The sequence below is a fragment of the Macrosteles quadrilineatus genome, unplaced genomic scaffold, assembly GCF_028750875.1.
Source record: "Macrosteles quadrilineatus isolate MER2022 unplaced genomic scaffold, UCM_ALF_1.0 Scaffold_59__1_contigs__length_746527, whole genome shotgun sequence".
In the NCBI taxonomy this organism is placed as follows: domain Eukaryota; kingdom Metazoa; phylum Arthropoda; class Insecta; order Hemiptera; family Cicadellidae; genus Macrosteles; species Macrosteles quadrilineatus.
The window spans coordinates 374,323-662,680 of record NW_026542652.1 but is presented as its reverse complement, the minus strand read 5'-3'; the positions used below and the strand labels follow the sequence as shown (position 1 = coordinate 662,680).

At 34.1% G+C, this 288,358-nt stretch overlaps 1 protein-coding gene and 1 long non-coding RNA gene across 4 annotated transcripts; both read right to left on the bottom strand.

The window, feature by feature from the left end:
• Window positions 1-67,136: 67,136 nt before the first annotated feature.
• LOC128981942 (probable serine/threonine-protein kinase kinX) lies at window positions 67,137-240,633 on the bottom strand. 3 transcript variants are annotated; one of them, XM_054400939.1, is made up of 11 exons: window positions 240,550-240,633; window positions 148,353-148,384; window positions 128,589-128,629; window positions 83,219-83,336; window positions 77,018-77,215; window positions 73,850-74,388; window positions 73,113-73,340; window positions 71,540-71,940; window positions 70,529-70,780; window positions 69,650-69,923; window positions 67,137-69,281 (listed from the first exon to the last, which is right to left on the bottom strand). In XM_054400939.1, exons 4-11 carry the CDS (start codon window positions 83,259-83,261, stop codon window positions 68,064-68,066), a joined length of 3,153 nt encoding a protein of 1,050 aa, XP_054256914.1. In that variant the 5' UTR covers window positions 83,262-83,336; window positions 128,589-128,629; window positions 148,353-148,384; window positions 240,550-240,633; the 3' UTR covers window positions 67,137-68,063. The 3 variants fall into 3 exon arrangements, with proteins under 3 accessions (XP_054256914.1, XP_054256916.1, XP_054256915.1); XM_054400941.1 differs by having other exon boundaries at window positions 71,564-71,940; XM_054400940.1 differs by lacking the exon at window positions 128,589-128,629 and having other exon boundaries at window positions 240,550-240,610.
• A 30,957-nt stretch (window positions 240,634-271,590) lies between these two features.
• LOC128981943 (uncharacterized) lies at window positions 271,591-273,320 on the bottom strand. The gene is made up of 2 exons (XR_008489523.1): window positions 273,163-273,320; window positions 271,591-272,530 (listed from the first exon to the last, which is right to left on the bottom strand). It is a non-coding gene; the product is annotated as an uncharacterized LOC128981943 (long non-coding RNA).
• Between the last annotated feature and the right edge of the window lie 15,038 nt (window positions 273,321-288,358).

The window sequence follows — 288,358 nt, the reverse complement described above, 5'->3', positions numbered from 1 at the left end:
TTTTTTGTATGTAGGCCTACAATTTGTCGGTACAGCATATCTAACATACAGACTTAAATATAGCATCCGGAGGAACCTGATATGGAAGGAACTGAAGACGATTTTGGTGGTGGGCATGCCGAAACGGAGCAGACGGACGAACGGACGTGATAACGGAGCCGAAGCGCAGCGGTCGGCTAAAAAGAAGCCTGTTCATATGGCCCTTATAAAGTGATAACTTAAGATTATTTTAGTCAAAATTCAAGTTCAAAACACGAAGCAGCACTTTTTTAGGTTATGTGTAATCCAAGCGTTGAACGGAATTAGAAACACTGCATGAGCTGATCGTATTCGTAGTATCTTTTGAGTGATGCCTACTTATTTTCAAGCGTACACGTATTATTAATAAAAGTAAACAGTTTTGTGTTGTTTGATTGGAATACTGGAGTGAGGCAAAAATAAAATGAGTTCGGCAAATGTAAATAAATACATCAATTAGCTAGGCTACTTGGCGTATTATAATCAGTGCAAGGAAGCCCACTTTGTCAGGTAAAATTGTAGGACAAAATATAGTATTATTTCTTTACCTAGCTGTTAGATCTAATCAAGTTCGTAAACAACCTTAATTATTCTACTTGTGTTAATTTGTCTTGAAATAAAATTTCAATAAGATTTAACCATTCGAGAATCCAAATCTAATTCAAAAATCGTAGTACATAGTAGCTTCTCATTGTAGTTAAGAAAGTGTTTTTTACTGGGAAGAACAATCAAATGAGACTAGTAAGTAGCAATAATTAAAATTAATCGCATTGAAATACATTACAGTAAAACTATTATTTGGTCTTTTATGCTAACCGTAGCAGAGTGATTATAATTCTCCCGTACTTTGAAGGCTGTTGGCTTGAGCGTGAAAAAGTCAGAAGCTTTTTGATGTTCAAAACTGGAAACAGCTGTCCTTTGATCATAGTCCAGGCAAATTAGATCAAATATAGGGAGTGCTCCCCAAAAAATCATCTAAAGCTGGAACGTGTTTTAGTACCTTTTGGGGGTCCCAAATAAGAGTCCTGCGAGTTTGCGACGGATTCTGACGTCTGCTTAAGTTTTGGGAGTCGAAAAACTATGAAAGTTTTGCACTTTTTTCAGTTTTTCGCGTATAAATCATAAATAACGAATCCTACGATCCTACTATTGCAGTTTCACTAACTCGAAAGTAGAACTTGTTTCCATCGCTCCATCACTGGTATAACATAATTGCCCCATTTTTCATTTAGTTCTAAACATTGACTAAATCTTATATTTACTTTAATGTCATGTACAACAATACAACAAATTCATATGTATGGGTGAAAAAAACATTATTTTCGAATTTCATACAATGAACGGTTTGAGTCAAACAATTCTCACATGAAAGATCTGTAATGACCGGATAAACCAAAATCTTTTGGTAAAAATTTACCAGACTACCAGACATGGGCCACAACTTAGGGACTGTTGACTTCGACTGCTGACTAAGGGATATTGACTTCAGAAGGACTGTTGCCTATAGAATGCTGACTATGTACGGTTGACTCCAGAATGCTGACTATGCACTGTTGACTACAGAATGCTGACTATGCACTGTTGACTATAGAATGCTGACTATGTACTGTTGACTACGGAATGCTGACTATGCACTGTTGACTATAGAATGCTGACTATGCACTGTTGACTATAGAATGCTGACTATGCACTGTTGACTACAGAATGCTGACTATGCACTGTTGACTATAGAATGCTGACTATGTACTGTTGACTACAGAATGCTGACTACGGAATATTGACTACAGAATGCTGATTGCTGACTGCTGACTTCTGACTACTATCTAATGACTACTGACTACTTGACCAGAAGGCGGGCTGATGACCCAGGATCCCCTCACACCATCGTAACATCTTATGGGAAGCCCGCCTACATCACATGACTCCGATCTACAATACTGACCAGGCTACTATCTACTACACCCTAGAGATTGAGGAAGAACTGCACTACAAGCACAAGGACTACACACACTTTGAGGGGGTCCAAACCCTGGTCTTGGTACCATCTAATTATTTCATCAATGTGAAACTGATGGTTGAGGGCAAATATGCATTTCAGAGTTTTTTTCACTTATAAACAGTTTTGAATAATAAATCTAAAGGTGTCTTTCGAATCTTTTCTCTTAACAGGTTTAAGCCATTCTAAATCCAACTTAATCAATACTGTACAAACTTTAGTAGATGCAACAACAACAATTAAAAATAATAACTGTTTAACCAACATGAAATTCAAACAACAAGAAGGAATCGACATTAGAGTCAAGCGACGAGGATGGGATGGTTTATTTACATTGTGAGTGTTAAAGGAAGAAGTGAATTTTGCGCTCTATTTAAATACACTAAGCAACAGTAGGCCAAGCAGAACAATTTCCAACTGGTGATCATCCAGAGTTTTATCTAATAAGGTGTGAAGAAAGCAAGACCCCTATGTAATTTTTAGTCTAATATTGTTGTGTGAGGTTCCGAAAATTCTAGGATTCACCCCAACCTCCCATTATATACGATCTATCCCTGGATCCATCTTTCAGTTTTTTTTTGTTTTTTTTTACATAGGGGGTCTTATTGCTACCCTTCACCTCACACCTTCTCACACCTGGATAAACCTCTGGATGATTACCATGGAATAAACCACTATCTAATAACCAACCAACCAATTTTGTGACTGTAGTTTTCCACTACGACTTTGTTGAAGTGTCGATCCCTCCTGGGGTCATGGCTTCAGGACAACTGTGGGCCTTTAGCCCTGGTAACTGGTTAGTTGCCTGTCATGGTGTTGTTGGAGTTTCGTCGAGTTCAGTCTGCCATTCTGCGTCGCAGTTGTAGGACTGGTTGCTGGAGGAGGTCTCTGACGTGTTCCCACTGCGTCTTCTCTGACGTTAGCTCGAAGGTCTCCGTCAGCCCGTCTACGTACTCCCTGATGGTGGGGACTTTTGCAGCGGCCCTGATAACGATGTTCCTCACATACCACGGTGAGTTGGTGGCAGTTCGGAGACTTCTGCTCTGGACCGCTAGCAGCTTCTTGCGACTTGTTCTGCAGACGAGGTGATACCACGCTGGCGCTGCGTAGGTAAGCACAGGTCGCAGGGCTGCAGTGTAGAGTCGTACTTTGAACGAGACGGGTAGACGCTTCGAGTTGAAGAGAGGGCGCAGGCTCGTCAACCCAGCAGAAGTCCTAGTGCAGACTCTGTCCACGTGTGGCGTCATGGTGAGGCCACTGTCTAGCAGCACCCCCAGGTATTTCACCGTCTTCTTCCAGGGAACTGGCTGGCCGTCTATGTTCAGTGAGTGTCCGTCAGCTTGCCTTCTGGAGCGTGTGAAGCAGATGGCGTCGCATTTGTCCGCGTTGACTTTCAGTCTCCACTTCTCTAGCCAAGGTTGTAGGATGTCCAGCTGCCTTTGGATGTAGACTCTCGACATCCTGAGGTTGGCAGAAGTCGCTGTGAAAAGTGCATCATCAGCATAGAGGGACAGCTGAACTCTTGGGGCTACTGGCATGTCATTCGTGTACCACAGGTACAGAATCGGGCCCAGCACCGAACCCTGTGGTACACCAGATGAGATGGGACGACTAGTGGATATCTTCTGGTCAACACGGACGCTGAAGCTGCGGTGATGAAGGTAGCTTCCACAGGCTACCAGGGAGAGGAGACGAGGCTAGCTTGTAAAGTAGTCCTTCGTGCCATACCCTGTCGAACGCCTTGCTGACATCGATCAGGATGGAGGTAGCGTGGAACTTCTTCTGAAGGGCGTCAGAGATGTGGTTAATGACTCTGCGGAGTTGGAGGGTGGTCGAGTGTCCCCTTCTGAAGCCGTACTGCTCCACCCTGATCGAACTGAAGAAGTCCTCGGGGAACCTCGCTAAGACGATCCTCTCAAAGATCTTCGAGAAGACTGGCAGCAGGGAGATGGGCCGATGATTTTCCGGGAACAGAGGATCCTTGCCAGGTTTGGGAATCATGATGACCGTCGCCTTCTTCCAGATGGCCGGGAAGTGTGAGAGTCGGAGACAGGATGTCATGACAGCGGCAATGTAGACTACTACCCAAGCTGGCAGGTTCTTCATGGCAGGGGTCCCAAGGGAGTCCGGGCCGGGAGCCTTCCGTGGTCGAAGGGCCCTTATTCGTTCAGCAACTTCCTCGGTCGTGACAGGGGTAACTTCATCCTCTTCCACTTCCGGGTCATGGCTGTCCAGAAAGTTCTCGACGGTCTCGCAGTGGTCCTCATCATAGGTGTCAGCGTGCGGGGTGAACTGATCTTCCATCGTGTCGGCAAAGGCCTCCGCTCGGGCCTGTGGGGAGTACACAAGACCTCTTTGGCCGTGCAGTGGACGTATGGACCTCTTCTCTCCTCGGAGGGACTTGGCAATTTTCCATACTCCATTGGGCTCGCCGGCACTTTCTTCCACGAAGCCTTCCCAACTCGCAGTTCTGTGCTCCGCCAGAAGTCGAGAGCAGCGTCTGGCTTGTCGTTGGAAGACGGCCTTCGCACGCGGGCATCGAGATCTTTGGTATTCTCTTCTCAATCTGCGTCGCAGAAGAACTTCCTGGCGCAGCTCTGCAGGTAGAGGTTGAACTCGGTCCGCCTTGGAGGGTGGGGATGACGAGGCTGTGATGGCATCCTGGAGGAATGTCGTCAGCTCCTCAACTTGTTGGTCAAGCTGATCAGTTGTCTCAGCCTGCGGAGGGGGCGGGCGGCAGTGGTCTGCTAGATAGTTTGAGTACCGAATCCAGTTGATTCTCTGGGCCCTTCTCGGGGGGTATGTTGGGGCTCTGTCGTCCGGGAAATCGAAGACGACGGGGATGTGGTCTGAGGACAGGTATGTCACAGCGAAGATCTCTACACGGCATCCCAGAGCACTAGTGAGACCAATGTCAAGGATGTCTGGAAGGTCGCCTCTTGTGGGCCAGTGGGTGGGCTCCACAGGAGCCAGGAGCTGGACGTGAGGGCGGGTCCCGATGAAGTTGCGAAGACGCCGACATGAGGCGTTGGTGACTCGGCAACCCCAGTCTTGGTGTTTTGCATTTAGATCCCCAGCGACCAGGGCAGGTGAGTGGGGCGTCAGCAGCACATCTAGTGATTGAGGCTGGAGTACTAGACCTCTTGCAGGCTTCCTGTAGGCAGAGGTTACGTGAAGTTCTGCACCTCCGTAGTGTACAGCCACCGTTGTAGTTTCGAGTCCAGGTTGTTGGTTTACAGGCACCGGTCTGTGTGGAACTCTGCGGTGAACAAAGATCGCCGTTCCGCCACTGGGCCGAGCTGCACCTTGTCTGTCCGTGCGGTAGCCTTGGTAGTTGGTGAGGTTGAATGGTGCTCCAGGACGAAGGTGTGTCTCTTGGATGAGAGCCAGGTCTGCGTTAAGGTCTTGTAGAAGTTGTGTGATTTCATACTTCTTGTCAGCTACCCCGTTGGCGTTGAGTGAAACGACTCGAAGCTTACCCATGGTGTTGTGTAAGTGACTCGACAAGGCGTTCCACGACGGACACCATGCTCCTCAGGGTGGAGAGTAGTTCGGAGAGCTCTGTGGCACATGCTGGTCGCTTGGTGGACTGGACTGAGGTGGACTCCTTGGTGGACTCACACTGTGGCTGAGCAGGGCTGCTTGAGTGCCGGGCAGGGCCGCTTGTCTGCTGGGTAGGGCCGCTTGGCTGCTGGGCAGGGCTGGTTTGCTTTTGAGATGGGACCTCAATGCGTGGGTGAGGAGTCCTCCTCACCCTCGGGTTAGGAGTCTCGATAGCTGGTTGTTCAGTCTCGATAGTTGGTTGTTCAGTAGGAGCTGGGACTTGAGACCTGGGGCTGGGTAGTCTGCCCCGGTTTGCCGGGTTCCTTGGTGCTCGTTGCCTCCTCCTTCTCTGGGTTTGAAACCCCTCTTCATCATTTGCATGAGTGGTAGCATCTTCGTGATCTGGCTGGGTCTCTACTGTAGTTGAGGATGGTCCAGGGTTGACGGCTGCCTGTTTGGTCGTTGGGGTAGTTCTTGTAGCAGCTGCGTAGGACATCTTCTGCGCCTTGAAGGATGCGCAGCCTCTGTAGTTTGCCGTGTGGCCTTCACCACAGTTGCAACACTTGGCTTTGGCAGTTGGCTCTTTGAAGCAGAGTGCAGTTGGATGTGATTCTCCGCAGTGGACGCATCTGTGTTGTCGGTGGCACTGGCCGGAACCGTGGCCAAAGCCCTGACACCGGTGACATTGAATTGGTCCATCTGGGCGCTTGTATCTGCGAATTTCCACCTTGCAGTAGAATAATCTTCGGATGCCGTAGACTTCTTCTACTTTGGCAGAACCCTCGGAGTTCTTGACGGTTAGCAGCCACAGATTCGTCTGATTTCCTCGGCGGGTCTTCAACTGTTTAACTTCCACAACTGAGAAATCGCTGAACTCCGCTGCAATGTCCGCTGGTGTGAGAGTAGAAGGTAGGCCTTTAATCACTACTTTCAGTAGCCGCTCATTCTTCAGTGCGAATGTGTGAAAGGCGATATGCTCGTCCTGGAGGTACTTTTGCACTGCTCTGAAGTGTCGGATTGTGTCGACTCTAATCTTGAGCGTCCTTCCGGTACAGGCGGCGTTCAGTTTGCCTCCAACAAGCTGTCCTAGGGCCACGCAGTGCATTGGCCAGCTTTTTGGTATGTCGAGCAGGATGGGTGGGGGTCTCGGCTCTCTGCGAGGCGTGTCGGTGTCTTCTTCCATAGAATTGTCTGCTTGGTCTACATCAGAGGGTGTTGTCTTTCGATTTTTCCGTCCGACAGGCGGAGATGGAGGCGCCTGTCTTTTTGAAGTTTGGTGGTCTTGAGAAAGGCCGTTTTTCAGGTCAGTCGAGCATAGGTTCCCCTGGCAGGTGGTCCCCTCGCTGCCAGTGAATGTGAACGGGCCTCCACCAGGGTTGGCAGTGGCACACCGCATAACATCACCCGCTCGGGTTACCGCAGCAGCGGTCTTCCCCCAGGCCCAGATTTCCTTCCCTCGAGAGGGATGTCCAGGGGGGATGGAGTTGCTGGGGTGGGCTGCAACAGTGTCAGTGGTGTGGTCCATGATATCGTCCATCGGCTGGTCAGGGGGGCTGCGAGACGGTTGCGGAACACCAGGGGGAGAAAGGCTGCCGTTCCCGTTGGTTCCCGGGCGTAGAACACAGAAGTCCTTGAGTGCGGAGGCCGTATACTGATGGCCGAGGATTTCGCCGCTGCTGGGCGAACCGTTGACTGCTGCGGTCGGAGTCTCATGGGACAGAAGAGGCGGCCCACGCTCAGTCCCTCTTCTTCCCTCGGTTTTCGTCGTTGGAGGCGGCCCACGCACAGTCCCTCCAGGAAAGATCACCGATGGTGCTGTCGACGTCGAAGGCGGCCCACGCTCAGTCCCTCCGGCGTCGAAAGTGCTTGTAGATGACGTCATCAGATGCTCCTCGATGCTTACTCGTCGGAGTCTGGCAGTCGAATGGGTGACTATCTAATAATTCATAATCATAACTCTACGCTGAATTTTATGTTTTCCAAACCAACTACAGGTGGATTTTAGTTTATCATGCGTCGTTTAGGAGTTGTAAGCTGAAAACTGGTCAAATAATCAACTTTTTTGCCATGTTGATGAAAATTGTCCAACTTTGAAAAGCTACAGTGGCTAAACGGCTCTGCCGATTTTGATGTATTTAACACCAATCGACGCAGAATTTATTGCACTTAAAGAGACCTTTGAACAACATTTTTCGTAGGATTCGTTATTTATGATTTATAAGCGAAAAACTGAAAAAAGTGCACAATTTTCATAGTTTTTCGACTCCCAAAACTTAAGAAGACGTAAGAATCCGTCGCAAACTCACAGGACTCTTATTTGGGACCCCCAAAAGGTATTAAAACACTTTCCAGCTTTAGACGATTTTTTGGGGAGCATATGTCTAATTTGCCTGGGCTATCCACACTCTTCGTTCATTCCATTTAGGTTATAATTTAGCACCTAAATGGCGTTCCCATCTCAATTAAAAAATGACGATAAACAATCATTACAAAAAACAAGTTTTAAATCAAATTTTTCTATTCAAATGTCCTTCTTTCAACATCTTCAACTCCTATACCTATTGCAATGCTTGGATTTCAAAGCAGTTCCAGGAGCATGTTACAAGGCACGTTCCAAAGCGATTTAGTATTGTTACAAAATGAAGTTATTACCTTCAAGAGTAACGACCAAGCTTTGTAACAGGTGAAAAACGAGAGTTTGATGAGCGGAGAAAATCCACGATATCACACCTTGAGACTTGGTTTAACTTGGTGTTTGGTTTGATCATGATGCGTTAAAACCGACGAGAACTAAATTACGTATTTTAGACATTGGGCATTTCTTTATTCTTCGAACTTCCTGATTCTGATCAACTGGTTGAATGGTTTTCATGTGTTGAATTGAACATTGCTGTTTTCGTAAAACATTAAAATACCCCTTCCGCAGCAAAGCTGCAGACTTAAGTTTTCTGCTACAGGGAAGGTAATGAAGTACGTTTTTATTGACATGTAGCCTAAATAGCTTAGTCTGAAGTAAATTCATTTTCAAATTTAAATCCATAGGTAAACAAGCGAACTACAAAAGTTTACTTATTTTCCATAAAAATAATCTATGAGTTTTTAATTTTGTTTATTACCCATGGTGTTGTGTAAGTGACTCGACAAGGCGTTCCACGACGGACACCATGCTCCTCAGGGTTCTTAATCATGTTAGACATGTCGCTTATTTAATAAACATTGGATTCCACGTGTATTTAGGTTTGCTGCGTTAGGAAAGTTATGTGATTTTCATAGATTTCAATAGCATAGGCCTAGTATTAAATTAATTAATTTGCCAAATTAAAATCCATCGTTGACATAAGCATTTATAATTTACAGTGTTTTTCTCTCCTCCACCAGTCGGCTACGCTTAAAAATTGTAAATAATTTGTTGTTTCTATAAAACATTGTTAGACAAATATATCTGTAATAAATTAAAATATTAAACTGATTATGTTAAATGAGAAACCAATTTGTAGGTTAGAGAATGTTAAATTTTTGAAGTTGGAGATATAAATACATCACAATAAATTGTTTATATTGAATTAAATATCATACTTTTAATATTTTGTTATATTTGAGATTAAAATATTGTGCAATAATTACAATGAGTGAGTAATCATTTGTATGTAGAGTATTTAGCACTAAAATATAGTTAATAACTAAAACATAGTTATTAATTTATTGCGATATGAGGGGAAAAACACAAGAAAAATTAATGTAACTAAATAACGCAAATTGTTTGTAATATAAATTAAAAAAATTTTATCACGGCATTTAACCTATGGGGTGAATTTAAAATCATTCCTTTACGAAGATAATTACATAAAATATTATTCTTTCGTTCCAAGTTAAATGTTATCTGTCCTTTAGAAATATTTGTATTTAATTACTAAACAAATGTAAACAAAACACATAGTTATGAATATTAATATGAAATAACAGTCGTAACGGCGATGACAAATGACATTGGATCCTAGGGACGCATTTTCACCCTCTCAACTCAACATTTTCCTCTTCTATGGCCTAAAATATCCTCGGGGTATAATAGGAACAGTTCAAACCTGTTTTAATTTATATTAAAACTACATGTTACATTTAGCTAGTAACGTGTTTTGGAACTATTTTTGACAAATAACCGTCACACAAATCTTTAAAGCAGTTTTTTTTTGAGGAAATTTATTTGAAAACATATACAAATTAAAAATTAACTGTGCATTCGGTACATCGACTTTAAAAAATTTTTAATTTTTGCACAGTAGGAATTGACTTGGCCTAACATATCATACTAGATTGAGCAAAACTACCACACGCCCCAGTTTGTTACTAAAAATAGTTAAAACTAAGATATTTGTATATTTAAACTTGTACCAATGTAGAAATTGTTTTTATTGAGACAAAATAACACATAAAAAAGAAAATGTTGAATTTGAAGGTTTTCTAAAAGTTTAATCAACTCAATTAGGCCTATTCATTGCTCGTTCATGTCACATATCTTTGAAAAAGAAGACTTTACTTACATAAATGAAAAGTTTGAATCAGAAATTGGAAGTTTCAACTTTGAAATAATATCGGCTGATACCTAGTACATATAGAAAAGCATAAATATATGAACTGAGACAACCATTTTGATATATCAATGGAAAGTAGAGTTTCCTCTCGGGGAAGTAAGGCTAAACACACGTGGTAACTTATACATATTGAGTAGGGAACGCTCTACTTGAGGAAAGAGGATCTAAAATCAATCTTTCGTCGTAATTTGCTAAAAAGCTCCCTGAACATTCTCCTCCCCATGTGGATCCTTTAAGACCTTCGACTTTGGTAAAAGGTTCAGTTCATTACCTCTAGTTGCATCGAGATAAGAATATTACCAGAGATAAACTTCTATAATTAGCTAGTTTTGTTGCTATTTACTGATATATAATATTATAACAATAATAAATGACAACTGTTTTGGTAAATGCACTGTTTAATTGGACATAACTAATTACTGGGTTATTAATATCTCAGATGTTGGGATTCGTGCAGACTGAATCTTAAGGTCAGTTTTTAATAATTAAAATATAAGTTAAATGATAATTAAGACACAAATAATTATGTTATTGCGTTTATTACGTTGGATAAACTTAGGCCTTATTGTAAATCGGAACGTTCTCACTAATATTCTTTTTATAAAATTAACTAATGTTCTGTTATGTTGTTTTCTTTAAACGTATCTTTAAAAGTCTTTAATAGTCTCCTTTCTTCTATTTTAATGTCAAAATATATGTATGGCAGAGACATAAATAGTTTCGAAGACCAAATTTTCAATTTTTTATCAAACCAAATTTTTATCAAATTTTACATAAGTAACTAAGTATTAAATTGATGAATCATAACTTAGAGACCAATTAGATTAATGTTACATGGTTGTATTGTATCATAAACGTAACAAGGGTACATGTATAAAGCACGTCAAGGTTTGATCGGGCATAACACTGCATCCTTGAAGAACTCTGCCATGTAGAGCTCTACAAATTCTTCAAGAGCTTTAAAAAATATAAATCAGTTTTTTAATGTTCTTATTTTTCTTTGTTTAGGTAGACTTCCCCACAAACAAAAGAGAAGTGAGTCCAACGATGCTGCACTGTACGCTCTTTTAGATTACAGTTGTGAAGAAGAGTTCCGCAAATTCTTTAAAAAATGTCGCAAACAATACCGGATACTTAGACAACCTCCTGCAGAACATCTACCCAGTCATATACAGTTTGATAAAATCTTTCACGCTTATTTTTCTGTGTTTAGGTGGTCTTCCCCCCAGACAAAATAGAAATGAGTCCAACGACGCTGCACTGTACGCTCTTATAGATTACAGTTGTGAAGAAGAGTTCCACAAATTCTTTAAAAAAATGTCCCACCACAATACTGGATATCTCGACAAATTCTTGTCGTCCTTCTAGTGCCGAAATCTGAATCCTTATAATAAAATGTTAGATAATAATGAGGCACTGATAGCTAATCCAATGATTACCTAAAGTTTAATGTTTACGATGTAGCTTTTTAAAGGAATTAAGGCGAGATTAATCGCTGAATATGACTTCTAACAATTATGCAACTTTTACAAACATGTAAGAATGATTATGATATTATGTGTTTATTAACTGCTAAGCTTAAAGAGACTCGACGTTCTGTACCCACGAGCACCTCAGCTTCCACAAGCACAGACAGAAGGCCTTCGAACAGTTCCTGGGATAACAGGTATTTGTGTAATAGCTTCACCGTATATCTTTATTGGACCTGTTTCTGTTTAGATAGTTGTTTTTTCAACAGTTACAGTTGCGAACTGTGCATTGTGATTTTGGAATGGTGTTTATTCTTTCTTTACTGTTTGTTTAAAAAACGCAAAATATTTATTTGTTAATACCTAATAACAAATGATCAGCTTCAGCTCACTCACAACACTTTAATTTTCATAATCATAAAACACATTTTCAAGCAGCTCAAGTCAATAATAAACAAACAGTAAAGAATAAACACCTTAAAATCATAATGCACAGTTCGCAACTGCAAACTGCAACTGTTGAAACGAAACAACTATCTAAACAGGTCCAATTAAAGATATACAGTGAAGCTATTACACAAATAGCTGTTATCCTGTGCGTGTGGAAGCTGAGGTGCAGTGGGTACAGAACGTCGAGTCTTAAAGAGTAGCGATAAAGAAACGTTTTTATGGTAATTTGTGCGTTTTGATTGAATAAAATGTATCCCGGTGCACGTAATAGCTAATTAATAAAATATTTAATTGAATCGTCGGTCTTCTGGTGAGAGCAGCGTCAAGTAGGTGTTTAAACTATGTACAAAAACAGATGATTGGCCCATTCATTAGGACATTCGAATACAAATCGCGATGTACAGCGAGAATCAAAAACAGAATTGAGAACGATCAATATCGTCCAAATGGCAAACGAACTCTGTCAAAATATTTTATTGAAAGGACTATAACATTAAATTATTTTCATAAAATCTTTTGATTTAAAAAATTTTCAAGTAACAGAGTATTTTAAAATTTATGAAACAAACCTAATTGTTGATAAGGTAACTTGGTTGTATTTTATGACAAGAACAAACATGATAAGGATTCGTATCTAAGGATTCATTATATCTGCACGGCCGCGGATTTGTCGTGCAAGTTGAATATCCTCAGGTATTAGGGTGGCGCGTCGAGGTTGGATCGAGCTCTACACATTCTTGAAGAGCTTCTACAAAAAGCAAAAAACTGGTAATCTGTTTTTTTTTTGTTTTTTTTTGTGTTTAGGTAATCTTCACCGCAAACAAAACAGAAGTCAATAACAACAATGCTGCACTATACGCTGTTTTAGATTAGCGTTCTGAGGAGGTGTTCTACATATTCTTAAAAAAATGTCGAACCCGCGAGGAAAAATACTACTGGATACCTCCACAACAACTCCTGCAGAGCTTCTACCCAGTCATGTACAGCTCGACAAACTTCTGCAGAGCTTCTTCTACTCAGTCATGTACAGCTCGACAAACTCCTGCAGAGCTTCTTCTAAAAAGTCATGTACAGCTCGACAAACTCAGAGCTTCCACTCAGTTAAGTACAGCTCGATAAACTCCTGCAGAGCTTCTACTCAGTCATATACAGCTCGACAAACTCATGCAGAGCTTCCACTCAGTTAAGTACAGCTCGACAAACTCCTGCAGAGCTTCTAACCAGTCATGTACAGCTCGACAAACTCATGCAGAGCTTCCACTCAGATAAGTACGGCTCGACAAACTCCTGCAGAGCTTCCACTCAGTCATGTACAGCTCAACAAACTCCTGCAGAGCTTCCACTCAGTCATGTACAGCTCAACAAACTCATGCAGAGCTTCTACTCAGTCAAGTACAGCTCGACAAACTCCTGCAGAGCTTCCACTCAGATAAGTACAGCTCGACAAACTCCTGCAGAGCTTCTACCCAGTCATGTACAGCTCAAAAAAACAACTGCAGAGCTTATACTGAGTCAAGTTCTAGTGACCCGTTAAGGATTCGTATTTCGGTACTAGAAGCTGTACACGTATTTTTCCAGGTATCCAGTATAATAATGTTACATGTTTTAAAGAATTTCTGGAACTCCTCCGCAGAACGCTCATCAAAAACAGTGTACAGTGCAGCATTGTTACTGACTTCTGTTTTGTCTGAGGGAAAGATTACCTAAACACAAAAAAAAACAAAAAAAAAACAGATTCCCAGTTTTTGCTTTTTGTAGAAGCTCTTCAAGCATTTGTAGAGCTCTATCTAACCCCGACGCGCCACCCTAATACCTGAGGATATTCAACTTGCACGAAAAATCCGCGGCCGTGCAGATATAATGAATCCTTAGATAAGAATCCTTGTCAAGTTTGTTTTTGTAATAAAATAAAACCAAATAACCCTTTTAAAAAATAAGTTGGTTTCATAAATTTTAAAATATTTTGTTACTTGTAAAATTTTGAAATTTTAGTTTTTATGAAAATAATTTTATAATACAGTCCTTTCAATAAAATATTTTGACAGTTAGATTATCATTTGGACGATATCGGTCGTTCTCAATTCTGTTTTTGATTCTCGCTGTACATAGCGATTTGTATTAGAATGTCCTAATGAGTGGGTGAATAGTCTGGGTTTGTACATAGCGTAAACACCTACTTGACGTGGCTCTCACCAGATAAAAGATAATTTAATTAAATATTTTATTAGTTAACTATTACTTGCACCGTGATATCTTTTATTCGGTTAAAACGCAAAGCTTGCCTCAGGTATCCTCAGGTGTAAAAATGTTTTCTTATCGCCATTCTCTACGCTTAGCAGTAAATAATTACACAATATCATAATCATTCTTACACCATATTTGTAAAACGGTGCATAATAGGCAGTATCATCATTGAACGTCAGCAATATCATCACGCCTTAATTCATTTTAAACAAATTTTAGGTAATAATTGTATCAGATATCAGTGTCTTATTATTGTCTAACATGGAGTTGAAGACGCATTATGATAAATTATACCAATAATTCCAGTCCCACAGCGGTAGTGCCGTGTGCTCCAGAATATATAAATTTCCTTGCAAAAGGAGTGAAAATTGGTCCCCAGGATCCTATAATGTAATTTGTCATTTCAAATTTCCGCTTACATCACTAAAATATGTAAAAATTTATATGTATGATGAAATAATACAAATAGACTGTCGAAATGTCTTCAACAGTGCAAATATTCGTTAGGCTAGGGTTTAGTCCCTTGTTTAGTCATGTAGCAAAATTTCAGTAAAATTCATTAGACAATTAACAGTTATTAATTGTATAAATTGTTAAGGATTAAGGACACAACGATTTATAAAATGCACAAAATCATTCAGTTAAACATATTCGAGTTGTTAAGATTAATCTGAAGTTCTAAGGTTTTATCTATTATACATACTAGAATACTAGAATACATGATGAAAATGCTAGAAGAGAATAAAAATCGGTATTGCAAGTTTTTAATAATAAATTTTGAACGTGTATAGTAATGATTAGTTGCTATTATGATGTAGTTTTCTGTAAGTTAAATATAAAACATACAAATAAAAATGTATCATTTATAATTAATATGTAGCATGAAATTTTATATTTTACTTGCAGTACGGTTTTTAAAAAAATTCACAAGTTATCAGATATTTTTGCTGTAGCATCCAATAAATAACTGGATGTCCTCAGCAGCATTAAGAACAAAATTATTTAATTAGCAATCAGAAATGCAATTTCATTTCAATGAAGTTAATCATAATGATAAGTAAAGTGCCTTTTTGAAAGACTAAATGTTATAAGTACTTAATAGCTCATTTGGTTAAGGAACCAATGGAACGTACGCTAATACCCAACTGTGCAATTAGGCAAGCCCTGATTCTTATGATTCGCTTAAGCTATTAAACGTTCCACCCATTTCAACAAATAACGAAAAGAGTCGTCAACTACATGATTATTATAATTTAAAGTTATGTAATAAAAATTAAATAAAAAAAATTCTTTATAGAAAACAAACGCCATACCGCAAATTATTAAAAAGGTCCATAAGTATTTGTGATTTTGTTTGTAAAGGATACAGTTTTATAGTTGTAAAATAATTTAAAAACAAATATTTTTGATTTTACTTAATTTTAAACATTAAAAGAAACACCGATCACATTCACCTTATTACATTGTATGCATCAATTTATCTCGAAAGTTAAGTAATTTAAACAATTTCACCTTGCATTAAACTACGAATAAGACATTTATGAAACTTTGCGACGTATTCAAAGGATAAAAAGTCAACAGTTGTTAACTTTTTAAGATAATAATAATTATAAAGACTTCAGTAAAAACTAATATGTATTGACTTTTAGAATGATTCACAACATTGCTCGCTTCCTCTGTAAGTTTGACGTGCCAAAATCCATCTTTTAGATCAAGAATACTAAAGTATTTTGCTCCTGCTAATTGTGGCATGATCTCTTCAACAGTAGGCGTTTGATAGTGAGATCTCTTGATGGCTTTGTTTAGGTAGAAAGGGTCTGTGCATAGTCTTATTTTATTAGGTTTCTTGACGATCACCATACTACTAACCCAATCAGTAGGTTCTGTGACCTTTTTAATTACTCCAAGAGACTTAATAGTCCAGTCAATAAAGGGATTGTAGAGGACATGGAGAGGGGGAAATTTTTTTCTGCGGGAATGTGTTCGGGGTAGTTAGAAGTTAAAAATACCAAAAGTCCCTGCCCCTGGCCCTGCTGCTTCAACGGTGGGATGGGGGGAAAGACCCAAATTTTTAGTTTTTTACTTCTACACTGAAAACCGTGCATCGTACGGAAAAAATGTAAATTATAAAAAGAAAGATGATGAAATTCTCTACAAGAATGGTCATATTCATTTCTTCCGTATATGCATTGGTTTAAAAGATATTCTCAAAATAATATAAAAATTCTTTAAAAAAATGATTTTTCACGCGTTTTTTGTCAAATAAGTTTATATAATCCATTAGCCTGTTGTTGTTTCACATTAATTAGGATAGAAAACAGGTTTTTGAACACTAACCTATATACTATAATATATCAGTCGTATATATTGTGTTAAAAATGGTTTATATAAATTTAATTAAATTATGTATATTTGTCATTAAAACAAGTAATTTTGGCATACTTATTACATTAAAAATTAAAAAGATTATGTTTGTAGCTATATTTGTCCAGGTTTATCTATAACAATTACCGAAACCAAGACTTAATACTATTGTTCATGGTCTCTTCATAATCCAATTCTTGTTTATTAGATTCAATATCTATAGTGTTAATACTGTTCTATGAAATGGCAACCATACAAAGCAGGTATTTTAAGCCAAGTGTGAATGGAGATGAGTGTAGGATGAGTGGCGCGATCTTGTAGTCTTGTTAGTGACTAAGACCGACTTATTCCTTAGACACAGGTGAATTAATAGCCCATACAGCTAATAGCAAGAAGGGACCTACAGTTTATAGTGGAATCCGAACCACATTTTTGCCTTGGTAATAACGAATTGGTCTAATTATCAGGATAGTACTGCGGATAGTCGTAGTACTCACCCGTGCGGACGTTAATCCACACCAGGGAGTATCGCATTCACCTTGCATGCATATAAATATCCACAATTCGTATAAAAGGGGTGACATAACCGTATCTATATCATTATTATAGATATTTTTGAGGTTAATATAAATAATATTTATGCTTAGAACATAATAAACTCTTTAATTATATATTACCCTCATACATGAGCCCAAAACGTTTAATTTGAGACATAAATAAGGTCTTTCGGACAATTACTTCAAAAGATACAGCAAGAAATCTAAATTTCCAAGATGGCGGCAGTTTTTTTCAAAATGGCGGCCGTTCCCCAACAGGGATTTCTTGGGACTTTGTGTGGGCCACTCAGGACATTGTTTTGAACATTTCCAACAATTTTCAGCCTGTTATCAATTTTGTCCGGGTCATAACCTAATTGCACTGGACTAATAAATTTAAACTAAGGTAAACGCACCAGTAGCTGACAGTGCTCCAGAAGCTGACAGTTTGAGTTTCTTTACATTATAATGTGGTCTCTTAAAAATATTTACACATGATTGCATTGTTAGAAGAACATATGTTTATTCTTGATTTGTTTACAAAAAAAATCTGTGAAATTTAGCCCATACTCGCTGAATGGTGGTGGTTTGAAAGCGACCCTGTCTGTACACATCACATTTAGTCGATTCCCTTAATGAAATTGTTAAGAAGGTAAGTTTGGTTTTTAGTCATTTCGCTAAATTTCTTAAATAGTATTAATGATTAGGCTCATTATTTTTATCAATTATACCTGTGTTGACAATTTCATGATAAAATTGGGGTGTTAGGGGTTTTGGATTAAAAATTATATCAATGTCAGGCTTTGGTACACAAAAGCCATACAAGTTCCAATAGCTGACAGGGGATATTTGCTACTTGCACAATATTAAATTGGTTTTACCCATCGAAATTTGCATGCTATTTATAATTTATGTGATCTCGCAATTTTATAAAATGATTTTAATTTTTTAATTAATAAGCCAAATTATCTAAAAAAATGTATATATGTTTTTAATATAAATAAAAAAATATAAAATTTTTTTTTAATGTAAATATTTTTTATTTTAAAATATGTAAAATAAATTTTCTTAACAACGTTTTACATGATTTTATAATTTAATTATTAAGTTAGATTTTATTCGTCTTATAAATTATAAAACCCTTAGGTTTAGCAGCTAGTACATGTATAGTTCCAGTGTCAGCTACTGGGACAACTGACTGTCAGCTACTGGTACAAGCACTTTTTTCACTGTCAGCCACTGGAACACGTACAAAGGTTGAATTAAGTTTAAAAATGTTATAAAATATATTTAAAAAACCCTTTTTGTATGACAAATTTGAAAACTACACTAAATTTAGAATCACATAAAATCCGTAATATCTCTTTAGTTCCTATTTATTCAAAACCACGGATTATTAAGTGCGTATAGTTTCTTATACTGTCAGCTACTGGTGCGTTTACCTTATACAATATCATATACAAAGATAGTTTCTAATCAGAACTCCCCCCCCCCCCAAGGGACCGCCACTAGTCAGTGGATATTCATTTGAACAGAGACACCAAAATTATAGTAACCAGGAACAGTTAATCCCTTAACCAAGTTTTTGCAAATGTACTCAAGATTATAATAGTGCCAGATGTGCAATTTGTGCATGCAAGAAAATGTCCAATAAGAGTTCTCCGTTATGCCAGAACTGCTAAGGGATCTTTTTACATGAAATGCCCATTCTGATGAATGAGGAAGATGAAGAATATACAGGCCTACACCGAATTCTCACTTTGATAGCCAATATTGAGTCTAATCAACAAGAATTGAATGATGGAGATGTCCTAGATGGTGGTTTTCAGTTCCAGATGGCACCAGTTTTTGGGACAGAAGTCGGACCCTCTCGTCTCAAGTGAGCCAGACCATAAACAATAATATTAAGTCTTGGTTTCGGTAATTGTTATAAATAAACCTGTACAAATATAGCTACAAACATAATCTTTTTAATTTTTAATGTAATAATTATGCCAAAATTACTTGTTTCCATGACAAATATATATAACCTATTTCAATTTATATAAACTATTTTTAACACAATATATACGATTGATATATTATATTATATAGGTTAGTGTTCAAAAACCTGTTTTCTATCCTGATTGATGTGAAACAACAACAGGCTAATGGATTATATAAACTTATTTGACAAAAAACGCGTGAAAAATAATTTTTTTTTAAGAATGTTTATATTATTTTGAGAATATCTTTTAAACTAATGCATATACGGAAGAAATGAATATGACCATTCTTGTAGAGAATTTCATCATCTTTCTTTTTATAATTTACATTTCTTCCGTACGATGCACGGTTTTCAGTGTAGAAGTAAAAAACTAAAAAAATGGGTCTTTCCCCCCCCTCCCCCCGCTGAAGCAGCAGGGCCAGGGGCGGGAACTTTTGGTATTTTTATCTTCTAACTACCCCGAACACATTCCCGCAGAACCCCCCTCTCCATGTCCTCTACACCCCCCTTTTGAGCATTCATTGACTGGACTATAAGTCTGCATAGCTCTGTATTTATTTCATCTTTCAGAGCAAGGGGGTGACGTCTAGGAGCAGCAACTGAAGGCTCAACATTTGGATCAACTTTTATGTTGTATGAACCTTCAAGACATCCAAGCCCTTCAAAAACATCAGGATATTGACTAAATAAATCATTTATTTGGACATGAGTGGTAGCTAAGGCTTGAAACACCTCATCATCGGTGGTAATCAAACCCAGTCTCAAACAATCACTTGCCCCTAGTAACGGATTTTTTTCGCTTTCCATTACTTCAAATCTCAAATCGTAGAACCGTTTCTTAAATTTAGCTCTCAAGACAATATTTCCCAATGATTTTTGTGACATTCCTCCATAGAATGATAGAGTGACCATACTTTTGTTCAAAACTGGCTTATCAGTATCCAACAGTCTTCTTAAATCAGTGTTACTTATAACATTGCATGTAGCTCCTGAGTCTAGTTGATATTTTAAAAACTTTCTATTGACTTGCATTTTGACAAAAAGCTGTTTTTTGTAAGTAGGTCTAACAGTTTCTTTCATATGCATGACATCCTCTTGAGAAGTAGAATGCTGATCTTGGTTTTCTGTCATTTTGCTTTTACACACACTACTAAAATGGTTTCTTTTTTGGCAACAGGAACAAATCTTACCATAAGCCGGACAAGCCCTTCTTTTGTGAAATTTTCCACAGTATCGACAAGATTGACCTTTTTCATTCTATTGATGTTTTGTTATCTTAAAAGAAGTTTCTTCGTTTCCTGGAGATGTCGTTTGCTTTACATATGTTTCCGTATTTTCATGCTGCAAACAAATTTCCATAGCATCATTTAGCTTCAAGCCTTTCTTCAGCAATAGACGTTTCCGTAGTTCATTGTTTTCTAGGCCAATGACAAGACGGTCACATATTAATGTCTCTTCTAACTCATTTTTATATAAAACTTGACAAACCATCAATACCGCAACTTTTAGCTCCTTCTTTCAACCTTCCTATAAAATCCTTTATATTTTCATTCTTGTGTTGGATTATTTTGTTAAACAAAAATCTTTCTTATAAGGGATTTGTCGTTCCTACAAAATATGAATCCAATGCATCGTAAACCTGCACCTCTTGATTTGAGCAACACAGCCTCAGCCAAGGAAGAATGAAAAAACAATCTCCAGAAGCAAAAATGTACAGACTATTATTGCCTCGTAGGTACGATGAAAGGATCAAACATTTAGAGGCCCTGGAAGAAGAGGCAAAGCAGGATCTTATCAATTCCGCCAAAAGGCTATACGAAACGGTCAGCGGAGAGGTGACGCCTCAATGCCACTACATGAGGCGAGAGAAGTATTTCTCAATAGTAAGTGGTATTGAGTGGACCGAGGTGGAGCAGAAGGAGCTGGACGACGTCTGATGTATCCCACTTCTGACACCATGTTAACTTTTTAAGATAATAATAATTATAAAGACTTCAGTAAAAACTAATATGTATTGACTTTTAGAATGATTCCCAACATAGCAACCACAAACATAAACAATAGTAATAATCAGCTGATACAAATTCAACTAATATTAAATTCAACATATACAACAGTAATATAAAGTTGAAGAATCCCTAAACTAGTAACTGCATAGGCTATTTGTCAGTTAAAATTGCTGTGACCCAAATAAGGCATTTGATTCATTTCCACCACAGTGTATACGAAGGACCAAATAAATTAATTCAGGTCTAGCGGAGGGCGCCATGTCCCATTGTGATTTATACTTTTATACTCTATTTCTATTCTTCTTCTTAGTAGTCATAATAATACTAGTACTAGTGGTATCTCAAAGATCTTAAAAACTCAATTTGTATTTCAAATATATTCAAATTATCTTATTATTGTCTTAATTTAGAGGCTTTTAACAATAGGTTGATCATGTTTGTGTTTCCTATTTTGAAACACTGAGAACTAAACAGCTGATTATTGTTGATTGTTTTTACAAACATCACTTTATTACAATGTATTTATGAAACGGAAGGTTACCTCACAACAACTTGAGTTTCTCAAATGTTGTACAAAAAGTACGAAGTTTAAAACAGTCCTACTAAGGGGATAATTCACAACATAGTGAGAAAATGCAAGGAAAATGGAATTATTGAAGATAGATTACAGATCTGGTTATCATTTTGGAATACCTGCAAGAATATCGCAACTATGATAGTGCAAACTAAGATTCACATAATCAAGGTTTCGTCATTAACCCGCTCTCAAGAAGATTTTGCGGATTTAGCCTGAGAGTTAGCACCTCCAGCCAAATGCCTTAGAGTTAAAACATCCAACCAAAAGCCTAAGATATAGCACCTTAAAACAAAAGCCTAAGAGTTAGCACCTCCAAACAAAATCCTAAGAGTTAGCACCTCCAAACAAAAGCCTAAGAGTTACACCTAAAACCAAAAATTCGGTTTACCTTTAAAATAATTACTCGATTGAGATTCCTCCTCGTAGTCCTGTACCATTACCAAAATTCGAGGCAAAAGAATACAGAGATGAGGACAAGAATGATGGTTTCTTTAACAATGATTCAGAAGCTGCGATAATGTCATCAGTGCGTAATATAAATAGAAATAACATATAGTTGTTAGTTAATGCAAATAGACAAATATATAACAATGATTCAAAACATAACGAGAAAATGGAAGGAAATGGAATAGTTTAAGATAGATTACAGATCTGTTTATCATTTTGGAATACTGGCAAGAATATCGCTGCTATAAAAGATAGTGTAGACGAAGAACAATGTTTCATCATTCGCAATCGCTTGCAAGAGGATTTTGCGGATTTCGCCTAAGGAACCACTGGAGAGAACCACAGACAAAAAGTCAGTTAACCTATGAAACTAATTACTCGATTGAGATTCTTCCTCGAAAACCTTCAATATTATTACCTAAATCCATGGCAAGAGATACGGACAAGAATTATGGTTTCTTAAACAATGATTCAGAAGCTGCGATAATGTCATCAGTGCGTAATAGAAATAGAAATAACATATAGTTGTGAGTTAATGCAAATAGACAAATATATAACAATGATTCAAAACATAACGAGAAAATGTAAGGAAATGGAATAGTTTAAGATAGATTACAGATCTGTTTATCATTTTGGAATACCAGCAAGAATATCGCTGCTATAAAAGATAGTGTAGACTATGATCAATGGTTTCGTCATTCGCAATCACTTGCAAGAGGATTTTGCGGATTTCGCCTAAGGATTAGCAACTACAGAAAAAGTCATTTACCTTTAAAATAATTAAACGATTGAGATTCCTCCTCGGAGTCCTATAACATTACCGAAATTCGAGGCAAAAGAATATAGAGATGAGGACAAGAATGATGGTTCTTAAACAATGATTCAGAAGCTACGAGAATGCCATCAGTGTAAGTGTAATAGAACTCTAAACCACTGCGGGACAAGTATGTATCAATGTACAAAGTATCGTGAAATAGTTTGCTATATCTGCATTATATTACTGTAGACACAAGTAAGACCTGTGACTGAGTGGACGAATTTCATCATCTCGTTTATTTATTTATTTATTTATTCCTACGGCAAATGCCATTTACCTAACCTCATATTGTAATTATAGTGGTTTTATCTTAATATTTGTATCATTGAAATTGCTTATAAATAATATGTTATATCGTAATTTTATAAATTGTAGTCTAAAGGCCATGTAGCCCACCCTGGTAGGATCCCTTCTCCTCCTGCACCACCTGAAAAGCATTAATTGGCCTGAACTGATACTCTTCTTGGCCCTGATATTTGACCATTCTCTAAGGTGGAACTCACCCTGGTAGGATCCCTTCTCCTCCTAAACCACCTACAAACCTTGCATGGAATGATTACTCTTCTTGGCCCAGAGACATATGTGAATTCTCAAGGACACAATGTTGTGCGCGAACCAAGTTCAACGTATAACCATCGAAGTATATAACACTGTGTCCTGAAGACGTGCAGCTAGCACACCAAGTTCGCGGTCGTAAAGATCCTGTGAATCGTCAGTAAAGTTATCTGGAAGGGTTAACAATACTAATTTTAGTATGTGGCATAAATTGTTATATTTCTTTAGAAAGCTTGAATTAAATTTTATAGAAGGGTGATGGTTTGATATTTTACTGTACTAATTATTGTAAATTGAATATATAAAATATCACTTAAATCAGTTTTTGAGAATATATTGTTAACGTTTTTGAGATTTAACCCAAGTTCCAACACTAAGTTTATTCCGGTAAATAATAACAGTAAATATTTTCTTTAAACTACCAAAAATTGCACAAAGTCATACAAATTGGGGATCGTTTTCCATTTAAAAATATGATGGCCGCTATTTGGAATTAAAAATGTTATATTAATAACAGATGTTAATGAATGGTCCAAAAACAGTATAAATTAGTTGATTAGTGTTTGTTCAGACCTTTGGTAGTAAACAAGTAAATAATCAGGGACAAAAACTGATCATTTTAAGTAAACTCAATTAAGCTGATCTTAATTATACTTATAATACTTTTGACATGATAAAATAAATCTTAATCCTAACCGAACTAAACCAATCGAAATTAAATAGCTCTTATTGTCACTGACTCAACGTGCAACTTGGAATAACATATCGCAAAATCAAATAGGTTAGCTGTTACAATTTAACTAATTATTTTCTAATATCCTCAATACACGAATATTGACATTATCGGATTAGTATTAATTAATGAAACTCAATAAGTCATAAATTCTTTAGTTTTTTCTTGAACTGCAAAGACGGCCCCCGCGATAATAAATCCCTTGTGCCTGCCAAAAGTTCAAGACTTGGAGTTTAACGTGTCAGAGACAAAGTGATGAAAGTTATCAAACAACTGTAATAAATGAATCAGCAAGTCAAGGTTTGCAGTAGCTAAGGGCTCAGACATCCAACCAAAAGCCTAAGAGATAGCACCTCCAAACAAAAGCCTTAAGAGTTAGCTCATCCAACCAAAAGCCTAAGATATAGCACCTTAAAACAAAAGCCTAAGAGTTAGCACCTCCAAACAAAAGCCTAAGAGTTACACCTAAAACAAAAAATTCAGTTTACCTTTAAAATAATTACTCGATTGAGATTCCTCCTCGTAGTCCTGTACCATTACCAAAATTCGAGGCAAAAGAATACAGAGATGAGGACAAGAATGATGGTTTCTTTAACAATGATTCAGAAGCTGCGATAATGTCATCAGTGCGTAATATAAATAGAAATAACATATAGTTGTTAGTTAATGCAAATAGACAAATATATAACAATGATTCAAAACATAACGAGAAAATGGAAGGAAATGGAATAGTTTAAGATAGATTACAGATCTGTTTATCATTTTGGAATACCAGCAAGAATATCGCTGCTATAAAAGATAGTGTAGACTATGATCAATGGTTTCGTCATTCGCAATCACTTGCAAGAGGATTTTGCGGATTTCGCCTAAGGATTAGCAACTACAGAAAAAGTCATTTACCTTTAAAATAATTAAACGATTGAGATTCCTCCTCGGAGTCCTATAACATTACCGAAATTCGAGGCAAAAGAATATAGAGATGAGGACAAGAATGATGGTTCTTAAACAATGATTCAGAAGCTACGAGAATGCCATCAGTGTAAGTGTAATAGAACTCTAAACCACTGCGGGACAAGTATGTATCAATGTACAAAGTATCGTGAAATAGTTTGCTATATCTGCATTATATTACTGTAGACACAAGTAAGACCTGTGACTGAGTGGACGAATTTCATCATCTCGTTTATTTATTTATTCCTACGGCAAATGCCATTTACCTAACCTCATATTGTAATTATAGTGGTTTTATCTTAATATTTGTATCATTGAAATTGCTTATAAATAATATGTTATATCGTAATTTTATAAATTGTAGTCTAAAGGCCATGTAGCCCACCCTGGTAGGATCCCTTCTCCTCCTGCACCACCTGAAAAGCATTAATTGGCCTGAACTGATACTCTTCTTGGCCCTGATATTTGACCATTCTCTAAGGTGGAACTCACCCTGGAAGGATCCCTTCTCCTCCTAAACCACCTACAAACCTTGCATGGAATGATTACTCTTCTTAGCCCAGAGACATATGTGAATTCTCAAGGACACAATGTTGTGCGCGAACCAAGTTCAACGTATAACCATCGAAGTATATAACACTGTGTCCTGAAGACGTGCAGCTAGCACACCAAGTTCGCGGCCGTAAAGATCCTGTGAATCGTAAGTAAGTTATTTGGAATGGTTAACGTTTTCGTTTTGTTTTTAACAGATGTTTTATTTATTTTTTTACTATGAAAATAACCAGTTAAACTTAATTCAGTTAAAATTAAACAACTAACATATACATTTTGTTAAAGAGGACTATAAATGTTTAAATGTATTTATTAATGTTATATCTGAATTAAATCAGTTTTTGAGAATATATTATAAACGTCCTTGAGATTTTAACCCAAGTTCCAATACTAAGTCTATTCTGGTAAATAATAACATTAAATATTGTCTTAAAACTACCAAAAATCCACAAACTTATACAAATTGGGGATTGTTTTCCATTTAAAAATATGATTCTAAATTGTAGAATAATACTAACTTGTATCCAGTGGCCTAGGAATGGACAACATGTTGCTGGAAACGTTAAAAAATGGAGTTAAACCCAACGTAACCCTAAAACTAAATAAATACAATACTGTAGTTGAACGGTATCCAGAGCTATCATCCAGAAAAATTCTGGCTGTAATGATTACAAATAATTTCAACCATCTTGAGACCACCCGGTGGTTTGAAACAATTAAACAACAGCTAAGGAGGGTGGGAGAAGAACAAAATGTCCAACGGTTCAACCGTATTGCAAGGACGAGAGATAGCATAAGATCCAGAAGAAAACTCGTTATGCTAGACACTCTAAAGCACACAAATAACGATGTATCATTGTTAACACTATCTTTTTCTATATTCTAATATTTCCACTCGAAAGTCATCTCAGTTGGCTGTAACCTGTTGTAATTACCATATGTTATATGTTAGTTATATGTTATTATCATATGTTATTTATTTATTTACATATCTTATTTTGATTTTTGTTTACTTTGAAAATGGTCCAAAAACAGTATAAATTAGTTGATTAGTGTTTGTTCAGACCTTTGGTAGTAAACAAGTACAAAAAGTACAAGGGACAAAAACTGATCATTTTAAGTAAACTTTAATCAAGTTGATCTAAATTGTACTTATAAAACGTACCAGGTATTTGTTGTACACAATCATACTTTTGACATGATAAAATAAATCTTAATCCTATCAGAATTAAACCAATCGAAACTAAATAGCTCTTATATTGTCACTGACTGTCAAACGTTCAGGTCTGAATAAACATATCGCAAATTCAAGTGATGAAAGTTATCAATCAACTGTAATAAATGAATCAGCAAATCAAGGTTTGCAGTAGCTAAGGGCTCAGGGCAGAACTGACGACATACAACAGACCCATATCATTAGTGTGTGGTAATTATTAGCGCAATCAGTCAATCACACACACCCACGTCGCCCCAGGGAAGGCTATGTATACGAGGCGGTCCACAACATTATGAGCGAGAACTAATCGCAGCCATTACAAATGGGTTAATCGGTTAATGGGCTGGAGAACAGAGGTTAGCAGGACTTGGCTGTAATTAGAGGGTGAATAGTTCAATGCTTAAGAAGTATTTAGAAAGTGTTACTTTAATACTTTTCAATAAAATAGCGACCAAACAACGTAAGTATTTTAAGCCAAGTATGTATGTTGATGTAATCAGAATTATAATATTTGTATTCGTTTAAAAACTAAGTAACTTTATATGAACAATTTTGTACTATTTGAATACCCTGAACTCATTTTAAAAATATATTTTTCTCTTATCTGTTTCAAATTTCCCATTTCTTATGAGCTAACTTATACTTTGATATGCAATAAAATAAATATATCACAAAACAACTTTTTTTTGGTAGGGCGAAAACTTTCAAACCACATCATATACTAAATTGTATACCACTTAAAAGTATTACAATTCCAAGAAACATGCTAACCCAAACTTTACCCGTATTTCTCTTTTCGAGTAAAAAAAAAAAAGTTTTCCACATATTAACCTCAAATTATTTTATAATGCCGTTCATATATACTTGCACTCAATGTTCAATACCGTTAACATGCATATAATGCTGTTTATTTACTTTATGTTTTGGATATATAAATATTTCCAAAAAGATAATTTTGTTTTTTATTTAAGCTCAAACTCTTATTGTTCAAAACTCCTATGCAAGAAAAACCCCAAATACGGCTGAGTACCTCCTAAATACACACTTTACATTCTCTAAACATTTGAGTTGATGTTACGTCGTTGCTGCAGTTGCTAAAGTTTGGGATCTTTACTCTACATTATTCAAGCCGTATAAACACTTATCATACTACATATTCAGTCTACCGCGACGAACTTGATGACAAGGATGAAGGATATCTCAAAATTAACTTTACTCTTTAGAAACTCTTCAATTTAAAAGTTTAATGTGTCGTAGATGAAGTCATGAATGACGTGAAGATTCAGGTCATCTTTAAACTCACAATTACAAGCGAGATGTAATTGGTGAATTCACCTTGAACTCAAAACACTAGTGAATTACATATGTGTCATTACACCTACGTTAAATTCACAGCCTTCTAGTTACTCTAGTTCTAATCAAGGTTTATAAAACAGAGTTTAATTGATGCAACCTGGGTGATAATATCTGTTTAGCTGTTAAAACTTAATCCATCTAGCGCAATGCTGTAATTATTCTCAAATTAGTTATACCAAATACGAAAATTAATCAAAACAACTGATACAAAATAACACATCAATAGTCTATTTAATCTCCCGAAAAGTCTAAGTGTTCAGTAAACTGCCTTTATGTTTTTATGTTATGTATATTTCATAATCTTTGGCTCAATTTATTTCCTAAATGTTTTGCTTTCAAACATATGTTCATGAAATTATATTATTTCCCTATTATCTGGTATATTATTTCCCTATTAGTGTGTGGTATTATATTGGTGACATATGTTGTACATGAATGTAAATAAAACTGTTCTTGTTCTTTTGTAACCATTAAAAGTGTGTTCATTTTTCTCTCTCTCATATTCATTAATCTCAATATCTCCATATCTCTACATATTATCCCTCTGGTCCTTCGAACTAATTATCATAAAACCCCTATAGTTTTAATAACCATTCCCTACAAATCATTCACTAAGAACTATTACCATTTGAGCTATTGAGGTTTAGTATTTCAGTCGTGGCAGCCAGGCAGACATACACCACATCAATTTTATAATAGTAAAGATAGATAAATAGATTTAACCATAGATGACAAATCTTTATGGATCAGCGAAAACAATTTTAGTAGTTCTGGCCAATGTTTATTTTGTTTACAATGTTTTTCTTGTAATTTCAATCATTTAAAACATCATTTAACCAAATAAAGCGATATAATAATAAACAATAACTCGTCCCCTAGTTATATAACCAAACAGTAAAACACAAATCAATAAGTTAACTCTAAACTAATATAAACAAAATTCATCCACACTAGCGATCAGTGCCACCGGACATGAACTAGGCATGAAAAACGAGCTTCAAAATTTACAACATGATGAGAGGTCTACTTGTGTTGGTTAGTCTATGCTATTACTTAACGATTATATTGGTGTTTCGCCACAGTCACCGCAGCCTACTCAGAAGCGAAAACTGTCAAGTCACGACGAACAATGTTTGTATCTACTGCTGACGTTTAAATAGGGCCTGAACACTCAGTAGCCCATGGTAGCCCATGGTAGCCCATAGTAGTCCACGGGCTTTGTTTGTTAATTGTGAAGTGGAGAAAGTTAGTACAAATAAATAACATATGGAGCAGTTAAGTAACGAAAATATCTGTCTGTAATATTTATGATTATATCTACTGGTTCAAGTTGATAAGTACGATGTTTTATTAAAACGGTCCTTGAGTTATTTCGATATCTGAGTACATTTTCAGTAAGTTCTATTTCACACATTTTAGTTTTTTTTGTATGAAATTGTCACGTGCACTGCAGCATATTGAATTTAAGGTTTGAGAAGATAAAATTATTACCTTATACAATCACAGTTGTTGGTATGACGACTACTTTCGTTCCTTATAACTTCATAAGATGAATTTATATGCAACACATACATCCTCAATATATTAATATCCGACAATAGATTCTTTTACAAACTGTCACAATCACAATAATTAAAACTTTTTATGTTGATAAAATAGTTAAAATGGAATAAAAATGTTATAAACTGATTAAAACTGTACATGCTGGCCAGAAAAGTCTTATCACTGCCACTAACTAAATAAAACTGACTGACTCATGATGGTTCTTCTTCTCTCCAGTGCCACCTGTATTTTAGTTTGTTTTGTTCTTCTTGAATTATTCTTCTTTAATTTGCAACTTGTCTATGACTATCAAATATAATGTTTCCAAACATGATATCCAAATATAATATTGGAACGAAACTAGTCGTCATACCAAAAACTGTGATTGGGTAAGGTATTTATTTTGTTTGTCAATGTATTTCACCCAGGGTCACAATGAATAATGTTTAAGGTTTGTCTAAAGTTTGTGTACAAAGATTTGCTAATTTTGTTGTTTTGTTTTCTATATGATAGTAATCGATACATTTGGATCCTAACCTAGAACCTTTGACTATTAATAGTGAATCGTTTCAAAACATAAAACATAATGTTAAATAAGACTTAAAACACTTAATGGCAATTGAAACACTAAACCTTGTGTTATAAAAGGTAATCTTATAACTATGTTGACCTCTTAATGGGGCAATGTGTGTTGTTTTTTCCCAAAAGTATGAAAAAGATCATGCCAGAATTGTGTGATTGTTTTAAATAGGTATTTATAGACCTTATTAGTCTGTCCCATGCTATCCGTACGGTCGGCCACTTTCTTATAAGAGGCCGGTTTTCAAATGTTTCAATGTATTTTTGTATTTTTTTTCGTAATTTTGTTCGTTTACAACTGATACCTGAAGCGGACGATTGTGTGTTAACACCGAAACAAGTCCTAATTTGACCAAATGTGTTGAGCTGTGACAGGAATACATTAGTAATTTAGTAGTACATTATGAACAGACCAGGGGCTACAAACATGATTTTTAATTATTAAAATGCTTACAAAAAATTTACTTCAATCAGCTAATTTCAAAGGAACGATATTTCAAAACAGCCAAGACAAAGAGTCATTGGTTAATTAATTACTTGATAGTTGATCAACCTGATGACTTGTGAAATAGTTACAACTGCGAATCAATTAATAACATAAAGGAGAACGGTCGACACGTAAGACAATGAGTGAATACCTTGGACCTGTCAGCGCAGAGGCCTACCGCAGTGGCGAACACACGCGCACACACACAAACACACACACACACACACACACACACACACACACATACACGCACAATCATCATCATTAATCACCACGACCTCTGGATAAGAACAGAGGATCAATCACAGCTTCAACCTAGAGTAACTGATACATGTGAAATAACTTCTCCAAGGGCCTAGAGGAAGGCCTTTGTTATGTTGTGAAAGTAGAATTAGTTGCAAAACGTTATTCTAAAAGGTGTGCACTAACTATTGCAGGTATTTATAAAATTGGCACAAGGATTGTAAAAGGTTTTGCATCATTGGTGTAGGGGGGGCATACAGGTTGTACTTCGTACACTATGGTTGTGTTGCTCAAAAGAGTAATGCTACTTTACAAAAATGAACAAACCATAAACATAAGTACTTATTTATTTATTTCCCAACGGTTTACACCAGTTTACAAGAATGTATACAATATTAAAAGATGGCAACAGTACCGTATTACTTTATTATTTACAGTACTGCGTATTATTTTCCTATTTTTATTCGAAAATGGAGGACAGCTTGTACAATGTACAATGTCAGTTGTTTTTTGATGTTTTGAAACTGAAATCAGCTGTCCTGGATCATTGGAACATAATTATGTTTTTGTATACAAGATTAGGTCAGACCGCACAATTTTTGTTTCAGCTGCAGTTATTTTAATAAGAACAAAATGAGAGCATCCTATTGGCTGAGGGAACACCATTAGCGCAATGAAACGGGTTGAAGCCAGCGGCCTCGGTGGTCTAGTGGATAGCGTGCCGGACCTCTAATCTTATGGTTCCGGGTTCGAAACCCATCGGGTGCACAAAACTTTTTGTCTAAGATTTTTGCATTATCAGCAAGTTTGGTTAGTTTTGTTAGGTTATAACAGTTAAATTTTATAATTAAAACCTTATAAAATTGAATTTGAGCTATTTATAGTTTTATTTTATGAACAGAACTATTTTTTCGATTAGTAAACCTTCATTCAATTTTTTCATTATCAGCAAGTTTGGTTAGTTTGGTTAGGTTATGACAGTTTCATTTTAAAAAATTAAAAAATATAAAATTTAATTTAAGGCGTTTATAGTTTTATTTTATGAACAGAACTATTTTTTCTATTAGTAAACCATTATTCAATTTTTTCATTATCAGCAAGTTTGGTTAGTTAGGTTAGGTTATGACAGTTTAATTAAAAAAATTAATTATCTATTTTTTTTTAGTTTTAAGCCTATAATAATTTTTTTTTAATTTCTAATTTTTAAACTCTTATTTTGTGCGTATTAAAAAACTGCAGCTGAAATAAAAATCGTGCGGTCAGACCACATGGATCATAAACATAAACAAATGACGTTGTTGGCCCGAATCCTATACTAATAGCATTGAACATATATTTTGGCAGTTCCATTTAAGCAATGTTAAATAATGTTTATTTTCGGGTCAATTAAGTCATTTGTTTATGTTTATGATCCATACCGGCATTTTTCTAATATTCGTGGGTCAGACGGTAAATCCCCCCTTCAAATTACTACTAATGAGAGATTTTATATTATTTTGATGGAGGTTCTAGTTGAGGAACATTTGAGAAGCACTGTACTCGAAAAGGTCTTCAATTGATTTTAACTCAATTTTTCATTTGGCCCTGACCATAATGTATTTAATTCTTGTCTGGAGCGTTTCAAATAAATCTCTGGTATTTCAAATCATGAAGACAACCGTTGAAAAAAAATACTATAAATAAATACAAACATCTATCACACGATACATCAGATAGAGCTTAAGTATAGTAAAATATAAAGTAAAAAAACTATGGGTGACGCCTTTCGCTAAATTAATACATATGATGCTTTATTTATAGACTTTAATATCCATTATTTGTTTTGATCAAATTAACATATTATGTGTTACCTGAGTAAAACAAAATCATAATTTTAAAGTTGATGGAATTTTTATAATTCTTCTAAAAGGGATGCAACGTTTAACTGCTTAAGCGAATCAGGACTTGACTAATCACACAGTTGAGTATGAGAGTACTTTCCATTAGTTCCTTCATAAAAGGAGCTATTAAGCTGTTGCTTTATTAATTCGAAGGACCAGAGGGAATATGTAGAGCTATGGAGATATTAAATTGAGATTATGAGAGAGTAAAAAAAAATGAACACACTTTTGAGGTAGGAACAAGCACTGTTTTATTTACATTCATATACAATTCAATTCAATTCAATTTTCAATTTCAATATTTGTCATGAGAGCCGAAGCCCCCTGACTACATACTCGTGAGACTTACCCGGGCCCCATGATGTAGGCCGAAGCTTCGCATCAACCTTTTGCACATCATGGGCGGATGACTTAAGGTCATCAGGCTCACCGGCTGCCGAAGCAGACCCTTCGGAAAGAGGGTTGCCCCTCAATCCTAACCAGGGTTTCCGGCTACTTGTTTTAGCGTCACTCCACCTGGGTTCCACTAGGTCGGGACCTAGAGGACCATGGTAGAGCGCCCCGACGCATTTAGTGCAAGTAACACTCGGGACCTATCTAATCCCTGACGGGCAAACCCGCCATCAATAGCGGGTACACACACTTTTGAGGTAGGAGAACAAGCACTGTTTTATTTACATTCATATACAACATATGTCACCAATATAATAATAGGGAAATAATTTAATTTCATGAACATATGTTTGAAAGCAAAATATTTAAGAAATTAATTGAGCCAAAGATTATGAAATATAGATAACATGAAAACATAAAGGAAGTTTACTGAACATTTCGTTTTAATCAAACCTCTTTCTAATAGAAATGGCCACAGCTCCAAAGCTTGCAAAGTAGGAGCTTGAAATCCGCAACCATGTTGCACTTGAGAAACTAGCTTCAAAGCTAACTCCTGTTCTTGTTGCTCCTGAAACACCTCAGGCTCCTAAACAAGATTCTGATTTCTTTTCTCGTCTCAACATTGCAGCCAAGATTGAGACAAACTATGGCGAATACTTTACTGTCGATACACAACCTTATTTGAGATTTCCATTCTACTTTTCAATATACAATATCACAAGAACTTTCCCAACCATAGACTACAAGGAACATCCTTATGTTAGCCCATTCACTCTAGTAGCGTACGATCAAATGTTGATCACCGCACATCTTCTATTAAATTATATACACCACAGGCCCCAGACATCATTTCAAGCAAATAGATATCGACGAGACAACTCAGCCTCCGACTTCTTACGACTTATTATGGATGCCCACGTTCCATCCTACCTCGAACCTCTGATCTCCCAGCTCACGGCCGTTTACGACCCTAATCGACCAGGACTCATCTTTGTTCCTGACCTCGCAGCTGCATCATGGCTTCATGACTTTGGACGTCTTCTTCCTGCTTTTATTATGATTAGTGCTCACAATATCCTTGCGACCATCAGATCCGCCACCACTCCCGAAGAAGTTCTTCGAGAATTCTATGACACTCTAGTTATCACAATTCAAGGTCAACCCTACTATGTGAGTAACTTCCTCGGCACTCAATACGCCGTTGGCGGAGACCCTTTCGCTCATCCAAATTGGTTAAACCAAGTTGTTGAGGAAATCTTCAATCCAGTTGTCGGTCGCGCTCTGACCAACCGTCCCACGTTGGCCCGCATCCGCATGGCCCCATTAGTTCTCCCGCAGCACAACTCTGTTAATGCATACGACGCATTATTTGGTTACTCCGACGCCAATCTTCAAGCACTCCTGGCAACGGTTGAAAACGTCTCAGACTTTATTAAGTCTTCTAAAACTGGTAATCGAACTCTCATCGCAATCAGCGGAGAAGCAGCAGGTATCACGATTCTTTCCCATTCTGTTGAACCCCCCACTCTTCCAACGTGGCATCGTTTGACACACACCAATCAACCTACTACTCTTCGAACAGATGAGCAATTTGCTCAAGATGCTCACTTCATGGAAAATAAGATCCTTGGAGAAGCTACTCTTGATGTTCCAACAGCAGCACAATGTCTACCGATATTGGCTCTCGTCAATGCAGAAAATTGCACTGAAGACAACGAACCCTTTCCTGCCGATCTCTTTGATCCTAAAAGAGACGTATATCCCCCTGTTCTCTACTTCCAACCATATGACAGATCACCTAGTACCCTGAATTATACAATCACTCTAGGTCTCAAGATTGAATCCGCCGAGTTAGATGGAGTCGTCATTCCCACTCCTAACGAAAGAGACTCTCTCATCGATAACAACTCTAGATTCAGACAAGGCTTTATTCCAATTGGTCAGCTTTATCCGTGTTTCTTCACTGAAGCCGCTCCCTTGATCATTACGACCAGATTTCTACACTCTGCGACGCAAGATCCTCTAGGGTTAGCAATTGTCGACATGACTAGAAACATTCTTCCGTACTTTGGCAACGATCACGTCGTCGCTCCAGTAGGCGCCGTCCCAGGCTTCGATGTCGCACATCCAGTTCATCGACCATATGACGCCTTCACCTACACAGCAACCAGTGGCAACAACAATTATCCGGCTCGAAGGACCGAATGATTTGTAGAGAATTAAATTAAATATTAGGGAATTGTTAGAGAGAATAATTGAGAAAGCGGTTTAATGATTATTATTAATTCGAAGGACCAGAGGGAATATGTAGAGCTATGGAGATATTAAATTGAGATCATGAGAGAGTAAAAAAAAAAATGAACACACTTTTGAGGTAGGAACAAGCACTGTTTTATTTACATTCATATACAATTCAATTCAATTCAATTTTCAATTTCAATATTTGTCATGAGAGCCGAAGCCCCCTGACTACATACCCGGTACCTATCGTGAGACTTACCCGGGCCCCATGATGTAGGCCGAAGCTTCGCATCAACCTTTTGCACATCATGGGCGGATGACTTAAGGTCATCAGGCTCGCCGGCTGCCGAAGCAGACCCTTCGGAAAGAGGGTTGCCCCTCAATCCTAACCAGGGTTTCCGGCTACTTGTTTTAGCGTCACTCCACCTGGGTTCCACTAGGTCGGGACCTAGAGGACCATGGTAGAGCGCCCCGACGCATTTAGTGCAAGTAACACTCGGGACCTATCTAATCCCTGACGGGCAAACCCGCCATCAATAGCGGGTACACACACTTTTGAGGTACATAGGACCAGAGGGAATATGTAGAGCTATGGAGATATTAAATTGAGATTATGAGAGAGTAAAAAAAAATGAACACACTTTTGAGGTAGGAGAACAAGCACTGTTTTATTTACATTCATATACTACATATGTCACCGATATAATAATAGGGAAATAATTTAATATCATGAACATATGTTTGAAAGCAAAATATTTAAGAAATTAATTGAGCCAAAGATAATGAAATATAGATAACATGAAAACATAAAGGAAGTTTACAGAACATAGATGGCATTGAAATTCTACCTTGAGGTATTATTTGAGATCCAGCAACTAGGTTTTATCATACTGAGTTAAAACCGACGAGAACCAAATTATGTATTTTTAACATTTCTACAAAGGCATCTCATCGTAAGTAATGTAATAGTAAAGTAATTGATAATTCATTATGAGCCATATGATACTTCATCGGAACAGAAAAGGGCCAAACATTTATAAAGATCGATTTTCACTAAACCTTTCTAGGTTGTTTCCAATTTAATTTTCTGCTCCAAATGCCTTTCAATATCTGCAATCCCCTTGTCCCTGCTAATAAGAATTTCTATTTGTGTGTGTACCCGTCTAGGGAGGGTCTAAATTAGTTTTACCATGAAGTAGGTCAAGCAAACAGCTTTAATCAGATTATATTTGCACACAAGTTACATGTTACACCAGCGAGGATCGTTGATTCTTAAAAGCTTTGTAAATTAAATTTTTACAACAAGCCATTTACCCATGAATTGAATATAAAGGACTTTGACACAGGTTGTCAATGTTTTTAACATTCGTTTGTGGTAAACGACATTTTATTCTCATTATTTAAATTGTTAAAACATCTAGGTAAAATATTCTGTATTGTTTTCACCTTTTGAACTCCCAACTACTAGCCCTACCGTTACAAGAATTGATACTAGCTTTTTATAATTATTGTTTGAAATCTTTTTTGTATGTAGGCCTACAATTTGTCGGTACAGCATTATCTAACATACAGACTTAAATATAGAATCCGGAGGAACCTGATATGGAAGGAACTGAAGACGATTTTGGTGGTGGGCATGCCGAAACGGAGCAGACGGACGAACGGACGTGATAACGGAGCCAAAGCTCACCGGTCGGCTAAAAAGAAACCTGTTCCTCTGGCCCTTATAAAGTGATAACTTACGATTATTTTAGTCAAAATTTAAGTTCAAAACACGAAGCAGCACTTTTTTTAGGTTATGCTAAATCCAAGCGTTGGACGAAATTAGAATCACTGCATCAGCTGATCGTATTCGTAGTATCTTTGAGTGCTGCCTACTTATTTTCAAGCGTACACGTATTATTAATAAAAATAACGGTTTTGTGTTGTTTGATTGAAATACTGGAGAGAGGCAACAGTAAAATGAGTTCGTCAAATGTAAGTAAATGAATAAGTTAGTTACTTGGCGTACTATAATCAGTGCAAGGAAGCCCACTTTGTCAGGTAAAACTGTAGGACAAAATATAGCATTATTTCTTTACCTAGCTGTTAGATCTAATCAAGTTCGTAAACAACCTTAATTATTCTACTTGTGTTAATTTGTCTTGAAATAAAATTTCAATAAGATTTAACTATTCGAGAATCCAAATCTAATTCAAAAATCGTAGTACATAGTAGCTTCTCATTGTAAATAAGAAAGTGTTTTTTACTGGGAAAAACAATCAAATGACACTAGTAAGTAGCAATAATTAAAATTAATCGTATTGAAATACATTACATTAAAACTATTTGGTATTTTATGCTAACTGTAGTGGAGTGATTATAATGCTCCCGTACTTTGAAGGCTGTTGGCTTGAGCGTGAAAAAGTCAGAAGCTTTTTGATGGTTCCAAACTGGACCCAGCTGTCTTTTGATCATAGTCCAGGCAAATTAGATCAAATATAGGGAGGGCTCCCCAAAAAATCATCTAAAGCTGGAACGTGTTTTAATACCTTTTGGGGGTCCCAAATAAGTCCTGTGAGTTTGCGACGGATTCAGACGTCTGCTTAAGTTTTGGGAGTCGAAAAACGATGAAAATTGCATTTTTTCAGTTTTTCGCTTATAAATCATAAATAACGAATCCTACGATCCTACTATTGCAGTTCCACTAACTCGAAAGTAGAACTTGTTTCCATCGCTTCATCACTGGTATAACATAATTGCCCTATTTTTCATTTAGTTCTAAACGTTGACTAAATCTTATATTTACTTTAATGTCATGTACAACAATACAACAAATTCATATATATGGGCGAAAAAAACATTATTTTCGAATTTCATACAATGAACGGTTTGAGTCAAACAATTCCCACATGAAAGATCTGTAATGACCGGATAAACCAAAATCTTTTGAACAAGTTCACTAATACTGAACACAATTGGTATTTGGGCTATAATCTGATAAAACTGAGACATTGAAGCAAAAAGATCATATTGAAAGTATTTTTTTCTTTTAATTGGAATGCTGTCAGTGGGTTTGTAATTTATTCAATGTGTTTCTTAGGGCAAATTAAAAATATATATTTGTGTCAAATATGCATTTTGAATTTTAAAATTTAGGAACAAAGTAAATTAAATAATGTACTATCAACTAATACCATGAATTTCTAGTTGTGCTCTGTTCTTTAGCCATACGTAGGCCTATTATAACATTAAGATAGCTATGGAATAGGTATAAGGATAGTACACAGTATTTTGATTTTTTAAATTTGACTCTTCGAGGATATCCATAGCGACAGGGTAAATTTTCACTCTGAATTCGATTTGATTTTGAATAACAAGTCGAATTATGTGTTCTGTGTTTGATGTTGAATCTCTCGTCGAGAGGAAGCCCTCCAAGATGCGTGTCATCCTACCTGACCTGTGCCGTGCTCTGCTGTACCTAACACGTATTATATTGTGTATTTTCTTTCCTACAGTCCCGTTTGCCAAGTGGATCTCTGTCAAGTTGTGGGACCTGTTGAAGCAGCTTATGAAAAAATACTGCAACACTCCTGAGATGCCAGACGACAACGTAGCTTAGCTGAGGTAACAATTTACCAGACTCTACCAGACATGGGCCACAAGCTAGGGACTGTTGCCTATAGAATGCTGACTATGTACTGTTGACTACAAAATGCTGACTACTATCTAATGACTACTGACTACTTGACCAGAAGGGCGGGCTGATGACCCAGGATCCCCTCACACCATCGTAACATCTTATGGTAAGCCCGCCTACATCACATGACTCCGATCTACAATACTGACCAGGCTACTATCTACTACACACTAGAGATTGAGCAAGACCTGCATTACAAGCACACGGACTACACACACTTTAAGGGGGTCCAAACCCTGGTCTTGTTACCATCTAATTATTTCATCAATGTGAAACTGATGGTTGAGGGCAAATATGAATTTCAGAGTTTTTTTCACTTATAAACAGTTTTGAATAATAAATCTAAAGGTGTCTTTCGAATCTTTTCTCTTAAGAGGTTTAAGTCATTCGATAATCCAACTTAATAAATACTGTACAAACTTTAGTAGATGCAACAACAACAATTAAATAATAACTGTTTAACCAACATGAAATTCAAACAACAAGAAGGAATCGACATTAGAGTCAAGCGACGAGGATGGGATGGTTTATTAAAATTGTGAGTGTTAAAGGAAGTAGTGAATTTTGCGCTCTATTTAAATACACTAAGCAACAGAAGGCCAAGCAGAACAATTTCCAACTGGTGATCATCCAGAGTTTTATCTAATAATGTGTGAAGAGAGTAAGACCCCTATGTAATTTTTAGTCTAATATTGTTGTATGAGGATCCGAAAATTCTAGGATTCTGCCCAACCTCCCATTATATACGATCTATCCCTGGATTTTTTTATTTATTATTATTATTATTATTATTATTATTACATAGGGGGTCTTATTGCTACCTTTCACCTCACACCTTCTCACACCTGGATACACCTCTGGATGATTACCATGGAATAAACCACTATCTAATAATTCATAATCATAACTCTACGCTGAATTTTGTTTTCCTAACTAACTACAGGTGCATTTTAGTATATCATGCGTCGTTTAGGAGTTGTAAGCCGAAAACTGGTCAAATAATCAACTTTTTTGCCATGTTGATGAATATTACCCAACTTTGAAAAGCTACAGTGGCTAAACGGCTCGGCCGATTTTGATGTATTTAACACCAATCGACGTAGAATTTATTGCACTTAAAGAGACCTTTGAACAACATTTTTCGTAGGATTCGTTATTTATGATTTGTAAGCGAAAAACTGAAAAAAGTGCACAATTTTCATAGTTTTTCGACTCCCAAAACTTAAGCAGACGTCAGAATCCGTCGCAAACTCACAGGACTCTTATTTGGGACCCCCAAAAGGTATTAAAACCCTTTCCAGCTTTAGACGATTTTTTGGGGAGCATATGTCTAATTTGCCTGAGCTATCCACACTCTTCGTTCATTCCATTTAGGTTAAAATCAGCACCTAAATGGCGTTCCCATCTCAATTAAAAAATGACAATAAACAATCATTACGAAAAACAAGTTTTAAATAAACTTTTTCTATTCAAATGTCCTTCTTTCCAACTCCTATACCTATTGCAATGCTTGGATTTGAAGCAGTTCCAGGAGCATGTTACAAGACACGTTCCAAAGCGATTTAGTATTGTTACAAAATGAAGTTATTACCTTCAAGAGTAACGACCAAGCTTTGTAACAGGTGAAAAACGAGAGTTTGATGAGCGGAGAAAATCCACGATATCACTACCCTGTCTGGTTTAACTTGGTGTTTGGTTTGATCATGGTGCGTTAAAACCGACGAGAACTAAATTATGTATTTCAGACATTGGGCGTTTCTTGATTGTTCGAACTTCCTGATTCTGATCACCTGGTTGAATGGTTTTCATGTGTTAAATTGAACATAGCTGTTTTCGTAAAACATTAAAATACCCCTGCCTAAGCAACGATGCAGACTAAGCGAATTTCCATTTGCTGGATTTAATTTTACTAGAATATTTTCTTGATCACGTTCTCTATTTAATCAACACATTAAGTACTTAAAATTTTCTTCTACAGGAAATGTTTTGAAGTATGATTTTATTATGTAGCCTAAACAGATTAGTCTTAAGTAAATTGATTTTTCAAATTAAAATCTATCGGTAAACAGGCAAACTACAAAAGTTTACTTATTTTCCATAAAAATAATTTAGGAGTTATTAATTTTGTTTATTTAGTTCTTTATCATGCCAGACATGTATCTTATTTAATAAACATTGGGGTTTACAAGTATTTAGGTTTTCTGCTTTAGTAAAGGTAATGGAATGTGATTTTCATTTATTTAACTAACATAGGCCTTATATGAAATAAATAAATTTGCCAAATAAAAATGCATCTATAAAATAGGCATTTTTAATTTACAGTGTTTTTTCTCTCCTTAACCATTAAAGAATCGACTACGCTTCAAAATTGTAAATAATTTGTTGTTTCTATAAAACATTGTTAGACGAATATATCTGTAATAAATAAAAATATTAAACTGATTATGTTAAATGAGAAACCAATTTGTAGCTTAGAGAATAATAAAAGTCAAATATTGTAATTGGAGATACAAATACATCACAATAAATTGTTTATATTGAATTAAATATCATACTTTTAATATTTTGTTATATTTTAGATTAAAATATTGTGCAAGTATTACAATGAGTTAGTAATATTCGTATGTAGTGTATTTAGAACTAAAATATAGTTAATAACTAAAACATAGTTATTAAGTGATTGCGATATGAGGGAAAAAACACAAGAAAAATTAATGTAAGTAAATAATGTAAATTGTTTGTAATATAAATTGAATAAATTTTATCACGGCATTTAACCTATAGGGTAAATTTAAAATCATTCCTTTACAAAGATAATTGGCAAAAATATTATTCTTTCGTTCCAAGTTATTTGTTATCTGTCCTTTAGAAATATTTGTATTTAATTAATAAACAAATTTAAACAAAACAAATAGTTATGAATGCTAATGTGAAATAACAGTCGTAACAGCGATGACAAATGACATTGGATCCTAGGGACGCATTTTCACTCTCTTTACTCAACATTTTCCTCTTCTATGGCCTCCAATATCCTCAGGGTATAATAGAAACCGTTTAAACCTGTTTTAATTTATATTAAAACTACATGTTACATTTAGCTAGTAACGTGTATTGAAACTATGTTTGACAAATAACCGTCACACAAATCTTTAAAGCAGCTTTTTTGGGAAAATTCATTTGAAAACATATACAAATTAAAAGTTAACTGTGCTGTGCATTCGAGACATCGACTTTAACAAAAATTGTAATTTTTGCGCAGAAGGAATTGACTTGGCTTAACATATCATACTAGATTAAGTAAAACTACCACACGCCCCAGTTTGTTACTAAAAATAGTTAAAACTCAGATATTTGTATATTTAAACTTTTAACAATTTAGAAAACAACAACAACAACAAACAGAAAACAATAACAATTTTGTATTGAGATAAAATAAAACATAAAAAAGAAAATGTTGTATTTGAAGGTTTTCTAGTTAAAAGTTCAATCAACTCAATTATTCATTGCTCGTTCATGTCACATATCTTTGAAAAAGAAGACTTTACTTACATAAATGAAAAGTTTAAATCAGAAATTCGAAGTTTAAACTTTGAAAAAATATCGACCTATACCTAGTATTATAGATAAAAGCATAAATATATGAACTGAGGAAAACCCATTTTGATAAATATATCAATGGAAAGTAGAGTTTCCTCTAGTGGAAGTAAGGCTAAACACACGTGGTAACTTATACATATTGAGTAGGGAACGCTCTACTTGAGAGGCAAGAGGATCTAAAATCAATCTTTCGTCGTAATTTGCTAAAAAGCTCCCTGAACATTCTCCTTCCCATGTGGATCCTTTAAGACCTTCGACTTTAGTAAAAGGTTCAGTTCATTACCTCTAGTTGCATCGAGATTAGGAAAGTTACAAGAGATAAACTTCTATAATTAGCTAGTTTTTTTTTACTGATGTCTAATATTATAACAATAATAACTGACAACTGTTTTCGTAAATACAATTATTAATTGAACATTACTAATTACTGGGTAATTAATATCTCAGATGTTGGGATTCGTGCAGACTGAATCTTAAGGTTTGGTTTTTATAATTAAAATATAAGTTAAATGATAATTAAGAAACAAATAATTATGTTAAATATTGTAATGCATTTGGCCTAAGGCCTGATTGTAAATCGGAACGTTCTCACTAATTTTCTTTAAATGTATCTTTAAAAGTCTTTAATAGTCTCCTTTCTTCTATTTTAATGTCAAAATATATGTATGGCAGAGAAATACTCGAAAATAGTTAAGAAGGCCATGCTTCTCCATAGTTTTGCCAAGTGAAAAAACGACATCAACAATTGGGACGATTTCATGAAGACATTCGAAGAAAAATATTGGAGTTGAGATGTACAGCGAGAATAAAATTTGATAACGATATTGTCCAAGTGGCTTTCTAACAACGTCAAAATAATTTATTGAAAGGGTATTGTGACATTAACATTTTTTTCATAAAAATATTTCCAAATTTTACATAAGTATCTAAGTACTGAATTGATGAATCATAACTTAGAGACCAATTACATTAATGTTACATGGTTGTATTGTATCACAAACGTAACAAGGATTCATGTCTAAAGCACGTCGAGGTTTGATCGGGCATAACACTGCATCCTTGAAGAACTCTGCCATGTATAGCTATACAAATTCTTCAAGAGCTTCTAAAAAAAGAAATCTGTTTTTTTAATGATCTTATTTTCTCTGTTTAGGTGGTCTTCCGCCCAGACAAAAGAGAAGTGAGTCCAACGATGCTGCACTGTACGCTCTTATAGATTACAGTTGTGAAGAAGAGTTCCATATATTCTTTGAAAAATGTCGCACCGCTATACTGGATACCTCGACAAATTCTTGTCGTCCTTCTAGTGCCGAAATCTGAATCCTTATAATAAAATGTTAGATAATGATGAGACACTGATAGCTAATACAATGATTACCTTAAGTTAAATGTTAACGATGTACCTTTTTAAAGGAATTAAGGCAAGATTAATCGCTGACGATGGATGTTATGCACCATTTTACAAACATGTAAGAATGATTATGATATTATGTGTTTATTAACTGCTAAGCTTAAAGAGTAGCGATAAAGAAACGTTTTTATGGTAATTTGTGCGTTATGATTGAATAAAATGTATCCCGGTGCACGTAATAGCTTACTAATAAAATATTTAATTGAATCATCGGTCTCCTGGTGAGAGCAGCGTCAAGTAGGTGTTTACACTATGGAAAAAACCAGACTATTCACCCATTCATTAGGACATTCTAATACAAATCGCGATGTACAGCGAGAATCAAAAACAGAATTGAGAACGACCGATATCGTCCAAATGGCAAACTAACTCTGTCAAAATATTGTATTGAAAGGACTATAACATTAAATTATTTTCATAAAATCCTTCGATTTAAAAAATTTTCAAGTAACAGAGTATTTTTAAATTTATGAAACAAACCTAATTGTTGATAAGGTAACTTGGTTGTATTTTATGACAAGAACAAACATGATAAGGATTCGTATCTAAGGATTCATTATATCTGCACGGCCGCGAATTCTTTGTGGAAGTTGAATATCCTCAGGTATTAGGGTGGCGCGTCGAGGTTGTTTCGAGCTCTACACATTCTTGAAGAGCTTCTACAAAAAGCAAAAAACTGGTAATCTGTTTTTTAATTGTTTTTTTTTTGTGTTTAGGTAATCTTTCCCTCAGACAAAACAGAAGTCAGTAACAACAATGCTGCACTGTACGCTGTTTTAGATTAGCGTTCTGAGGAGGAGTTCTACAAATTCTTAAAAAAATGTCGCACCGCGACAAAAATTACTGGATACCTCCACAACAACTCCTGCAGAGCTTCTACTCAGTCATGTACAGCTCGACAAACTCCTGCAGAGCATCTACTCTGTCAAGTACAGTTCGACAAACGCATGCAGAGCTTCTACTCCTGCAGAGCTTCTTCTACTCAGTAATGTACAGCTCGATAAACTCATGCAGATCTTCCACTCAGTTAATTACAGCTCGACAAACTCCTGCAGAGCTTCTACGACAAACTCCTGCAGAACATCTACTCAGTCAAGTACAGCTCGACAAACTCCTGCAGAGCTTCTACCCAGTCAAGTCCTAGTGACCCGTTAAGGATTCATATTTCGGCACTAGAAGCTGTACACGTATTTGTCCAGGTATCCAGTATACCGACGCGACATTTTTTAAAGAATTTGTAGAACTCCTCCGCAGAACAATAATCTAAAACGGTGTACAGTGCAGCATTGTTGTTACTGACTTCTGTTTTGTCTGCGGGGAAGATTACCTAAACACAAAAAAAAACAATTACAGATTACCAGTTTTTTGCTTTTTGTAGAACCTCTTCAAGAATGTGTAAAGCTCTATCTAACCTCGACGTGCCACCCTAATACCTGAGGATATTCAACTTGCACGACAAATTCGCGGCCGTGCAGATATAATGAATCCTTAGATAAGAATCCTTGTCAAGTTTGTTTTTGTAATAAAATACAACCAAATAACCCTTTCAAAAAAGTAAGTTGGATTAATAAATTTTCAAATACTTTGTTACTTGTACAATTTTGAAATTTTGGTTTTTATGAAAATAATTTTATAATACAGTCCTTTCAATAAAATATTTTGACAGAGTTAGTTTGCCATTTGGATGATATTGGTCGACAATAAAAGGTTTAAATTACCTGTATCCGTCAAGTGATCCTGGTTAAACCAGGATCACTTGACGGATACAGGTAATTTAAACCTTTTATTGTTAAAATCAGTGATCCAGAGGCTATACCATAAAAATGATATTGGTCGTTCTCAATTTTGTTTTTGATTCTCGCTGTACATCGCGATTTGTATTCGAATGTCCTAATGAATGGTTAATAGTCTGGTTTTGTCCATAGTGTAAACACCTACTTGACGTGGCTCTCACCAGACGATAGATAATTTAATTAAATATTTTATTAGTTAGCTATTACGTGCACCGTGATATCTTTTATTCAGTTAAAACGCACAGCTTACCATAAAAACGTTTCCTTATCGCCACTCTCTACGCTTAGCAGTAAATAAATACACAATATCATAATCATTCTTACACCATATTTGTAAAACGGTGCATAATAGGCAGTATCATCATTGAACGTCAGAAATATCATCACGCATTAATTAATTTTAACCAAATTTTAGGTAATCATTGTATCAGCTATCAGTGTCTCATTGTCTTACATGGAGTTGAAGACGCATTATGATAAATTATACCAATAATTCCAAACAGTCCCATAGCAGTAGTGCCGTGTACTCCAGAATATATAAATTTCCTTGCACAAGGAGTGAAAATTGGTCCCCAGGATCCTATAATGTAATTTGTCATTCCAAATTTCCGCTTTCATCACTAAAATATGTAAAAATATATATACCATATATAATATATATATGTATGATGAAATAATACAAATAGACTGTCGAAATGTCTTTAACAGTAGAAATATTCGTTAGGCTAGGGTTTAGTCCCTTGATTAGTCATGTAGCAAAATTTCAGTATAATTCATTAGACAATTAACAGTTATTAATTGAATAAATTGTTAAGGATTAAGGAACACGATTTATAAAATGCACAAAATCATTCAGTTAAACATATTCGAGTTGTTAAGATTAATCTGAAGTTCTAAGGATTTGTCTTTTATACATGATGAAAATGCTAGAAGAAAATAAAAATCAGTATTGCAAGTTTTTAATAATAAATTTTGAAGGTGTATAGTAATGATTAGTTGCTATTTTAATGTAGTTTTCTGTAACTTAAAACATACAAATAAAAATTTATCATTTATGAATAATATTTAGCATGAAATTTAATATTTTACTTACAGTACGGTTTTTAAAAAAAATTCACAATTTATCAGATATTTTTGCTGTAGCATCCAATAAATAACTGGATGTCCTCAGCAGCATATAGAACAATATTATTTAATTAGCAATCAGAAATGCAATTTCATTTCAATGAAGTTAATCATAATGATAAGTAAAGTGCCTTTTTGAAAGACTTAATGTTATAAGTACTTAATAGCTCGTTTGATTAATGAACTAATGGAACGTACGCTCATACCCAACTGTGCAATTAGACAAGCCCTGATTCTTATGATTCGCTTAAGCAGTTAAACGTTCCACCCATTTCAACAAATAACGAAAAGAGTCATCAACAACATGATTATTTTAATTTAAAGTTATATAATAAAAATTAAATCCCAAAAAATTTCTCTATAGAAAACAAACGTCTAACCGCCAAATAATTAAAAAAGTCCATCAGTATTTGTTATTTTGTTTTTAAAGGATACCGTATATACTTGTAAAATAATTTCAAAACAAATGTTTTTAAAGATTTTACTTACTTTTAAACATTAAAAGAACCACCGATCACATTCACCTTGTATACATCAATTTATCTCAAAAGTTAAGTAATTTAAACAATTTCACCTTGCATTAAACTACGAATAAGACATTTATGAAACTTTGCGACGTATTCAAAGGATAAAAAGTCAACAGTTGTTAACTTTTTAAGATAATAATAATTATAAACACTTCAGTAAAAACTAATATGTATTGATTTTTAGAATGATTCACAACATAGCAACCACAAACATAAACAATATTAATATCAGCTGCTACAAATTCAACTAATATTAAATTCAACATATACAACATCTCCTTTATATTTTCATTCTTGTGTTGGATTATTTTGTTAAACAAAAATCTTTCTTATAAGGGATTTGTCGTTCCTACAAAATATGAATCCAATGCATCGTAAACCTGCACCTCTTGATTTGAGCAATACAGCCTCAGCCAAGGAAGAATGAAAAAACAATCTCCAGAAGCAAAAATGTACAGACTATTATTGCCTCGTAGGTACGATGAAAGGATCAAACATTTAGAGGCCCTGGAAGAAGAGGCAAAGCAGGATCTTATCAATTCCGCCAAAAGGCTATACGAAACGGTCAGCGGAGAGGTGACGCCTCAATGCCACTACATGAGGCGAGAGAAGTATTTCTCAATAGTAAGTGGTATTGAGTGGACCGAGGTGGAGCAGAAGGAGCTGGACGACGTCTGATGTATCCCACTTCTGACACCATGTTAACTTTTTAAGATAATAATAATTATAAAGACTTCAGTAAAAACTAATATGTATTGACTTTTAAAATGATTCCCAACATAGCAACCACAAACATAAACAATAGTAATAATCAGCTGATACAAATTCAACTAATATTAAATTCAACATATACAACAGTAATATAAAGTTGAAGAATCCCTAAACTAGTAACTGCATAGGCTATTTGTCAGTTAAAATTGCTGTGACCCAAATAAGGCATTTGATTCATTTCCACCACAGTGTATACGAAGGACCAAATAAATTAATTCAGGTCTAGCGGAGGGCGCCATGTCCCATTGTGATTTATACTTTTATACTCTATTTCTATTCTTCTTCTTAGTAGTCATAATAATACTAGTACTAGTGGTATCTCAAAGATCTTAAAAACTCAATTTGTATTTCAAATATATTCAAGTTATCTTATTTTTGTCTTAATTTAGAGGCTTTTAACAATAGGTTGATCATGTTTGTGTTTCTTATTTTGAAGTACTGACAATTAAACAGCTGATCATTGTTTGTTTTTCCATACATTACTTTATTACGATGTATTTATGAAACGGATGGTTACCTTACAACAACTTAAAGAGTTTCTCAAATGTTGTACAAAAAATACGAAAGTTTAAAACAGTCCTACTGAGGGGATAATTCACAACATAGTGAGAAAATGCAAGGAAAATGGAATTATTTAAGATAGACTACAGATCTGGTTATCATTTTGGAATACCTGCAAGAATATCGCAACTATATATTAATGATAGTGCAAACTAAGATTTTTTAAACCCGCTCTCAAGAAGATTTTGTGGATTTAGCCTAAGAGTTTGCACATCCAGCCAAAAGCCTTAGAGTTAGCTCATCCAACCAAAAGCCTTAGGTTAGCTCATCCAACCAAAAGCCTTAGGTTAGCTCATCCAAACAAAAGCCTAAGAGTTAGCCCCTCCAAACAAAAGCCTAAGAAAATTAGTACCTCCCAACAAAGGACTAAGAAAATTAGTACCTTCCAACAAAGGACTAAGAAAATTAGTACCTCCCAACAAAGGACTAAGAAAATTAGCACCTCCCAACAAAGGCCTAAGAAAATTAGTACCTCCCAACAAAGGACTAAGAAAATTAGCACCTCCCAACAAAGGCATAAGAAAATTAGTACCTCCCAACAAGTCAGTTTACCTCTAAAATAATTACTCGATTGAGTTTCCTCCTCCTAGTCCTGTACCATTACCACCTTTAAAATAATTACTCGATTGAGTTTCCTACTCCTAGTCCTGTACCATTACCACCTTTAAAATAATTACTCGATTGAGTTTCCTACTCCTAGTCCTGTATCATTACCACCTTTAAAATAATTACTCGATTGAGTTTCCTCCTCCTAGTCCTCCTGTACCATTACCACCTTTAAAATAATAACTCTATTGAGATCTATCCTCGGACTCCTATACCATTACCGAAATTTGTGGCAAAAGAATACAGATATGAGGACAAGAATGATGGTTCTTAAACAATGATTCAAAAGATGCGATAATGTCATCAGTGCGTAATAGAAATTGAAATAACATATAGTTGTTAGTTAATGAAAATAGACAAATATATAACAATGATTCAAAACATAACGAGAAAATGTAAGGAAATGGAATAGTTTAAGATAGATTACAGATCTGTTTATCATTTTGGAATACCGACAAGAATATCACTCCTATAAAAGATAGTGTAGACGAAGAACAATGTTTCGTCATTCGCAATCGCTTGCAAGAGGATTTTGCGGATTTCGCCTTAGGATTAGCAACCACAGAAAAAAATCAGTTACCTTTAAAATAATTACTCGATTAAGATTCCTCCTCGGAGTCCTATAACATTACCGAAATTCGAGGCAAAAGAATGATGGAAGAATGAGCAAAACAATTATGGCACTTAAAGAATGGTTCAGAAGCTACCAGAATGTCATCAGTGTAAGTGTAACAGAACTCTAGGCCACTGCGGGACAAGTATGTATTAATGAACAAAGTACCGTGAAATAGTTTGCTATTTCTGTATTATATTACTGTCAACACAAGTAAGACCTGTGGCTGAGAGGACGAATATTTCATTATCTTGTTTATTTATTTATTTATTCCTATGGCAAATGCCATTTACCTAACCTCATATTGTAATTATAGTGGTTTTATCTTAATATTTGTACTGTATCATTGAAATTGCTTTTATATATATGGTATATCGTAATTTTATTAATTGTAGTCTAAAGGTCATGTAGCCCACCCTGGTAGGATCCCTTCTCCTCCTGCACCACCTGAAAAGCATTAATTGGCCTGAACTGATACTCTTCTTGGCCCTGATATTTGACCATTCTCTAAGGTGGAACTCGCCCTGGTAGGATCCCTTCTCCTCCTAAACCACATACAAAACCTTGCATGGTCTGATTACTCTTCTTGGCCCAGAGCTCCACTTATGTGAACTCTTCAAGGACGCAGTGATGTGCGCGAACCAAGTTCGACGTATAACCATCGAAGTACAGGGTGGGGCAGAGTGGACTCCCTGATTTGATCGGTTAACTGTATAAAAACCATACAAGATTATTACAAAAGCTTTTTATTTCTGAAATCTAAATACAATGCCATTTATTTTTCATTAAGTTTTAAAAATGATATCGTCCAGGTGAAGACCTTGACGAGCTATGCACATATTCAGCCGTTCAATGAAGTTTTCAAAAACTCTACGCAGCATATCTGGCATTATTCCAGTGATAACATCAACAATTGCTTCCTTAAGGGCTTCCAAGGTCCTTGGTCAAACTTTGTAAACCTAAGTTGCAGATTCGGTCGCCCGTACACTTGTAATCCATTTCCTTAAGGTTTTAGCATCGGGAACACTATCATGACAATTCAACCCAAACCGTCTATGAAATGCACGCTGGGACGCCACCACACTATCCTTATTTTTAAAGAACGTTTCGACTTCAAAACCACGATGCTCGCCAGTTTACGGCATGGTGACTACTAAAGGCCTTTTCACACCGGCGTACTGGACGTACTGTACGTTTGGTACGTTTTTTTTTACAAATCGCTGTCCATGTTATCATATGGGCTCGTTCACACCGCGCGTACAGAACGTACTGTACGTACAGTACGTACGCGATGGTTTTGTGAGAATCGCTCGGAGAGCGATTTTTCTAAATCGTACGAGGCGTACGCGAGCTCGCGCATGCGCAGTGGTCACACCAAAACCACGTGCTCAGCCAGTGTTACTCGTCTGACTGCAAACGAAGAAGTGTACGTTTTGGAAGTTTCTGTGCGGTGTGAAAGGACCGCGTACTGTACGAACTGGCCGTACCAAACGTACAGTACGTCCAGTACGCCGGTGTGAAAAGGCCTTATCAATGGCGTCTTTCCCCCCACCACATGAAACCTCTCCCACTCCGCTAACTCGCTTGCACGCTCTTCAGCGACTGATTGAAACTAGGGAGTCCACTCTGCCCCACCCTGTATATAACACTGTGTCCAGAAGGCACAGCTACAGAAGATACAGTACAGCTAGCACACCAAGTTCGCGGTCGTGAAGATCCTGTGAATCGCCAGTAAGTTATCCAGAAGGGTCAACAATACTAATTTTAGTATGTATCATAAATTGTTAAATTACGTTAGAAAGCTCGAATTAAATTTTATAGAAGAGTGATGGATTGATATTTTACTGTACTAATTAAGGTAAATGCACCAGTAGCTGACAGTGCTCCAGAAGCTGACAGTTTGAGTTTCATAACATTATAATGTGGTCTCTTAAAAATATTTACACATGATTGCATTGTTAGAAGAACATATGTTTATTCTTGATTTGTTTACAACAAAATCAGTTAAATTTAGCCCATACTTGCGGAATGGTGGTGGTTTGAAAGCGACCCTGTCCGTACACATCACATTTAGTCGATTCCCTTAATGAAATTGTTAAGAAAGTTAGTTTGGTTTTTTGTCATTTCGCTAAATTTCTTAAATAGTATTAATGATTAGGCTCATTATTTTTATCAATTATACCTTTGTTGACAATTTCATGAAAAAATTGGGGCGTTAGGGGTTTTGGATTTAAAATTATATCAATGTCAGGCTTTGGTACACAAAAGCCATACAAGTTCCACTAGCTGACAGGGGATATTTGCTACTTGCACAATATTAAATTGGTTTCACCCATCGAAATTTGCATGCTATTTATAATTTATGTGATCTCACATTTTTATAAAATGGTTTTAATTTTTTAATTTATAAGCCAAATTATCTTAAAAAATGTATATTTTTTTAAAATATACATAAAATATATACAAGGTGACAAACAAGTCTGGAAACGGTTTAATATCTTTTTAAATAAATCCGTTAGAAAATTCAAACCTTTCACATCAACTTACATGTATGAAAACTACTTTTTCCAAGCATTATCATTTTTTTACCTCTACCAGGGGACGGCCCACGAGGAGTAGGTACATAATCTTTAATATAAGCATATGTTGATATGCACATCATTTTAAAGGTCTGGTCAAGTGGAGTTCATTGCCGGAAACTGCGTCAAAAAAGGTTCATCCGTTACAAAATGGCGGCTGTCCAAAGTTCTTGTGGAATATACCCGCACAGGCCTTAGTATTGGTAAATACTCGTATTAAACATTAGTTTGAGAGCTGAAACTGTATTTTAAAGTCAACTAGCTCATAGATTAATATTATAAAATCTTCAAAACAAATTTAACCGAGTTTCAGATTTCCCGGCTAATGTTGAATATGAGTATTTACCAATACTAAGGCCTCTGCAGGTATATTCCGCAAGAACTTTGGACAGCCGCCATTTTGTAACGGATGAACCTTTTTTGACGCGGTTTCCGGCAATGAACTCCACTGGACCAGACCTTTAAAATGATGTGCATATCAACCTATGCTTACATTAAAGATTATGTACCTACTCCTCATGGGTCGTCCCCTGGTAGAGGTCAAAAAATGGTAATGCTTGCAAAAAGTAGTTATCATACATATAAGTTGATGTGAAAAGTTTGAATTTTCAAACGAATTTAGTTAAAAAGATATCAAGCCGTTTCCAGACTTTGTTCTCACCCTGTATATATATTTTAATGTAAATATTATTTATTTTAAAATATGTAAAATAAATTTTCTTAATAACGTTTTATGCGATTTTATAATTTAATTATTAAGTTAGATTTTATTCGTCTTATAAATTATAAAACCTTTAGGTTTAGCAGCTAGTACATTTAAGTTCCAGTGTCAGCTACTGGGACAACTGACAGTCAGCTACTGGTACAAGCACTTTTTTTACTGTCAGCCACTGGAACACGTACAAAGGTTGAATTAAGTTTAAAAATGTTATAAAATATATTTAAAAAACCCTTTTTGTATGACAAATTTGAAAACTACACTAAATTTAGAATCACATAAAATCCGTAATATCTCTTTAGTTCCTATTTATTCAAAACCACGGATTATTAAGTGCGTATAGTTTCTTATACTGTCAGCTAACTGGTGCGTTTACCTTATTGTCAATTGAAAATATAAGAGAAAAATGAAAAAGACTGGGCATCAAAGTGACATGGACTTCAGCTATGGGGGAGGACCAACCTGCACAAGGAGTACAATTGTATCAAACAATTGTAATAAATGAATCAGCAAGTCAAGGTTTGCAGTAGCTTAGGGCTCAGGGCAGAACTGACGACATACAACAGACCCATATCATTAGTGTGTGGTAATAATTAGCGCAATCAATCAGTCAATCACACACACCCACGTCGCCCCAGGGAAGGCTATGTATACGAGGCGGGCCACAACATTATGAGCGAGAACTAATCGCAGACATTACAAATGGGTTAATCGGTTAATGGGCTGGAGAACAGGGGTTTAGCGGACTTGGTTGTAATTAGAGGGTGAATAGTTCAATGCTTATGAAGTATTTAGAAAGTGTTACTTTAGTAATTTTCAATGAAATGGCGACCGAACAACGTAAGTATTTTAAGCCAAGTATGAATAGAGATGAGTGTAGGATGAGTGGCGCGATCTTGTAATAATGCAAGTAATTTTTCCCCTGTAATTTTAGCATGGTAATATTAGAATTTATCTTTGTGACAGCATTATACAGAATCAATCTTGTAAGGTGTACATTATTGATTATAGACAAACCATTTTATCCTACATGTTAGGACATGATGAAATGGACATTTTCCTTACTAAACATATTTAAAAAATAACTAAATATATTTTTAAAGTTTTTTATACAGATTGTTTACAACTATAGTTCGAATCTCACAATGTCAAACATAAACCTATGTTATGTTATAAAAAGTTTTAAAAGATATTGAAATTAAGAACGAATATGTTGGTAAAATCAGAATTATAATATTTGTATTTGTTTAAAAACTAAGTAACTTTATGTGAACAATTTTGTACTATTTGAATATCCTGAATTTTTCTCTGATCTGTTTCAAATTTCCCATTTCTTATGAGCTTACTTATACTTTGATATGCAATAAAATAAAAATATCACAACAAGATTTCTAAAAAACAAGTATTTTTTAGGCCAAAAATTTTCAAAACCCATCATATACTAAATTGTATAACGTTTCAAAGTACCTATTGCAATTCCAAGAAACTTTCTAATCCAAACTTTACCCGTATTTCTGTTTTCGAGTTTTCAAAAAAAAGTTTTCCACATATTAACCTCAAATTATTTTACAATGCCGTTCATATGTACTTGCACTCAATGTTCAATACCGTTAACATGCATTTAATGGCTGTTTATTTATTTTTTGTTTTGGATATATAAATATTTCCAAAAAGGTAATTTTGTTTTTTATTTAAGTTACAACTCTTATTGTTCAAAACTCCTATGCAAGAAAAACCCCAATACGGCTGAATACCTCCTAAATACACACTTTACATTCTCTAAACATTTGAGTTGATGCTCGTATCGTGCAGTTGCTAAAGTTTGGGATCTTTACTCTACATTATTCAAGCCGTATAAAAACTTTTCATACTACATATTCAGTCTACCTCGACGAACTTGATGACAAAGATGAATGATATCTCAAGATTAGCTCTACTCTTTAGAAACTCTTCTATTTAAAAGTTTAATGTGTCGTAGATGAAGTCGTGAATAACGTGGAGATTCAGGTCATCTTTAAACTCACAATTATAAGCGAGATGTAATAGGTGAATTCACCTTGAACTCAAAACACTAGTGAATTACAAGGTGTCATTACACCTACGTTAAATTCACAGCCTTCTAGTGTTACTCTAGTTCTAATCAAGGTTTATAAAAACAGAGTTTAATTGATGCAACCTGGGTGATAATATCTGTTTAGCTTTTAAAACTTAATCCATATAGCGCAATGCTGTAATTATTCTCAAATTAGTTATACCAAATACGAAATTTCATCAAAACAACTGATACAAAATAACACATCATTAGTCTATTTAATCTCCCGAAAAGTCTAAGAACTATTTGAGCTATGGAGGTTTAGTATTTCAGTCGTGGCAGCCAGACAGACATACACCACATCAATTTTATTATAGTATAGATGGACAGATTTAACCATAGATAAAACATTATGGATCAGTAATATTATAGTAAAGATAGATAAATAGATTTAACCATAGATGACAAATCTTTATGGATCAGCGAAAACAATTTTATTAGTTCTGTCTAATGTTTATTTAGTTTACAATTTGTTTCTTGTAATTTCAATCATTTAAAACATCATTTAACCAAATAAAGCGATATAATAATAAACAATAACTCGTCCCCTAGTTATATAACCAAACAGTAAAACACAAATCAATAAGTTAACTCTAATAGAAACAAAATTTCATACACACTAGAGATCAGTATCACCGGACATGAACTAGGCATGAAAAACGAGCTTCAAAATTTACAATATGACGAGAGGTCTACTTGAGTTGGTTAGTCTATGCTATTACTTAACGATTATATTGGTGTTTCGCCACAGTCACCGCAGCCTACTCAGAAGCGAAAACTGTCAAGTCACGACGAACAATGTTTGTATCTACAGCTGACGTTTAAATAGGGTCTGAACACTCAGTAGCCCACGGTAGCCCATAGTAGTCCACGGGCTTTGTGTGTTAATTGTGAAGTGGAGAAAGTGAGCACAAATAAATAACAGATGGAGCAGTTAAGTAACGAAAATGTCTGTCTGAATATTTATGATTATATCTACTGGTTCAAGTTGAGAAGTACGTTGTTTTATTAAAACTGTCCTTGAGTTATTTCGATATGTGAGGACTGTTTCAGTATGTTCTATTCCACACATTTTAGTTGTTTTTTTGTGAAATTGTCAAGTGCACTGCAGCATATTACATTTAAGTATGAGAAAATTAAATGATTACCTTATCCAACAACAGTTGTTGGTATGACGACTACTTTCGTTCCTTATAACTTCATAAGATGATTTTGTATGCAACACATACATCCTCAATGTATTAATATCCGACAATAGATTCTTTTACAAACTGTCACAATCACAATAATTAAAACTTTTTTTGTTGATAAAATAGTTAAAATGGAATAAAAATGTTATAAACTGATTAAAACTGTACATGCTGGCCAGAAAAGTCTTATCACTGCCACTAACTAAATAAAACTGACTGACTCATGATGGTTCTTCTTCTCTCCAGTGCTACCTGTATATCAGGTGATTTGTTCTTCTTGAATTAATTTTCATTAAGTTGTAACTTGTCTATGACTATGAATCATAATATTTCCAAACATTATATCCAAATATAATATTGGAACGAAACTAGTCGTCATGCCAAAAACTGTGCTTGGATAAGGTATTTATTTTGTTTGTCAATGTATTTCACCCAAGGGTCACAATGAATAAAGGTTTGTCTAAAGCTTGTGTACAAAACTTTGCTAAATTTTGGTTGTTTTGTTTTACATATGATGGAAATCGATACATTTGGATCCTAACCTAGAACCTTTGACTATTAATAGTGAATCGTTTCAAAGCATAAAACATAATGTTGAGTAAGACTTAATAGCACATGAAACACTAAACCTTGTGCTATTAATGATTAAGTAACTTAAGATTTATAACTATGTTGACCTGTTAATGGGGCAATGTGTGTTGTTTTTTCCCAAAACTATGAAAAAAATCATGCCAGAATCGTGTGATTGTTTTAAATAGGTATTTGCAGACCTTATTACTCTGCCCCATGCTATCCGTACAGTCGGCCACTTTCTTATAAGAGGCCTGTTTTCAAATGTTTCATTGTATTTTTGTAATTTTTTTTTCGTAATTTTGTTCGTTCTGTGTGTTTAACCTTTTGACTATGTTTACAACTGATACCTGAAGCTGACTATTGTGTGTTAACACCGAAACAAGTCCTAATGTGACCAAATTTGTTGAGCTGTGACAGGAATACATTAGTAATTTAGTGGTACATTGTGTCCAACAGCTCAGGGGCTACACACATGATTTTTTAATTATTAAAATGCTTACAAAAAAAATTGACTTGAATCAGCTAATTTCAAAGGAACTATATTCCAAAACAGCAAAGTCAAAGTCATTGGTTAATTAATTACTTGATAGTTCATTATCATCCGGATGACTTGTGAAATAGTTAAAACTGCGAATCAATTAATAAACATAAAAGAGAACGGTCGACACGTAAGACAATGAGTGAATGCCTTGGACCTGTCAGCGCAGAGGCCTACCGCAGTGGCGAACACACGCACACACACACACACACACACACACACACACACACACACACACACACACACACATACACGCACAATCATCATCATTAATCACCACGACCTCTGGATAAGAACAGGGGATCAATCACAGCTTCAACCTAGAGTAACTGATACATGTGAAATAACTTCTCCAAGGGCCTAGAGGAAGGCCTTTGTTATGTTGGGGAAGTAGAATTAGTTGCAAAATGTTATTCTAAAAGGTGTGCACTAACGATTGCAGGTATTTTTATGATTGGCGGAAGAATAATTGTATTAAAGTCTGGACAAAATGAATTATTTGTCGTTAAAACTATAAATGCGATGACAACCGTCAAGAAAAAAAATAAAGATTTCGCACCTTGGTAAGTCACTAACAGAACACTGCATTAGAACCTTATGGTACCTACAGACAGGTATGTAATCATGAAGTTGAGTGAGAAATATGTTTCCATATTGGAACCTCATCCAAATAATTTGGCATTGAACTTGCTCGACAACACCGACACAATTTGTAGACCCTCAATTTAGGATCAGCCGTTTCGATTTATGTTAAGTGATTCGTTTAAAAATAATTGTTGTTGAGATTGCTATGCTGCTATTTTTTTATGACTTAACGTTTCTTGTTGTATTTCATAATATTTCCTTATTTTCAACCTTATTCATAGAACAATTGTAAAAAAACTAGTTTAAAAAATGGGTCTGGCATATAAAAAACTAAAACTCTAAACGAATTTACTCTTCTTGTATTGAGTTAGAGTAGTTCTTAAGACATGTTTTAATTTTAAACACACAAGTTCTGATGGAGGCAGGCAATAAATTGTACATTTTAACACCTTAAGTGGTATTCCAATCAGTTTAGAGGGGCTGAACACGTATTTCTTAGTGTATTCAGATTATCTTTAGATCTAGTACAATAGTTGTACACATCAGATATCTTTTTAAAGTGAGAAATGTTTTATTTTTCATACAACAGACTTTCCAAAACATATAAATATGGTACTGTAAGAATGAGCCAAAAAAGGGGATTACAGTGTGTTCTTCTATTTCACTACAAACTATCCTCACCTTCTTCTGTCGTAAAGGGAAAGGTATTTGTATTATAAGCTTAGGTGGGAATACAGTGTATTTCATTTCCCGTGCGGTACCGGGTTAGAATAGCACCGCAGCCTTCTCGGGCTTGTCGTAAGAGGCGACTAAAAGGGTGACCGACGAACTCACTGGGAGTCCCTGGGAGTGCCCCTGTTGTGTTGCAGGGGTTGATGTGTGCTCTGCACTGCCGATGGGTATTCTTAGTGGGTCGTGAGAAGCCAGCCACTTCGGTCCTTGGTCAGGGAGTGCGGCATGGATGTAGAGGTCGGGCTCTGCATTGCGACGGGCGACCCCCGGCACGTCAGGTATCCAGTGCTGGGCAAACGGAGGTCAGGCCCCGGGGAACTGGGGTAGGGGTTTTTGTCCCCGAGGGTATACCCGTTCCTGACTGATTCCGGGCCGCTCCTTGCCGCACGATGCGCTGGAATAAACACGATGGCTTTAAATAAAACCCCTCATAACACATTTTTGATTAAGAGCTCAAATGAGCCAGAAAAGACGTTGGAAGTGGAGCGGAACGCTTTTGTCCGTAGCTCCAAGGTGCAGCGGTCGCCACCACCGAAAAACGTGAGGACATCTCCCCCACCTGCCACCTTCAAATGCACTAAGGGGTTCCCCCATTTAGGAGCTCCTTCGGCAAGTGGAGCTGGGAACGGTGCGGAAAACGTTGGAGATGTAGGTGTCGAGCTTCTGTTGCCAGCAACTCTCCCCCACTCTGCCAGTTCTGCTGTAAGGATGCCGAAGGAGCCATTCAAAGCACCGCTGAGGTCGGAAGAATCTGAGATGGTGCTTCTGCGTCAGGAATATCTTGACGCAGAGAGTGACATTGAAACCCGGCTCCAAGACATGGAAGCAACGATCAAGGCTATGCTGGACACCTTCCGGACCCAGAAAGCCGTAAATCAAGTGGTCAAAAACGGCATGGCCAAACTGGAGGATGACCTTGGCTTCGTTTTTGCCTGCCGGGTGGTGAGTAAGGCAGCCATGGAGAAGATTGCCGAGAAGGTTGTGTCTCTGTCTGACGAAAGAACACTGCCTTCTAAGAAACGTAAAAGGCCTCCCACATCGGACAGTCCTCAAAAAAGAGAAGAAGGCGTCCAAACCAAAAGGACCACGGTAAAGGCCAAGGCGACTCAGACTGACCTATTGTCTGCTGTGCCCAGATCCTTTTCGGACATAGCTGCAGCTCCTGCAAAGAGCCAACAACCACAGCTACCTACGACCCCCCTTCAGGGAAGCTCCCGAAAGGGGTCAGTCGTAGAGACACCTGGGGCTGCGTGGGAAAAACGTCGTTCCCGAAAGGAGAAGAGGCAGTTGAGGCGGGCGGAGGTCGCCTCTATAAAGAATGTGGCAGTGAAGGCACAGCCGACCGGCGTGGCCCAAACTGGGTCCGGCTCGGTCTCTGCTCCGAAAAAGTCCCGGCCAAAAAAGCCCAGGACGGAGGCAATCTTGGTCAAGCCCTCAGGGGGGAGATCTTTCGCCGAGGTCTTGGGTGCAATTAAGGCCAAGGCTAAGCCAGAGCAGACCGATACGGTTGTACGGTCAATTAGACGAACCCGGGACGGGGACGTTCTCCTTGAACTGGGTAAGTCGAAAGACAAAGCAGCCTTTACTGCCGAACTGAAGGCAGCTGTTGAAGGCCAGGGCACCGTCCGTGCTCTTGAACCAAAGACATCAGTCGAGGTTCGAGACATTGATTGTGTGTCGACGGAGGTTGATGTTGTTGAGGCCCTGAAGAAAGCTGTCCCCGAGCTTGGCGGGCAAACGGCTTTCCTTAAGGTGTGGCTCACAAAACTGAACAGGAGTCAGCAGCGGATGGCGGTCGCCGAAATGGAAGACGCACATGCCACGAAGTTGCTGGGACTCCAGCATCTGAGAGTCGGCTGGGTCAACTGCAGGCTCAGACGGAGAGTGGAAGTGAAGAGGTGTTTTAAATGCCTCTGTTTCGGCCATTCCTCCCGAAACTGCAAGGGACCCGACCGAAGCCAGAACTCCAGCCAGGTTCTGCTGCCTGGTGGTTGCTGGAGTCATCCCCGTCAAACTTTTGGCGGCGGAGAGAAAAGCAATTTATCAGCGCCGTGGGGAGGACCAGGCACGAACAGAGGAACGCACCCGCACCTACCAGCTGTGGCAGGAGAGCTGGGAACAGGAGACTCGGGGACGCTGGACCAGGCGACTGATAAAGCAAGTCCGACCTTGGGTTGATCGGCGGTGCGGAGAGGTGGACTTCTACCTCACCCAATTTCTGACGGGACACGGCTTTTTCCGGTCGTACCTGTTCAGGATGGGCAAAGCCGTGTCACCCGATTGCATATACTGCCCAGGCATTCCCGATGACGTGGAACATACCTTTTTCCACTGCCAGCGTTGGGAAAGGCCCCGCCTGGAGGCTCAACAGTTAGTAGGACTGCTGTCGGTGGACACGGTCATACCGATGATGACGGAGGGTGAGGACAATTGGACCTGTGTGTCACATTACATCCAGGGTATTCTCCGCGCCAAGAAGCTCGACCTTGACCGGGATGCGGTGTAGGTCATAAAGTATCCAAATGCCATAAACGGTGAGAGCCCTGAGGGCTTAGGTAACATGTTGGCCTGACTTGAAGTAATGTGACAAACAATTCCAGGTCTGTGTCCAACAGAGTAGAGGGGGTTTTTAGTGAGTAGTCTGCGATAGATTCAGGAGTCTCACACTACAGGCTGGCTACCTGTGTGCGTAAAAGCATTTTCCCTCCTCTCCCTAAAAAAAAAAAAAAAAAAAAAAAAACAGTGTATTTCATACACAATTTTTGTTTTGCTGAAATATTTATGTTACTTTACAAATAAGAACTGTTAACAGAAGTACTGTGTTTTATCTTAGTATTTTTATTTGAAAGTGGTGGACAGCTTGTACAACGTCAGATGCTTTTTGATGTTTTGAAACTGGACTCAGCTGTCCTGGATCATTGGAATATGAATTACGTTTATGTATACAAAATTTGTTCAGACGGTAAATCCCTCCTTCAATTTACTACTAATAAGAGATTTAATATTCTTTTGATGGAGGTTCTAGTTAAGGAAGATTTTAAAAGCACTGTATTTGGAGTGGTCTTCAATCAATTTTAGATCCATTTTTTACCCGGAGAATAATGTCTTTATTCATTGTCTGGATGGTTTCAAAGGAATCTTTGGTATTTTAAATCATGAAGACAACCGTCGCAAACATATCATAAATACAAACATCAGACAAACTATACAAGAGATAGAGCTTAAGTAGAGTATACAAAGTATAAAATACAATAGGCATAGCACTCTTTGCTACACCTGAATTAATTAATTTGGTCGTTTGTGGAAACTGTGGTAGAAATAAGGAATCTAATGTCATATTTGGGCCATAGCAAATGCAACTGAAAGATTGTCAATGCAGTTACCATTGAAGTAGTTCTCCAAACATGCTATCCTACGATTGCCTCTTTATTCATTGTAGGATCGCAGAAACGAAAATGGTTTTAGTTATAATTTTAGTGCACGTTAATTTTGTATGGATTATACAGCAATAGTGATGTAGTTAGTTTGCTGTTTTGTTAATTATATCATAAATAAATTGCAGGTAATACATTTAAATTTAACTCATACAGACACAACTCTGTGATATAAATATAGTCTGGAACCTCTTGTCAAAATTTTGGATTCATAATAATCAATCAACGACAGTCATTTTGTTTTACATTAAACTTAATTAAAACTGTTTACTGAATGATTTGCAAACAACATTACGTATAGTATACACATGAAAAAGTTTAATATTTATGTTGCTCCATTTATAGACTTTATTTTCAATTATTTTTGTATCAAATAGTTGAGATATTGTTTGTTCCATGTGTAGGCCTAGATAAAAATTAAAATTTTTAAGTTGACGGCATTTTTATAATTTTTAAAAGGGATGCAACGTTTAACTGCTTAAGCGAATCAGGACTTGACTAATCACACAGTTGAGTATGAGAGTACTTTCCATTAGTTCCTTTATAAAAGGAGCTATTAAGCTCTTGAACATTTAGTTTCATAGAAAGGCACTTAGAATTAAACATTGCATTTCTTATGGCCAATTAAAATCAGATAAATTAGACTAATGTTTCTGAATGATAAGTAATTTTGTTACCAGCAGATAGTAATATTTTGTCACAAAATCAACGTTAGTATATCCACTAAGAGGTCCTTTAGCCTGACCAGTAGCTTACACTGATCACTAACTGTTTAAAGGGTCATTAACTGTGAATTAGGGTGGCCTCGCCTTCTCACGTAGAGAGCTAGTGTTGTATGGCCAACTGAACACTTGATCACTGCTTTGTATGTGATTGTGGACGGTTTAAAACGTAATTTAGCGCGGAAGAATGTATTACACAATTTTAATGATTTACCAAATGCATAAGGTGTTTTGTAAATAAGTGCCAAAATTTAGGATCGGTTTGATACAGTCAAATTAATAATACATATTTTCCAAAATGTATTGTTTTTTTTCACCCACTACACATATTCCTAAGATATTCGTACTTACTTTTGAGACACCCTGTACATTAAGTGCAGTTAATGTTGATTTGTAAGTATAAACTGAATGTTTATGAATCCTAGCTCAGTTTGACAACTACGAGTTTTAAAACGAAACTTTAGCGAATATATACATTCATTTGGGGTTTTCACGGAGCAAATAGTTGTGAATTTTTAGGATTTTAAATTCATGACCAGTAATCAAACCTAATGCAACATATTTTAAGAAATCTTTGTACATTTAAATTTAATCATTATTAGTAGGAAAACGCTTTGGGTCAAACATTAAATCATACATTTATGTGTAGCGTAACATTTTTGTGTTTGATATACGCCAGTGATGTTTTAGACACTTTTGTGAGTAAACAGCCAATTCTCTGGTCTTGCTATTATCTAACTCTGATAGGCCAATGCAAAATGGAATCTAGGTGGATTTAAAATACCCTCAGCTATTTCAAAACTGAAAGTGTCTCGAATAACATTATAGCACAGGACCAAGGGGAGTTAAAATCACTAGAATTATTGTCTCAGGCTATGGCAAACTCCTCCACCAATAGTGAAAGTTCCAGGAGAAATTCTCAATTACATCTCTCGCACTGTAATCTGACTGCTTCCTCGATGTGCGACGAATATCAAGAGTGTGATCGGTGATGACGTCAAATAAAAACGTCATTCGCCTTATTAGGCTAAGGCTATGATTTTAATGTGATTTGGGGAGCAAGCTAGGTTAGTAGTAGAGCTCAGGTTCGGTGCCAAAGGTCTTAAGTGCATCCCAACAATTACCAAAGGTCTTATGCTTGTGAAAATTCCAAACCCTTTTCATATAATCTGTTTGTAAAACAGTTCCCAGCTGAAAAATGGCACCCAAAGTGTAAATTAAGTCTATGAGTAGTTGATTTGTCTACATTCATATTCCATATTTAAATTTTAAAGTAAAAACATACATTTTCCCATCCTCAGACCAAACCTATCCAACGTTTATTAATAAGTATAATAAATAAATGTACATTAATTTGATATTATTTATTACATTGAAAAAAGTTTTAGGCCAAGGCCTTATATAGACGATTTTTTGTTAGAATTGTGAGACTTTGTAAATACAGGTTCAAAAAAGGAACACTTCGGTACTTATAATTTAATATTTTTTTATATTACGAAAAAATCATCAAATCAGTTTATGGACTTAAAGGAAGTAATATTCATACAATGATAGTGACCGTGAACACGGGTATTTATAAGTTCGACCCAACACTATTAGATATTAAATGTCAAGATATAATCAATCTCAAAGACGGTTGTTAAATGTCAGGAGTCCATGGTGTGGGGTAATTCATTGCTGGTGATGACCTATCTAAAGTTACTACGTCACAGGGTAGGTGCAAAGTTTGGGAGTTCAATGAGAAATTAATTGTATAGGTACATAATTTTTACTCCCCCCCCCCCATACAAGTATGAGAAAGTATTCTTTTCGTAAAATGTACGAGATTGAGTTATTGGTGGAAATATTCGTTTTAGGTCCACCTTAGCCCCCAAAATTGGTTTTTAAGTGATTGTCTGTTTGTGTAAATTCAAAGGGTTTATTTTAATTTTTCAAAATTTGGATATTTAATTGGGGTAATGCCTAACAACCCATAAAATAGTGGACAAATTTGACTTTTACATAACGTGTCGAAAGATTTTGGTTACAATTTAAGCCATAGTCCTTTTAACAGTTGATCTTTCTTAAACTTCTTGATGCCAGTACCATGCCAACAACGGACAACAAAACCATAGAAAGGTGAGTCGGTCTTTCGGAGAAAGACGAAAGAGTACTGATTTGTAGAAATCACAGTTTATTCTTTTAATTCACTGCTTCACTAAATGATACAGCTCAGAGTTCAGTGGTCAATGGTCTAAATTTACCTAAAACCAAACTATTTAACAATACCAGAGTTGTCAGTGGGTTTAAGTCTCTCAAGAGCTCTATACAATACCCAATTTTTGGTTCAAAGGTTATTAGAATTTTTATGATTTTTCCTATAAATATAATTGTTACTCCCAACCCTTACCATAAGGGTTTTGGAAGACAAGCTAATGGAAGAAAGTATGTCAAATTGCTGATAAAGTTTAACCTCTTTTACTATCTACTAGCTAATTTACATCAAAGTTGATGTCATGAGTGGACTTAGTAGTTATGTTAGGGATGGGTACGCAAAAAAAATCATTAGCTTTTTGAGAATGTTATTACAAATTGTAAGAACCCCTGAGAACCCCTCACAATTCGAGGCGAATTTCCAGGCTCGGTTTTCTAAGCGCCCTCAAGGGGGTAGTTAGGTTGATAACTGCTTTTATTGGAACTCTTCCTAAGATATCTTCCCATTCTACATTTTATAAATCGTCTATATTGTTATTGCTTCAAATAAATACTCAAAATATAACTCCTTGGGGTTTTCACAGCGTTTGTTTGTGTTTTGGTTTGTTTACCATTGTTGTCTGATTGTGTGATTAATTTTGAATACGTTTTTCTAACAAACTCAAACCAACGTAAGATTAACGATGCACACACAAGGAAAGCAATAAGTGTTGTACTGTCAATCTTAACGTTTATAAGACCTTAGTCTATTTAATACTGGAATCTCACCTAAAACATCATTGCATACATTTCTTAGCAAAACACAGTCTTCTGTTGAAAATATAAGTGTTTTTTACATTAAGAAGATATTACTCGTCAATTCGTACTTTTACAAAACATACTCTTTCAGCTTGTGGAACCCTATGTTAAGTCTTATTAACAATAAATTCGTTTAAGTTGCTTTAATAAAACACCTTGATAACATGTTACAAAAACTTTAACTTCATACTTGTAGCAGATCTAACGATTATTTTAAATAAACGCATATGATTATGCTGTGAGAATAGTTCACAGAATTCAACCAAACCAAAATAAATCTCGTCTTGATTTGTAGAAATTGTTATCTAAAGTAACACTGCATCTTCCATCGACATGAACGTGTCTAAGTGATTTAACTCTGCTCGGAGATTTATGCGATTGCAATCTCTCTTGTTAGGTTTAAGAGTTTACTCAAACAGAATTCAAACGAGTATCAAACGAAAAATGACAAGTGGAATACTCAACAGAATATACATTAGTAAAATGTTTATTGGTCATAGAAAGTGTTGCGAGGGAAAAAACAAGTTTCAAGTTTTAAACTTTTTATTGTATTTAGTTTCTTTTATAAAAAATGACATATAATACACTTACATACAATTAAACCTACGCTAATGAATGTTATATACAAGATGAAATAAGGAAACGTTTAAACTATTTATTATGGATTGAGCGGAGTTACTATTGTAACTATGATTCCTTAGGTGAAATGGTTTAACTATTTATACAACATTTAATTATCTAAATTGTAATCCAAAGTGAGATTTTTAAACGGTTTTTTGATTCTCATGACAATAATTTATCGATACTTAAACCTAGGTGATGCTTCTTACACTAAGCACCGGTTGGCGATGATACTGGGTTTGGCGAGCACTGCACTTTCTCACTTTCTTCTTCTTTCTCTCAACTCATTAAGTCCCAAAATGTTTATCATAATATCACAAATATCATTGACGGCTTCACATGGTAACATATTAGTTTCAGTACCTTACAACCGAAGTGTTAAAAGAATCTAAGATATATACATAATTTACAGTACTTGGATGAACACTTTCCAAATAATTAGGTAATTCACTTTTAGGGACGATCAAATTTAGGTATATTAACTCAAATTTAAAGGAATTGGATTCAGTCTCTTAACTTAAGTTCTTTACCCACTTTTTCCACTTGTGAGCAATTGCGATTATTTGTATAGAACTATGTGAAGCTCGACCCCTAAACGCATATTAAAACTCGAGGGTTAACTCTTTGTCATTCACAGAAAGATTATTAAAGTTATTATGATGAAGTTAGCTATCAATGCTGGAAGATATTCTTTCTGAGACTGAAAGATTAGACTTAAAACTTACAATCATAAATTACGCTCGAGTCTAATTCGTTTCGGGGCGTTCTGTGCTAATAATCGCATGAGCAACCTCAAGGTAACATTAAAAGTCTTTACTACTTCTTTGGAACTCAACCGACGTACTGGAAGGGATTGTATGGCGCAGGGAAGTACCCAGGGAAAGCTGTCGGCTGAAGAGGAACAGACGCTGTCAGATAGGTAGTCAGCTGTGTTGGAACTACCCGCGTGGAGAAGAGTGTCGTGTAGGCAGTTTTGGCACCAAAAGTCAACTTGAGGATCTTGCTGTCTGTCTCAGTCACGACAGTTTGAGTGACCACTGGGGTGGAGCTGATAGCAAACTGAGGCTGCAGAGGAAGCTGTTGCTGAGGAAGCAGAGGATTTAGTTGAGGCTGAGGTGGCAGCAGAGGATTTAGCTGAGGTTGTTGAGGCATTGCTAAAGTACTCGTTACAACCTCGTATTCCGTCTTGCTAACTGTTGCGATCGGCCTTGAAAGCGTGCTGAAGATGGTGGTTTGTCCGTTGAACAAAGGAATTACATGACTTTCATAAACAGTTTCCAACTTTATGACCGGTTTAGATTGTGTGATTACGTTAGGAATGTTGGCGTTAGGGTTGAGGAATCTGAGAAGAGCCAATTGTTGGATCTGTTCCGGAGAGAGCGCCGGAGTCGTAGGTTCTGCAGGAGGTTGTGGCGTAGTGTGGTGTGCTTTCTTCAGCCTCAAGTGATCGGGGAATTTTGACTTGTCAACGTCAGAAAGGTCGAAATCAGACCCCACATTAGCGAGATCCAAATCAGGTGGGAAAGCTCTAGCAGCGTTGGGATGATCGTCGTCGTCTTGTTCGTTGTTGTCTCCGAACTCCAACTCTAGATGAAGTTCAGACCCAGCTTCGTCTAGTCTGGTGTTGAACTCGTTCAAGGTTTTGCTGGGAACAAACTGGTACACTTCCATCGGCGGGAGTGTTTTCGTAGCTGTCACTATCCTCGTGATGTGGTAGGATTGAACCAGAGTGTAGCTGCTGGTGTTCATTCCGCCGTATACCACGGGAAGGATGTGAGTCTTCAGAAGCAACTGGGTTGTACTGAATGTTTCCGTCATCGTTTCCAAAGGAGGAGTCTCAGCGTCACCGGCCAGCCCGATGGGAGGGAGAGTAGCAATAGACGAGTCCAGAGGCGGCTCTTTGTTGTCGTAGATGTGTTGAGTGCTGGCAAGAATGTTCTCTGTCAGTGGCTCTGAAGGGTTTATCGCGGGAGCTTCTGTTGGTTCGACCAGGCTCTTCTCGATGGTTGAGGTAACTGTGATGTACCTGGTGTTCTTAACGGAGCCAACCTACGGACAAAAAAAAATGTTAAACGTTAACTCATAGATTTCCAGAAGATATCTGTAAGCAAAGATGCCAATGTAACAGAATAACTAGAAAGTTAAATTGACATCTTTCCTCGACAAACAACCTACATTCTCGTAACCATGCAAGCAAAATGAATCTTTTGGAACATAGTAAAAAAACTGATATTCGTTCATGGATGCAATAATCGTCACTTCATTCTCAGGATACTTAAATACAGATTGACATGTCTCTGTCTTGTCTGAATAAACTAACAAATGTTTTAACTAACTGGTTACAACCGAAACCCAACAACATATCAACAAATTATTGCAAAGTGTGGTTTATGATGTTACAAATATCACCAGCTCACCTGGAAGGTGTAGGGAGACTTGATAGTGGCAATCTCGTAGTAAGTGTTTCTAAACTCTGCTGGAGTAGATATTTCCACCTTGATTGTCTCCAGAGGCAGCGTTGACTCTGTAGGTTGTACAAGGTTGTTGTCTAGATCCCTGCTGTCTGTCACGTCACTGCCTTGCTGTTCCTGGTCATCAGGTTTGGTCTCCTGTCCCACGGTGGTGTTGTCCGCTCCCTCGTCTTGGCGTCTGATGGCCACCCTGGGCTTGGGGGTTGTCTTGTATTGCCAGCTGGAGAAAAACATTGAAATTACTAACGGAAATCCACACATTTTGTAAATGGACGTATAAAAATGTAACGGTCGACGTAGAAATATAAATGTTTTGTGACAGGATAGTTTAGAAAAAACGTCTATAGTATGCTTATGAAAAATAATATGCTGTAAACTGGTCGAAATAATTCTGAATGAAGAATTTCAAGATAATGTCCTGAATAGCTATGTAGGTTAGCAGGTCAGGGACTATAGGGTATGGATACTAAAAGTAGAATTCTCCTCCCATTGTAGGCTTCCTACTCTCAATGGCTGATAAAAACTTAACTCTTCAGTGACTTAGATGTGTGGTGAGATCTTTCAAACAATCATCATATTTTAAACTAGTTTGAGAATACCTCACTTAATATACATCGAGAACACACGCATCTATCTTGGTTATCGTTACCTTTGGTTAAGTATCAGTTTATAACTTTAAAGGTTTCAGGCAAGATACCTGATTATGGCAATTCCCTAACTCCATATTCATACCAATGACTATTCTATTCATGTTTACACTACTTTAAATGGTTTTGAAGATTAACATTACATCAAAAAGGGTCAATTTGTAACATAGTTTATTACCGTCCAGTGGGTCGGGCGAGTTTGAACTTGTAGAGGCTGGTAGACTGGTCCTGAGATGGAGAAGATTTGGTAGGTTTGAAGCTGCGGCGAGAATCTCTGTCTTTCTCTTTGTCTACGGAATTGTCTCCTTTGGCAGGTCTGAAACCACTTCTTCTATTGGACGACTGGAACTTGCGGCTGGGCGTGGAAGGTTCGTTGTATACTGAGACGGTGGCCAACTCTGGCTGTGAGGGGCGAGCGAACCTGTTGTTCCTGGGACATAACAGATGATTATGTTGGAGGAGATACAATACTGAGAGGGGAGAAAGGAGAGTGAGCTAAAATCAAAATGAAACTATTTTATGGAGAATTCTGCGTCAGTCTATAGCATGGGTTACATGTAGAGGTGCATTGCGGTGTTAAACCATAAGGGTTGTGGATATGCCGGGAATCAAGCCAATCCCTCGCTCACCAAAATCCGAGACACTAACCACTAGGCTAGCAACTCCCTCAACAATGGAATCTTTACCTTCCTAAATCCTTAGAAATCATTTTACAACTTCCCCGCAGTTTAATGCCACTCTCGGAAATGGTACACTGTTCGCTAGTGCACTCTTCATCCTTCTTCTTCCATAACTGTATTTATAAAGTAATAACAAAAGAATCAAGCAACAAAAGATCGCAAGTTTTTTCAATGTTTACCAAACTTGTGACTGTAGATATTGAAGTAGACGACCCAAAATAATCACTAGTTTTGTTGTATTTTCGTAACTTTAAACATTTTAAGAACGTTTCACTAACTTCGAAAATTCTAATTGTATTGTGAGACATATGAAAAACACACATAAATAGAAAAATTAACATATTTTGAAAGCGAAATTTTCCTTCCTTCATCGGATATGTTTCGTCACTCAATATTACTGTCCTTTTTGTAACTTCACGTAATTTGTTTACGTGAAATCGCCCAAGTAAAAATTGGATGTCTACTCAAAATTCCGCAATCACGTTTTGAGATACAACTAAGTCTCTTACTCTTGTACGTCAGCCAAGCCATACTTGTAAGCTCTCTGTTGTTGTTGCTGCTGCTGCTGCTGTTGTTGTTGTTGTTGTCTGTCTCGGTTGCGGTTCTTCTTGTAGCTCGGTTGTTGTTGCGTCACTTCCTCCACAGGCTCTTCCAGCTCCTGCTCCTCCCTCCCCTTGGACCGACCTTGGTATCTGTTCTTGAAGGGCAGAGCCCCGACGGCAGGCCTCCTGGAGGTGCGGATCAGATTGCCTCCGCTCGGAGAGTTGAAGAGCGCCTCCAGAGGGAGGGCGGAGTCCTCCTGCAGAGTGCTGACAGGGGTTGGCTCTAGGCTGGGGCGACCTGCCTTCAAGGAGGGAGCGGCTGTCTTGAGGATTTTGTTGGACTGTACAGGGGTCGGCTTAGGTTTCTTCTGTAATTTGAAATTCATTCATCAAAATTCATTTTATCTACCAATCGGCTAAAACCAATAAAAAAGAGTGAGAATTTGTTAAACCATCATTAGAAAATTTGGAATTATTGGTAATGAAGGATATATTTTATTTGAACAAAGTGTTATTTTTTCATAGCACATTTGAAAAATTGCTGATAAATATCTTAAATAGCTTGCTTATTAACCCAGGATAATTTGCAAAAAGATTTGGAAAAACGGAGTCATTATGCTGTTAAAAAATAGAATTTTGAATTTTACCTAGTTACCTAAAATAGTAATTTTACTAATAAAAGACTTTTATAATATTCTATTTTCAACATAACCAGAAAAGGGTTTAAGTATTTTTCAATACGAGTATTATGTCACTTCGGTTAATGTTTAGTAAGAAAAAAAACTTATATTCCAAGAATAATTTAGGACCTGTTAATCTTAAAATTTTATAAAAATCTAACAAAAATCAATGAACAGAATTAAAGGGTCACACTCAGTCAAGTTTATCTGTTAGGTTGGTAATAAAAGAACTAACCAAAGGATACAATTAAGGATACTGGAAACAAACACAGTAGTTAATCATAGATGTTTTATTTTATTGAGTCATAAAAACCTACCCTAGATCTATTGTCCTCACAAGAGCAGTTTAATCTTTCTTTCACCCATTAACTTTGCAGACCGTATTTATGGCCTTACAATAACACTTATAGCCTGTAAAGCATTTCACAAGAATGTGCAATAAATAACTTTTATACTTCAGTAGTTGCTGTGCTCATTAAACACATTTATCAGGGATTGTCAATTACAATATTAGCTCGAAACACTAGCAAATAGTCCTATTACGTTCCTTTAAGACAACCAACACTTTATACAAGTTTTAAAATGTATTCTCCTATCAAAAAAATCAAAATTGTATAATAATTGTAGGATAAAACCTTGTTCTAAAAAAAAGTAAAAAATAAATCGTTGACTGAAGTAATATACTGTATTTTCACAGCTAAGAGGAGGAGGAAATAAATCAAGAGAAGGGAGTCACCAATATCAACGGCATTGGAAGCCACTAAGAGAGACGACCTTGTCTAAAAATGTCCTGGAAGTAAGCAGTACCTGAAAGTAACAGTTACTAATAACCGTTACGCAAGAGTAACTGTTACACTAACCTGTGACTGGTACACATGGGAGGTGCTCTGCAGCACTTGAGCGTATTTCCCAGAGATGTAAGTTCCAAGTACGCTGGTCTCGTGCACGGTAGTTAGACCGTCCCTGACAACCGTTCCTCCCATGCTGGTTACCAGACCTGTAGGATGGACGTCGGCTGGTGTGGATTTGCTGGGTCGTGGCTTGGCGTTCTTGTTACCGTGCTTCACCGTTGGTCGCAAATCTATCACCTGAAAAATCGAAAGAAATATGGTACAGGGTTTAAATAGTCCATCAATGTGCTTCTTGTACAACTAGAATGGCGTTCTTGTAAAATTTTGTCGTCGATTTAGAATTCGACCAAATTACGCTGGGAAGAAAAGGTTCTAAGTTGACACATGGTGGTAAATTCTATCCAACGCTTTGGAAACATTTGAGATATCTTTGGATAGCAAATATTTTTTCTGAATGTTTTGTCATCTAATCACAAACATAAAATATTTAATTTATTTTACTTCACATCTATCCCCTGTCATTGTTTGGTAAGTAAATATATTGAGTTCAATACGGAGAAGATTTAGATTACAATGATAACCAAACCCAGATATAACCAAGATTTTTTTATAATAAAAAAGTACTTTTGTAAAAGCGTCCAGCAAATATGTGGTTTCAAATGAATACATAAACAGTTCATCTTATGTTCAACAAAACTCTCATTTATCTCTACGTAATTATACCTTGGCATAGTTGCATTTCTCACCCTGTATGTTTCATCCACAACTTCTGACGGTTGCCTAGATAGGAAGTCATACTCTGCAGGACCATCCACATTGTTTCCACTGATAGCTGGCTCGTCAGAACTCGACACAACTTCCACCTTGGAGCTCAGGATGGATACAGGTTTAGGCACCCCGGGACCTTTGACCTCAACTATGCTGGACGGCTCAACTTTGACCTCTACAACACTAGAGGGTGCGACCTTGACCTCGACCTTGCTGGAAATGACGTCACCTTCTCTGACCTCCACCTTGCTAGAGATTTCCGGAGTTTTCTCTTGAGGACCCCCTCTAACTTCCACGATGCTGGAAAATACCACAGTCGATGGAGGGCTAACTTTGACCTCTACTAAGGATTTTTTCACGGGTTCCTTTTCTTTTTCCATGATCGCTTTCTTCTCGAAAGTCTTCGGAGGAGCTTCGGTTTTGCTCGGTTTGATCTCCGCTGGTGGATTCGTCGTGGGAGGTTTCGTTTCGATTACTGTCGTTGTGGTTTCTGGCTTCGGGGTGGTTTTACCCCCATCTGGAAAAATTTTGTTATCAATTGTGGGACTAAGTGTTCAAAAACATGCTTTCTCAAATCCAATGGGTTTATCAAAATTCACCCGAATACTTGTAATTTTATTACATGCATCTTTAATTATGTAACACTAAATAATTGGTGTAAATACCTGCATTGATGTGATCAATGTGTTGCTAAATTGCAACACATTGATACACTTCGTTTTTAACCCTCAATATTCATGTACGTGTTAAATGTATTTATTGATTATGAATTGACGACCTTCGAATGAAGCAAGAAGACATCTGTACTGGCCCGACGATGACTCCTTTGTTATTCGAAACCGGTTGCAATTTAGCAACACATTGATTACATAAATGCAGGTACACGATTATTTAGTATTTAAATGTGATCAGGAGGCTAAAATTCAATATAATTTAATTTTTTTAACAGCTTTGAAGTCACAATTGATACACTCATAGTTTTTTAATTCGTTGGTCAAATTAAAAAGTGTCTATAGATTCTTTAAATACTTGAAAATACAATTAAAACTCCAATAAATTTTCTTTAAGGCTTAACCTGACCCACTGAAGGATTGGGCATCTGTACAAATATTCCTCTTAAGTAAGAATATCTCTAACAGTTGAAGGTTTTTATGAAAACACATTTTATTAAGTGCGCAAAGATATATTCTAGTACTTAAGAACTATTAAAATAATCCAGCATTATAATACTTGCAATACTGTTCGCATTTAAAGTTTAAATAGAATACCTAGACAGTTCTAATTTCTTAAGTTATACATCAAGTGACTATTACACCGTGGTATAATCCTCAAGTACCTTGTTGTAGCAGTTGTTCCTAATCCTCAAACTCGCTCCATAACTGCTCTTGTAACAGCTACAGCTGCTTACTTACAAAGTAGTTTGGCTAAAACTTTGGAGTCAACTTGAGACTGTACTGAATTTGAGCTTTTAGTTTTGTACGGATTCGGTGTGAAATAAAATCAATCAAGTTATGAACCTTGTGGTTGAAAATATTTTTCGTGAAAAGGAAATAAAATTATATTTTACAACTAGGCTAATCCCGAAATGGGACTTTTGTGAGTAGGAAACGATCATTTTCATCCCGATGCAAACAATAACACAAGTTTCTTAATTATAATTATTATTGAAAGAACAATTTAACACTATTCCAAGGTCTAGTGAACTTTCTTTCAAGTTTTCATATAGTTTTACAATTTATTTAAAAGTTAGCTATCAGCCACTTTCTGTGATAAAATAATACATCTATAATATCTACAAAAATAATACATACAATAGCACTCCTATTAAGCTGAACAGAACCTTCATTTGTATGAAAATGGAAAAGTTTGTTTGGGTCAGGAAAAGTAATGTTTAACAGCCAAAATCATATGTTTCAATATGGAAAACAACAGTATTGCACAGCTATACGGATATGAGGTATTTTCGTTTGAGAATTAAGATGCTGTATACAATTAGCACAACCAAGTTGTTGATGGAAAATTCGAGACGAAAAATACATAACATTAGTTAAACAGTGTGTTAATTATGTAGAATACAGGAATTTTTCCTTTAATTTCCTCTTAACAATTTTATCTACTCCTACTCTCCCATTAATGCCACCCTCGTTCCTGACCAAACATGCCAACTATTATTTTGGCTGAATATAAACGAAGTGATTGTGTAACAATTAGCTGGATGAATATGTATCAGTGGGCGTGCCCCGACCGCGATCAGTTTCTTCAGTGCCTACCTCCGTTAGCAACAAGCAACCTACGGGGGCGACAGGGTCACGGCCGGCGCAGGCGACTCTCGACCTTCATTTGCATTTCTAAACATGGACATACCGCCCATATTCGCGTGTGGCAGTTGTTGTGTTTCTTGATGCTCTCGACAGTATAAAGATATACCGACAATGTGTTCTTTGATATGTCCAGCAATATGTTACAAGGAATCGGTCAAGTTTTTAGCACAGGTAAAAGTGAAGGTTGTGTGATAGAAGGGCATCGTTTAATAGTAGTGAAATGTTCGTCTTATTCGTTATAAAGTGAAGTTCACTGTCAAAAGCGTAACTTTTATGGGAGAAAGGAGGTAGTCGAGTAATAGTTACACATCTAGAGCCGTTAAAAAGTTACACATTTTCTAACACTGCTATCATAAACCCACCCTTACCAATATGGTCCTTCGAGCCGGATGGTTTTAACTTAAAATTGTAAAAAAAAAAAAATTTCAAAGTACAATATAGTACGAATTATTTTAGCAGTACACTAATCTTAACATAGGTTCAACAAGGACATTATACTTTTTTCGCTATGTTAGGACTAAAATGATATCAATACTTTAAGCCAATATTTAGAATACGAGGTTTTAGTTGACAAGCTTTCCTATTTAAAATCTTCGGGTTGCGTAAAGGGAGTGAAATTCAAAAGCGCTATGAGTATTATGTTTATTTTGTGTATTGCATACTGGACTACATTGCAGTTCATTTCAATTTCAATTTTTATGTTCAGAAGTATTTAGTTTTACCTTCATTGTTACCTATAGACTTGTTCAGGTCAAGGTAGCTAACGTAAGCACAACAATCAAGATTTTGTGTAGTGCGATATCTTTTTATTATTTCAGATACTACCTGCAGGAGCGCTCTGCGGCGAGAAGACCATGACGGTGTTGCCGATAGTGGTGGTGAAGTCAAGGAATCCATAGACAGTCTGGGTCAGTAGAGCCTCAGGGGCAGCGCTGGGAGCCACAGGGGCGGAGTCCTGCTGGGGACTGATGTACACAGGGCCTCCGCTGGGGTTGTAGACGGCGGAGAGGGTCGGTGACCAGCCTGGAGACAGGAGGTGATGAATTACAGAATCACAAGGTTTAGATAATGGAAAACCTTAACCTACAGAATTGGGGAAATTATTGTGCATTTGTCAGTACATAGTATGGTAGAGACTTACTGTGACAATAGTTATAAGATTGTGAATGTGATTAGATGTGATAATTACAAGGGTTATGAGATAGTGAATCACGCGGTTTTTGATGAAGGTAGCTTCATGATCATTGGCTTTTGTACACTTTAGTGTCTATATTAGTAAACATTACATCTATATGGACCATTTGGCTAATTTCTTTTGTAATAAATCATTGTTGGAAGGACCACTCAAAGAGTGTAGTACAGTCCAAGATTATAATATTTCTCTTACGTTTATATTATGATAGTTTCAAGGGAAATCAACACATGCTATAGCTTACAATAATTCGTTATGTCAGTTTAAAATTGATTAAATGATAGGCTCTTTTTCTAAATTCAAAAATTAAAATCTATGTACTCTGAAAATAGCTCAATTCAACCCCGTAAATTTGTTTAACTAAAACACCGACATTTTAAAATCGGGATGTAATGTATAGTTTCATCAATAGTAAACGGTAAGATTGCATTTAGCCTATTCATTGAACTTACCTAAGTTGATGCTAGATTATTTCTTTATGCAACCTGATTATGCAGCAGTAAACACAACAATTATACACTAAGAGATTTAAAACTTGAATAGGCCTACTTAAAATTGGCTTTAGAATTTATTTGCTTACTTAATAACTAAGCAGTTGTTATATAGTTTCAGCTTGAAGTTCGTGACAATTAAAAATATAGTCCGTATTTTTTTCCATCTTACAATTTATTCCAACTTCACATTAGTGATCAGTTTTAGAACAAAATTTAAATCAGCACTGGAAGAGTTCACTTGTGTAACTTTCTGAGTTCTGTTTAATACGTATTCCTTTTAAACAGGCAAAACTAAATTGTTAACTCATTGTACACCCCAACATTTTATAGATTGAATTTTAATTACAGCAAAATCTGTAAGTTCATCATTCAACTTTTAGAAGAAATATGCTAAATCTGGTCCATATTGATTAAATGTCTTCAATGGTATCTGGATGACAATGCTATAACTTTGTAGGATATAGGAAAATTAATGGTACTAATATATTTTATTTTACTAAAACTGAAAATTCATACACATGATATACATTTAAGGCTACCGCAGAGCTAATACATGATCAAATTCGTTTCAAAAATCATAACTCAAACATAACATATCAATATTTTATAGATATTTTATATTTTATAGATTGAATTTTATAGAAGTTCATCATTCAACTTTAAGAAGAAATATGCTAAATCTGATCCATATTGATGAAATGTCTTCAATTGTATCTGGATGACAATGCTATAACTTTGTGGATATAGGAACATTATAGTACTAATATATTTTATTTTACTAGGACTGAAAATTCATACACATGTTATATGTCTAAGACTACCACAGAGCTAATAAATGATCAAATTCGTTTCAAAAACTCATAACTCAAACATAGCATATCAATATTTACACCAATTGGCAGTGAAATAAATACCATCATTAAGTATAACAAGCGTGAAGTTGTTATCAGACGAAACCTGTTATTGTGTGCAACGTTCCGTGCAAATATACCAGCTGCACACGACTAATCAACAAGTGTAATTATTCCATGTGTAACTTGGTTGGTTAATAATTTAATAGTGACATTTTTATAGTATTTTACAATTTTAGTGTCGTTTTTTCCTAGTAATTGTTCAATTTGTGTGATCATATTGATTCATTTGGTGCTTAAAAATATCATTAAATTAATTTTCTAGTACAAAGTTTTTCTTATAACGACATATAAATAGTTCAAATGTATCTACATCTTACAACGTAGCTTATTACTATGAGATCTTCTTTAAGCAAATTTGAGGAAAATAATTATCACCGTAGGTCTCATGGTATAACGTATGAAAATCCAATCAGACAAATGGAAATTCACTTAGTCTGCAATTTTTTTTTCTGTCAGGGGTATTGGTATTTTTCCCCCATAAGACGTTAGTGATCCATTGGTGATTTGGCGGGACGTTTTTGAACCGAAGTCCCGCGCTCTAACCACTAGACCAGCTCGCATTTACTGACCTTGTTAATCAAATATGGAAATATATCAATGTTCCTTGGTATTTCTAGAATTATTTTAAAGGTTTATAGAGTGAAACTTTGAAGTAATTGTACAAAAACGCATCATAAAAATCACCACGGACTATAATAGCCTAACGTGTACACTGAATTTGAAGTGAAAACTCCCTTTCAAAGACATATCATGACATTTTATTCAAAAACATTTTCGACATCACATGAACAAATAAAAGCAAAACTCGTCTCTGTTTTAGTAAACACTCCGTCAAATACGGTTTTAATAAATTTTATGTTTACTCTAAAATCTCCAAGATCTGTATAAGAAACTTGGCAGTCGACGTTTGCCCCGGAGTTTACGTCTACATTTCATCATCTCAGCTCTCTTCTTTACGACGAATAAAGCAAAGCTTCAGTCATTTTACAACCGTTTTACGTTGTATTTAGAGTCAAATTGTGTTTACTTGTTTATTGACTTTTGTAGTTACATTCGCCAAATCGTTGGGTTAAGATTATTTGAGTGATCGTGTCTATTTCTTCCGTATGTAATTAAATTTAAAACTTCTAAATGTTAGAAACTCTTTAAATAGGAAGCTGAACTTTTTGCTGTAAATTGTCATTATTCAATTATACATATGATTAGTGCATTTTTCTTCACTGAATTATAGTTTTAATTAATTACAGCTTCGGTAATTGCTGTTGCCTGTTATTCATTGCGTGTTAATTTGTTTGTCTTAAGAATGGTTATTCCTGTTATGGCAAGCTTACATTACTTTATTCTAATACCATTTTTTGTTGGCTTAAATTATGGAATATGTTAACTCAGTGTTATTGAAGATAAAGGTCATATCGGATTTGAATAGTATTTGTAAAAATGAACCTCTTCATTTGATACCCTGTATATGACTGTCTAAAAGGTACTGAAAGTTTATGAAAAAATATACTAATACGGGTTACAAATATGTATCTCAATTAAAATGTAGTAAAACCTTGGTTAAACTTAACTAAATGTAACCGTTCCAAAATTCAAATCCCCATTCAAAATTTCTACTGTGAAAGTCTTCACTTTCTCACTACAACACTCCATTGTCTTGAACTGTTTTAACACTGTTGATTGCACTTCATTGTCGACTTATCAGCTGATCTAGTGAGAGTTTTCCCGCGTTTGTGTTGTTTGTGGAGGGAATGCACATGACATGAATGGACCGCGCAGTAACCAGTTCCAGCAGACCGCTAGTCCAGGGTGAACGCCCTAACCGGTTTTCTGGTTTAAGGTCACCCGATCCAGATCCACTCTTACTTTCGCGTTAGCATTGACACTGGCATTTCACTTTCCCTGTAATTATAAACAGTTACCGTCTAATAACACCGTGTTTATGAGTTTAGCTTCCTTCCTAAACCTATTAAAATTTTCAAAGTTGTGCAACTCGTTGGGTAAGTGTTGCGTTAAGTTATTGTTGTGAGTCAGGTGTTCGTGTTTCGCATAGTTTTTTGATTGACTTAATATTCTTAATTAATAATAGACACGGTTTTTTCTATTTTGCGGCAAAAACCTAACAAAACACAAATAATAATTACAGCAAGTAAAACTATTTCAATATTCTTATTTACAAACTCTCTTAAATATGGATTGTTTGGACAACTTCGAAACCCGATCAAGTAAACAATTTTTAATTTCCTTTGATTTACTGTTATAAATATATCGTAAACAGTCCTCTGTTACACAATTATATACCCAAGGGAAAGTGCTCGTATTAAAAATTGTTTATAGTTACAACTATAAATAATTTACATTTTTATTTTTTGTCTAATCCTCGAACTGCGTGATTTTGATCGTATGTTTAATAAAGGTGTCAAATAAAATTGTCTCATTCGTTTCGCTTGGCTTTAAGTATTTTTCCCCGAAAGTTCCCCATTCATTTGCTAATAATATTTTGTTTTGATCTAGGTATCTTTCCTGAATAAAACTCAAGAACACACAGGTGACCGAACTCTAGTGTCCCCGGTAAGAGCAGTTTTTTAACTGAAGGTATTTCGTTTGCACAAGCTACAAGAAACAGTTATGAGGGCTCTGATTCAAGAAAGCAAGTCCGTAATAATGAAGTCCCAGAACAAGAAGCAGGTTTTTCATTCATAATTCAAGATGCGTTTGCTCGCTTCGAAAGTGTACTATCCAAGCAAGCAGAGCAGATTAATACACTTCTTAACTTGATAAAGTACACAATTTTAAATTTCCTCTGATTAGATGTTATAAATATATGGTGAACTGTACTCTGTCACACAATTATATACTTTAGGGGAAAGTGCTGCTATTACTAATTGTTTATAATAACAAATATAAATAATTTACATATTATTTTATCACAAGTGAAAAGCATGTTGACATTTCTTTATGAATAAAGATTCAATTACTCCATTCATTTAAGTTATGAACAAACATTGTTTTAAAATTTTTACTTCATAGTGTTATAAGTTGTTTAACGTCTATAGAATAAAATAAATATAGCGATATTTCTTAAATTCCATAAAAAAGAAATTATTGACATTATTAATACGAATTTAGTACGGTAGGTAGTCTGTTAGTACCGTATAAGCATATTGCCGTGACAAAAAGCCCAAAGAAACTGCATTAAAGGAAATAATCAATTATTTTCTTTGCAAGATAATACTTTAGTGTGCTTCTCTCTAACAACACAAAAAAATTATTACAACAAATAAAAAAAAACATTGTATTAATTTATATTTTTATAACTGCGAAGTAACATGATAAACTGTAAACAACGTAACGAAATGAGGATTTGAATTTTACAGCGATTATTTATTACGTAATCTTAAACGAGAAATTATCGATATAAATATAGATCAACGTAGAAAACTATATGAAAATTATTATCTATTACTTTATTAATACTTAATAACGGTTCCTTACAACCAGTTACCAACCCTGTTACATTTCATCAAGTAACAGTTGGGTGTTTGCAACTATTAAATATGGGTCAGTAGAATAAAGTTAGGAGGGGCTCCTAACAGGTGTCTTGCGGTTATTAATTTTGCAATGCAGCACTTTGCACTTGGCGAGAAAACTGCGTTTACAAATTTACTACTCAATTAATAACGGGGTTAATGATAATGCATTGTCATTTATAATTGAAATGTCAAGATAAACTTGGTAAAGATATTGTAGCTGTTGCAGAATTTAGTCACTTATTCATTATACAGTATAAGTAACAGTTTGAAGCAGTTCAGTAGTTTTTTATTTTATTTTAATGAATTAATGTAATTTGCAAAGTAATATAACAGTACCATTTAAAGTACATAAACATCGTTTATATCTGTACTAGTATATTTCGTACCTAGGGCCGAAAATTAGGTTTTGCCGGCTCGAGATCGTTTTTAAGTTCTAGACGAAGTCGAGATGTATTTATATTACCCCTAAGTAAAATTGTTACATTTCTGTTAACCTTAACGTAAAATTGAAGAACTCATTATGTTCTAGGCATGTAATTCACCAAGTTTTGTTATCCTGTAACCTTTTTTATACTTTCAAATTTAATTTCTCGATAAAAACTGCACATATTACTATTTAATTGTATTGGTAATATTCGTAGTTACACTTCTAAATATTGAACGATTTGTCTCTACAAACACAAAGGTTTTTCTAGCATAAAAGCATACAAGGCGAAAAATATCAATGATATAATTATAATGGTTACATAAATATATTTAATTTGCATAGTATTTTCACCAAAATAAAAACAAAATATTACTTAGTATCTTTTTTTACATATTTCGGTAGCAAAACAAGTGCATAATAGTGCATAGTAGTTGGAATTGTGTTTTCTAGTTTAAACAAAGGGACTCACATTGCACCAAGATGCAGACGACAAATACAAGATGGCGGACCATTGTTTACAGCTGTTTCGACCAGGGACGTCTGCTCATTCCCGCGCCACGTGTTTTGGCGGGAGTTTCTTGCCACTTCTGCAACAAAACAAGATTTATGTTCTAAGATGTTCGTGTTACCAATTTAAATTAGAATGCATGTATCTTACTCGGCTCCGCTGTCAGGACAATTGTCGCACAGCGCTGCTGTTAATTTGTAGCTTCTCTAATTGGAACTTAATTCCTTCCTGAAATTGAATAAAATTACAGTAGAAGTTTTAGTTTAATATATAAAGTAAAATTGTTTATCAACTATACTTGTGGTTATTTATAGGTTAATCTATTAAATGCAATAAATAATTAATTGACATTCATGTAAATACATTTTTTGTGTTCCTCTAAGCTCATTCCTGTTCTCTTATGTTATTTTAGTCTCATTGATTAGAATCTATTGTATTGCAATTTTTCTCCTATTTATTTATAGCGAATCATTATTTGATGTTATCTTTACTTTGTTTTGCTATTTAAATATTGTTGTCTCCAGCTTTTTTCACTACTTATTTATGTACTGTATCATTGTTATTATATTGTTATTATTATTATAAGAAAATTAGCCATATACACTAATTAATACTTAAACCTAAACATTATCTGGTCTAAATTTGAGGTAGTATATCAAATGTTAAATTATTACTTTTTAATTTTCTTTTTTACTTATTTATAAATTATATGTATTTTTGGATTTTGCTAAACCATCTGATACTGAGTGTTAAACATTTTATTTTTACTTTCTCCCCCTATACCATAGTATATGGAGAAAGTATTGTTTTCGTCAAAATTTTCAAGTTTGAGTTTTGAGTGGATATATTCGTTTTGGGTCCCCCTGGACCCAAAAAAGTGGTTTTCGAAGTGATGTCTGTGTGTGTGTGTGTGTGTGTGTGTGTGTGTGTGTGTGTGTGTGTGTGTGTGTGTGTGTGTGTGTGTGTGTGTGTGTCTGTGTGTCTGGATGTGTACAGAGCTAGAGACCACACCTGTGGTCCGATTTCGATGAAATTTGGTATGTAAGTTCTAATCCATGGTATCTCCAGGCGTTTTTTTAATTTTTTTGAAATTTTGATTTTTAATGGGGATTTTCCCATAAAAACCCATAAAAACCGGAAAAATCGGATTTTCTCAAAAATGGCCCGAACGATTTTGATAAAAATTTAGTATGTTGTAGCCCTTTAAATTCTGAATAAAATGGTACAAATCCCATATCTGTAAAAATTATGGTTCAAAAGTTATGGTCAAATATGTTATTTTCCCATAAAAATCCCATAAAATAACGAAAATAGGATTTTAGAAAAAACCCGGTCTTGATTTAACATAATATGTTATAGTCCTTACAGTTTTGATAGTTTTTTTTTAATTTTTTAGAAATTTTTAATTTTTATGGGGATGTTCCCATAAAACCCCATAAAATAACGGAAAATATGATTTTCCCAAAAATGGCCTGAACGATTTTGATCACAATTTATTATGTTATAGTCCTTTATATCCTGAACAAAATGGTACAAATCCCATTTCTGTAAAAATTACGGTTCGAAAGTTATTGTAAATTATGTCATTTTCCCTTAAAACCCCCATAAAATAACAGAAAAATCGGATTTTTCCAAAAATGGCTCGAATGATTCGTTGATTTTGATAAAAATGTTTCATGTTATAGTCCTTTAAATTCTGAACTTAATTGTACAAATCTCATTTGCGTATATTTACTCTCACCACTTACACATGATAAAGGTTGTTGACAAACTTATGGGAGAAAGTATGTGTCAGAATGCTGATACCGTTTATTTTGTTTTGTTCCCAAAGAGGGCTTATTGCAAGAATATACTTTTTTTGTAATATAGTGTGTACATTGTGAATTTTTTATAATTATGTACTGTATTAGTTATTTGTTACGAAGAAATTCTGTATTTTCTTTTAAAAATTGTGTATCTGTAAGTAAGTAAATAAATAAAGCACCTACGGGATAAGTAGGTACAGTAACCGTTTATCGTAATTGCTCACAATATTATTCATAACATATTTGTTTTCATAAAATGTATAATTAATATCTTGTTGTAAATTACCCTGTGATTCCTATTTAGTCTTGGTCATGGATACCTTTAATTATAAATTACTTGGAATTCACTCTTTTATTATTGCACAAATCCTTGAACTGAATTTTGTGATCGTATAGAAAAAGTGTAAAATAACATTTTCTTTATAGTTTCTAAGCTTTTGTTTGCTTGGCTTACGGTTTTTTCCTGAAAGTTCCCCATTTGTATATTAATATTATTTTGTTTTGATCTAAGTTTCTTTCCACCTGCAGGCTGTCAGATTTAAAACTCCAGAACTTCATGAAACATCTGAATAAACAATCAATGTTGAAACTTGGATGGTAATGGATTGTTTGCATTGTTCATAGCATGTAAACTAGCGATGTTCAACATTTGATGTCTGGGAATCAACGTCTTATAAACCTCAGTCTTATATCTTTCACCAACAACAATCACCACTTCGTTCACTGTCGCTGTCGCTGTAATGGTCTCTGAAGGACACGGTGAGTCATTTTGAGTGCGAGTATGTAGGTTTAGTGACGTCATCAAGTATTGTTCACGACTGGCCAGGGTCGTAGCGAAGACCGCCCATCCTGTCCTTGTCTTCCCACACACTTCACACCGTCACAGCCGCTAATCTTCATGTGAAGCGCAGGCTTAGAGTGCTGGAGTGATGGAGACTTATAACGATTATTTTGAAGGTTAAATACGACGATTTGAGGACTTAGCTTCGAATGTAACAACAGAAACCTTATGGATCATGAACATAAACAAATGACGATTTGAGGACTTAGCTTCGAATGTAACAACAGAAACCTTATGGATCATGAACATAAACAAATGACGATTTGAGGACTTAGCTTCGAATGTAACAACAGAAACCTTATGTATCATGAACATAAACAAATGACGATTTGAGGACTTAGCTTCGAATGTAACAACAGAAACCTTATGGATCATGAACATAAACAAATGACGATTTGAGGACTTAGCTTCGAGTGTAACAACAGAAAAGCTATGGATCAAGAACATAAACAAATGACGATTTGAGGACGACGATTTGAGGACTTAGCTTCGAGTGTAACAACAGAAAAGCTATGGATCAAGAACATAAACAAATGACGATTTGAGGACTTAGCTTCGAATGTAACAACAGAAACCTTATGGATCATGAACATAAACAAATGACGATTTGAGGACTTAGCTTCGAGTGTAACGACAGAAACCTTATGGATCATGAACATAAACAAATGACGATTTGAGGACTTAGCTTCGAGTGTAACGACAGAAACCTTATGGATCATGAACATAAACAAATGACGATTTGAGGACTTAGCTTCGAGTGTAACGACAGAAACCTTATGGATCATGAACATAAACAAATGACGATTTGAGGACTTAGCTTCGAATGTAACAACAGAAACCTTATGGATCATGAACATAAACAAATGACGATTTGAGGACTTAGCTTCGAATGTAACAACAGAAACCTTATGGATCATGAACATAAACAAATGACGTTACAGACCCGATTCACTAATTGATAACCTAAACATCTGGTTATGAAGTTTTTTGACAGTTCTATTTAAAAAGACAAATAATTTTACTAAGTAATTTGTTTTTCTAAAATTGGTTCTAAACTGTTTTTGAAATTAACAAAAACTGTTGTTGAATATATTTATGATCTTTAGCTGACTTTAAAAAAATTAATACACAAAAGATTTCATTTACCGTGATTGTTAAATATATCATATTAGGTACCAAACACTACCTCTATTTTGTACAACAAGTCTCTAACCAATGATTAATCTCTTTGATCGTTTTATTGATACAGTTTAGTGTATCTAAGTGAAAACTACAAAATCCCCAAAAAATGTATAAGGAAAGATATCCACTGCGCAGCTAAGTGTGGTTCCTCCTGGTATCGAGCGAAAGTACCCAATATACCTGTAATAATCTATGCCTGCCTTCTTTCTTATTTAATTGAACTAACATATGTTTTATTAAGTATTATGATTTTGTAAATAATGTCCAATTTAAATACACATCTTTTTAGTCAAGTCTATTAATTTTTGTCTTTTAAAAAGTCTTGTCTGCGTTTAAAATTTTTAACAATACCCAATTAAAATTGGACGGATTGACCTGGAACTTTACAGGACGGTCAATAACTAAGAAAACAAGGTTCGATTCGAAACAGAAATCAGAAACTTTTGATGGTTCGAAATTGTACCCAATATTATTAATTACACTTTCAGTAAATGGTCCTGCCCAAAAAACAGCTGATTTCATTCAGTAACAAAGACAACAAAGACATATCACTTTCATCAATATCAACTAATGTTCACTTATATTCAACTAATATTCAATTTCGCTCACTTTTATTCAGGTTAAATACGGCCAAGGCTGCATCATCCCCATCAATAGCAAACGTAGGAATATTTTTTAATAGAATGACTAATGATTATACAATTTTAAATAAAGCTACACTATCTACGGAGGTATTAGGGGGAGTTTTCAGCCACAGCTGTCAGGTGCATACAACAATCTCTAGCGGTGAGTCGACCCCTACCAACCCTTTAAACTCAGGTCCATTTAACCATTTAACCCATGAGAATATTGAAAACAGAGTTTTGCCGTTTTAAAAATGCCAATCAATGTACCGTTATAAAAATGTTCCCTAGAATTTTGTATACATGCTAAGGAAAAAAGTGTACAGGGTGTTTATAAAAAAACTTTACAACTTTAAACAATCATAAAACCTTTATTTTTTCACTTACAGCTATGAAACAAAAATTAAAATTTAGGAAATTTTCTCAAGTTTTATTTACATGATAAGAAGTTTACCTAACTTCAATGTGTTTCCCGTTGTTTGCTCGCAAAAAATCAAGTCGACATTCCAGTTCTGACCAAACACGACGCAAAATTGAATGATCTATTTCATCAAACGCTCTCCTGATCTTGTGGGTCTTGAAGGAGGATTCCTATTATATCTTGTCCGAAATCTCCGTTGAACAACAACATCAGATTTCGTTTCAATGAACCACTCCACACACTGCGCTTTGATTCGTGCTTCCATTGCGATGCTAATGAGACTTTTCAATTATTTGTTTTTGTTTACCAAACAACAATGTAAGGCCATCAGCTGATTGAACTGCCAGCTGATTAAAACTTTTTGAGCAGCCCTTTCATGTGGTGTCAATAGGAAACGTTTATGTCCCATGGATCATGAATGGGAGAATGTTAAAGTTGTAAAGTTTTTTTATAAACACCCTGTACTATAAAAGTAAATATCACGAGTTAATAAGCAAATTCGTATAGGCGTACTGTGTTTAACATAGATTAGAATGGATTCTTGAATATCATTATAACAAACGTAGAGGTCCAGGCAAACACGTTTATACATTGAACAGAAGAGACATATTTCAAGAGAGACAATGTAAAAAAATTGTTCTTAAACAAAAAGTTTTAGATCTGTAAATCGTCCGCAAAATCCTCGTTTTCGGGTACCATCAAATACTATTTGGGTTGTTTACTATTTGAAACACTTAAATTACAAAGATAAAACAACATGGAAGAAGTGTTCCTGATTTTGTGTCGGAAAAGTCGAGGAAGGTGATGCAAGGTTTAAATTCAATCCAATATCTAAGTCAGACTGCCTAGCGTAGGAAAAAGAGTGCATTATGGTTGCTTACGTTAACTAAAATTCTTACACTATATTCAAAGAGACTCTTATTATTTCCAACGAGAACCAAATCCTCAGCGGCAAATTAAGGTTACCTAACAGCTTCATCGGGGTCAGACGGAAGTTTAGATCTCCGTGAAACCTCGAGATGAGGAAGCGACGAGGTTTAGCGACCGTGGAAAAGTCAGTAGCGTAGCCTTCTCCAGTAATGGAGATTACAACTAGAGTAACGAAATGTTAAACAACTCAGCTTTAGCAAAGATTAAAGTGACCTGGATAGCTCGGATGAGATTAAAAGATGTGACACTGTTTACACTAGCTTTACATCCTTTTGTCAACTCGTTGTAAACAGGATTTCAAAGACTCTACTACTTTTTATTATGATTTATGTAATGAAACTGGATTGTATTACTAAAGAGTGTTTATAAGACAGGATTTGTTTAATACAGCATTCATTTTTCATAATAATTTAAATTTACGTCTTTGAACCCATATAATCTCGTTTTTATGTAAATTTCTTGTTTTACAAACATTCTTTTACAAAAACAAATTGTTAGATACAAAAAAAGGCTTTAGGGTAATTTCAGTTCCAAATATTACAACTGGCAAAGTACATTATTTGAAACAAAAAACTGTTAATTCATTGTTTGGTTAGATAAACTTAATTTAAAGTGGAGGGAGATTATCACTCAATAACTATTATCAAAAACAAGTTTTTTTATTCACGAAAAAAATACCCAAATTTGACCGGAATTCTCAAAAAATAAAACACTTCAAATTGCAAATTTAATAATGTACATGAATTGGAAGCGTTGCTGTATTTTATGACACAAATATTCTACGTGTACGAATTTAGTTCGCCATAATCTGCTGTAATATTTTATAACAATGAACATTATGTTTAGTTTGATTAATTCATAAATACGACATAAAACAACATTTTCTTATCGATCATGATTACAATCTGTCCAAGCCTAAAAGTAATCAATTAAGGAGTTTTGAGCACAAATGAATGGTGTTTTTATATTCTATTGACAGTGGCGTCGTCCTGTAATCCAGCCACTAGGAGTTCACGAATTGTGGATATTTATAGGCATGCAGTGTGGAGGTTTTTTGGTTCATTTCATTGTTTGGTTAGATAAACTTAATTTAAAGTGGAGGGAGATTATCACTCAATAACTATTATCAAAAACAAGTTTTTTTATTCACGAAAAAAATACCCAAATTTGACCGGAATTCTCAAAAAATAAAACACTTCAAATTGCAAATTTAATAATGTACATGAATTGGAAGCGTTGCTGTATTTTATGACACAAATATTCTACGTGTACGAATTTAGTTCGCCATAATCTGCTGTAATATTTTATAACAATGAACATTATGTTTAGTTTGATTAATTCATAAATACGACATAAAACAACATTTTCTTATCGATCATGATTACAATCTGTCCAAGCCTAAAAGTAATCAATTAAGGAGTTTTGAGCACAAATGAATGGTGTTTTTATATTCTATTGACAGTGGCGTCGTCCTGTAATCCAGCCACTAGGAGTTCACGAATTGTGGATATTTATAGGCATGCAGTGTGGATGCGGTACTCCCTGGTGTCGATTAACGTCCGCACGAGTGAGTACTACTAACCGCAGTACTATCCTGATAGTTGGACCAATTCGTTAATACCAAGGCAAAAATGTGGTTCGGATTCCACTATCTGTAGGTCCCTTGGTTGCCATTGTCTATTTGGGCTAATACAGCTGTGTCTAAGGAATATGTGGGTCTTAGTCACTAACAAGACTACAACATCGCACCACTCCTTCACTCATATTTGGGTTAAAATACGCACATAAATCATCCCCATCTTAAATAATTTATCGTTGATAATTGATCTTATATTACACAATTAACATTGGTTTATATTAGTTAAATTAACTTAATCCACCTCTGTTGATTTTCCTACCATTAACCACAGGTAAATCAGCGAACAACAATTGAATGTGCGATAAAATCAAGATATTTTAGCGCCACTAGACTGTAAACATAGCATCGACAACGGTTCATATACTATGGAGTGATCAAATTGAAATAACTTCACGCATTCAGAGATGGCTATTTCAATGGCTATAAAGAGGTAGTTCCAATCGAAATTACTCTAAAACAGACTATGCACTTTAGAAAATTAACAAAAGAAACTTAAAATGATTCTAAATGAAATATAAACACTCAGAACCTTTATAAAACTAATTAACTACGATTGTATAGCTATGTCATATTTTTCTCCACTACTTAGTATCAAAGATTTCACAATTCCAGACGTAAGATAGTCACCATTTATTTAGTCAGGACTTCTCATTTCCTCCAGAATCTGTCAAGTCTAACATCTACTAAATTTTATAGGGGAAGATTTATAAATATTTATACAAGGTTTCCAAACTCTTTTGTCATAATTACTCGCGGCGATTAGAAGTCTAGGTCACTTCATCATTTATATCTTCATTTCCCTGAGGAAGTTGGAAAGGATTACTACAACGTTTTCAGTAATCGTACGAGATTTTACTTATTTATTTACTAGCGGAGTACCCGTCCTTTGTACGGGGTTGAAATATAAGTATAAAATGCTTATTGCAGTTATACTCAAGCTTTGCGTTTGCAATAAGGGAGGACACAGTTTGATAAAATTAGCTTTTTTAAATATACAGTATTCTATAGTATTACACATCTACCATAGCCATAATGTTCTACCATAATGTTCTAATGTGGTTGGCAGGACTGCTTGCCGAAGTGAATTTCTCTTCTGTGATACCTGCTTTGAAATAATCACTTTTATAAAGTTTTAACAGTTTTTTAAACCTATTTTTTAGTTCAAACAGTTTTATTAAGTATTTTAAAGGGTCTGAAGATATATTTTCAGTGCGGAAGTCTTTTATTTCTTTTCAAAAGTGTAATTTTGTTTTCTGGCTCCACCACGCCGTTCACACAGTCTGCAAATTTTAAAAACCAGTTTGTACACAAAATTTTAGTAGTGACATCCTTTTCTTGTCTTTTATATGTTTTAATTAAGTGAGCTGAATTATTTTTATCGTTTTGACAACTTCAATCTTTCTTTTTAATACTTTGAAGCAATTTTTAACACCAAATAGCAATTGCCAAATTTGGCATAAATAAAGGATTCCACTCCAAACCTGTGATTGGCCCTGGGAAGCTCAGGGAAGAAGAATACACCGTCAACTAGCAAATCAGGAGCCGGCTTTGAAAACCACTAGAGAGGACCTTATTTCTGACAGTGAGACCTATCTTTGGTTAGAATATCAATATATTTATGATGATATCTAGCTTTTTATCTGCATGGACTAGACAAGAATTTTTTTCTCAAACTATTTTCCAGTAAAAATAAAGCAACCGCACCACTATAAACATAAAGCAGCTAACATAGAGGAGAATAGGCTAAGCATAAATAGGAAACAGGCTACCTTCAAACTAGGCCTCACAAGACATTTTGTGAAAAGGAAATTTTGCCTGCCAACTAATATTAGTTGTTGTATGTGTTGGATAGGTTTCTCTCTCGGCTCACCAGGTGGCAGCAGCAGTGCTGGTAACAACCACCCTCCCCCCTCTCACCCCCACCCCTCCACCACTAGACAGTTTGGAGATACCCTTGCTTATAGGCAGACCCAGAATCGACCCACGACCGACTCCTCTTTTAGCGCAGGACCTCCTGGCGTCCCAGCCCCCGTGGCGCATCATCCCCGGAGCAGGGCCCCGCCACCACTGCCGCCCCTTCCACCCCATCCTACAACACTGCCTGTGCCCCGGCAGCCGAGCTGTGCCAAGCGTAACGTGCCCCCCGCCAACGCCAGCCTGCACAGTTCAAGTGACATGGACTTCAGCTATGGGGGAGGACCAACCTGCACAAGGAGAAAAATAAAAAAGACTGGGCATCAAAGTGACATGGACTTCAGCTATGGGGGAGGACCAACCTGCACAAGGAGAAAAATGAAAAAGACTGAGCATCAAAGTGACATGGACTTCAGATCTAAAAAATCAAGCTCAGGGAATGGGAAAAAAGCAAATAAGAAAGGGGACAACATGTGTAAGATGTAAAAGAGTAATATGAGACAAACGAGGACGATCAATATATACACAAAGGGCCTGCAATGCCTGTTATGTGTATAAAAAAATGTACAAGATACTGAGACCAAAACATCTGCACTGAAAAGCAGGTCCTCAAGTAAATTAAAAATTCAAAGCAGTACAGATTTCAAAATTAAAAGTAGTACATAATTTAAAATTTTCAGTAGTAGGAAGTACAAGAAAAAACCTATACACACTGTTAATTAAATAAATGTTAATAAAATTAATGATTAATGACGAGACTACTAATTAACATATTTACAAAACCATACTGAACATACCGGCCGCCTTGAAGCATTGTAGGCTTCAACAAATGATTGTCTACAAGCCGGCATGTCTAAGACACTTAGTCTATGGGAAGAGGGAAGACCTTTGAGACAGGCCTTCGGTATGTACCCTGGTTGGTGCGCACGTCCACTACACGCACTAGACGAAACCCAAAGGGAAAGACAGGGAAATCAAATGCCCTAAATGCAATTTAAAAATTGTGGATAACAAAGGTAATTATCTTGGTTGTGATGGCAAATGTAAGAATTGGTATCATAGTAGTTGTTTAGATTTAAGTGACGAGACTTTTCAAAAAATAGTCGATGTGGCAGACCATGTTAAATGGTTTCGGACTGCGATAAGGAGATTGACAAGTTCGTTGAGAACAATATTGACGAAGTGGGTTCTGACTGTAACCCAGCGCTTCAAACCATTCTAACGGAGTTAGAAAAAGTTAGTAAAAACCAGTTGGATATGTCCAGACAATTATCATTTTTACAAGAAGACAATGTAGCGAATTAAGTGTCGATACGTGAAATAAATGAGAAAATTATGAACTTTTAGAATGGCCAGTATACAACCTGAACGATGCAGAAGGAATCCCACTATTCAAGGGAAAGAAATAGCCGAAAGGCATTTGACGCAGTCAATCCCACAAGCTGGGTCAAAGACGAAGACATCAAGTATCAACTCCCCACGATGTATGCCGACTTATTCAGCATCATTGCAGTAGGCCTGGTCTCAATTGGTGTCTTCCTCTACCGAAATAGACAGCAGTATGCGGCCCATACAACCGCAGGGCCCGTGCCACATATGCGGCACTATTTTTTAATCAAGATTTACAGATGGCAGATGCAATGCCTGCAGACACTACCTCAGAAGAACCGGTATGGAGAGAACTCCTGAAAATTTTTTTAGAAGATATCGGCAATAGAAGAAAAATTGACAATATATAAATAAAGTAAGTATCAAGTAAGTACCACTTCACCTAAACAATAGAGAAAAATATACAGTATTATCAACAATTCGCAAAATATCACAAATTATTCATGAAATGAAAAACATAAACATAAACACAAAAACAAACACACAAACTTTCACATTTATAATATTAGTAAGATTTATTCATTCCAACAGATACACCATTTACAAAATAGTTACTTAATAAGTACTTAATCGTCGTTGGATGAGAAAGGCTTTTGTACTTACCAATTGCAATGAAACGTGGATACAGTTATATTTCAATAAAAGTTTATTGTGATTCTCTTATTAATTGAGGAGATAGTAATGCTATTTTAACATGACCAATAAACTTATTGGGGGGGGAGACTGTAAAGCAATTTATTGTTGTAAATCAATTTTAATATAATTTTGGCATAATTTTGATATGCCAAGTTCAAGTTAAAGTTCTAAGATGTCTTTAAAATCGCTTCTCAACTAATTTAGTGTTTTATTCAAGAAATAAGTACCTTTTTGGTGTAACAGTGTGAATATGAAACTATTATAAATACATGCATCTGCAGATAGTGTAAAAAACAGGATTCTGTAAGTTTAACAGTTAATTAAAATCGATTTTAAAGAGACTTACATTTGGAAGAGGTTAGAGCACATGTTTTCCAATAGCACAGACATAGTTAAATTCTGGCCTAGAATTTCATGATTCATAAGTTGTTGGCCACTTCTAATGGATTTGTGATTCTTAACACTGATTTTAAACTTTAAATCACCAAGTTAAAAATATCTGACATATTTGTGTGAAGCTGAAACTATAGACACTGACTTTCGTAGTCAACTCAATCAGGTTATAACAAAAAATTATTGTCGGAAACAGCACTGCAGGATTAGAAGTGGAGTTTGTTTGGCTATCGGCAGATCTGCTTATCAGTGCTGACCTCTGTACTGAGCTGCTTAAACTGGATACGTATACCAGCTCTGTTTGAAGTTTATCAGCTGTTGACTAAACCACTCTTTTGTTATTGTTTACTTTCTGAACTGACCTTGCCTATGAATGTGACAATCTTTGCTATTACTAAAATTGCCAAATACTGCATTGTTAGCTAATATACATATTAAGCAGTTATTCCTATATCATTACAAACAATAAAAAATATTTTATTTTATAATTCACTTTCCAAGAAATGGATTAATAAAAGTATTCTTAAAAAATATGGAGAATATAATAATATTCACAAATGAAAAGTGTTCCCCAACAGAAAATACCTTGGATGAAAATACAGTTGATTGCATTAATCAGAAAATCACTGATTTGTCAGTTCCTTTAAGATATGAGCTAAATAAACTAATTGATCAGTATGGTGTGGAACCTTTTGAGAAACTAGTTAACTACGTTGGACAAACCTTGGAGGGGTGGAATATTGATATTAGCAAGAATATAGAATTGCAAAAATCCTATGACACATTAAAACAAGATTTTTCACATTTAGAAAACGTATATGAACACTCCAAAAATAAAAATAAGTCGTTAATGGAAGAACTGATTGAGGCTGACAACAATGATTTATCAATAACCAAGGATAATCTGACAGACTCTGTTTGTTATTTTGCTGATTATGAGACAAAAGCAAATGAACAAAAATTGAGAATATCTGAACTTCAACACGCTATGGAAGAGTTAAAGAAGACTATAACTCAATTAAAAAAAGAAAAAGAAACTGCTTGGACTAAAATGAAGGAAACCGAAAAACTCTGCAATAAATATAAGATGGACATTTTAAACAGCAAACAATGGTTAGGAGATGAGGCGATCTCTTTTTATTTGACAAATCATGTCCAAAAATGTACAAAAGAGAAGAACGTCTACATCTTTGAGCCTTCAGTCACCCAACTCATTAAGCTAGCAGATTTGGACACAGTCAAGAGTCAAATAGTAGGACTAAGCTTAAATAAATACAAGCTTATACTATTCCCCTTGAACAACAGTACATCTACCAGTGGTAGTAGTGGCAGCCACTGGTCTCTTCTTGTACTAGACCTCACTCACGACACATGGAGGCACTATGACTCTCTCAACAAAACAAATCATGATAGTGCAGTTGCTGTGTCCACCAAAGTTAATAAAGTCTTTAAGAAGGACATAAAATTTGAAGAAGAAAAATCAAGTACTCAAAACAACGGACATGATTGTGGTGTACACATGCTTACAAACGTTGATTGTGTAATATCTAAGTTACAGGCACAAACTTCAGACCCGCGCACTGCTAACAACTCTGAAAATATGGATCTTGTTCTACAAAAAAAGATTGAACTTTTTAATTTTTTCTCTAGTTATTGGAGCAAACTATGCAATAACCCACAAACTAATATTCCTATACCTCCAGTGAATATTGTTAGTAATAAAAACTACAATAGGAAATGTCCTAAGAAGAAAATGACTCAACAGAAAGAAAACAAAAACCAACAAAAGTATAAATCTGGAAATTTGAACAAATGGTGTATTGAGGATAATGCAACCAAGCCTCAAACAAATCATCTTCCTACAAATGATATCCCGATTCAAAAACTGAAGCAGAGCAGAAAAGTTTTAGTGGTAAGCGACAGTCACGGAAAAGACATTAGTTTAAAAATTCAACAACATCTACCCTCATGTCATGGCCATAACTCGTCCTGGAGCACCATTTAAGTATGTAACCAGTGATATCCTGAAACTTACCACAGGCTACACCCATGATGATCATGTCATAATCTTTGCTGGTACGAATGACATTTTGCCTGACATGCAATGGCAGTCTGTACCCGACCTTGCAGACATTAAACATATCGCCAAATCAACCAAGGTATCAGTAGTTTTGGTTCCTGCAAGGTTTGACACAACTTTGTCACATAAAAATATAAAATTCTTTAATGGAGTGTTACAAAGGCGGCTTAGAGAAGAGAAATACAAAGATATTGTGCATCTAAACTGGCAAAGAAGAGAACACTTCACACGTCATGGCTTACACATGAACAACCATGGTAAATCTATTCTGTCAGAGAATCTTGCTAAGCTTATTTGCAAGCACCACTACCTAAATTCTGAATCAGAATCTCCAGATGCAAGTTCTTCATGTGAAAATCAGTCTCGAGACTCTTCAAGTTGCCCTGCTGCTATTACTGATTCCACTTCAACCCAAATGCTGGATGGCTTGCCAGGAGACAGTCAACCGTAAGGAGGGGTTCTACATCTCCAAGCTCTTCTGACGAGTTCTACGGCTGGGACACACCAAACACAGAGAAGCAGCGACTTTACCGAGATGTCCTGTGTAAGGAAGATGGAAAAAGTGCAGTGACAAGTGATACTTCCATGCCTAACATATTGTCTTTGGAGCAATACCCGACACTTCTGCGAAGGTCAAAAAGGGTAAAAATGAAGCTTGCCAACTGTCAGGTTAAACATTCTGTCAAAACTGTTAAAGATCAGGTTCACTGCAAGAGTCCGGCAACCGATACACATCCTGGAGCTTTTTTAGAGATAAATTGCTAGAACAAAGTAACTTCATTAAAAAATCATTTTTGCATCTTAACATTGTGGGAGTTTTCACTAATGCGTCAAACAAACTAAATGAGTTAGAAATATTTCTAAGCTGTAGCACAAACAATGTAATTGGTATTTCTCTAAATGAACACTGGCTATCACCAGATTGTGTATCGCTGCTGAATTCTTTAAATGGTTTTATCTTAGCAGATTTCTATGCTAGGGAGAACATGTCTCGAGGTGGATCTTGTATTTTGTTGAGAAACGGTATAGATTTTAGAGTAAGGAAGGATTTAGCTAGTATTAATGAAAAGTTTGTTTTTGAAGGATCTTTTGTAGAGATTTTAGAGTATAATTTAGTTTTTATTTCAATTTATCGCATTCCAAGATACAATAATGCTAATTTATTTCTGTCAAAACTAGAATTTCTACTACAATTGCTCAAAAAGGAAAAGTTAACTAAAAAAATTATTATTGCCACTGATTTCAATATTGACATTCTAAAAAATGACACCATATCCAATAAATTCATAGAAATTGTAGAAAGTTATGGATTTCAATTTAATTTTAAAAGCCCAACTAGAATAACAAACCAGAGCAAAACGTGTATAGATAATATAGCAACTAATATAGTGTGTGATGTATCAAATGTTCTGAATTTAGACTTAAGTTTTTCTGACCACAATTGTTTGATGTTGGAACTGTGTTTCTGTAAAAAGAAAGGAAAGTCTAATACTGTAAACAAAAGGATTTTTAATGAGCAATCAATGGCACAGTTCTCAAAAAATATCCTTGATGTACAATTTAATTTGACCAGTGGCAATGCTGATGATATTTATAACAATTTTCTTAGAGAGCTCCTGTTAAAATTTGATCAATCTTTCCCATTAAAATCTGTTAAAATAAATTCTAGTAATTCAAGTAAGTGTAATAAAATGTGGATAACACCTGGCTTAAAAATATCTGCAAAAAAGAAAAGACTATTACATATGTTGGCTAAAAAAAGTGGTAACATTGATTTTAAGAATTATGTTAAGAGGTACAAAACCACTTTTAACAAGGTTGTCAAAGCAGCTAAGCGGCAGGCCACCAGCAATTTCATTAAAGTGTCTGACAATAAGGTAAAGGCTACTTGGTCTGTAGCAAGGAGACAGCTAGGTTTAGAGAGTAACAATCAAACTTGTATAGAGCTAGAAATTGGTAATACCAGGATTGATGACCCTAGGGAAGTGTCACAATATTTCAATAACCATTTTAAAAACATTGTAAATGAATTGAATATTCCGAAGATAAATGTAATAGAAACCATGAAAGAATATCCATCTTATAACTATTCAGATTTTTATATTGAGAATTTTTCTGATGATTACATTAGCAAAATAATAAAAGGTCTGAAAAATAAACCTTCTACAGGCTGGGATGGAATACCTGTCCAGTTATTGAAGCAAAATTCATTAATACTGGCACCGGCATTGAGTAACATCATAAAAGCATCCATTAGCAGTGGTGTTTTCCCAGAAAAACTTAAATATGGTAATGTCATTCCAGTTTTTAAGAAGGGATCAAAAGTAAACATAAATAATTATCGACCAATCACATTACTCTCAAACATATCAAAAATTTTTGAAAAGGTTATGTGTGATAACCTAAGTAGATTTCTTGAAAATAATTCTTTCTTTCACAATTACCAATTTGGCTTCAGAAAAAACATGAACACTCAAACAGCTCTATCAAATTTTGTTAACAAAACCATGTTGGCCTTGGATGAATCGCAGTATGCAGCTGGTGTTTTCTGTGATTTGTCTAAGGCATTTGACTGTGTCAATCATGAACTTCTAATTCACAAACTTAGTAAAATTGGAATAACAGGTAACATTCTTAAATGGTTTAGATCATATTTGGCAAACCGTAAACAAAGAACTCTCATCATAAAAAAGGGAATAAAGTACTATTCAGACTGGATAAATATAGAATGTGGAATTCCTCAAGGCTCAATTCTGGGGCCTTTATTATTCATCATCTATATCAATGACTTGCCCCAAAAAATTCTTTCAGAATTAATACTTTTTGCAGATGATACCACTGCTTTTGTGAAAGGCAACTCAATGTCGGAAGTGCAAATTTCAGTTAACAAAACTTTGGAAGATCTCCGTGAATGGTTTACAGCTAATGGCCTGGCACTAAACAGTGATAAAACAAACGTCTTATTTTTTCAAAAGTCAAACATGACAGATATTTCACAACAAAAATTTCTCGGAGTGATCATTGACCAAAAACTAAATTGGAAGGAACATATTGATTATTTGTTAAAAAAATTAAGATCATTCTTTTTTGCTTTTTCAGTTCTTTCTCAGTGTGCATCAAAAAATGTTATCAGAATAGTTTATTTTTCCCATGTAGAATCGATTTTGAGGTATGGCATTACCTTATGGGGAAATTCAAAAAATAGTAAAAAGATATTTTCAATGCAAAAAAGATTCATTAGAAATATGGCAAACGCTAAATTTAGGGCTTCCTGTAAAAAACATTTCAAAAATCAGTCCATATTAACTTTCCCCATCCTGTTCATTTATGAAAGCCTTAATTATGTCCATGAAAATAAAAAAGATTTTGAAAAGTTCTTAATAAAAAATAAATACAACACTAGGAACAAGAACCTTTACAGTTACCCAATCCATCGGACAACAAAATTTGAAAAATGTCCTTTTTATACAGGCCTGAAGCTGTACAACCATTTGCCGAATAAATTTAAACAATTGGCAGTAAATGTTTTTAAAGTTAAAATTAAAGAAATTCTACTGGATAAGGTTTATTATTCCATCTCAGACTTTTTAGCAGACACCTCCTTGGGTTAGTCATTGTACATTTTTATTGTTATTGTAATCTTCTATGTTTTATGTAAAATGTTTTTTCCATTGTATTTTATTATTAAGATTTATGTAATTGACAAGACACCAGTTACTGCTATAAGCACCCAATGTAACGTTATTTGTGTCAATAAATTGATTTGATTTGATTTTTGATTTGATTTAATAGATCATAGATCAACGAAGAAAATAACGAAGTAAATTTGAACTTTTCGATTTCAATTTCGAATTAAAAAATTTAAGCAGTGGAATTTTTTGTATTGCTAAACTCATAAATGAACTCTTTCTATCAAGTTCCTCACTAGCTCATATGATAATTAATTTTCACACCAAAAAAGAAAAATATTTCACATTTCACTTATCCGAAAATATACTTTGCTCAATAATAAAGATTCTCCAATAAACATCACTTTGAACTCCAGTAGAATTTTGAAAATGATTAAATATTTTTTGTAGAAAGTGGCTATTTAATTCAGTTAATTTGTGTTTTTACCAGGAAAGTTTTGGGGTAGTTTTGATTTTTTCCATTTCTTATGTATTTCGGGGTGCTGAATCCTAATCTGAGGTTTGCCAACAAAAATTCTTGACGCAACATTGACAAAAATGAGAAAAATATGAAAAAATGATATTTTTTGTAATATTTGGCTTATAACTCTGAAACTATCAACTTTCCGTTATTAGACTATATTATAAAAATTAAAGTACACAAAATTTTCTACAAAATTTACCCCTAATGTGGTAATCTCCGATGAACCGTTTAGGCTCCAGAGCTATTTGAAAATTGGAACATTTTGTGTTAGTTTTTAAATTTCTCCAATTATTCTGTCAATGACATATATTAATTGTATATGCCCAGGCAAAGGTCTTATATAAATCCAAAGTCTTAAAATTGATTAATTTTGTGTTACTGAACCGTTGATTTTTTATTTAGTGTAGAGATAAGTTACACGAACTGTTGCCGTATAAATTATCCTCGCTCAGAGGGTTGTAATGAGGCAGGTTCTAGCAAACGTTTCGATGCATTATTTGTGAGCATTCTAGCTTGTTCATCTGGCCATTTAAAAAAAGTTTAAAAGTAAAAAAAAATATCAAAATTAAAATAACAGCAATCTGTTTATCATGTAATATCGTATGCACCTGATGACGTGATATTAAGATTTCCGTAAATAATAATAATGTTATGTAGGCATATACTGTTACTAAGCATTTATATTGTGTGTAGATTTAACAAGTTAATAAATAAAGGAATGTGCGTTTGGTACCATACTTACTTTCTTACTTACTTAGACTCTAACATCACAGCCCATTGTACATCCTCAATCGTATTGGCACCCATTATACAATTTTCTGTGTAAAATTTCAAGACCAATGCATGGCTTAGAGTGATTGGCACTGTTACCATAGGCCAATACAAATTTGTTCACCCCCTATCATTCACCCGAATGTAATTGTTACTCTAAGCGAGTTATGTCCACACAGCTGCTTGAGTTGGGGGCAGTGAGGCAATGTTGGATTTAGTTTTCTAGCCAAAATTCATATTGACTATCTTAAGTCAATTAACCCTTACCACGCTCATGTAGGCCTATGCCCTACGCCCTAGGACCTACAACCTACAAAATCTACACACAATGTAAATGCTTAGCAACAGTATATGCCTAGATAACATTTTATTATTTACGTATATCTTAATATCACGTCATCAGGTGCATACGATATTACATGATTAACAGATTGCTATTATTTTAATTTTGATAGTTTTGATTTTGGTATTACTTATTATTATGTGTATTTTTTTTTTACTTTTAACCTTTTTTTTATATGTGCAGATGAACAAGCTAGAATGCTCACAAATAATGCATCGAAATGTTTGCCAGAACCTGCCTCATTCCTCTAAACGAGGATAATTTAAACGGCAACAGTTCGTGTAACTTTTCTGTATACTAAATAAAAAACCAACGGTTCAGTTACACAAAATTAATCAATTTTAACACTTTGGATTTATACAAGCAGGGTTGCCACCAAAGTGAGATAAAAAAATTCATGCATAATTCAAGGTTTTCATTGGTAGTTTTGAAAAATTCATGGGGTATATGCTCGCACAATTTCACCATAAAAGAGTATTGCCTAGTTCAGAATTGTACATTAATTTATCGACAATATATAGTTTTGTGTGCTACTATAAAATAAAACACATTTCATGCGTTTATTTTAGAGTGAAAAATAAGAATTTAATAAAATTTATCCAGTCTAAAAAAAGTAAAATCACAGATGAAAAAGGATATTTAATAAAAATCTTGTGTGTGATAATACAATGTAATTCTTAAAAAAAATTGAAACATCTGATTTAACAACATCATAACTTAGGCCTAATGATAAATTCAAACGTTAGAAGAAATAATAAATAAATAATAAGTCGGATTGGTAGCTAGGTATAGGCCTAACCTAAAAAACATTGCATCCAAACATAAAAGGTTTAACTTAGTTAATCCAGCAATGGCCTAGAACTTTACTGTCTAAACATCAAATTAAGATAATAGGCATAACGCATAATTAAGATAATAGGCATAATAAAAACAAATGTTAAGAACATGATCAAGAAACGGTTAACTTAGTAATGGGCCATATCTAGGCCTACTAAAACGCACATGCAATCTATTACTTTATACTGTAACACAGTAGGCTAGCCTACATTGTAATCCAAAGCTGAATCTAGGCTAAGTTAGGCCTGAACCAACTTTTATTTATTGAGAAGATTAAAGGTTACCGACTGACTGATAAAAACACTAAAAAGGTAATATTATGTAAATAAATATTTAATTAAATGGTTAAATATTAGTGGATTAGTTAAATGTAAGTTTAAACATAGGCTAACTTTTAAGTAATAAAAAAATAATTAATTACATTACAGAAAAGGTTAAAATAAACTTAGTTTAGAAGGATGTTTCTTCCGATTGGATCAGTTTATATATTATCATTTGCCTACACAGGTTTAAATCACAGTTAAAACAATTATTTAATTAAATTTACATCTCATTAGTTAGATTCGTATTGACTGAAAACACCTATGCTTCTAACAAAACATTTACATTTACCTTCCTCAGAACGAAATCACCATTTTTCAGCACAACATTGACTTCTTGCAACTTAGGCCTAAATAAATAAACTTAAACTCATGTTGTAAACACATTTACTCAACACTGACAGTAGTTTTAAATACGACATATTTCACCAAACAAACACAGAAGACGATTAAGTTCCAGCCGGAGCAAGCCATTTTGACCTTTATGGCAAGGCAAGGTACTTCTTATTTTAACGTTGTAAAGTATCGGAAGTATGATATATCAGTAATAAAAAATATTTAATCTGAACACTTGTTCCACTGAGTGTTGGGTAATCAATTATAAGAAGCACAAAACGGAATCACGAGTGCAAAAAGTGATCTTACTGTCCAGTGTCCACCACTACTTCAAACGTTTGACAAGTTTCAGATCAGTTTAAAACTTTTAGGTTATGGTTATTCTGTATTTCCTTCCACTCCACACGAACACTAGGACTAGAGTTAAGAGTAGAGAGTAGAGAATGAGTGAGAGCGAGCATCAATTCCGATTGTCGATGTTTTCGAAACATCGATGTCTTTTCTATCGATGTTCGAAGTTGTTTGTTTACATCGATGGTAGATTACCGAACCGATGATTTGGTTTGTTACATCGGTCTTTTAGGCCAAAAAAAGTAATGAAATACAGTATTGATGACGTTTTCCGTAACTGAATTGTATTGGTTTTAGGTTAATTGGCTGTTACAGTGCAGAGAACAGACGAGAAACTCAGAACAAACATCGATGTGATCGATGTTTTGGCTCCGAAAGCATCGATTTTATCGGTAGATCGGTACTCGGTAGAGATGGGCGTTATAACATAACAGGATGAATAACAGTGTTGCGGCCACGGCAACGTTATCGCGGCAACACGTTGCGGAGAACTCCCTGTTATTATAATAACGTATCTATCTACACAATGTTGCAGGAAAGCCGTGCGGACAACGAAAACGAAAACATGCATTGCCATTAGTGCCGTTGCCGTAACGCTACCAGAGCAACGATAACTTCTGAAACGAACTAGAATGAGAATAACGCATCTTGTCTGGGCCACGCCCGACTCCCGACTACAACTGAAAACTGAACTGATCAACCGACAACGATAACTGAACGCCGCAACACCGACCGGCAGACAACGGTTTATTGGTTTATAGCGGCAACGAGTTGGCAATCGTTATTGAAATAACAGGTTGCCGCAACACGTTATTGGGCAGCTGCGTTATCGTTATAACCGTTGCCGGAAAACAACGATAATTCTCATCTCTAGACTACTCGGCTGACGTCGGTTACGATCGGATTTGACCTTGAATAAACTACGCAATCGGTTCTGTTCGTGGCATGGCAACAAAACTTTTTATCTTGACACTCCCACTTTGACGTTTTATCTCGGTGTTCATTTCGAGAATGGTTTTAATACGGAGTATTTGATTCAGCACATTTAGGGGTTTTGGCTGAATTATTAATAATGATTTTGAGAATTCATGGTCCAATGGCGAAATTCACGCATAATTCACGCACTTTTTCATGGTCACCTAAATTCACGCATAATTCACGCTTTTCAAGGTTTTCATGGCTGGTGGCAACCCTGACAAGACCTTTGCCTGGGCATATAGGCCTACAATTAATATATGTCATTGACAGAATAATTGGAGAAATTTAAAAAACTAACACAAAATGTTCCAATTTTCAAATAGCTCTGGAGCCTAAACGGTTCATCGGAGATTACCACATTAGGGGTAAATTTTGTAGAAAATTTTGTGTACTTTAATTTTTATAATATAGTCTAATAACGGAAAGTTGATAGTTTCAGAGTTATAAGCCAAATATTACAAAAAAATATAATTTTTTCCATATTTTTCTCATTTTTGTCAATGTTGCGTCAAGAATTTTTGTTGGCAAACCTCAGATTCGGATTCAGCACCCCGAAATACATAAGAAATGGAAAAAATCAAAACTACCCCAAAACTTTCTCGCTATGAGTAAATTTAAATACAAATTTACTGGATTAATTTGTTTAATAGTTCACGTTTTGTATATTGAGAGCATGTGGAATAGTTTTTGTCTTTGCTCTGTTGGTTTTCAATACATTAAATCTAGTGAAGAAATCATACAGTCTAGTTTATTATGAATAAACCATTTAATAAAATCATTAAAATATTACACAAGATAACGTACTATAGGTGTTTATTTGACTTTTAACACAAGAAAACATTACAGTATTTTAAAACAAATTAGCAAATGTAATGATAAGGTACAAATAATAAAGCGAAAATAAAAAAAAAGCTAATACATATTTCACGTGAACAAAAACACATTTTAATTGCGAGTACCAACAAAATAAATGTTCTTGACTCTCGTTTGTTTCACTAGCCAGTTTCGTCACTGCAGACCAAAGAGGGTCCTACAGCTGATCACTATAATTTTACATTCACTCCCGAAACATCAAGAGAACTTGGATGTTTCCTGGTCTCGTCCAACAGCTGTTCTGGTTAGCAACAATAATTGTGGGAGATCACAGCTGTGATACAATAGCTAACATTAGGTTGAAACTCGAACAGTGTGAGGGCGGAATCAGCTGTAAACTGTACTTATTAACTTTTACAAGAGGTTTAGTTACCTTTATTCTGTCCAAGTAATCCTAAGTCGTCATTAGTGCGACCGGTTTCGATGTCTATGGCATCATTGTCAAACTGAACGTAAAAATCGCTCCTAGGAGGTCGTCATGAGTCTTGAAAAACACGTAACACATAACACGTACACAAACAAAAACGATAAAATGCATGGCCACACAACTAATTTACAACACGGCGGCGGGTACCTACACCCTGTAACTCAACAATTCTAATTGTAAAAATATAATCCTGAAATTCTAAAGTAATTTTTCGTATGAAAAGTTTTGTTAACTGCACGTTAAAAATTAATGTCATACCCTGTTAGTCAAAAAGCTTAATCATAATCGTATAATTATAACGTTATTCCAAAAGCAATACTAAATTTTAAATAAAATATCGTATGAACGGAAAAAGAAAAAGAGTACAGGAAAGAATTAAATTTAAATAACTAATAAAAACCTTGCCGTTCGTTGTATTTGAATGGAAATAAATACCGCACTTTATTATTAATTAGAATTACAAATTGTTAATTTATTTTAGTTTTTGTTGTGTTTTGGAACCAAAAATGTTGTTTTTTAAATTGTGCAAACTTTTGTTTAAGTTTTTCATATATCGTTTTATTTTTATACTGTATATTGCCAATTGATACATAGCAAACATATGAAACTTGTCTAAAGTTCATATTGAACGGCTAAATAAAATTAGAAAATCAGAATGAACTAAGCTAAAAATGTCCAAGTTATTTTTACATTCAAAGGGTAATAATTGTTGTTGTATTATCATATCAGTCATTCTATAATCTTGTAGTTTCTTGGCATGTCCCTAATCTTGTCCTTCGCATATTCGAAAAAAGAATACTGTGATTTATGTAAAAATAATGAAGGGATTTAAAAATTAAAAAAAAAACAACATTTTTGATTCCAAAACATAACAAAAACTAAAAGAAATTAACAATTTGTAATTCTAATTAATAATAAAGTGCGGTATTTATTTCCATTCAAATACAACGAACGGCAAGGTTTTTATTAGTTATTTAAATTTAATTCTTTCCTGTACTCTTTTTCTTTTTCCGTTCCTACGATATTTTATTTAAAATTTAGTATTGCTTTTGGAATAACGTTATAATTATACGATTATGATTAAGCTTTTTGACTAACAGGGTATGACATTAATTTTTAACGTGCAGTTAACAAAACTTTTCATACGAAAAATTACTTTAGAATTTCAGGATTATATTTTTACAATTAGAATTGTTTAATATACTAAAATAGCAGATGTTTAACTTTAGAAGAGTGTATTAAGTACATTGCAATTGCCCCAGTGTATCAATATTAGTTAATAATGATTGTATTAAGCATAAAGCAACATAAATTATTTGATTTTCCAAATCAAAGTTTTAAGCTAAATGTAAATAAAACACAAACAAAGGCAATGCGAACTGCATAAACATTTCCCAGGGTCAACACAAACCTAGTTTATATAAATCCAGATTTGAGACAGTTTTGACATTTATTGTTGAAGAATCATAACGTCTTGAGTTTGATATTCTCCCCAAGGCTTACAACCCTAGGGATACAAGATATACAACTGCACGAGTCTTCTCGGAAATGTCTTGTTCAGTTATGGGAGAAAATAAAGGTCATGTATTGTAAAGGGTAGTTTTATGTGAGTATCATTTTGAAGAGAAATATATTTATCTGAATATCGATTATAACAAGGAAATAATTCCATTTCGGCATGAAAATAAAACTTAACATATTTTTGCAGTTCTCATATCCCTAAGTCTTGGCTACATATTAATTTGTGTATTAATTTGGTTTAGTTAATGTGTATAATTTCAAATAAGGTCAATACAGATGTTTATTGTTTTCAATGTTTACATTTTACTATTCTTTTAGTTGATCATTAAATTTATATAAAAGAGTTTACTTCCAATTCCAATAAAAATAGACACATTTTATCCAGTGTGAGTATTTATCAGTACTAATAATACCAGGCCACCTGTTTGAGTCTTAACAGGAATATTAAAAAGGCGAAAGAGTGCCAAAAAGGTTTCATGCAATGTTATTTTACTACACTAATAACGAACAGCACTAATAACGAACAGCACTAATAACGAACTAATTGCACGAATAAATTAAACATCATCTTCGTAGGCTCTTGGGAGATCACAATATAAATACATAATACATAAGGTTTTTTATGTAGTCCGAATCAATATAGTACATAATTTGTTTACGTATGCGTAAAGGACTAGTCTGCGAAGATGATGCTTCGTGTCTTTGTAGACCTGATGAATTCCGAAATGTATACATACATTGTCATCGTACTAAAACTCGCGAATTTCTTGGACTGAAGCTACTTAATCTTTATTACTTAGGAGTGAACTCATAAATTAAAGATACACTTGCAATTTTATGTAAACTTTACACTAAGAAAGTTTGAAACCATAACGTGTCTATAAAATTAGCTCTCACTGAAACTTTACGTAACCAATAGTTAAAATCAAAGCAATAATTTACTCGTTCCAATAGACACCGAATCGTAGAAATAATGAGAAACTTTCCAGAGATGAGTTAGTTTCTCTGCGGCAGCTTTTTAACATGTTGGGTACGTGTTAGACCGGTTCTCGCATTGTAATACGAGCGTCGTCACATTGTAAAGTGTCGACAGGTATTACACGATTACAATGTTTATTACACGGGAAGAAACTCGACACGCAAGTATAGAGAGGAATAGCTCCTGTTGCAAGTATCCGTGGTTTGTATGTAACGAATTGTCTTCAGATACTGTAGAGATATTGAGTACGAAAATTTGTTTTAGAGATATACTCCAACCATTTTATTATGTGACATTATTTTATAATATCTTGGGCTACCATATAATGTTATAATTAAAGGAATAACATTTTAGATTTTTAAATTTTTTAGGTTTCAGCCTGGAATTGTTTTCTTATTGTTTGAGGTTAGGCATACAGAGGGCCGCGGGTCGCTTAGATAAATTCCATTAGTGATCGGTGGGATTTGAACCAGGGACCTTGAACCCGGAATCTCGCACTCTACCACAAGACTAGATCTCTCCCCAAATGTTCAGAATGAAGGACAGTAATTTGTTAATTGTAATTAGTATTCAATTTGTACCTCTTTGTGGTAACGTATAAGAAAAATGAATAAGGAAAGTAATGTTATTCAGCATTTTAATCAGTCTTTACATTTAAATTCCCAAAACATCGAATGTGAAATGTATTTGACAGTTAGTTAATGAAAATTTACACATTATGTATTTCCTAATGATTACGGAAACATAAATTTTAACTTTTAAAAACCTAACCTTAAGTTTTTTGGGACCCCTAGGTAAATATTGAAAGTCTTGCTTTATTGTGAATTCCTAGAGCCTTCTACGACTACAATCAAAAGTAGCTGGAATTCGGTGGTCGTAGAAAAGAGTCTTAATGAATTTACATACGCTATCCTTTTATTTACATAAAAAATATTCATCACATTTTACAATTCTGTAATTATTTTTTTCTAAAGCTCATTCAACAATAACCCTACGTTTCAAGAGAGAAGAGCTACTGTACTTGTGTCTCGCACATATTTATGCATCTCCCCCTATCATTCTCCTCTCTCTGACCCCCGAGGTCACAGGTTCATAGGTCCGCCAGCTTCCTGTCTACAATCACCAACATACTATCTGCGAATCCGCCAAGTTGAGTTACGACTTGGATTCACACTTATGTTAATCACCTAGTGGCTATAACCTGTACTACGTTTAACTATTAGGTAATAGGGACTATAACTTTTAAGTTTTGACATCAATTTTGAGATATTAATCACAAGTTTACGCTATTTGGCTTTGTAAATTTATGGTGTGGTAAATATTCGTTTCCTGTTGTATCTTTGATATTAAGCATTTCAAAATCTAGACAGTTGCATGAAATAACATAATAATTGTTTTACTACAGCAAAGTAGCAGAATAATCGAAATGTGATCTGTACGATTCCAAGAAAAGTCAGTAGCTTTTTGATGGTACGTAACTGGGATGACCAGCTGTCCTTGATCATTGGGCTGTTAATAAATGATCCAGCATGAAACAGCTGATCTTAGTCAATAACAAATCAACAAACATCTTCTAACTCAAACCTTTAGTCATCCTTCTATTATATGTGTGTTTAAATACACACCTAGGGGGCGTCCCCATGTCAATGGATAATTATATACCTCACCTACATTACAAAGTAATATTCCGTGTTAAGTATTTATTAGTTTTCTTTATTTCATTCATATTTACATTATTCCAAATAACTTAATCAAAATTCATTAACCAATGTTTATGTTTACAATTTATTATTATTAAAGTTTAAATTACAATTCATTTCAATATTAAAATTATCACATGTTATTACATCAAATTATATTATATCACATTGTATCTAAAAAGAATATTTCATTATTAAAATTGGCAACACTGTAAATGCAAGCAGTTTAACTACTCTATGAATGTGCAACAATTAAATCTAAAAAAAAAACAAAAAAAAAACAAAAAACATGCGACTGTGATGAAGGTAAATAAATGAAGACAGAATGAACTGAGAGAAGATGTTTGAAGAAAGTGTCAAACTAAATTCAAGAAAATCATTATAACATTATTGTATTCCATTTCAAGAATAATAAAAAAAAAAACAGTAAGTGAATCATTTCATGTAAATATAACAAAATACAGTCCACTTGTTCCAATTCTATAACTATGTTTCTTAAATCTATTTTAGTCACTAAATTAATTCATGTTTCAATCAATTATCAAAATTTCATGACATTCCGTACAACATCAATAACATCTGCTTAATAAGTATTTATTACAGTTCGATTAATTGAGAACTGTAAATACCGGGAGTAAATGACCTTTATCTAGTTAAATAATTTAAAATAATCTTTTAGGAAATGTAACATAGTAATTAAAGTCAGAGCGGCGGGAGACTGAAAGAGCAAGAGATTGGATTGACTTCATGGACAGGATTGGATTTGGAAGCTGTTGCCGTCAGTCGACTCGCAGACAAAACATTTTAATTTTGTTTTTATTGACTCTGAATTCGACCTCCACCTCGCTCGGACCAATTTACGAGACAAAGATTGTGAAATATTCTCTTCAATGGGTGAGCATTGCTTCGAGAGTAACCGTAGATTTTCCGTACTATTTAGCTCGTTTCTTAAATGTATTACAAAACAGTAACTGTTTCCAATTTTGGCTGAATGTGAATTTAATGAACGGAGTGAGATGATATGTGTAGCTTTGGTACTGAGTAAGATCAGCTGTAACAATTAAAGCTAACTAAAATTAGCGACATTAATTGTTAAACAGCTGATTCTTACTTAGTTACAAAGCTACACATATCACTTAACTCCATTCATCACTTTGAATTCACATTCAGCCAAAAGTGGAAACATTTATTGTTCTGTAATTAACTCAGTGGAGGTGGCATTCAGAATCAATAACAACTAAATAATAATGTTTTGTCTACGAGTCGACTGATGGCAGCATTAATTATTTACAACATTAATTGTTGAACAGCCGATCTTTCTCAGTGACAATGCTATACAGATCATTCACTTTAAATCCATATTCTGCGAAAAATACACACCTAAGTTTTCGCCACTGTCTCAAAGAATTGAAAATAGATAAATAATATATAATATTGCTACTTATCGTTGTACAGTATGTCTTCTCTCCCGTCATTCAGAGGTGTTAGAAAGTCCAGAAATAGACAAGACTATGATTTCCTTGACGACAACGACAGTCTTCAGGCAATCGATGCATGTCATTACACCCGATTGCACTTCCCAATATAAAAGTAAAAGTTAAACATAGGTTTTGTGGACTTCCTGAAATGTTTCCGTGCGGACGGGACATATGCAAATGCGAGAAAGTAGCTGCAGACAGGGCTTTCACTATAAACCTCGGGTAACTTGTTGTGCATTGATGTGAGATGAACCTCGATCAACTGGAATTTTGATGCAGTTGTACTTGAAGCAGATGGTGAACCACGATATGGAATATACCTCGATCAACTGGAAGCTCAAGGAACTGAATACTCGTAAAGGATGAACAACAATCAAGTGAAATTTTGAGGTACTTGTACGTGTCGTAGATGTTGAACTACGATCAACTTTTACCTAGATATGGAATAGGCCTCGATCAACTAGAAACTCGTCAAACTTAATATAGACATAGATTATGAACCTTGTTGACCTTATGAACCTCGATCTACTAGAACCTAGAAGAACTTTGATATTGACGTAGAGGATGAACCTTAAACTACCTGTACATTGAAGTAGGAAGAACTTGTAAACCTAAACGTGGATAGGGAATGAACATAGTTAAACTTTTACGTAGAACTTAAGATGAACCTAGATCAAATAGTATGTAAAGTTAGATAATCCTAACATTTTTAGGTGTTAGATGAAATTCGAGGAAGTTGTAAAGTGGTGTTGCAGGGTAATTACTATTCTTTATACGGAAAGTAAATAAAAGAAACGCCTTATAACACTTAAAACATATATTTCTGTCTTGTGAGTAACTGTATAAGCGTAAATATATGTTTTAAGTGTTATAGGACGTTTCTTTTATTTACTTTGCGTAAATTTAATAACTCGTACAATGCTGATCAAGAAGTTATTTATTCTTAATAGAGAAGTTTTCTTGTATTTCATTTAAGGTTAATAACTAAATCTCAAACAAAGCTTGCCTTCCTAAGTTTAATATAATCATCTAAAGACTTGCAATACGCAGATGATAATGGGCAAAAAAGGTATGTGGTACTTTACATAGAAAAAAACTAAAGGCCGAAAATCTGTCTTTCCTAAGTATAATGTAATTACAGAAAGACTTTATATACGTAGATGGAAAAAGTGGACTAAAAAGGTATGAGGTACTGTAAATAAAATCTAACTAACGGCCGAAAACCTTTCTTTCCCAGAAACCTGAATATTATGCCGAGTAATTATTTTCAAATCAACCTCATTAAATACGCAATCAATTGATAAACATACAACATTCATTAAATCAGTCCAAATCCATAAAACCTTGGAAGGTTTTAAATTTAACTCCAATAAACTTAATTATTCATCCTAGAAGATCAAATGAGGTTTCCTCACCCTGCTCCCTGTGGCGTTATCAAATCATCTCCCTAGCTACGTCTTCTTCCCACCTCTTCCCACATCCATTCTCTAGTTTTATGTCGTTTTTGGTATTTTAACACCAAAGTGCATTACAAAATAGGCAATAAATTCGAGTAAACTAACGATACCGGATTCTCAGAGGGATTGCCCAAGAGTGGTCACATATCTTGGAGGTTCTCGCTTGTTTTTTGATGAAGGAAGGGATATAAACGATCCTGCTATAGACTCACACCTGTCATCGGACAAAGCAGCGAAAGTCCACTCTGGACCTTGGGGAAAGAAAGCGGGTTTTAGTGTCACTTTGGGTGATTTATCGGGCGTAATAATGTTCAAACTTGTGCAGAAGACACCAAGAATTACGGCAGTGTTTGTAATGTTTGTGAGAAATGGGGAATCTTGTGACGGAAAAAGTTCAAGATCGACATTTTGTGTAAAATACGACTTTGACGATTTCTATATGATTGTAGCATTATGTTGTCGCTACTGAATTATAGAATTACAAACTTTTCAATGCTGTTGTTTTCGTCATGATTTATCAGAAAGGTTTTTACAAAGAGGAACATTTGTTAGTGTTTAACCTAACTATACTCACAGATTTCAATACTATTAAGTAAAAATGTATTTTTTTAACAAATGTCTTTATTTTATAATTTGCCGGACAACCCCTATGAGCATTCTATAAAAAGCCAAGGTATTTTATACACAATGCCTGGTCAAAGTTTATAATATCCTATTGTTATCAATCCTTTACACAGTGCATGGAAACGTTATTATGGCCTAGTCATTTTACAGAATACCTGCATTATGATTTGCCGGCAACATAAATATAATGTAAAGTGAGTGCAAGTAATAGTAAACTAAAAACACTTATGTACAAGAGTTGTACAATAGTTAAGATAGTACTGTATAGTAAGCAAAAATCTGTAAAGGCAGATAAAATATAAAACTCCCACGTTGTTACCTTAAATTGGTTATAAAATGCATTAAAATGTACGGGAAGATATGTTATTGATAAAATCAAGACTGTGGGCCAGAGCCCTTAGGAAATTCGTCAATATCAATACTTTTCGGCAAATCTACACACTCTAAGCTTCATTTTGATGTGCCATAAGCCTATATTTTTATTTGGTAAATGACCTTAACCGTTTACATAAAATTTGATTGCATCACTTTAATAATATAATAGAACGTTCATCAATTTTTACTTAGGCCTACCACTTTGCTGTAACAAATTCATCTAAGCTGACATTGAATTAATTTCTTAGCAAGATGGGTGAAGAGATCGAAACGGCGAAAGTCCCCGTGGAGGCCAACTCTCCCGACGATCCAGGAGGAAGAGAATGGGTATTTTGCAATACAACAATGTTATAAAATGCACAGACTTATATTGACGATACATGGGTATTTTGTAATACAACTAACAATGATATAAAATGCACAGACGTATATTTACCAGTTACCATTGCACCTGTACAATGTTTGATTACCAATTTCCACCCCACAACAACACTGACGAATGAATAACATTACCCATAGCTTTAAATGACTTTCGTCCACTTTTGTGACCTCGGCAAATGCAATTTTTATTGAGAGTACACAGTATATTTCTAAGATACCTTGAGCTTCGCAGGTTTCGTCCTCCGACTCAATCTCTTCCTCCTATATCGTCGGGAGAGTTGGCCTCCACGGGGACTTTCGCCGTTTCGATCTCTACACCCTTCTTGCTAAGAAATTAATTCAATGTCAGCTTAGATCTCGACAAATGCAATTTTTATTGGGAGTACACAGTATATTTCTAAGATACCCTGAGCTTCACAGGTTTCGTCCTCCGACTCAATCTCTTCCTCCTGGATCGTCGGGAGAGTTGGCCTCCACGGGGACTTTCGTCGTTTCGATCTCTTCACCCTTCTTGCTAAGAAATTAATTCAATGTCAGCTTAGATGAATTTGTTACAGCGAAGTGGTAGGCCTAAGTAAAAATTTATGAACACTTCTAAATTATTATTTCATTCGTTTGTCTCAGTTATTTGTAAAAAATTGAAGATTTCAACAAAATGTGTATATCTGCGTTCTTACTTGGTTCTCGTCAGATAATTGCCACTCTGCAGGAGGTAGTCACGGAAACTGCATAGCTTTCTACAGCCATCTCGTGATATATGAGTTTCTTTGTGGCTCAGTCAATGCAGAACGCCGCCTCGTATGTGTCTTATACTCGAATAGAAGCGTGATTTATAGATTTACTTCCTGGTACATAACACTTTAATTTCACTCGTGAGTTTAATGACTCGTCGAGGACTGTGTTGTAACTAGGAAAGGTGACTGTAGTTGCTAAATCGACATAAACAGTCGTACGAGAGTCCAAAGATGGTCCTGAAAATAAATTTGATAATATTTAAAAGTATAATTTAATATGCAAAATGCACGAAATTGTAAGAGATACAAAGATTATTTATATGCCTTGGGTGGATCATTTGAAAAATAATAAGACATTTTAAATGTGGTTTCATAAATAAAACGCAAATAAAAAGGAAATTACATGCAGTAAAATAAGAAATATTAGAATAACTTTCAGTTTCTTGTTTCATGATCTTGACTAATAACTTGTATTTGTCATTTAGTTACTAATAATAATAGCGCAAATTTTACCATTTCCAGTTTACCTAATTTTTTAATTATTAGTTAGGTCAGACCGTAGACCTAGTAAATTAGTGATGTGTTGTCCGTAATCTTAGTCGAATTTGTAATGGCAGATATGGTTAACGATTTATTTTGTATTCAAGTGAGGAAGAGGATGAGCAAGAAAGGAGTGTAGAAAGAAGAAGGAAGATTTTTAGAATTAACTTTGATTTTGTAAGTGAAATTAAGTATAGAGAAAGGTTCCGAATGTCAGTGGAGAAAGTGGAAAATGTTTGTTTAGTAATTGGACATGAACTTTATCACCATAACTGAATTTGGAAATTATATTATATTATTATATTACTTATATTATTTGAAAATATATATTACTTAATTACGCTAAATAGTTTGTAAGTAGATTATTTATCCTACCATTGATGACTTCCTAACCTTAGGCCACCAAATGTCACGAACATAGTTCCATTCTTTCGATATGCCTACATCTCCAATTGACTGACCATACTGGTTAATTTACTTCTACTTTTACAGCTTTTATCTTTTTTGGACAGTTTATTATTTAATTGGCCAAACAACGGACTTATTTTCTTTAATTTGTTGTAACAAACAAAGTTTGTTCTCTGGTCATCCCGCTTGCCCAATTTGATTTTGTAACCATAAATAACCTTACAAATCAAATTATAACCTAGATGTTTTCCACAGCACAGATGAACCAATATTTACATTAAAAAATATTAGTTGGTTACAATAAACTCGTAAAATCCAGCTAATAATAATAGCTAAAAATATTATTTTTTAATCTTAAAATATTAAAAATTGTGTATTTTTACTTGTGATTTGTAAGTTGTAGATTCGATTTGTAACTTTTCTCAGCTGACTTGTAAATTCCTACTTTGCTTTGTAAAATGCTACTAACATATTAGTGACAGCAATTATAAATTATTATGAAACTCTAATTTACTATTTTAACTTATATTATTAATAGTATTAAAGGACGGGCCCCATGTTTTCCACTGACGTACGATTCGTCTCCAAATCAAAATATTACCCTCCAAATATTGTACACGAAAACTCATCCAATACGTTTCGTCACAACTTTTGTTCGATTCAATCTCAGGTTGTCGGGGAAGATTCCGTAGGTTTGACAAGTAATCCCAGTCTATCAGACACACAATGGTGCTCATGTGACGCGCGTATTGTGTAGAATATCAACCACAGATGAGTTAATCACATGGCTGGGTTACGTGACGTCACGTCGCGCGACAGCTGTGTTGAATGTAACTAAACAATTCTTGGCCTTACCCACCAGAGGTGTTGTAGAAATGTCATTTATGATACAGGGTGTCAAGTAAGTAAACAGCAAGTCTACTAAAAATAGTTTTTTTTTTATCATGAACTTTTTGTTCCAGAATTGTTTTGTCAACTAAGGTAAACGCACCAGTAGCTGACAGTATAAGAAACTATACGCACTTAATAATCCGTGGTTTTGAATAAATAGGAACTACAGAGATATTATATTATATACGGATTTTATATGATTCTAAATTTAGTGTAGTTTTCAAATTTGTCATACAAAAAGGGTTTTTTGAATATATTTTATAGCATTTTTAAACTTAATTCAACCTTTGTACGTGTTCCAGTGGCTGACAGTGAAAAAAGTGCTTGTACCAGTAGCTGACTGTCAATTGTCCCAGTAGTTGACACTGGAACTATAAATGTACTAGCTGCTAAACCTAAGGGTTTTATAATTTATAAGACGAATAAAATCTAACTTAATAATTAAATTATAAAATCGTGTAAAACGTTATTAAGAAAATTTATTTTACATATTTTAAAATAAAAAATATTTACATTAAAAAAATATATAGCCTACATATTTTTTATATATTTAAAAAATATACATTTTTTTAAATAATTTGGCTTATTTTTTAAAAAATTAAAATCATTTTATAAAAATGTGAGATTACATAATTTATAAATAGCATGCAAATTTCGATGGGTAAAACCAATTTAATATTGTGCAAGTAGCAAATATCCCCTGTCAGCTAGTGGAACTTGTATAGCTTTTGTGTACCAAAGCCTGCCATTGATATAATTTTAAATCCAAAACCCCTAACACTCCAATTTTATCATGAAATTGTCAACAAAGGTATAATTGATAAAAATAATTAGCCTAATCATTAATACTATTTAAGAAATTTAGCGAAATGACAAAAAACCAAACTTACCTTCTTAACAAGTTCATTAAGGGAATCGACTAAATGTGATGTGTACAGACAGGGTCGCTTTCAAACCACCACCATTCAGCGAGTATGAGCTAAATTTCACTGATTTGTTTGTTAACAAATCAAGAATAAACATATGTTCTTCTAACAATGCAATCATGTGTAAATATTTTAAAGAGACCACATTATAATGTAAAGAAACTCAAACTGTCAGCTTCTGGAGCACTGTCAGCTACTGGTGCATTTACCTTATATCTGTCATTTTGTATTTTTATGTAAAATGTTTATATTGGAGTTTTTTTAATTATTGATGTTTATAAAACTTGGCAGAAAGAGTTTTGCTATTCTTAAATTGGGTCAGGTAAACCAACAGATAAATCTAAACCTTTTTATATCACATTAACTATTTTTTTAGGAACAAAGATATCACAGTGAAAAAAATAAGTCTCTTCTCTATTCGTATCTACATAATTAGAATTTCTTCAATACGAGTTTAACACAAACAACTTAAAAATATGTTACACTCTCTTGGGATCAAAGAAATACGTAATACAATAAAGGGTCCATCATATTAAGATCGCACTACAATTTAAATAAACAACCAACACACAAAGCTGTAGTTAAGACCCATCAAGTAAGCTGTGAAAGCTTTTTATACATGTTTGTTTACATAGTTAAGGTGACAAAAGAAAACGTGGGTTTTGTTCTTGTCCCACGGGGAACGCATTATCTTTGTACATTTACTTTTTGTGCAACGCTAGATAAGTTAACAATAACCATTAAGGTGTGTAACCATTAAGGCGTTTAAGTGTCAAAGTTTACTGAAGGAAAGAAAATGTGGGTAATTTTGTTTCAGTACAAAAGTAAACTTAAGTTTGTCTTGTATATTTTATGGTGCATTGCTGATAACAAAAAGTACTGCTGTCGGTCTATGTTTATTTTATTTGTCTATGGTCATATCCTCCTTTTTTATCTAACCTCTCATTTCTCCTTGTTTTATCCTTTTGTTGTTTTGCCTGTTGATTTCAGATAATGGACTATCCAGATAGTACAGGGAGCGGCAAAATGATCTGACGGTTTTCTTTGCCGCCCTGTTGAGCGAGTGAGTGGTGGAGGGTGGTGGGAACAGGGGCGTGTAGAATCTGAGTCTCAAAAGTAGCCAATAGGCGTCGAAGTCTTGATACGAGAAGCGATACTTCTGGACCGTCATTATTTGAACCCAGGAAATCAAAATCAGCAAGATGGGTTAATCCAAACCGTTTACACCCCCCTTCACCCTGAAGGCGTTTGCCTTCATAAAGCTATAACTTTCTATACCATATTGAAAGTAAAATCTAAATTAATTAAAAGTGGGACCAAAGCTATCGGAAAATAGTATATACACATCATACAATTTTCACCCCTCCTCGCTCTTCTATCCTAAATCTAGTAAGTATCAAATTTATTTTTAAACAAGATCCAGGCTGGATAAATGGCGACTGCACTCTCTCGCATTATGGTTACGATGTTTAATTAAATGCTGTTACGTAGAAATATTTTTTTCTTCTACAATCTTTTCAGATTCGTCGATTTTACAGTCAATTTTAGGGCAAACATCCGGAAGGAAGAACTACCACCCTACTATTAGGTAGTATTTAATAAAAATTAATGTTTTTTTCAAAAAAAAAAATAATAATTTTGAGTTTGTTATTATTATTATTTTTAAAGTGTCTTCTGAAAATTTTAATTATAAATAAAAGTAACAACTTCATGAGTGGTATGTTATTTTCCTAAAATGTAATTAATTACAAATTAACATAATTAATAATAGTTATTATGAATAGAATAGGTGTAAGAACGTTGTAGAACAAATTTTTCAACATGACTATCTCTCTGGATACTCTACATATCTGAATTTGGTCTTGCTCGGTCATGTGACAAATCTTTTAACTATCTAGTTTTGCATCATAAAGGACTTTCTACCTCGAAGAGTTTGAAGTAGAAGATCATTTTGTTCAATTTAGACTGCACTTTCAGGTGGTTCATTTGAATAATCAATCTCCATTTGTAGAGTAGCAGTTTCTATCAGTTTTTTCCCCAGTATTCTTGTCACTGTCGCCTACTACTGGGCCTAGTCGTGATGTAATATTTCTTACCATCTACCCAATCGGATTCGTTAAGCATAAATTCTTCAGAGGAGAGAGAGAGAATACTTGATTATCGAGATCGCTGTAGTATTTATTTGGAGACATACCTTACTTCTTTAGGTGAAATGGAAGATACCATAATGGCATATTATACTGATGATTCAGAAAATTCAATAATCCATGGTTCCGACCTAGAAACTCAAAGAAAGCTAGTTCAGACTAGACCAGATATCTGAATTTGGTCTTGCTCGGTTATGTGAAAAATCTTGTCACTATCTAGTTTTGTATCATAAAGGACTTTTAACTTCTTGTGATTCTTCACTCTGAGAGGATTGTCGACTTGTTTGGGGACGTGGTAAATTATCATCAACATCGTCCTGTGAAGAATCAGTCAGTGTAATGATTGTCTGGTCTAGCTTTCTTTGAATTTTTAGGTCGGTCAATATAGGTTCAGTCTGAGAGGATTGTTGACTTGCTTGGAGACGTGGTAAATTATCATCCACATCATCCTGGGAAGAATCAGTCAGTGTCATGATAGTCTGTTTGGGGACGTGGTAAATTATAATCCACATCATCCTGGGAAGAATCAGTCAGTGTCATGATAGTCTGGTTGGGGACGTGGTAAATTATCATCCACATCATCCTGGGAAGAATCAGTCAGTGTTTCCCCAAGCAAGTCGACAATCCTCTCAGACTGAACCTATATTAACCGACCTAATAATTCAATGAAAGCTGGACCAGACATCATTACACTGACTGATTCTTCACAGGATGATTTTGATGAAATTTACCACGTCCCCAAGCAAGTCGACAATCCTCTCAGACTGAACCTATATTGACCGACCTAAAAATTCAAAGAAAGCTAGACCAGACAATCATTACACTGACTGATTCTTCACAGGATGATTTTGATGATAATTTACCACGTCCCCAAGCAAGTCGACAATCCTCTCAGACTGAAGAATCAGAAGAAGTTAAAGTCCTTTATGATACAAAACTAGATAGTGAAAAGATGTTTCACATGACCGAGCAAGACCAAATTCAGATATATGGTCCGGTCTGAACTAGCTTTCTTTGAGTTTCTAGGTCGGAATCATGGATTGTTGAATTTTCTGAATCATCAGTATAATATGCCTTTATGGTATCTTCCATTTCACCTAAAGAAGTAAGGTATGTCTCCAAATAAATACGACAGCGATCTCGATAATCAAGTATTCTCTCTCTCCTCTGAAGAATTTAAATGCTTAACGAATCCGATTGGGTAGAAGGTAAGAAACATTACATCACGACTAGGCCCAGTAGTAGGCGACAATTACGAGAATACTGGGGAAGAAAACCTGATGGAAACTGCTACTCTACAAATGGAGATTGATTATTCAAATGAACCACCTGAAAATGCAGTCTAAATTGAACAAAATAATCTTCTACTTCAAACTCCTCTCGAGGTAGAAAGTCCTTTTTATGATGCAAAACTAGATAGTGAAAAGATTTGTCAAATGACCGAGCAAGACCAAATTCAGATATGTAGAGTATCCAGAGAGACAGTTCTGTTGAAAATTTTGTTCTAAAACGTTCTTACACCTATTCTATTCATAATAACTATTATTAATTATGTTAATTTGTAATTAATTTACATTTTATTTACATTTTAGGAAAATAACATACCACTCATGAAGTTGTTACGTTTATTTATAACTACAATTTTCAGAAGAAACTTTAAAAATGATAATAATAACAAACTCAAAAACATTTTTTTTTTTTAGAAAAAAACATATTAATTTTTGTTAAATACTACCTAATAGTAGGGTGGTAGTTCTTCCTTCCGGATGTTTGCCCTAAAATTGTAAAATGGACAAATCTTAAAATATTGTAGAAGAAAAAATTATTACTAAGTAACAGCATTTAATTAAACATCGTACCCATAATGCGAGAGAGTGCAGTCGGCATTTTATCCAGCCTTGATCTTGGATCTTGAAAATAAATTTGATACTAACTAGATTTAGGATAGAAGAGCGAGGGAGGCGTGAAAATTGTATAATGTGTATATACTTTAAGATTTTCCTATAGCTTTGTCCCACTTAAAATTAATTTAGATTTTACTTTCAATATGGTATAGAAAGTTATAGCTATATGAAGGCCAACGTCTTCAGGGTGAAGGGGGACGTAAACCGGTTGGATTAACCCATCCTGCTGGTTTTGATTTCCTGGGCTCAATGACAATGACGACAATACTAGGGAAGAAAAACTGGTGGAAACTGCTACTCTACAAATGGAGTATTCAAATGAAAAAACCTGAAAATGCAGCCTCAATTGAACAAAATAATCTACTTCAAACTCCTCTCGAGGTAGAAATTTCTCCTCCTACAGTTACATTCAACCCACAGGAGGACAATTATTTAATCCTTTGTTAAGGTGATTTTACATAAGTCTACATGTTGAGAAATGTTATACAAGAGTCCCTTTTAATCCAAATGTGTATATCGATGTTATTATTAATCATATTAACCGTACCAAGTGTCTATATATTGCGGATGTCATTGAATTACGTGAGAATTAGTGTTTGTACTTTTATCTAGCCTAGGACATGGTTCTGACCAAAGTCTTCACATGTACTAAATTATTTATCCATCTATTACTACTCAATCCTTTTGCTATCAGCTACCGTTAATTCTCAAATATCCACATCCATTTTGTATTTGTATGTTACAAATCTTACTTGACTTCAGAGTTTATTAAAACCTAATCCTTAGGTCAATTAATAATGAGTTTTATTTAAATAAATAAATTTTATTAATAAAACTCATACTAGTTTACACGTAGGTGTAAACTAGCTGTTCTGAATTGTACACAGTTTTAACTGACTACTCAATTCCCGTACGTAGGACGGGCTAGCATCTCGTTTAGCTTAAATGTAAAATACTTGTAGTAATTTGAACTTGAATTCTTTATTTTGTTGTGTTAGTGTTATTTCACATAATAACAACAGTACATTTAATTCCATCCAACAGAATTTTTGTTGGAAATGTGCAATGTTGAATTATGTTTAAAAGTACCAATTATTAGATTGCAAATTACATTAATTGTTGAATGAAATGCACAGGAGCATTTAATTTCATCCAATTGAATTTTGGAAATGCGTAAGATTTTAACAGATTCAAACACCATTTCCTAGTATTGTGGTAATTTTGTTATAGTTTTATTATAGTTTTTATAGTTTTATTATAGTTTTATAGTTATTATAATTATTATAGTTATATTATTATAGTTATATTATTATAGTTATAATAGTTATTATAGTTTTATTATAGTTTTGTTAGTATTAGGTTATAGTTTCACATTTTGCATTTCCCATTACTGTATTTAGCTTTTATCTTTGTATATATTGAATGATTTATAAAAAAAGACCATACTGACATATGCGTTTTGTTCCAGGTCGAGAGGACGCCAGGAAATATGTTAAGGAGACCGAAGGGAAAATCTTTCGTTTAATTTTTTTAATTCCAAATTCTTAATTTCCAAATTTTTTGTGTTTTTTTTTTATGATTAAATTACTTTGTTGCGCACTTCCATGACTTTCAATTTAGTGGGGTCGTATAGCTGCATATAGTGGCAGAATATTTCAGTTCTGGCAGAGAGGCTGCAATTGTAGGTGGTTATAGTATACAAGTTTCTGAACCTAAAACCGCCCAAACCCCAATTTTTAAGGACCTCGGTCGTCCGTAATGACGTAATCAAAATGGCGGCCGTAAGAGGATGCTGGGTCCCCATGAATTGGCTATAACGACCGAATGCCTGAACCGATTTTTATGAAATTTGGTACACAAGTGCTTGAATACATTATCTCGGCCTGGGTTGAAAATGGTCACGTTTCATCAAGTCATTTCAAAATGGCGGCCGTTAAAAGCAAAAATAAAAAATAATCTTTCAGTGTTTTGTGTTCTCAACTCCCTCCAGAGATCTGCAGCAACCTATTCACTTTCCTTGCAATCAAAGGTTGCACTGCCGTCTCTGCATTTCATGGAATAGGCAAAATACCCCCACCACAGCCAACCTGCAGATTAAGTGAGTTTCAATTTCCCTAATTTTATTTTCAATTAAATCAATTTCAATAACATTAGGTTTCATGAGTACCTAGGTTTGCTGCTACAAGGAGGTTAATAAAGTGAGTTTTTATTAATACATTAATAGCTTAGTTTAAAATAAATAAATTTGCCATGTTTCAAAAAATGTAATCAAGCAAACTACAACACTCAATAAAACAACAAATAGATGAATCCACCACCAGAAAATGCTGCCTCGATAAGGTCAAATAAGGTTTTTGTGTAATCATATTCTATAAACATTTTCATAATTCTGTATCTACCATTAGTCAGTATAATGCTAATATTGGAAATCTTTTTGCGTGGGAAAAAACTTAAGTAACTCTAATGTTTAATAAATAATTTGAAAGAATCTGAAAGCTTATGTGTGGTTCTATTTTTATTACAAATTGAATGAAACACCTATACATTGACATTACAAACGGTGATACTCAAATATTCTACACAGCATTTGTATAAATAGAAATGTTCAGTAGTTCTTCAAAGCCAACTTTCCACTCGGAATTGCCAAGTTGTAGGTAACGTTATGCAAGGAGAGGTGTTTGACGATGCGAGAGACGAAGCTTCTTAACAACTCCAAGTCGCGCAATTCTGGACGAGAACCAACTTGGCTGTCTTGCATTATGTATACTGCGGCCAACAATGACGTACACTTTAAATTCTGATGAGATTTTTAAATTTAATTAGACACTAAAATGCCTCTTTTAGGTCTATGAAATAAATTTTAAATTGTCATACAGTATGTAACCAACAGAACAAATAACAATGTGTATCTTAAGGAAACTTGTATGTATACAAGCACCGAAAATTAAGTTAGATTCACAATTAAAATTCTGGTGCTATTTAACATTTCAATGGTCGTTTAAGATTAGTTTAATGGTGTTAGAACTTTTTATTGTAAAATTGGGAGTAGTTGAGAAAATTAATACTCATTTATATATTTAAAAAAAATTGTTTTTCTTTTCCGAGTTCGTTTGGCTCTACTGCCAGACCGCTTTTCATGTTTAAGGTCTCACATTGAAGACATGCACGCAAAGATTTGACATCAATCATCGGTATATGTTTACCTACTGTTTTACTTGACCAAAAACATAATTTGAATCATTTGCGAATTCTTAGTTCAAATTAAGTTGTATTTCTCCAGTTTTTTCATTAGGTTTTTCTATGATTAAAAATCAATAGGTCCAGTATTATTCATGTTTTTTATAATGTTTTAGACTCAAAATAATTAGTAAATTATAGGCTTTAATTTGAGGTAGATTGTTTGAATCAGTTAAGCTCAAGATATTGTATTACTCAATCAAAAATTATAAATTTTATTAGTTCTTCTATATTATATAAATTTTAAATCTGCGGAACAGCATGGGTCCTCTAGTTAATAGTTGAAAATCAATTAAAAACAGCTGCACAATTTAATTTAAGTGTGTCTAAAAAACTCTTATGTGCATTGCGGCCAACAATTAAGTAGATTTTATATTGTAATGTAATTTAAAGTTTTAATGATATTGATAACATTTTTACTGATCCAGTGACTAAACTAAGGCCTACAAAAAACTACTCAAAGAGCCGCAAAAAATCTATCTGCCAACCAAATTTTCAACACTATCAATTCCAAATGACAATGCAGCAACATATTTCCTCACAATGTCCCATTTGTCCCTAGTTTAGCCTTTCACGGGGTTCAAGGTAGAGCACAGCTCATTGAATGCGAGTTTTAATTGTGACTTGAGCAACAAACAATGCAATGTGAGGCAAGTCGTCGATCAGCTGTTGCAACTAAACAATAAACACTTTGCCGGGTTCGCTGGACACAGCGGTATCTAGGGTATTCTAATGTGAACAGCTGTGTTCAACTTCCTGTGTTAAATGTGTGCATACAGAATGTAATGTATATTTTAAAGTATTCGTTCAAGAAATGGGTCTAACTGTGTTGGGTCTGAACAATATTTTGATAAATTATTTATTAAAATACTTTTAAAGAAATTCAAACAAAAATAACAAAAGAGGTTTGTGAAGTCCCTAAAAATATATGTTTTTTAGTTGGGATTTTTTTTCTAATATTTTTATTTAGTGGGCATATTTGTATTGTAAAATAGTGCATCGTCACTTAATGTTTCATTTAAATTAACTAAGATTCTTCACTGAATTTTAAGAAGTATGTATAACCTTATTAGCAATATTTATTATTATTAGCATTGCCGATGGAGTGAGATGACTCGTGTAGCTTCGTTACCAAGTTCAGTTATTTCGTTAATCAGAACCATTCATTAAAATCCCAAAAATCAAAGACAACTGGACCCAGTTCTTAACCATATACAACCTAACTTTTCAGTATTAATAGAGAAGCAATATAACCACACATATACCCAGCAGTATTTAAGGAATTTCAACCTACTAAACAAAGAACTAAACTAAACAACGTAGAACCAAGAAATGAAGTCAATACATTATGCAGTTTGTTAGGCTAGGAACACGTTTACCGGCGAAACCGCCGGACACCGGATCCGGCGTAACCGCCTGGAGGGTCAGAACACACCTTGCCTGCGAAAACTATGTTGCCGGATCCGGCGACAATAAAGTGCAATGAACACTGAATCAGTTGTGCCTTAGAAATGGTGCTGTCAAGACCTCAAAAGTTGGCTTTGCTGTGTTTGATCCACCACAGAAGGAAGAAAAAACACCGCCAAAGTATTTGGGTTCTTCCGATTCTGGAGAATAGATAGCTCCATGGAGCATTTTATACTCTATTTCTACATTTGAGGAATGACAAAAAAAGTTTTTTAATTATTTTCGAATGTCTGTTTCCACATTCGTTAGTTCATTTTACAGAAGATGCAAATACAAGGACAAGACACTTACATAAGACACTGAATTTATCCACAATGGATGCTAGCAGTTACGTTATTGTTTTCTCTGAAATAAAAATATTTACTCAAAGAGCTTAAAATCATCCTTTATGTAAACATACTCCATTCATATAACTGCCGCTATAAAGAGCATCATTAGTAATCCACCACAGTCGGGAGCACTTAACCTCTGTGGGTTTTATAGCTCTATAAATATCGAGAACATGTTGGTCCATCAGAGTGTAATGTGGACCATTTAGATAATGTGCATTAGACTCTTGTCACCAAATATACTCTGATGTTTGTGTACACAAAAGTCTGCCCATAATGTCAGAGATGAAAAGATTGCAAAGTATATTGTCAGAGGTTTTAGAATTTATATTGTAAATAAAAATATGTGAGATACGAAGCATGTGTTAGTTTAGTTAAAATTGGTTTCATACCGTTTAAAAAATTAAAGGGCGACAAAATTCGGTTTGATAATTTTAGATTTAAATAGATTAAATAGACCACATTTTAGAATTAAATAATCAGTAACAAAATTCTTTTTCCAAATCCTGTCTAATTCTTTAAATCATCTGTATATCTAAATTGTATTTATTTATACACAAACATACAATATAAACAACAGTTAAGTATTTAATGTATTTGAAGTTTCAAAATGGACTTATATCCGAAACATGTAACTTCTACTAAAAATATAATATTCAGGGTACTCAGTTGCACTTGTTTACTACTATAATTTAATATATCAGCAGCCCTATTATGTGAATACCTAAATTAAAAAATATTGTAAATAAATATCGTGTCCATAAAATTTTATTTTTAAAATGTCAACAGATTCTAATTTTAAAAATATATATATATCAATGAGTGACAATCTTAGCAGAATAAATTAAAGATAAGTGATTACAACGTTTTTTTACACATTTAAACAAGTAAAGCTCAATAGCACCTACGTTTAGAAAAATTACTGTACTAAAAAATAGGTACTGAACTATTACAATAATAGTTTTCCTAGTTTTTTTAAGTAATCAACTTACCAGTATTGACACTTCTCTTTATTCAGAAACAGCTCTTCAATCTAGAAAAGAAATTTCAATTAGTTGTAAATTATCTTTAGGCACTAGTTGTACCAAACATAAACAAATTTAAATTAGTACCAAGAATTTTATTATGTAATTAATGTTGTATAATTATCAACCATAAACTGTACGGTATCACAGTAAAATCCAACACGATTAACCTCTAACACGGTATTTATCGAAATATTCAACCTCTCTATATGAAGATCGCGGAAGTCGAGGAGATGACGTAATGTAAAATTCATTGTTGCTAAATACCATAATTAGAGGTTCAATATCAACCGAGTTATACAACTTCGAGCGAGAACTAACGATCAAAGGGGATTATGTAAAGTGGAATCACATTTGTGAACAGTCGAACTTGTCAGAGAGGATTGCAATAATACTGAGTGACGTGAATATCGAGCATAATCCATCGGGATATCGATGATAGTGTTAATCACTATTCGATTAAACTTTTCGATACAGGTTTTGATGAGTTCGACATAATCCACCCTTACATATCTGCGTTCGATTACTTTCAATAAATTATTTGAGGGATGAAAATAGTTCATGTTCCATGACTTAACCTATAAAAGGGTATTAAATAGTTGCAATGTAGAACTCAACGATGGTTGAAATTCAACGAAAAGGTGTTTTATATATATTGAAGTGGATTGAAAAGAAAACATATTCTAAGTAAGTTATTTGCTACTCTTACAAGGATGGTGAACTCTTGATATCTAATGTAAAGAAATATTTAAACGGTAAAGTTCTATTTTTCGCAGAACATTGTAGCCTTCTCATAATTTATGTAGCTAAGCTGATATAGTGCTTGTCTTACAATCAAAAGGTCGCTAGTTCAATCCTGAGAAAAGACAGTAGCTTATTGATGGTTCAAAAATTGGTTTAGCTGTTCCTGATTATTAGGTTTTAAATAAATGATCCTGGCTAGTAAAAAAGGTGATCTTAGTAACAAAGCTACACAGATCATCTCACACCATTCTACACTATACACTCATCCTTCACTCATATTTGGGTTAAAATACACACCTAGGTGGCGCCCCATCTAAATAAATGATAAATTATGATGATGAATGCATCTATGATCAATCCAACAATTTATCATATTGACTGTAAAACCTACAAAAAATAAGGAAATAATTTGACTCGATTGAAGAATATATCAAGAGTAATCTTAACATATGATAGGTTATGCTAACTAACATAAGCTACCTCATTACTTACAGAATACTTTGAAGAATATTTCATACATGCGAGTAATAACAATTCTTATGATAGCTGATGCCAACTATGTTTTGCCCCATGTCAAACTCATTATGTACAACCATGACTTATCCTCTATCCCACGACCCAACGTCAGCCTTGGATTGTCACTTCTTTGTCTATGTTGTGCAATCACATTGATCGCTGATATCTTATCAATAGAAGATCATATTGATCCTGACAGCTCTGTGATCTTCTGTGATACTCCGTTCTGCGTACGGGTACACTTTCACTGTTAACTTTGAAATTCATCGTGTTATTTTGATCAATCACATTTTTACGCACTAAATTTATCATAAAAAATTATTTTAACGATTTATTTGGAAGAAGTGAAAATAAAAAATAAACCATTTATGGCTGTAGAAGGTTTTAACTAAGATTTTCTTTTTTTTCTTTTAATATAATATTTGTATAAACATTTTTAAACCCAAACTTGTATTTTGATATACTATAAAATTAATAATAAGTACAAATAAATTGAGAGTTGTAAAATAAAATATGATAATATTAATTTTCACTGTTAATAAATAGTTGCAATTCTGTAATTTTTGGCAATGTACAAATTTAATCTTTCAAGCTGAAAAAATAACTGTAATTTACAAAAACCATAATAAAAAAATAATGTTTCAATTTAAACGTTAAAATGGTTGGTTTTAACGTGTAAGCTTTTGATAAAAGAGTGGAAAATAACGAATTCCCAATCTGTTCATCTAATATTTCTCTGAGATAAAAATATGTCAGCAATTTACAATTGCGTGTTCAAAAGTAGGTCAAATAGGAAACAATATGTATAAATGTATCGTTGAACAACAAAATTACAACATCTAGTTGGATCTCGCAGTAAACAAGTTTATGTGAAGGTTTATTAGACTGTTAACTGTTGGTGGTAACGTGATATTTCCTAGCAGGACGTGTAAAGATACGTCTTGGTTTATTACACAGGACAACACGTAGCTTCTGATCACAGACGTGATTGTGGCGGGAAAACGAGCTGCAGAAACCGCGGGAGGTCTTCACAGCTGACTACTCTGGGCAGTTCATTGAATTGTTGATTTATTACATTAAAATTATACTAAACAAAGCAAAACTATTACATTGAAGCATTTAAGATTGTAGGTGGATTGTAAATATGTACAGTAGGTTGGTAGTAATGCACAGTATACCAAATTTCAGTTATGATCCTTTTAGTTATAAACGCGAGGACACATTCTCAAATTTAGCATTTTATTTAGGTTTTTCGATGCGAATCGATTTATTTAACGCCAAATTACCCTTCATAAATTACGTTTGTTAAAAAAACATTTATTAGGCAAATCAAACTGCCATTGAACATTACTAAATAATATCAACACAAACTATTATGGTATATACAACGGTTATTTTGGTATTAACAATAACAAATATATATATATATCTAGGCTACGAAAAAAAAATTCTTTATCCACCTCACTGGTGTGGATGAGACAAAATAATGGTGTAGGTCTTAGACATGTCCACAAAAGGTTTGTGGAAGTTAACATAAAATTAGTGAATCGTTACATAAGTGAACTTTTCTTGGTAGTGTTAAATCGGTACAGTTTTTAATCACTGCCAAATGTTTTTATCAATTTGATTGTAATGTATGAGTAATCATTATACTCAGGATTCCTAAAAAATAACTTTTGAAAACACACATGCACATACAATGTCCATTTTACTCTCTTAGCTCTCAAAAAATTGAATGTGACAGTTTACCTTACCAATACTTATCATGAACGATATACATCTTACAATACTACGTATTAAAAAAAATTCCTCAGTGGGTTTTCATTGCACTCATTACTTTAAATTTCCACCATAATTTGTAAACGAATATCAGCCGAAATATTATGTCGAACAGGTAGTCATATCTCAATTTTAAAATATTTTAACAGATTTTAAGACAATATTTGCAAATTTTACAATATTAAAAAATTTTACAATATTCAAAAATTTTACAATACTGTATTTTAAAATTTTACAATATTTAAAAATTTTACAATATTTTTAAAATTTTACAATATTTTAAAATCCTTCCACGAACACAAACCATAAAATTGTTGCATTTTTAACCTCACTATCTGTGTTTCCGGTAACTCATCATGTTGAGAAATAAATATATTCCACGGCATATTTCACAGGATAACCCGTGGGTTCCTGTGTGAGGCAGACGTATGGTGGAGATAGAGAGGAGTGTTGTGACAATTTGTGATAACTGGTGTACAGGGAGAAACTCTACTTGTATTGTGTTTGTTACTGCTCGGGCTTGTTTCAGTGTTGGAAATACTTGTTTACAAACTCATCCAAAATTTTGTATTTAATTTTATTTTCAAAATTGGTAATTTAAAAAAACACAATACAAACGGAAATGTAAAATAAATGAACAGTAGGTAAGACATATGTTTCATTGTTGCTTTTTGAAATAAAATGAGTTCGTCATATTTGAATTATAAAAAAATATATATAAATGAATGGAAATTGCTTTATTGTACAATTTAGAACATACAATAATTTTGTATTTATAAAAATATGCCTGTTTAAGTTGAGACCAGAGTTGTTCATAATGGTGAAAGATTACATTATTATTTAACACTTAACACGTTATTTTATGTTTGTAGAAAAAAAACATAAGCAAAAGTGCCTTACTGAAAGATAAAACCATGAAAGACACAATATAAAAACAAACTGCTCTAAAATTATCTGTCTTCAAATTTCAAATGGCTGTGCAAAGTATTTGCAAATGTATTAAGAAACTAAATAGTGTATTCAAAAGCTAAATTGTCTAAACAATGTATATACAAATATCAAACTAATCATGTTGCAAAAGGATTGGTTTCAAACACTAGTAATTTGTAACAAAACCTTTGATTATTATTATTTCTAACGATAAAGCTACGTTAAATGGTAAACAAATCTGGGTTTTAAAATTAAAACAACGTAAAACCTCAACTGGCGTTAAATACACCAATACCAGCAATAATTATAAAATAAAATAAAATTAGTACATATAACTTTCAAGCCACGTTCCGCCCTTTGAAATAGTCATATCCAGTTTTAAATCTACCGTTTCTTTTGGAATAATTGCTTTTTTAAACAATAACACAACATGCATATAATTTCCTTAAGCTGGAATATTTCCTGATTTATTTGAAAATGCTAAGCTTATAACGGTATCATGGTAGGTGGATTTCACTAAGCTATTATTAACATCAAAGGATGACTTATAGCTCACATGGAGGGATCCAGTGCAAAGCTACCGATAAGTTACCTTATTGTGTCTAGAATTAGCACGAGATAAGGTACTTACTCTAAGATAAGGTACTTACTCGTAATATTTTTCATAAATTAGGAAACTGTCTAGAACTTTCAATAAATTATGTTGTAAAATTTTACTATCGTAACCCTTTTCTAAAACCATTTTTTTCGATTCATTTGAGATTGTTTAGAATTTAATCAACATTTGAAGACAGTATTGATACTTAATAAGTAATTAAGGCATATTTTACACTAAATTACACACATACGTGTACTAATTATGGTATCTCCAGAGGTATATTTAGGTTTTTTGAAAATTTGAATTTTTAATGTCTCCCATCTCCAAGAAATAATGGAAAAGACAGATTTAAACAAAAACAGCTCAAACGAGTGTGATAAAAAGTTAGTGTACTGTTTTATTTTAAACTCTTCGTACAACCCAAAATTCAAGAAAAAGTACACTTCAAAAGTTATCGTAATTTTTGTGATTCACCTATAAAATATACTCCCCCACTTTACCCATAACAAGAGGTTTTAACAAACTAATGGGAAAAGTATGGAGTTTGCTGATGCCATTTATTTTTTCAAATACATAAACATGACTCGTGAAAAAATAGTACAACTTAAAATAAAAAAGTAAACTTTAAAACTTTAAACATTTATTGTATTCTTTGCGATTTGCCATCCTTAACCGATTATAAGAGGTTTTAACAAACATATAGGAGAGAGTATGAAGTTTGCTGATACCATTTATTTATCAAATACATAAACGTGACTCAAAAGCTAACCTTAACTGTAATAGTTCACAACAAATGTTTCACACCTCGCAGTGTGCCAAGGCTGTGCTTTATGGCCCGCTAATAGATGATATTGATTACTAAACCCCGCGGGGCCCGACCGCAACGTGATGGGGCCCCAGTTGTGGGGCCCGGGGCCCTGCAACGACCATACCGAGGTCGCGGAGGTGATTGAGTTTTGAAACATATTGGATATCACACCTCGCTAATGCATGTTTATCACAGGTTTTACGGCGAAACTAGAGCAATTTTGAAACATTATGTCTCCATTCCGATTTAGATTTCTCACCCAGGTAAGTAGTAGGTATTATAATATGGTAAACGTGGGTTGGAAATGTTATGGTTAACCACAAAATATTTGGGTCATGTGAAGTAAATTCGATTAGTTTCCTTTTAGAATTCTCGAAGTTAATTTCATTAGATCGTATGTTTGTGAAATATTGATTTAAATTCATTTGTTTTTGTTTGGTTATGTGTATATCTACGCATATGAAATTGTGTATTTTATGTAAGGTATTTTTTTCTAACAAAAAGGTTCAAACCCTGGTTTTGTTACAATTTACATTAATATTTTTGTTAGGTCCAATTTCTAAGTCTGGAAACAATCTTGCTTGAAATCAAACCAGCGACTTTCATATTTGAAGGCGAGTTAAACTACTCATCTAGCCTGTACTCGTGTTAAGGAACCACCTCAGGCATCCACAATCATTACTTGTTGCAGATTCGGAATTTACAAAATCAATACGAAAAATGCAAAAACATTTATAAATAGCATATGTACCTAGGAACGAAAATGAGATTTTGCTGGGTCGAGATGGCTTTTAAGTTCGAGACGAAGTCAAGAACTTAAAACGATGGAGAGATGCAAAACCATTTCGGTCCGTGGTACGAACGCTATTTTTCACCACTATACCCTATTACCACCATTCACCACAATAATAATTTACCCTAACAGTCAACACAACTACAATTTTAAGGTTATGTGAAGAAATAATTTGAGGAATCAGCAAAAATAATAATAAACAGTCGCTAGGCAGCGGGGACAAAAAAAGTCTATTGCAATGCTATAGATACAGCTTGTGTATTTAATACACAATTGTTTTAAGCTTATAAGCGAACAGTTGATGATGCAGCCCAAAATCACGGTGACAGCTGGCATGACCAGCAAAACGTAGCTTTCAGCCACCAATTAACGTATGTAAAACAGCTAAAAACATCATAGTGTGGTGAAAAATACTTACAGTACTTGATAAGATTGTACATGATGTCGAAAATCGTATGTATTTAAAATGAAATAAATCACGCAACTTACGTTGGCAAATATATACTCAACCACAAACAATTGAAACGTATGAACTTTACACTAGAAGCAGTCTGCTTCCAGTCTTGCTCACGGTTATGTACGCGCGTGTAATTAATAAGCCTGTCTTGAATCGTTTTTGTATTTTTTGTGTCACGAGTAAAAAATGAATGCAACTTATTTTGACACCAGTGGATCCTTCTGTTAACCTGACCATGAGGCGAAGTTATAAAAACCGCCGAAACATATGTGGCATAAAACATAACACAGTTCATGTTAAACATTGTCCGACAAAGTAAGTTCAACCATTATTTGCCCTAAACAAATTCAGCTACAAATTTATTTGTGCAAAAGCAGCATCGCACTACAGTATCAACTTTCACCGGATATTTATAAAAGAAAGCCGGAAGGTCTGCGGTTCTCCGCAGGTCAAAGTTTGTCACCGACTTCGCTTTCATTAGAAGATACTCGGTATTATGTAACAAAACAAAAGCGCGGGAGAAGCGATATCAGTGACAATTTAACGTAGAAAACAAGGTAAACATAGGGTCATGTGGGTATTAAAAGTTTTAACTTGAATAAAAAGAGTTAGAACAATTTTAAATATGGAGTTAAGTACGTATTGTTAGCTTATATCACGAAAATTAGAACAGACACGAAATAATAAGCTGCATAGGATGACATCACGGGCCCGAAAGTAAAAACTTATTATCTAGGTTACGTACCTCATAATCAATAAAATAAAAAATAAACTTATTATGTAGATGGAAGCTTCAAAAGCGTACGAACTGCTGTTACGGTTATTAGTAAATGATTTGTGCTACTGAAATAATTTTTGTATGTTCATGAAGTTTCTGTTATGATATTCATGGCTGATACCATCTGGCACAAGAGTATGCTATCAATTATCAATTGAGATGGCTACGCTAGGTGCGAATTTTACGCCAATTGTGGAGGATGATTATAGAATGGATTGAAATCTGTGAACATAAGTTCAGCTGTTTCATCAGACAGGTGAATTGGTTTGAAGCCCAATGATCAGGAACAGCTGTGTCCAATTTCTAACCATCAAAAAGCTACTGACTTTTCTCAGGATCGATCCGGCAACCTTTTGATTCTTATGCAATGTTTTAATGACATTTTCTGTTCAATTACCTTATTGATAGTATTTGATGGATGAATCATCGTACAAAAGGCCAAAGTAAAAATACACAAGGCTTTTTTGTTTTAAAATAATTTGGAACCACATAATTAATTAAAATAATTTTTAAAAATTCCTACTATTTCAGGGGTCAATGATATTGATAAGCATTTGCTCTCCTAAAACCAAACATTAAAGTTTATCGTAATGTAACAGATATGAATAGAGCTAAAAAATATATATGAATAAAATTCGAATTTGCCATTTAAAACCCTTTAAAAGAAGACACTATTCAATGATAAATAATAAATACGATAAAAATTTGAGAATATCCCCTGGAAATACAATTTTAAGCTAAAACTATAGTTATTTAAAATCGCATCTCTTTGTAAAACGATAAATTTGTAGGTAGCCTATACAGTAAAATGTGTCTCTCTCACATAATAATACATGGGAACCCATTACAATGTTAATGGCTAGACGTATTTTAACATTGCAATTTGTTACTTCACAACTAAATTTAAACTAGAATTTAGGAATGCTCGAGAGAATTCAAATTACGTTACCAGCAGAGTCATTACTCCCCATTACTATTACTCTGAGCAATTTACGGAAGTAATGCCTAAAGCTAAACTATTTTGTAGTTTCTCAGATAATATAGCTTGCCTTGACATCTTTATTACTTTGAGGACATTGCAATGGACAATTTAAATATAATGTCTATAATTTGCATACGATGGTTGTTTCAAACGCCCTCTGGCAGTTGAAAGAGATATTTCGTTTTGTGTGACTTGGTTGAAACAATGAGCTACACAAAATTAACCAAAAAACTTTAAAATTACGTCAACTCTCAGACGTAACGGAAACACGTAACGGAAATCTTTTCCCACAAAATATTTGAGTAATTAACTGAAAATTATGCATAGTTTTTAGTACGGGTATCAACCTGTAATATTGACAATCCAACAAGTGTAATTCAGAAAACAGAAACACTACCAATCCAGAAAAAATTGAATAATGGAAATTTGTAAAATTATTGTTAGATAAAAAAATCACTGTTTCCATTTAAAACTATTTTATGAGGAAATAAATGCATTTCAAATGCAAAGATTAAAAAAGGAAAAGTAAATAATCCCTATTTATAAAACAGCGAAATATTTCTAATTAATACAAAGATTAAAGTATTTTGATCTACGTTTATATCCTCGATAAATGAAAATATGCAATTGATTCGCATTTCTTACACAAAATAGCAGCCATTTACCCATTACCCAACATTTAATAGTACTCAATACACACTGTATCATATAACACAATTAATTTTACTTACATCAGTTAGGGAGAAAATACGTTTTATCATTGACTGTACACATAATTGACTTCCGTAATGTAAAAAAATTGAAGCCAGAAAAACGTGGTGCAATCTATTGAGATGGTCTACCAACTAATGACAATATTCTGTGTCAAGTGATAAATCAATCATGTTTTATCAAATTACTAAAACAGTCCTCGAATATTTGATTACACTAACTCAGAAACTGCATAACCAATCACAGTGTAATAATAAAATTGTATTTCTCTTAGGAATATTTAAACGAACATTGCAAAAAACTTTTAACGCAACACAGTTAAAAAATATTTAAACCGCATAACAAAAAGATCTCAAACAATGTTTCCTTTTAACCTTTGCAACAGCAAATGAAATATCCCGCGTATTGTGGAACACCGCATACAAACATTGTAATCAGATTATGCTTACATTGTTGTCTCCAACGTTGTCGTCTTCAACATTCGTATCCTAAATGTTCATTGTTGTATGTGTGTGACAACACAGAATACTGGGTTGATTGTTGTTGATATGCTTAAACATTTTGATACGTGGACAGAAACATTATTAACCTCAAATCAGCTTAGTTATATCGAAATGGAAATTCAATGGCATAAGACAAGAGCCCAGACAATATAATACTTTAATGGTTTCTGTGGCAAGAGGGTTAAATGTTGGTATAGAAGATGGGTTCTGTTCACAATCTGGACTTAACTTTCTATTTATCCTTTTTTTAATTTGTTGTCCGAAAATGATCACATTTTTAAGATAATGTTTTTATTAAAGAATTAATTGTAAAAAAAGTAATTAAGTGATTTTGTGGCCATCGGTTAAGAAAAATGCTTTTAGCGAAGTTCCCTAAAGGGAATAAGTAATTACCGTAGGACTATGGTAGACCTACATTCGGGACCGATACACTATTCCTTTTTTATGTAACCAGACACGAAAAACAATTTTCGTTGCAATAACAAACAAATTTGTTTATTGAAGCGATTGTGCAGGGTTAAAGGTTACGGAGAAAATTGAAAAGATAAACTGCAAATTTAAAATCGTCATGTTATTCTTACGGGAAAAAAGAACCTGTTTTAGTTTGCTTGTTTTTTATGTTAACCGAATTTGGCATTTATTTTTTTGATCTTAAGCTAGTAAATTTACAAAAAAAAAAATAATTTATTAGCTTTTTCGTAGCAGCAAACCCAATATTCATTTAACTTAATTTATTTTAAGTGAATAATTGTGACAAGGTTAAGGAAGAATTTTAGTGAAATATAATCGGGCAAATAGAAATTCGCATAGTTTGCATGTTTGCTTTGGCGGGGGTATCAAAAATATTTCTTGCGTGATATATGAAACACAATTAGTAATTATTATTGGAACTTTGATTAACTTTTACAAAAAAATCCATAGTTTTACTGCACATCTACAATCCTAAAATCCGAAAACAAAAGATCCATTAAAGCTTAGGTACATAAGAGCAGACACATAAACAAGAATTATGACAACAAAAAGGGACAATCTTCCTGAGAACAATGTGGCCCTACACACGTTGTCTTTGTCATGTTGATATATTGTATTGTACTTGGAGTATACACTAGGCATCTTGGTGACCCTACACACGTTGTCTTTGTCATGTTGATATATTGTATTGTACTTGGAGTATACAATAGGCATCTTGGTGACCCGGACTGCAGCAGTCGCTTGGAATGTGGGTTCCCGTTGTTGTAGAATTTGTCTAGCAATATATTTTTTTAATAGCTACAATATCGCAAAAAGCAAGGTGTGATATTAATATTTAATTGGAATCAATAAACGTGCAAATAAAACCTTTGTTTATCTTGGTGGCAATTTAGGAAACAATTCCAATATTTGGGGAGTGAGATCAAATAAATTAATTTTAATCGACTTGCGATATTCGATTAATGGAAACCATGATTAAATATTCGTCAAAAGTTAATACCAAAATAACCCCGATTTTAAACCATTCAACTAACAAAAACATTTTTTTCCAACTAAAAAACTTGACGAATACGTACACGTTTTTCAGGCCCCCACATAAATGTTCACAGGGCATCTTAACATCCAATGTTAAATATGCAGTACAAGGTTCTTATATTATGAAACATAACCAATATTTTTTCAACCAACTATTCTTTCGTCTAAATGATAGGGATAGTCTAGTGGTACAGCACGATGTTTCGGGTTTAAGTCCTACCAATCACTAATGGTTTTTATTCAAGTGATAATGCCACGACTAGGTGTAAAACGATTCCGGACTTGATCCTAGCAAACTAGGATGTAAACGTGTGATATAAGAAAAAAAACACATATTCTTTCACCATCTCATTACTATATTCATGCCTTTAATTGGAATTGCAACCATACGAATATAGGTATTTTAAGCCAAGTATGAATAGAGTAGTATGAATGATTGTAGGATAAATGTGACCATCCATTTAGTCTTTTTAGTGACTATGAACCGACATGTTCCTTACAGGACTGTTAATTTTGAATCCAAACCCTATTTTTCCTTGTAATTTACGAATTTGTCTAATTATCAGGATAGTACTGCGGATAGTCGTAGTACTCACTAGTCTTTAATCCACACCAGGGAGTATCAGATCCACACAAACTAGCAATAAATATTAAATATCCACAATTTGTGACCTCCAAGTAGGTAGATTACAGGACATCACGGTCCCAGTCTACTGTCATCTACCAAACGACACTAGCTCTACCTTGCGAGAGAAACAACAACCACAGGAAGCAATGAAAACATCTACAGTAGAAAGGAAATCTCACCGAACTGTTTCTGTCGTACACTTGTTTCCTCTTCCTACAAAAGATGTAATTCTCCTTAGACCTTAAAACTATCGTCATAACCCAGAACATATTTTTTGTTCTTAAATACTATATACATAAAATTTGGTGTCAAGTAACAATTTAATTCAGTATACGTAGGAGATAGTATAGGTTTAAATATTTGGTTTAAGTGTTAATTATACGTATTTAAATCTATTTTCTGTAAATAGTTACACAAAATGTTTCAATAATGAGACTTTACCTGGTAGAAACACCAAGAGTTTGTATTTTTAGTAGTAGGGTACTTTTATCTATTGAAAACAATAGTTTACGGTAAAATCTGTTGATAAAAAATAAAACAATAAACTGAAGACTTAAAAGCATTTATCTTAATACCATGATCAGCAAATAAACAAAAGTACGTAGTAGGCTAGAATCTACATATTTTTCACACCAAACAATAAAACAGTTTGTGAATATATAACTGATAACCTTCACGGATTAGTATTTTTATCGAAGGTTTGGAATTAAATAATACTTTATCCATACAATATGCACATGAGAATAAAATTAAAGAATAAAAAAATAAATACCAAGAAACGTTTGAAAATTGCTTTCATAAGCAACCCTTAGACAGTATTGGGAAATTATAATGTCTTTTGCTGAATTAACATTCCTTTATAATAAAACGCGGTCCTGTAGTTGTAAGGCCTAGTCAGCTGTACTGAGTATTTTAATATCACAGTCTGGCCAAGGCAGATATTGTATTTACGGTGGTCCACAGAAGTCAATACGGTGCTCTATATTGGTGCTGGCTGAGGCTGTATCAGCAATCAGGTTATATGGGACTTTAAAACTAAACCCAGAACTTTTTTATTTCACAGTATTTTTAACACGTATGCTTTTTTGCACCACAAGTTTTTTTGACGAACCAAATAGTTATAATTTACAATCTGTCCAATACTTTGTGCGGACTTGACAATAAAAAGAAGTACATTCTCTAAAACTTAAATAATTCGATTCAATTAATGTTCCATAGATTAACCATAATCGTTAGGTTGTGTTTAACTTTATCTATTTAAAGTGATCTTAACATTTTATTATAAAGTTAAATCATCGATGTATACAAAATCAAAGGAGAGCGATATAAGAATAGTTACGGATATAATTCAAGCCTTATGTCTTATAAAAACAAATTCACTCAAAATATTTCTTTAAATCATGCGTTTGGAGACTAACTTAAGAAATATTTGAATTATCATTCTCAACATCGTTACTTTTTTCCCTAGATAAAAAGGACATGTAAAAGTTAAACATTTGTGATAAAAGTTAAAAGTTTTTAAATTTTTTCTTACATTTTTTTCTAACGTTATGAAGATGCTTGATAAAAAAAATCATAGACCTGAAAAACTTCATGCACGCCTCGATCGTAAAAGTCATGGAAAATATTCTAATTTGTTTCACAGCCATGTTTCAATCTAATATTGCATTACAATCTGTCATGTCATGATACTGGGTTGTACGCACATTCCAGTTACAACACGTCTATACAATACTGTGTCAAGAGTAGAACCAGGAAGTCAGCTGTTCACGAATGTTGCATCAACAATCAATCAATAGTTTGATGCAACATGAGGCGTCCTGCTCGTCTTGACTCATTCAAGTGCATACAGGAAGAGTGGAGAGAAGTTTTAACGTGTCAAATTGATTTTGAGAACTTTCTAATGTTTATAAGTTGATATTAGTTCATTTAAATGTATTTTGTTAATATCTAGAATACGTTTTAAGATATAAGATATCGTTTTGGACTGAATAATCAAACTAAGCTTCAAATTTGATTAAAACATACGTGAAAATAGCTTACTTTATCAGTGTTCACCTATAACTTTATTATAAACAAGAATGTACTTAAAGGTAGAATTGCATATAAGATTCCAATTTACAAAAAATATATCAATAGGAAAGATAAATATTAAAACAATATAATGATTAGTTAAAACGAAATATTTTCAACAGATATTTTTTTAATATGTAGCTAGCATATAGATCAATAAAAGAATCAATCTTGGAAATGATTCAACCATTATAAAACCTACGTAAAAACTGGATTGCGTCAATGTTTACTTATAAATTTGCTATAGTTTGAAAAATAATAAATACAAAGGCAGTTATACATTGTAGGTTTGCATACTAAAGGTAAATATTAAAACAATATAAAGATTCATTACAACAAAATATTTTCAACAGATATTTGGTAAATATCTAGATGAAATCAAATATCTAGGGTAAAATAAATAAATAAATAAATAATCAAACATTATAAAACATACTATAACATTAGTTTAGATAATCACCTATTACTCAGCTGATTTAATAAATAGTAATAATTGTTTTCACATTATATTTTTCCATAAAAATTCCATTTTCCGAAGGATATCAATAGTTTAGCCAAATATTGAAACAATAATTATTCATTAAAACCATCAAAAATACTCAGTATATGTATCAATATTTTTACGAAACAAGAATGTTTCTTTCTACTAGATCCTATTGGCATTAATTATATTTCCCAAAAATATTCATATAAAAATTGTTCATTGTATAGCTTTTCTTCACTAGGGTGAAAAGTATATACAAGTGTCTGACGATGTAAAATTTGGTATTTATTAAAGGCATTGGAAATAAATGTTAATTATAGTATTTATTTATATCCTTTTTAATTCAAAATTTAAAGCTAAATCTGAGAAATTAATTAATCAAGATAATTTCTAATATAAATTTAGTTTTAGACTTTCCACGCAAACATTAAACATGAAACATGCACAGTCAACTTCACAAACATTCCTAATGTTTCCCTCACCGACAACAAAGTAGACAGAGTTATGTCACCAACTACTGTACTTCCCGGCAAAGTTTCTTATGGAGCAATAAAACTTGAAATGAAGTTCCCGCCATCGTCAGCTGTGAATGTATCATTTGTAAACTGCAACATTGTATCAAGGACAGCTGTTTATGTCCTTTGCAATTAGACTAAGTGCATCTGTACTGGACTGTCCTTAGTAGTTTCCTTTCGAATCAGACCAGTCTCAAGGTCTAGCAGGTTCACTTGATTTTTAATTGCTTAAATCATAGGTGTGAAATATATCTGAGTCCTTTTTTGTTCAGAGTTGCAACCGGATGAACATTTGGCAAGTCCTGAACTACTATGTCATACTTACCTGGCTTCTTGGACAAGGTTGCCATGCGTAATAGTGCTAAGGTTGATATGCGTCATTTTTAAAGTGACGCAATCGAAAATTTGATTCATGTTTGCTTAGAAAATGATTCAGAGGGAACTTTCAAACCATTGTATCTAGTTTGGTCTTTTGTGAATTCTCAACCGGGGACAGAAATTGAGTTTGCTGGGAAGTGTTCAACATGTATTTAATCACATGTTTATTCATTCATTTATGTGTGTCTATTTCATTAGCATCTTTTTACGTTTTTTACAAGGGAACGGTCCAAACCCTGGTCTTGTTACTTTCTAACGTTGACTATTTGTTACATAGCATCTTTAATTTATAGCCCAATGACAAATTGTATCTGAAACTAGTAACAATCTTGCAGGGAATTGAACCAGCGACCTTCAAATTTGAAGGCGAGCATTGAAACACTTGGATCCCAAACAATTTGCTTGTACTTGATTCGCCTATAAGTCTGATGATGATTGGAGTGTCCAATCGAAATCGATTACCACTACCGTGTACTTACCGTTTTCTTAAAACAATATTGGTGTTAGTTTCAAGTGCTTTGTGGTATTTTGTACTTTTCGTGAAATCTACAACACGGAAACTGCTGATTAAGAAGCTATTTATTAAATAAGTAACAATGAAATAAAATTCTGTGCTGAAATAATTATCGCTGCAAAACTCGTTTCAAATACGGCTTGACGAACTCCGTATGGAATTAACTCCAATTAATAGTTGGCGGGCGTGTATTAAGGTAGGGTAGAAACTAATTAATTGAACGATTGCGAAAATACCGCTCCTCTGATAGAATAGTAGACAGTACTCGACCAAATTAATCATTTGTTAGTTCCGAATGCAACCAATTTTCCTGCAGTGAAAGAAACGATTCGTAATCCAATTAAAAGCAGCTCGACCGTTTCCAGTTTAAATGTTATTGCTTCAGACACCAATTAATAGAGTTCGTGCCGAACGGTGGCGAGGGACCAGATAACCACAACATGACCGCTCCGATCACAGAACGTGTGTTGTGGTTACCTGTGACGCAATGTAACCTGTTACCGATAAGTCACAGGTACACTTTGGTATGTTGCACATGCAGTTCTTGATTTTAAGAGATAACCACTACTCAACCGCTCCGGTCAAGTGTGACGAAATGGTACCTGTTACCGGTAAGTCACAGGTACAGTTTGATAGATTCTACTTGCAGATCTTGCTTGTGAGAAATAACCTCAACCCCGTGCAGAGAACGTGTGTTGTAGTTACCCGTGACGAATAGGTACCTGTTACCGGTAAGTCACAGGTACAGTTTGATAGATTCAACTTGCAGATCTTGCTTGTAAGAAATAACCTCCGCCCCGTGCAGAGAACGTGTAATGTAGTTACCCGTGACGAAATAGATACCTGTTACCGGTAAGTAACAGATACAGTTATTGCACTTGCAGCTTTTGCTTCTCACATATTATTACAACATCGTTTCGATCACAGAATGGGTTAACTCTTGACACAGCGTACATTTTTATGAGTTAGTAACTGATATCATTTGATTAGAAGAGGCAGTTTTAACAAATTGCGTTCTGAAGAAACAAATGTCATAACCTGATCCAAATGCTTGTTTGAACTTGAAAACTAAGAGAATATACTACTAGACTGCGTTCAGCTATTTTTGAGTTATAAGTAGTAAATAGCTATACATATTATAGCATGAAAATATTATTATAGCAAATCAAACCATTTTCAGAATAGTTTTTAAATGTATACACTGTTCACTCCCTTAAAGAAATTAAATTGTATTCACTAACACAACACACACCGTATAAAAAAAACCAACTACTTAAACAATTTTTCCCAGTATTTCATAATCTTCAACAAGAATCATATAATTTATTCAAAAAAGGTTATATAATTTTCGAATTATACTATATAAGCTTCATCTGCAATTCAGAGGTTGGCAGCACTGTTTGCATAAGGTGATCTTAGGCTGTTGTGTTGGTATTACTGCGCCGTAATGCCTACATAATGAACCTAGTGGTAGCCTTTGTTTACAGATTTGCTAGGGATGCGAATAAGATTGTTTGCTATGATTCTGTCGTAAGCGAACTTTGTTGAGGTGATTCGGTAGGAAAGATAAATCACTAAAAACCCAGAAAATGTGTAGTTTTTTTCGTAAAAACAAAAATATATATTGTTAATTTATGGACTTTAATAATTTTTATTGTTTTAAGGGTGAAAATTTTATTTTTATGCATTGATTCATAGAAATAATTCTACCGTTATTTCAACATACATTTAAAAAAATCCCTTTGAGACAAACAAACTAAGCCAAGGCCTTTGAAGACAGTAAAAAGGTAATAAATCTTAGGGTTGCTGCCATATATGGGGTTTTTTAAGCAAATCTTACACACAGGAAATATATGACAATATTTAGGTATGGAATGGTTATAATTCTAGCTTGCTTCACCGGCTCAATCCTTAGAAAAGTGGCTTTTTGATGGTTCGAAACTGGACCCAGCTTCCCTTAATCAACAAATGTTCCGGATTCAGAAGGTAGTTTTGGTCATTTAAAAAGGTACATAGTTCATGTCACTCCTTTCTCCACTCACCCTACATTAATATTTAGGTTTAATATTAACACATGGTTTACGTCCCTATCTCAATAGGCAATATAATGTCAATTTTTGTCCTAAGACGCTAGGCTCTGTCCTAGGATTGTTTTTCACAAAAATTCAGCCTAGGTCTAGAAGGGTTGTGGCATTATCACTAAGATAAAACACATTAGTGATTGGCAGGATTTGAACCCGAAAACTCAGTACCCGAAGTCCTGGATTCTACTACACCTATAATGCCACAATTTTCCTGTAGTATTTTGGTATACTTCACCCTAGTAATCTTTTGTTGCAGGTTAAATTTTCAATACAAGTGAAGTATTTATAAATTACCATCCCATTATTGTTAAACAGGTTTGTAGAAGCACAATCTCAGCAAAGCTTGGGCAGAGCCTCAATTTTAAACTTAAGCCTTGTTTATAATACAACTAGCAGTAGGGCTTATATATGGAAAGTGAGGCTTACTGTAAAGGTTGAACAGAGGAAATTTACGAAACTAAGATTAAGATGTTCTTGATAATGAGAGTAAATAAAGTAACATACTACTTAATATTCTCTTTTAAAACTCAAGTAGGGTCAACCGGGGCTAATATGAACAAAAAAAGTAAACTTTTGACATTAACTCAAAAATGGTAAATGACAGAAGAAAAGAAAAAATAGTAGTGTATACAGCTCTTTTAGCTGAATCTATTTATTTACTAACAAAAACCATAAATGTAACCATTATTAAAAAAAAAAATTAAAAACCACTGTTCACATTAGCCCCACTAAAAGGGGCTAATGTGAACAGCCCATGGGGCTAATGTGAACACTCTTAATAACTCTGTTATTTACAACACTAGGCATATGTGGGGGCTGTTGTGAACAAGCCTAGGGTCTAGTCTACCAGTTGCAATAAGTCTCAATATTTTATCTTAAATAGTTTTTGAGATATGAAGGTATCTTTGGAGAGCCGCGGGTCGCCCTACGGTAACCCTTTTTTTTAAACCATTTATAAATATTATACAGGGCTAATAATAAGATATAAACAAGAAAAAAATTATCTGTCAACATACCTGAGTATTTATTAAAAATTTCTTCCACATACAAATTGTTTAAAGCACTTAAAAAAACAATAGCCTAATTTAAGACAATGCAAATTGTTCGTTTAGGCAAATGACACTTTATTGCACTTTTAGGCCTATTAGGTAAATATAAAAATGTGGGCTAGGCCTATTCAACACCTTAACTGTTGTCTTTGTAAAATTAAAACTGTTTTATCACTGTAAGGCCTTCAAAGAAGTTTATTGAGGAACTTACGCCTCAAAAACTTCGACAATTTTGTCGAAGACATAGTTATGTCTATCACTGGTTCCACATACATTAGGGACTGGAAGTTTCCCCAAAATGTCAGTGGTAGAAACAATAAATATATCATCTTCTTTTTTCAGGAATGATTTTTTTTCCTCATCACAGGATTTAAATCCCATCACTTCGATCTCCCCGTCAGCCAGTGTTTTTAACACTGTAGCGTCATAGCGGAAGGTGGTACTGTTCACAATAGCCCCCATTCACTGTTCACATTAGCCCCCCAACTTTGAAAGCTTATAACTTTGGCTATTATTAATATATTTTAACTTTGGGAAAAGAAAAATAATCCCCAATTCTTATTTAACAAAATTCAGGCTTAAGATTATTCCTACAACCAATGTAAAAATTGTTATAACAAAAGTTTTCACTTTGCGCGGAAAAGTTTTTTGGGCGGAAAAAAGTGTTTTAACAAAGAATTTTTTTAAAGTACCTAAAAGTCAAATTTGAAGTTTTCTCATTATGGACACAAAAAATACAATAAATTTCCTTTCTAATTATATTTTTTTCATGATTAAAAATCCCAGATAAATGACTTTTTAAGTCATTGTTCATATTAGCCCCAATATTTTGGTGTGTTCATAATTAGCCCCGGTTGACCCTATATACAATATCGTATTCATTTGGTTTAACCAAACTTACCTATAGTTGAAGCACACCGTTCCAATTTCTATCTGAAAAATAAAAATCTAAAGTTAGTTTATTAATATTATAATATAATTCAATACCCCGCAGCAAAAATGCTGACTAAGCGAATTTCCATTTGCCTGATTGGATTTACACTAAAATGTTTCCTTAAAAATACAGTATCACATTTATTGCCTATTTAAATATACAGTAATCAGTTTGACGAGTACTAGGGTTTGCTGCAAAGGGGGGTTAAATGTTTTGTTTTAATGTTAATAGTTTAGTAAGAAATAAATGCATAAATAACTAGCAACTATTTTAATAACTAGACACAGAGCCCGTTGTGGTTACAACCACAGTATTATATTGTCTGTGGTTACAAAGGTCTCGGGAAAATAATGGATTGTCGTTTTTAGACGTCCATTTTGGATTTTTGGGGGGGTTAAAATTTGAAAATGGGGTTTTTACGAATTTCGCCGTTAATGTAAGATCCCATACTACAATACTATTAAATTTAAAGTCTCTAGCACGTTTCTAAATGGTTCAGATGAGCGTACAAATGTCGGCATTTTTCAATGTTATTTCCCATAGGAATAACATGGGGGGAATTCTAAAATTAGGGGTGGTTAAAGTAAAAAAAACTTTTTAGGATTTTCCCGGGGGTTTGGGACTAAGACCTACAATCGTGCCATACTTCAAATCTCTAGCTATTCTAGAAGTGGGTCTCAAAATATGTTCATAAACAAACTAAAAAATTTTACTTATTCTCCATAAGAATAACATGGGAATTTTACATGGAATTTTCTCCGTAAACATTAGGCGCATAATAACGCTTTATACTAAATTTCCAGGAAGTGTATGTACTTAAGAATGATTTTATAAACGAATACTTCATCATCAAGGTTATTTGTTGCTAGCTTAGTTGATGAATTTATTAAAAGGTTTTTATACATTAGAGCTAAATTTTTTTTAATTTTGTAGGCTATTATTCATTAAGTTTTCTGATTAAGGGTTTATTTAAGGAAAGTATTTAAAGAATGCGATGTGACAAGGTATAAACTTTGTATTTTTGAAATATCTTACAAACGAGGAAAAAATAACAGAGCTGCCCTAAGGTCTACAATAAGGGTGGCAATATTATTTTAACACTACACTGAAACATCTGACATTATCAGCATTTTACGTTTATATCTCTAGAGTACTTTGTTTTATATAACCTCAGCCTGTTATGGTCTGAGACAAGAGGAAAGGCTACTTTACATCCTTCATAAAGGGGCAGGTTTTACATGATTCGTAAGAGACACATTTTGTGGGTCGATTTTTAAAGATTAAAGCACATTTTGCGGTATTTAGTTGATGGAAGAGTTTTTATTGTTTAAACATTTTCCCAAAAGTACCACAATAAAATTGTTGAATACTAGAGTCAGTCTTTTGGTATTCTTAGAGCTAATGACAATGTCTTTCCTTAAAATAATTTAATTGTATTTGACCAAAGTTCAATTAATCGTAATCCTAGTTTCCTATGTTGAGAATACTACTTACTAATTATTTATAAATATTAATATATCCACAATAGGAATACGTTATTAAGACCAATCAACAATCTTTGGTTGATTTTGAGACAAAGAAGCTTCATTGAATATTTACTTTAATATTAAACTTTAAACAATTTCTCATATTGTTTGGAAAGTAGTTATAATAACTATAATTCTCCTCAACAAAAGTATATTTAGTTTAGTTAAATAAATTATTAAACCTTGTTTCCCATGAAAATCCTATTTTAAGTACTTATATTATTTCGGAACTATAGCGGGAAATTTATTTCATCAGAAATGTAAGCAATACATACAAAAACGAAAGGTACAACTTTCACTAAAATAGGTACGCTTTGTTTAAGAAAATACGAAGGGTTTTCTACGTAGAACTTATAACTCAACGTGGATGTTACTTTTGACATTTTAGATACCCCAATACATAGTTTTAATGAAGAAGGAACACATTTCAAAATTTCGAACGAAACTTACAAAACTAATTTTAAATTAAATCCACCTGAGTCTTATGCTAAACACTTACTTAACAGTTTATTTCTAAGATGAAATATGTGACGATACTCCACTACCTTGAGAAACATCAAGACTTGAGGTTTATAACAGAGCGGTGATAACCAAGACATTAGTGGATGCAAACTTTTCATCGTCCATAACCTTTTATTTGAGGCCTTCGTTTATTTGCTCACCTCAGATGCAAGTTTTATGTTTACTAAAAAGTTTACAACCACGTGTAGATATTACAACATACTTATTGGCCTTTAGTGTGTTTGAACTAGTTAAATTAGTTAACATTATTGAATACTATTAATATATAGATATATATTGCGAGATTGGATTTTTGTAGCTAGGAGTATACAAATGCTGAGATCGTGTTACTTATGTAAATAATAAACAATATGGTGATAACAAAATGATTTATGGATCAATTTAGTATTTTGTCACACATATTTTTGTTGGATCAAAATACTATCAACCAAGGCAAAACTCATTTGAAAGCGTATATGTGATAGCATAGAGGTTAACTGCAAGAAAGGGCCATGAGGTCCTAAGTTCGCCTCAACAAAAAACATATCGGATGGTTTTCAATCGAACGATATGAAAGAATGAAATATTATAAATAGTTAAACAAAATGTAGTCATCCCTTATGTAAGTTATATTACACAAACATAATACAATATAAGAAAAGAAATCATCAAAATTTACTTCAAATGTAAATATAAAAAAAAAAAAAAAAAAAAACAAGTAAAATGAACGTAGTGTTTTTAATGCTTAGTTGGTAAACTGTAATTTTATTTCTGTCTACACGAAATTTATTCCAAAAATTCCCTCCTATCACATTTAACATTTTTTTCATTGCAAATCGTTTTGACTAGAAAAATACTGTTGGTTATAAGGCTTGCTGGTCCTTATGACAATCAAAAAGACACTCCTAAGCCGATATCGAGTCTAAAACGCAGTCTGGACTTATTGGTGATGTCCCATACCGTCGTCCTCCGCAGTTCGTCCACCTCTTGACCCTAGGACACTGACCCATGGTGTGGGCTGCGCCCCGATGGCTCATAATATACCTTGGTGACACCTTAGCTACCCAGTATAAACCACCACGGTAAACATGAACTCTATATAACTTGAGGTTATTATCCATAAACAACTGAAGGTTGAGGTTATCGTTCTTTGAACCGGTTACTTTGGATGTTCCGCGTGGTACGGTTGGAAGTAATAGGATTACAGATTTGAGTTACAAAGCTTGAAGTAATCTTGTAGTAAATCACTGGTATTACGTAATGAGGCAACAGTAGAGGAAATATTGGGTGTCGATTGTCTTGGTTGTCCTCTTGAAGGTAATTTGTCTTGATTTGGTCGTGTGCAATAACGATCTAATTTTGGACTGTAAAATCTATCTGTTGACAAGAAAACGAGCAAAGACTGAAGGAATATAAAAGGACCGTGACGATGACTTAGAATTTTAATAGTCCAAATCTTGTTTACGAGGTAAAAAGAATAATGCAAATACCCCTTGGCCTATCAAAGATCATGTTTAAAAAGTTATAAGGTGAATATAACTACTACTTTACAAAAGATTAAATCGGTTAGTTGTAAATATATGGCATGATTGATTCACTTAATCAATTAGGTTACATTTAAAGGAAAAATTAAATTTTGACAAACTATTCTGACTCTTTATTACAATTTTTCTGTGATTAAACATACAACTGAAAGATCGAAACTTATTTCAATGATGGCGAAGCCTAAAATTGTATTAACTTTTTAATTACATTCGTCAACGCTTTAGATGACACCTAAATAGAAAAATAAAGTAGAGCAAAAGAAAAAGAGGTGTTACAGAGAAATCCTTTAATGTATTATTGACAAAAAAAATTGGAATAAACTTAAACAAAAGTACTACAAAATTTGAATTTTAAGATTCAAACTCTTTATACAACCGTTCAAAATAATTTGTTCGCAATAAAATATTAACTGTTCTATTTCATATATTTTTAATTACCTTTCATATCTACTCACATATCTTTTAACGACTTTGAAACATACAAAACTGTCTTTAACTCCTTGTCTAACAAATTTTTGCAACTTTGCTTAAGATTCATCTTTGAGTTGATTCTATTGTGTTTCTTCCTGTCTACTTGTTTACGTTTAATATATTTTAAGATAGTATTCAAAGGCTAAATTTATAATCTTACATCACATCTTAAATTGTGCGAAAATTTTTAAATTCAAACGCCATTATTACACACATTATTCCAAGCTGGTCCACCATATCGGGATGGCTCGACAACAGCCTTCCAAGCGTTGTCTTGTCTTTATACGGAACCGCTGACCCTCACCTTATATACTGCAGTGTTGTGTTGTAGATAAAAGGTCGAAACATAGCAAATCACGTTCACTTTGCTCGTTTTGTTTTTGTTAGAATAACGATGGAGCACATTTGCAAATCCTTGTTAGAAAAATAAAGGTTAGCTAAGTTATTTTGTCTCGATAGATGAATTAGAACACTTTGCAGAAGTTTCATTGTCATAAATAGTTTTTGAGAACTAACTCAAGGCATTCAATATACCTACTGTATATCACATTACAATGTTTTAATATAGCTTTCCATTAATTGTGAAAACATACAAGATTGCAATATTATTGGGTATTTGATATTTTCTATGTTTATATACTTTTCTACATGTGCTATACTTCTTAGCATTCAATTTTGCTATGTAAAATTATTTCTTTGAAATCATTATTATTATTGGTTGGTAATCTGAGTGGTTATAATTCTCGCCTGACAATCAAAGGTTTGCGGATCAATCCTGGGAAATGTTGGTAGGTTTTTGAGGATTTCTAAACTGAATCCAAATCTGTTCCTGATCATTGAACTTAAAATAAACTATCATGGCTAAAGTAACGGCTGATCCCAGTAACAGATGATCTAAATAACAGCTGATCCAAATAACAGCTGATCCCATTAATAAAGCATCGTCTCACTTCATTAAATACTCATCTTTCACTCATGTTTGGGTTTAAATACGTACCAAGGCATCCACATCTCAACTGATAATTCATTCAATAGTTTTTTTACAAATTCTTCTTTTAAAAGGATGTGTAAAAACTCAAAATATACCAATGTATACAATTACCCATAAAGTCTACATGACTGTGATGGTCTTCAAAGATATGTCATAGCTTTCTGGGTAGTCAAGTAGGTTATAGTGTTCGCTTACAAATCTGAAGGTCGCTAGTTCGATTCCAGTCCGATTGTTCGATTGTTTCCGACCCAGATGCTATTTCCCATTGGGCTATCAATTAATTATGCTTTCTTAACACAGGTTGACGTTGCAAGACTAGGGTTTGGACCGTTCCCGTACAAAAAACGTTTAAATTCCACTTAGACAAAAAATGTCTAAAGGCATCGTAGCCACAACAATGACAAGGGTCGACTGCGGTTGCCTTTTTGCATCATGTGTTATAAAAACCGTTAAAGTAGCGGGAGTGGAGAGAGTAGAAAAGAAAGTGATGTCTGGCAATTGAGGGAGCCACGGTCAAAGTCAGCAAAACCGGTCTGTACGTTACCTCACAAACTAGTCTGCGGAAAACAGTGCTATGCGTCATCAGAATGCGATTTGAGAAATCTAATATCTCTTGTTTTATGTATGGCTTGAAACAAATTGGAAACATGCTGTTTGTGTTTCGGCAATAAGTGAAGAATTTGGTTACGCTGTAGGTTAACATGAGCGTAAACGAATAAAACTTCTAGAGTTAGTTAATACTTGGCTATTTTTAAAAAACTAAAACACTATTTTTATTAAACAGCCTGCATGCAGATTGTGCTGTGTATACGTTTCATACACAATATGTGATCATACATTTGCGTCCTGAGTTAGGGCTGGATACAAAATTACAAAAGGCTATTACTACATGCTTTGCAGCATAGAAAATAAAAAAATAGTTCACTTTATCCACCTTCACATTGTAAGGAGAAATTATTGTGTTCCAATTTTAACGAAATTAGGTACTTCATAGTATCTCCAGGCATTTCATTTTTTCGTAATTTTCCCACAAAACCCATAAAATGACCGGAAATTCGGATTTTCACAATATCGTCCCGAACAATTCCAATTAAAATTGAGTATTGTGATCCTTTGAGCCCTAAACAAAACTAAACAACTCCCAATACTTTAAATATTACAGTTTAAAAGCTATTGCAAATATTTTGGTTTTCCCATAAAATACCATGGTTACCCTAAACTCTTAGGCCTACTCATTAGGGTTTTTGACAATGAGAGAAAGTATGTGTCAGATTGCTGATTCCGTTTATTTTCCAAGAGGGTGATGAAAACAAAACAATGTCATATATTCTGAAACTACCATCCTAACAACAAGGATCACACCACAAGGATGCTTCATATCATCAAGTAACCTTTTGTGTCCTTCACTCAGATTCTGACGAGTGACATGAGAGTGACGGAGTGACAGCTTGTTAATTCTCAAGAGTGTAAGTTGAAGAAGATTGATACACTTAATCAGGCAACAAGAGGGTTCTAATTCGTTGATGGAGTGGTGAGAATGTTTTCATTACGATCAATAGGTAATCTATGGATACGTGGTCATTCTGGTTGTATAACCAAGCAGACGTAGATTTCCATTGAGGTGTTTGTAAGGTCATAGGAATAGGTTGAGTGCATCTTAGATTTAGGTTAACGTATTTAGGTTAATTAATTGTACATGATTTCCATGATAGTTGGAAAGTTCATCGGATAGTTAATTTTTCTCTATCTCATGATATTAGAGATTTTATTTTAAGACTCATTTTATTAACTATTTTTTTTAAGTAATAAGTTATTATGCTTTGTATTATGCAACCTGTCTCTTTTATCTCCTTGTCTACTTGGGGACTGGCCAAAAGTTTTAGGTCCGGGCCAGACCCAATTAGACCTATGGTCAGGAGACAGGTTTCATCAGACAGACTATAGTGATTTCCACTCATTCACCTGACAAAGCAGTTACTAAGAAATGATACTTCGCTCTATGTAACGGCATTATGTTAATTTCATCCAGGTTTTTTTTTATCTTTGTGACATCTTTTAGCCTTTATATTACCTTCACATAAAAGTCTGTGACGCACCAAAAGAGCAATGGAAAAATAAATTACTAAACTGAAACTGATACATTTTAAATGTCAACACCTAGACTCGAACCTAAAACTTCGATTTATCGGGGTTAGGTTACATTGTTTGTTACATTGTTATACGTTAGGTTAGGTTAGTGTGTTTTACTACTAACTGAACCACCGACTCACCAAAAAATTTGATAACCTTTCTATAAGACTACACTACCACCACAAATATGACTTAGGGAACGAGTTAATCAATGTAACTGCGCTGGACTTTAGGCCCTGAGGTTCCAGGTTAAAATCCTGCCGACCATATAAAAGGGTTTATCATGCCGAAAGGCCTAGATAAAATTAACATGATAAAATTTCGAGCTGAAGAATTTCGTCCTAGAACAAAAACACGACAGCGAGTAATTTTCAAAACGTTATCTCCATACTTTACCAGTTTAAAATGTATCGTAACAGTACTAAAGACAAAATTTTTTATGTAAAATGATTTTACGACCAAAGATGCTTGTGGGCAAGTGAAAGTACACGTGTCAGTAAAATCTCCCTACACATACCTTCCTAACACCTCGGGACGGTCATTATATCAGAAACGTTTGATCTTGATGTAAATCAATCCTGGGTCCATCCCTCTAATACACACCTTAACCGACAAATACGACCGCCCAGTGCGGCAAGATGATCTATTCACGGTTTCGTAAGTGTTTTGTGAGATTAATTTAGAGCGGTTGTTTAATTTAATTGCATGTTGAAGATGCTTCTGAAACCAGCTATTATGGTTACGCAACGTAATAGAGGCTATTGTTAACATGTTATTGATGTCTACTTAAGGCTTTCTAACACTTATCAGTTGTATTCGATTTGTTATGAAATTACACCTGTAAATCATAATAGTTTTGTACCAGTAAAACGTCCGAAAAAAATGTGAAGTTTTCAAATTTTTCCAAAATATTTTTGTAAGATCATTATCGTTTTTAGGCAAGAAGTTGAAACACTTTATAAAAACATTAGTCCAGTCAACCAGAACACATTTTTACATCAAGACCAGACAGACGAGCTAATTTTTCATAGTGCTCTTTTAAAATAATTTATATGATAAACCTAGTAGATAAATTTTGTTCAGTACGATTATTTTATGTGCTACCCAATTCTATATATAATATAAGTGCTTATAGATAATTTTTCATACAGCAAGAACAATTTTTACTTTTTTAAAAGTAGATTTCGTTAAACAAGTGTTTTTAGCGGGATTCAGATAAACAATTATGGCATTTTAAGTGCTTTCAACATTCTAAAATGGTATTAAATATTCAATAATAGATTTGAAGGACGAGTATTAATGATATTACGAAAACTCGTAACTATCATTTTAAAACATCGGTTGTTACAGATATTTTATCTAAACAATTTTCTAAATTACACTAGCAAAGCTCAACCATTCAAGAGAATATTTCACAATCTTTGTCTCGTAAATTGGTCCGAGCGAGGTGGAGGTGGAATTCAGAGTCAATAAAAAACTAAATTAAAATGTTTTGTCTGCGAGTCGACTGACGGCAACAGCTTCCAAATCCAATCCTGTCCATGAAGTCAATCCAATCTCTTGCTCTTTGAGTCACCCACCGCTCTGACTTTAATTACTATTTTACATTTCCTAAAAGATTATTTTAAATGATTTAAAACCAAAATGACCAACGAATCATTTACTTCCGTTATTTAAAGTTCAAAATTAATCGACTTACTGTAATAAATACTTCACCAGATGTTATAACTGCTGTACAAAATGTTACGTTGAAAAATAAGTGAGATATATCATTTGAGATAGGGGCCTAAATACGTCACCTAGGTGCGTATTTGAACCCAAATATGAGTGAAGGATGAGTGTAGAATGGAGTGAGATGATATTTGTAGCTTTTTTACTAACTAACATCAGCAATTTCAATGCAGCTGGGTTCAAAAAGTCATCAAAAGCTAATGACTTTTCTCAGGACTTTATACCCTATAACCACTCAGCTACCCAGCCAGTTTCATTTTATTGTGATTCATTGTTTGTTAAGTGATTCATTATGTTTGGTAGATTTTTTCATAATTTCTTAACAAGATGGCTTAGGTTCCCTTACTTTGGTTCAACTTTAATACACATAAAATTATGAAACTATTTTAAATACAATTATTCCGTTTCAAAAGCTAGTATACATTATCCTTCTTTATATGTAATTTGGTACAAAATACATACTCAACAGTAAACACTCCTTACAGTTAAAACCAAACACACAAACTTGAACCCAAATTAGGTTAAGCCAGCAGTTTCCCTCCCAAGCGGTATTAAAAGCTGGAAACTTCTACAGCATTTAACATAACCTCAAATGATCTAAATAAAGTGACATTACGAAAGGCAATTTGCGTGGCCGCGTAGTCACGATGTTTTTGGATAATAAGCCGCGTTGCATCATGGGAACACGGTTGAGTCACAGGTCACAGTCACATGGTAATCTATATGTGACGTCACGGGTGTGACACGGTGTCTCACCGTGTATTGCCGCAGTCCGTGGCAACGCTTTGTCACAATAGGGGCAAGGTCTTCCGTGACTTATGGAAAATACGTGGAGTGTATTGTAACAATGTTTGGAAATATTGGAAGAAATCAATATTGAACAAACTCCGAGGAATAAAGCGTGATGTGGAAAAGGTGGGTGAAGTGAAATTTGAAGAGAGTAGATGTGGATTTTTTATATGTAGGATAAGGTAAATGATATTTGACTTATTGGTCTGTTTCTTAAATAAATCGGATAGATTCTAAAGGATTAAAGATTAATTCAGTGGCTATAGGGGCTTTAACCAATAGGGTGGACCCTGGAAAATAAAATTATATAAACATACATTTCGATATAAAACCAACAAAGGTTTTTGGACACATTTCTTGATGTAAAAAATTACATTAGATATTCACCAATCAGCTTTAAAAATACAAATTTCCTACTAACTGCCTCTGGACTTAGTAGTACCTCTTCTTGGGGATGTGCATCACTTAACATGGTAATTTTAGCATGACTCAAAATCCCATCAATTTCACCATATATTCATTCACTACTTTAGTGCATAGCGTTCAATCATTCAACGGAACATTAGCTATAACAATATGCATGGGAAATTCAAACTTAAAATATCGCCACTTTTTACATTTTTTTGGGGAGAACGTTAAAGGTTGTGGTACGATTCAATTGTCATTTAGTCGTTTGACACAAATAACCATTTGTGGTTTTGTGGTGAGACAATTTCGAACGTCTGCTGGTTTCTGTTTATCAGTTGCTAGCTAGTTCAGCCTTACTTTTATAAACTAAACCCTTATGTTGTGAATACTGTTTAGCAGCCCCTAATTTTTCGGGCGGATTTTATATTTTGAAGACACATATTTCATTACTATTTTCGCTTTTCCATACAATTTAAGTCCAGTAAAACTACCTCCGTACTCGTTTGCTTTGTTTGCAAATTGGCTAAGATAATTTACTGCTAAATCAACAAGAGATTGTTCTAAAGCTCTAAACGTCCAACAATACAATGACCTGATTGTTGTGTTGATTTACAATGTTACAGAATACTACTCGCCGTACTTTCAGGTAAGCTTAATCTTCATCATACCAAATTACAAGTACCAAAACACTGTTTAAGTTGAATACTAATTAAAAAAAAATGGCATCCCCATTTTCTTTTCTAGATTGCCGATCGGCTGATATGCATTGTTGCATAATTATCAATAAATTGTTATTGAGAATTATTTAAGAAAAAAAACTCAACATGGTGTTTTACATGTAAACTGTATGTTTGTTAAAGAATAAATTAGTAAATCATTGGTTTTTGCTGAGAAAGGTTTGTAAATATAGTGTTAAGTGTGATTGAAGTTGGGATTACAATAAATAAACCATTTATAGACTTAGACAACATTTAAGGAAACTGAATCTGTAAGAAGAAAGCTAGGCCTACGATACATTCTCTATTTAAATTTTCAAATACATCATGTTGAGTCTTTTTTACAATTAATTCCATTTAACGCTAAACCATGTGGGAAACTCAACAATGCATATCAGCTGATCGGCAATGAAGTAAAGAATACACGGGTACCAAAGGATTGGAATGTTTTGATCTTAAACAGTGTCTCTTGGTACTTGTAATTTGGGTTGCGTTAAAAACACCCTGTAAATTAAAGTTTTAACTAGAAAAATTATTATTTTGTAGGAGTTATAGGAAAAATGAAACTATTTTACCAGTGTAACAGACCATTACTAGTCCAGTGCAGTTAGACAAAAAATGACCTTGACCCGGACAAAATTGATAACAGGCTGAAAATTGGTGGAAACGTTCAGAACAATGTCCTGAGTGGCCCACACAAAGTCCCAAGAAATCCCAGTTGGGGAACGGTCGCCATCTTGAAAAAACTGCCACCATCTTGGAAATTTAGATTTTTTGCTGTATCTTTTGAAGTAATAGTCCGAAAGGCATTATTTATGTCTCAAATTAAGCGTTTTGAACTCATGTATGAGGGTAGTATATAATTAAAGAGTTTAATACGTTATGAGCATAAATATTATTTATATTAACCTAAAAATATATCTATAAAAATGATACTCATTTATAAAATAAAATGAAGCTTTTTCTCTTTTGTTCTTAATTGACTTGTTAAAGCCATTAACCCTTTTGACATTTCTTGCAATTCACTATGTTTAGTCTTTGGATTAGGTTAAATAAGAGGTGATTAAAAAGTCAAGGCCCCCCCCCCTCCTCTAATATTTTTCTAAGTAAATATACAGACATATCCTTTTGGTGGTGTTGCAATCTTAGTAGGAAGTTTCATTTGATGATTTTGAGTGTCCCCAAAAAAGAGGGGATTTTAAGGGCAACTCAAAAATTTTAAAGTAAATCCTATTCAAGTGACAACTCATCTTTAAGTGTTTACAAAAACTTAAAGAATGGTGAAAACCAGAGTTCGCTATATCTTCTCTATCCAAAATGGTAGCCCGTCAAAAGTTTAATCACGATATTGTTACATTAATTTTCTTTGTTACATTAATATTCATTTAGAAAATATTAGAGAGGGGGGTATTGACTTTTTATTCACCTAAATGCTGTAATTTGTTATTTATTTATTTATTCCAACGGCAACATCACCAATATACCATGTGGATTCAAGAAGCCTAAATGGTAACAACATGCATTTTAACAGAATATTTAACTAACTTAAATCTATGGCAGGAGCAGAGCAACATTGGTAACAGGACATCTTGACTAGGAAAGCAACAATTTAACAATGAAGTACAAAATAAATTTTGAAAAAGCAATTAATAATTTTGTTCGTTCCGATATGAAAAATAGAATCATCTAGATATAGTTGCTATAATTGATTACCATTATATTTTAATATTGCATATAAACTTATAATGTAACTACTCGCGGTTAAATGTTATTGTCGGTGATGTAATCTTCGTTGTAACTAACGCGGTTGGCACATCCGTGTCCAGTGCAGTAGCCATGCATCGTGGTGCATTTAAGACCATAAGGGTCGTTGTACTGTATCCATGAATCCATTTCAACCTGCACTTGGTTTGTCACTCAGTTGGTGGTTAATGAGCCATAGGGTGCCAGAAAGACAAGCATCTACAACTATTTTTGGTTCGGAAAGGGCTGTACTGACATCTCCCAACACTACTAAAGATGTCCCAGGCTTAAGCGGACGTTGGTAAGGTGTCACTGGCTGAAAGCCATGAGATAGAAGGACACTTTTTGCTTTAGGGATTGTAGATCGTGGTACAGGAGCACTTGCACTGACACATTTCGGCTGGTGTTATGCACTCAATGCCACCCATGGCATGAAGAGTACCATGTCCATCAAGGGTTTTAACGTTGTAATCCGCGTTGTCGAAAACATTATGAACGTAAGCTTCGTCATCTATTGAAGCATTGAAGGTGATACATTATCAGCTATTGAAGTCTCATAATTAACCTTCTTGTATGTCGAGCAAACTCCGAGCTACGATAGAATGTCTAACGGCAACTTTGAGCCATACCGTCTGTGAAGGTCGAGCAGCAGGGGCAATATGAAAGATCGTGGTCGAGCTGCAGCAATAATAATTGCATGAGCTGTATTAGTTGTCTCCTCTTTAAAGCTTTATCATAGTTAAATGGATATTATATTTATATCTAACCAATTCCAAAGACTCGCATTGTGGATTCGCATTGTGGGGTGCGAGAAAGAGAAAAAACTTATCTTGTATATATTTTGTATATTTATATCAATTATTTTAGATGGGGACGCCGCTATGTGCGTATTTTAACCAAATATGAGTGAAGGATGAGTGTAGGATGAGTGGCGCCCCTTATGAAAAAGTTTATATATGGCCATATAAAATTTTTTTTATCCGGTTATATTTGGTTTTGGACCAAATACAACCAGATATGATCATATATGGAATCCCCCAGATATGATCATATATGGAATCCTCCATATATGATCATATATGGAATCCTCCATATATGGAATTTTTTAATAAAAGATATATAAATAAATTAAAAAATAACAATTAAACATATTTTTACCTTAAATGGTATAAACTATAAATTAAAACTTTATTAAAAAGTTTAAATTCAAAAATTTCAAAACAAAATTTTTAAGCATCTGACTGGGAATTGAACCCGGGACTCCGGCGTGAGAGTCTGCCCCCTTAGCCACTACACCACGATTGCTTCATATCATGTGGATGATCAAAACCCATTACGAATAAGAGAAGCTGTATTTGGTCTCGTAAAACAAGATTTTTCTTAGACATTTTATGTCATTTGAAGAATGTTATTATTAATATAGCCTAACTACGTGACATTGACATTTGAGGCTGTTTGATAGCTAAGGTACAATTAATTAATTATTAATATAATATTCTCCTTATTTAGGCCTACTACACTTAGTTTTAAGATTTTGTTGCGTTATAATAAAATTGTACAATAGATGTATGTACAGGATTTTGTCATCAGGGTTCAAATCTGGATATTTTATTTCTTTACTAATAATTACTTTAAAGGAGAATTGCCTATATTATCTGCCCCCTTACTGTACCACATATCAACTCAATCAGTTAAGTAGTTTGTGCTTGGAGAGCAACAAGAAAATACACAAACTGATAAACTTTAGATTTTTAATATTATAAGAAGTGTTTGGGAGTTTGAGAGTTACATAATCCTAAAGTGGCAACAATCCCTTGTAATAATTCCAGTTATTGTCAAAAACTCATTTATATATGAGCATAAATGGAAAATTATTATTCCATATATGAGTAATTTAATTTCATACCTGGGAGTCATATATGACCATATATAGACCATAATTCCATATATGGAGGATATTTATGGCCATATATGGGCAATATTTTCATATATAAAAAACATGTATGGCCATATATGAACAATAATTTCATATGTAGAAAACATGTATGGCCATATATGGGCAATAATTTCATATATAGAAAACATGTATGGCCATATATGAACAATTATTTCATATATAGAAAACATGTATGGCCATATATGAACAATTATTTCATATATAGAAAACATGTATGGCCATATAAGAACAATTATTTCATATATCGAAAACATGTATGGCCATATATGAACAATAATTCCATATATATACTACATATATGGCCATATATGGACACCACCATATATGGATACAACCACATCTGGCCATATATGCTTCCATATATGCTCATCAAAACCCATATATGGCTTTATAAAACCATATATGGAATTTTGATATGGCCATATATGGCCAGAAATTACTTTTTTATAGGGGGCGATCTTGTATAGTCTTGTTAGTGACTAAGGCCGACATGTTCCTTAGACACAGATGTGAATTAATAGCCCATACAGCTAATGGCAACTAAGGGACCTACAGTTTATAGTGGAATCTGAACCACAATTTTTCCTTGTAATTAACGAATTGGTCTAATTATCAGGATAGTACTGCGGATAGTCATAGTACTCACTAGTGCGGACGTTAATCCACACCAGGGAGCATCGCATCCACCTTGCATGCCTGTAAATATCCACAATTTGTATAAAAGGGAGGACATAACCGTATCTATATCATTATTATAGATATTTTTAGGTTAATATAAATCAAATTTATGCTTAGAACATAATAAACTCTTTAATTATATATTACCCTCATACATGAGCCCAAAACGTTTAATTTGAGACATAAATAAGGTCTTTCGGACAATTACTTCAAAAGATACAGCAAGAAATCTAAATTTCCAAGATGGCGGCAGTTTTTTCAAAATGGCGGCCGTTCCCCAACTGGGATTTCTTGGGACTTTGTGTGGGCCACTCAGGACATTGTTTTGAACATTTCCACCAATTTTCAGCCTGTTATCAATTTTGTCCGGGTCATAACCTAATTGCACTGGACTATACGTGGAAACTCCTTAACTATCATCCACAATAAACTATCATCACTGTCACAGCCACCTTGGCATTCTGGTGTCACAGTTGTGTCATTGACTATAGATTACACCACTGACTCCGTGTGTTCCTGGACCTTGGAGTCTCATTACCCACTAGGGAGACCTGGGGAGGGAACGACCTCTCACGATCAGCCATGGCCGTTGTCCTAGGGACCGGGATCATGGGATGGACACCAGACTCTCTAGGTCATGGGGATTTACTATGCCTTGAACATAACCATCCTTATTACTAAACTAAATGTATACGTTGCTTGTTAATTATGTAAATTTGCATTCCTTACGGAAAAGGATCTAATAGGTTAAATATAACCCTTATTTGATTATAGTCTGTGTGATGGGACCTGTCTCTTGAGAACTATTGGCCAGTCCCTAATCAGACCTAGAGGGTAGGGGACAGGTTGCATCATACAGACTTTGAACTCTGGACCATGTTAAGTGCTAACTACAAAGTGACTAAATGCGGTAAAAATCTAGTACTTTAAGTTAAACAACAAATCGTCTCAAAAATTTACTTTTAGATAATCTGTTGTAACTTATAGGCTAAATGGAATATTACAAACCTAAAAATTTAATATGAGGATTTTATTTTACATAACTTTTACAAATTATTCATAATTTTGTTTGAATTGTTCTTTTTTTCATTTACTTGTTCCTCAACTTACTCTGGTTTTACTAAACGCAATCGGGTGTTAAGGTTCATTTCAAACATTGATTGCAAATGTGCTATTAGAATATTCTTGAATTATATTAACATAATTGTTTGGTAGCTGTAATTATAATTGCTTAAGACGGATTTTCAGGTATAAATGGAAGTGGCTAAACATATTTTTGCAGGAAATTCAACAATTATTTATTATCAAAGGTTGTATACGTCGTATACGGAAACGTTACATAAATAAACATCTAAACAATCTCTTATCATTTACATTTTATTTAACAAAACTTTGCAGGGAAAATTTATATTTAAATAGCCTAAAACATATCAAAGTGATAGTTCTTCCATTAGAAGTGATTGTCCCTCCATTAAATCAGTCTAGGTCTACTGTGGTCCGATTGCCCAGGACTATCACTCCAATACGACCCTGAGTCACAATCAAGACATGTTCACTAATGACGCTAAGAACAATTCTATGTTAAGTTTGTCAAAGAAGCCTTGAAACGATGAAAAAGTGAAAGAAGCTTGTTTACTGTTACTTGCCAACGCGAACTGTTAATTTGTATTCGTTTACTGGCAAGTATATTTTGTAGCTAAATAAATCCAACCAAAATAGGCCTATCATGCATGCGTTCTTTCCAGTTAATAGTTGGATAATTAGACCAATTCGTTAATTACAAGGCAAACATGTGGTTCGGATTCCATTATAAACTGCAGGTCCCTTAGTTGCCTTTGGTTGTATGGGCTATTAATTGACAGCTGTGTCTAAGCACAAATATAATAAATAGACAAATAGATAAATAAGGAACATGTCGGCCTCAGTCACTAACAAAACTACAAGATCACACCACTCATCATACACTCATCTCCATTCATGGCTTAAAATACCTACTTTGTATGGTCGCCATTTCAGTATAACCTATTTAAGTTATTCAAATTGTATAACTAGTGGTATATATTTACTTTTACATTTTACAATAAATAGTTCGGAACAACAATTTGAATAACAATGTCACGTTATTTGTCATAAATACCAACCGTAGAAGAACCATTTGTAAATTTAAATTTACGTATTGTATGACTGAAAATGTGCTATACGAACATAATTATATACGTTAATAATGGTCTTCAATATAATGTTCACTAGAACACGTTTAATAATTGTGCCATCATTATCGAACACTTTATTTGAACTGGATGAAAGCCAATCGGACAGTAAATTATTGGAGTTGAAACGTTGAAATGAACGACATAATATTCCAACGAGAACGGACAAAGGGTGGAATGAAGCATCATTTGCTATTCAACGAATGCAAGTGATGTTACATTTATGTATATGGAATGTTGCATAAGTTCGAAAATAATGTGTTAACAATGTATAGAAATTATTTTTTTTATTTTTTAGTTTCGTTAGTGTAAGTGTATTTCCTAAGTAAATGATTGTTATGATTTACGGTTTCCCCGTGGACTGATTTTTTGCAACTATTGATATGCCACTCTGCACACCACAAAAATAAAAATAAAACCATAAAACATTTGCTTGCAAATTTTTATACGATCCCTGTGTCTGTTTTATTAGTTTGCTTGTACTATTACATTAATTTATTGGAAAACCTTTATTTGAAATATTTTATTATTTCTGCAGGGTTTATTTTTGGTTGTACGTACATGTATTTGGTATCATTTTAAAGGTAATTTCAGGAGGAAAATAAAATGTATTTACGACTTTTCACCAATATTGACTGGAAAGTCAGAATTTCAATAAAAAGCAAAAAACTACTGGATTTGGCCACCATTTTGGAAAACTGGTGGTGTTCCACCAAAGATATATTTGGAGACTTTTGATATATTATTCACAATACTTTTCACTATCAAACTACAATGGTTTCATTTGTGTTCTAATTATTTCTAGGTCAAACCATATATTCAGGGGCCTACTATGCTTCCATTTAAGATTTTCTTCCGACTCCTTGTGGGCCGTCCCCCTGAAGAGTTATTGGATCACTGAATATGTGTTAAAATAGAGTTTTATGCCCTGTAACTTTGTTTAAAGTATTGTAGCTCTATCTTCATTATTTTTTTTAAATATTTAACTGTCCAGGGACTTTTTTACCACCCTGTATGAGATCCCCCTGTAACCTTAAACAAAGTCCAAATTCCTCAATCACACGAAGTTAAATATCTCTGCATGACAATTGATAAAAGATTGACATGGAAAAATCACATCTGGAACAAAAGAATGTATCTAAATTTCAATCTTACTCATATTTCCTGGCTCCTGAACAGTAAATCAGTATTGACAATGGAAAATAAATTATTACAATACAAAGTAATTCTGAAGCCTATTATGTCTTGAGGAATCCAACTGTGGGGAACATCAAGTATTTCAAACATAAAAATCATCCACTGATTTCAATCAAATGTTTTAAGATTCATCCTGGAAGCCCCGTGGTATGTAAATAATAAGATACTTTACAAGGACAGTGGAATAAAATATATCTGGAAGAAAATTTCTTCTTCTTCACTTAGTAATAAAATTAAGTGTAAATTACCTAAAAAGCTTGAAAATCATATCCTAATCACCTGGCTGCTCTAAGCTCTTGGACAATAGTACCGCTACATACAGACTGATAAGAACTCATGTTTCAAACCTCAGCTCACGCTGTATTTATATAGTTTTATTTGATATTGAAATTTTTCCTTGAAATATTTTAAAGTAAGATCTGTAGATGGCTAGAGGAGTGATAAAAAAGCTGAAGAAATAGTAAATAAAATTGTGATAAAAAATGTATATGCACGATTTGTTGTCATAAATTATAAACTTTGATACAAAAATATATAAAATTGTAAACGCTGACTACAAAAACAAAAATGTAATAGACTAACGTTTCTAATTTCTTAAAATAAAGTTCATTATGTGTTGTATTCTATGCGAATACACAACCTGTGTTGAAATCCCGACGTTCCACTTTCATACGAGAATTTACGAGGTATAAAAAATACAAGAGCGTGCAAAGTGAATTCCTGCCCCAAGCCGAACTCATATATCTCCCTTAAGTTACAGGCTGTAAATCTTGGTAAGTATTGAACGGAGGCTATATTTCATGTTCCCAGCTGCGGACGTAGCTCCTTTGGTGGCCAGGGGTTGTCGGTGAGAGTAGTGACAGTAAGAGCGAGATACGAAAGTTATCGGGACGAAAATGTTGCACGAGTTTTATATCACGCAAGCGTCTAGAATAAAGCTGTGCTTGGATTTAATTTTGGGTACGATAAATTGTAGATTTTAAAAGAAACTTATAGTATGGTGCAGAAAGTTTTAAATGACAATAGGATCTTTGTGGAGGGGTATGAGCAAATATTGTTAATGACTTTAGGTCTTGTGGAGGAATATGGGTAATTATTTTTAATGAATGTAGGGACTTTAGGGCATTTTATATGACAAATAAGGTCTTGTGGAGGTAAATGGGGAGTTATATATGACTCTAGGGCCGTGTGAAGAGATATAAAAAGTTTTATACGAAAAATAGGGTCTTGTGGAGTGATATTAGGAGTTTTATATGACAATAGGGTCTTGTGGAGGGATATGAGGAGTTGTATATGACAATAGGGTCTTGTGGAGGGATATGAGGAGTTGTATATGACAATAGGGTCTTCTGGAGGGATATGAGGAGTTTTATATGACAATAGGGTCTTGTGGAAGGATATGAGGAGTTTTATATGACAAAAGGGTCTTGTGGAAGGATATGATTAGTTTTATATGACAATAGGGTCTTGTGGAATGATATTAGGAGTTTTATATGACAATGGGGTCCTGTGGAGTGATATTAGGAGTTTTATGTGACAATAGGGTCATGTGCACAAATATGAGGAATTGTATATGACAACAGGTTATTTGGAGAGATGTGAAGAGTTGCTACTAACAATAAGGTCATGTATAGAGGTATGATCAATAATTGTTGATAGGGTTTTGTGGAATGGTGTGTGGAGTTTAAGATTCTAATAGCGTTTTATGGACGAGCACGAGGAGATCCAGACTACAATAGGGTCTTGTGAAGGGGGATTATATTAGGTTTAATTTGTTAGGTCTCGTACATTAGTAAGAGAATTAGCAGATCACAAATCTGCAGGGGTGGGCTTCTAAGAGTTTTCCAATTAAGTGGTGGATTTTGATGAATGTACATCGCTTTCATGTCTAAATCTGAGGTAGATGTCATAATAAACTTCAAATTTTGCAAAATCACACTTCTTATACTTCCTCGAAGCATTATATAATTTTATATCTCACACGGAAGACCGATGATCCACATCGTGTGTCGTCGGAATCGAAAACGTGGCCTCAGTCATACAACCAGATAAGTGAGTTCACGTTGTGGTCGTGGACAAGATTGTTCTGCTCTCGTCGCCCTTCTGTGATCTGTTATCCAACCCTTGTTCGATTGTTGCGCAATACTTAAGAAATGTTCTGCTTGGAGGAGTTTTAGAAACTGCTTCTGGTAAACATTGAGTTGAGTGAACATTTGAAACTGTTGAAATAACTTTAAGAAGGCCTAGTATATTGAAAAATCTAAATATTTTACAAAACCATAAAGTGCAAACATTATTTAATGTTGAAATATTTGTATGCACAGTAGTTGCATTTGCTATTAGACTAAGTATGATGTTAGCTGTAAAACAGTTTAGCGTATTTACAGTTAAATTGGAAAGATGTCCAACGATATATTTGGAAAATAATTTATCTACTTCTATCCAGATTAATACAATTTGTACATAAAAGCACCATCAAGAGAAATAATAAATTTCAATAATGAAATATAATTCGTTTACTGTATATTACACGGAAACAATTGTAAAACATGAAAATTGTAATAAAATTCAAATAAATACCGGTCACCGTTTAAGAGAGGTAAAATAGAAGTTTCACAAGCGGCGAGGTAGAAACGAATTTCAAAACACTTTTAAACGCCTCATTGAGCAGAAATAATCCCCTAATGAAAACCTTAATTGAGAAATCCAATTTCTGATTGAAACTCTGTCTACTTATCTTGAGCCGACCGAGTAATTGATTTGGTGATTATTTCCTTGGATGTGGTCGAGTGTCGTGTCTCGTTGGGATTCTGCCAATCACAGATCGTTACTCAACAGTTCTCAAGCCCTGTAATGAGCCAAATCTGGACCACAAAACCTCAGGCTCCTCGGAGTAACTTCAGCTCCCGTGAGAAAACTAGAGGTTGATGTCTTGTAGTGTATATAACGAGAGATAACATTTGAAGTCTGAAAACGGAACTTGTAAAAGAAATTATTCAAGTTGTACTTGTGGTTTTTCTTACACCATAAAGTAGCTAGCTTAATGACAAGTGGTCCTATATTCCTTTTTAAGTGTATATGTGTCATTGACATTTTTAACGATTTTTCTTTAAGAAACGGTCCAAGCCCTAGTCTTATAAATAAATACCGTTTAAAATCAATCTTTTTCTAAGGAATTGTCAGGAATTGTCCCAATTTAAAATGGAGTCGGTCATAATATTGAAAGAATATAATATATTTTGGGGGAATTTTAAGAGTTTAAGGTTTTTATGAAGCATGATCTTATTTAAGTTTTTAGGTAACTACAGCTATCCCATGATTGAAACAAATGCGTCGACTCGTCTTTATTCGGTACAGTAAAAACAAAGACCATTTGATTAAACATTGTGAAAAAAATCCATTTATAGTTGTGTATATTGTTCTTAAATTAAATAATATACACAAACAAAAATTATCCACACTATGATATTACTATGCACTGATCAAGTTACAATACAGAAATACCCAAGGGTAACTAAAACACCGTACAACTTCGCAACATTTAATAACTAAGTTCAACCACTCTAACTCGAATATGGATATTAATTGCAATGGTGAAGTTAGCGTGTATATTGAAGGGAATAATTAATAGTGCAAGAGGGCAGGTGTGGCAGGTGGTGAGAAGTTTGCGAGTGAATGACGTCAGAGAATCATCAGTCAGTTGCGGGCAGCAGTTGTGGCGTGATGGATGTACAGTGTTTGTTTAATAGTCCTACCTGCATACCTCATGCTACATTACAGACCATATCATATTACCTCGCTATGCTAATTAACCATCTTACCGACTGCAGTACATTGACAATGGTGTGATAGATGGAACTAGTATTTGTTTAGTCCTACCTGCCTACCTCATGCTGCATTACCGACCATATCATATTACCTGGCTATGCTAATTAACCCTCTTACCGACTGCAGTACATTGACAATGGTGTGATAGATGGAACTACAGTGTTTGTTTAGTCCTACCTGTCTACCTCGTGCAATTACCGACCATATTATACTGCCTCAAATTAAGAATATATCGTATAAAAATATAATGTTTTTCTTAAGCGTAGGTGTATCACAATTACATTTATAGCATTTAATTTTATATAACGTAACATAATCTGTGCTAATCCTTGTTATTTCGGAAATAAATTTGCGAGATTATAATTAAGTCTGTAATAATGTTTTATTTTACTAAAAAAATCTCCCAAAAAATTTTAATATATCTATTCCATACAAAATTGTGAATACTATTTTTTATTGATTATAATTTATTGAAAAATATAGGTCCACGATCTTTTATGGAATAGATATATTTACAAAAGTTAGGGATTAAAATATGTACACAATATACGTAATTAAATTTATTAATTCATCTCAATTAACAAGATTTTTAAGTATTGGGTTAGATTGGATTCAAGTAACACAAGTTAACTAAGCGAAATAAAATGGTGTCTTAATCACAAACTGTAGTTACCCTTCGTTACACAACACATCACTATTACGAACGCAAACATCCCAATCAACTTTCTAAGGATTCCGTCGCAATTTGTCGATAGTTTTCGCGGTATTAGCTAAACGACTGTTATCAGCTTTCCCATCAAAGAAGCAGTTTCAATCAATTCCTTGTCTGCGGCATTCTCTCATCATTGATGACAAGTAGAATCTTTGTTAAGTAATGTTGGATTCCTTTTTTCCGCAATGAGCTCATCAGTATTACTTCCCGCACAAGGAATTTTTGACCTCTCTCTTGGTTCAAGCTTCGTAAGAGAATGCAAATGCATAGCTGTGCTTATGGAGGATTACGTTGTGCAAAGTATTGTGTTTAAACGTTCTAACATTGTTTATTCATATGTTGGTTAAATGTAAACAAATGTTTATTATAATGTTCGAACTTGAAGTTCGCTGGTTTAGTTCCTAATTCTTTTCTAAACAATGATGTCAATTTAGCATTAGTCTATCAATTTGTGATGCTATTTAACAAACTGTTGTTGTTAGATATAACAAAACCAGGGTTTGGACTGTTCCAATACAAATAACTTAAACAATACTAAAGACGTAGTTGAACACACAATTATAAGATTACTTTTGAAACATCATATAATAATTTTAAAATTTAATCTAGTTTATACTTAGATAATAAGAAGTTGTATTAATTCTAAATAGATGTAATTTTGAAAGTTATTCCCTTCCAATACATTTTTATCGTGGAATAAATTCTATGTAATGAAGGGATCAGAGAGGTATCGAATGGTCCAATATGAGACTAGAAATAAAATATCAACAATAAAATAATCAATTTAACATTTCAGTGAGACCTCTTTGGTGTTATTGAGAGCAGGTGTTCAAGATTGTTCTCCTGAGCTGTAACGATTTCCTTCCATCCACTTTCTAAAGTCATATGTGCACCATTTTCGATATTATATTGATATAATGTCCGAAAACGGAAAGAATATCATTGATAGGACCTATATAAAAAACATTATACAATTAATTATTTCATGCAACAAATGTAGAACGGTTTGGGACAACAATGTTTGAATTTAGCTTAAGTTCAAGAGGTATTTTTGGTATAGTTGGTTAACACATGTTAGAGAGTAAACGAATTGCTAAATAAATAATAGTAACACCAAAGTATTAAATGTAGTTTCAGTTTGTATTCGATAATTACCGAGTTTGCTACTCAGCAAAGCTCAGTCCCCTGGTGTATAGGTCCGGGTTTAATGTTGGTTCACACCCTACACACAAGTATATCACTCAGCAAAGCTCAGTCCCCTAGTGTATATGTCCATGTTTCAATCCTATGGTGCATAAGTCCACGTTCACATACTGCACCCACTATGAATCAAAGTATATCACTCAGCAAAGCTCATTCTCCTGGTGTATAAGTCTACGTTTACATACTGTTTCCGCTATGAATCAAAGTGTATCACTCAGCAAAGCTCAATCCCCTGGTTTTTATGTCCATATTTCATTCACCAGGTGTATAAGTCTACGTTCACATACTGTTTCCACTATGAATCAAAGTGTATCCCTCAGCAAAGCTCAATCCCCTGTTTTTTTATGTCCATATTTAATTCACCAGGTGTATAAGTCTACGTTCACATACTGTTCCCACTATGAATCAAAGTGTATCACTCAGCAAATCTCATTCTCCTTGTGTATAGATCTACGTTTACAGTCGATTCCCGTTGTGCAACCCAGTATGCCACTCAGCAAAGCTCAGTCCCCTGGTCAGTTCTCACTGTGCGCCCAAGTATATCACTCAGCAAAGCTCTGTCCCCTGGTTTAAAGGTCAATGTTTACAGTCAGTTTCCACTGTGCACCCTAGTATATCACTCAGAAAAGCTCAGTCTCCTGGTGTATAGGTCCACGTTTACTGTAGGTTCCCGCTATGCACCCAAGTATATCACTTAGCAAAGCTCAGCCCCCTGGTGTATAGGTATTTATAGTCAGTTCTCACTATGCACCCAAGTATGTCACTAAGCAAAGCTCAGTCCCCTGGTCAGTTCTCACTGTGCGCCCAAGTATATCACACAGCTCCACTTCTACAGTCTAGTTCATCTTACATAAGCTTGCGGTTAATTAGCAATGCTCCAGTTGGAAGGTCTTCGAACATCTGACGGACGTTGCGGTAATCTATCGAGATTGCCCAAGTAATAAGAAATTGTTAGGCTTTCCCCACAACAATTCCTGTAATGTACTGTTGTTCCGCAGCAAACGTCTACAAGCGCCGAACAAATTGTTAAATAGTTAAACCATAAGTAGTACAGAGTTAATTGTTGTCATTAATTAACATAAATAACCAATGAATGAAACATTTTTTATGTAGCCAAACGGTTCTCAATTTGGTTTTAATTTTAAATCAAATCATTACATATAAGTCAGTAATTTTCATTCCAGTGTTCTAAAACTAGCAGTATAATAAGTGCCATTATTTAGAGCTGTTGATATATTTTACCGCCAAAATGACAGAGGAGGGGGTTGGTTTGGCGCCAAATAATTATCAGGGAGTCGCGGCTGCAATATTTATTTGACCCGTTATTACTGAAAGGTCTTTTACGATTTATTTTTGGGGAAGCAGCGTTTTAATTTACTGACTCGCAATTCAAGCCCATTTCATTAGTTTTATTCGAACGAAATTGGTTTGTTTTCGTAAAAATGTTTTGCATCGGTGGTAACAGTTTTGAAAGTTTAAAAGATAAATGGTTTGTAAATAAAACGCAGTTTGTAAGGTGTGTAAACAATACATTTCAATGGACTAGAATGGTAATAGGTTACTTTGTTTTCTATAAGGATAACATCGTTGTCACAGTGATCGTGTTCACTTGATTCTATAAATGTAAATGTATCAATACGATTTTGAAATTCGTGGTTAAAAAGAAATAGTTCGTTTCAACTTCAATCATCCGTAAGAAATCAAATTTGTATGACTCCAGGACTAATTATATTCCAATGGGGTTTTCTTTCATTAGGCACTGAAAGCGATACTAGTAAAAAGGCCACTGTACACGCTAAAATAATTAAAGGGTGATTCTCTCATGAAATAAGTGTCTGGCTGCCAACAAATACCAATCCGTATAACGGCCAAGTATTTTAAGTGTTGTTACTAATTATTTAAATATTGTATATAGGTTTATGTTATTTAAGTTTACGACACAATCTATCAGAATATATCTGGCATAGATGGAGAATTCAAGTATTAAGAAAGTATCATATAGTTGATAAATGTTAGGATTTGATTAGTTATGCTTTCTTATATTTCATTGGCAACTCTAAGTAATCCACCAAGCAGTTCAAAATGCATTGTTAAATAAAAATTACAAAGATTTTGTACGTCTTATTAAATTTACGTAAAGTACAAAAGAAACGTCTTACAACACTTGAAACATATATTTACGGTTATACTGTACTCACAAGACGGTAAATACACATTAAAGATGGTAAGTGGTGATCGATTTCGACTGGACACTCAAATCATCGTCAGACCCAATAGGCGAATGACGTTTATGTTATTTCCTTTCCGTAAAGATGAAAAACCATTCATTAACAGCCGAAAAATGTTGTTTGATTATTTCTAAGTTGCCAATCAAACTATTGCCAAATAACACTTAAAGAACGTTTAAGATATTTTACAAACATCTCGTGACATGAAAATAAAGTCGTTACTACCAGACTGTCATTATACCACTTGACCGTGAACGGACAAAAAGTGACAGGGCGATTATTTGCAACAATTTGCAGCGACAAAATACTGTAATTATCCCGCTGCGGAGTGTTAGACAGTTGGTATTTAGGTTTACTGCATTTGTTTCGTAGAACGATGTTTATAGTTCAATATGTTAGCAATGAAACTTGCTGATAGATCGTGTGTGAGTTTGTTTCAGTCCCTGGTGACAAAATTAAACCAAAAACTTACCCACGAAAAGGGATTACTGTATATATTTTTTTGCTGGAAAGCGGTGCAGTTAAAGATTAATGTCAGATGATTGTAATTAATATCTTTACACAAATTGGACACATAGATAGTTTAGCGTAGCATTTGAGCCTTTAGACGGAATTATTTCTTATAATTAAAATCGTGATAACATGTATGTTTCTGTTAAGCACAGGAAGATGCCTATTTGTACACTTAACGTGAAAAACGTAGTTATTTTATTTGATAGCTATTACGATTTCATGGGTTATTTGACTGTAAGTGGTAGTTAATTTGACCTTACTGAAATGGTAGTCTGTTTTACATGGCATTAACAATATATTTCAACGCCTAGGGCGTAAAGTGACTTTTTTATACATGCTCAACGTTCAAGAAAATAAGCGAGGGTTGTAAAGACAATTTTTGACCGTGTGATGAACTATATTTTTGTCATATTGCAATATTAAACACACTATGTTACAAATTGAAAACACTTTTAATATAATTATCAACCTCTAAAAACGACATTAAATTTGATTAACATTTTGTTAATGCAAACAAGCAGATGTCTCAATTATTTCGTCTATTACGGTTGTGTTAGTGTACATTATATTTTGTTGATATGTCGAACTATTGACGATAGTGCTACAGCCGACTAAAATTATCGTTAAATTTCTTTAATACATTGCGTACAATCGAAGTCTAGGACTGAGTTTGGAACAACTGACTTTAAGTCCCTCCCTGGTGACTAAAAAAGACTTCTTACTCTCTAGGGAGTATACGATATACTTTAGACCCGCAACACATGTATTAAAAACGGGTGTTTTGCTACAGTAAGAAGCTTGAGATCAGGCCAAAAAGAGCCAATTGATTAAATATGCTATTATTTTTACGGCGATTAAAAATGTTACTCTTTCTTCCTCATTGTAAAATTCTTAAACTTAAATTACCAAGTCCCTTTGTAGTTAAGTGGACACTCTACAAACATCACGGAAAACTTGTGTCTCGCTATAAAAGAACACGATGCCAACGGTTATGTTGGCAAGGTGCACCTCTGCACTGTAGTTTCAACACGTTTCTGAGATTTCGCCAAATCCTGCCTCACGTCCTGAAGACGTTCACCTCAGCACGTGACGGAACGACGACAAGGAAGCTCCGAGAGGATCTGCGGGATTGTTCCTAGGGACTCCGCCCCCCTGGCTACCAGGCCTACTACTTTCTCCCATCATGACCCTTGGCCTCCAGTCGATACAGTAACTGATTAATGATCGTTGCGACATGTGATTGTGATTGTTATAGGAGTCATGCAGAGAAGACGCGTGTGTAGGATGGACCACGTGCTATGGTAACAATTCGGTAAAATATACAATAACAATAGTATATGGTGCTTTTACTAAACGACACCCATGTACTGTGAGACACAGAATATAGGGATACTGTACTATTATGAAAAGAATGATAAAAATGTCAGTAAAAAGAAAGAAAAAGACTTAACCTTTTAATTGTGAACACTGAATAATAATCTCAAACAATAACAAACAACACATGTTTAAAACATCATATGACATCCTCCCCTTCGGACGATTATTTCACTGGGATGATTTGGGCTCCACTTCGTCGCAGTGTTGATCCGTTGTCCTGCTCAATTAGGTAGGATCTTGGCTCTTGAAGTTTAGCCTTCACCACACATTTTCTCCTCAGATCCGGTACCCAAACTGTACAGCCGGGATGAAGATCGGGAAGGTCCCTTGCCCCGTGGCGCTTGTCATATCTGGCCTTCGTTTCTTAAAAAAAATAAAATAAAATAAAATAAACATGGGATCCTTACATCCAACACAACAGCGAAGTTGTGGTCAGTTTTGATTTCTAAACCAGAAGTTTAGCAGCCTTCTAAACCACAAAAATACGCCAGCCTCCTCAGTTTGAGTCTGAATAGATCTGAACGTTGGATCAACTTCCCCCGGCATTTGAGGCAATTCTGGAATAGGTTCTGACGCTGGCCCCTCATCCTCAGTTTGGGTTAGTTGGGAGTAACGGGTTGTCCCCCCAAGACCAAGGTCAGAATCCAGGTTTGGCTGTTCAGAATCCAGTGGAGAGTTTTGCTCCTCACTCCCTCTGTTCTACTAGATTACTGTCGTTAACCTGATTAACTTCGGAGGAAAAAATGAGTAAATTTAAAGCATGTATTGCTGGTCTACCAAGTAAAGGGTTCTTCAACTCTTTTAACACATAAATCTTTTGATTGGACGACTTACCAGATGCAACTACCCTCAATCCCCCTTCAAATGTTCCTAAGCAAGAGAGAGTTCCTTTACGAGCGTGTTCAACTACACCTTCGTAGTTTTGTAAATCACTTTCAGATTTACCTAACATTGACAGCAGATTAACAGGTATACATGTGATATCAGCCCCAGTATCTATTTTGAAAACCAACGAAACACTATTGACTGACATTGTTACTTCCAAAGGAGGAACAAAATCTGGTTTTGTAAGTAAACTCTGATTGGATAAGGAATCCAAAATAACATTACTAGCAACACTAGTGACAACATTATCATCGTTTTCTTTGCCCCCGTATGAGTCTTTTCCCTCAAACATCACATGTACTTTTTTAGATTTACAAACACTAGAAAAATGTCCAATTTTCTTACATGTAAAACAGGTTGCCTCTTTAGCTGGACATAAGTTTGTGCCATGTGGCCGTGGTTTAGATGCACCACAACGATAGCAAACAAACGAGGTTGAATACTTGGATTTCCTTGATACCATGAAAGTAGAGAGTGTACTTTTACTATCTGTCCTGTCCTGGTCCTCCCTTAAGAAATTTTGCTGAGACTTGACATTTTCAGATTGTTTAACTCTATCAATGGCTCTCTCTAGAGATAACTCTGGGTCCATTTGAAGAGAGAGAGAGACAGTTTTTCATCAGAAATCCCAACCACGGTTCTGTCACGAATCAACTCTTCGCGGAGATTACCATATTTACAAGTTTTTGACAGGTCAAAGAGACACCGTATGAATTCATTTACAGGTTCGCCTTCTTTTTTATTACGTTTATTAAACATGGCCCCTATTAAATGATAGAAATGTTAGTAAAAAGAAAGAACAAGACTTAACCTTTTAATTGTGTACACTGAATAATAATCTCAAACAATAACAAACAACAAATTTTTAAAACATCATATGACAGATACCAACATATGAGCTTGGTGTCTCAAATTAAGCCTGAAATATATCTTGAAAATCCAAATTCCTCTTATAATAAAGCGAAACTTAAGATAGGTACTAAATAGTTAAAACTTAACTTTGTTCAAACAATGAAGACTGGAAAACCCACTGGGAAAATACTTTAAAGCAATAGTCGGAAAATTCGCACCAGAACTAAAGAACAACGTGTCAGTCACTTCTTATTTTAATCCCTAATAGTTGCATGTACCATCCCCCAGTCAAGTATTCTTCACTGCTAGCAAGGATGGTCCATTCATCTAATTCTCAATGATAAATTTTGGGTAAAGGTTTACTCTATAATGAGCCACCAATCTCCATAATAGTCTGGTAAACCAAACATCATCCAATTCAATCTTATACAATATCTTCTTGTTCTTTTTAGTGTACAGGCCAGACAATCAGGTTTTTGAGAATTAGCCTGATAAGAGACTAATGTGAGTTGAAGCTAGTTACAATATTGCAACGTTCTAGATAAGATAAGTGCATGCAACTAAACCATAGAGTAACTAAATTCTTGAATACAGTTTTATCGCAAACCGCCACAATGGTATCACCTGTTAGCCTAAATACATTTCTTACAGTATGCAAAAATTAGCACCGTGTTAGTTTATTCCTCACTTGACCCATAGAGATAAATGCCAGTCAACACAGCAGTAAGACTGCTTCTGTTTATTGTTGTTACAGTCATATATCTCTACGCAGGTAAGGCTAGCCAAGGACGACTGTTACTAGCACAACATCCCTGACATCTCTAGACTACCACAGCACTTCCTGGTGATGAAGGCTAGAGGCGTCAGTGGTAATAGGTAAAGTTTATTGCAAATAAAACCTGGTAACTTCCATTTTGTTGATTGTTTTGATTATTGTAACGTAGATGATTGGTTGTAATTTCTAACGTTAGCTATGGCAAAATATCCCCGCCGTAGCAAAAATATCAAACGTCTTCTGTAATATTCGGTTACAGGCTATAATACTTCTTTAGGTCTTGCAGCGATTTCTCTAGTTTGCGAGAATAAGCAAACTTTCGGATGCTTTCAGAGTGTATGTAAGTTGCCATCTGGGCTTCATTCAAATGCAAGCGAAATTCAGCCTCATTAAATTTGACTTTTCCTTAACAACCTTTTTCGTAGATCTTTTTTACAGGTTCGTTGGAGTTGTCTAACTCCTCCAGCAGTTTTATACTGATGGTGAGCAAATCATAATCTGCCATTGCTTTAATCTCTCCAATACTGGAAGGATATATCGACTACAACAGTCTGTTAGTTTTACATATTGTAGTTGTAAATCTTCGAGACTAACTTTTTCGAATACAGGAGGTTAAAACTTCAGCCAGTATTTATGAAAAAGTTCATATTGTGAGTAGTAGTTTTTAAGAGTCAAATGCGCGCGTTACACTTTGTAGCAAGCTATAGATTGGGAGTACTTGTGACGATAACTTTTAGGCAACATAAAATTATGAATTAGAACACCATATTCCCTTCAAGAATAATCCTATCATTTCGGAGAAAGTTTAACATTTTAAATACATTTTTATCACTTATTATATTTTAAATGAGTAACAAGATCTGTGGAATATGAGCTTCACAATGTGAGCTACAGCATCGTTAGATAGAGAGAGATGTCCAATAATGCCTCTCATGATCCTTAACCGTGTCTCCAACTCATGTTTCATTGAGGAAAACCTGTATCTACCTGAAATGTTGTAATTAGATTATTCATAAATTAATATATTTCGCTCAAATTTGCAAAATGATTTATTTCATCCTCAGCCCTTTAAATTTCATTACTTCCCTGTGGATGCAAACCTAAGTACTAAAAATACCCAAGGCTATACAGTATAAACGTGGAATAAATCAGAAATTTCGAAGAAAACTTATAAATTATGTAAAATAAAATGTCAATTCGCTTCGTCTAAAGGTTTGCAGCAGCAGGGTGATTTATTTTAACAATGCTTAAATATAAACAATTAAACGCTTTAACATATTTACACCCAAGGATTATAAATAAAAAGATACATTTAAAATTGCTTTTGCGAATTTAAAATGACGCCAAGCTTGCTAAAAACATTTTAGGTGCTAGATGCAAGTCGCCACAGTCATTCAGACTTGGATTTGACTTAAAGTTCAGCACAAGCAACCTTAAGCACTGCTCTCTATCGGGCTAAGATTTGTGTGAAGGCTGTTACTCGCCCCCTCACCAGGGGTCGAGGAGTGGCCCCTGGAAACTAAAAGCCCGTGGAAGTTTTAAAACTAACAGGAAAATATGTATTTCATCACTTACTATATTGATGAGCTAATCTATCATATCTAAATTGATAAATTGAACATCATTACACAGCGTTTCATCATCAGTGAAGTACATGCCTGCGAGATTATCTACATAATTCTATCTCGTATTCAGCTCAAACACAAAATTTCTTCATCAGTTAACAACCATGGTTAAAACATCTGATTACAATTTCACTTCAAAATTGGATGTTAGTTACCACATTTACATGTAACAAACCCAAACATCGTCTCCGTATTTCTGCAATGTTGTGAAAATGTATTTCATTATTTTTGGTGTGTTTAAATCTATACTTTTTCTTATTTGCACAACTGATTTGCAATTCAAACTCTAGTACCAGTAACCTTTATGTTCAATGCATAAATAAGTGCGATTCTTTGCCCTAGATATACGACACTGCATTGAACCATTTTTATGAAATATTACTGGTGATTCTTGGCTGGGGAAAGGTTTTTATTGGTTTGGATATTTCTAAAAATAAATACTGATTCAAAATTAATAGAGTTGTTACAGGAATTGTATTCTGTGAAAGCGTTGGAGGTATATAAAGAGGTTATTTTTAGAAACCTTATAAAACAATTCAAGAATAAATCACGTTTGTTTATGTGTACAATATTCAAAATCCTTTTGCTGTTAAGTTTACTGAGGAATAATTCGTGGAAAGTAAATATTGTAACAAACTTCTTTATAAAAGGGTATACGTCTTGTGTTAGAATACCTGAAATGTAATATCTAATATATATGGAGACGGTTTTCATAATCTTGATTCATATTTAATTTAAAATTCTCCCCAGTAAAACTTGATTTCCTTTAAAAGGATATTAAAAATTGCTTTCTTCATCCTTTTACTTGTTGATAATAAATAATAGTTATTATACTTGATATTCCATGTAGAGAAAGTTGATTAGTATTAAATGATTAGTATCCTTTGTTGTCTTACAGGAACTCTCCACTTGCCAACGGTTACAGTCCAGCACAGCTATTATACGGACGTAGACTACGGGATAATTTGCCTACCTTACCATGTCATCTGGAGAAAAAGCCAGACTTCAGTCATCTCCGAGAGAAGGAGAATCATTATAGACAAAACTACAAACGAAATTATGATCGACGACATGGTGCTCGACCCTTATCAGATGTAAACCCAGGAACCAAAGTTTGGATATCTGATCTGAAACGTGAAGGACAAGTCGTAGAAAAGTTAAACTCACCACGATCTTATAAAGTACTGACGGACAAAGGAACAATAGTTCGAAAAAACCAGTTTCACCTACAACCAATGCCAAACATTCAAAAGGAAAGTTACCACAACCATCAAGCATCAACAAATGGTCAGAAGGATCATCGATCCGAGGAAGACAACGGTATGTGCTTAACAAACTTTTCAACAGTTAACCGCAACCGTCAACCATTAACAAGTGGTCCGATGGATCATCATGAAGACATGCCAAACTTTTCAACAGTTCCTCCAAACACCTCTGGAATGTCTTATGCTAACATAACAACCCGATCAAGGCGGCTTATAAAACCTCCCAAAAAACTCAACATTTAAAGAGGGAGATGTAATGGTTGGCTATACAGCTCTACTGACGGCATTTACTCAGGGGAGGTATAGAAGAGGCTACGATGACAGCTGTGGGCTTCTTATTAGCTGAGGGAACGCCATTACCGTAACAAAACGGTCGGTAGCCATCGGCTTCGGTGGTCTAATGGTTAGCGTAACGGGCTGTTATACTGTAGGTCCCGGGTTCGAATCCTGATGGTAGCAGTAAATTTTATTATCAGCAAGTTTGGTTGGTTTGGTTCGGTTATTACAGTTTAATTTTATTATTAAGTCATTACAAAATTTTAATTTAGCAAATTCTAGTTTTATTTCATAAACAGAATTATTTTTCCGATTACTAAACTTGTGTTATATTATTTCTTTATCAGCAAGTTTGGTTGGTTCGGTTAGGTTATGATAGTTTAATTTTATAATTTAAAAATAATAAAATTGAATTTGAGACATTTATAATTTTATTTTATGAACAGAACTATTTTTGCGATTAGTAAACCTTCATTGCCAAAGTGCTCTCTACTACAGCGCTGTTCACGGAGGAATTTTGAACTAAATGCCTCATTCGTACCTCCCCTAAGTCAGACCCTCTACTGACTATTGTCATTTAGTTTTATATTATCATGTGTTAATTGTTATTGTTTACTTCTAGTTGAAAAGAAAATGGAAGGCTTGATTGTAACCATCGGCATTGTAAATTTATTTTTTTATTAATAATTACAATCTTTCTTTTTTTTTGACCATAACCCTATTCAAAATTCTGAATACATTAAAATTACTTAACTCGACTTTGACAACCTTGAGTACCCAACTGAACAACCTAACTGAACAAGAAAGAGACATTGAAACTGCTGGTCAACAGTCTCAACAGAGAGATCGAAAGCAAAGTATAATTTTGGAAGCGGTGAGAATCATCAGGCTCCTGATCACTCACTTCTTTCGCTGAATGTCATATTTTGGTTCGAAGGTAAGACCTAATTTAGTTTAGGGACATTTTAAAAATAAATCTTAACCTGGTAAATAGGCATGGCACACATGTGGCGTGGTAAATTTAGTTTGGTAAAGAAATGTGTTGCATCACTGGCCACTGCGTAGTTAACTTCACTGTCTAGATGTGGTTTAGATGCACCACAACGATAGCAAACAAACGAGGTTGAATACTTGGATTTCCTTGATACCACGAAAGTAGAGAGTGTACTCTTACTATCTGTCCTGTCCTGGTCCTCCCTTAAGAAATTTTGCTGAGACTTGACATTTTCAGATTGTTTAACTCTATCAATGGCTCTCTCTAGGGTTAACTCTGGGTCCATTTGAAGAGAGAGAGAGACAGTTTTTCATCAGAAATCCCAACCACGATTCTGTCACGAATCAACTCTTCGCGGAGATTACCATATTTACAAGTTTTTGACAGGTCAAAGAGACACCGTATGAATTCATTTACAGGTTCGCCTTCTTTTTGATTACGTTTATTAAACATGGCCCTCTCGTATATAATGTTAGTCTTCTTTGCGAAATGTTTGTGAAAATATGCTGTAACAAAATCACAATCACCAAGAGTTTCACCACCTAAGTTAAAACTTTCGAGAATAGTCTCGGCTTTAGGGCCCATTGTAAGAATTAACGTGTTGATTTGGGTTTCATCAGACTCTAAAATCAATTTTGATGCTGACCTATATCTCTCAAATGTCCGGAACCAAATTTCCCATTCTGAATCAACAAACGAAAAGGGTTGCGGTGTCTGACCCTGGTACCTAAACTCCTGACGAACGAGTGTTGCATTAGAACTTAATGTTTGTGACTGTACACTACAATTTGGATCCTCTTGACCTTTCCTTTGTCTTCTCTTGGACATTTTACGCACCTGACACCATGTACTATTATGAAAAGAATGATAAAAATGTTAGTAAAAAGAAAGAACAAGACTTAACCTTTTAATTGTGTACACTGAATAATAATCTCAAACGATAACAAACAACAAATTTTTAAAACATCATATGACAGATACCAACATATGAGCTTGGTGTCTCAAATTAAGCCTGAAATATATCTTGAAAATCCAAATTCCTCTTATAATAATAGGCCAGTCAAATTGGACATTAAAATCGCAAAGCGTGATGTATTGCTGCATTTTTAATATGTTGTTGGGACCAGTTAGGGTAACTCAAAACCAAGTTTGCAGCTTCGAAATCCCTGTGCTCCCTGCGTAATAAGTAAAACTTAACAAAATTAATGTATTTTTTTAGTTTTTGGTCTATAACTTATTAACAGAGCATTTTTCTTAATACTACTCAAACGTAATAATTGAAGTGCATAAAATTTCGAACAATTTAAGCATAGTTTCATTTTTGAGTGTCAAATAGTTTTTGAGCAATAATTTTTTAAATATTACACATTTTTTAAAGTAATTACCATAATTTACATTTTTCCTGGGTTGGACCCACAAAAATTGTGTAATACCCATATTATGGCAGAACTCTTAAAAACTGCTTTTGTAGTAATTTTTTTTGGCTTTCGTTTTATCAGAAAGCCAAGTCTGTACCTTCAACACTTTTCTGAAAACAATACAAATAATAATATATGAATATCACGATTTTTTATTTCATGAGTTTAAATAATGTCCCCCAACCATTAAGTGATAAAAACGAAATGAGGGAAAACATATTAAAGGTTAAAAGTTGGTGGTATGTTTGAAATGAGTGGAAGGAAGCTGCATCTTGGTTGGGAGGCACGCGTGATAAGTTTACCTTAGCGCGGGCTGCTGCCTTTACAAACAGGCGGAACCGAAGGTATTATAATTCATCGTGAAATGTGTTGCCACCATACAAAGCAATTAGGCACTTTTCTCCAGCTAGGAAATTGTTATACTTTAACAAACATAAACAAAACAACTGAACAAAAATGATTAATTATTTTTGGTCAATCAAAAAATTTTATTGACTTAGGTCTAATTTAGCACTTAGTGATAAATTTTAAAAACTCGTTATCTATTTTAATACTTTAAGTTATTAATATGCCTAGGAAGGAGGGATTTTTAGGGTGAGAATGGGGAAACCTATTTTAATCCCATAAAACCCCGTTCCCTTTACGATCATACTGGTTCTCGAACTCGTTTGGACGTAAGAATAACATTTGCTTCTAATTTAATCAAAATTGGATGAGTTTTACTCTATTTTATGTGCTGATGGACATACTCGCACATTTGCATAAACTTAGACGGAAGGCGTTTTTGACCTCTGGGAATTTGAAGTCGAAAAAGTAAATCAGTCCCGGGTTTGTATAAATAATGATATTTTTTCGACATCCAAATAAACAAAATTATAAGATTTTAGCAAGTTTCCTATATATGGAATAAGCTATTACCGTAGTACTCATGATAAGACCTGGACCCAGGACCGATTTCAATACAGTACAAAATAAATAATATTCACCCTATAGATATAAATAGCAGATTAAATCTTTTGTCATTTTAACTTAACAAAGTCATTTTTCCATTTGTTTTAATTAAAATCCTGCAAGTCATGCGGGAAAAAGTACATCAGCAATCAACATGAGTCTTATTGGTGTGAAACCTGTACTATTGTAGTTAAAGTGCATCATATAAATATTTGAAATAGCAAAAAAAGAATGATATACCGTAGTAGTTTACGCAACGATTGTGTTCAAATCGAATCAAATCGTCTTTATTTCATATTGCACATAAATCAGTACATGGAATGGCGGCAAAAACTATTATCTAAAACTTAACATAAAGAAAACAAGTCTAATAGAAATAAAACAAAAATTTAACATAGTATATTCTTCTTTTTTTACTTACTGATAGGAAGTAGCTATTACCATATGTGGTACGGTAAGGCATAGTGCCGAGAGCGATATATTTGATCATTTTCTGCGATGGGGATATTTACTGTAAGTTGTTTTTACACAAATTTATATTATATTTTTAATAAATTAGCTAATAATAGTAAAATTTATTTATCTAAATCTTAATAACTTAAACACATGATGTAAAAACAATTAAACTCGTTAAATGAAAAAATCACACTATTCATAAATTATTATTTGTATAGTTTTCACAAAAGTGTTGAAGGTACAGACTTGGCTTTGTGATAAAACGAAAGCCAATAAAATTTACTATAAAGCAGTTTTTAAGAGTTCTGTCATAATATGGGTATTACACAATTTTTGTGGGTCCAACCCAGGAAAAATGTAAATTATGGTAATTACTTTAAAAAATTTGTAATATTTAAAAAAATCATTGCTCAAAAACTATTTGACACTCAAAAATGAAACTATGCTTAAATTGTTAGAAATTCTATGCACTTTAATTGAATGAACGAAGTGAATTCTCATACTGGTGTGAAATGCATCTTTATGTTGATCGAAATCTCGAGAATGGCTAAAGTTACAAACTTGATGTGTTGCACAAAGATTCTATACCACTTTATCTTGCGACCATTAGTTGTTCAAAAATATTTGTTCCGTAATTATTATAAAATCTTAAAAAAACATTTTTAATTTTGTCCCATAAGATTAACATTATGAGCTACCTTCTTCTTCTTTTTATTTGTTTACATTTTACGACCTACAATTTTGTCGTTTACATGAGACAAAGAGAACGCTACTCTTTCATCCATAGAGTAACAGTCATACCGTATTCATATTATAACTCTACAATTTCTAGGATAATAATGTATTTACGAAAATACTGGCAGGAGTTAACAAATTATCTACTAAAATGTATCGCAATTGATTGAAAATAAATATTTACATGTTTAATCTACAGGCTACGTTTCTTCAGTAGGCTGTGCTATATACTAAGTACGACGCGACGGTAAACGATGCCGTAGGTGAAAGTCTACTATTGTTTCCTAACTTGCTAAAAGTTAAGTGTTATCTTTGACTAATTAATATTAGATAAGATTTCACTATCTAATAATCAATGGTTTTAGTTATTTTCGTTCTGGTTGTTCTAAATTAAATTTCAGTAAGGCATCGCGTCGGTGGCTTTATCTATTCAGTCAGTCATTCAATTGTTGCCCCAAAATATTTAGATAAGTTACTGTACTTTCATATTACTGTATAATGATATAACATAAGTATTAAGACTTTTTTTTATGAAATATGGTTTTTTTCATTTAATATATCTTTTTTTCATCGGTCGTCTGCAGTTCACTCGCTAACTAAGACAGAATCAGAAATGCTGCCTTAAGTTAAGCTTAGTCTTTGAACATACTCCTCAAGGTTTAGTGCATTCTGCTATTGATAATAAGACGGCAACCTAAGTAGGTTTTAAAAGTTTGTGAATAAAATCCTATCCATTTAAATTACGTAGGTAAGTAATGCAATCAAACTGCATTTTATATTCATCTCAAACCTCATCCATTAAGTTAAGGTTAACCTAGAACAAGTAGACTCAGTTCTGATGAAGAGCGGATGAAACTCAGCCAATGGACACAAGAATAGGCAATAGGAAGGAGCTTTCCCGAATTTGGTCTGAATAAGTGACAAATTTTAGTGAGTTTAATATTGAACTCTCAGTCGACTAACTTATGTGCCAACTGAGCTTATGGACCCTTCATCAAGTATTGAACACTAAATACTGTAGGTCAATAAGTGGGAACCACGAATATCGTGGTGGGAACCTACTGCTTCAAAGAGCTAGCCCACTTATAATAATGCTGCTAAGGGCCCATAACAAAAGGACTACGCTTAGATAACCAAGAAGTGAAGATCAAGACGTGCGGTACGAGCAGACATAAAATTGGGCTCACAGGTCTTCATCGATTGTAACAAAGCAGTGGAAGAATGGTGAGACAGACAATCAGAATGCTGAGGTAGATAATCTTAACTTCAAAATATAGCCTTAAACAGTATAAACTTTTGAAGGAAGGCGGTGAAGCGAGGAAGTGTTGTGTCATGTAAAGTTGTTTTGTGTAAAGTGTGTCTGTTGACATTAATTGCCTAGATGGCCGTGTTGCCTAGCCTAGGTATGGCCTGTCAAGAGTTTTGTTAAAATCTGTGTCTAATGATGTCACAGTACTATGTTTATTTGTTCATATAACAATCTGTGTTTAATGTGTTTTTCACCGTCAAAGAATGTAGACCTTACGGTAGAAAGTTTAAACTAAGAAAGGTAGGCCTTAATATAACCCTAACTTACCTAAATAGACCTAAAAAAGTAATGTAGCCTATAACTTTCTTTTAGCTAATAGATCTGTGTCCTTATAGTAGGCCTACTTAGATTAAGTTACCCATCTTCAGGGGAACAGTTTCGCAGAGACCTAGCCTACGATAATTTATCAAATGAAATATTTTTGTTTAGGCCTAACTTAATATACCCTATATGAGATAACTTATCGTAATCGGTTCACTTTTAGGCGATACAACTTACCGTAGGCCTACCTAAGTTATTTATCATGTAGGCCAAGGCCTATTTCAATATTGAACAATTTATGCCTAAGATATTTTTAAGGAGACTCTTTACACTGTGTAGCTTACTTTTTAGTTTATAATAGGCCTAATAACAAAGGTAACATTTCTAAAAATCAACATGAATCTTTTGTGTATGATTTTGTTAAAGAGATAAATTTTTAAATACATAAGTTAGGCTACGGTAAGTTAACTTTAATCTTTTTCATGAGTTTATAAAAATGTAGGCTAGGTACCTATCTTACCTACTGGGTAAGTTACAGTTCCACAGAGAACCAACAATAACTTACTTATTTTATCAGATGAATAACTACTTATCGGTTTGATTTTAACTTAACTTAATATCGTAGGCCTAGGCCTATTGAATTAAAGTTCATCATACATTTACCATATGATATAAATAAAAAAATAACGTTTAAAAAATCCCACTCCCCAGAGCCATAGGTACACCTACCGAGGTAACCAAACATTAAAGAAGCATTTTATTGTTTTATCCTTGGTTGTTTTGTTATAAGGTAGGCCTAGGCCTATTTGTTTTGTTTCTTTTGGGTACACTTCCATATCTGTTGGCACAAACAACCGAATGAGTAATGTCAATCGATATATCGAACTAAACAATCAAATACCGTAATCAATACTGTATTACTCATTCGGTTGTTTGTGCTAAAAGATATGAAACTGTACCCTTTCTTTTTAATAGGCCTAACTTATAATTTATTTTTGGTCAATTGTAAGTTATTCCTAGACAGTAACTTAGTTTAGCCTAATTTCTTTTAAATATGAACAAAAACCGTACCAACCATAAATGAATTTGATGTTTAGCGACATACATTGGAAAAAAAGAATTTTTTGTAATCGAAAAATTGAATCGGATAAATATTGATATGCATTGATATAATTAAATGTATTTAACTAATTCATCTGATAAACTATTTAGCAATTATTTAGTATGTCTACATTGAGAAATAATGTAATTTTTAGATGTTTACTTACAGTATTTTTCACGCTGATTCCAAAAATGCAATCCGTTTTTGTCGGAAAGATCCCTAAGTGGATGTAAAACGAAGGCTAAAATTACGAATCTAAGGTTCATTTCGCGGTTCGGATGGTAATAATTATGGTGTGGTCTGGACGGGTCCGAATGTGGGCTGAGGACTGTGTGATCAAAGCAAACAGCTATTATACTTGACTCAATGTGGAATTAAATCAATTTGTTTTGAAACTAAATAATCAGCTCTTAGTTAAGTTAGGCATGTGGGGAAGGTAGGTTAGGTTTTATGCGAATTTGTGACTGTATTAAGTGTTTTGAAGTTAGGTTCGATTAGGAAGGTAAAGTAACATTTCCCAAAAATTGTCTTGCTCGGTAGAACTTTTACCAAACGAAATTTGACTGACTACAACAGTTCCTACAGATTTAATCATTTATTGATCTCATAGGCCTATCTATCAATAAAGTGAAAAATTGGAATATTTTAAAGAAAATGTCAAGAGGAGTTCATTAGTTTTAATAATTAAAAAAGTAAGCCATAGATATGTTAGGCCTACACCCAATGTTATCGTAGGCTAATTTAAGTACTTTAATATTTTTTGTTAATGGTCCTTACTTATGCTAAAACAAATAGTTGGCAACCATATGACACAAAAACAACATTGATTGTGAAAGGCCTACAATAAACAACACTCTACAAACTAAACAAATCAAAACTATTTTTTTACTCATGCGTTCATTTAGTTAAAGTTTTTTCATTTTCTCTGTCAATGGTTACTATCTTTTTTAGGCTTGGATTTTATAAGAATAAAGTGTGGATAACATAAAATGTTAGTTTGTCTCTTAAAACACAAATTTTACCAATTTCATATTCCATATCTGGTCAGATCTGGATGCCAGATACGATCAGATCTGGATGCCAGATACGATCAGATCTGTGATGCCAGATCTGAACTAATTCCATATCTGGTTAGATATGGGTGCCAGATCTGGAATTTGTCCAGATATGTCATCCCAGATCTGGCCAGATATAGATTCCAGATCTCTGGGACCAGTCCACTTTTCCTTAAGGGTTACTAACACCATTTTATGGCATCAAACTATTGAATATTATTCATAAGAATTCCGAATTAACCACAGTACTCAAATTGCCATTCACGGTAGACCTAGGGTACTCTTGCATTACTTTATTTATTCAATTTATGATAGGGAAAGGGCCATCACATAAGGTTTAAAATCTTGTAAATTTTATGTTTTTTTTTAATTTGTATGGTTGATATAGGGGATAGAGTCTTACTGTTATTCAGTGCTCGATTTGGGGGGAATGCAGTGGAACGGAGTTCCGGTACCTCTCTTTCAGAAAGATAAAAATATTTGCATAAATAGGTACCTACATAAATAGATATTTCATTACATTTCATTTGACTTCAGTTAAAAAGGGTACCGGTAGCCTTAAAAAAACTTGAAATGAATGATGAACGGTTTGCTGAATATAAGAAAGAATGGTATAAATATTAATAATTCTCTCAATGCACCGTAATAACGTGGTTACAACAAGGTTTTCACCAAAAAGTTTGCCGAAATCTTTAAAATTTGAATTCAGGGGATTTTGCGGGTAATCAAGACTTGATTCTGGCTACCGGGGATTACCACCGGATTTTGCGGGTAAAATGAGCAAGTTGTGTTGGCAACGCTGGTCATCACTGCCACTGTTGCCGCACAAACTTGCGGCGGGCCGCAGAGCCAGGGTTAAGGGGCACCAAAGACTAAAGACAGATTATATATAGTAGTGTACATGGAATTGTCTTCGTTCATTCTCATACGCGACTTCGGAGCGTACTCCTAGTTATTACCTTTGAGTAGTATTAAGAAAAATGCACTGTTAATAAGTTATAGACCAAAAACTAAAAAAAAATACATTAATTTTGTAAAATTTTTACTTATTACGCAGGGAGCACAGGGATTTCGAAGCTGCAAACTTGGTTTTGAGTTACCCTAACTGGTCCCAACAACATATTAAAAATGCAGCAATACATCACGCTTTGCGATTTTAGCCTCTTTTTATGTACGATTTGACTGGCCTAAAAGCGAAACTTAAGATAGATACTAAATAGTTAAAACTTAACTTTGTTCAAACAATGAAGACTGGAAAACCCACTGGGAAAATACTTTAAAGCAATAGTCGGAAAATTCGCACCAGAACTAAAGAACAACGTGTCAGTCACTTCTTATTTTAATCCCTAATAGTTGCATGTACCATCCCCCAGTCAAGTATTCTTCACTGCTAGCAAGGATGGTCCATTCATCTAATTCTCAATGATAAATTTTGGGTAAAGGTTTACTCTATAATGAGCCACCAATCTCCATAATAGTCAGGTAAACCAAACATCATCCAATTCAATCTTATACAATATCTTCTTGTTCTTTTTAGTGTACAGGCCAGACAATCAGGTTTTTGAGAATTAGCCTGATAAGAGACTAATGTGAGTTGAAGCTAGTTACAATATTGCAACGTTCTAGATAAAATAAGTGCATGCAACTAAACCATAGAGTAACTAAATTCTTGAATACAGTTTTATCGCAAACCGCCACAATGGTATCACCTGTTAGCCTAAATACATTTCTTACATTAGCTTCAAATGCAAAAATTAGCACCGTGTTAGTTTATTCCTCACTTGACCCATAGAGATAAATGCCAGTCAACACAGCAGTAAGACTGCTTCTGTTTATTGTTGTTACAGTCATATACGCAGGTAAGGCTAGCCAAGGACGACTGTTACTAGCACAACATCCCTGACATCTCTAGACTACCGCAGCACTTCCTCCTGGTGATGAAGGCTAGAGGCGTCAGTGGTAATAGGTAAAGTTTATTGCAAATAAAACCTGGTAACTTCCATTTTGTTGATTGTTTTGATTATTGTAACGCAGATGATTAGTTGTAATTTCTAACGTTAACTATGACAAAATGCCGCCATCGTAGTAAAGTTTTCGAACGTCTTCTGTAATATTAGGTTCCAGGCTATAATACTTCTTTAGGTCTTGCAGCGATTTCTCTAGTTTGCGAGATTCTGCAACCTTTTAGTATGCTTTCAGAGTGTATGTAAGTTGCCATCAGGGCTTCATTCAAATGCAAGCGAAATGCAGCCTCATTAAATTTGATTTTTCCTTAACAACCTTTTTCGTAGATCTTTTTTACAGGTTCGTTGGAGTTGTCTAACTCCTCCAGCAGTTTTATACTGATGGTGAGCAAATCATAATCTGCCATTGCTTTAATCTCTCCAATACTGGAAGGATATATCGACTACAACAGTCTGTTAGTTTTACATATTGTAGTTGTAAATCTTCGAGACTTACTTTTTTGAATACCGCAGGTTAAATCTAGCCAGTATTTACGGAAAATTTCATATTGTGAGTAATTGTGACGATAACCTTTAGGCAACATAAGATTATGAATTAGAACACCCTATTCCCTTCAAGAATAATCCTATCATTTCGGAGAAAGTTTAACATTTTAAATACATTTTTATCACTTATTATATTTTAAATGAGTAACAAGATCTGTGGAATATGAGCTTCACAATGTGAGCTACAGCATCGTTAGATAGAGAGAGATGTCCAATAATGCCTCTCATGATCCTTAACCGTGTCTCCAACTCATGTTTCATTGAGGAAAACCTGTATACCAAAAATGTTGTAATTAGATTATTCATAAATTAATATATTTCGCTCAAATTTGCAAAATGATTAATTTAATCCTCAGCCCTTTAAATTTCATTACTTCCCTTTGGATGCAAACCTAAGTACTAAAAATACCCAAGGCTATACAGCATAAACAGGGAATAAATCGGAAATCTCGAAGAAAACTTATAAATTATGTAAAATAAAAATGTCAATTCGCTTCGTCTACAGTTTTGCAGCAGCAGGGTGATTTATTTTGACAATGCTCAAATATAAACAAATAAACGCTTTAAAATATTTACGCCCAAGGATTTTAAATAAAAAGATATATTTAAAACTGTTTTTGCGAATTTAAAACGACGTCGATTGCTAAAAACCTTTTTAAAGTTCTAAAACCAACAGAAAAATATTTATTTTAAAACCAACAGAAAAATATTTATTTCATCACTTACTATATTGATGAGCTAACCTATCATATCTAAATTGATAAATTGAGCATCATTGCAAAGCGTGTCATCAGTGAAGTACATGCATGCAAGATTATCTACATAATTCTATCTCGTATTCAGCTCAAACACAAAATTTCTTCATCAGTTAACAACCATGGTTAAAACATCTGATTACAATTTCACTTCAAAATTGGATATTATTTACCAAATTTACATGTAATAAGCTTGAACATCGTGCCCGTATATTCTGCAATGTTGTGAAAATTTATTTCATAACTTTTATTGTGTTTAAAGCTATACTTTTTCTTATTTGCACAACTGATTTGCAATTCAAACTCTAGTCCCAGTAACCTTTATGTTCAATGCATAAATAAGAGCGATTCTTTACTCTAAATATACGACACTGCATTGAACCATTTTTATGAAATATTACTGGTGATTCTTGGCTGGGAAAAGTTTTGTTTTGTTGTAGATATTTTCAAAATCAAACTACTGTTGAAATGTATTAGTAAGGGTATTCGATAAGGACTTTAGGATTTAGGTACATACAGAGGATCTTATTTTAGACATTATTATAACGATTTGGATATTCATAACTTTTATTTATGTGTTAATATTAGAATTCGTTTCGCTGTAAAGATTATCTTTCAAAGAATGTAAATATTGTAACAAACTTCTTTATAAAAGGGCATACGTCTTGTGTTTGAATACCTGAAATGTAATATATAATATATATGCAGACGGTTTTCATAATCTTGATTCATATTTAATTTAAAATTCTTCCCAGTAAAAGTTGATTTCCTTTAAAAGCATATTAAAAATTGCTTTCTTCATCCTTTGACTTGTTAATAATAATAGTTATTTATTTTGTTGACTATCTGTTAAAAAGCTTAAAACACCTTTAAGTGATTTTAATGACGCATTGAGATTCAGGGTAAAAAATATGATGTATTTTTTTGTTCATACGCAAGTCGTTTTGGAAAAAAGTGTGGTTCTGGAACATTGTATATTACATTTTAGTTTTTAATTTCCGAAGTTTAATAACTCCATGCCGTAAATTACCACTTGAATCAATCAATTTATTTTTCAGAAATTCAACATTAGTACAATAAACACTCAGAAATTAGGGCCCTGAAAAGAAAAGCTCTACACTTTTTAGATCTACCAAAGTCGGCCACTTTCAAGGTTCATAAAAATAACAAGGGAGGGGGGTAGTTCGAAATTTTAGGGGGGAGGTTTAATATTGTTAAATGTCACTTTTCGAAAAAGGCGCTAGACCTACAAACGTGCCAAACTTCAGACCTCCAGCTTATCTAGAAGTGGGCAAACGTGATTCAGACCGAAACACCTATGATGGCTATAGGATCAATATAAGGGCGACATCGATTTTGCATGGGATTTTAATAAAATTTAAATAATAATTTCAAAACTCACTACAACTGCACACGAAAAAGAGCGGGCCAGAGGAAGGTATGCCGATCTATACTATTGAAATTATCAGCAACTTTAATACTAATAAACTTTCTCTACATAGAATAACAGGTAGAGGCAGTTAGGATTAATATTCCATACAAACAATAAACTACGCTTAGACATCTTAAACCCTTATTTTATTACAAAACGACTTCATAATCTAACATAAAAACTCTAAAATATCACAAAATTATCTCAATTTCGTTGTATCCGTCTTTTAATAACCGCGTCGTTTACATAGCGCTTACGAAATATGTATTTAGAACCTATTATCAAAAGACAATTTATAAAAAACCGGACCAAAAAACCAATTTCAATAAAGGTTCACAATTCAGTTAACACATAGTTTACAGTTTGTTTGCATTAACGCGTTTAATGGCGGGTAATCCGGTTTATAAAGAAGGGTAATCATTTTCATTACAGCTAAAGTATCGGTGGTCAAATACATTTAGATTACCTCTGTAATAGCATCGACCTGGGATAATTACGTGATAATGGTGAAATGGGATCTGACAAAGGCAATGCATGGAAAGTAGTTGTTAACTCCCGTTTCAAATGGAATCACAGTCTTTCAAATTAAACTTGATTAGGAAAAAGGTTTACACCATTCGATCAAATAGATGCAAGGTAAGTGCATTAGATGTTAATGTTTTAAAATGTTTATAGGCTTATAGAGTGTAATGAGTTAGTGCTAAGTATACAATGTTTAAAATAGTTATTTGTTAGTGAGCAATAAGGATTTTAAACGATATATTTTTTTACGTCAAATTACTCTTCTGGAAGATATATTGTGTAAAGATAACAGATTTAAATAAAAATAAGAATACTAAAATATCTGGTTTTCTGGTTTATTTTAAACTGCAGTGTTTACGTCATTAATTCTTTTCCAGATTAAGTATAATATTGTTAATAAAGTATATTATTAAGGTAATTATTAATTCAATGTAAAAACATTATTAACGGCCAATTTTAAAAACACTCATTAAATTTGTTATACATTTTATAATATTTGTTATATTAAATAGCTATTTATTATTAATCATATATCAACTTACAGATATTCCTTCAGCAATTCAAACCGTTGTTATATGGTTGCCAAACTAACCTGAAACAATATAAATTTATATTAAAACATGTAAACGCAATTGCATGGTCACAAATAGTTCATAGCCAAAGAAACAGACCTAGAAAATTCACATAAATATAGATTGATGCATTTCCAACATGTACACTAAATTATAGAAATCGAAACCAATATTTGAACTTAATACAAATTTGGTGATGAGTCACTGATTATTTAACTATTTAATTTTACATTGTAATTTATCTCTTGAATGCCCCACATTTACACACATGGACCAATACCAATTTCAAAAGTAACTACCCCACCAAATGTAAAAGCACCATAACACACAATCAACAATAAGGCTTGGGACAGTTATTGGAGTGGATAACAACAATGAGTATAAACCAGAGAACGTACAATACTGCGAGTAACGATTCATTACGATATTTAGGAGCTCGATGTTCCCATAGATTTTACCGCCCAATTCACTTTGCTGGGTAAGTAGGGCGTGTGATGTACTGAATAAATTATCAGCTGTAGCGGAGTGCTTTGATGGTGGATGTTTTGGTGGGTAAAATGCTTTAATTGTATGTTTAATTTATAGAATGAACTTGTGTGGTTTTTAAAATGTGTTTGTGTTGTCTGTGAAGTATTAATAGGTTTTCATTATTCCAAATTAAATTCAAGTAGGTCAAGCATAATTATATCGTTTAGCATTAATTTCATTAAATAATTAATGTTAATGTTCTAATTCTGTCCAACAACGAACTGCTGTATATTGTAGAACATAATGTGTACGTGTACCAATAATGGATTAAGTTCACCAAGATGTATTAAAATAGGAAAGATTGTTGAGGTTAAAATAAAATTAAAATTAACCAAGTTAACCAATCAAAATTCAACATTCGATCTATGATTAGAACTGTCATGTAAGTTGGTAATGCATTTATTTCTCCTTGAGTTTTTATTTGCAGCCAAACCTTTTGATGACCAATTGATAATTTGTGGCTATAGACAAAGAACAATGCCGGTTGCATTTTCACATAGTTTATAGTTTTATTTATTACATATTTTATCGTTTTAATACCTGAATACGATTAGGAAAATACTGCAAACATTCAATTCGAAATACACCTTACAGTGATATAGATATAAATAATGAAGTCAAACGGTTATTGTTATTTTTTTATGTAAACTTATTTTGTTAGTACGTTTTGCTAATATAAATATAATTGTTTACAACAAACAACACAGTAATGAAGACAAAATTGTCATTTTATCTATTAAATCTAAGCTCACAAAAATAACCCATTGGTAAACAAGCTTAAATAAATCTGGTAAATACATTTATAAGTAACAACAATCGTGCCAGTGGAAAGGAAAACATTCCTATTCAGCTTAACATTTCAGAAATACCAACAAGTTCCGTATAACGTTTATTTGCGAGTCACGTTTGAATATCGAATTCTCCGGCGGAAAAAGGTACAATAAAATGTTAAAACAAAGAAAGGTTACAGAGGCCCAATAAACTATACACCTAATGATGGGTCGGTTTTGTTTAAGCTAATTCATGCGAAATGCTGATTCGTCGCCTTTCTAATCTTTTGTTGAGGTTCGCAAATGTGGTCATATCGGATATAGTTTAGTGAATAAAGTCTTGAATTGTCGATATGATTTTTTAAAGTCAATGTTTTACCTTAAGATCAGTAATTCGTTATAAATTAATTATTTTTAAGATGGTAGTTCACACTTTGGTGTTTTAAACTGAATACTTGTACAGCACTGCCTATGTCTGATAGTCCCAAAATTTATTTGTTAAATATTTAGGCTAACTAAAACACAAATTGTATGTTCTGCTGTAAAAAAAATTATAACTCTATTGCGAACTATGTTTTGGTAACAGCTGAAATATGTAGCAAATTTGTCATGGAATAAAAATTGTATTCATTCATTCAAGAATTAAGTGGGCTGATCTATGTAGTGTTTAGTAACGAAAAATGAACTTGTTCTTTGGTCCTGTCGATTTAGTCAAATCCGATGATCAATTTTAATAAATGGTCCTGATGTAGTGTAAGAAATAAAATACCCCCGCCACAGCAAACCTGCCGTCTAAGCGAATTTCCATTTGGCTGAATTGATTTTCAATTGATCTATTTAAATAACATTAGGTTTAACGAGTACCTAGGGTTGCTGCTACAAGGAAACTAATAAAGTAGTGTGTTTTTAGTAAAATATTGATAGCTTACTATAAAATATATAAATTTGCCAAGTTTGATCAAAATATATCCATAAACAAGCAAACTACAACATTTTACAATATTCTCCATAAGAATAACATGGGAATTTTAAATTTACCATTATTTTAGTTTTCTCTGTAACCAATAACCGTACAAAAACACTTTGATATACTGAATTGTTTGTTTTTTTAAGCTCTTTAAGAAGGTTTAGAGAAAAATTGGGAAATTTTGTGTTTTGAGGGTCAAAAGTGAGAAAAACCAATTTTTACCCCATAAAACCCTGTTCCCATGGTCCGATAATGCTGGATCGCGAACTCATTCAAGTTTATCCCGCCTTACACCTTCAAACCAAATTTCATCAAAATCGGATAAAAATTACTCAAGTTATCGTGTTCACGGACACACACACACACACACACACACACACACACACACATATATATATATATATATATATATATATATACATATATACAAATTTGAACGAATGGTGTTTTTGGCCTCTGGGGACATCAAAATGAAAAAGTAAATCGGTCCCGGGCCTAAGTCTTACCATGAGACCTACGGTAATAGCTACTTCCCTATAGGGAAATTCGCTAAAAGTATTTAAGATATGACCTTTAGGTCTTATTTTTTCATGTTATAATTCAGAATATTTTCAAAACGAACTAAGTTGTTAGGAGTATGATTTACTGAACCATTTCTAACTTGTCGTATACAGGGTGAGTTTCTACTAAGTGCGTTAATTTTTACCAGTTATTCTACTCACTAAAAGGAACAAAAAATGACAAACAAAAATTTTCCATCCCCACCCGTTATGCTGTAATAGCCGATTATGTGAATTTTTAAAATTACCTGTAGTAGCTTCACTAAAACGAGCATAGAAATTAAGCCAATAAACGTACAGCATAATAACTTATACCAATAAAAAGAGCGTTAAATTTCCTACAAAACCATTGCAACACCTTTAACATACAACCATATTTTCACCGTTGTATGTCTCACATAACATAAAAAAAGTTTTAAAATTAATTCTTTACAACTTCACAGTGGTTTTACAACCATACATACTAATGTGATGTTTTGTCAAATTACGTAAAAAACTTTCCCATTTCATGCCCTTTAAAATGATGTAACCCATAAGGTTATTGCTGTATTAAAAGTTCAAAAAATTAGGTCAAAACCGCGTCAAGGTCAGAGTTTTTGGAATCAAAACATTGAACCAAATGTAATACAGTATCTGTTAATTTCTTTGCTATCTTATAATCAGCTGTTTCCAACAGCTTCCTAATAGGTGACTTTCAAATGAACGAATATTCATCAGTGTCCATACAAGTTTCCATGGGCACTAAACATCATTCTGTTGGGAACGTGATACAAGATGTGTATTGTGTATGTGTTTAAGAAGCTGTGTCAGATGTGTTGGGGTGGTTTGAGGACGATCCACGGACAAGAACAATGACAGTTTCTCGTGACTTAGGTATTTCTCAGCTATTGAGAAAGGAAAAATTGCATCCCTACCATTTTACACGAGTACAGATTATTGAACCAAAAGATTGTCTACAGAGACTTCAGTTATGTCGCTCTGTTAGTTGACTTGATCATTGTGTCAAAGTCGATTTTGTGGACAGACGAATCCAAGTTTACTCGGGATTGTATTTACAACATCCATAATGGACATCACTATGCTACAGAAAACCCACATGTGATACACCAGTGTCGAAACCAAACAAGATTTAAGTTGAATAGATACTTGAACGTCCTTACTGATACTCTACCAAGGCTCATTGAAGACGTCCCGTTGGATGTACGTAAGCGAATATTTTAGCAAGCATATGGTGCACCTCCCCACTTCAATAATGGGGTGCGAATTTACATTGGAAATACTTTCCCAATGTGGATTGGAAGAGGCGGATCAATATTGTTTGGCCACCACAGTCACCAGACTCCAATGGACTACTTACGCTTGAGGTTACCTCAAACAGGAAAATTACCAAACACTAGTTCAAACAGCGGATGAGCTAAGAAATCGGACTTAAGCTTCCAACCTTCTTCAATAGGAGCTAAAATTAAAGGCAACAGTGAGAAACTTTCGGAAAAGACCATATTTATGACCACATGTATTAGAGCAAAAATGGTGGACATTTTGAAAACTTACTTTGATTAAAAATCTAGAACCCAGACTTTACAGGATTCATTTGGTTTATTTGCACAAATGTACTAACCTAGATTTGTATCAAATTTATTTTGAATTTTTGTCATAGAATTATAAAATAATGAAATAGTTAATAATTTAAATGTTGACAAGCCAACAATTGCAATCAGCTGGTTTTGTAAACAAAGTTTAACACCCAGCTGATCAGATGTCAGCTGATTATAAGATAGCAAAGAAATTAACAGATACTGTATTACATTTGGTTCAATGTTTTGATTCCAAAAACTCTGACCTTGACGCGGTTTTGACCTAATTTTTCGAACTTTTAATACAGCAATAACCTTATGGGTTACATCATTTTAAAGGGCATGAAATGGGAAAGTTTTTTACGTAATTTGACAAAACATCACATTAGTATGTATAGTTGTAAAACCACATTGAAGTTGTAAAGAATTAATTTTGAAACTTCTTATTTTATGTTATGTGAGACATACAACGATGAAAATATGGTTGTATGTTAAAGGTGTTGCAATGGTGTTGTAGGAAATTTAACGCTCTTTTCATTGGTATAAATTATTATGCTGTAGGTGTATTGGCTTAATTTCTATGCTCGTTTTAGTGAAGCCACTACAGGTAATTTTAAAAATTCACATAATTGGCCATTACAGCATAACGAGTGGGGATGGAAAATTTTTGTTTGTCATTTTTTGTTCCTTTTAGTGAGTAGAATAACTGGTAAAAATTAACGCACTTAGTAGAAACTCACCCTGTATAAATGAAATATATTTTTGAATGATAGTGGTAATTAATAAATGTTAAGCTAAGATACTTATAGGGTGTTTTCAATGAAAGAACCACTACTTTTAAATTTTCTCCAAGCAAGTCAACTTAGGATACAGAGTTAGATTACGTTACGTTAGAGTTGATTAGATTAGCTTAACTTACATGACCATTTTTGGCACAAGGAAATTTTTAATAAAACCGCCCTCTTCTTTAAGAATCCTATTAACTAATTTATAACTGCCCTTGTGAACTTCCAAAAGTGATAGTAACATCGAAACAATGTCAAAAGTGAGTGGCCAAAATCAGATTAGTGACCGTTCCTTAATGGATACCATTTACATCCTGGCCAAATCTAGTGTGGAAACGCTTCGTCAGCAGATGTGTGTGGAGACCTTGTGTAATAAAAGTCCACCATTGTCGTTAGCGATCGTTAAGCCTGATGTGAGTAAACTGATCGAATCATTTGTGCGAGTAACGTTTAGACAACTGTTTCCTCTATGGCTTAATGGATTGGTACTCTATGGAAAATGACGGTGATCAGCTGTTGGCAAGGTAAAGGTGACTAAAAGCTGTGCAGGTCACGGTTGAAGCTAGTCAATGTGTGTGAATATTTTGGGTTGGACTGACACCTATATGTTTTTATTTTCATGAATACTCTTTTTTATGAACAGTCTTGAATTGTTGTCAAATTAAATTAGGAAAATAGTGGTATTCCTAAGTATTGTTTATACATACATTTTTGCTGTTCCCAAAACAATGTTATAAATAAATTACCCCGCCGCAGCAAACCTGCAGACTAAGCTAATTTCCATTTGCTTTGATTGGATTTACACAAAAATGTCTCCTTAAAAATATCACATTTATTCCCTATTTAAATAACATTAATTTATCGAGTACTTAGGTTTGCTGCAACAGGGAGGGTAAAAATGTGTTTTTTTTGTAAAATTGTAATAGTTTAGAATGAAATTAATGCATTTTTCAAATTTGATCAAAATAAGTTCATAAACAAGCAAACTACAACAGTTTAGTTATTCTCCATGAGAATAACATAGGAATTTTAAATTTACAGTTTTTTGGAATTTTCTCCGTAACCATTAGGCGCATAATAACGCTTCAATATACTAAATTATTTGTTTTTTAAGCTCTACATAATGGTTTGGAAATAAAATGTTACATTTCAAGTTTTTAGGGTTATAAATGGGAAAAACCAATTTTTACCCCATAAAACCCCCCATAAACACCTGTTCCCATAGTCCGATCATGCTGGTTCGCGAACTCGTTCGAATAAACGTGGGTTAACACTTGTACCAAATTTCACATCAAAATCGGATGAGTTTTGCTCGAGTTATCGCGCTAACGGACTCATATATAAATATATATATATATATATATATATATGAATTTGCACGGATGGTGTTTTTGGCCTGTAGGGACCTCAAAACGAAAAAGTAAATCGGTCCCGGGTCCAGGTCTTACCATGAGTACTACGGTAATAGCTTATTCCCTATATGGGAAATTCGCTAAAAATCAAGTGTAAAATGTTTTTAACAAGCTATAGCTAGGGTAACACGGTCCTTTATTGCACATAACCATTATACGAGAGTGTATTTTTATAGCTTTATACTAGTTTTAACTTTATTACGTTTTACAACCAGACTTTTTAGATTAATTAAAAGTTTAGTCATGAATTAAGTAAACGTAAACTCTATTACATTTTCAATAGCTTCACGTTCTCGTAGTATCTCTCACACTTCTATTACTTGATATTTGTGACCATGTAGTTTACAAGCCAACAAGAAAGTACTGTAATTAGTTTCACTGTGAACGATCTATACTCTCTACCTCAAATCTTACTAAATAGAAACCAAGTTCAGATAGAGCTAAAAATAGATTTATCACTAGGTGAGCCATGTTCATCGCTAGACCACTTATAACTACCAGAACACATTAAATGGATCAATTGTTGACTTTTTGTTCGATCAATTGTTGATATTTTCGTGGATGATTTACCGACGTTTCTGTGATCCACTTTGCCGACATTTTCGTGATCCACTTTTCCGACATTTTCGTGTTACTTTATCGACAGTTACGTGTCTCCGGACGAGTGGAGACCGAGACGTAATCAGAGGAAGTGTTGGACAATGTCTTGATAAGATCAGGGCTTCCGCGAGTCGAACGTCCACGTCGTGACATGCCGCGCCTCGAGTGGAAAGAAGCAACAATCAAGTTGAATTGTATTACATAATGTATCTAAATTGTGCTGTTAATTGTTTAAATACATGAGGTATATCAAAACAGTGTGTACTCCATGTTAATCGTCAATGAAACCACACGATAAGAGTTGTTGACTCCAAAAACAAGAAACTAGTGATTAACAACAAATATTTTGGTTACTTAAAAACTTGCATTGTGTCGTCAGCATAGGATTTAGTCCTGAGCATAAGAGGTACTAAGCAGTGCAATGGCGACCCAATTTTATACAATAATGTACTTAGAGCATACACGTTTTTACCTATAGATGCAAATAATCAAAAGAAGTACCACAGCAAGAAAATAAATGTAGTAAAAACAAAAACAGTAGTATCCATTTATCATTCTCAAACGATTTCCCTTACATTCATTATTACCTTTATATATTGTCCGTGTTCTAGTACAATTTAGGGACTTTCATTTATGATTTGCCAATTTACCCGACCAATTATATGACCAATTTGAGCGATTGATACATTAATGGAGACGGAATGTCCCAACGGATTGGGTAACAGTCTGTGTGTGGCAGCCTCCGGCGACCGTTCCACTCATAGAATTCAATCCTCTGTCATTCGGTCCAGATAGCATCAAAGACTGATTAATGTTCTACATTTACCGATCACGGCGGCCGTTATGCAAAGTGAACGCCTCAATTAGAAAAGGAAAACGTTATGGAATTGGCAGTAGTTTGGCTAGAACTGTCAGTAACTAGTGAACTTTCCTATTTGTGATTGATGTAGTGATCATTTTGGCTGGTTTCTAGAATATGAGTTTAGTAGAAGCCAAAGGAAAAAGGTAGGATGTACGGGGTGATCCAAATTAATATTTATATGCGTTATCCTAATGCATTTGATGGGTTGTATTTTGGAGATGACACTTTTCTAATGGTAGACTTGCTACTCAAATACAAAAAGATGTTATTGGTTCGTAGGCTACGTGTGTCCTTTGATATAACATTTGAACTAAGTAAAAAACGATGAACATAAAAATATGTGATTGTTTTAAGAGTGATCGGGTGCATCCAATCACGATTCATGAATTGGTGTAAATACCTGCTTCGTTTTACGTTGCTTCAGACGTCAAAAGATGTCATGATCGCCTAATCAGGAGTGATTCAAAGTGAACTCGGAAGTAAATTGACAGCCTTTTGAAGAAGTGATCATGATATCCTTTACGCATGAAAAGGACTTCATTAAAGTCAAAATTAGTTGCGGTATTAGCATCAATTTTGATTACAACGAAGCTGGTTACACCAATTCCATTTACAACATCATCAAAAGTCTTTACACAGCCAATGACTCTACCACATGCTCCTCTAACTGCAGAGTTATTAACGTAAGGCTTACGACGGTAGTAGCATAGGTCGCCGATTGCGTGCAGCCAACAATGTCAGTCCCAGGCTCAGGCACGTTCTCACCGATTAACCCAGACTCTACCAAGGATTCGCCTATTGTAGTTCTCATTAGGCAACAGGCAACAGGTTGCTCAACCTAACACAGTTAATTGGCAAACAATTGACTCTAGCAGCTCTTCCTACATCTACAGCCTTGTACTTGATCTGTGCAGCTTCCGTCTGGCTCAACGGGCGTTTGTAGTGTCGATAGGGTTTTGAGAATAGCCTACAGTCTTTATGTCTAGAGGAGTTGTCATATCTTCCCCTGGGATCGAGAAGTACTTTAAGACAGATGAAAGAGGAACAATGATATTTTGATTTTGTCTAAGGTTGCTTCATTTCGAAAAAATCAACCCCGGGCCCCACATAGCTAACTATTCTGCGATGATGTAGACCCAATTCTAACCCATTGCGACGTTTTTGGACAACATGTGCGATTAGTATTGATAGGGTTTTAACAAATCTAAATAGTCTTTTCTACATAGATATTGCCTGATATTGCCTCCCTAAGCTAACATATTCCTCCCCTAAGTGAACCATATAAATCTACGAATACTTTAAGACAGGTAAAATTAAGAGAGTAAAGTAAACTCTTGTTTGTCGCTGATGTTTTCTATCAGGACCTCTCACCCAATAGAAATAATTCAAAGTCTCACCTCTCAGACTATTGAAACGTAATACGTACGTGTTCGAAAAAAATCTCAGTTTTAATCCAAAAACAGCATATTCATATTAATAACTCCCCGTCAATAGAACCTCATGCACAAAAGCGTAATATTGCCCCTTCTGTAATTCATTTTTCAAGTGTTTTGACTACAATTCGTTTAAGAATTTAAGGAAAATCCTCCAGTTTTCAGTTAACCCTAATATAATTTACTAAACTACCCGATCTAACCTAACCCACCAAATTTCCACCTACCTCAAATTACATAATGCACTTAGTCTATAACGTTTCCAATATTATTACAGTATATTTTCCGTTGATGTAAGATTAATGTTAACCCAACACAAACGACGTCTTGGAAGAGGTTCTAAAAGTAATATCTGATCCAACCAAATTTCTTTAACAATAATACTATTCCGGAAATACGATACCATTGACAAATATAGAGTGACTACTCCTATGACCAAACGATAGATTTGCCCTACTAAACATGATTACCAACAAAATATGATGATTTATGTCTCATTCAAGGTCTAGTCCTACACACGGTTGTGTGTATATTCATGGACTGCCCGAGGTTACTGCGTTGCTGTTCTTCCACACACACATCGCGAGTTATTCCCCACTTTAGCCATTCTTTGCCATTGTTTTAGCATCCCGGATCCCCACAGATTACGCTCCAGGCTTGGCGACTTGTTTGTCTAACTTTACTACGGTATTTGCATACACTAACGATCCGGCGTCACTTTCAAGTTGTCATGTAACTTACGAGACGCCTTTCATAAACTTTGCTTGAGTCGCTCTTGGAATATGAGGGATGCTGGAATAAAGTATTGTAAAAGTTTTCCCTGGAAGGTTTTTTAACGAATGTGTTTTTTGCAATTATTATTACAACGTGCGTAGGTAATATTTATAGCATTTCGTTTAATTCTAAAAATTTGTAATGAGGCAATTTCAGAGTTGATATGGGCATCTCTAATCGTCCTTCAGTAGATGAAACCAATCTATGGTTAGTTACTTCCTGGACACTTGACTAATATTTTGCGTTCCTCTGTCAACTTAATTGTTTTCATATTTGATGTGTTTCCTCGATCCACAAAACATAGCGGTTGGAGTTCATCCAACTGATCATACAGAATAAACCGTTAAGACCTATGGCTTATAACGTGGCAGATTCTTGATATTGCTTATATTTATTTTTGTGATTTGCTAATATTGCAATTTCTTTAGGAATAAAGTGTGAATAATCTTTTAATTTTGTAAGAAATGTTGTTTCCTAATCACTCTTAGTTCAACTCATTTCGAGAATACGAATAAATTTGTGGACTTCATTGACACTGATTTGGAGAATGGTTCATTATTTTAAACACTCAAGTACTTTAGATAGTATTATTTATCTCTTTACTTTATTTATTTATACACTCCAGGATTATCTACCTAAAACCTGTTGCCAACTATACAAGTTTAAGTTCTTAAATACTCAAAACAGTTCTCCCTCACACAGTCGAGTGCATAGCGAATCGTTCATCACTTAACACAATCCATTAGGAGAATCGTTCAACAACCAACTCTTCAGCGCTAATCACCCGACCTTTACCGGTCTTTGTGACTGACAGCTGGCTGCATTACAAGAGTCCAGTAGCTCAGTCTGTCACGGTTCGACACCAGTTGCGCCAACCGTGTAAACCACACAAATAGTAGCATGAAAAGACAAGATGGAGCAACCTACAAGCTACTTGGTGTTGGGCAAGCTGCTGACAATAGACTATAGATAGGGCATCAGTGGTGCCACACTGGAGAAACGAAATTATGGGATAATATTTACAAATTATGTGTCAATAATTGTTATGGTAGTAGTACATATTGGTAAATTAGGTGACACTAGATTATAGATAGGGCATCAGTGGTGCCACACTGGGGCAACGAAATATGGGATAATATTTACAAATTATTGTGTCAATAATTGTTATGGTAGTAGTACATATTAGTAAATTAGGTGACACTAGACTATAGATAGGGCATCAGTGGTGCCACACTGGGGCAACGAAATATGGGATAATATTTACAAATTATTGTGTCAATTATTGTTTTAGTAGTAGTACATGCTGGTAAATTAGGTGACACTAGATTATAGATAGGGCATCAGTGGTGTCACACCGGAGAAAAAAATGGGATAATATTTACAAATTATTGTGCCAATCATTGTTATGGTAGTAGTACACGTTGGTAAATTAGGTGACAATAGAGTAGTGGTGTCGCACTGGGGACAATAAATTATGGTATACTATTAACTAATTGTGTCGATAATTGTTATGGTAGTGGTACATGTTGTAGGTAAATTAGTTTAACTAGAAGTAAAATGGTTAGGATAATGGACTTGGTGTTATCATTTCAAAGACTGACACAACACTTTGACATAAAAGACCTTACTCAGTGGTTGAAATTTATATGATGGTTGAAAACTTTTACGTTCGCCAAAGAAGGAAAATATAACAGTCATAACTAAACATGGACTGGAAAAAAGTAAACCCGCAAGTTAGGATAACTTCCTCATCTTGCTGTGACTTCAAGGCCGAAGATTTTTTTCAGCAAGTTTTGAAGAGTTGAAAACCCCCCTCAAAGTGATTGGAATGTTATGAAGCGAATAAGTCATCTGAAAAGTGCCATCGACAAGAAGTAGGAATGAAAAATAATTTTAATTGTCGTGCTACGTAGTTGCTGATTGGGGAGGTGATTTAGCAGATAGAAATCAATCAGCAGAATGATTTACAAATTAGGTAACAGTAACTGGATTAGCATAAACAGAATTGTCGTAAATTAATGGCCACAAGCATTGCCACTCAGGAAAGAGTATGTTGAAGGAGGATTAGAGGAACATTTAGATCGATTGGAACCATGATTTTTGTTTTGAAACGTCATTACATTCAGCTCCTAAGTTAAAGGAAGATTAGAGAATAATTTAAAACGATTGGAACCATGATGTTTTTTTTTTAGAAACGTCTTGATATTCGGCTCCTAAACTGAAGGATGATTAGAGGAATGTGGATATATGTTTTGTGGATTGAGGAAACATCTCCAATATGAAAACACTTGAATTTGCAGGTGAATTTGGGAAACGTAAAATAGAATGGACCTAATTACACGTACAACAGCGATAAATGTTGCTGAGCCAAAACCGAGCACAACGACAAAATATTTCTCAAACCAGAGTCCCAACATTATCTTATGAATATTTTTGAGTTAAGAATTTGTAGCTTCAAGAGAAATGTCTTGAGATTCCGCTCCTAAGTTGAAGGAGCAAGTGAAATTATTACGTATAAATCTATTGGAACCATAATTAGAAACCTAAACATAATATTGAAAACATAAAAATTTTGAAAATTAAAAAAATGAATTCTAATACGCTCAAATCATGAGATAAAAAATATACCAAAACAAAGTAATCTTTAACAAAATACTTCTGAATTTATTAGGATCCCTCAACAAAATCTCGAAAACATGGATTTTACAATATTTTGCATCCAACAAATTGCCGTAAACATGATAATCCACGATTTCTGACATTTATTTGGTGCTCACGTTGTAAGAAAGATCGTGATGTACCCGCCACGCGCACCACGTCAACATTATTATACTATCTGCAGACAAATGACTTGTCTTGATTAGCTAAGAGCTTCTATTAGTCGCTCGGTCACGAGGTACGGTGTTCACTGGGACGCTTGATTAAGCTGTCTTGTTCGTTTCGTCGGTGTCGTAAGTACGGGCTCTAATGATGGAAAGGGACATTTCGTTGATGTTTGGATACATTTGCATGTGGCGAAATTTAGTGCACAATCGTGGTAGAAATATTAAAAATCTTTACTAAAATTTGACAACCTATTGTTCAAGCTTTACTTTAAATCAATTTATAGGTATCATAATTTTAACAAGAATTATCTCAAATATTTCTATTCGTGAGGTCACACACAGATTCCACAATAGTTCATGGGTCCGTACTAATATACAGAACCAATCCTCTTTAACTTGGACAAAATATGGGGTGAGGGCATAGCTGAACATTATTGCAACCTAAGTATATCGATGATTAAAATTGTTAAAATTTCCAAACCTTTTGCATTAAAGAATCAAAATTTGTATATTCCTACAAAAAATTATTAAATAACCAATGTCGAATCTGGAACTTTTTATAAACAATGAATTCGTGGCGATAAAAAAATACTCGTAAATAATTGTTCTTATTGTCATTTTTCATCAACAAATGTAAATGATGAAAGTATAAATTTAAAAATTAAAAATATATATAAAAGGGTAATTAACTTAAGGTCAATTCGACAACGTAAACGTCATTGCTGTAAATTATTAATATTACCACTTATGGTGCAACCACTACTGAAATAAAATTGCCGTGACTACCTTCCAGAATTATGATAAAATATTTCTAAATCCCAGAGGCACCAAATTTTCACATGAACACAATGATTAGTGAACATATGTGTCAATTTTGTACAATTAAATTCTGTTAGCCAATCACACAATTAGTCCCACGTATGTATTCAAGTCCTATAATATTTTATGAGTTTCCACAGCTGTTTTTACACAGCTAAACACAGTAATCGTCAACATAAGACACCTCAGATTACAAAGATTATAAAGATCTCGCCGACAGTGTCGCAAGTGAATGCCGTTCACGTCGTTAAGGATTAATTAATTGCATATCGGCGGGAAAGGCTCATCTTGACGAGAATCGGGCGCAGGCCGAAAGCCACGAATGTTTATCTCTATAAGCTGGGGGGACGTAAGCCACGGCAATTAGCGAGGGGTTGATAAGTTTTAATCCTGGGGACGAAAGCCACGACGGCGGGCCAGGTAGTTGGGAGGGGCGAGGGAGAAACGGGAATATCTCACATGAACATGGCAATTATAATAATGCAGTGATGGATGCAAATATTTTGCTAAAGCTGTTTGATGATGTCTCAATGAATTTTCAAATACAGTTGTAAGAGCTAAAAATATTGAAGGAGCAGACAAATTAAACCCTAATAACATATTCCATATAATATTCCATATATATTCTAATAACATAATGTAAATAAGTTGCTATTTAGAAAGTGAGTAAATAATTTCTTCTATTAAGATTGTGTTTACAATACATTATACCATCGATATGTCCAGCTACTGTCAACAATGCAACATTAGGCTAAACCTTTGCCTGATTAATTTACAACTGTTTGCAACAACTTATTTTTACTCCCTATAGAATAAAAATGTTACTTTGGACCCGCAACGCATGCGGTATAAATATGAATGTTTTGCTTTATTTTGACGAAAACCCCTTATTGTATTGAGTATTATCGTATTATGGAAGATAATATGATTATTTAACGATAAAAGTTAAACTTAAAACTTAAGTTATACAAGGTTTTACGTCGGCACGGAAGTCCAATACATGTTTAGTTTTGCATGTTGTAATGTTGAATGCAATAAGTGATGTGGTATATCTTCTATCACTATCTTTTGTTAAACAATAGCTGTGAATATTATTGATATTTAATTTTAAAAATCAAAACAATTACATTTATTCATAAGTATTAGGTAACTAAAAAACTTCGTCAATATTTTTGCGTGGTTGATTCTCACATCCTACACAACAATTATGTTGCTATATTGCTTACTATGTATCTCTATAGCATAGTATTATACAAATGTGCACCACACTAATCATTTCTAAATATAAAAGCAGATTTGTTAAAATTCTGATCAGAAATAAAGTTAAGTTTTGGAAAATTACATTGTTAGTGAAGAAGAAAAATTCAGTAGCAGCCGTTCTTATGCATCTGCATACACGATGTGGTGAATGTGGTTAACATAGTTTAGGTTGAACTATAAATGTATGCATTACTTTTACGTTAAAGAACCAGTAAGTTACTATATACCAGTGCGTGTATTATTTTTACGGGGGTAGGTAATATAATAGCGAAGGGTTGTTGATACCCGATTTCCGGCATGGAGGGAAGTATCTTGGAATTAGTCATCAGAATGCTGCGTCACCCTTACATTTCAGCATATTTAGGATTTCGCATCAGTTTTGCCTAAACATTCAAAGCGTGAAGGCCATGGAAGATTGTGCGGAGTTGGTTTTTAGTAATAAGGGCAAAGAGTCCTTGATGTTTAATAACTTTAAATTCAATTTGCAATCGGTGTTAGAGTGTGGAAGAAAGAAGTGGTTTTGCGAGAGAAAAAGGCGAGGCGGCTGTAAAGCGAAATTCTTCACCCAGAGTAAAATCTTATAATTATTTATCTTTATCTATTAACCTAATTGATCAAGATATGTGTGAAACGTTAGTTAGCAAATTAATTTATATTCATTGAAGACTTCTTATTATTTTGGTTTCAACTGTATCAGTATGTTTTAGAACTGACATTTGTCGTATGAGCAAAAAACCGTAATCCTTAATAAGAGACAATACCATCTGAAAAGTAAAATGTTGTTTGTTGTGTGATAAATAATACATTATTTATCCTAGTAAGATAGTAAAAATCGGCTAGTCAACGGCTCGGACAAATTAATACTGTTTAAAATTTATTTTCATCATACTGTCCAGAAAATTGCCATTTTTAGTACTCTAAATCGTCCGCAAAACCATCGTTTTCGGATAACTTCAAAAATAGGGAACATAAAAAAAATATGATAAACTTTCCAGTTTGCTAACCTCAAAATGTGTATGGTACATAATAAATTGTATTAGTACATTATGAAAAGGCTACTAATCACACGATATTTTAAGTTTATTAAATTATAAATCCTAAAATAAATCAATTCTGATCCATATTAGATATTATAATAGAAACCTTCAAAACAGTTTTAATGTATTTTTGTTATTTTTACTTTTTCACCACAATTATGTGATCAAATCACACTTTTATAATTATTTGCAAATCTAAACGAATTAGGCTTTCCAATGACCCATTAATTAACAAAACTCGGTTGAGTAGAAAGTAGTATAGGTTTAGTTGTACAAAGTTTAAAAAATATCTTTAACTAAGTATTTTGTCACCACTATAAATTCGAAGGTTGCTTAACGTTTTTGAAGAAAACTTTTCATTGGTGCGGAAATTGATCAAAGTGTAAGGTAATATTCTGAAAGAGAACTGTTTTAATGCGTGGTTATGATTTAGTGCCCTGATGGTAAACTACTTTTATTTGACATAACTGTTATATTATATGATGAGGCACCTGCCTTCTCCAATTACTTTAAGATTATTTAGACTGGGTGTTGATAAGTGCAATCCCATTCATTCCTACTTATAGCCTACTAAAAATGTAAAAATTATGCAATTGCTCTTTAATGGGAATTCATGTTTTTGGCGTATTAAGTCAAGTATACGCTGTTAAAGTGAATTACAAAATTGTTAATCTTTTTGTAGAGAAATTTATATGCATGACATCGAGTTTTAATAACACCTTTTACTGGAATTAGAGGAGAGCCTGCAACTGTTTAGGGCTCTGGGGGTTATAAGTACCATAATAAAACATCATGCACGGTGTTTATGTAACTTATATTTGCATATAACTTTTCAATACAGTTTTGGTGGAACTAACTGTAGCCTACTATTTAAAAATTATGTTTAAACGTTTTACACGTTTCCTAAGTTTTACATCTGGAATAGTATTCTAACAACAAACATGATTTTTAGATATTTTCAAAGTGGTCAGTCCGATGATCCTGGTGGTTAATTCTTCCTTAGTTCCCTTCAGTAATCGTCCGTCACACATTAATAACCAATTTTGTTGAATAAATGAGTAGATTTAATACAAATTTGGCCTCTAAAAACATAAAATCGAAAAAGTTAAACTATTTAGGGTTTAGGTTTTACCGTGCTACCTACGATAATAGCTTATCCCGAGTTATTATTTGCTTGAAATTGATTATTGCATTTGTATGAGTAAACAACTACAGTACACTAACGATAACCAGACAGTAGAATAAAAAAAGAGCAGTAGAGTTCAAAGGTCTATTTCTAACCTTTATAGCACGGTGGATTCAAATCGGACCCACGAATTTGCTTGCGACGCACAAATATGAGGGAACTTAAATTTCCCGTACTCCCTGTGAGCTGCCACCCTGACCTGACAGCAGTCGTGGCTTACGGCCCCAGGATTAAAACCTTTTCGACCCTTCACTAATTGTCGTGGCTTTCGTTCCCCAGCTTATAGCCATAAACATTCGTGGCTTTCGAGACGCAGCCCGAGAATCTGCTTCACCCAGATTGCAAAGTTTAGCCTAGAATTGGACGAGTTTTTTCTTTGACATTTAGTGTGAAACGTTACCTCAATGAGGAGTAATTAAAATGTAATAGTTAGCGTTAAAGTGTGGTCGATTTACTTGGTTTTGTAACATCGATGTGTTAGTGACCTACAAACTGTAAGTTACAATTACGCAGCAAACCTACATACTAAATGGACAATTTTATGCTTTGAGAGTAAAAATGGAAAACCCCAATTGTTTACTCGTAAAACCTTGACCATTGGGGAAACTCCAAAAATTATTTGTAGCTAACACACACTAATTTTAGTTTTAGAACAATCCACACTTAACACTGTGTACTTACAACATAATTAGCACCTATAAACAAGAACTCTCAAACAATTTCAACACGCACAAACCAAATGGTACTAAATTTTACTGTCTTTTCTCTATAACGTTGACAACAATGGGATTTAATTGCAGGAGTTAAACAATCATTTAGGACCTTGGCCACTGTCTGCCAAGTGATTGCTGATGTACCCCTCACTCAGCAAACCTAAGTGCTCCTCAGCTGACGTCACAGTTCACATCTAGGCCACAGAAAGGAACAACAAAGAACAGTGAACAATGTCGAAGTGACAGTTCAAGGAATTTATGCGATTGTTAACATTTAAATTTCAAGGTAAGTTGTGTTTTGATTGATTGAAAGAGTATTAGCACCTAAATTGGTACAAGACATGCCTCTTTTTTTGAATTGGGTTTGTCTAAGGGGACAATGCTAATATGAAATTAACTGTATTAAATCAGTATATACATTTTGTAATCAATTAGGTCTCCATTATAATTAGAGATCAACATAATTATAACTATAACAAACAGAATCACTTGTACTATTCCAACTCAACATGCGTTTAAAAATAACTTGTTCATGCTTTGAGTTTTGTTTTTACGTTGCGTCCAAAGTTAAAACAGTTCTATACGTCATATCTGATCTTATATTTGGCATGTTATATTAACAAACTGACAAACATATATACTCGTCGTCCTGTAATCCTGCTACTAGGAGGTCACGAATTGTGGATATTTATAGGCATGCACTGTGGATGCGATACTCCCTGGTACAACTATCTGCAGTTTTATCTTATTATTAGACCAATTCGTATATACCAAGGCAAAAATGTGGTTCATATTCTACTGTAGGCCCTTATAGCTATTTGGGATATTAATTAACAGCTGTGTCTAAGGAATATGTCGGCCTTAGTCACTAACAAGACTACAAAATCGCTTCACTCATCTCCATTCATTCTTGGCTTAAAATACCGACTTTGTATGGTCGCCATTTCATTGAAAAGAAGTATTGAGTAAGTATTATAAAAACAAAGTAGGAAAATAACTTGTTAACAATAAAAAAATTTAACGTAAAAGAAGTTATGGAATTATTTTAATTACCTTCTTTGACAGTTTTAAATTGATCCTACAACTTGATTGATCGACAATATTGAACTACTGTTTTAACATTTTACGAAATCAATTTAATTACTTAACCATATTAATATATCGTCAAATGCATTAATTCTTGATCACGTCAACACAATGTTAGGCAGGCGGATGTAGAAGGGGCGTAACTTGTAAAGATCCGTCCGTGGGCGCGCCCCTTATTGTTGAGGAAGGGCGCAACTTTCTCAGAATTCCGAAGTAGATTCAATATGAGATTTAATCTTCGGGCTATTAATGTTTGGTGAGTTACATAATCTGTATGTGCTTTAAGAATTTTATCTGAGAGGTTGCAAACATTTATGAAATGTATTAAAACATGTTTAACGCTGATAAATATTTGTTTCGTAAAGATTTCATTAGGTTAGCTCCGCAAAATATTTAATGTTTGGTATTTTATGCACTTTCACAAGTGGTTGCAAAAAGTTAGTTTTAGGAGTAAAATCAATACATTAAATTTATTCATAGGCCTAAATTTTCCCTAAAAACCCCAAAACAGGTGTTTAAGGAATACAATACAGTTTTTTTCATATTTGTCACTAATAATCTACTAGCCTCCCATAAATTACCTATGCTACGTCGTTTATGCTATTAACTATAACGGATAAAAATCTGAACATCGTTCGTTTAAAAAACTACTACCAGTAGTGAAATTAAACGACTTGATTTTAAAAGAAAATGTCATATGCATTTTATGATAGTGTTTATAGCCATTAAACATATTTGTTAAGTATTTATTAGCTTTCTTTATTTCATTCATATCTAAATTATTCTAAATAAGTCAATCAAAATTCATTAACCAATGTTTATATCAGAAATGTATTATTATTTAAGTTTAAATTACAATTCAATATTAAAATTATCTTATGTTATTACATCAACACATTGAGTCTAAAAAGAATATTTCTTTATTAAAATTGGCAACACTGTAAATGCAAGCAGTTTAACTACTCTAAAAATGCTCAACAATTAAATATTCTAAAAACAACTTCTGAGACTTTTGTGACTGTGATGAAGATCAACATAGAAGACAGAATGACCTGAATGAAGATCCATAAGAAAAAGTGTAAACTAAATTCAAGAAAATTATTGTTAAAGTTTTATTCAACTTCAAGAAGATATAAGTTATTTATTTAAGAAGATTTATTTTATGTAAATAAAACAAAATTCTCCTATACAAAATACAGTCCACTTATTCAAAAATTTAAAACTATTTTACCAATCTATTTGATTTATTATCATTCTATAAACAATTATCAAAAATTCAAGACAATATCAAAGGCATGGAATGTGTCACATTAAATACAAACCTGTGTACACGAACTCGTAACAAATTGTTTTAAACCCCCAGACAAACATTTAAACAACATTTTAAAAATTCAAATAAAGAGCGATTCTAACGATAAACAAAACGTATTTCTGAAACAAAGTTTATTTTTACTGCAGGAAAGTGATGTAGAATTAGACGGTCGGCAGCGCAAGGAAGAGCAAAGTCCTGTTTATAGCAGTCTTATAATGGGCTATAAACAAAACTGTCGCATTTCCCGTATAATGACAGTTGTCTCTAATGTTTCCGTAACTGCCAAACTTCTTTGGCACAGCTAGGCGATGTATTGCATAAAGGTTGAATTAAATTGCACGTAAAGTAATTCATTCCTTTGCGTTTATTTTGCATTAGGATAATTTGTAACACTTAATCAAACTAGAATGAAAATAAATTAAATCAATTATGTTTCAACTTTACATTTATTATAGTCGAGGCACGAAGTTTGGAAAGAAAACTGTATGAATCATAATATGAAGAAATTACATCATTGGCACGAATATGGGTGATCAACTCAAGGAGGCCACCATTGGGATATCGGAAACGGTAAGAATAAGAGAAGACTTTAAATGGGAGACATTCCTTTATTTTTTTGGCAGTTACGGTAAATATGATTTTATCTTTTCGCAATTCAGCTGACCATAGCTCAATTGGGTTACCATGGATAAATATCCACAAACTATTTAAATTTTTACATAAACTATAAATTGCTATAATAGCTGCCATCTGTTGGATACAGGTTGTAAATAAGTCAATAAGTCATTTATTGGGCCAAATTGACAATACTTGCATTAGCCAAGTCAGTACAAGAAAAATAAATTTATTACATCTTAATAACAAAAATTCCTTACTGTAAAAAATTCTATAACTAAATAACTAAACATGCGCACATGACTTTGTGAACGACCACTAAAGTAGAAATTCACGGACGCTGTAAAATGATCTATCTAACAACATGGACTTTAGACCTGTTCTAAACTTTTTTGGATCTTGTTCGGCCTTCAATTGAGGTGGAAGTCTATTAAATAGTTTTACAGAATTGTAATGGAAGTTTCTTTGAAAGAAAGAAGTGGAATGCCGGGGAATTGGTAGATTTAAGGTATTGCGCAATGGATACCTGGAATTTTTCGCAGATGAGAAAAGGGAAGTATTTTTGCTATGGAAAGATAGAGTTTCGAGGATGTAAATAGATGGGAAAGTTAAAATTTTAAATTCTCTGAAATAATCTCTGCATGATTGTTGTTTGGAAATAAAAAACACAATTCGAATTGCCCTTCTCTGAAGCCTAAACAAGAACCTAGTCCTCTCACTTTCGCACCCCCAAACAGGAACCGCATAAGTCAGATGAGGATAGACAAGCCCATAATAGGCTGATAATAGGACATCAGTGGTGGCTGATTGGCTGAGAACTCTCAGCATAAATATACCCACCGATACTTTCCTGCTGACGTGCTCGATGTGGCTGTGGAATTTGAGGTTTTCATCAAGGACAAGACCGAGGAATTTTACTTCTGAAGAAGGGGAGATAGTGTTATCGTCGAGGAGAATGTTCAAGTCATAGTGGGACCGTTTTGACCGGTTAGAAATGGAAAATTGGACTATTTGGGTTTTTTGAGCGTTCAAGATTAGGTCATTTTCTTCACACCACTGAAGAAGGGAGTTTGATTCCAGAAAGGTGACAAGTTCCAGTTCCTCCATACTCGGTCTGGACACAGTTAGGGAAGTGTCGTCCGCGAATAGGCATACATTTGCCTCCTTTACGCTAGATGACAGGTCATTAATGAACAGAAGGAAAATGATCGGCCCCAGGACAAGGGCAAGCAAATGTTTGTGGTCTCACTTCATTCTTCGCATTCAACTCTGATTTGAAGTATGATTTATTCATTGTCAAGCTAGAAAATCTGCATCATAAACTGGACAAACTTCAGCAAACTCATCAAGTGTTAAAGGAGCTAAAGATGAAAACCTTTGAACTCTCTTATCGTGTGTCCGCCACACACACACGTTCATGTAATTCAATAAGGAAATATATGTAGGATCTACTGCAGCTCAGACACAGTCAACTGCCGTTCATCATTGAGATCACATCAAGCATTACGCTACCTGCAGCAATTTTTATAATACTATTAACTTTTATTTGCCCTGGCAAAGATTTTTTTGTACCGAAAGGAATATTTATTTTTCTGAGTAACAGCTGATTTAAAGCTGAATTTTTACATTTTCAATACACACAAATGTTCACTTTCTGGCCAGTGGCGTCATTAATTTATGTTTATGATCCATATAGTTTCTGTTTTAATATCCGTTTGTCGAGGGTACTCCGAGTTGATATCGTGTTTATTTCTGCTACTCAGTATTTGCTATAAATTGTCTAAAAGTACGTTAAAAATTGCAATTAACATTTGTTATTAAGTAAAGTTTTAAATTAAAGACCAAGAAGTGAATAATACGTAATCTCTTCAAAAATGTATTTTTTGACACATTTTATGCTCAGACACAGTCAACTGCCGTTCATCATTGAGATCACATCAAGCATTACGCTACCTGCAGCAATTTTTATAATACTATTAACTTTTATTTGCCCTGGCAAAGATTTTTTTGTACCGAAAGGAATATTTATTTTTCTGAGTATTTTGGAGAGATATTTTAGTTGTGTTCTATAAACTTTTAATAAGTGACAGTCAGTGATAGTGTACAATAAAGTACTGCACAGGATATAGACACCATCATGGCCAACCAACGGCAACAGCATTGAAGATGGTGTACCCCAGCCAGACGTCGCCGATCTACACCTCCACAATACAAACAAAGGTCGGTGCAAGTATTTTTTCTCTCTCTCGAAAACTATTAAAATCATTCAGTATAAATAATATTTCAATTTGACATATATTTCATATTTACTATCTCAAAAAACAATTATTAGTTTTTTGTTACAACTCAATCTCGATTGATTAACATACAATACAACATTGGTACAAAAATTGCATCCACATTCCAAAAAGACCATAACATTCGTTAAAAATATTAATTCTATTATTAAAAAAATCGCGGCCATTTTCCAAAATGGCGGCAAATTTGAAAAGTGGAAAACTATGTATTTTATGTTCTTTATGGAATGTGGATACAATTTTAAGACTTTTATTTACTCTTCGCATTTTCGCTATAAACCTACTTGTTTAGGAGCTACATGATGTAAAATGTACACCGGAAGTCATTTTTCCATAGGCTGTAACTCCTAACCGAGTGTGTTTATCGAAAAAATGTTTAGAATAAAAAGGTTTTTAAATTGCATGTTCTATCCGAAAACATGATAAAATATTCATATTTCATAAAAAATTGTTAAGTTCGCCGTCATTTTGGAAAATGGCGGCTGAATTGCGAAAAGATAAAATCATATTTTTAACTGCCACAAAAAATAAAGAAATGTCCCCCATTTAAAGTCTTCTCTAATTCTTACCGTTTCCGATATCCCAATGGTGGCCTCCTTGAGTTGATCACCCTGTATACTAATAAAGGTAACAGCTGATTTAAAGCTGAATTTTTACATTTTCAATACACACAAATGTTCACTTTCTGGCCAGTGGCGTCATTAATTTATGTTTATGATCCATATAGTTTCTGTTTTAATATCCGTTTGTCGAGGGTACTCCGAGTTGATATCGTGTTTATTTCTGCTACTCAGTATTTGCTATAAATTGTCTAAAAGTACGTTAAAAATTGCAATTAACATTTGTTATTAAGTAAAGTTTTAAATTAAAGACCAAGAAGTGAATAATACGTAATCTCTTCAAAAATGTATTTTTTGTACACTAAATAAACAGAAACAATTTTAGACCTAGGGCGCTATGCTCTAACCTGATGTTTTCCGAAAGCCCATGGGTTTCGGTTACTTCAAACAAAATTCATTGGTGATTGCACAAATTTGAACCAGAAACCTCCAGGGCCAAAGTCCCTCGCTCTACCACTAGACCAGCTTGCATCCCCGTAAACAGAAACATAAAAAATGGTTCAAACACGATGAATGATCCAACAGAATCAATTTCTCAACGTTTCCTCACTACTATTTTAAATGAGTCAAATATGACTTAGGACTCGCAGTATAAATACACCCAACTCACAGCAAGTCATGACTGACACCTGACTAGTAGACTGAGTCAGCAAGTCATACACTTGCTGTACCGACGACAGCTCTTTTCATTGCTTTCTCGAGAAGTTTTGTAGCTTTACAAACATAAATCACGATGACATTACAACTTTCTCCGAAGAAAGTTGCTCCCGCCCTTGGACCCCGCCAGTAGTACCACTTGATATTGTTTATCACCGTATGCGGGACTTTTTGGAAGTAGTGGTATAAAGTTGGATGACCTGTAATTGTCTTTCAGTAAGGTTTAAAGACTCAATCCCGCTCGATAATTTAAAGTTTATATGATTTTTCCCCGTTGGGTGAAGGTCAAGGCCTAGGATGTAGAGTATGTCTTTAAAATAGGGTAAGGTCAAAATTAACTTACAAATAGATACAACTATTGATGTTTAATATTGTTAAAAAAATTTCGCTGTGCAACTTCAGTGATCGGTAGAGGGATTTTTAACAAGGAGTGATTAATACATAGAATTATTCGCGGAATTACCTGAAAGTATAAACATTCGTCCAACAACACTTGTAATAATATATTTACATATACTGTTTACTCACAAGACGGTAAATGCATATAAAAGATGGGAACTTCAACCAGGACGTGATTGAGCCATGCGAACGAGATCATCTTGAAAATTAAGAAGTTAAACGGGGCAAAGCCCGCGGGATTATAAATAGTCAAAGGCAAGACAACGTCTGCCGGGTTCAGCTAGTTACATATAACAGTTGGTAAGTGGTGATTGATTTCGATTGGACACTTCAATCTAAATCAATCACCACTTACCAGTTAATTTATATGTATTTACCATCTTGTGAGTAAAAATTTGTTTGGGGAATTTGAGTAAAAACAAATACGATAGAAACTTTTCAGGACAAAGTCAATTTTCATGTGAATGATTCCATGGCAAAATAAATAAAATCTTTACATTTGGGAAATCAGACCACGTATTTAAGATTGTGGAAATACATCTTCGGGTAAGCTTTAAAGATATTGCAGATGTGTAGTAGTGTATAAAGATTAAGTGGAACTACGTAACATTATATCAATGCACGTTACATATGGTCAACTTAGATACGTTACCCTGTGAGACTCTCATTGCCACACGCAATTATAACCTAATGGCACTCGCAGTCAAACCGTGGAATTGACTTTATGAGGTGTAAAATGTAGAGGGTAGAGTGTAGAACTTTCAACGCGGAAGTTCCGCAACATTTAGGCACTAAAGGTCTCTGGAGATCAAGAAACGGGGCTCGTAGTGATGATTTGCTAGATGAGTCTCATATGAGATTTATGTAATTAGTTACTTTCGAGAGATATAAATAGCGTATGCACATAAGTGACTGGACTAAATATTATATTTCGTACCTAGGGCCGAAAATACGGATTTGCCGGCTCGAGATAGTTCTTAAGTTCGAGACGAAGTCGAGGACTTAAAACGATCGAGAGCTGCAAAACCATTCCGGTCCGTGGTACGAACGCTATTTATCAATATACCCTATTACCACTATTCACCACAATAATAATGCACACTGATAGTCAACAGAACTACAACTTTAAGGTTATGTGAAGAAATAATTTGAGGAATCATCAAAAATAATATTAAATAGTTGCTAGGCAGCGGTGACAATAAAACAATTCTATTGCAATGTTATGGATACTGATTGTATATTTAATAAACATTCATGTTTTAAAAAGCAGCTGATTTTGCGGCCCTAGGGATGTAAAAACCTGCTCGGTCTCCAAATGACGATGACTGCTGGCATGGCCATCAAAACGTAACTTTCAGCCACCAATTGACATATGTAAAACAGCTAAAAACATCATAGTGTGGTGAAAAAAAGATTTATTTAGACTAAATATGTTCACTCCATCTTGTTCAATTAAATACGACATCCACCTTGTTTCCAATTCTGCTAGTGCAAATAAGCAGCTGTTTAGTAAGTGATTCCATCATTTGGTCTATTACGAATGCACATTATTACGGTACCGGTACATTATACCATCGCTATGTCAAACAATCAATAACAAGAGGCTAAAAACTTACTAATAAAACAATTGATAAATAATTTCGATCGATACGATTTCCACAATCAAAATTGACAACTATTAACAAGGTGCTGATTTTTACTCCTTACAGACTAAAAATACTACTCTAGACCTGCAACGCATGTATTAAAAACGGCTTTTTATGCTGCAGTATGACGAGAAATATATTTTTTTTGTGAGATTAAATAAATACTAAAATTATTACTGAGGAAACCTTGATTCGGTAATCAAGATCATTAAGATTGTTTGTGAGAATCTGAATAACATTCCAGTTACAGTTTTTCCAGCGAGATACAATTGGATTACAGCACGATTGAACGTTGCGGGAACAGATCTTCTGTTTTATAGCCCCATTATTTGGACCCATTGTGGTCCTGGAAATACGTTGTAGCAATATTTGGCACGATCACTGAGTTAATCTTAATTAGATCTCGCTAACAATACCGTCTATGGCTGTCACTGGCAGACTTCTCCTTTTAACTACTTTCTACAAGGAAGCTTACTAGTTGGAAAAGGTCTCTTCGCGATGATTCTTCAATATAACTGTCACTTTTGCTATATCTTTCCAGTATTGTTTTTTTTTATGACTTCATGCTAGAAAATTACTTCATTATTATTTTGATAAAATTAATTAGCGATTGGCAGGATTTGAACCCTGGACCTCGGGGTCCAAAGTCCCAAGCTCTACCACTAGACCAGCTTGCTCCCTATATCTAACAGTAATTTAACTTACACAGTTTTGCATCGACGAAACTACTACAAAAATAGTGGTACAGAGTTTATCAGCTAATTCCGTAAGATAATTACGTTATATGGTTCGAAAATTCACCCGCACGTGTCTTAAAACACACAAACAACTTGGAAGAATGCTAATACTATCGTAAGATTATTTGCAGAATTCAACAAATGACTATTATGTATAACTTTTTACGTAAAGTATGTTAAAATATTATTGATCAGTTAAGTAAAATATCAGTATTAAGGTAAACGCACCAGTAGCTGACAGTATAAGAAACTATACGCACTTAATAATCCGTGGTTTTGAATAAATAGGAACTAAAGAGATATTACGGATTTTGTGTGATTCTAAATTTAGTGTAGTTTTCAAATTTGTCATACAAAAAGGGTTTTTTAAATATATTTTATAAAATTTTTAAACTTAATTCAACCTTTGTACGTGTTCCAGTGGCTGACAGTGAAAAAAGTGCTTGTACCAGTAGCTGACAGTCAGTTGTCCCAGTAGCTGACACTGGAACTTAAATGTATTAGCTGCTAAACCTAAAGGTTTTATAATTTATAAGACGAATAAAATCTAACTTAATAATTAAATTATAAAATCACATAAAACGTTATTAAGAAAATTTATTTTACATATTTTAAAATAAATAAAATTTACATTAAAATATATATACAGGGTGACAAAAAAGTCTGGAAACGGCTTGATATCTTTTTAACTAAATTCGTTTGAAAATTCAAACTTTTCACATCAACTTATATGTATGATAACTACTTTTTGCAAGCATTACCATTTTTTGACCTCTACCAGGGGACGACCCATGAGGAGTAGGTACATAATCTTTGATGTAAGCATAGGTTGATATGCACATCATTTTAAAGGTCTGGTCCAGTGGAGTTCATTGCCGGAAACCGCGTCAAAAAAGGTTCATCCGTTACAAAATGGCGGCTGTCCAAAGTTCTTGCGGAATATACCTACAGAGGCCTTAGTATTGGTAACTACTCATATTCAACATTAGCCGGGAAATCTGAAACTCGGTAAAATTTGTTTTGAAGATTTTATAATATTAATCTATGAGCTAGTTGACTTAAAAATACAGTTTCAGCTCTCAAGCTAATGTTTAATACGAGTATTTACCAATACTAAGGCCTGTGCGGGTATATTCCACAAGAACTTTGGACAGCCGCCATTTTGTAACGGATGAACCTTTTTTGACGCAGTTTCTGGCAATGAACTCCACTTGACCAGACCTTTAAAATGATGTGCATATCAACATATGCTTACATTAAAGATTATGTACCTACTCCTCGTGGGCCGTCCCCTGGTAGAGGTAAAAAAATGATAATGCTTGGAAAAAGTAGTTTTCATACATGTAAGTTGATGTGGAAGGTTTGAATTTTCTAACGGATTTATTTAAAAAGATATTAAACCGTTTCCAGACTTGTTTGTCACCCTGTATATATTTTATATATATTTAAAAAATATATACATTTTTTAAGATAATTTGGCTTATAAATTAAAAAATTAAAATCATTTTATAAAAATGTGAGATCACATAAATTATAAATAGCATGCAAATTTCGATGGGTGAAACCAATTTAATATTGTGCAAGTAGCAAATATCCCCTGTCAGCTAGTGGAACTTGTATGGCTTTTGTGTACCAAAGCCTGACATTGATATAATTTTAAATCCAAAACCCCTAACGCCCCAATTTTTTCACGAAATTGTCAACAAAGGTATAATTGATAAAAATAATGAGCCTAATCATTAATACTATTTAAGAAATTTAGCGAAATGACAAAAAACTAAACTAACTTTCTTAACAATTTCATTAAGGGAATCGACTAAATGTGATGTGTACGGACAGGGTCGCTTTCAAACCACCACCATTCCGCAAGTATGGGCTAAATTTAACTGATTTTTTTGTAAACAAATCAAGAATAAACATATGTTCTTCTAACAATGCAATCATGTGTAAATATTTTTAAGAGACTACATTATAATGTTAAGAAACTCAAACTGTCAGCTTCTGGAGCACTGTCAGCTACTGGTGCATTTACCTTACATGAATTTTATTTTTTCTTACAGCGATATCAAGTAGGTCTATATTTGCAAATTATACTCTCAGCGCTTATTTTAAACGAATTCGTATAATTCATGTTAATTTTAGAAAAGTTATATGCAAAACATCAACCTACACAAAAACAATCAACTACATTTTTCAACGTTTTCTTCTCTGTTATTCAATCTTCTTGTCGTCAGACTGATCATATACATTACGACAAGGTCCTGCTTTCATTACTGAGCATTTGTATGCTAGCTGTAGAACACTTTCCTTACAGGGTCTACTCAGCCTAGAGATACGGAGCAGGTTCTAGTCTAGAACCGTTGATTTATGCAAGGAAATCTTCTAATTAATGAGGACAGCAATCAACAGCTGTAAACAAAGAGGAATACTGCACAAGATTGTCCTTCCTGGCTGCTGCAAGGTTACATTCCTTTACTAGAACAAGGTGCAACAAGAACTGGGGACAAGAAATGAATCTTAAACCAGGTTGTGCGTCCTATAATCCTACGCTGTTCCTGATCATAGGGCAAATAAATAATCCTGATCATAGGGCAAATAAAAAATCCTGATCATAGGGCAAATAAATAATCCTGATCATAGGGCAAATAAATAATCCTGATCATAGGGCAAATAAATAATCCTGATCATAGGGCAAATAAAAAATCCTGATCATAGGGCAAATAAATAATCCTGATCATAGGGCAAATAAATAATCCTGATCATAGGGCAAATAAAAAATCCTGATCATAGGGCAAATAAAAAATCCTGACTGATGAAACAGCTGGTCTTAAGTCAGTAAAAATGGTACACAGATCATCTTAAACCGTTCTACCATGGAGAAAAAGAATTAAATATATACTATAAGCCGTGCTGTGGTTACCATAGGTTCTGGCGCACACCGCTGGGAGCGCCGTGTAGTCACGTAGCGCGTACGCAGTAACTACATGGCACTTTCAGCGGTGTGTGTTAGAACCTATGGTAACCGCAGCACGGCAGACGGTCTATATTTAATTATTTTTGTCTATGATTCTACACTGATATTTGGATTGAAATACGGACCTAGGTAGCATCCCCATGCCAATTAATTGATTATTTATAGTTTATAATAATTTCTACGGATTGGCGTTATTGCACCCAATCAATTGAAAACGTCATGTTTTTATATTATGTGTACGAAAAGTGTATAGGGTGGCGAGTACTTAAAGTAATCGCGGGTAATTTAAGTGAGATTTAAAAGATCGATTGCAATAAGTACTAAACCTAACTGCTTGATTCGAGAACTCGGATTTCAACAAACTCATTAGAATAAATGTAGATTTCACGCTTTTACAAAAATGTCATCAAAATAGAATAATTTTTGACCTGGTTATTGTACTAAAAGAACACATAAATAATAATATATAAATAAATAAATAAGGGATTGGGGTTTACCATATTTTGACCCTCAAAAGACAAAAGTACATAATTCTTCCTACATCTTTTTTCCATAGAGCTTTAAAAAAACAAATAATTTAGTTTGAAGTGTTTGTTGTTGAGCGCTTAGTAATTACAAAGAAAATATTGTGGAAAAATCTGTAAAATAAAAAATTTTATGTCATCCTTTTAGATGAAAAGTAAACTTTTGTTAGTTTTTATTGTATTAATTTAAATAAAATTTGGCAAATTTGTTTATTTTATACTAACCTTATTAACATTCTACCAAAAACACACTTTATGCCTTACCCTCCTCATAGCAGCAAACCTAAGTACTTTAAATAATTATATTTAAACAGGCAATTGAATTGCCTTTTTAATTGAAATATGGTTTCTTAAATAATCAGGAAAACGGAAGTTTGCTTAGTCTGCATGTTTGATGTGTCAGGAGTATTATTTTTTTCTAATAAGTGATTTTTTTCAGAAGATGAGTCAGTGTTCAGAAGATGCAAATACCAGCGCCGAAAATGAGTAAAAATAAATAAATAAATAATAAACAATAACACAACAGACACAAAAGACAAATCTGGCATATACAAATTAAACTACAGTTCCTGTTCTAAATTCTATATTGGCCAATCAGGACAAACTTTTCAAGTAGATACAAAGAACACGTTTAAGCCGTTAAATCGAACAGCAAAACATCAGAAATCTACATTTGCAGAAAACATCCTTTCTACAGACCATACATGTATAAAAAACGAAAACATTACCATACTTGGCGAACCGAAATGGACATAAAAAATGTCTACATATACACACTACAAATTCTATATTTAACAAAATTATAAGTATTAGAAAAGCCAACGACAATCTCAAAATTCAATCCCAAACCAACAAAATTAACAGCTGTTCATTCATAATATTTTTTTCTTAGGTAATCACTTGTAGATGTCATTTTAGACCAACTAAACATGTCAGATAATTTATTAAAATTAATTTAAAAAAGGGGGTACTTATGTTACCAAGAGGGGTATCAAAACGAAAACATAAAATAGTCCCTAGCGTATGTCTTGCCATTAGAACTACAATAATAGCATACTACCTATATGAGATATTCACTAAAGAGAAAGGGTTTGTATATGTTGTTTGCCGGTCATTAAGCAACCATTGACCATTGTCTGAGATCATTAAGCATGACAATGATTGCCAAATTCTCTACAAACCCAACTACACAGCCAGAATACTAATGTGTTGTATTTACATGTAGAGCGCCTTGCGTAAGTCACCGGTCAACTTTACGAAAGCTACAAGTGAAATCAACAATCTAAATTCTGTGCCTAACTAGAGCAATGTAATTAATTCGAATATCCAAAATTATTCTGAGATTGTTTGATACTTTTTATGTTTTGCAATAACAATTTGTTAATCCCAAAACGAGACCTTATTAGGTAAGAAACTGGAACTTTTGGAACATGTTCTTATCTAATTTGAAATCCACAATAAAGTGCGAGTTACAAAACTTGACAAACGGAACCGTAAGTTTATCGGTCGATCTGAGCTTTGCACGTTCAAGTTTTTTTGGACCAGGAAGAGTGTTTCGTGACCAGAAGACGTAACCAGGACTAGTTTCACTTTAAAGGGTTTAGATTTTCTTACGTGAGATAAAAGATCAGGGAACGAAAGTATTAGTGGCGAAATTCGGTCGAATAGATTAAAGAAACGTAAGGGCCAAATATTGGAAATACCCTCACCGCAGCAAACCTGCAGACTAAGAGAATTTCCATTTACCTGGCTGGATTTATACTAAATTATTCCCTAAAAATTGTCAGATTTATCTCCTACTTATTTAACATTAAGTTTTGTGAATACTTAGGTTTGCCGCTACAGGGAAGATATTTAGATGTGTTCTTTTATTGCAATGTCGATAGCTCAGTATTAAATAAACCCAATTTCCAAATTTCTTTTAAATATATCCATAAACAAGCAAACTACAACAGTTTATGTATTCTCCACAAAAATAACATGGGAATTTTAAATTTTAAATTTTTTAGCGAATTTCCCATATAGGGAATAAGCTATTACCCTAGGTCTCATGGTAAGACCTGGACCTGGGACCGATTTAGTTTTTCGTTTTTGGGTCCCCAGAGGCCAAAAACACCATCCGTAAAATAGTTAATTTAGTACTCTTATTTGATACAGTACTTTATTTCTTCAGATTGTACTGACAAAAAGCTTATATTGGTCTAATAAACGAAGTATTAAACGCTGCAACATTGAAATATTAATTACATGCTTTTAGCCTTTGTAAATAAACGTTTCTAGGAAGAACAAATTACACTAATGTGTTCATTAAATGCTACGTTGATACTATACTATTTGCCTCATTTAATTAAATAAACAATTTGTATTGAAACAAATTATAAACTTTGATGTTGCATATTTTGATTGACTGCTCACTTGAAATTTTGTTTAAGTAATTTAGTAAATTGGTATAGCAACCCAACTAATCAAACTATTTAGGTTTACATTTATTACGCTAGCTAATCAATATACTGAACAAGGGGTTTCCCACGAAACCAAGTTTGATTTTGTTTCAATGGAAATAGGATGTTTTATAGCAATATTTTCTTAGGACAAAAACGAGATAACCACAAGAAAATGAGTTTCAGAAGTTATTATAGTAGTATTGGATCATATGATTAATATAATTTTGATTACTGCCTTGTTTAAAACAAATGATTTTGATTATTTGTTTAGTGTTGAGGGCCTCAACATTATTACTGTGGTTTTTTGCGACTAATCGTACAGGCACACATATTTTAATTACTATTACGCATAATCTACGATCCTTCCAATTTAAAGCTACAAAATCAAAAATAAATTTTTAAATCTCAACTGTTACTCTTAATTATCACCGGAATAGACAAAACGAAAGTATAATAGAAAATCAGGTCGAATGAAATGCAAATGAGCAATAAAACCTAATAGGACTAGTTAATTGGTAATCAGAAAAAGGAAAGGCTACACGGTACCGACTTGAGCCTGCCTCTACAATCATGTGACACTTTCACCCAAACTGGTGTCAGATGGTCCACGGACTTCCGACATTGTCGTCTGCTGTCAAGAGGATCTGCAATGTAAACAAATTTGTGTTGTTTATGAAACGTTGACTTTATCATTTCCCGTAATTATTTCCACTTCAGTAATTTACTTCAGTAGTTTTAATTTGGATTTTTCTGGTCATACGAAAGCTAATTCTGAAAAAATAATACGTTAGGATTGGTCAACAAATAATCTGGTTTGTTAGTTAAGCTAGTTGACTAATTTGAAGTAAATATAATCTAAAAGTAACTGTTTTTGTCCATGCAGCTTGTTTTGTAATAGCCGGATCGCTCCTCTAAATTATATGAGTGTCTTGACCTCATCAGCTCATCAGTGGTACCTACACCAGTACTCCCAAATATTACGAATACAAATTCGACACTAAAACAAAGATCGTCAGGGTAATTATTAGGTAATATGTGATACTATGTAGTACAAGAAGTATTCGACAACAATGTAACTACCACATTTTATATTTGTGTTTTGTGAACAGTACTGTCTTGTAACTACATTTTAACAAAATGAAATACGTCTTTACAATTTACAGAGTTTTAAAAGTGCGTCATTAGTAACAGAATTGTTTATGCAAGAAAATAAAACTGTTCAGTGCTATTCTACATCTTATTTAAAATCTATACGTTGAAAATACAAACAAAATCAAACCAAAAATTCTTTTCTCAACTTGAAATCACAAATCGATCTCTACAATAACAATTCAACATACAGCTGATAATAGTTAAAAACTAGCTACTATTTTACAGACGAAGTCATGTCTAAATTCATATTTACATTATCAACGCAATACAACCAATGTATTCCTTTTTTCACTACTCTGTAAATAATAATGAATATAATATATATAAGGAAATATATTTCAAATTATTTTATAGAAACAGTACTCTCCACTCGTTTTCCAATATGATATACTACTGCAATAAATATGTAATAAGGAATTACGCCATTAAGAATTATGCTAGTAGTATTACGTCACTCTTCAAACGATAGTCACATGTAATGAATGTTATTTTAGTCACACCCACATAAATTACCTTCACCCTTACAACATTATGTGTCAAGATTAAAATATGAGTCGTAATCTAGTTGTAATATGATACTAATGTCGGTCATATATCTAACATAATAAGCCTTCGAGGGAGATAACGCAATCATTATAAATATTAAAATCAATTGTTCAACAGCAAGAATAAGGGTACTAGGTATTTATTTAGTCGTTATTTCATAATACAATAATTACAGTAGGGTTTAATATATTCATTAATTACTACATTAGCTAGATTTTCGCAATTTTGTATTGTGTTGATACAATTTTATCTCTGAACTGTTCCAATTGATCTTCATTGATTTTAATATGTATTTTAGATAGAAAATACCTATGTTAAAAAAAAAACACTCGTTTTACTAACAAGGTTATTGTTTTAACGATCACTAACTACCGCATGTTTTGCAAGACGTAATGGATTTTCAATGTAGGGAGACTCTTCTTACCCCACGACTTGGTTGCACGGAAGGCCAGGAGTGGATTCCATGTCTAGTTCCACGCTTTTCGTGCAGATCAAATCGGTTGCGAAAGGTCAAAGTCTATTGTCTAAGTAAATATTTCCACATCGTCACATTTCTGAGTGCATTATGCTTTTGTTGAGAAATTGTGGAGTGATCATGGGTGCACAGTAAACGTTAACATTTTGTGAAAGATTTAATAAAAATATTTTTTTTCTAGGGTTTTGGGTGGATTTAAAACTATAATATTTTTTACAGTACGGTATGCGGTGTTGTTTTATGAATGAATAACATAAAAGTCTGTATTTATAACAAAATTAGAACGGTATTAATAGAGTTTTTAAAATCATAATTTTTACAGAATTGAAAAGAAAAATAGATAAAGGACAAATAGATAAATAAAAAAAATATAAACTAGATAGATACCAAACTTGAGAATTTGACATAAACTGAGGTTTTTGCAAACATGTTTTAACAAATGAAAGACACCAGGACTACCTAAAAACACTTGCTAAGTGTTACATGTCTTTATACCAAAGACTGATATTCCTTTAAGTAAACCCTTTATTTGTTTAAATTGAGGGGAGAAAAATACTAGCCAAGCCAAGTACGTCTTACAAAGATGTAAAAAGTTTTGCAAGTAAATAACTCACTATAAAACCCTTTTATTAAATTCATACAGAAAGTTTGAAATTGTTCATAAGTCTGCAGTAAAATTATGTATTCTAGCAAACGCCTAAATATAACTGATTTAATTTAGGTTGTTTTTATATGCATATGATGAAAACTATTTGAATTTACTAACTTGCACTACTTTCTTTTTACCTATCCTTTATACTCATTCAATTCTTATTACTTACTTAAGAGTGCCCTTTAGTAACCTCACACACCTAATGTAATCCTGATACTCAGCTATATCTATTGTTCATTGTGTAATTCGTGAACGGATTAATGAGCCGAGTCGTGGCATCACAGTTCTCAACTCAGTGAATCATTTCCTAGTGTCTTCAGTCGCCAGACAACATCGCATATTTGCACGCTGAGAAACGCCTCTCCGTTACCTAATTGTTATGCGATTCGAAATTAGCAAATTCCTATGAGAAACAAAGTTACATAATTGTAGAACTATGACTTTTGGAATAATGCATTGAGGAGGTGCCGTTCATTTTCTGAACGAACACTTTTAAACATTTGTTTAACTAATGAGCCAAACTTGTTTAAAATATGTATCAGGGGACGAAAGTAGATCGTTAGTATTTGTATATCTTGGAAAAAATCAAGAAATTGTCTTTACACTCAGTCGTAGGCAAACTGAATCTTATAAACCTCACTTTCTTAGACTTTATGTAATGAAGTAATCTAAATAGTACATATTGTACTTATTACTTCTTATCGTACAAATTCTTCAATCTTTCAGTCTCAAGGGTGACACGCAACACCCGGGTTTCAGGGTCTCAGGGGGGTGGTCGGGGGGGGGGGGGGGTTTGGTCTCAGGGAGGGGGGGGGGCAGGCTGTATATACAACACGATAATACACTATAATATACCACACTATATTAAAACAATAGATATAAGTACACGATTGATGCAGATTTTGTTAGACCAAGCAAGACTCAAGAAAGCATCCTAGGCTCAGGTAGCACTTCCGTATTTGAGGTACCGGGTTCAATTCCGGCCAAATAATCGATGAATTTTAATTAAGCGATGATTCTGTAACCCCTGGGTAAAACCTGAAGTAGTTTGAAAATAAATAATAGAGCCTAAGGTCCTAGGACAAAACACTATTTGTGTAGACATTTTTCATAAACAATTTAATTTTATCTCTCAAAGTTGTTCTGAATTTTACACTTTAAAAGATATTAGACTAAAACACCAATGGTCCCATAAATTTGACTGTTTCCTAGAGGAGGGGAAAAAATAAATTAAGTTTGAAATAAGAAACTACTATAATAATTATCATCACTGTTGTATTTTTAATCTTTCAAATCATTATTCACATTTACGGACATCCTGAAAACGCATGATTTATCGCGTGCAAAAAGGCGTAAAAACCGATGAATCGATGATAAATCATCAATCGATGGCATTGTGGAACCGGAGACATTGTTTCAGCAACAGAACGTCCTTGGCCCTAGGAGTCAAGGTTGAAACCGTACGCCTGAGGGACATGACGGAGTTCCATTATAATCCGTCAACTTAATATAGTGATTTATAACATACAAGCCACAGTGCCGATATTAATGTGTTATATCCGTGAGTGGAATAGAACAGCTACTGCCTTAATGAGGGGTGTGATTGGTTCGTGAATTGGAGTTTGGTAATGAATAATATGGTGATAAAGGAGTAAAAAGGAGTTGAAGTTTTTTTTAAAATCTGGACGTAGGATTTGATATTACGAAAAATTGGACTATGGAGTTAGTAACAACATGAGTAGTAGTACATAAACAACTATATTACTTTTAACTATGCATTTACATTAAAACATTCATTTATGCTAAAAAAGTTTTCATTTTCGTAGCCAAACAGATGGATGGATGTTTTTTTTATTTATTTTGTCATTTGATTAATTCTAGTATCTACACATAAGTTTTCTTTAAATGCTACAAAACTAGTCCTACATATGTAAACTCAGTCATATAGGAAACGAATAGAGAAATATCATTACTATGACAGACAATTATACAAAGAGTAATACCTTTTAGACATTCCATCCCCATGATAAAGTTGTAGCCAGTTTTGTAATTAAACTCGTCGTGGTTGATGTGAGCCACCGACAGATAGCGCTGATTTAAATTGCTGAATTTTGTCGAATACACAAACGTTTTTACCAAGTCAAACTTAGGGACTGACTTATTAGTTATAGCAACTGCTATGGCCCATCAAGTATGTCAGCAACAATAAATAAAATAGAAAAGAGAATTTTAGACACTAGTGACTGGTGACTGCCTCACACTACATCTTTTCAGTAAAGAGTTGGCGACAGCTGGTCCATATAGATAGAATGTCTTGTGTATCCAATGGTCAATGGACCTTAGGATTGTAATTACAAAATGTCTGCAAACACCAATTACGAAACCACGCTCCAATTTTATCATTAAACCCCAAATCCAGAACTCGACCCTTTACGTGAACACTCTAAAATAAAACCAACTACACCATCTGTCAATATTTATATCTAAAAGATCTTACATAATATCCTGATCAACTAATATCAATAGCCCAATTCTTTCGCTTCATTAGCTCAATACCGGTACGACACAGTCATCCAGTCTGTTTGGTTAGTTTCAGACCCCCATGACAAGTTGGGTTAATTAAACAGAGAAAGTGGAAACAGAACGCGTTACAGAATATCTAGTTGTTTTATCAGCAACGGTTTGTTCAAGCGATGATGTTTTCAAATCCAGTTGATCAACGTTTTCAGTTAGATATTGGTACAGTCTACGGATATTAAGTCGGAAACGGTATAGTACATCATCAATAAAAATAGCATCACTGGCCCGAAGGTAAACATTTTTACGCCACACTACATTATTTTGACAAACTTCCCACGCAAGGATTTAGTCCAGAAAACAGCTGTTTGCCGCCTGCTTATTCAAATCGGGTTTCATTGCGTACTACTGTACTGCAATGAGTTTTACCGGACACCAATCAGCTGATTATACTGTATTTAGATGGAAGTGAGTGGTTATAAACAAAAACACAACCAGAGGTTATGACTAGTGATTTTTAGAACTTTAGTTGGTGGAAATATATAAGGATTTGTACGGATTTAGTAGTATGGCGTAAACCATCGTACGTAACTCGTCCAAAATGTGTGTACCGGACTCGTATGGTACTCGACTTCGTCTCGCACGGGAACGACCACACTCGTCCGGTAAACACTTATTTTCAGGACTAGTAACGTAATATACTATTGTGTGTTCATAATCCATACCGTTTCTGATCTTATATTGGTGGTACAGTTTGGAAGTGGAAACAGAGCATCCAGATTTCAGTGAATATTTTTCGTAAGTTTTACTCGCTATGCGACTTCTACTTTAGAATTTGTAAGTAACAATACACAAATAAATTGTCACCTATTAACAGAATTTGCCTACAATTATAACATATAAACGAGAGTAGATTAGAAAAAAATTCCAATTTGACATCAAAAAAGAATAAAGAACCTCTTTCTTGACAGATCTTCCTCGACCAAAAGATGGAATTTCATTCATTATACTAAATGGCATACTCGATTAAAGGCTTAAGAATAGACAAAAGTTTCAACCCTACCTAAAATCACATATAAACTGAATTTGTTTATAGTTATAACATTTAAACTTTCAAACCCCTAGTCATATAACATATAAATTCCCATTTTCCATTCAATTCAAACGTTTTAGAAACCATTTGATCTTTATTCAACTAAATCTCAACGATTCACTAAGGAGAGAGCGGAAGTAGCAACGTATTCTTTAATCAAGCCCCAAGATGCGTTGAACTCTTTTTAAGGGTCTCAAAAATCCCGCTTTCTGATCTGGATATGTCCCACCGAAAAAACCTAGATTTTCTTAAATCTTCCGTATCTCCCATTTTCTATCCAAACACTTTTTAGAAACCATTTGCTTGAGTGATCTTCCTCAACTAACTCACAATGCTCTAGGGAGAGAGCGGAAGTGGCAACGTAATCGTTTATCACGAGCCTTATCAGCCAGAACTCCTGGAGTTGGGATATAGCGATTATCTAGAGCTCTGGACACCTGCTGCTTTCTCTGGGAGAAGAGAGCAAGAGGAGAAAATAAAGAGAGAGATACGAGAGAGGAAGAGAGAGAGTCACGGCCAGGACTGTGTTGTCGACCCTCCTACATCTCTATCAAACATCTGTCTCTCAAGATTGTAAACACCGATGTCTGCCACAAATGGCAAGTCCGGTTTGGTCCGCTAATGCTTTGTTTATGTAGCCGCATCACAACTCTATTTGGATGTTGAAAGCATTTGGCGATGTTAGAGTGAGGTTAAAAGATCGACTGTGTTTTTATGATGATTACTTAATGTTACTGTGAACTGCTTAATTGTTTTACATATTGAATTTGTGAAAACAATTTATTTATGTTTTGTAAATATTCTCAACGATTTAATGTTCAATGTGTGTTTAATAAAATACCTCATGTTTATTTATAACATTGTAAACATTTAATAACAAAGTATTTATCTACTATTGATAGATTTAGAATTACACATAGTAGGAGCTTTTTGGTCCTTCTTGCCTCAGCATTTTTACATGTTTTTAAATGCAATACGATTTTCATATCTGTATTGACTTATTTATATATTTCAGAAGGTAAATATAGTCAAATATTATAGTCCTACGTTAGTAACCATAAACTATATATGGTACGACTGACGGTAATTTACTCCAAAGTCCAAAACCACAAAATATTTTAGTCCTAATGTATAAATTAGTGGTCACTAAACACAATCTTATTTGGTTTAAATCTAAATATTTTTTGGAGCCAAACAACACGAAATGATCTGTTGATTATCGACACAAACATTTTTTTTTTAACATCTAAACTAATGCGAAAATCTTTAAAGCTATTATTGTCAGAAAATTTAAAAAGCACGATAGGCCTACAGTTTTCAATTAGTGTATTTTTAACAGTTCCATCACTAAATTTTCAAAGAACTCACTTGATATTCACATTTCCCCTTCCACAAAACCTCCTTCCCCTTCCACAAAACCTTCTTCCCCTTCTACTGTAAATGTCACCCCTCCAACACATAACCCTCTCCACTGAAGAGAATTGTGTAAGATAATTATTTCAAGAATGAGAAGAGTTTGAGTCTAAAATACTTATTTTTTCTTAAAGTAGATTTTACTTCCTCTTGGGATCAAAAATTTTTTCAAGACTTTTAGAGGGTGAGGTAATGAAAACGCCCCAATTTATAAATAGTACAAATTCAATACTATTTACCCTATTTATATAAATAATAAAAAAGTTATTTTATTTTAATTTGTTTATGAAAAGTTGCTCTTTTGACTAAAAAGGTAAACTTAAGTCACTATAAAATGTAGGACAAATAAGGCCAACATTATACCTTGCAATTTATTTAAAATAATATTAGGGTTAAATATGAATTTACATGGCTAAGCTAGTTGAATCTATTACAAGCGTGATAAAACTTAGATATTTTTGTATGCTATTTGTACATACACTATTGTATATGGATATACCTTGTTAACTGTTTTTAAAGATTTACTAAAAAAAGTGCAATCTTATATCAATCGTATTTTTTGCAATGCAAAAATAAAAAAAATATAATATTTGCTATTATTTTAGATAAATTTTAGTAAAACTCTTGTAGCTGAAGAAAAAAGCTAAATATATGTAAACAGATTTTCTCGAAAGGATACTTAACAGGTAGCAAACGGATACTAAATTTTTAGTACAGTAATTGATATTTTTTTGTTACAGGTACTATTAAATATTATTTAATTTTGTTATTCTTAGTTCAATTAAAACGATTTATTAAGGATTATAAATTAAATCTGATATATATATATACATAAATAATTATGTTAGTCTTTTACACAGTTCACTAACAGAAATCATAAACCCCGTAAATTGAATTTGTACGCAGCCTTTAAACCCCTTTTAAATACTAAAAATTGTTTTTCTAATTAATTTATCATTTTATCTAACATTTCCTATAATTAGGTATGCACTACACTTATATCCTCACAAAACGAAAATTTTCGATTTAATCATTAATATATTAATATCAAAATCTTTTAATCTGCAGAATCACTATGTGAATTAACTAAAGGATGTTTCGATAACTGCAGACTATTACTTAAAATTTACTACACAATTAATAGATTAACAAAAACTATATCGTAAAATGTAATTCAATTGCACTACCTTTATTCGATAACACAATATACAGGGAGTCCCGGAACTCTCTACCAATATTTTAGGGCATTGTTCCTGGGTAAGAAACATATCTAAATATCATATTTAAATTGTCCGGAAGTCCTTAGTTACTCAGATAGCCGCCATTTTGTTTTTTTCACTTATTAATTTTTTTCTGAAGATTGGTTAAACATACGAAGTTGAAACTTTGCACAAACATTTATGACAACTAGACAAAGCTACAAAAAAATTATGACGATTTTTCAAATTCATAAAACAAAATGGCGGCTGTTTAAAATTTTGTTTCTTAAATTACTCGAAAACCGTTGATTTTACAAACATTTTACAAGAATAACTTTTTTAAGGCAAATTTATTACAAATCGATCGACACCTTAATCTTTAAGATCGGACAAGTATTAACTGAGATATGGCAGTTTTAGTGATACGTGACCGCTTTCAGCATGCGATGCAACTAATATCCGGCGGTCACGTATCACTAAAATAAGGCGGCTATCTGAGTAAATAAGGACTTCCGGACAATTTAAATATGATATTTAGATATGTTTCTTACCCAGGAACAATGCCCTAAAATATTGGTAGAGAGTTCCGGGACACCCTGTATAATGTACACTATGTCCGTTTATGTGTCACCTTCACTCCTTCAGTCAATCCTTTCGTTGAAGTCACCACTTATACACTTTGTAAGAGCGCACACTGAGTCTCAAAAACCATCGATTTCTTTTCATATTCACGATGAAGATGTTAGCTAAAACGTGTTCTACAAAGTTTTAATTTACATGTAAATGTGACAGTTGATATATTTTTTGAAAATAACAAAGTTTTTTTTATTTAAAAATATTTTTATTAATTGAAAACATTACACAAAACTATTGATTGAAAATATATCCCTAAATGTAGATGTTCCTACAATAATATCACGATGTTAAAATTTTAACGTAAGTAAGAATTATCATCAAAGAATTTTTTTTGAAGATTAATTTTACTAATGTTAAATTATTAGTTTACAATTTTTATAGTTTTTTATTGGAATTAACTTTATCACTGTTTTTATGTAGTGAAGTTTTATTCACGCACAACTTATTCCAAAATCAATAAATAAATTATATCCAAAAGTTGAAAACTCTTCGAAAATATCACGACGACAAAGTTCTTCGAGTAAAAATCTATATAATTTAGTGTTTTTTTTTTTTTTAAGATTAATTTTACTAAATCAAAGTATTAAATAAATATCCTTCCATTCAGTTTTTTTATCTAAACCAACTTCATCACTGTCATCACTAGTAAAACTTAACAACTTATTCCAAAATCAACAAATCGAAAAGAATCAACACTCATACATATTCACTATATCTCTCGCATATGAAACCCATCATTTGACACAATGTGACATTTCCACTATCCCAGGGTCATCCTTACTAGTCGACCTATCCAATAATGGTCGCTTCCTGCACCTCCCACCGAACAATAGGGGATGAGTCACTTTCTATCACGACTTACCTGGTAGGGGATGGTGGTAGGGATCCTGATCCTGAATCCTGCTTGTGTCCTGTCGCGCAGACGGAGTGATACTGAAGTGTGTTACCGCCACGCCGCCAGGACTCTAGCTCTCAGCCAATCACAAGACGTCCTCGGGTTCTCGCACTCCCGCTATCACACTTCGCCTCACTCGCCGTTCTGACTTCAAAGTACTCGGTGTCGATGTGTATTTTTCGAGGGAAGTGATCGTTTTTGGAGGGAAATGTGGGTTTTCCTATATTTTTTGTACCTACGAATGAAATATTAAAATCTGCTGATTTTCCTACATTTGTTCTCGCTCGTTGTTTTGAGATTAACGTGATCTGTGTCGCTGTGTAACTGGTGTTTCTATCGAGGGAAGTAAGGGCAAATGTAGATTTTCCTTTATTGTTTGAACCTTTGAAAGAAATATTAAAATTTTTGCATACATTTCTTACACACCTTTCTGATTACAACGTAAATATAAATTACTGTTTTTCGGAGGAAAACGAAGTGGATCTTCCTATATAGTTTTTACCGTTGAAAGATTACAATTTTCTGATTTTCTTACATTCTAAATTCAACGCACTCAGTGTCGCTGTTTTTGAAATGTAACGATGTGGATTTTCCTATATTGTTTGTACCTTTGAAAAATTTACATTTGTAGATCTTTTGCATTATGTGTCCAGTTCGGGATACGAGCTGTATAGTGTCACTCTGTAGTTTATTTTGAGGGAAGGGTTGTATTTTGGAGGAAAATGGCTAGTTACGAAGATTCAATATTGTTTTTCTCCCATATGATAAAAGATTTACATTGTCAGTTGTTTTTACGATTGCCCTGTAATCACTGCAAGGTATACGGTGTCCACTGTATTTCGCAAGATTTTTACGAAGAGAAGAAAATAATATTCAACTTTAAGTTAACTAGCATTTTTGTATAGGTATTTTTAGGTTACATTTATCACAAACAAATCAACAAACCAGCAATTTATTATAACCAGTAATAAGTTCCTCAGTTATCGTAGGATAAAAATATTTTATTGGTGAAGAAATAAGTTTTCCTATATGCAGTGAACCATTAAATATTACTAAATATATATTTATGCTTTCGTCAGAAACATTTAGACAAATTTTCAGAGACGAAGAAGCGATGGGCGATTGAATTTGTTTAGAATATGAGCATTTAACCGTAGTTACCATCCTTACTTAACGGTCTAACTATTAATTAAAAACGTGGTCAATGTCAAACATTCACAATATTTTTTCATGAGATGAACTTGCAGCATTTGAATAGTGACCCTCTCACGGTGAGCATTCTACCAAAGGGCATTTTATTATCATTGTTGATTAATAAAATGTTAGTACACACTATTTACACTATTTACAGAAGAAGTTTATTGCACACCATGTAAACCTTTTACCTACACAACCACACATGTCTCACAATACTAACTATGGAAAACCAGTATTGTTATAAATTATGTATATATAAAGTTATTTATCATGTTTTTTTTTTACTTTAAAAGTCTATTCCATTTCTCATTGCACATACTTTTATTGAACTTATTTTAAGCCAACCAATCTTTCAAATATAGCATCCTTTGAGAGTGAGGAAATTGTACACGGCGGATTTCTAAAGTAGTGTTTAGGTTCTCGTCAGAATAATTGTTTTACAATATACCATAACAATTTATGGTTACATATCGTGTGGTACCAGTACCCACTGGTTACCACTGGTATCCACTGGTTATCCACTGGTACCACAAAATATGTAACCATAAATTGTTGTCCACAATGTCTGTACAAGGCCCACAGCATCATCGCCGGACCAGTGAGAGTGAACGGGTAGAGAGAGTGAGCAGATCTCGGTCACTAGGCTGAGAGAAAGTGTATCAACATTGCGTCTGCGCAGTGCACGGCGCAGCTCGTCCACAACACTGCGCCAATCTGCACTGTAGTGGCTTTAGAAAATCAATTTTCACCTGCCCAGCTCATGTTCAAAGGGGAGTTGGTCACGTCAATTGATTTAGTCAAAACAAAGAAAACAAAAAAATAAAAAAAGGAATAAAAAGCCAGGCAATAATGATGAGCTAAATAAAGGAAAATCATCATACAGGGTGGATAAAAAGTCAAGACCCCCCCATCTAATATTTTTCCAAGTAAATATACAGGGATATCCTTTAGGGGGTCGTGCAATCTTAGCAGGAAGTTTCATTTTATGATTTTGAAATTGTTGAGTGTCCCCCCAAAAGGGGTGTTTTGGGGGGCAACTAAAATATTTTAAATGTAAACCCCCTCCAAGTGACATCTCATTTTGAAGTGTTTACAAAAACTTAAGGAATGGTGAAAACTAGAGGTCGCTATCTCTTCTCTATCCAAAATGGTAGCCCGTCAAATGTTGTGGAAAATCAAAGGTAACATTGGTTCGTAATGGTAATATTGGCTACCATTTTGGATAGAGAAGATATAGCGAACTCTGGTTTTCACCATTTTTTAAGTTTTTGTAAACACTTCAAAATGAGGTGTCACTAAATAGGGGTTTACATTTAAAATCTTTGACTGTCCCCCAAAAGGGGGGATTGGGGGGGCAACTAAAAACTGTTCAATGTAAACCCCCATCAAGTGATACCTCATTTTGAAGTGTTTACAAAAACTTAAAGAATGGTGAAAACCAGAGTTCGCTATCACACAACAATGTCAATTTTGGACAACTTTGGATAGAGAAGAGATAGCGACCTCTAGTTTTCACCATTCTTTACGTTTTTGTAAACCCTTTAAAATGAGGTGTCACTTGAAGGGGGGACACTCAAAAGTTTCAAAATCATAAAATGAAACTTCCTGCTAAGATTGCACGACCCCCAAAAGTATATCTCTGTATATTTACTTGGAAAAATATTAGATGGGGGGGGTCTTGACTTTTTATTCACCCTGTATATACAATTGGAAGCAACGCAAAAGTATTTTATTATACAAGATGTTAGGTATAAGCAAAGATTACACATGCTAACGCAAAATAGATATTGCAGCAGAGCCATTTTTGTGATATCAATTTCCATGCGAAGCCTAGCGAATGTCTTCACAACCTAAGACTTCATTGCCGACACGACCAGCTGTTATTTACGTATTTTTTGTTGTTATTTATTGTTATGGTTAACCTTTATTTATGGTTGTTTGCTTTTGCTTATGTAAGTAACAGGAGGTTTGTTAGATGGATTAGCAAGAGTGAAGAAGTGTCCAAAAATTTATTATATTATAGCGTTGATTGCATGTGTGCCAAAATCATTACAAACTGGCTTTTAGAAAACCCATTATATAGCCTAAGTGAGTATAACGAAGCAGATTTCTCACCAATGACGATTGGACTTGAATAAAGTGATTTATAGCAGCCTGTTCTTGCATGTCGTGTTTGGTATCAGATCTTTTTTACTTTTTTTACTTATTTTTATATATATTTTAGTGTTTTCTGCATGATGTTTGTGCATGTTTTTATTTCATTATTATGGACTGACTATTGTACGTCAAGAGGACCCAAGAGGATTATAATTTGTGACCTAGCCTATTACTTAAATGTTGAATGGCCCAATAAAATTTTGATTTTGATTTTGAGGGTTATTTGAGTGGCAAGGGTACTGGTGGACATTATATCCTGCATCTTCCTTGGTCGATAGAGTTGTTATTAATAGTATCATTTTTGTTAATCATCATTTTTGTGTTATCAATAGTCAATGGTACAGAAAAGTTAATCCCGAGCACGCGAACATTACCGAACTCACCCGAACTTGAATGGTAATGCAGATGACACAGCGCCTCTGTTGAGGGACCACCCAACTACGTGAAGGTGGCCTCATCCAAAAACGACTTGGCACAATTTTGCCGTAAGGTTCAATATCTATGGTATAAGTGACATGGTCTTAACCTCAACTGCTACTTTATTAACTTGAGACATTGTTTCTAAATTCATTTTATGCTTTGTTTAATACACTCTTTAGTATTCAAATAGTCCAAATTGCAATACATATTAAAATTTCAAAAAAATTTAACTTCTTACGTACGTACTATTTTTATAACTAAAGACGGCTAGACTAGGCCTACAGACATTGTAATTGTTTCAGGTATTACTTTTTTCAGTTCAGGGGAAAAATTATCTTCCTTTAACTAACGGGGGAAACAAAAAACGCAAATGAGCTATGTATACTCAAAGTATCAAAATTGTAATTGAATTGTGTTACTCAACGAATTTACCGCAATACTGAGCTTTGTATTCTGTACATTTAACTTGCATTCATCGTGTTTCGCTTGTTGGAACAACACAAGTGTCAATGGAACTGTTATTCTGAAAGGATATAAAAGCGTGTTATTGTGACGGGTAGTCACCAAAAATTATTTTCTTAATCTTGGGATTATATTTCAAAAGTAAAAGACCTGGTAAATGGATTTCACGATTCATATACCAGTGTCAGAACATTGGCATTTAGTAGACAGAATTCTTGATGACACGTACCTTGCTCAATCGATCGACCCACAAAAACCGTAGACTTAGCAATTGTACTTTGGAGGGACTGAGGTAGGAGTTGACCGAAAGGAAGACATTTGGCCCCAGACTGTCAAAGGGGGCACTTCGCCTGTCAACGGTTTTTTGGTAAGGCGACTACACTCTATATTAATATAAGTCAGTGATTGATTGATGTTAATCGTAATCATTTTTATAATAATTGATTTCATTTATAATTTGTGTGAATAAATATAGTTACTATTAAATTCCTGTTTTAATATTAGTACGTGTCAAAAAGTATTATAATTAATAGAGTTTTTATATAAATTTCATTTGCTTAGGCCAACTTATGTAAAAGGAGCCTGTTATCATTTTATTATCCATCTTTATTATTTTCTTTATCATATTGTCCATCCACTTTATTTGAATAATGATTAAACATTCTTTTACCTCTCACTAAAGTATTCTTATTATTTAAATCGATCCCGGTTACACCCCCGGTCACAATCCCAATCGTGGCATTATTATATTGATTTATCCTAGCGAAGAAAAATTTCCTTTAGGGTTCACCCCGTAGCGTTTTATTTAATTCAAGAGTTCCTTATCATTGATACTGGCCAATTTTAATTATACCGACTTAAACGTGGACTGTAATTTAATCGCTGAATCTTTACAAGAATATTTGGACGCAGTCAGATTGTAAACAAGAGACAAAACAGTTTATGAAAATGGATTTATATTAAGTCAATCGTAAGTTAAGATTAAGGTAGGTAAAGCGTTCTCTATGGAGTAGATCTAAACTTAATATAAATTATTAGTTTTATTTACTGCCTTACAAAACCATAGTCTTCATAGTAACCATTATCCATTTTACATCGAAAACGTGTTTAGAAACGTATCAATACGTAATCAATTTCCTAACGGGTCCACTCATTAATATCTTTGACTATTACTACAATCAATAGTCAATGGTTATATTCTACAACGGTTTCAATTGCAGTAAATGATTATGAATTGATTACCATTGAAATTATGTAATTAATGTAATTGGTAAACCAATGAATAGCAATGATTCAGCAAACGCAATTTAAAGGCCTGTGAGTGAATCAAAAACTAAAATATTAGTTTTTTGTAAAACTACACAATCTAATACATAAATTGGTAAAATATTATTTACTGAATAACTGCTAGAGTATTGTAGGCGCCATTAAGTTTACGGGAAACAACTTATAAACAAATATCACAGTAAACATTTTTTTAATATTTTATAATATTTTTCATTACTTTTCATATTATTTACTACATGTCCGACATTGAACAATAAAATATAATATGTTGCAAGATGGGCCGAATTGCTCCAGCTAAACAGGCCATGAAGCAATAAAGCTGCAACTCAGGCCTAGTTTATAGTGTTAATAAACGTTAAGAGGAGCGAGAAATAAACTACTTGTGACGAGAACAGATAAAGCCTCTCAGCTAAGCTCTTGCGAAGCTTATTCAAGCCTTCTTGGACTACTTAACGTCAAGCTGGAGAAAAGTTGAGTAAAGGAAAAATGGAAGCTTTACGTGGTCAATCTCAAAGCCTCTTAGAAAGTATGGCGACGTGTACAGAGCGTTAGAACTGGTCTGGAATATTTTCAAGTGTGGTTCTTTAGTGATAAATATTACAATCATATTTTCCTTTCTGTACTATTTGGCGAATATATCGTTGGTTTTACATAAATTTCCATTAACTAATTTATATAGTATAAAATACGTTTTAATATTTGGAAATTTTAGTCCAGATCATCAACATCTTTATACAATTAACAACAGATCTTAAGCAAATCTTAAACAAGGTCTATCAATAAGCAAAATATGTGATTGTATATAAGAAGAAAATAGGCAATAGTTTTTTTATATTTTTTTTATTGGCTTGTTATAAATGAATAAGTTGAAAAGTTTGTTCTTTTTTATTACTATTATTATTTTTTTATTATTCTCAGTTTAAATAAAATAAAATAAATATTCAAATAACTTTTAATTGTTACGCAGCACAGGGAATTTCTGAATAAAACCTACGAAAGATGTAAAAAGGTCAGTTTTATAGTTCAGTAGTTTGTTTTCATTATTTGAAAATTTATTATATCCAGCAAAATTAACCGGGAAATTAAACAAAAATCTTGTTTTAGAAATATTTTTTTAGAAAATAATTACTTTAAATCTTTACAACCTGCCTTCTGAGCAGGTTGTGACTTTTTAACAACTCTCTAAATGCTTGACATTGCGGGAAAACTTTTAATGATTTAAATCAAAGAAACATTTTACTTATCCCTATCTTAATGAGACATTTCTAGAGCCTCGGGCTATAGCTATTATGGTATTTTACAACTCGGAATTTGTATAATATGTACCTCATTAAAATTATAAATAGTTATAAAATTATTTAATATTTATAAAGGTTATAAACAAATTGCAATTCTTACCTAAAAACCTCGTTCCTAAAATCCGATCACACTGGTTCGTGAAATCGTTCAAATTAATATGTGAAATAATAATACTAACCACAGGCAGTACCTGAAATTAATTTTTACGTATAAAGACGTACTAAGGCCTTGATCACAGTATGGTTAGAAGTGTTTAAACGAATTACATAGATAAAAAGATTATAACATATGTTTTGAATTCACAGTAAATTTAGATTAAATGGTTAGATTGAGTTTTTTTAACATGTGAATGTTTAAGATTTTGCTCTGATTTGTCAGATTTTTTTCGTGGAAAAATAGAAAGCAAGCTTCGACTCAATGATACCCAGAATGTTGCAGGTATCTGTAAATTAAGATGATTACATAAAAAAACATAGTTATAAGCTATTTATACAAAGCAAATTAAATAGAAAGATTAATCAAGAAAATAAAAAAATAGGAAGCCCCAAAACGCAGACAAAGACAAGAAGAAAGATATTATATGTCTTCCGTACAGTTCGGTTAATACAAACCAGTCAGAAAACAATTCAAGCATATAAATTCTAAATTAACTAAAGATGTAGAAACAACACATTCAATTTAATTAATGAACCGTCTAACAAAACCCCTCATAAATTTGACAAATATGAAAAATCTGGAATATAAAAAATTGAATGACTAAATTGTCCCAAATTCTACATTGGTCACACTGGTTCATACAGATTTAAAGAACTTGTCTATGCCGTCAAATCGAACAACCAAACATCACAAAGTTCAATGTACGAAGAACATATATTTGAAAACAACCATAGAAGAATGTGTCAACGAAAAGGGTGCAAACATAGATAAAAAAAGAATTGCAAGCCTACCTCAACTCAAAAGAACATGGTGATTAAATGATCAATACAATGCAAAAGCAAAATCAAAATCCAATTCATAAAAAATAAACAGGAAGAAGACACATATTATACAATCACATGTTCAAAATCTCAACCTAACCATTAAATCGTAATTCACTGTGAATTTAAAACATATGTTATAATTTATTTATTTATTTATTTACATACTTCAATAACTAAACTGTGATAATGCTTAATGCCGAAATACGTATAAGTTAAATAAAAAATAAACTTCAGGGAACTATGGTTTTTATTATTTCAAATATTTATTGAAATAGTATCTCCTAATGAATAGAACTTTCAAAACAATATGGCTCACCATCGTTCAAATAAAAATACTTTACACGTTTGCACTGAATTAAATCCAATTTCGCTTGTGGAGTAAGCCGGTCTAGTGGCTAGAGCACAGGATTTCGGTCCCTGAGGTCCCGGGTTCAAATCCCGCCATCAAAATTAGAATATTTTTACTCGATTTAACATTTTTAAGTACACATGAGCATTAAATTATTTGAATAATTGTTGTTTTCAGCCTCTGGGAAATTAAAACGAAAAGGGAAACGGGACCAGGGGCTAGGCTTTTTACCCCGAAACCTTTGGAACTAGCTTATTCCGTATATTGTGACAACATTGTGTTAATGCCGTTTCCTAATAAATGAAATTGTTTGAAATGTACAAAAACACCTAACTAAACAACAAAATGTTTGACTTGCTGACTCTGTATTGTTGTACATCAATCAATATTTGCTAGATGACTAGGGACACTACTGCGAGGCTTGAGAAGGTCGTTGACATGACGAGTGTTTGTGTTAGTGTCAGTGTTGTGTTAGTGTTAGTCTGAGGGTTTGAGAGTTGCGTCCTGAAGGTCCTGCTCCAGAGTTGCGACAGAGTAAACACTCTAGTCCAGCTGGTCATAAGAGATTGGTCACATGTAAATATAGTCTAGGGAAGAATACATGTGCTCTGACAACAATGGTGACTAGTGTATCTGTTGCTAGAGACGTTTTTTAAAACCAAATAACAGTGAGAATGGCTGATGACATTGAAAGATTCGACTCAAAGATATGGAAATACACAAGATATACATAACAGATCGATATAATCAACATTTCTTGTAAATATGTTATCATTTTTCAAAAGCTTGTCTGGTTTTTTAGTGTATGACGACATATAATAAATTTTTCTCCCCAGTGAATAACACACAAAATAAAATGACACAAGGACATTGGAAAGAAATGTAAAAATAATAGTTTGTATATTAGCACCCCACTCCACATAAAATAGCTGCCCCCAGTAAATTTTAAGTTCATAAAATATTTTTAACGCACACTGTTCTGTAATATTCAGTATAATTAACTTTGTTATATAATGCTTTCTTCTATCTAAAAATAAATACAGATGACATTTATTTTTAACCTGTTTTAATGTTTATAACATGTAATTCAAACAATGAAATAATTTAATAGTATTTTGTTAGTTGAAAACAAAACATCAAGAAATGAAGATCCCTCTCTCTCTTTTGTAATGTACTCTTTAAAAGTTCTGTGAAATCATTGAATGTAAATTAATAAAACTATTTGTCAATTGTATCTCACATCAAGAAATGAAGATCCCTCTCTCTCTTTTGTAATGTACTCTTTAAAAGTTCTGTGAAATCATTGAATGTAAATTAATAAAACTATTTGTCAATTGTATCTCAGTGTTTGTAATTTGTGTTATAAAGTATCAAACTCCGCTTATAAATACAGTCCACTCAATCCACTCCACACGCTATCGAAATTCTACACACACCATACAATTCCTACAAATTTGTATGAGAAAAAATCAATATTAACTTGAAGTTCATTAATTGACCTCAAAACTAGAACATTAATTGAAGAGAAGTTTGTAAAAGTTCTTCCTGCAATGACACTACACAACTAACATTACCTTCATGTAATAATACAGTGTGTGCAGGAACTACTGTCCATTCTAGACACGTGTTCATCAGCTGATCTACACCTGTATACTTCATGGTGGTAAACCACAACATGTGTAAACAGGAGAAAAAAGTTAATCACTACGGTCTACGTGCGATACTGATCTTAGCCAACAATGACCTTGAAATGGAGTTCTTGGCATTGCTAGAACAAATCTGTCGTGGTTTGACTTTGGATCTACTCCAATTTTCTTGGCTCTTTGTTAGATATTTTCTTTTTTGTAATCTTGTATCTTAAAATCTTATAACTGTTGATGCACAAACGGGAAGTTAACAAGTCTTATTCAAGTCATGGCCTGAACATAAAGGATACAAATCCGGGGTGATCCATAACTTCAGTAACCGAATCTGATGGGAAGAAATGTTTATCATACTGCAGCAAAAAAAGATGTACATGCGTTGTGGTTCTAAAGAAGTCTCCTTAGTAATAAAAAAAACTATACTATTAAGTGAACAATTTCTTGATATTCCTTGTGAGTAGAATGTTTTTACATCACCAAAATAAACTACAGTAATCCATTACATGAAAGGGGTCTAAAAAGAATGATGAACATATCCATCAATAAATGCAAATACCGATTTTGGATTTCCACAAATTCATTTATCAGCTGTCTCAGATATTTAAATGTTAAATGTTTCTACATAAATCACAGTAATGCTCGGTTGGCATCGATGAATCTATTGAAGCATCGCGGTATGAACAATAGACTGGAATGTTAGTAGGCTCGTGAGTGTAGACATTCTAGCGAGTGTCGAAACAGCGCGGCTTGGGCAACAATAATCCATATCATTATAGTGCGATCTGACGTTCCGTGGTTACTTCAGGTAATGTGAACTTTAGTTGCGTTGTGCTAGTCTGTTTTGCATTGATATTTTTTGCCAACATGTAAAAAATGGTAGATAAAAAGATAATGATGGATTTATAAATACGATGCGATGAAAGTGTATTCTTATAACGTTTCTGAAGAAATGCAATAAACAGTGAATAATATTTTTGTTCCGTATTAGCATAGACAAAAAGAATTAAATATAGACTGTCAGCCGTGCTGTGGTTACCATCGGTTCTGGCGCATACCGCTGGGAGCGCCGTGTAGTTAAGTAGCGCATACGCCGTAACTACATAGCGCTCCCAACGGTGTGCGCCAGAGCCCATGGTAACCGCAGCACTGCTGACTGTCTATATTTAATTATTTTTGTCTATGGTATTAGCCACAAAATGTACTAAAAATAGTGAGAATTGTATCAAGTATTCGATTTTAGTAACACTTTACTTTGTTTACTAGGAACTACTAATGATTAGGTGATAAATTAAAGTCTACCAATAATTTTAACTTAAACTTTAATCCACATAAAAAATGTTATGACACATTTCTGGGTTTCTCGTAGGAAAAGGTTCACAAGGAGCAAATTATGTGCTACAAACAAGATTTTAGAGGCTGGAGCACATTTACATTTGGCACATTTTATCACATACCACATTTTGCGATTAACGAAAAATTGTCTCAAACGACACAGCTAAGTACCCAGTAATTACTTCCTAGTGTTAAAAATCGAAGCTATTTCAAAGACCGCTTTCCCCATATCAAATCAAATTTGATTAAAAGCATTAACATTTTTCCACGGTGCAAGAAAGCCGACCGTTTGACATTTTGAGTAATAGGAGCGATTATCGATGCAGATACTAGTCTAGGGACTAATACCAATTACCCATAATTTTAATGAACTCCGTTACAGCCCTAGGGATATCCGATAAAGATCACAAGATAAAAACTGAATTATCAATCAGTAAAAAAACAGCCTTAAACCAATTTAAAGGCAAATTTTCCTCTTTCTTTCCATAAAACACGTAAATTATGATAAAATATATTCTGTTAACGTTCTGCAACGTAATTTTTCATTTTAATTGCGTTTAAACGTGTGCAGTTTGTCTAATTATGATTGTTTCTCGCTCTTTGCTGTGCATTATAAACACGTTATTACCGACAAAGTGGATCGCCTGCGGAGATTTAGAAGGTCAATCTTTACATTTGAATCCTGTTTGGACGTCTTTACAACAGCGTGTGGTGAAGATTTGCATAAGCGTTATAAGTGAAGGGAGTCTGTGGCGGTTATGGGAATATGGAAAGGAAGAGTATGTGGTGGTATAGAGTTTCTTGTAATAGAAAAATATGGAAATGGGGTCCTAGTGACTATTTTGAACTGAATTGGGTGTGAGAAATGTAAATGTAATTATTTCTAAATGTTGGTACATTTTCCACATTGAGAATAAGTTATTCTCGTATTCGTAACGGCGAGACCTAGATCCGAGACAGATTTATTTTTGTGCGAATTTAATGAAATTTAGCATAAATGAGTAGGGCTGGATAAACTTAAACTTACTGTGGATCTTGCGAACCAGCAAGATCAGATCGTGAAAATGGGTGTCACAGGGGTTTAAAATCGTTAAAAATATATTTTTCCTACAGTCACCCGACAAATTTGGCTTCCTTGTACTGTTTATAGTACAGAAAGCTGCTAATTGCTGCATATTTATACTTTGCCGTACGGTTTATACTTTGCCGCACATCAGGATTCCAACGAAACAACACAAAACAGCGTGGTTCTATTATGCACGTAATCCGTGTACGCTCGGAAATAGGTTGGCAACACTTAAAGATAATAATACTATGAGCAGCTGATTGACTATTATAACTACGATTTAACCTGTCATTTCGTGTTTATAGTTTCGGTATTTCTGAGCTTCCTGGACTTTTCTTTTAAACGTTTTTAAAACATTCCTACGATCTTAATAAACAAGAAAATATATTTAAAGCATTTTTTTAGGCGCGGAAACCACTTTAAATTACAAAAACATACGGAACTATATTCTCAAAACGCGGAGCACATTTCTTGCCGAGGAAAAATAGCGGAGTGATACGGACCGCGGGTACTACTTTCTCTAAGGGCACCATTTGTGTTGCCAGCTGAATCTAAAAACGTGTTGTATAGTGTTTGAAAGACTAATTGTTTATATGATTTATAGTGACTGTAGGAAAAATATAATGTGTAACACGAGTGAAAAAGGCCTTTGCTGCACTCGAGATCATTCCGCACTCGCCTCAAAGTGCCACTTTCACCACTAGTTACACAAATAACTATTTTTTATTTTACTCTCAAAACTTAAAAATACCCAATCTTTTTCTAGATCCATTGCGTAGAGATAAAAAAACTAACTATTTTGTACATAAAAGCATTATTGTGCGATTATTATAGGTTACATAGAAAATTAAAAAAACTACAATTTAAATTCCAACGGTATTCTTATACAAACAGTTCAGTGTTGTAGCTTCCTTCTTAATAAATTTTCGATCAAATTTGCCAAATTTATTTATCTCATGTTATACTATTAACCTAAAAAAATACTTTTCCCTTCCCTAGTGGCAACCCTAGGTACTCATTAGATCTATGTTATTTATATAGGGATGTAATAGGACATATTTTAGGAAAATTGTACATAGAATCCAATCCGTAAAATTGGGATAGATTAGGTAAGCGGTGATTCGAAGGTATTTGTAGTTTGATTAACTTAAATTTTTCCTCCTCGTAGTCCCACACAAAAGAGTTGAAATCAACAATTAGGACTAATTGTAGTATTTATAATATCTTCAATAGTTACTCCAAAAGTCGATTTATTTCTGTAATTCCTTGTCCTTTCGGTTCGGTCGCCAGTGAATCCTCTTGTATTTCTTGAAGATCCCTATCATAATATTATAGTATAGTATAGTTTGTCACAGACCAAAACTACTTCAAATATGAATCCAAATATTACAGACAAGTTGATGGACTCGCCACGGGATCGCCACTATCTGGTCTACTAATATATATTTAAACAACATTAAATATACAAAAATCTTAAACGACTGCAATCCACACAAAAATAATATTATATATTGGTATAAGTACGTAGATGACGTAATTTGTCTTTTTAAAGGGAATGAAACTACATGTAATCAGTTCTTAAATTACTTAAACACAATATCTAACCAAATAAATTTTACAATAGAAATACAAACACATAGTATCAACTTTTTAGATTTGACAATTAAAAGAAATAATTCAAAACATTTATTCAAAATTTATAGAAAAGAAACCCAAACAGACCTCATTATACCGATAAATTCCAACGCCCCATGGCAACACAAAATGGCAAGTTTTAATTCACTGATACACAGAATGCTCCAAATTCCGATGACTGAACAAGACTATTAAACCGAAAAATCAATCATAGAAAACATAGCAAAAGTATTGGAAAATATTAGGTAAGCGGTGATTCGAAGGTATGTGTGTAAATGTTGTTTTATTTACTCAAATTTTGCCTCGTAGTCCCACACTAAAGAGTTAAAATAACTTCGTGAATTTCCAATAATTAGGACTAATTGTAGTATCTATAATATCTTCAATAGTTACTCCAAAAATTTGAACCATGGATGTCCTCAAATAAGTATGTGATTGTAAAATGTTGTCTAGAGCTGCAAAGTAAATACAGACAAGTGCGTAGTACGAAGCAAAGGCAGGCCGTTTCAAGGGATAGGATCCCTTTTAAGAGATTAGCTTGTTTACGTGTTATACCACTCTCGACTCTATTGGAGTTTTTCTCCTTTGGCTACACTTTTAAACACACTGAAGTTGTTTACTTCGTCTTTGTACGCATCTTTAAGAGCTATTACATGTTTATTGTATGGCAACGACCCTATAGGCTTCATGTTCATAGCTATACAAAAGATTTATATACAGGTAAGTAGTTAGGCACTACACACACGTTGTATTTTTATTCAGGAAATTACTACTAAGGAAAGCAAAAAATTATAAAATGACTCTCTGTAATGAATAACTATTATAAGGGTATGCTTTAATGACCAAACTACTAAAAATTGATTTACTTTTATATAAAAAAAGAACAAGAAAAGGGAGTACAATTTTAATAATTTGCTCTTTATAGTAATTTTTTTACAGTGGTTTTTACTTTCCTAAATCAGTACTATGGAAGAATTACGATATGTTATATTTGCATTCTATTGAAAGTTTTCTCCTTTATTATATACTGTGTTTAAAAACACTGTAGCCTAACTAGCTCGGTGTAAGTTTCTCTTGGTGAAATATATTCTGAATTTCTCGGCAGAGTAGGGGTGGTTCAAAATTTCTAACATTGCTCAAAATTCTAAGTGTGATTTGAGAATATTCCCATAACTTTTGAGAGGGCGCCACCTTGTTATAAGTTGCTTGGTGTATCAGTGATAACAAGGAAACCAATGGCAAGCAAGTATGATGGATGGTTAATCTAAGACCAGGTTTCACAATGAAAACAATATTTTATACATCAATCCTATAATGTTGTCAAATTTCAATTTCTACATCAATAACATTTCACATATTCTGAAGGAGTACAAACACAAAAAAGAAACATAACTTAGTCTAATAATGGTTCAGCTGGAAACACAAATATTATGTAAATATATATAGCAGAGTCTAAACTCAAGTAGGTAGCATATCCAATACACTAAACTGTAAAATGATCTAAATAAAATTTGTGTTTTTTTTGTAGAAAGCGCTTTTGATATATTTTTCTATATTTTCTTCTTTTATTTGTTGTTTTCAAGAAGGGCTCTTTTTTCTTTACAAAATTTGAAAATCACTTTACACAAATAGGCTACAAGTTATCAGGTACTATATACACACAGACAAATAATTGACAGGATACCATTTACTATTTCTAAGTTAACCCTATCCTCAATTTGTGATTTTAACAATATCCCAAAGAGCTGAAGCTTTTATCCAGGTCTTTAAATACTTAAAGTTCTTTAAAAGTCCAACCAATGTCTTAGATCCTAAAGCTGAACTCATCTGTCAGTTATACGGATGTGGAGGTCCCTCGTTGAACAAATCTGCAGTCGCGGTTAGAGTAGGTTAGGTCGATCAGGTAAACCTCTTCCGCAGGGTCAAGATTGGTACAGTCGTCAGCAGAGCTAGTCTCTGGGTCCAGGTAGAAACCCCCAAACCAGAAACAAATTTCCATAGATTGAACATACATGGTCTAGGTAGTAAATTCTTGTGACCTACTTCCAGACACAACTTCACATCCTTGAACATGTCTTCTACATTCCCAAGCTTCTTCAACCGTTGACCTATCTCATTGGGATCTGGGTTTTGTAGACTAGGCTTCACATATTTGAAAATTTGTAGTAGGTACCCAAAGATTTTCAAAACAAAATTTATGAAGAGTACCATGATGAAGTTACTGCTGGACACTTTGAAAAAAACAAGCCTGAAAAGATTATGTCTTTATGATATATGAAATCCCACAGCTATTCATATGTGATATAGGTCCGGAATTTGAGGGACAACTCTTACGATCATTGGCAGGAAAATGCAACGTTAAAATATTGTACAACCCAAGAACACACCCCCAATCCAACCCAGCAGAACGCACCAATATTCCATTGGAACCATGTGAATCATATGTGAAGGATGCAATGTACTTGGAACCGCAAAATACCCCAGATAGGGTTTGCCTTAAGAACAGCCGTGAACGAAACAACTGGATTTACGTCAGCCTACCTCAACATTTGCAGAGAATTATGGGCAAAAGGGAAGAGTGATCAATTGGTGGAGCTTAGTCTACAAAACCCAGATCCCGAAGAGATAGATTAACGGTAGAAGAAGCTTGGAAACGTAGAAGATATCTTTAAGGATGTGAAGATGTGCCTAGAAGTAGCTCACAAGAATTTACTACCTAGAACATTTATGTTCAATCTGTGGAAATTGGTTTCTGGATTCTACCCTGGACCCAGAGACTAACTCTGCAGACGACTGTACCAATCTTGACCCTGCGGAAGAGGGTTACTTGATCGACCTAACCTACCCTAACCGGGACTGCGGATTTGTTCGACGAGGGACCTCCACATCCTTATAACTGACAGATGAGTGTAGCTTTAGGATCTAAGACATTGGTTGGACTTTTAAAGAACTTTACAGTATTTAAAGACCTGGATCAAAGCTACTTCAGCCTATTGGGATATTGTTAAAATCACAAATTGAGGATAGGGTTAGGTTAGAAATAGTAAATGGTAACCTGTCGATTATTTGTCTGTGTGTATATAGTATCTGATAACGTGTAGCCTATTTGTGTGAAGTGATTTTCAAATTTTAAAAGGAAATAAGGGACCTTCCTGAAAACCAAAAATAAAAGAAGAAAAATTAGCAAAATATCGAAAGCGCGTTCTACAATATATTGGATCTATAATGCAATGTATATTGGATTCAGTATATTGGATATGCTACCTACTTGAGTTTAGACTCTGTTTGGGATAAATAGTTTTGTAAAGGAATAATGTTGATTATATGTAGGAATATTTTAAAGGAAAATCGCTTATCTTAGCCTACTGGGTATAAATATATATGTATAATATTTGTGTTTTCAGCTGAACTATTATTAGACTAAGTTATGTTTCTTTTTTGTGTTTGTACTCCTTCAGAATATGTAAAATGTTATTGGATGAAGGTAGTGAAATTTGACAACATCATAGGATTGAAGGATAAATAAAATATTGTTTTCATTGTGAAACCTGGTCTTAGATTAACCATCCATCATACTTGCCTACCATTGGTTCCTTGTTACCACTGATACACCAAGCAACTTATAACAAGGTGGCGCCCTCTTCAAAGCTATTGAATATTCTCTCCATCACACTTAGAATTTTGAGATCATGTTAGAAATTTTGAACCACCCTTACTCCACCGTGAAATTTATTATATTTTACTGAAGGAAACTTACACCGAGCTAGTTAGGCTACATAATTGGCGCCCAACGTGGGGAGCCAAAGGACACCGCAAAGGACAATTGAATCACAGAATAGTTTTAAAACATTACTTAAACAGCTAAAGAGTTCAGAGTAAAATTATATTCATCTCTGAATGGGAGAGGCAACTGAAAATTGCTTCACAAATAGTCTGTGAAATATTTTAAAAGATTCTGGAGTAGTTCAGATGTATCAAAGATTACAAAAAAACAAATTGTCTCAGCCTCGATTCTTATACAATATTCAATACTGGCACAGAACATTTTGACTTCATGTGATTACTATTATCATCAAAGTAACAATCAAACCTAAATTTTATTTCTCTCCTAGACAAACTTCCATAACTTTAAAACCTTTAGACATATAATTACATACTTACAATAGATTGAACATAAATGGTCTAGGCCTACATGAAACTTTTACAGGATTACATCACATTTAGAACTGAACACAAATAATTAAACTAAGAATTTACACTTGACATTGAGGTAACTATGATTTTAAACCAGCATACTTTAGTTTTCAAAGCATTTTCTAACCTCATAAAATGTTTCACCAAAGAATTAAATAAACCTATCACATGTTAATATTGACAGGTTTTGACAAAACTGTTCACAAGTTACAGTAGTTTCACAAGTAAGAATATTGGTGAAGACTTCATACATATTTTACACGAGCTTTTCATGGTTGAAAAAATTGTACGAAAAATCTACTATAATACAAAACATTATCAAATCTAAATAACTGTTACAACACAAGTATATAACCGGTGGGGCGAGGGAAATAAACTATAAAGAGGTTTTCCATATTGATCTACTTAAAATTAACTTAGTGAAAGCAAAAACAGTATTTGACTTAAGTTATTAGCAACATAAATATTATTTAGAAATTATAATGCACCTTAATTCCAAATACGTTTGTCAGAAATAACTTGTAAAAAACCCACAAACTATACAATAAAATAAACAAATGAAATGCTTAAATTTTAAATCACTTTCATTTATAAACTGTTCCACTAACGATGACGTGCTTAGCAACATGGGGATAACTATGTGTTGTTGATATTAATCACACCACTCAAGAGTAAATTAATTGAATTCATTCCAGGCTGGTTTACTTCGCCATAACTCTAGCGCCCGAGTGATATTAATATCTAGATATCTAGTTAACAGATTAAATACACCTTGTCTCGTGTTACCATATTAGTGAACCGTTTGCAGCGATACTGTATTTCAAGGTTAGAGCAGTGTTCATTAAATTGGTTAACTTTGAATGCAATATAATGGTTGATTCTTTCTTTATATAAACCATTTTATGTAACAAAATTTTAGATTATTCCGAAGTCAATTCCAATTACGAATTAAACTTTTACAGTACGTGTATTGGAATATGTTAATATGTTAACACTGAGAAAACAAATTTGATTCAAGTTACAGTAAACAAAACCGAAATAGTGCAATATTCTTTGCACCAATAAAAGTGTACATGAGTAAAAAGATAGTTTAATAATTTGTATTTAAAATTAAGTTTGGGTTTTAATTGATTTTTTCTTTTATAAAGTTACTATTTATATTTATGTAAGCTAAAAAATATCAACGGACTGGATATCCGGGGAAATGTTTAATAAATATCAAAATACCACGATCATTATCAAACTAAAATATTGGGTTTTTATTATGAGGTTCAATTAATCAAATTTGTACAATTATGAAGGATATCTTTTACAAGTGTTATTTGACGTTTTCGTACTTTCAGGTATTTTAATAACACGAATGATGCTGATTATGATGTTTTTTGATTGATCAAACTCAAATTTAGGAAGAAAAGAATATTAAGTTTAAATTAAGTGTGGAAATCAATTGGAGATATGAAGCAAATATAGATCCATTGAATCCATATTACTGTATGTGCTATGAAGGAATTCATCTATAACAGACGAGTCAGAAAGTAAATCTAACAAATTTCCTTAATAAATGTAATAACAAATATTATTAGATAGACAATTTTGATAACTTAGTTTAATACATTTTGATTGTTAGGGTTGTTGCCATTCTTAAATAATTTATTTTTTGTCAATAATGTATTAAGTGAGGCATTAATGAAATTGAATAATTATTTCACACTTTAAAGAGTTAAATTATCAACGGGTGTGTTTTATTTTGGATACAAATTAAGTTATAAAAAATGTGTAGGTAGTAAAAAATAAAAAAATAAATTATTCTGTCTATCATTTTTTTAGAAATTTTAATTGTTTATTTCATTCGAATTGTATTTTTATCAGAATATTATTTTGGGAATGGTATTTTCTATTCCTTCAAGGAATCTGAACAACAAACGTGACTCTATAAATCAGGTTGATTGTACAAACGGAACTTTATCGGCGTCGCTTTACCTTGGATCGCGGAATTTGAATTACAAGAAACATTTTCTAACAATGCTGACGTTCCGATTCTACGTGGTTTAAAATGAATAATTTAAAAGGTTCCTTTTTTATCATTAATGGATATCAAATTATTAGTTGTTTTACTATACACCGTTCAAAAAATTTAGATTTTGAAGAAGAAGTTATTCCATCCCATCCACTTACCTATAAAACAACAGCTGGACAGTGAACAGCTGTTAATAAGCTAAAATGGTCAATCAGCTATAACATAAATATAGAAAAAAATGAAATGGAACCCAGAAAAAAACCTCCAACACATTTTGTGAACACTAGCATGAATAAAAAATACTCATTAAGCGATAGAATTTGCACATTGTTTTGAATTTTAATAACCAAAATTCTGACATTTATAGTTTAATGTTATCTTGTGATCAAATATTGAGTTGTCTCATATCCTCAACTTTTGATGTGTTAACCCATTCTACCGTATGTCAGACCACACACAGAGAGTGAACACAAAGTCTTGCACGGGTTTAATATGTTCTAAACGATAAGAGATAACATGATGTTCTTGACCGAAAACATTTGGTGTATAAATACATTTTGGATTATACCATTGACTATTGGATACTGAAGTTGTTGTATTAATAGTCAAATATTATACATAAATGATGTTTGCATTATACATAAATGAAATTCTAAATTGGATACATAATACCAAGGAAAATCTGTTAGATGAAGTCAAATTTACACATTATTATAACACAAGGAATAAATATAATTTCAGATTACCACATCACAAGTTGACGATATTTGGCAACAGCCCTCAATATATGCGACTTAGATTGTACAATGAATTACCCCTGTATCTAAAAAAAATTAAATGCTACTCAATTCAAAGATAAAATAATTGATAAAGCCTACTATTCACTTGACGAATTTTTGGAGAACCCTATAGTGTAGATAAAAATTCTCTGATATCCTACATGAGTTTATTTTAATTATTTTAACTATTAATTTTACTATAAAATACATCACTATGACAAAACACCTGTTCTTATGTATGAAATGTACTTTATAAAGAACGTTTTGTGTCAATAAAATATGTCTATATCTATAAACACATCGCTTAAAAATCGCCTAACCATCAGTTTTCTATCATATCATAAAAACGTCCCACAATAACTCAGAAGAAATTCTTGAATGCAAGCATAAGTTGATTTGCTCACCAAATTAAAGGTCTTTAAGTTTATTACTATGCCAAAAATTTGAGTAAAAAAAAACTTGAGCAAGAAATTGTAACATGATTAAGTTATTGGATGATTAAGGTAAATTTAACTAAAGTTATTGCATATGGAAAATTGCACATAATAACTAATGTTTACACTAATCCTTGACGCCATTCCTTTATTGATCCTGTACTGGAATGAATAAATTTGTATGAAATAAAATGGTGAATTTAAAACGTTTTTGTAAATGATAATATATTTTTTTGCAATCCGTGTACACTGAGGTATTTGTACGCATTACTATCATTTACATTATTGCCTCAACCTTTTCTTCTTATCGTATTTGTATATTGTTAGCTCACGTTTCCACAGCGTATTCTACATGTTAGCCAACTCTAACCTATGACGTCTGCTTGTAGCTATGTAGGTCGACAATTGTATCTCGTACGATAAACAATGCTTCCCGACATTTACAACGGCAAATGACTCTTCAAATGTGGTTCAGGGATTGTTCTCTGCGATGAATTGTTCTGTAAAGACCATCAACTCCAGCTGTTATTCCCGATTCGATACGAAGTCTGCATGTCAAATGTTATAGTCGATGATTGTATGGATTTGAATGCGGTTACCGTTTAGAAAGTGTTATATAACTAATGTTAGTGGTTTTTAATAGAACAAAATTCCACTTGGCTTATATTATAATCTAGTATTGTATACCAAAATCTGAATAATGTTCAAAAAATTCTTTATTATTTAAACTTAAATGTATTTAAATTAAAAGTTGAGGTGTGGTTTCATGTAGTGCGGGCTCATTTTAATATAACTCATGTTAAATAAAAAAAGTAATTTAAAAACTTGATAAGGCACATCTTCTGTCTTCTAGTGGGCGCCCCTAAGAGCATTGCAGATTCAATAAATCTATGACCAGCTATCGTTTTTACTCGAATTTCTATTGGAGGTCTGGTTTACGGCATTATTTTTCGTTCAAGAAGACCTTTATTTTGGTGTAAATATCAACTTATATTTAATTTAAGGCTAAATGTAGGTAATACAAGCACACTATTGTGTGTAGTTTGGTTAAAATACTGGAGTGCGGCAATAATCAATTCAAGAAAGCCCGCTTTGTCAAGTGACTTAGGAACATATGCACAATAAGCTTCGGTTGACGTGCTTGGACCATGAGTCCACCCTCTTACAATCAATCAACATATAGTTCATCACTACGGCAAAAAGTGTCCCGAAAATATTTAATGCATAGAAATAGCTCCAAGAACTATTACAAAACCGTGATCTTCCTTAGCATGTGGTTTCAAAATGGCGGCGTTTAAAACTCATTAAAACTACGCGGGCGAGCAAAACTACTGTAATAATGTTTTATTTAAACGATTTTCATACAATTCTAACAATACAAAATTGAAGAAGAACTGTCCATAAATAAGGGAGACACACCTCATTTTTAAGATACTGTGTACATCAATATTTGACTTCATATCATACAAAAACATTGCGTTATTCGTGTATGCTCCAAATTTAAATTCAGTACAACAAACGCCGTTTTTAGTTAAAAATAGCTTTGTGAAAAAACTGAATGGTAGCTGTTTTTTTTTAGTTTTAGAAATTTTCTTGGGAAGAACTACTGTAAACTTATCGGATGGAACTTTGGCTCACCTAGACTAACTTGAAGGCCTTGACTGTTTCACGGACAAGTGACATGTATGTCCAGAGATGTAAGATCCAAGCACCAAAGATGCTAAGAGATGTATCTTTAATAGCTTAAAATCTCGGTACAGCGTTCAGGGACACCCTGTATACAACAACCAAATAAACTTTAAGGTCGTCCCCGTTTTCGTACCGCGTTTTAACACTTTCCGCCAATTCCAAACTTATCAACGAGAAGATGTACAATTTCAAAACGTAATCATCTTGAAGGCCTGACAGATGAGCAAATACAGTCAACCTTCTCATGAAGCCATTCTGGCCTAGAGCGGATAGGCAATTTGTTGACGAAACTCGGTATTTTGGTCCAATACGCAATTGTGGCCGCGGTTCACGCACTTGGACCACATTTGGGTCAGTCCAAGTATGGAATTGTAATGCGAGGGCGGTCTAGAGCTGTAAAACTAAATTACGTATATTTCTACATTTTGTTAAAATTACTACAATTGCCACATAAAAGGGTATACCATCGGAGCAAGAGGTTTTGTCTGTTTGTTCAGAGTATTGTACTGTAAGAAAAAATTATTCCAAGAAGTATGTATATAGTGTTGAACAAAGTTTTAACTATATGTGTTTGGTCCTTATTTAATTATGGTAATCAGTAAATTTCCAAGAGAAATAGTCAAAAAGTTTTCGAATAAATTAATCAATTTAAACACTTTTGTCTGCTGGCCTTAAACAGTTACAAACCCCCAAGAAACGTGATTTAAAATACAATAAGATTAGTTGCATAGCCTATTTTATGGCATAAGGTTGCAGTTTATATAAATAAATTTAAGTGGTCAATTATTAACACACTATTAACAAATTAAGTTCAATATATTTCGGCATAAGCCATCTTCAGAAAAAAATATTTGTTTTGTTATGTTTCTGAAGAAGGCTTATACCAAAATATATTGCACTTTTTTGTTAAAAATGTTTTAATAGTTTATTTTCATAATAAAACAGCCGTTTGGAAATACTATGAAGAAACTATATCGTAGTAAAATAATTGCAAAATAAATCTGGGTTATATCAAATGCACATGTGCCGTATTGACTGGTATAAAAACATTAAATAATAAAAGTTTTGAATCTCAACTTGTAAAATAAAAATACAATGTTAGTGTTTATCCTAATGATGAGTGCAATGTATTGAACAAAAAACCTGCCAGCCCTGAATAGTCATGCACGCTTCACTCCATATCAGTAACTTCAGTCTGAAACACAAGGTTTACAGTACGTCTTTACGTCGATAACTATCATTTGAATGGAGAACGGTCATTGTGAACAAGTGTAGTAAACAGTAGGAAGTTAGGAGTTGCAATAGATCGGACCTTGGATCATGCGGGGAATGTAGCATCGAGCAATGGACAGTTGAACATATACATGTTCAAGGAACTAGACCTATATACAGTCAACATGAACAAGATGGTACCTTGAGGATAGGGAAATGCAACATAATGCACTGGACAATTGAACATGGACGTGTTCAAGGAACTAGTCGTATACAGTCAACATGAACATGATGGTCCCTTAAAGATAGGGAAATATAACTTCGTGCACTGGACTATTGAACATATACGTGTTCAAGGAACTAGACCTATATACAGTCAACATGAACAAGATGGTACCTTGAGGATAGGGAAATGTAACATAATGCACTGGACATTTGAACATGATGGTACCTTGGAGATAGGGAAATGTGACATAATGCACTGGACATTTGAACATGATGGTACCTTGGAGATAGGGAAATGTGACATAATGCACTGGACATTTGAACATGATGGTACCTTGGAGATAGGGAAATGTGACATAATGCACTGGACATTTGAACATGATGGTACCTTGGAGATAGGGAAATGTGACATAATGCACTGGACAGTTGAACATGATGGTACCTTGGAGATAGGGAAATGTGACATAATGCACTGGACATTTGAACATGATGGTACCTTGGAGATAGGGAAATGTGACATAATGCACTGGACATTTGAACATGATGGTACCTTGGAGATAGGGAAATGTGACATAATGCACTGGACAATTGAACATGATGGTACCTTGGAGATAGGGAAATGTGACATAATGCACTGGACATTTGAACATGATGGTACCTTGGAGATAGGGAAATGTGACATAATGCACTGGACATTTGAACATGATGGTACCTTGGAGATAGGGAATGTGACATAATGCACTGGACAATTGAACATGATGGTACCTTGGAGATAGGGAAATGTGACATAATGCACTGGACATTTGAACATGATGGTACCTTGGAGATAGGGAAATGTGACATAATGCACTGGACATTTGAACATGATGGTACCTTGGAGATAGGGAAATGTGACATAATGCACTGGACATTTGAACATGATGGTACCTTGGAGATAGGGAAATGTGACATAATGCACTGGACATTTGAACATGATGGTACCTTGGAGATAGGGAAATGTGACATAATGCACTGGACAATTGAACATGATGGTACCTTGGAGATAGGGAAATGTGACATAATGCACTGGACATTTGAACATGATGGTACCTTGGAGATAGGGAAATGTGACATAATGCACTGGACAATTGAACATGATGGTACCTTGGAGATAGGGAAATGTGACATAATGCACTGGACAATTGAACATGATGGTACCTTGGAGATAGGGAAATGTGACATAATGCACTGGACAATTGAACATGGACGTGTTCAAGGAACTGGACCTATATACAATAAACATGAACATGATGGTACCTTGAGGATAGGGAAATGTAACATAATGCACTGGACAATTGAACATGGAAGTGTTCAAGGAACTAGTCTTATACAATCGACATGAACATGAAGATCGTCTCTTAAACAGTGGAGGATGTACTTGCACTGGACTATTGAAAATATACGTGTTCAAGGAACTAGACCTATATACAATAAACATGAACATGATGTTACCTTGAGGATAGGTAAATGTAACATCGTGCACTGGACTATTGAAAATATACGTGTTCAATGAACTAGACCTATATACAATAAACATGAACATGATGTTACCTTGAGGATAGGGAAATGTGACATAATGCACTGGACATTTGAACATGGACGTGTTCAAGGAACTAGACTTATGCAATCAACATGAACATGATGGTACCTTGGAGATAGGAAAATGTAACACAGTGCAATGGACCATTGAACATGAACGTACTAGACCTATATACAATAAGCATGAACATGATGGTACCTTGAAGATAGGGAAATATAGCATCGTGCGCTGGACTATTGAACAGAACTCAGAATGCACCTAAAGATAATACAAACATTTCTAACTCGACAACGCGGAATTTATACAATTTTGATAATTGCATCCACTAAACGAATACAAAAAAAAATAAAAAAACTATACGATTTTCACTATTGAAAAATCTCTTGATAAAATACTAACCTAATTTGTTTAATCCATTACATTAGCATTCTAGGAAATATTTCAGCAAATGCAACACAAAATAGACAATCAAATACACGTAGCGACGAATGCACTTTAAATGTCAATCAATTGCTAATTTCGTTCTACTTTATTGAACCAATATGCTTTATTGAAATAGTTGCATACAAAGTGATGAGGCTACTTGGAATATTAAATAGACATTATAAGATTGCTAAAAGGTTAAAACATTTTTACTGGATCAATGAAAATCTGTTTTGTATTCTTGATAAACCAGACCAAAAAAAAAACTTATCATTTATGTAAACAGGTCATCATCCCTAGATTTGAATATTAATTTGTAGAAGGATGTTTTATTTGTGGAACATGTTTATAATGTTTCTAAATTCCTTTTTTTTCACGAACTTGAGTATTCAATTTTGTTTCAATGTTTATAGCAAGAAACTTAAGAAACTTTTTGTAAATATTTTTAGCCAAAACCTTTTCCATTACGTATCTTATATTCTAGCCAATTTGATCTTCCACGTTAACTTTAATTTTGTACAGTATGCATTTTTAGTAAGCTTTTTACACAACCATGTACTTTTATTGCACGCAATATTCATGATAAAATCCCAGTTGGAAAATTGCTTTAATTAAATCAAGGCTATTAACGTATATTTATTAAACACGCATGTGATATACAGGGTTTAGGTAATATCGTGTTATTAGATCTGTATCGCTTTATATATGGTTATGGTAACATTAGTGCTAGCCCAAGGTCGGAGGTCTGGTCAATTAATATAACAACTCTGCTGGTGTTGGTATTACTGGAACGCCAAGCGTGTGTAGGAATTCACAGACTCCCGGACGATCTTGACATGTCTTGTAATTAAAATTGTACGAATACTGCAAGAAAGAGATGTCGGTTTTTGCATAGTCTTGACAATTTAATTAAGTTGTGATATAAAATATGAGGTTCTGGAGATGGAGTAGTTGTTTAATGGATTAATTTATGTATTTGCTTAGTATCAGTTTTATATTGGTTTGATTGGTTCACAATACGTCTCAGAAAGAGGTTTTGAAAAAACAGTTTTGTAAAATTTAGAAAAATATTTTTTTTTTTTTATTAATAAAACTAGTTTCAAACGAAAATATATTCTTTAACGAGTCATACATGACGAAACTTTATAGTTAAGCTTAAAAGTCCACATTTATTAATCATATTCCATTTTAATAGCTTCAATAAATAAACGTAAAGGTTCAATAGTGTAAGTAACAACTTTCAACCTAAAAAAAATGATTTTTTACTAACTAAAAGACGGAAAATAAATAATAAAGGAAACGTCTTATAACACTTGTTTAGTCATTGATATTGGTCATTCGTCTATTGGGTCTGATAATGATTGGAGTGTCCAATCGAAATCGATCACCACTTACCACCTTTTTTTTTAATTTACCGTCTTGTGAGTAACAATATAAGCGTAAATATATCAGTTTTAAGTGTTATAAGACGTTTCCTTTATTTACTTTCCGTAAGTTTAATAACACGTACAATGCTGATCAATAAGTTATTTACTAAAATAAGATGCAAAAATTTAAAATAGAAAAACGCATTACATTTAGTTAATGATAAACCAAATAAGCATAGTGAGGAAATGGCTGTTTAACGGAGGGAGATATAAAGGTCTATGTTTTATTTCAAATCTCTTCTTAAATTTGTTAATAAGTTTCGGATATGTAGTAGAAATTCAATCTATAACGAGCCATTAAAAAAAATTTGAAAACAAAGTTCTATGAGCCAGTCACATATCACACTAGTGTCTAAAAATTTATTTTCTTGCTTAATCTTTCTTAGATAGTTGCCGTGACATAAAAAATGCTACAGCTCACAATAAGTCGTTCCATAATGGCTTGGTTAAAAAATCCCTATCTCAATTCAATAATAAACGTAGGTAAATGTTTAATTTTCAATCTAGTACTTTAAATGTATTGCAAAAGTCAACGATACTCCACGTCTTGCGCTACAAACTCATCATTCTTTATACTCCATTGCCGAAGCCTCAAGCACTTCAAATCGCTGATGTTACTCTTCGTCAAAGCGAAAGTAAAACATGAAGATAACAATGTGGGTTTCGTCATGTTTGCTCGCCTCTCACTGAAGATGATCGCACAGCTTAGGGGCGATGTCCATCAATAGAAGTGCAACAGAATACACAATCTTTACTTTACCGAAGAAAACAACAGCTGTGTCTACAAACACATTAAACAACAAAACTGTTTAGTATATTGATACAATTTTACAAGGCATTTGTACACAATTGCCATCTAATAGGTTGTTAGATAGGATTTCTAGGTTGCTGTGGCAATTCAAAAAATATCCCTCTGCCTTTAGTTTTACAGAATCAACAGAAAAAGTGTTGTTTTCCTAACATTTAATTATCACGTCTGTGTTCAGCTAGTTTATAATAAACGTTTCATAAGGCCTTTAAATATTTTAATGTCTAACTGCTATCCATGTGTAAGTGTAAATGTCTTATTTCAATGATGACGACAGGCATTTGAAAAAGAATATGATACTTTCTTGATCCTAGCAGATGATAGATATTTTTATCTCCTAAACCGCAGTTGTCTTTTGTATATTGAAGAAATATATTTGTAAAATTTAGTAAAAATACAGCAGCACAATACAATAAACAAGATAGCAGTTATGTCCAATAAAAGAAAAAAAAACAGCTCGGAACTTTGGTCCAAGAGGTCCCGGGTTCAAATCCCCCAAATCACCAATGTATTTGATCTAAGTGATAATGCAGCTACCCCTCAATCTAGCCTGAAGTAATACGAAAAACAATCCCGGACTCGTGCCTAGCGTCCTAGAAAAAAATCTAAATAACTGAGGTATTTAATAAAGCATACTTCACGTGTACCTAGTACTTACAAGCTAACAAGGTGTATAAAGTACAGATTGCGACAAGTATCCCGCAGCAAACGTAGTAAACACAGTTTACACATGTAGCAACAAGGTCTCGTTCCTCGCGGGTCATCTGATAGTTGCTGAGGTGTTGCAATGCTGTTGCACTTCCCCTCATATTGTAAAGAACTACTTTAACAAAGGATTTACAAATGTAATACATTTTTAAGCGTTTTAATTCCTATAGACTCTGGTTCAGAACCGTTTTCCACATAACTTTAAGCTGTGTCTAGAGGGGGCAAGAGCTCATCATTGAAATAAAATCTCTTCGTGATTAGCGAGGATTGAACCTGAGGCCTTGTGGGGCGAACTCCCACGCTCTACCACTAGACCAGATTGCTCCCCAACTTTCCTCATTAAATTGAGTATCTTCACTTTGGTCACTTGACAATCTTCTACAGCAAACACATTATAAATTATAACAGGTGGTTATACAGTATTGGACACATTCTATTAAACCAATTTCTGCTACTTTCCTGTTAAAGGGAACATTCACTATTATCGATGATTTTTTCTCGATATATCGATATTTTTGTTTACCGATCCATTACATATTGACAACTGAACTGTTTAGGCTAAAATAGTCTATGATATGGATTAAGAAATGAAACTGTTGTAAGCTAACCTAACATAACCAACCAAACTTGCTGTACTATTTAAAAACTCCTTTTGATAACAGAAAAGGCAAGTTAAACATGGAATGTTACAAAGCTAGTTTGGTTAGTTATATTAGGTTTTTTTTAACAGTTTCATTTCATTATCGTTTGTTGATACTGAACAATATTTATCGTAGTTGTCAGCTGATATGTTTCAATTTGTTAATATCGATATATAGAGAAAAAATCATCGATAATCATGAATGTTCCCTTTAACAGGAATGTACCCAATTTCTTTAATATTAACGATTTTTTGAAAAGCTCACTCCATTTAGATTTGCAAACATTAGTGAAAGTTTTGTTTGCTAGGATTTATTGTGGAAAACCCTGTTTTCCATCACTTACATTGAAAACGGGGATTTTTAAATTTATTTTTACTGGAGACAAATTTTGGCCGCCTTATTGAGTATTTTCAATAGTAATTTGTACTGAATTTTATTCTCTTTCAGAATATCACTACCACTTAGGTCGATTTCCTCATCATTTACCTACCTCATATTTTATAATGGTGAGAAAATACTAAACTACAGATATTTATTAAACATTGTTTAACTAAATGTTCAGTTCTACTGGACCGAATTTATTTATTAATTGATAAATTGAAAGCTTCAACCGTGTAGATTCGCAAATAATTATGAAAGTTTATTTTTTTTTTAAATAATATAGTAGCTAATTTTTGTATTATTATTTCCTAGATTTTCCTTTGTTTAAATTTTTTGTTTATAATTTGCATTTGTGGTTAAAGTGTATTTCTTATGTTATGTCTGTGTTTCTAAAGTTATTTGCTTAATCTGTACCATCAATTATTAGTGAGTAAAGTAGTATATGAATTGCATAACCAATTGTTATTCTATACTTTATATCATAATAAGAGTAGAAACATTTATGTTTTTAAATTTTCACTATGAATAAAAATTTTACATTAGTCAAATTAATGACTTTTGTAACGCACTAGACCCTTAACCTAACCTAACCAGGTTCGGCCCATGGCTGCCCAACCGTCATAAGCAGTCACAAAGTTCCGGAGGTGATTAAACAACACAGAAATTGCAAAATACCATTTAATCTCAGTCAAAATATATATATACAAGTACAATTACAAATCATTACAAGTTACAACTAGCCTACTCAATATTTGTTGGTAAAAAATTAATAAATTCAATTACCTACATAAAGATTACAGAATGATATTAAAAGGTTAGGCCTACAAAATAGGTGAAAAGTTCACCTTAAACAGTTGAACGATTAACGATCGAGCGTAAGTCGTGACATGAAAATTTACAAAGTCAAAACGACAAGATTTCAAATAAAATGTTTAAGATTTAAATCAGAACCTAACTTAGGCACTAGGGGCAAATTTAGAATGAAAGGCCGAATAAGTAAATTTAGAGACAAAGATTAACCAATTGTGCCCACTAGGCCGGTCAAGAAAACTGAAATAAATTCTAACTAGGCTAGGCCGAGTATCAAAATTATTACACTAAGTTTAAATCACAAAGGAACTGCTGACACATTAAAGAATTAATTGAAAGGTGTTAAAAAAGACATTGGATATTTGTGACAATTGAGGCTGGACCGAGGATGTCCCACACACTATTTAACAGTTTGACGAGTAGAACGGAACGTATCAAAATGGAGTTGAAATTTGTTAGTTTGGCTAGTAACTGAGTCTGTAATAGGCCAGAGTAATAATGGAACAACACCACCTGGCATAACTGTAGGATGGTCACAGTAGGTAGGCTTCCACCGATGACAACCTGCGATGTGGCGCAGCATGGATCACCAATAGGATAGACAGCCCAAACTCCGGCAGCAGAGTCCAAACTCCGGCAGCGCTGTCCAAACTCCGGCAGCACTGTCCAAACTCCGGCAGCAGTAGCTTCTTACATGGTCAGCAGGATGTGTGTGTGTGTGTGGTCCTCGGTCCTCTCTTCATGGCCTCGTCACAGGTCTCAAATCAGGCTGGTGTCAGTCATAGCCGGGAGCCCTTTCAACATAATTCACATCCAATAATATCTTGTAAAACACAGGCCTACTTCAATTACAGGTTAAGGTAGCACCCTTGATTGAAAATCTGTACTAGGCCTAGGCCATAGTTTGACTCTTGAAGAATATGAACTTCAACTAGTTAGGCTAGTTTTGAACAAAATTCAGTCTTACTGGTAACAAGGCTTAGATAGTGTGAAGCCCTAGCCTACATCGTAAAACTAACATAAAACAGTACCACTTGCAGTCGTTACCCAAAAATTACTTTTACAACAAAATGACCCTACATATATAAGATAATACACTTAAACAAAGAAATTACACTTGAACAAAGAATCTACACTGGGACAAAGAATAGGCCTAGCCTATAATAAATTTCACATTTCTCTAAACCTAGGTTCGATTCAGGTGAGAGACCGTACAGTCCCAAGTCTCAGATCCAAGGACCTAAATAAATCGCTGAAAGTTTACTTGACTTAGAACAAAGTAATTACTCAACATAAAATACTTAAACAAACTTACCACAACTGAAAATAAAACTTTAACATTGTGGCCACACGTGGTAATCCTGCCAGTGTGTGGAGCAACAGAAAAAACTAACTCAATTGATTAATTAACGATAAAATCACTTACCCAACATAATCAATATTTACGAAGACATGTTTGTAGCTCGCCCCTTTGATGAACTTGAAGACAACATAGTGTCCGAAGACGACATGGTAACTTAAATTCAACTTCCAACGAGAAAAGGGGAAAAAGATGTCGAGCAGTAGACGTAACCCAAGAAGAAGACTGGCTGTAGCCGACAACCCAAACGGCCCCACAAAACCGGAAATTGACGAGAAAACTGTAACGTTGGAACGTTCGAGAACCTTCTAGAAGCTCAACGGCCTGCGAATGAAACAAGCGGACACTTCCGCCTAAAAAAAAAAACTTATATGTAATAGAAGACCTGAGCCGTCAAGTCGCACGGCTCACTTTGCTATTCACTACATTGTTGGAAACAGTTTCTTTAGGAGTATCTAAATTTCACGTCCCAAATCATTCAAAATCTAGATTCTAGATACAATGATATCCGATCCGATGTAGTTGATGAAGTCAACTGGGACTACTATTGCCCCTTTCTTGAAGGGGATAACACACATAGACTAGAAGTACAAAACGCAACAGAATAATAGTAATCTAATGACTTAAGATGAGGAATATGCGGGTAACGTTGAAAATGAAGCTGCAGCAAAACATTTAACTGCCAAATAAAAATATATGCTGGGAACTTGGATTATTATTTAACCATTGGTGAAGGCCAAACAATCTATAACCACGATTTTTAGGAAAATTAAAAAAAATATCGCTACAAAAAGGCAGTTTTAACTCAATATTGTAACCGCAAAATGCACAACTGCACAAACTGTTGCACAATTCACTCAAACAATGAGCATGGTCAGCTGGCGAAGTGACATATGAATGTTGGTATGACTGTGCTGTTTCCGGTGTTGCATAAAACTGACACTTCCGGTGGATTAGTTGTAGACAGGGAAAGGAGGATATGAGGTTAAGACTGCACTGTGTGCTCCATGTAAAGATGATCGGAATGAAGGAAAACCCACAACAGAGTAATGCAGAATGATTAGAGATGAATAACAGAGGTATGGAGTTAATGTTAAATTATGTGATAGCACACACATTGTTGAATTTTTTAAACGCATAACAATAATGTTTTTTATGAGAGAAAACTGATGTAATTAATTGCTGGTAAGGTAAAGAATAATAAATTCGCCTATTCTCATTTATTGACCTTAAATAACATTAATGTCAATTTAACTGGTAAAATAAAATTAAATCAAAAAAAGTTAACTGGTAACTGCCTTGGATTTTTTATTTTAAAAATTGTGGTCAAGTCAATACAATTTTTTTAGCCGCCATTTTTCCAATATGGCCGCCAACTTTGATTTTTCTTATGGAACACCCTGTATATCATGATGTATTCCGGTAGAAAATGCAATTTTAAGACGATTTAATTATTGTGATTTTTTTCATAAACCTAACCGTTTCAAAGATAATAATGGTTAAAGTTGTGAAATTTTGAATAGGTTTTGAATAAAACAGCATGCTTGCTTAGGCCTTTATCGAAACTCTTTCTTATGCCTAATCTTTAAAACTTTAAACATTATTATCTATGAAACCTTTAGGTTTATGAAAAAATCCCAAGAATAAAATCGTCTTAAAATTACATTTTCTACCGGAATACATCATAAAATACAGGGTGTTCTGTAAGAAAAATCAAAGTTGGCGGCCATATTGGAAAAATGGCGGCTAAAATAATTTTTTTGACTTGACTAAAATTTTTATAATAAAAAATCCAAGGCACTTACCATTTAATTTTTTTTTATATCTCTTATAGTTTTAGAATAAAACGGCTGGCACACTTATATCAATCACCCTGTATACATACAGTACTAAAAACGAGGGGTTTTAACAAACAGACCTGTTTAACACTTAAGGCCCCATTTCATTAGGTGTTAAACCACGTCAAACCGAAATACACATGCATTTCATATAGGAAAATTAGGTTTTTTGTTATTTCCACAAAAACTACAAGAGATACGGAATTAATTGTGTAAATTACAAAGTTGTAAGGAATTAAAAAACCTATGAAATGATGTGCCACTTGACATATATTGCTATTTGAAAATTTTGATCAATGAGCATTTGCAAATTTTCAAAAATAAACTTTTTTGGAATTTTTATCATTTCAAAAAAACCGTTACTTGTAGCATATCAAAGTAAAGCTAATTTCATAACGAGCAAGAAAATTCAACCGGAGAAGGGCTAAATGCATTGGTATAGGAAACACAGAGTATTACAAAATATAGATAAAAAAAAAATAAATAAAAAAATAAAACAAAAAATGCCGCCATTTTGAAACGAAAAAAAGATAATTAATTTCTGTTTTTGCCAAAATGTTTGTCTATCAAATACCTTTAAAATTATGTATATTATGATATATGTTTATATTTGAAAATCCCGAGATTCGAACTAGTGACCCTCAGTTTTCGACACACCCTGTATTGGGAAAAAGTTAAAAAAAATTTTACGTTATTCCTTAGGGTCGATTTGGAGGGAAATCATTTTATTTCATCCTTGTAGGTTAAGCAGTTTTTCCGTTATCAATTTGAGACACCTCTCGTGAAACACCCTGTATCTTTTAGACTCAAAGATAGTTCCTGCTATTTATTCACAACACACAATTAAAAGTAGAAGTATAAGTGGTGGTTAGGTTTACGTTAAATTAATTTATTGCTTTGTTCAAAAGAATTATCAATTTTACTTGTTTAGCTAGCTAACCTTAAGTTCATAGTACAACTCATATATGTAATTGTTACTGTAACATCTATATATTAATTTGAAACTGTTTTTCTTTGTCATAGCTATTTTGAGAGAACGGCTGGGCGTAGAAACTCGGTAGAGGTGTCTAAAGAAAGGTATTGGTCTGTAGATGAGCCATCAAAAGAGAAACATGGTGAATTCCCTTGGGGCTCTGCCCCCGTGGCCTTTAAATTCCCATCCCATGTTATTCTTATGGAGGAAAACGGGGTTTTTGTCACAGCTAATTTGAGAGAACGGCTGGGCGTATAAACTTGGTAGGGGTCTCTAAAGAAAGGTCTTGGTCTGTAGATGAGCCATCAAAAGAGGAAAGAGGTAAATTCCCTTGGGGCTCTGCCCCAGAGGCCTTTAAAGTTCACTCTGCAATACTGTTTACATTTCGGCCATATGGATAATTTTACACTACTTTTATGAACCAGCTGTTAATATTAAAATTGTATTCAAAGGTCTACTGAAACTGTCAAAATTAAATGTTTACATTATTATTTATGATTTTAAATGGATTCTCCACTGCATGGCAAGTTTTTTATAGTTTCAACAAAATGATGAATTTATGATACGTTTGAAATGTTTTGTTCAAAAATCTATGCTTTATTGCTCTTAGAGAATTTTAAATTATGAAATAAGTGTGACTTATCAATTTCAAAGGAACATATAACTATTCCTTATCGGGGGTGCATATTGTAAGGTTGGCACTTTCCTTTTTTCCTACTTTCAATCACCATTTATTTTTTAATTCAAGAAAGAACACCTGAGATTCATTTATTGGTATAACAGTTTTTGATAATCGGGTTGAAAATTGTGTCATAGATGAGTACGTTGAGGATGAGAGCTGTGTTCAAGTTTTGGAATAGACTAACTACGAAGTCTATGGTTTTGGTAAAGAAGGTGAATTAATGTCAATTCAGGTATTTAAAAAAAAATGTGTACACAGTTTTTACTTTGATGTACACTATGTAGCTAGGTTGAACAACGCATCTAAACCTCACTACATACAAAACATTCGGAAACATAAAAGTGTCATCACATCTCATCGCATTTGCATAATTTGTTACCAATGCTGGACTAGGTTATGGATTTGGTTCCGCAAATGTTCAAGATTTGTGATGAGATTTCCTACAATTATGGTTCATTCCAATCCACGAAATACATGCACAGCTTTATGTGATCTATATGGCCAAGGCAAAACTACCCCATAAGTTAATGAATTATCAAGTAAGAACAGGATGATTAAATACATGGGCCGATGTAGCAAGAGAAGGATTTAAAATTGCTGAGATCGAAGTAAAAATGTTACTGCTTTCTGGAGCATCAGATATTTTTATAAAAAAAATATGAAGATTTACTTATAAATCCGGATACAATCTGAATGATTTTCCTAAAGCAGATGGAATTAGTGGTTAGTAATAAATATTGACTCTTTCCGTAACATGATAGACTAATTATATGAACTCATTCTCCCATATAGTGAAAGTGGCTTTGGTTTGAAACAAACTCATGAACAAACAATTATGAGACTCCTAAAAAACCTTTTGGGCAACCTAAAGCCGATAAAAAGAAAGGTAGGAAATATTGTGTTAAACGAATTCATCAATCACGTTTTTTAGGGAACACAATCGTCATACTTATTATTGCTTATCCTCCCTTCATATATCTAAGATTATAATGACTTCACTCTATCCTACACAGTTTGCTGAATTTACATAAAACCTCAAGATTAACCGTCGATTTCGACGGGGTTCCACTAGTACTATTTATTTTAAGAATAATAATATAAGCATACACAATATGTATCAACATTTAACACGGTCTTTGCAGCAATATTTCTTAAAAACTATACGAGAAATATTTTAACCAATTTAAATACAATTCAATAACTTTTGCCATGGAGCTCATCGTCCCAATGTCGAAACCCAAAAACTATTTTTGTTATACTTTAACAATTAAATAATATTTGAGCGCTTCACTGTTGATATTTCAGGTCTGGTTCAGTTCAGTCAATACGAACAACATCTTTGAACACTATACTTTAGTAATTTCGCATAACACACTTAATATTCACAAGTATATAACCATTGGATACACATTATCATTTAAGGTACATTACGTGCACATCTCTAACCATTATGTGAAGCCTGGTCATAAATTGAGCCATTCTACCCTACAAGGCGACAAATGATGAGTTGAGGTGTTGAAAGTGAGCATCATTATTGTAGTTATTACTTTGGAAGCGTCAAATCTTGGACGAGGCTGAGTTTACTAGCACGAGCGATAGTGGGGTAAGCTCTGTTGAGAACGTACGATATATTATCGGATGAAACATTAGTTCGATATAAATATGGATAAACTATGTCTATGTCTATTAAATATTTTATTCTACATAAATGTTGAATGTAAATATTAATTTTACATAATGGGTCTAAAAAGGGGCATCCACCACTCTAAAAGTTTGGCGTTTAGGCTAGGTTAAAGTTCTGTTAAAAATATGGCAATGATAATGTTATGTTCATGATAATGACAAACAAGGTAACATTTACAAAATCTACCTCTTTCAAGCTCATTGGAAAAGAGGAAACAAATACAAATTGTTGTGTTTTAAAATGTTTCTTTTTGAAAAGTAACACAACAGGTATATTTTTTTATTTATAAATTGTCAAATTAACCTATGTTTTGACCTAAACTGAGTTAATCACACCTGGTATTTTACCTTCGAAATTTTTTATTCAAATTCAATAAATTAATCGGTACTTATCCAGCATAAAAACAATATCCGATGCGATTAATATATCGACATTATATTTCATTCAACGATATATCTAGGTTTTCTGCGAAACTGCACCCATCGATGATTGAGGTCCACAAGACTGATAACAGTGGTTTATACCGGAGCGTGACCCGCGTTGCAACAATTCCATAAACATTGTTTGTCCACTAATTTGTCGACCTCGGCTACTGAAAGTGTTATTAATTATCTATAATTGCACCTCAGTCACTATTAGTTATTGGTGAAGGCCGCAGAGTTTTTACGTTTCCAATTGAGAAGAAATAGGTAGCTTGCGTGATCCTTGCGATAGAGGTTTTTTGTGAGATATCGAATTTTAGATTTGTAGATGATTGTTTGTTTTGTAACTGATAGTTAGAGCTTATAAATTTTCTGATAATGCAACTCTAGTTTAAAATCCTAGTATTTAATGCATCAACACAACCTATATCAAAATTTAAGAGGTCATGAAGAAAACGCGTTTTAATCCTTTAAGTAATTGTACAACGAATGATTTTTGAAAGTTTCATACTCACTTCGAACTCCAAAACAGAAGTAATTCAAAGAGTCCAATCAAAAATATTAAGATTAGTTTTACAAGAACCTTGGTATGTCTCAAACAATTTAATACGCAAAGATACAAAATAACCTTTTATGAGGGAAGAAACATAAAAAAACCCAAGAGAAAAATAAGAAAGAAAACTAGACATCCATCCAATTTCCTGGCATTCAAATAATTTGTAGTTAAATTAGTAAAACATGTTTTGTTTTGTATGTCATTGTATAAAAAACTCATTTCAAATTTACATAACATTTTATGTTTTAGTAAATCTAACATACTGTAAATATACTTGTTAAAAACATTAGTTTTTCTATTGATTTGGTAATGAATTAATCAAATTGTGGTTGTTTGTCCATTTGGAAGAACGATGTGTAACGAGTAGTTCATAAACATTTTACTCCATTCTGTGATCATTCTTTTTGGATATTATTATTTTTGGAAAAGCAGCAACAAAATGAAAACAAGGAAGTGATATGAGTCAGATTCCTTGGAATGCTTACAACACCGCATTGTTCTTAGGTAAGTATTGATTATACACTAACTTGTCATTGTTGGAAATATCGCAACCGAAACAATACCACCAAACATGAAATCAGAGGCATTTGTGTCACAAGCAAACACACTTTTTATAATACAATGGTCAGTGAGATAAAATGTACACTTTAAAGTAATGCATATTATCTTCTCAAAATTTGTTTATATTTTTAGGGGCAAGTTACTAATTTTTACATTGTAGGAATCTTTCAAATGTCTTTGAAAAATAAAGTTTTATTAATCATTAAATACAAATGGTGTTGAACCTGTAGTTAAATATAAAACACACATTACTTTCTTAGAAAATATTATAAATGTCAGATATTTGATCAAAGAATTATGACAATTTGAAGAAAATTCGTGTTTAAAATTGAAAGAAATACTCAAAATTGTTGGAGATCATACGGTTTTGTTACCGTGATTCCAAAAACGGATATGGCAAACTGCAAAGTCTGACGTTGATCAATAAGTTTGTTACTTTAATGCCTTTTCAAATTAAAAGTAATTTATAATGTGAAGCTAATTTCGAATTTATTTTATTTTACTGTGTATTTTGTTTAGTTAATTTACTATATGCATATGACAATGATTCCCAAACTCTGCATAAGTGCTGCAAGAGCGATGACAATCTCTTAGCTACTCTTTAAGAAATCTTTACGTGATTGCGATTCCTAAACATTACTATGAATGCTAAAAAGCTATGACGATCCCTGAAATAATGATTTTACAGCTTTAGAGTAAGAATAAAACATTTGAGTTTGCTCCCAAAACCTCCCTAAAATTGATCCAAATGTGATGATGCTATTCCGGGGTCAGAAGAGACAGAAATACAATACACCAAAGGTACTAAAAAAAGCCAAAAGAAAGAAGGGGGGGGGGGTATGATCTAGCTAGAATGGCCTATGATGCTATCCCGGCGTCAGTAACATACCAGAAGATCCCAAAAAATCCAAAAGAAAGAGAGGGGTATGGGGTCTACCTAGTATGACCTGAAATTGATCCTAATGTGACGATGCTATCCCGGAGCCAGAAGAGAGAGAAAAAATAACACAGGAACCTAAAAAAGACAAAAGAAAGAGTATGGGATAGTATGGGGTCTACCTAGTATGACCTGAAATTGATCCTAATGGGATGATGCTATCCAGCTATCCCGGAGCCAAAAGAAACCGATAGAAAGAGTGGGAGAGTATGGTCTACCTAGAATGACCTAAAATTGATCCGAGTGTGATGATGCTATCCCAGAGTCAGAAATACAACCACTGGAACAAACAAAAGCCAAAAGAAAGAGGGGGTTATGGTCTACCTAGAATGACCTAAAATTTATCCGAGTGTGATTATGCTATCCCAGAGTCAGATATACAGGGTGTCCATAAAAAACGTTTCAGGACTTTGGGAAATGAATCCTCATACTAAAAGGAAGAAAAAAGTTTATGGGAAGGTATGTAATCCATATTTACCCAGATATCCACCATTTTGTTTTTTATACAAAAATATTTTTATCTGTGAAGTTTTTTATTCGATGATTATGAAACTTGGTAAACATGTTACCATACACAAGACCTATAATAGAAAAAATAATAAAGTTGTTCCGATTGTAAATTTCAAAATGGCGGCCGTTTGAATTTTTCTAACTTAAATAACTCGAAAACGGCTAATTCTATGAAAAAATGTCAAGGATACTTTTTTTTTGCATTTTTAATTTCCTATCAAACGATACCAAGATCGAAAAGATTGGACAAAAGATAACTGAAATATACCGGTTCTTGTGTAAAAATAAGGCAAATTAGTCGGGGAACCCTTAATTTTTGCCTTATTTTTACACAAAAACCGGTATATTTCAGTTATCTTTTGTCCGATCTTTTTTATCTTGAAATCGTTTGATAGGAAATTAAAAATGCAAAAAAAAAGTATCCTTGACATTTTTTCATAGAATTAGCCGTTTTCGAGTTATTTAAGTTAGAAAAATTCAAACGGCCGCCATTTTGAAATTTACAATCGGAACAACTTTATTATTTTTTCTATTTTAGGTCTTGTGTATGGTAACATGTTTACCAAGTTTCATAATCATCGAATAAAAACCTTCACAGATAAAAATATTTTTGTATAAAAAACAAAATGGCGGATATTTGGGTAAATATGGATTTTCGGACATTCCTTCCCATAAACTTTTTTCTTCCTTTTAGTATGAGGATTCATTTTCCAAAGTCCTGAAACGTTTTTTATGGACACCCTGTACAACCACTGGAACAAACAAAAGCCAAAAGAAAGAGGGGGGGGGGTTATGATCTACCTAGAATGACCTAAAATTTATCCGAGTGTGATTATGCTATCCCAGAGTCAGATATACAACCACTGGAACAAACAAAAGCCAAAAGAAAGAGGGGGGGGTTATGATCTACCTAGAATGACCTAAAATTTACCCGAGTGTGATTATGCTATCCCAGAGTCAGATATACAACCACTGGAACAAACAAAAGCCAAAAGAAAGAGGGGGGGGGTATGGTCTACCTAGAATGACCTAAAATTGATCCGAGTGTGATGATGCTATCCCAGAGTCAGAAATACAACCACTGGAACAAACAAAAGCCAAAAGAAAGAGGGGGGGGGTTATGGTCTACCTAGAATGACCAAAAGTTGATCCGAGTGTGATGATGCTATCCCAGAGTCAGAAATACAACCACTGGAACAAACAAAAGCCAAAAGAAAGAGAGGGAGGGGTATGGTCTACCTAGAATGACCTAAAATTGAACCGAGTGTGATGATGCTATCCCAGAGTCAGAAATACAACCACTGGAACAAACAAAAGCCAAAAGAAAGAGAGGGAGGGGTATGGTCTACCTAGAATGACCAAAAGTTGATCCGAGTGTGATGATGCTATCCCAGAGTCAGAAATACAACCACTGGAACAAACAAAAGCCAAAAGAAAGAGGGGGGGGGTTATAATCTACCTAGAATGACCTAAAATTGATCCGAGTGTGATGATGCTATCCCAGAGTCAGAAATACAACCACTGGAACAAACAAAAGCCAAAAGAAAGAGGGGGGGGGTTATAATCTACCTAGAATGACCTAAAATTTACCCGAGTGTGATTATGCTATCCCAGAGTCAGAAATACAACCACTGGAACAAACAAAAGCCAAAAGAAAGAGGGGGGGGGTATGGTCTACCTAGAATGACCTAAAATTGATCCGAGTGTGATGATGCTATCCCAGAGTCAGAAATACAACCACTGGAACAAACAAAAGCCAAAAGAAAGAGAGGGAGGGGTATGGTCTACCTAGAATGACCTAAAATTGAACCGAGTGTGATGATGCTATCCCAGAGTCAGAAATGCAACCACTGGAACAAACAAAAGCCAAAAGAAAGAGAGGGAGGGGTATGGTCTACCTAGAATGACCTAAAATTGATCCGAGTGTGATGATGCTATCCCAGAGTCAGAAATACAACCACTGGAACAAACAAAAGCCAAAAGAAAGAGGGGGGGGGTTATAATCTACCTAGAATGACCTAAAATTGATCCGAGTGTGATGATGCTATCCCAGAGTCAGAAATACAACCACTGGAACAAACAAAAGCCAAAAGAAAGAGGGGGAGGGGTATGGTCTACCTAGAATGACCTAAAATTTATCCGAGTGTGATGATGCTATCCCAGAGTCAGAAATACAACCACTGGAACAAACAAAAGCCAAAAGAAAGAGGGGGGGGGTTATGGTCTACCTAGAATGACCAAAAGTTGATCCGAGTGTGATGATGCTATCCCGAAGTCAGAAATACAACCACTGGAACAAACAAAAGCCAAAAGAAAGAGAGGGGTATAGTCTTTATCTGAGTGTGATTATGCTTTCCAGGAGCCAAAATAAGCCATAAGGATGAGATGGAGTGTCAATCTAGAATTACCAGAATGTGCTATTATTGCTAGGAAACCTTCGATAAACCAATGTGAAACCGAACTAGAACGGCTACAGTCCTTGAGACACCTTAGAACCGTCCGGACACTCAGTAACCCTCAATGTTTACAACTCGCACGCCATATCAGCAGTAGGTAGAGATGTGGAAGATAAGGATCGAACCGTAGTTCACTTCAAGGCTAGGAATGTCTCCGTCACCAGGGATGGCTGCAACCTTGGCGATCCTCGGTGAAATATAGGTTTAACTATGAACTGTCACGCCTTATGTGCTCCGATTGCACATTGTTATGGCGAGAACCAAACGATTTTTTTCTTCATAAAGGATAGTTCAGGATGCATTGGTTTGGTTGGATAACGATAAAAAACAGCATATGGACAAATTGTATTACATTTTATCACATTGGGAAGATGTCTCTTCAGGCTGTTGAACTCTTCACACAAAAAGAACAGCACATGGACAAACAATCCCTTAAAAGAAATCCTTAAATATTCATCCAACAAAATCCTAATAAATGCACGTTTAGGTAGTTTTTATCTAAAAACAAGGAAAACAAAATATCCATAGAGAAATAATCCGTGAAAAAACAAAAACAATCATCGATATAAAATTTAAGTAAGGAAAACAAATCTAAAAAATTGACCCATTAAAATTTCTAGAAAAGATAAACCTTCAACATCATTTTAACAATTGGCATATCAATTAAAAACTTGTATTTGGAGTAATTCATCCTTTAAGTCCGTTAAGAACTACAAAACCATCCAACCTTAACAAAACTTAATGTTTGTTCAATAAAAACAACTGAATGCCAAAAACATTAATTCCATTACGGATTAATCAATAAGTTTAAAAGCAGGTATCAGTAATACAGTGATTTCAATTAACGAATCAATAATCTGCAGGAAAGTAGGGACTCTGACCATAATAAGCCCTGGAAAAAGCGAGCAACGGCGCTACTAATACTTGAAAGAACAAAAATTTTACAATTATACAAAAAAATTTCAAGACCTCAAAAAATGATTCCGTGGAAAAATCAAGCACAAATAAATTGATTCCTCCAATCAACGAAAATCAAACTAGACATCGTTTTACAGAGACAACAGAACAAATGCTACCGGGGAAGTGGAAATAGACAATCATAGTAAAATATTTACTATGACGGGAAAGTATGAATTTGCGAAAAAAGGCGTATATTATAAAAAAAATCTCAAGACCTCAAAAAATGATTCCGTGGAAAAATCAAGCACAAATAAATTGATTCCTCCAATCAACGAAAATCAAACTAGACATCGTTTTACAGAGACAACAGAACAAAGCCTACCAGGGAAGTGGAAATAGACAATCATAGTAAAATATTTACTATGATGGGAAAGTATGAATTTGCGGAAAAGGCGTATTGTAACTACCAGTGCCTTGTAACTGAATCTCAACTCAACTAATTATCCTCCCATAAAGATATGAGAACGATGTTAAAAATCCTCTAGAAAAAAAATGAACCAAAGAATGTCAAGACATTCGTGGCGTCAGACAAAGAGACATCAAACTAAATGTCCTTTTAGAGAGAAAACAGAACACCGATCACCAGGGAAGAAGAAATAGGCAATTTTAAATATAGGCTAATAATTCCAAAAGCCAGGGGAACCTAGCATCAGTAATAAAAATACAGTAATGTTAAAAGTGTGAATTTGCAGAAAAAGGCGTATTGTATCTACCTTGGAACTGAATCTCAAATTAACTAATTATCCTTCCATAAAGATATGAGAAAAATGTTAACAATCCTCTAGCAAAAAATGAACCAAAGAATGTCAATACCTCAAAAAACGATTCCGAGGAAAAATTAAGCATAAAGAAATTTATTTCGCCAGTCAACGAAAATCAAACTTAACATCATTCTACAGAGACAATAGAACATAGCCTCCCTGGGAAGTGGCTTCCAACATTGCTTCCAAAAAGTAATCAGAATATAACTATGACAGAAATATATTTGTTGTCTTCTTAAACAAATAAACATCTAGGAAAGGTTGACGTTAAAGATCCTGTTACCTCAATTATGAAAGAAACGACCAACTAACCAAAAGAAAAAAAATTATATCAGCTGCTAGAAAAATAAGCGTTGAGTCTTCTAGCAAAAAATCCAAAAAGTACAATAACATTATCCCAGACATGGTTCTATGTTTTGATCAACAGGTCACCAACCACTATATTTATCACGGTTAATTAAAACTGTTATCTCTATAGGAAATCGCTCCATAACAAGCTTATGATGAAGTACAGCGTCAAAGAAGGAATCCGGAATTCGTTATTCTCATTGGTTCGTTGTGTAGGTCGAAGATGAATTGTTAGTTGTTGGAGGTCCAGCCTTGAACCTGCTCCGATCTTGTGATCTTGGCCTCGCCAGAGTCCAACACAATAGCTTCCTGGTATTGTTGAAATAATTTACAAATACTCTACGGTTAAAAATGAAATTAGAAAAGTGTCAAGTGTATCATGTACAACAAAGGTACAACTTAGTTTAGTATTATGGAATATGCTGTACAAATGCGCAAGACGATGAGTGTTGGTGGACTACAATTGTGTTTTGCGGGATACACTATCCGAATGTCCTTGTCTTACGCTCGCCCAATGATCAAACATGGTTGTTGAGAATATCAAAACCTTGTATTGCAGACCGAATGACAAGATATATAATTAATTGATGCAAATGTATTGAGGGATACATTATTCAAATTACCAGAGATATTCAAAGGCCTACTTGAACATTGTAGGCCTATATTGCGGTTGGGCTTTCACTTGTATTGAGAGTTTCAAATTGTATTGTGGGTTTCACTTTCCGAGTGACCAAGTGCTGAAAAACTTGTAATGAAGGAGACACTTCCAAGCTTCAAGATATTATACATACTCGATGAAAAGCCCAAACGTATTGAGGGATACACTATCCCATTGACCATTTAGTGAAAATCTTGTATTAATGGGGACACTATTTGAATTTGGCTGTACCTAACCGTTTGTCAGTATTCGATTGATTTTAACTTTAAACATATGTTAGCAATTATTGTTAACTAAATATTTACTTTCTTGTTTCTTGTCTGCAAATGGGGCTATTGAAATGTGACATCGATCCTTAAAATCGGCTCTCAAAGCACATTTAACAGCAGACCGGGTTTACAAACTTCCATCAGTTCTGCTTGGACTTCATTCTAACATAATACCAGAAATAGGAGTTTCACCTACACAGCATGTCTATGGAGAACCAATCACACTTCCTGTTGATTTGTTTGAAGACTCCAAGCTGCCGAATGACATTCCAAAACTACTCGATCGACTTCAAGATCATGTCAAATCGATTCGTCCTGTGCCATTTCGCCATCATCACAAACGATCCATTTTCATTCACCCTGATCTCATGTCTTTATTCGTCATGACGCCATAAGAAAGCCTCTTCAACCAACATACGACGGGCCTTTCAAAGTTGTTTCAAGAGATAACAAGCATCTTAACCCTTTCAGTGCTATGAAACGATAAATCGTTGTTTTAAAAAATCTCTAAGGGATATAGAGAGGAAGGTTATTTTAACAAAAAGTAGGAAAACGGCCATTGGTGACCTGCAATTTCATAGGATACACTAACAACCACTTAGCTAAAACATTCGCCCAATCCGATCATTTCGAGGTGAATGTCTAAACCAAGGATTATGAACACCTCACTATGCCCCAGTGGTCGTAGTATATCGCTACAAACACACAGGTCACCAATTATTTGCCACACAGGACGGGAATCGTACTCGAGCAGACGAATGCCACTGGCCAAGTGACACACGCCCTAGCCCTCTCGGCGTGTTATGGGAAAATATTATGGGAAAATATATGGGGAAAATATCATGGGAAAATAACATAATTTACAATGACTTTTGAACTAGAATTTTTAACATATTATTGCAACGGGGTGAAGATACCGTTTCTATTGATCGGCTGAAACCAGCATTTATTCTTCAAAGTCATCTTCAGCCTACACAGTCTCAGACGGATAAAACAATGGAGTCAGATAATGAACTGGTGAAACAACCTGAATCTGGCTCACCACCAACAAGACCTAGAAACTTCACGTCTCAACAGCCTTCAGCCCTACCTGGACCCTCTGGACTTGTCACTGAACGAAAAACCCGTTCCGGTCGTGTTGTGAGGTTCTCTTCCAAATACCTCACATGAAACTTTGCGCTGTCACTGGGAGGGGAGTATGTGGCCTAACCATCTGTCAGTATTCAATTGATTTTAACTTAAAACATATGTAAGCAATTATTGTTAACGAAATATTTACTTTCTTGTTTACCTTTTCTTTTCATGGATGTTATATTTTTTATTAATGCAATAAATCTTATAAAATGTTCATTATGAAATTCATTTATCATTGTAGGCCTACAACCACAATAACCACACTGGTGGTGAGTCTTCAGGTTGTTTCACCAGTTCATTATCTGACTACATTATTTTATCCGTCTGAGACTGTGTAGGCTGAAGATGACTTTGAAGAATAAATGCTGGTTTCAGCCGATCATTAGAAACGGTATCTTCACCCCGTGGTAGAGATGGGCGTTATTTAACATAACAGGATGAATAACAGTGTTGCGGCCACGGCAACGTTATCGCGGCAACACGTTGCCGAGAACTCCCTGTTATTATAATAAC

Excerpts from the sequence above, each read along its gene's own strand:
- LOC128981942 (XM_054400939.1), bottom strand. The coding sequence starts at position 83,261 with ATGGTCCGCCATCTTGTATTTGTCGTCTGCATCTTGGTGCAAT. Across the intron at positions 77,216-83,218 it reads CGTCTGCATCTTGGTGCAAT|GCTGGTCACCGACCCTCTCC; the intron begins GTGAGTCCCTTT and ends TCCTGTCTCCAG. Across the intron at positions 71,941-73,112 it reads CCCATGTGTACCAGTCACAG|AAGAAACCTAAGCCGACCCC; the intron begins GTTAGTGTAACA and ends TTCAAATTACAG.